The sequence below is a fragment of the Hyaena hyaena genome, unplaced genomic scaffold (assembly GCF_003009895.1).
Source record: "Hyaena hyaena isolate Hyena2069 unplaced genomic scaffold, ASM300989v1 scaffold_72, whole genome shotgun sequence".
In the NCBI taxonomy this organism is placed as follows: domain Eukaryota; kingdom Metazoa; phylum Chordata; class Mammalia; order Carnivora; family Hyaenidae; genus Hyaena; species Hyaena hyaena.
Window position 1 is genome coordinate 61,171 of NW_024080703.1, and position 288,358 is coordinate 349,528.

At 36.7% G+C, this 288,358-nt stretch overlaps 1 protein-coding gene across 1 annotated transcript; it reads right to left on the minus strand.

The window, feature by feature from the left end:
* Nucleotides 1-5,104: 5,104 nt before the first annotated feature.
* GPR158 (G protein-coupled receptor 158) lies at nucleotides 5,105-232,132 on the minus strand (the record flags this gene model as incomplete). Its single annotated transcript, XM_039233073.1, has 4 exons — nucleotides 231,246-232,132; nucleotides 193,234-193,339; nucleotides 33,818-33,920; nucleotides 5,105-5,328 (listed from the first exon to the last, which is right to left on the minus strand). Coding segments are annotated over exons 1-4 (1,317 nt in total), but the record flags the coding sequence as incomplete, so codon positions are not given.
* Between the last annotated feature and the right edge of the window lie 56,226 nt (nucleotides 232,133-288,358).

Sequence of the window (288,358 nt, forward strand, 5' to 3'; positions counted from 1 at the left end):
AAGCAAATGATTTTTTTTCAGAAGTAGAATATGCTCCTCTTCCTTCCAGTGTATCTTTTCTCCTTGAAATTTTTCATTTGGAAATAAATTGTACTAACACTTGACATTATTAAGCTGTAAGGAACCATACGCTCTCTTTAGAATAGCTAATAGAAAATATGTTACTTGATGGGGCGCCTGGGTAGCTCTGTTGGCTAAGCGTTCAACTTTGGCTCAGGTCATAATCTCACGGTTCGTGGGTTGGAGCCCTGCATCGGGCTCTGTGCTGCCAGCTCCCTCTCTCTCTCTGACACTCCCCTGCTCATGCTGTCTCCCTCTCTCTCTCAGAAATAAATAAAACATTACTTATTTATTATTTTTATTATTATATAATTATATAATAATTATTTATTATTTTTAACAATTAAAAAAATAAAATATGTTACTTGTCATATTACTTGTTTAAAAATGTAGAAAGGGGCACCTGGGTGGCTCAGTCAGTTAAGCAACCGACTTCAGCTCAGGTCATGGTCTCTCGGCTGGTGAGTTTGAGCCCCACATCTGACTCTGTGCTGCCAGCTCAGAGCTTGGAGCCTGCTTCAGATTCTGTGTCTCCCTCTCTCTCCCTGCTCCTCCACCGCTCACACTCTTTCTCCTTCAAAAACAAACACTTAAAAAAAGTAGAAATAATTTCAAAGTATTTAATATGCAGTATATTTATTTTTTAAAACTTTTTATTTATTTATTTTTTGAGCGAGCAAGAGAGAGACAGATAAAGAAAGAATCCCAAGCAGGCTCAGTCAGCACTGTCAGTGCAGAGCCTAAAGCAGGGCACGAACACACAAATCATGAGATCACGACCTGAGATGAAATCAAGAGTCCGACGCTTAACCGGCTGAGCCACCCAGGCGCCCCAAGGGTAAACCTCATTTAACTAAATGTACTTATAATTAGACTTTCCAGGAGAAGCAGTGTAACTAAAGACAAATTTCTATATCACCTTATATCTCCTAATACTTCATTTTAGAACACTTTAGAACTTTTTTCTATTGCCATGACAGTACATTTGCATGCGGTCTAGATATACATGATCAGCTGTTGGGTTTGATGTTGCCGTCACTTTTTCTATTTTTGATCTGTGAATGTGGTTATTTCTGTCAATTCACAGAAATAGTCTAATAAAAAAAGAGGCCTAAGTTCTCAAATGATCCATTTCTAACAGGTGCTAAATGAAATATATTCTATATACTAAAAGCATTTAAGATGTTATATAACATAAATTCTGGTGGAACCGGAAGAAAGAATATGGTTCACATGCTGGAGAAACAGGAAAATAAGCGTTAAGTCTCAGATTCTAACTTCTACAGGTAGATGTCTGAGTAGATGCCTCAGCCGTCATTACTGCCTATTACTTCTGTCACCAGCTTGACTCACTATTATATTGTAGCACATAGCTTCCCACTCAATAGAAATATGGAGAAGCTGCCATCCAATCTTGACACCTCGAAGTTGGAGTCACCCCTTGAATACCTTTTGAAAACTCAGGAACAAACAACAATATTTAGGAACATCTATCTGATGAATGTGAAGTCTTCCCATTTTTCTAGATCCAGGATGGTAAACAGATTTCATACATAGAACCTGCTTAGAGTCCTGCTTGATGAGATGGGATCTGAGGCTAATTCTGGATAAAATGGGAAAGAGGACCAAACATATCTATCACTGCCTTGTAGTGATGACATGTGTGATGCACACTGGCCAACTCTCATCCAAATATTCCAAAGGTATCTTTGCGTTAATGATAGATAGCAAAGAACATGGTGTCAGGTACCACATTTATGATACCTCTACAGAACTGATTTGCCTATGCTATATTTAAACACTAACACTTTAACACAATATCAGAAAAATTAACAAATAAAGCAATGAAAATTATATCTATTTCCTGTAAAGATATTTATCATCCAATAAATTTAACAATATTTTCTATTTAAGAACCCACAGGAAAAACACCTCTACAGACTTAATGACAGGCATATTCAAGTTTCATCTGAGTGACTGGTGAGTTGTTATCTTATGAACCCTAACTCACTTTTTTTCTCTCCTCTTTAAATTGTTGCTACAAAACCCCGGAAAGTTCTTTCTAGCAACAGGCTAAAACAGTATGCTTGCCCTCATGGAATCATTCCCTTGATTTCAACTAACTTATTCTACCCGATTTTTTCACTGAACCTCAATCCGTTAAAACTTTTAATCTTCTAATAAAAATAAAATATTAATTTTTATTCTGAGTGCTGGTATAAGACAAAATATAAATATATAAATACCCCAACCTAGATGGGTTACTTTGGGCAACTGACAGTCTCTCAGAGACTGGGTTTTTTCTATAAAAAGAGGGGTTGTTTCATTCTAGTTCTCATATTTTGTCATCTTTCTAAATAAAAACCAGGAAATTAGTAACAAATTGGTCAGCTTTTAGACTGTTACTGTTGCAATAATACAACAGGGAGCATGCATTCCATGACTTCACAACTGAGAATCTCTCAAGATTTCTGTGACTCTCATTTTGAAGGCAGAAGTTGGAACCTTCCTAGAAAGGTCAATGATAGAGATAAATATAAAAAACCACATATAAATAAATGCATAGTAAATGCTTTTTAAAGATGATTATCAGTATAGAAATACTTGTGTAATTGCATATGCGTACATGAATGAACACTTGTGGAGAATGGGTACTCAAAACATCTTTTTTTTTTTAAACTGAGACCAATTAAGTGAAACTATCCTTCCTACAGCATAGCATTCCTTACAGCAAAAGAAATGCTGTAAAGTTACAAGAGAACTTTAAAAAAGCAGAGCCAATATCTACGTGCTATAAACATGCCATCTTTACACTGGAAATGGTTTTATGCTTTCACAATTCATCATTCTTTTTGGTAACTGAAATCAGAAGAGAAAAGTTCACCAAATGTTTCCTTTCTTCAGAATACTAGATCTGTGTTCACTGACTATATTAACCTATATTATTCCCTAAAAATATTCCCCCTTATATTCTGTCACATTCTGTGAAAACTGATTCTTCAAAAGACCATCTTAAAACTAGATAATACCTAATTTACTTATTCTAACTAGTTTGTAGCTATAGAAATTTCACCAAATGATACACGAAGATATCAATTCTCATGAAAGCCTTATAAAGTAGCATTTCATATGATCCAAAGACATTTGAAGGGTTAGTAACTTTGGAAATGTTAAGTAACATTACCATAGATCAAGACATTGGTCTAATAAGAACTATCTCAGATTTCTTAATACACAATGTAATATCCTACCCATTATATGTCATTAACTCCATTTAGCACTGCAATCATTAATGATTACAATCAATTAAAATTCATAAAGAACTATCTGTTATCACCTGTGTAAATGAATTACATTATATAGAGAGATTTCAGAGCAGTTTATTAAATAGACCTTTCAATTCTACCTGCTCTGCCAGTGATAGGTTTTTTTTAAAAAAAAAACAAAACAGATGAATGTTATCTACGTAACAGTGGTTAGATATTTCTCAACTCCACTTGCCTGCTTCTTTATTACATATACACTTTAACACATATTTTGTTGCAAAAGAAAGACAGTATTGGTTAAATGAAGAGCAATTTGCCCATTTGCACTTTCTGGCTGACTCAAAAGCCCAATTTTAATTTGTGCTGTATGCTTCTGTTAATGAAACTGTCTATTTAAAATAACCATTAAAGTCTGTACCATTAACATAATGGATACATTCTCCTAGACTCTCAATAGAGGGTTTTTTTTTTAATGTTAACTCAAGGCCTTGTAATAGATGCCATTCACAGAGAGTTGCTTTTAAACAATTTTTAAAAATTTCTTTCTTTTTTTTTTTACAAATAGTTTATTGTCAAATTAGTTTCCACATAACACCCAGTGCTCATCCCCACAAGTGCCCTCCTCCATGCCCATCCCCCCACCCCCCCACATCCATCAGTCCTCAGTTTTTGTCAGCATTCAAGAGTCTCTCATAGTTTGCCTCTCTCCCTTTCCCCCACCATTTCCCCCCTTCTTCTCCCCCTTGTTCCTCCGTCAAGTTCCTCCTAATCCTCCTATACGTGCAAACATATGATATTTGTCCTTCTCTGCCTGACTTATTTCGCTCAGCATAACACCCTCAATGTCCATCCATGTTGCTACACATGGCCAGATTTCATTGTTTCTCATTGCCATGTAGTATTCCATGGTATGGTGACACTTTATGCTTCTGGTAAGCTCAGTTATCTAAACCAATGTGTACAACTTTGCTAACACGACGGGGTCATTTGAATTCAGAAAAGCTGGAAACTTTAGGCTCCATGGGTTTTTTCCCCCCAATAGAACAAATAATTTTCTGAAAGCGACAAAACCACAAATTCTGACAACACTGGCTACATATAATTCATTGGGTGACCAACTGAAGACAGCTTCCCGGAAAGGTTTACTGTGACATTTTAGCATTTCCTCCACCCCTGACTAAGGAGCATACAACTGTTTATACTGTTCTTTGATTTCTTAGAACAGAACCAAAGGGCAGGCTCACTCAAAAGCCATATTAGCTCTTTGCAGGATCACTATTATCCTGGGATACTAATGCAAGACTAAATATAAGGTCATGAATAAATTTATTCTTCAAAGTATAATGTGCTCAAAAATAGTCAGGTCCATTTGCCAATGGCTAAGAGAAGTAAAAACGGAACATAATAAATATCAAAAGGCTTTCTAGATATGAAAAAATTAACAATGCATTGGCTTCTAGCAGAATAAGTTCTTCTAGAAGCCAAAGAGATAGAAAAGAGAGTCCTTTAAGGTAAAAAAAAAAAAAGTACTCAAGCTCCACACTAAATAGGGGGAAGCATTCTGAAGAAGAAAATGTTATAATAAGTTTCCATATTTTTAAACCCTACTTCTCTGAGGAAGCTAAAGAATATAATGTTCATACTCTAGTCTAATTATATAGGAGGACTTCTGCTAACCAGAGAGGGAACTGGGGCTTGGAAAAACTCAGCTTTCCCGAAAAAAGGAGAAGTCACTTCACAATAAAAAGGAAGTCCATAACCAGGGTACCTGAGTTTACCTTTGCTTTGCGAAAGCGGTAGACCGCCAGCATGCTAACGAAGTCGAGCAGCATACACAGGGCTTGGAAGGAGATGATAGCAAGTCGCAAATACTTATCCTCCTGGACAAAGCAGGGGCTGTCATCAGCACAGTAGGGGCAGCCCTCCCTGCAGGGTAGGCAGACATGGGCTTCTTCTGACACATCTTTTGCACCTCCTGTCAAAGGATGATCCGGACCCCTTCCTGAAAGTGCCAAATAAAACCACAGTGTCATTGCACCTCTGACATAGGTGAGATTGAGTACACAAAACACATCCTCACATCTTCATTCCTTATCCCTTTTATTGACGACTTTTTGGCAACCTTCTTGCTAGGGGAGAGAGTTACTTTGCTTTTAGAATCGAACAAAATTCTTTTTATCCCTTTGATTTAAAAAATGTCATTCAGAGTAGCTTAGAAAAATTAGAAAAAAATGGAACTAAAACTCCTGAAAGGCAAAGAAAAGTTTTCTGTTACATCATTATCTACCAATCACCAAATGATACTTTCTATGGCACAAATCATATTCCATAAGTATTTCTTAAAGACTTAACCAGAAGGAAGGATAAGAAAGTTATCTCTTTCCTGTACCAAGGAATACACCGCACTTTAGGAACTTCTTGACCTAGATGGCACAGAATCCAAGATGAGGCTTTGATTGCTCCTTAATTCAGCAGGGATCTCATCTACTAAGTTCATTAGGTCTAAATTGGATAAAATGGTACTTAACCGACAGTTGTTCAGTGTGCAATTGCCTAATGATGGCACATCCTTTGCCCAGAGTATAATCCATACTTACAGGCTATCATGTAATTTCCCACTTTGTCTACTCAAAGGACATGTCTTCACTATTAACAAACTGTCACTATTGATCCCCCCTTTACTTTTAGATTCTTCTGTCCCAGTTATCAAACTTGATTTAGTTCTGAAGCTCAATAGGTAAAGATTTTGATTGTTAACACTGACAAATATCCAATGAATAACATGAATGAAAAAAAAAAAAAAACTATTTCCAACTCTGAACTCAATATGAAAGACATTAGTGAAATAAACCCAGTTTAGTATTTAATATAGCCACCCAGTTTAGTGTGTAACACAACCACCCTGTTTAATGGTTTTTTTATTATTATTTATTTCTGAGAGAGAGACACACACAGCGTGACCAGGGGAGGGCCAGAGAGAGGGGGAGACACAGAATCCAAAATAGGCTCCAGGGTCTGAGCTGGCTGTCAGCACAGAGCCCGACGCAGGGCTTGAACCCACAAACTGTGAGATCATGACCTGAGCTGAAGTCAGACACTTAACCAATTAAGCCACCCAGGCACCCTCACAACCACCCTGTTCAATATGTAACACAACCTTGATGAATTGAGAAAACTGAGAAAGAGCTTCTTCTGGTTAAAACAGCATTTTAATAACACAAAGTTTAACACAAAGTCTATTATTTTCAACTCTGTTGAAGAAGGTTCATATTCTTTCCGAATGTATTTGTATGCTTTCCTTCCTTAATAAATACAATAGCAAAAACATAATTGAGTATTTCTTTGAGGATTCAGTATATAATGCTGTTTAAGAGTGACTGTTTTACGGGCACCCTCCTACACTGTTGGTGGGAATGTAAACTGGTGCAGCCCCTCTGGAAAACAGTGTGGAGGTTCCTAAGGAAACTAACAATAGAACTCCCCTATGACCCAGCAATAGCACTGCTAGGAATTTACCCGAGGGATACAGAAATGCTGATGCATAGGAGCACATGTACCCCAATGTTCATAGCAGCACTCTCCACAATAGCTAAAACATGGAAAGAGCCTAAGTGTCCATCAACAGATGAATGGATCAAGAAGATGTGGTTTATCTGTACCATGGAATACTACATGGCAATGAGAAACAATGAAATCTGGCCACGTGTAGCAACATGGATGGACCTTGAGGGTGTTATGCTGAGCGAAATAAGTCAGGCAGAGAAGGACAAATATCATATGTTTGCACGTATAGGAGGATTAGGAGGAACTTGACGGAGGAACAAGGGGGAGAAGAAGGGCGGAAATGGTGGGGGAAAGGGAGAGAGGCAAACCATGAGAGACTCTTGAATGCTGACAAAAACTGAGGACTGATGGATGTGGGGGGGAGGGGGGGATGGGCATGGAGGAGGGCACTTGTGGGGATGAGCACTGAGTGTTATGTGGAAACTAATTTGACAATGAACTATTTGTAAAAAAAATAAATAAATAAAAACAAAACTATGACAAAAAAAAATAAGAGTGACTGTTTTGTTACACAATGAAAAGTATATGAATTTTAGTATCCAGCAGATATAGTTCCCATCCCTCGGCAGCTCTGAGACATTAGGCAACTCACTTGACTACTTTGGGTCTTAGTCTATTTATGTACAAAATGTGAATTGCTATGAAGATTAAATGAGTTAATGTATATAAATCAGAGTGCCTGTTTTCCCTTTCTCAAGTATTGGAGATGCAAAGAGGAGTAGAAATCCATTGGTGCCTTAAAGAAAAGTACTATTGTTCAAAAACAAGAAAGTTAGAAAGAAGAGCTGAGGTAAGTAGGAAGTAAATGGGAATGATAATCTCCATTTTAGAGCAACTAACTTTGAGGTCCAACTCATTGTCCGAGAGTAATAAACAATAAGAAGTGAGCAATAATATAAACTGGGGTGTGAGAGATGGATCAGAGTCTGCTCTCCACAGAGAGCTCTGGAGGGTGGATAAGACAATAATTAGAGAATGTAAAGAGAAAGAATAGATAGGTGGAAATTTTTACAATTTCATAAAAGAATACTGACATTTATTGGAATGTACTGGAATATGATCAAAGATGATAACTGAGGAAAGGCTCTGAGGGATAATGACTGTTTTATTCTTCATTAACCTTTAAGATGGTGGTTTCCAAGGAATGATAAAGACTGGAACTAGGTTGTCAGGGCTTAAGGAACAAATATGTGATAAAATAGAGTACTGTTTCAATAAATGTTCCTTTGAATGAGAAAAGCAAGAAAAGTTAATAGTTAATAGGAATAATGATGAAGTAAAAAAAAAAAAAGTATTTTGGGTTTGTGTTTTGTTTTCTTCCATTACAGGAAAGATCTGTAAAAGAAGGCATGGATAGACTGGTAAGAAAAGGATGGGAGGATTGGATGTCATCAAAAGCACAGTTGGAGAAATTAACTATAAGAAGAGTTGATGGCTTTTCTCACACTGGAAAGTAGTAGAGGTGGATTAAAGATGTCTTTCTAATTTTTTCTATAAAGAGGAGAACCCATTGAAAACTGTTTTGAAATGCAGACCAAAGAAAATGTGGAAGCCAGTTGTGTAGTCCTATACTTCTCAACAACTCAGGTAGAATAGGTATTGAGAATGAAGTAGGCCAGTCTTGAGGATGAACACATGAAAGGTTCAATCAGCAATGTTATACAAGATAACCAGTTGGATCACTTGGCAGAAAAAGAATCCATTTAGGGTAGGATGGTATGATTTACTAGATCTCGCCAAACCAATTTTTTTCTTGTTTTCTACAATTACCAGTAGCATAGAAACCAAAGAGGATAGAGTGGTCAAGGAGAGAGTATCAAGAAAGGATTGTGACAGCGGCATTTCAGGGAAGGAGGAAGAGCCAATACAAGGCTGTGTGATAGAGCTACAGCCTTCACTCCTTCAGGGTGGCTGGTGCTCAATCCTCCAGACACCTCCTGAGTCTGAGTCAATCTGAGGGATTAAAGAGGAAAGCAATTTTTCATCATCAGTCTCACTCAGCTGATCCAGGGTAGCCTCCAGAGTCATTAACTCCTGCACATTTTGGCTGTGCGCTCTTGACTTTAGAGCAGATTCCTGCATCCTGTGCCACGACTCTAGTGGTGCGCCAGAGCAGAAGAGAAACTTAAAAGTGTGGCATGAGGTTCCAAGCTGAGGCAAAACATAATAAAACTGTATTTATGCAAAGCTCCTCAAGGCTTTCAGGAAAGAGAACAATGACTGAAGTAAGAGGTAGGGCCAAGTGGCATTTGAAGCGATTAAAAACAGGTATCTAATATAGATAAAAACTTGAGGAATGATAGGGCACTCAGGTCAAAAGCTATAAAGTAGTGTCCTAGTGTCTTAGGACACTAAGAAAACAATAACTTAATTAACTCTGAGTGCAAAGTGGATAGTCATGCTAGTGAAGCCAGCAAGGGTTACTATACTGAGTAAGATAAAGAAAGTTCTCAAAGATTCAGATGGTCTGATTATGGTGACAAAAATGTCAAGACCACTAAGAACAAATTTAGAGGACAGAGATCAGGATTTCCCCTTCTGGCCAAAATAGAAGAATATGGATGGAATTATCTTTCATATTGGAAACAATGAAAGGAATAGACAAGATATTAAAGTTATGGTTTTATAGACTGGACATCTGGCAACAAAGGATAGTAATTCCTAACAAGTGCAAATGCTCCTCAACAAACCAAACTACTATAAACAGAATCACGACAAAAGTTAAATAAGGAAAAAAAAATATCTATGGAACGTCTTTATTTTGTGAAATAGCCCTTCTTAATTCAATCTTTGCTTTCTTGCATTAGCTAAATAGGCAGATATTTTCTCATTGGTTTAAGAAGCTCTGAGCTGCCTAAAAGCCAAGAAGTATATTCTATTTACTTTCAATACAAATTAAACTTGAGACTTTACCCATATCTAATGGTGTAATTCTCCCAGATGGTACGAGCTATAGTACCTTGAATCATTCAAATCTGAAAAATACAATTGACCCTGAACAACAATGGGTTTGAACCACATGGTCCACTTATACATGGATTTTCAGATTTCATGTATTTCAGTAAATACGCATTTACTATCATAAAATATACAGAAATTTATTGTAAAAATTTAACATTTGGGGGGGCCTGGGTGGCTCAGTCGGTTATGTATCTGACTTCGACTGAGGTCGTGATCTTGTGGTCCATGAGTCCGAGCCCTGTGCTGGGCTCTGTGCTGACAGCTTGGAGCCTGGAGCCTGCTTTGGATTCTGTGTCTTCCTCTCTCTCTGCTCCTCCCCCACTCACTCTCTGTCTCTGTCTCTCTCAAAAATAAATAAACATTAAACAAAATTTAAAAATTTTTTAACATTTATCAAAATGTGCACACAGAGACCACACATGGCACCATTCCACAGTTGAGAGAAACGTAAGCAAATGTGAAGATGCAGTATTAAATCGTAAGCTATTAAAATTAACTGCAGTAATACTGTGCTTCTTCAATAATTTTGCATCTACCTCCTGATGCAATTGTGGTGAGCTCAAGCATTGTCAGTATCTTCCTGAAATCCCAACTGTTGCTAGTCATCTCTGCATGAAGATTTTGTCTCTCTAGTAAGTTGTGCATCACGTAAAATGTGATCATTCAGGGTTTCTCACGTATTGTTTTTACTTGTTCTCAGCACAATACCATCAACCTTGGATAACTCCATGAGATCCGTACAATGTGCCACTGGTGATGCTACCTGTGCTCCCAAGAAGCAGAGGAAAGTCAGGACATTACAAGAAAAAGTTGAATTGCTTGATATGCTTCTGAAGTCTGCAGCTGCAGCTGCTTACCATTTCAAGATAAAAGCATCCAGAGTAAGGACAATTGAGAGGAGAAAAAAAGGAAAAAAAGAAAAAGAGGAAAGAAAGACAGAAAGAAAGAAAGAAAGAAATTTGTGAAGATGTTGCTGCAGCTATGCCAGCAGGTACAAAAACCTTACACTTTTTGTGAAATACTTTTTTATCTCATACTGAAAATGAAGCTTTTATGTGGGTGCAGGATTGCTATAAGAAAAGCATACCCATGGACTCTAATATGTTTTTAAAAAATGAAGTCATTATATGAGAACTTAAAGCAAAAGGAAGGTGAGGGATCTAAAGCTGGAGAATTCAATGCTAGCAAAGGATGATTTGAGGATTTTAGGAAGAGGTTTGGCTTTAAAAATGTCAAGATAACAGGAGAAGCAGCTTTTGCCAACTAAAAGTAGTAGATGAATTCTCAGATGCCTTTAAGAAAACCATTGAGGAGAAAGGGTATGTGCCTGATCAGGTTTTTAAGGCAGATGAAAATGTCCTGCTCTGGGGGGTGGGGGTGGGGGAATGCCATGAAGGATGTTAATAAGGGAGAGAAGTGAGCACCAGGAAGTGAAGCAGAAAAGGATAGGCCAACTCTACTGTTTTGTGCAAATGCAGTCAGGTTTATGATCAGGACTGCCTTTATCTATATGGCTCCTTGTAGGGAAAAGATAAGCATTAGCTGCCAGCCTTTTGGTTGTACAAGAAGACCTAGACAGCAAGAACTCTTTTCTCTGGATTGGTTCCATCAATGCTTTGTTCCTGAAATTAGGAAGTTCTTTACCATGAAGGTACTGCCTTTTACAGTTATTTTGATATTGGATAAGGCCCCTAGCCACCCAGAACCCTATAAGTTCAACACCAAAGGCATCAAAGGGTTCTACTTATGCTCAAACACAACATCTATAATTCAGCCGCAAGATCGGGAGGTCATAAGGACTTTTAAGGCTCATTACATGATACTTTATGGAAATGATTATCATGGCCATGAAAGGGAACCACAACAGAGAGAACATCATAAAAGTCTAGAAGGATTATGCCATTGAAGATGCCATCATTGTTATAATGAGAAACCCACAAATGCCTTTAAGCCCCATAATAAATTCCCAGTGGAAAAAAAATGTGACAAATGTTACACATGACTTCATGGGATTTACAACAGAGCCATGGCAAAAAAAAAAAAAAATGTGGGGAAGGCAAATGTGATACAAGTCTTGGAGAGATTTAAGAGTCAACAGATACCATATCAGAGGACTTAAAGACCACTTGAGGGAGGTGAGTGCTTCCCAATGAGTACCAGATGATGAGGAAGAAGAGGTAGAAGATGCAGTACCAGAAAACAAATTGACATCACACAATCTAGCAAAAGGTTCTTATTACTTAAGAACTACTTTCAACTTCTTTTACTACATTGACTGTTCTTTGATACAGGTGCTAAAACTAATACAAATGACGGTAGAAAGATTGGTTCCATATAGAAACAGTTTTAGAGAAGTGAAACAACAGGTGTATTTCTGTCAAGTGACAGCAAGTGTGCCTGCTTCTCCTGCCTCCCCTTCTACCTACGCCCCTGCCTGCCCCTCAAGACAGAAGACCACCCCCTCCCCTTCTTCCTCCATACACAATTCAACATATAAACAATGAGGATGAAGACCTTTTTGGTGAGCTACTTCCACTTAATTAACAGTAAATAATAGCCATGCAATACAGGTACCAAACTTATTTGTTGTGTGTGCACGTGTCTTCATATGAAAATCTAGTAACTGCCAAGCAAGAACTACATGAGACATTTCTGTGTCACCATCATCATCCTTGCTTAGTATTCATTGTATAGAACATCATGTGCAACATGCACCCCAATGTTCATAGCAGCACTCTCAACAATAGCCAAAACATGGAAAGAGCCTAAGTGTCCATCAGCTGATGAATGGATCAAGAAGATGTGGTTTATTTATACAATGGAATACTACATGGCAATGAGAAAGAATGAAATCTGGCCATGTGTAGCAACATGGATGGACCTTGAGGGTGTTATGCTGAGTGAAATAAGTCAGGCAGAGAAGGACAAATAGCAAATGTTTGCACGTATAGGAGGATTAGGAGGAACTTAATGGAGGACCATGGGGGAGAAGAAGGGGGGAAACAGTGGAAGAGAGGGAGAGAGGCAAACCAGGAGAGACTGTTGAATGCTGAGAAGAAACTGAGGACTGATGGGTGTGGGGGCGAGGGGGGAGATGGGCATGGAAAAGGGCACTTGTGGGGATGAGCACTGGGTGTTATATGGAAACCAATTTGACAATAAACTATTCCAAAAAAAAAAAAAAAAAAAAGAACATCATGTGCAAGCCTTGTATGGAAGTGGATAACCTATTCTTCCAAAGCCATCCAGTAAGTGATATTTAATATAAAATTAATAATATAAAATGGTTAGTCTTCTTACCATTTTATAACTTTGCTTTCAAAGACTTAATGTTACCATAGATTCTGCCTCTCTCTCTCAATTGGAGAAACTGTGTATGAGCCTATCATCACAGGTAAGTGTTTCTTTTTTAATGTAACAATGTTTCAAATACAATATTATGATTATGATTGTAATTCTGTATGCCAACAAAACTGTATAATGACTGATTCATTAGCATATAGGGTTGGCTACCACGAAGTGAATGTATTGATTACACTAGGCAATGTATTGCTGCTTCTTTATCACTGTCTAAATTGTAATACCTATAAATAAATACGAATTTCTTTTCCACATTATCTTTCCATTTTTGGTGTCTAGTGTTAGTAATACCTTTAACATCTACAGTGTTTCATATCATATAAGAAAGGCAATACTGATGTAGGTAATGACAGATGATTCATCTCAAAAACAAATGAAATAAACTTAGCGTACCAATATAGTGCAGTACCGTAAATGTATGTTCTCTTATAATTTTCTTAATAACATCTTTTCTCTACCATGCTTTATTATAATAATAAATTACAGTACATAATACATATACAAAATATATATGAATCAACTCTCGAGTATTGGTAGGACTTCTAGTCAACAGTAGCTTATTAGTACTTAAACTCTAATTGGGGGAGTGAGGAGTCATAGATGGGTTTGTGACTGTGCGGGGTGGGGGGGGAAAGGTTGCACTCTAAATCCCTATGTTGTTTAACAGTTGACTGCACTGCATAGTGTTAAGTGCTCTGTATAGTCGAGCTTGTTGGTTTTTATAACATGACCATGGCAAGCAGTCACAGTCACATTTTAACTACATTTGACAAGTCTTGCAGCTTTGTTAGATTTTCCATCATTTTTAACCAATCAAAATTTGAGAGTTTCTCTTTGCGTAGGATCAAATCTGTGATCCACTTCTAGTAAATGTAGAAAACATAACCGCATCCCTGATTTTTTTCATGACCAGTATTTTACTTTTGTCTAATTTCCTCATCTTTAATTGTTTTTCTGTTGCAAAGCAGAATTCTGTAAGGTACTCCAAATCATTTTTGGAATGAGGTATGATAGAGAAAGCTCTGATAAAATAGTACTTCAAGTTTTACAGACTTTGACAGAAACAAATTATTGTTCAATTCAACAACTATTTTCTGAGGGTCAAATGATGTGTCAGGAACTGATTCACTGGAATAAATCAGTGAACAAAACAAAGATCTCTGTGCTATGGAATTTGTTTTACTGAGGGAAACAGACACAACCAATCACCATAATGGTAAATAATATTGTATGCAAAACTGGGAAATGCCAAGAGCAGAAACAAGTAGAGCAAGGTCAGGGGCATCAGATGAGATAGAAGTAAGAGATGTAATTTTAATTAAGTGGTTAGAGTAGATCTCATTCTTTTAAAACATTTTTTAATGTTTATTTATTTTTGAGAGAGAGTGAACAAAGGAGGGGCAGTTAGAGAGGGAGACACAGAATCTGAAGCAGGCTCCGGGCTTTGAGCTGTCAGCACAGAGTCCAACACAGGGCTTGAACTCACAAACCCTGAGATCATGACCTGAGCCAAAGGCGGACGCTTAACTGACTGCACCACTCAGGCGCCCCTAGGTATATCTCATTCTAAAAGTGATATCAAAGCAAATATTTGAAGGAGGTAAGAGAGTTATCCATTATGACTTGTGATTGAAGAGAACTCCAGGCAGAGAAAAGAGCCAGTATACAAACGTGAGGAGGAAGCATACCAGGCACATACGAGAAACGGCACAGAGGCTAGTGTGGCTACAGCAGGTTGAGTGTGGGGCAGTAGAGTGGAATATGAAGTCAGAGAAGTAATAGGGCCAGATCATAAAGGGTACCTGTGGGCCACTTGTAGGGACTTGGATTCTACCTTCAGTAAGACAGCCAGGTAGGATTTTGAGCAGGGGAATGTTATGATATACCTTATGTTATAATAGGATTACTCTGGTAATATAGAGAATACAGTGGAGCAGGTAAGGATAGAAACAGGGAAATTAGTGAGAAGCTTTGAAGTAATCCATGTGAGACTTCATGGTGGCTGGGACCACAGTATGACAGTAAAACTTGGCTAGATTCAGATATAGTTTTGAGGTGGAGTCAAAAGGATTTTCTGATGAGTTGGTTATGGCATGAACTTGAAAGAAAAAAAGAGGCAAGGACAATTCCTAAATGTTTGGCATTAACGAGTGGATGGATGAAGTTACTAACAACCAAGATGGAGCAGAATGTATGTGGAAGTTTTTGGAGAAGGCCATAAGTTCAAACTTGACATTTCAGTTTGCAGAGATCTCCCAGAGACCCTAGTAGTGATGTCAAGTCTGGAGTTTGGAAGAAAGGTCTGCATTGAAGATACAGACACAAAGGTCATGGGTACATAGATAGCATTTACAGCCAAGAGGCTGGGTCAGGTCACCAAGGGAATGAGTAGAGATAGAGACAACTCCTAGGGTCCTCCAATATTCATGTCAAACAAAATTCTTAGTCACACAAAACTTTCACTGGCTCTGAATCACATTTTAAAGGCTATTGCACTATTCCTTTCTATAACTGTACATTCAAAAAGCTTTAAAAGAAAAACAACCAACCAGCAGACAAATATTTTCTCTGGGTTTAAATATGACTTACCACCATCAAAAAGTTAAAGCTGCTTTGGTTTGGGTTCCCCAAAGGCAGAGCCTGCGATAAATACCTGAGTAGAGGTAGCTGATTTGGGACCCAAAAAACAGGAGTAAAAGATGAGCTGGAAACAGGAAAGAAAGGAAGGCAATGAAAAGTATGGAGTTGGATAACACCGTAGGGAATGAATCTTCCTAGGAGGACCATTAAAACTGCATATAACACCCCTCAGATGTGTGTCTCCAAAGGATGGGGGAGGCTGGCCCATTTTTGCAGCAATCACCAATCCTACTGGTTGATAGCTGTTCCCAGGGGACTTCAATTTCTCTGCACTTCTGGATAAGTGCTTAGCAAGCTTAGAGGGCATCACAGAAAGCCCTGAGGCCAAAAAGGGGAAGAAATTCTAATTCTGTGGGCTTTTGAGGTAAGATACTGGCAGCATGTCCTGTAACTATCATAGTAGCTAAAATATGAAGTGGGCCAAGAGTATCTGATACGAGGGGGCGGGGGAGCCCAGAAACAGACAAACAACAACAAAACAAAAACAAACTATGATAGCTTCTAGGTTCCAGAGTCAGCTGTTTCTGGTGTCACTAACATAGAAAATAATTTGAATGGTGCCCCCTCCCTCTCCCTCCAGATCTGAACAACATGTTTAACCAGAAGCTGGAAACAGAGAGATGAACAAGTTTGGGACCGGGCAGGTCATGCAGATGATTCTAATTATGCTATTAGATACTTTCTTATACATTCACAAAGCAATTTACTTTACAGAAGTCGCTTATCTTTGCCTGTGGTCCTTTTCTTTCCTCTATAATACTATGTCTCTGTCAATTTTTGAAGATTGTAAAGAATACAATTAATTACTCCAATTAAAACTATTTTATTTAAAGAGTAGAACTCTCTCCAGTTTACTCTTTGTTATGTAGATTGTAACTGAATAGCAGTATGGTGAGATGCTCTAATAACCTGGATTGGTCAAACTACCCAAATCGGATTTGTAAGACCTGGAGGTCCAATAAGCTTAAATCATGACCAAAGGGACAACCTTTACTTTCACGTTAGCAAAAAAATAACAAAAGAGTTTCTCTTTTGCGATTTTGCCAAATTCAACAACTCAGATTCATAGAGTGCTGTCACAGGCTCACATAAGACACTCTGTAACATTCTAAACATTTAGGTTTGGGGTGCCTGGGTGGCTCAGTTGGTTAAGCGTCTGACTTTGGCTCAGGTCATGATCTTGCGGTTCCTGGGTTCGAGCCCCGCATCGGGCTCTGTGCTGACAGCTCAGAGCCTGGAGCCTGTTTCAGATTCTGTGTCTCCCTCTCTCTCTGCCCTTCCCCAGCTCATGCTCTGTCTCTCTCTGTTTCAAAAATAAATAAACATTAAAAAAATAAAAAATTAAGAAATTTTTAAAAATACACATTTAGGTTTAAGATCAGTTATTTGTTTCCTCTCTGTAAGACATAGCCAAGGATTTTTTTTTTTTTAAAGGAAAAAGAATAAATTCTCTTCTTCAATTAATAATGTAGCACATTCGTTGTCAGAGCTTGGAAAGATGGTGGAGTAGGAGGTCCCTGTACTCTCCCATCCCATATATACAACTAGATGTCACCGGCATCCAAGTCAATTAACTGGAGAGTGAGCTGAAGACTGGCGGAACAAACCGCACAACTGAATGTAGAGACGAAGCTGCGAAGCTGCATCGGAAAGGATAAGAAGGTCCGAAAGGTGGAGGGAGGTGGCCTACAGGAGGGAAAAAGCTGCAAGGAAAGGGCAGAGAAATGGGCCCTAGCACCAAGTAGCTCACATGGGGAAGACTAATCCCCATAATGTTTGGCTTTGAAAACCAGAGAGGCTGAATCTTGGGAGTTTGTAAGACAGGGGCCTAGAGCTTTACAAGTCAGTGGACTCAGCAGTGGGCCAGGCAGGAGGGGGACTGATAGCTGGGTCTGTCCTTAAAGAGAAAGCAGCCTGAGCAGAGAGGCAATCATCAAAACCTGTGCCACACCCCCACAAGTTCATACAAAGCAGTTTATAGGAGGCAGGGGTGGGGAGGTGGGGATGGGCGATTGGGAGCACACCTCTTCTCTTCATACTGATTTCAGAGCATGTTGGGGGATTTCTCCAAAATCCTGAGGGAGCTGGTAGGTGCCATTTTCCTCCCCTGTCCCCCAGCATCAACACAGAGTCACGTGCAGGAGGCAGAGCTCCACAGACACTTGCTAGATAGCCTGCTAGCAATGTGCCACACTCACAAGTTCGCCTGAGGACTCCCATACTGCAAGCCTGATAGCCTTAGCCCTGGGCTCAGGGCAAATTTCGTTAGCATGTGGGCCCGCATCCAGCTGCCGGGTGCAGAACTGCCACAGCATACCAGGCCTAGCTTCTGTGCCACACCCCCAGCCACCCTGGCCCCCAGCTCCCAGCTGGTGCACCATTTCAGGAGATCTGACATGGGACTAGTGGCCCAGCGCAAATTTTGTTAACACCCTGTCCCATTCCCAAGTTCCCTGGCAGGCACACCTCGTCAGAGCTGGGCTGCCTGGGTCCCACTAATACCACAAAGAGTAAGCAGAGCCCACGACAGGCAGAGTCAGTGAAGATGACTGCCCTGGAAGGAAAAGTGACTCTGAGACAGCAGCAGGACATAAGCAGCATACGTTGGATACTCTTCTGAAGTTTCTGGTATTGGTGAGCAGGGGACACTGCTCGGCAGGGCACTCCAGGACCTCTCTTTCATAAAGCCCTTCCTTTCAAGAGCAGAAGACATAGCTGACCTTCTTAGCACACAGAAAGAGACACAGAGAGGCAGGCAAAATGAGGAGACAGAAAAATTTATTACCGATGAAAGAACAGGACAAGGTGACAGCCAGAGATCTAAGTGAAACAGATATATGATAGAGAATTTAAAGCAATGATCATAAGGATACTCACTGGACTTGAGAAAAGAGTGGAAGGCATGAGTGAGACCCTTAACACAGAGAAAAGGAATAACAGCAGAGAGAAAGGACTCAATAAATGAAATGAAAAACACACTTGATGGAATTAACATCACAGTGGAAAAAGCAGGGTAATGAATTAGTGAGGGAGAAGACAGAATGATGAAAGTACTCAAGGCGAACAAAATAGAGATGAAAGAATTGTCCAAAACAAGACTACCTCTTAAGGAACTCAGAGACTCCATGAAACATAATAACATTTATATTGTAGGAGTCCCAGAAAAAAAAATAGAGCAAAGGCAGGAAATTTATTTGAAGAAATAATAGCTCAAAACTTCCCTAATCTGGGGAAAGAAATAGACATCCAGATCTAGGAAGAACAGAGAACTCCTATCTATCCTATCTTATCTATCTACCTACCTATCTCTTTATTATATATGCATATATATATTATATTTATATATATATAAAAGCAGACCCATACCAAGACATACTGTAATATAATAATAAAAAAATTTTAAAGCAACAAAACAAAAAAAGTAAGAAACTTATCAGAGAAAACCCATTAGGTTAGTAGATTTTTCAACAGGAAGTCTGCAAACCAGAAAGGAGTAACATGATTAATTCAAAGTACTAAATGGGAAAAATCTGTAGCCAAAAATATTTCATCCAGCAAGGCTATCATTCAGAATAGAAGGAGAGATAGAATTTACAGACAAACAAAAATTCAAGGAGTTCATGACCATTAAAACCTTGCAAAAAATATTAAAGGGGACTCTTTGAGTGGAAAGGAAAGACAAAAGTGACAGTATGAAGGTAGGAAACACAAAGGCAGTAAAAAACATCAGTCAAATTACTTACAAAAAAAGAGATATGAAATATAATAACACATACCTAAAATGTAGAGAAGAGAGGAGAAAAGAATGGGTTCAAACATAGATGACCATCAACTTAATATAGACTGCTATGTGCAGAAGAGGTGATATGCAAACCAAATGGTAACCATGTATCAGAAATTACTAATAAATATGCAAAGAATAAAGAAAAAGAAATCCTGATGAGCATAGATGCAAAAATCCTCAATAAAATATTAGCAAACTTAATTCAATACATTTAAAAAAATCATTCACCATGATCAAGTGCAATTTATTCCTGGGTTGCAAGTGTGGGTCAATATTCACAAATCAATCATTGTGAAATGTCACATCAGTAAAGCAAGGATATATGATCATTTATATGATCATTTCAATAGATGCAGAAAAAGCATTTGACAAAGTACAACATCCATTCATGATAAAAACCCTCAACAAAGTAGGGACAGAAGAAACATAACAACATAATAAAGGCCAGATATGAAAATCCCACAGCTAACATCATCCTTAATGCAGAACAACTGAGAGCTTTTCTTATAAGGTCAGGAACAAGAAAAGTATGTCTGTTCTCGCCACTTTTATTTCACATAGTACGAGAAGTCATAGCCACAGCAAGAAGACAACAAAAATAAGTAAAAGCATCCAAATCAGCAAGGAAGAAGTAAAACTTTCATTATTTGTATATGACATGATACTCTATATAGAAAACCTGAAAGACTCCACCAAAAAACTGCTAGAACTGATGAGCAAATTCAGTACAGTCACAGGAGACAAAATCAATGTACAGAAATCTGTTGCATTTCTATATACCAATAATGACACAGCAGAAATAATTTAAGAAAACAATACCATTACAGTTGCACCAAACTGTAATAAGCTACCTAGGAATAAACCTAACCAAAGAGGTGAAAGACTTGTACCCTGAAAACTATAAAACACTGATGAAAGAAACTGAAAATGACAGAAAGAAATGAAAAGACACTTCATGCTTGTGGATTGGAAGAACAAATATTGTTAAAATGTCCATGCTACCTAAAACAATCTATATGTTTAATGTGATCTCTATCGAAATACTGGTAGCATTTCTCACAGAGCTAAAACAAATAATCCTAAAATTTGCATGGAATCACAAAATACGAAGAATAGCCAATGTGATCTTGAAAAAGAACACCAAACTGGAGGCATCACAACTCTAAATTTCAAGTTACATTACAAAGCTGTAACAATGAAAACTGTATGGTACTGGCACACACACACACACACACACAAAAGACATAGATCAACAAAACAGAATACAAAACCCAGAAATAAATCCTCAACTATATAGACAATCACATACAAAGCAGGAAAGAATGAAATGGAAAAAAGACAGTCTTTTTAATAAATAGTGTTGGGAAAACTGAACAGCAACATGCAGAAGAATAAAACTGAACCACTTTCTTACACCACACACCACAATAAGTTCAAAATAGACCTAAATGTGAGACAGGAAACTATGAAACTCATAGAGGAAAACACAGCAATAATCTCAACATCAGCAGTAGCAACCTCTTTTTAAGTATGTCTCCTGAGGGAAGGGAAACAAAAGCAAAAAAGCACAGTCACAGAATCAACAAACAATGTTAAAAGGCAATCTACTGGGGCACCTGGATGGCTCAGTCAGTTGAACATCTGACTTCAGCTCAGGTCAGGATCTCACAGTTCCTGGGTTTGAGCCCCACATCAGGCTCTGTGCTGACAGCTTGCTCAGAGCCTGGAGCCTGCTTCAGATTCTGTGTCCCCTTCTCTCTCTGGCCCTCCCCTGTTTGGGCTCTCTCTCTCTCTGTCTCTCAAAAATAAATGAAAAAAAACTTTAAAATAAAAAAATAAATAAAAGGCAATCTATGGAATGGGAGAAGATATTTGCAAATGACATATTCAATAAAGGGTTAATAGCCAAACTATATAAAGAACTTGTAAAACTCAAAATCCTGAAAAACAAATAACCCAATTTAAAAATGGGCAGAAGAGATGAATAGACATTTCTCCAAATAAAACATATAGATGGCCGACAGACACATGAAAAGGTGTTCAATATTACTAATGTTGAATAGCAAATCAAAACGACAGTGAAATATCACCTCACTCACACCTGTCAGAATGGCTAACATCAACAACACGAAAAACCACAGGTATTGTTGAGGATGTGGAGAAAAAGGAACACTTGTGCACTGTTGGTAGGAAAGCAAACTGGCATAGTTACTCTGGAAAACAATCTGGAGGTTCCTGAGAAAGTTACATATACAACTACCCTACCATCTAGCAATTGCAATACTGAGTATTTGGCCAAAGAATATATAAACATTAATTCAAAGGGATACATGCACCCCAGTATTTATACCAGCATTATTTATAATAGTCAAATTATGGGAGCAGCCCAAGTGTCCATGAGTTGATGAATGGGTGAGGATGATACATACATACATATATGTGTGTGTGTGTTTATGTATATATATTATATAGTATACAACATATATATGTATATATATTATATATACATAATACAATATTATGTACATATATTATATATATATTATACAACAGGATATTATTCAGCCATGAAAAAGATGAGAAATCTTAACATTTGCAGTGACACGTATGGAGTTACAATGCTAAGCAAAATAAGTCAGAGAAAAACAAATTCCATCTTATTTCACTCATATGTGGAATTTAAGAAAACAATGAGCAAAGGAAAAAACAGAGACAAACCAAGAAACAGGCTCAATTTTTTAAAATGTTTATTTATTTTTGAGAGAGACAGAGACAGAGACAGAATGCGAGTGGGGTAGGAGAGAGGGAGACGGAAACAGAAGATCCAAATGGGGCTTTCTGCTGATACAGGGCTCGAACTCAGTAACAAACCACAAGATCATGTCCTGAGCCAAAGTCGGACACTTAACCAACTGAGCCACCCAAGAGCTCTCAGACTCTTAATTATAGAGAACAACCTGATGGTTACTAGAACAGAGGGGTATAGGTTAAATAGGTGATGGGGATTAAGGAGTATACTTGTCATGAAGAGCACCGGGTGATGTATGGAACAGCTAAATCATTATATTATACACCTGAAAGTCATATAACACTGGATGTTAGCTAACTGGAATTAAAACAAGAACTTTAAACAAAGGAGCACATTCTTTTTGAAATTTATTATATTACCTTTATATAAATGATAAAAAACATTTTATCAGTTTATGCTGAAGTTCTCCAGGACAAAGGAATATATTCAGCTAGTAGAAATCCTAATACTACTGAATAATAATAATGGGCTTCTTGTCAATCTACTAAGTGGTACCTTAATTTATAATGGCTTCAAAATTTAAGTTCCTAGAGGACAGGGGCTATGATTTAGATACCTCTTTATGCACTCAGCACTAAAAACAGTATTTTATACATACTGGATACTCAGCAAATAATTGCTAATGATCAAAGTGCTCTTCCAAAAGAATAAAAGACCTGATCTGTAATACAAATGTATAGTTGAAAATATTCAATCCAATAAAACTTCTTCAGGCTCTCAAACCATTTATGGTTAAGAATTTATTAAAAATGGTATTTTTTCAAGATGCTAGACACAAATTAGAAATATATGTTAGGAACAGAAGTTATTATAGGTGTTTTTAGAACCTATAGGAAATAGTGTTTAGAAATCATCTTGGAGGATAATGCAATTTGGGAATCTCAGTTCTGAGAAACTTGAAAACATCCTCTACTCACAGAATCCCAATCTGCTTTACTAAAGCATAAAAATGAAGATAATACTTGGAACTTTCAGAGAAAACAAATGCTTCCTGAAGACAAATGACAAACATGAAGAGCTATTAGCTTTGGCAACAGACAACAGCTTTACAGCTCATTATATGGATGATCAAGCATGCTGCCTTGAGCAAAAATATAAAAAAGGACATAAGAAGGTTATAGTAGCACCATAGGATACCTAAGGAATCAAATATTCACCTGTGAGCATGAGCCTGTGAAGACAAATTGTGAAATTTGTGGAGAGTATGTTAACCTTTTTGCTTAATTTTACTACATTGACATCAGACTAACACAAAACCTCAGGAAATTTTTATGTAAGTATAGTTTTATATTTATATAAACTCATAAAAATATAAACTTTAGAACAGGTAAGTAAACCACCATACATTTACTCAATGGAATTCTATGGAACTTATATTAAAATTATGTTCACAAAAATTATGTATTAATTTATCAAATAAAAAACTTCTATATATCCTTTACTTAGATCCACTATTTACATTCCACAGTATTTACCCAATCATTCATATTCTCTGGACAGATAGATAGATATTTATAGATTTTATTTTTTAATTCTTTTTACATAGTTTATTGTCAAGTTGGTTTACATATAACACCCAGTGCTCATCCCAAAAGTGCCCTCCCCCATGCCCATCATCTCCCTTCCCCTCTCCTCCACCCTCATCAGCCCTCAGTTTGTTGTTTATAGATTTTATATGTGTATAAGTTTTTTCTGAACCACTTGATAGTAAGTTAGAGATACTACATCCCCTTACCCACAAATACTTCCTTTTGTACATTCTAAGAAATGTACATCCTAAGAAAGGAGCATTCTCATATAAAACCATATTCCAATTATAGAAGTTGGGAAGTTTAATATTGATACAATATTTTTAATGCATAGTCCATATTAAAATTCCATCAGTTCTCACAGTTACGTCTTTTGTGGCTGTTTCCATCCAACTAGGATGAAATCCAGGGTGATGCATTTCATTTACATGCCATGTCTCTAGTCTCTGATACAGAACATTATTAATGAAGTAGTTTCTCTAGTCTTCCAAAAAACTTTTCCAATCAGCTTGCAAGTTTTGATGTTTCATAACATTGTTTCACAAAGTATGAATCAGTGAAATTTTAAGATTGTATCACACAGAAAACATGCAGCTATGAAAAATAATGTATACTAGATGCATGTAATAAATATTAAATCAGGTATCTGTATGTTCCTGGCAGCCACATTGTTTTACATTGAATAATAAATGTAATATTTTACTCTCTATCATTAAACTAGGAAGTAGAGATGATTCCTTAGTGAGCACTTCATTTTATGCTGTTCTCTTAAACTCTGTACTGCTTTTTTATTTTTATTTTTTAAACATTTATTTGTTTTTGAGAGAGAGGGAGACAGAATGTGACCAGGGGAGATGCACAGAGAGAGGGAGACACAGAATCTGAAGCAGGCTTAGACTCTGAGCTGTTAGCAGGGAGCCCAGTGTAGGGCTGGAACTTGCAAATTGTGAGATCATGACCTGAACCAAAGTCAGATGCTTAAACAACTGAGCCACCCAGGCACTCCAGCTTTTTGATATTCTATTATTAGAACAGTTAACCCTATTAACAATGCTTTTCTAAATATTTCACTCTACTTGGAGATTTAGAAAAATCTTCTACTGAAATAGGGACAATTCAAAATAACAAAAAAATATAGAAATACAGAATTAAATACTTTTCTTAGGCATCCTATCACTCGATTAAATCTGAATTTCAGTTAGTAGTATTGTCATTCCTATCTAGTAATATCTGTTTCCACAAAAAAGTTCAGCAAAGATTAAACTGCATTCTTTATTAAACATTGCCCTTATAATATTAAGTATTAATAACTTAAACTTTTTCCTTCAACAAGGTAATGTCCTCAGGAGAAACGCAAATGACATTAGTAGGTAACATTAGAAAACCTATATGGCAAAGTTCCATTTGAATGCCCACTACCAAAACAAAAATTACACTGTTTACAATGAGAAATTCTGGCATCTAGCATGAAAAATTTAAGTGGCAAATTTGACCACTGCTGATGAAACACTACAGCTTTTCAGAAATTTTCTTAAAATCAGCATTTGGTTTGGTTTTCTGAATATTCAACTAATGAACAAATTAAAGGGCACTTTTCTTCTGCCCCTCCTTTTTTTGATAAAAAAAAAATCTCTCTTAATCTCTTAGATTGTTATTTCCTTGGAATAGAAGTATCAAACTGATACATCAAGATGTATCCACAGTTTTGTGACTTGTGATTCATGTTGTTAAAATGTACCACAGAAAGTTCTCTTCCTATTTATGGAAAAAAGTACTGAGTTCCTGATTTAGAAAGGAATGAGTAGGGGTGCCTGGTGGCTCAGTCAGTTAAGCATCCAACTTTGGCTCAGGTTATGATCTCACAGCTCATGGGTTCAAGCTCTGTGTCGGGCTCTGTGCTGACAGCTCAGAACTTGGAACTTGCTTCAGATTTTGTGTCTCCTTCTCTCTCTATCCCTCCTCTGGACTCTCTCTCTCTCAAAAATAAATCAACATTAAAGTAAAAAGAAAAAAAAAACAAGAAAGGAAGGGGTTGAAGTGAGTAGGGTGGATTGAAACAGAAGTTATATATTTCAGGTCTTCAAAGTACAAACATCAGACAGAAATATCCCTATAGTATTAAATGTTTTGCTGATTAAGATTCTTAAGTGCCAGCAGTATAAAGCTGTGTTTCCACAAGAGCAAAAAGATAACATTTGAATATTTGAGTATGGAGAGAAAACATGCCAACCTTGTAAGGCCAGTTAAATCTTAAAGCTCTTACATTTGATCTGATTTACTAACATTGAACATGAGTTGTATTTTACTGAAGACTCTCTTCATTTGTTGTTTGTGAGTATTGCAATATGTTCTGGGAAGATGTGAGTCTGTCCAGTAATCTTAGAAACCTTACTCTTTATACTCACTTCTTTTTCTCCAGTGCTTAAAACAATGCAGAGTCAGTGCTCAGTAACATTTTTTTGACAGATGGAGTTTTCAGACATATAAATCAATCAACAAATCAATCACTCAGAGGTCCCTTCGCAGAGGCGCTGTAACCCCTCCATGATAGGAACTGGCCTGGCAGAGGAAGATATAGCCTTTTGCAAGACTAACTCACATGCCCATAAGTCATGACCCCCTCCTCCTTCCATTCCATGCCATAAGGCATGTGAGAAAGATATGAATCACAGACAAGGACATAATTCGGCCACAATAACAGAATCAAGTCAATGAGAGTTTATCATTAGCTGTAGGTACAAATAACACTCATATGATGAAATCACCATTAGGGTAAACATCTCCTTTCTTTCCATACACATATTTGTTTTTTCATTAGGAACATATTCATCAATCAAGGTTTGGAGTTAAAATGAGGCATTGAGCTAACCATCAGGAGATCTATTTGTTATTTGTTTTTTCATGGAGTAGGACGATAAAGTAATATGTCTTCAGTTTTCAGCCTGTTAAAATCACATCCAAAAATCAAGTGGAAAAAAGGTACATGTATATGAGTAGCTACAACACATTCAGGAGATTTCTGTGTACATTTGGTTCAATATCTATAATGTTCACACGAAGAGAAGAGTTAGCTGAATGTGGTTATACTTACTATTATCCAAAAAGATTCCTACTGTTAGGACATGAATGTATATTTGCATATCCTAAAATCAGGATTAGCTAATATAACGTCATATATTATGAATGGCTAGTTGTAAAAATACATTGGAAATGAAGCCCAGTGCAAGCATCTTAAAATTTACATTCCCTCACTATGAATATAGTCAGAGGTCCAGTTTTTCCCTATATTTCTTTATGTTTATCAATATATCAATTCATTTTTTCTATTGTCTCCTACTTTTTAGTGGACAAAAATAGACAAAAATACCGTCTTAGATCTTGGACAGATTCTGATATGACTTATAAAAGTATTAAATACAAATGGATTGGTTTTGCCTACCAACAAATTTATTCACTTAATCTCCACAATATCCAATATATAAATACTACAAATAAAAGGACTAAATCCCCCATATTTCCATTAATATAATAATCACTATCATTTTGGGGAGGCAGTATGTTATCTCATTTACTCCTCAAAACTAGCAAAGAGTAGATTCCACTATTCCTGCTTTATGAATATAGAAAGGGAATCTCAGAATTTATGAGAAACTTGCCCAAGTCTCCTGCTAGTAAGTGAAGACAAGATTTAAACCCAAATTATGTTTGACTCAAAAGCCCACTCATACATTGTTCTAAGTCAATTATCTAGAATTGTGAACAATCCCTCTAGAGAAAGCACTGACTTACTGTGAACAGTGGAATGCATGTTCAGTGGGAAGCAAGCTAACTGAGTATATTAGTTTTCTATTGCTGCTATAAGAAATTCCCACAAACACAGTGTCTTAAAACAATACAAATGTATATTGCTTCTTCAATGAAGTATAATATAGTTATGTTCATTCTTATAGTTCTAAAGTTCAGAAGTCTGACATGGGTCTCATTTGGCTAAAATCAAAGTATCAGCAGGACTGTTTTTTTTGTTTTTTTTTTTTTTTCCCAGAGAACCTAGAGAAGATTCCATTCCCTTGCCTTTTCCAGCTTCTTGACGTCACCTACATTTCTTCACTGGGTTCATTCCTCCATCGTCAAAGCCAGCAATGTGGCATTTCTCTGACCCCTCTTGTGTTTTCTATCTTTTACCATAGTCACGAAAGTTCTCTGCTTTTCAAGATTTCTGTGATTAGAATGGTCCTGATAATCCAGGATAATCTTCTCATCTGAAGGTCTGTAACTTAATCACATCCGCAAGGTCCCTTTTTGCCATGTGAGGTTAATATATTCACAAACTGTGAAAGTGGAACATCCACGTCTTTGAAGGCATGAAAGGATATCATTCTGCCTGTTATAGTGAGCTAATATGTGAATGACTGATCATCAAATTTCCCTGCCAGAGGGTTTTTTTTTTTTTAATATTTTAGGGAAGATGATTGTTTACAATAATGAATCTCAAATTAGTAGTTCAATAAAAAATAATGTAAATAAATAAAAATAGTAATACTTTTTAATCTATTGAAGTAATCTTCAGCTCATAGGAAAAAGGAAGATTTCTGGATGACTAAATATTATAGATGATAGTAGGGCCCATTTTAAAGACAAACAGAACTGAAAAAGTCTGGGACATGGAAATATGATCCTGTATTGGGAAGTGGAGCAGATACTAAATGAAACAAATCAAAATGAAGAGATACTTGAGGAAAGAGGGAGGCAGAATAGACAAAAACTTCTAAATAATAATCATAAAAACAACATTTTTGAGCATTTAATATGTGCCAACTACTATTATTAGAACTTTAAATTTATTATTTAATCATTACAACAGTTTTATAAAGTATGTGGTATTATTCCAGTTTTACATATGACATAAATGAAGGTTAAGGAAGTTAAATAATAGAGCACCATGCAAGCAAGCAGTAGAGCCAGTATTCAAACCCAAGTTGGACTTATTCCAAAGACCATGCTCTTAATTACCGTGCTAACCTATGAAAGAAATTCAGTTCTGGTAGAAATTTAAAAACCAGGGACATCCAACATTGTATGCAGCATGTCCCAACAGCTGAAAAGAATATAGTCAAAGATAAACAGAATAAATGTAACAGTTGATAGTCCAAGAACAGTGACAGCACTGGGAACTCTTCCACTGACAACTGACCCCAACTTCCAGACACACTGAGTGACTGGACTCCATTCCCTATGAATAGGATTAATGAAGGAAGACTTAAAAACTGAAAATTAATCAAATGAATGAGGCAAAAACAAAAGCATGATTAGATGGATAACTTCACTACTACAACTGGAATAAAACTGATCAGGACTAATCTTACAACACACCACAAGTGAATCAGACCACAAAGTTGAAGTCCGACCGATAGCAAAAGTGATGATGCTGATAATGAAAACGTGATGCTCAAGCTCTCTTAATCTGTCCTAAATTTGGGATTCATGTTAGAGACTGATAAAGGTCTGCAGAAAGCCAAATATCTCCAGCTCTCCAACCATGAGAAAGAGGAAGGGTAAACTTACTCCAGAAAGGTTAGCCTTGCTTAACAGTTTGCTTAGAGCTCAGCATTCCTGTATCTTACTTGCTTCCAAAGAGCTTCTCTTTTCTTCTAAGACAACACCTTTTTTAAATTTCTACACATCTTGTCTTTCCCCCCTACCATCATTAGCACCAGAGTTGCGAAAGCTGGGACTGTGATCTTCAGGTATGGGTCACTGGTAAGCTGGATTCATCCGGAAAGGTACATGAACTGAATCAGTCCATCAAAAGACAGGAGAAGTAAAACTGAAAGGTTGGGAATGTATCCACAGAAAAGAGAAAAGAGGTTTCACTGAAGACAGAACTCATACGAAGATAGATGGATTTGAGAGAGATGAGCATGTCATAAGCTTTTTTTACATTAACCTGGAAGTGAACAGCTTGGATTTGAAGAGACAGCAATATATCAGTACTTGGTTATTCTGAAATCCTGTTACTATCCAGATGTCAGATCCTATTAGATCACATATGACCACCAATTTCAAGAGAGATCCAGAAACACAGTCTCTGGGCTGTCAGCACAATTTTAAATCATGTCATTTAAACACATCCTTGTTGGTCCTTACAAGCCCTTTGTTTATTGTGAGTCTTGGTCTGAATAAAGATTCTAAATCACTTCATATTTTAACAGGATTTTTAAGTCGCATTTACATTTTCTCTAAGACATCAGTGCTACACTTCAGCTCCTCTCTCCAAAACCAAGACAGATAGATTTGGGGGGCGCCTGCGTGGCTCAGTCAGTTAAGCATCCTACTTCGGCTTAGGTCATGATCTCATGATTCATGGGTTCAAGCCCCACATCAGGCTCTGTGCTGACAGCTAGCTCAGAGCCTGGAGCCTGTCTTTGGATTCTGTATCTCCCCTTCTCTCTGACCCTCCCATGCTCACGCTGTCTCTCTCTGACTCTCAAAAAAAAAAAAATTAATTAAAAAAACATTTAAAAAAGACAATAATAGATATGGGAATTTCAGATGTTGACTTTTAGATTTACAACTGTAAATTAAGTGAGTTTTACCTTTGAGGTATCCTGTTTTCTGTATTCCATTCTTCTGATCAGGCAACTGATTTCTTCCTGTTGCCTCTAACCCCCAAGTATTCTTCCTACTGCCCTACTCAATGTGTCACTGGTTGTTAACTTCTGCTGTCCTGTCCATGTAGAGTTCATTCTCCAAAAGTTCTAGTTTAAAAAAATTGGTTATTGTAATATGATCAAATATGTGACCAAATGCTAGTGATCAATGATGTTTAAGGATTATCACTGTTTGTTTATATGCATGCGTGATTATTCACTTACTTAACTACATCTATGAACATTTACTATATGCCATATACTATGCTATCAGTTTAGCATATGTTATCTCATTTTTGGGTCTTCAATGCCTTCTTTACCCTTGGTTCCAGAGCTATACCTAGTCATTCCTTAAGTCATGTGTAGCTCCTTAAAAACATTTGTAAACAACTGTCAATATGAACTACCTAGATGCTATGATGAAAAGACAAGATGTTAAAACACAAAGATATATGTAGTATATGTTTTTATAATAACCAAAAATATAAAAAATATTTGAATTGTTCTTAGTTGATGACCATGGTAAGTTATAACTTACATTCCTGGTCAGATTGTTATATTCTTTCTTTAGGACAAAGAATCGATAATAGTGGATTTTCCTGCAACCTGACAAGGCCATCAGAAAAGATAGTTTTGGTCAAGGAACACTTTACTGACTTCGAACTGTTATGTGTAGCTAGCTTTCTGCTCTGTCATTGTGGAAGGTCAGGTCTCATTAAGTATGTGCTAAGGTCAAAGCCGAATCACAGCTAATGTCTAAATATAGATCATCTTTCTAAAAACTGTGGCCTCTTTTCTGTGGCTGCAGTGTGTACAACACAGGAATCAGATTTACACACAGAAGCTGCTTTTTCTTAGAGAAAGTAGGTCCAGTGAAAAACATTGGCTTTTAAAATAAGGAAGAAAGTAGGAGTGTGCAAATTAAATAAAGATAAGTTGTTAAAGGTTAACTAGTTTCTCTTGGTGGTGTTGTAAGCAAATGGCATAGTCATTCTTTGGTTCTAAAATATTTAGATGTTTTATTTCAGTCACATAGTGGGAGCTGAGAACAAATGTGGGTAAACCAGATACAAAATACCTTCACTGAACATAAGCTAAAACCTATTTCCTTAATTCTTCAGTGTTGAATCATATGTTATGTCTGGACCATAAATGTGAAGAATGTCAAAGTAGCTCTGGTATTGCCATGGTTTGGTATACACAGATGCAAGGGAAAGCACATCCATCCTGAATATATGTTACCATCACTGCTATTGTATGAGCTTTCTATTGCTGCCTAGCAAAGTACTAGAAATTTGGGAACTGAAAATACCTATTCATTATTTCCCAGTTTCTGTTCATCAGAAGTGTGGGCACAGTATAACTAGACTCTCTGCTTGGGGGTCTCAGTATGCTGAAATCAAGGATTAGCCTGGCTGAATTCTCATCTCGAGCTCAGGATCCTCTTCCACATGGTTTCAGGCTTTGGGGTAAATTTTGTCACTTACAGTCGTAGAACTGAGGTTCATGTTTTCTTGCTTGCTGTCCATGAGATTTGCTCTCAGCTCCCAGAGGCCATCCTCAGGTTTTAGCTAATGTGGCCTTCTCATGACAAGGTAGTTTACTGCTTTAAAGCCAGCACTAGAATCTCTCTTCAGTCTGTTACTATGGGAAGGAATCTTACTGAGTGCAATGGTATCACATAGGAGACTATATATCACCATTGCTAGATAATATAGCCTAAGCAAGGGAGTACTGTTTTCCAAGGTCCTACCCACACTTAGGGGGAAGGTATTGGACAGGGCATCTGGAAACAGAATCTTGGAGGCCATCTTAAAATTGTACCTTTAACTATTAATCAGAACAAGGACTAAACTCTGAACTATACAACTGAGGAGAGAGCAAGATACTACTTATCTCCAGAGCCTAAAGTTAAATGTAAACAGATTCAATTCCAAGAATAGTGTTTTCCAGGAGAAAACAAAACAAAACAAAAATCTACAAATGTCTACTAAAATTCACAGAGGAAGTAGTTCAGTCTCAATCTCAATGTACCCTTTGAATGATGCCTAGTAGAAATGCAAATTCCTGTACAGACCAATAATAAGGGCTGCAAAGATTTTTAAATGACTATCTAAAAGATACCTGCACCTCAGTGTCAGTAATCCCAAACCCTAACTTCCTATAAAACCACCCCTTTTACCACTACTCTCTCTCTTTGTTATTATATCCAATAGCTGGCCACAAGCCAATGTGGCAACATTGCATTCTCTAGAGATAAAGTAAAAAGACAACATTCAAATTGTAACACTGACATTTTCTGGAACAGGAATAAAATACCAGATGGCCCAGTTTTGATTCTGGAGTATATACCCTGTGTGATCACCTCCCCTGGAATGTGAGCTGACCTCCAAATATGATGAGATGGTCTCTCCTTTGATGAGGTTGCGTTATCTGACAAAGTGATGGGACAGTCGTTCTCGTGATTACATCGTGTTATATAAGCTTTAATCTGAGCAGAGTGAGGAAATTCTTTTGCTAGTGTAGAAGAAGAAAGCTGCAATGTTGTAAGAGGGTCACATGGATAAGCCTTTAGGTAACTTTTAAAAGCTGAAGGTAAGCTCAGGCTCACTAACACCTGGCAAAAACATGGTGGCTTCAAGCATACAGGTCCAAGATACAGATCTGAATGAGCTTGTAAGAAGACCCCGAGCCTCAGATTAGATAACGTTCCAGATGACACCTTAGTTTTAGCCTGGTGAGACAGGGGACCAAGCTAACCTCTGACTAGAAGGTAAACAATGAAAACTGTGTGATAATAAATTTGTGTTCTTTTAACTGTCAACTTTGTGGTAGTTCTTTGTACAGCATAGGAAACTAATACATAAACAAATTAATAAATAAACAAACTAGCAAAATGAGGTTTAGGAACTTCCTGCAGCAACAGCTCTCAATAACTGATTCCCAACTGAGCTTACTGCATAGCTACCCTATTTTCAGGAAATGTATTGAAAACTAAAACATACACATTATTTTGTGGTACTCCAGGGTACTACAGATGACAAATGAAAGCAAAAACTCCTTAAGGGATGAAACAATGTCAGACCAGTGGGGACTGAAGCAAAGAACCTCAACAAGATTAAAAGAAAATCTGAATACCTAATAACGGTGTATATTACGCATACTCATATATATGCACAGAAGCAAAAGGCACTTACTCGGAAGGTTGTTCAGTGAGAAGTCTTGAGGATGATAGAATCCTGCTTTGCAAATGCACTGATAGGCTCCAAGCACGAATCCTAGGCCTTTAATTGGCATACACTATGAAAAAGAAAAGACAGCAGTATAGTTGATCACAGTTTTTTTCACAGCATAAAGACTCACAGATATCCACCACTGCAAATGGTAACAGAACTATCACAGTCTCCAGAAATAAAGTATCTCTTTTTTGAACTATTATTTTAGATTTGTTTGTCAACAGTCATTTTTTTCTTAGAAGCAGCAAACTGAGTTTCCTTCCTAAATACATGCCCTTATGGTTGCAGGCACCACACAACTTTAACTCATTCAGTTGCCATAGGGAGTAATTCTAGGCACAGCTTTAGGGTTTGATGTCCCAAATATCATCTTATTGCTTTGAGAGGTATTTCCAAAGCCTATAAGAATGTCTTAAAAGGGACTCCATGCTAAATATTTTTATCAAAGCAAAGGCAAGTAGGTAGGAAAGTTGGTAGGTAGGTAGATAGGTAGAATTTGAGATGTGAAAATTGCTTCTATGAATTAAATATTCATCAAATTTTCATCCTTGGAACAAAATAACACAAATTGGTGAAATAACAAAACAAGTAAATTTTAAAGCATAAATTTAAAAGAGAAAAAAAGATAAAATAATGATACCAAGTGCTCTTACCTATAATCTATTTCATAGATAAGTGTTTTACATGCACATAAATTTAAAAATTGATCAGCTTTCCAAATATGTCACACCAATAGATATAATAGACATCTCCTAAAAACTTAATCTTGGTTTCTTTCAAAAAGATCCTAAAATCTCATAAAATTTGGCTTTATATACTTCATTTCTGCTACATGGCATACTTCATTTTGGCTACATTCAATTATATAAGCATGGAATAATTTCTAATAAAATTCAAACGGTATGTCAATAAAATAGGAGTATCTCAAGAATACAGTCAACACTAAAATTTCTTTTCCACCCTCTACTAAGATGCCAATCCTTTGACTTTTAGCCATTATAATCCATTAGAAAATATTACTATCTAATGGATTTTAAAGTTATAAAATATCCCCAATATAGAAGCCCTCAAAAGAAAACTCTAAACAATTTCAATAATAATTCCACAACCTAAGCTTCAATGATTGGTATCAAGATCAATACTACATACCATGAAAACCCCAAGAAATAGAAAAGTATTTTTATTTAAGGTAGCAAGAGTTAATACATGTTCTAAATTCATACAGATATAACAAGAAAATATTAACAAAGGACTTTCTAAGAGATCTCTTTGAATAGTTTATTTCATGACTTCTACCTCCACACCTTTTCTTTTTACCCAATACACAATTTATATCCAATTATATCTTGCAATTGAAAGCATAGTTCTTGGCCCAGAGCAAGATACAAGAGATAAGTATCAATCAAATCAACTGAGTTGGCAAGTATTTATGAAATAAGTGCTGTAGGCTTAGAAAATTCCTATAGAACTTCATTGTAACAACAGATACTATTTAAAAAGACCCAGTTACACAATAGGTCAGATCATATTTCTGAACAAAATTAAAAAAAAAAAAACAATTATAACATTTACTTTGGAGAAGCCTGAGCCTTAGCTTTTTAATTTGTAAGAACAATCATTCAGTCAAATTTATGTACAGTTTGAAGAAGGCAGAAACACCAAAATGTCCTAATAAATTAAATATGGGGTATAAAAGGAAGAAAAGAATAAAGGACTTTATTCTAGTTTTCTGGCCTGAGCAACCTTAAGATGGGAGCTACCACCATTGAGTGAGGAAAGGCTCTTGGTAGAGTAGATTTGGAAGAAAGAGCAGAAGTTCAGTTGTGCAAATGTTAAGTGTGAAGTGCCTATGTGAAATTTAATTGCAGACCGAAAATAGGCAGGCTGATAAAGTAGTATGGAGCTTAGGAGAGATGTCTGGGCTGTATAATTTGGGATTTATTTGCACAAAGATGAGAGATAAGGCTATAATATCAGATAAGACTAGATCACAGAGTGCCTTTCGGCTGTAAAGTACAGAGGTCCAAGTGGAAAGACTCAGGATGCCTCAGAACTAAAAGGTTAGGCAAAAAGGAAGAAACAAAGGAAACTCATAAGAGTAATTCAAGGGGTATCATTATCTCATTAACTAGATTGTGATTCTATGAGCATAAAGTGAAATTTCTTGTGAGTTGCATTTAGCAAACATTCATCCAGCCTGGACTTATCCAAGTAAACTGAGTCTTAGGTACTAACTGCCTCACTGGAGTTTGGAGTTTGGAGGTTAATGCTATTCCTTAAAATAACACTAAATTCCCTGACAATGTGACAGCACTGCAAATTTTCAGTTGAAAATTTTTAAAATGTTTAAGGCAGATCTGAAAGTTTATTCCAATAAGAATATCTCTTTACTATAAGCTAACTCTAAAGTTGAAATACAAATAAAGGTTAAAAAAAAAACTAACTGGTCAGATAAATATGACCAAATACGAAGTCACTTGAACATTAAAATAAAGTTTCCCAATTTTACTATGGAAAACCCAGCAACATAAATTATTAGTTACCTCAAATTCTTTGGTTCTTTTCTTACATTACATTATATTTTCAAAGAAAAGAAAAAAGCATTCAGTCGGTTAACATCAATAAAAGAATATCATCCCGCTGTACTTATTTCAAGATTGTGGGAACTCATGGAACCCAATGTGCTGTTGCTTATATACATTTGTCGTAGAGGATAAAGTTGACCCTGGCTTAGTTTTCTATGATTATAAACTTGCAATCAACTTGCCATGGTTTTTTGCTCCATCCACCATCACCATTCTGTAGCTACTCTAACTTCGCCATCTCCCAATCAAACTTACACATTTTCAAGATTAGGCAACCAGGTTAGTATTCAAACTAGTTTTTAAAATTCTACATTAAGTACGGTGACTCCTCATCTAATGTTGACCATATTTGGACTGAGGAGTTGCTTTCTACAATTTTTCTCCTTAGGGATTTAGAATTTAAAAAACAACCCTGAACTTAATATAGGAAAAAAATCTTCAGAATTTTACTCTAATTTAATATTCATTTAAAATAGTCATTTTAGGTATACAAGACATTCATTCTAGGTATTCAGGTCTAAACCTTCTACTTTATCTTCATAGAAGTCCAAGAGGTGGAAATGGAAAAAGCAATACTTCTCCCTCCCTGAAGGTAGCAGTTCCATGATAGCCTGTGATAAATGCTAAGTTTCTTATATTAAGACCAACAGCGGGGCACCTGGGTGGCTTAGTTGGTTAAGCGTCTGACTTTCGCTTAGGTCATGATCTCGCGGTTCGTGGGTTCGAGCCCCGCATCGGGCTCTGTGCTGACTGCCAGCTCGGAGCCTGGAGCCTGTTTCAGAGTCTGTCATTCCCTCTCTCTCTGACCCTCCCCTGCTCACGCTGTCTCTCTCTCTCCTAGAAATAAATAAGACATTAAAAAAAAAAAAAAAAAAGACCAACAGTATCTTTGTGAATGAGGTAGCTACTCATAAGATTGGATGCCCTCTTTGATGAACCCAAAATGCTCATACTTGCCAAGCCATCAGCAGAGATATAAGAATAGTCACGACAACACATAATCAGAGTCACATTCCTACGACTAATTCAGATCCAAATGGAAAGAGACGGTGGTCAAGAGCTTAGAGCAAAATAGATTCCCAGAAATATATAGCCTATCAAATGTGAGTCATGAAGAAATAAAAATTCTGAAGAGATTTATAACTAGTAAGGAGACTATATCAGTAATCAAAAACCTCCCACTGGAGAAAAAGTCCAGGACCAGAAGGCCTCACTGGAGAATTATACCAAACATTTAAAGAAAAATTAACACTAAACTTTCCCTCAAACTCTTCTAAAATAATTCCTAATTATTTTAGGAATAAAATAATTTATCTTACCAAATATAAATTTGGTACCCTGATACCAAAATCAGGCAAAGATACTATAGGAAAAGAAAACTGCAGACTAATATTCCTGATTAATATTGATGTGAAAATCTTCAACAAAATAATTACAAACCAAATCCAGCACGTTAAAAGAACTATACACCATAACCAAGTGGGACATATTCTTGGAATACAATCATAATTCAACTTATAAATCATTCAATGTAATACACCACTGTAAGACACCACACTGACAAAATGAAGGACAAAAACTACATGATCATTTCCATTCATTTAGAAACAGCATTTGACAAAATTCAACACACTTTCATGATAAAAACACTCATCAAACTAGGAATAGAAAGAAACTATCTCAACGTAATAAAGGCCATATATGAAAAGCCTATGGTTAACATCATACCCAATGGTAAAAGCCTGAAAGTTTTTCCTTTAAGATCAGAAACAAGACAAGGCCACTGTCACTTGTTCTTTTTTTATTTTTTGGTAATATTTATTTATTTATTTATTTATTTATTTATTTATTTATTTTGAGAGATAGACAGAGGTGGGGAGTACAAGTAGGGGAGGGGCAGAAAGAGAGGATGAGAGAGAGAATCCCAAGCAGGCTCCATGCTGCCAGTGTGGAGCCTGATGCAGGGCTCAATCTCACAAACATGAGATCATGACCTGAGCTGAAATCAAGAGTTGGACCTTTAACCAACTGAGTCACCCAGGCACCCCAGGTCACTGTCACTTCTTATTCAGCATTACTGGAAGTCGTAGGCAGAATAATTGGGGGAAAAAATAAAAGACATACAAAAAAGAAAAGAAGTACAATTATCTGTTTGCAGAAGACATGATTGTATGTGTAGAAAACCTTAAAGACTCTGCCAATTAAAAAAAGAAAGAAACAAAAACCCTATTAGAATTAATAAACATATTAAGCTTAGTTCTAAGATACAAAATTAACCTATAAAAGTTGATTGAGTTTCTATACACAAAACAATCACAGTCCAGAAAGGGCATTAAAAAAACAAACCCACTTATAATAGCTTGAAAAAGAATAGCATACTTAGGAATAAACTTAACCAAACTGAAAACTACAAAAAGTTGCTGAAAAAAATTAAAGATACAGACACATGAACTGACAGCCATGTTCATGGATTGGAAGACTTAACACTGTTAAAATTCCCATGCTACCCAATACGATCTCTATTTAAATCCCTAAAAAAATCCCAATGGCAGTGTTTACAGAAATAGGAAAAAAACCATCCAAAAAAATCATATGGAATCTCTAGAACCCCAGACAGAGCAACTTGAAAATGAAAAACAAATTCAGAGGTCTAAAATTTTCTAATTTCAAAAACAGTTACAAAGCTAAGTAATCAAAACAGTGTGGTATCGGCATAATGGCACATGTATATAGCAATGGCACAGAATGGAGGGCCCAGAAATAAACCCTCATGTATCATGATCAAATGATGTTTGCAATGATGTATCCCCATGCAATAGGGGGAAAATGGAAATTTCTTCAATGAATGGTTCTGGTAAAACTGATTATCCACATGCAAAAGATTTAAGTTGAACACTTACCTTATAGAATACACAAGAATTAACTCAACATGGACTAAAGATCTAAATATAGGCCTAAAAGCATAAGACTTCTAGAAAAAAAAGGGGAATACTTTCATGACACTGGATTTAGGAATGATTCCTTGGATATGGCATCAAAAGTGCAGGCAACAAAAACCAGAAAACAAAGCAAAAAAATAAGATTTGTAAACCATGTATCCAATAAGGGTTTAATATCCAGAACATATAAAAACTACAATTCAACAAAAGATCACCTGATTTAAAAATGAGCAAAAGATTTAAATAGACATGTCTCCAAAGAAGATATAAAAATGGCTAAGATGCACATGAAAAGATGCTTGACCTCACTATCATTAGAGAAATGCAAATCAAAACCACAATGAGATATTAGCCTGTACCCATCAGGATGGACACTATCAATAAAACAAAATAACAAATATCTGCAAGGGTGTGGAGAAATTAGAATCCTTATGCACTGTTGGTGAGAATATAAAATGGTGCAGCCACTAAGAAACAACATGGAATTTCCTTAAAAAAATTAAAAACAGAGCTGCAATAATGATCCAGCAATCCCACTTCTAGATACTTACCCAAAATAGCTGAAAGCAGGATTTTTTTAAAAAATGTTTATTTATTTTTGAGAGAGAGACAGACAGACAGACAGACACAGAGACAGAGTGCAAACAGGGGAGGGACAGAGAGAGAGGGAGATACAGAATCCGAAGTAGGTTCCAGGCTCTGAGCTGTTAGCACAGAGCCTGATGTGGGGCTCAAACTCACAAACGGTGAGATTATAACTTGAGCTCAAGTCGGAAGCTTAACCAAATGAGCCATCCAGGCGCCCCTGAAAGCAGGATTTTGAAGAGATATTTGATAATCATATTCACTGCAGCATTACTCACAATCACCAAGAGGCAGAAACAACTCAACTGTTCATCACTGGATGTGCTATATACATACAATGGAATTGCTACTCAGTCTTAAAGAAGGAAATACTGTTACAGGCTACAACATACGGACCTTGAAGACGTTATGCTAAGTGAAATAGTTGAGTAACAAAAAGACAAAAACCATATAATGTCACTTATATGTGACATCTAAAGTAATTAAATTCATAGAAAAAGAAAGCAGAATGATGGTTGCTAGAGACTAAGAGGGGCAATGAGGAGTTATTTAGTGGACACAGCATTACAGTTTTGCAAGAGAAAAAGTTCTAGAGATCTGTTATACAACAATGTGAATATAGCTAACCTACTGAACTGTACACTTAAAAATGGTTAACATGGTAAATTTTTAGGTTATGTGGGGTTTTTTTTTGCCACAATTAAAAAGTAAAAAAAAAAGAATTTAGAGCAAAATGGTCTTTCTTCCTCAACAGTGTATATGTAAATATTACAGATCATATTGCAACACAAAATTGGCACGACACAGAATTCATCACAACTCCTGGTGAACATAACCACAAAGCCAAACCTGGCTAGCTTGACAGCCATGAAGATTTTGTATGAAGGTATGAAGGTACTACTGAGCAGTGCAGTGGCTAAAACAAAGGCTAAACTTAGGTAAGTCTGGCATTTAATGGAAACAATGCTTGTGCCTAAGGATCACATTTACATATAATTTTGAAGAAAAACTAATTTGGACCCAAAGGAAAAGGCATAAAAAATGCAAATACAATAAAACTGATTTAATTCAAAATCCTCTAGAAATGGGTCTTTCAGTACCTTCTTTTAGACTTTGTTTTTGAGTCTTCTTAAAATGTAAAACACTCTGCCTTCTCTGAACCAAACACCATGAAGAGAATTTTAACATTTTCTTCCCGAGTCAGAATCATTACTGTGAATGCTAGGTATTAAACTATGCTGAAATACACTAATGCCCTCTGGAGCTATTCAAAGTTTCCAGCTATTTTTTCAAACACTAAATACCAAGACTGCTGAACTTTTTGAGTTCTTATGCTTAGTTTTTATATTTTTTTCCTTTTTCCTTATTATGAACACCTTACCAGGTATCATATTTTAAATGTAAAATATGGACTTACTGCTAGAACTGTCTTTTCCCTTCCCTAGTTATAATTGCTTGTGTACTTGGACACTACATCACCAAGCATAAAAAGCAAGAGTATTCAAAATAATAAATGACAAAGTAAAAATGAGTAGTAATTAATGTTTTCTGAGTGTTTACTATATGCCAGGCACTGTTCTAATGCCTGCACAACTATTAACACATTTAATTCTGTATCAATTCTATTATCTCCATCTTCAAGATAAAAAAAACTTGAGGCACAGACCATTAAAGTAGCCTGTCCAACACAGAGCTAATGACTGACAAGGCCTGGATCTGGCTCCAGAGTCATGAGTACTTTCCACAAAATATGGGCACATAGTAGCATTCTATAAACAAGAGTAGATGTCACCACTTGGAATCTATCTTGGCTGTTCTAAGACTTTTATATTTCCATTTTTCTGGGTTTGGGGCAACATTCCAAATGGATCACTTTGCTGGATTTTGTATGAAGGTATTTTAGTTTCAGGTAAGTGAAAGTTATTAGTTTTAATATACACCTATTACAAATTTAAAAAATAAGCCTTTGCCTTCCCAATGTGGAGTTCCTTAGCTCAGTTGTTCGAAATTAAATCTTCAATTTAGGGCATACAAGTGAAGTATCTCTTCTCTACCTGAATTCCTGAAAACAGAAGCCCCTCTGGGTCTAAGGAGAATCATGAGGCCAATTTATAGACGCTTAATCCCAAACTAAACTCAGCAAACACATGGAAACCAAGGACTTCCATGGCAGGCTTGGCTGTCATTTCTTCCCCTTTAGTGGCAAAAACATGCTTTTTCTGCTCAGACAGAAGACTTGCCTAACTCAGAAAAGATTTCCTGATGTACTGAATTGACTGAACCTTATTCAAAAAACAGATGGCAACAACACAGAGGGACAAAGAAAGAGTCTTGACACTGGCAAGATGAAGTAGTAACTTCATCTTCTAGATTATTTTTAAAAGCATCTTTTTTTTTTCTTTTACGCCATCTTTGTAACTTGTGAAGAAATACTGTATGTAAAATGTTGAATTTGTTAACCTGGGGGTGGGTTTGGAGGGACATCATACTAAAACAGGTGGCTCTTCTCCACAACAGTTTGCAAGTTTATTAAAAACAAAAGGAAAATACTCCAACCAAGGAAATCTAAAAGGCCTCCAGGCAATGATAGGATACATATCACCCACATATTTCATCAAACAATCCTCAAAGAAAACAAGAACTCATGAATAACAAATAATGCAGTTTTTCACCAGGGAGAGAAAGAACTATGTTTTGTCTCTATTATTCATTAGCTGCCAGAATCTAGTTTAAAAAGCATGATGGATGGGGGCAGGGTAGGGGGAGAGGAATGTTTTACTTTATGATATGGCTAAAATTAAAAAAAGAAACTGTTTTCTAGTATTAATTTTTGTCGTGTGCTTGTTGCATTCAGTGGAGCCAGCTCTCACAAAACAGGGCTAATGGACAACAATGCAGCATCTGGCCGAGACACACTGTAAGTCTATAAACTTCACACTGACACATAGCAAGATGCTTTGTGGGAGTGGAAACTGACAAAGGGAAATATCACGATTATATCTCATTGGGTAAGCAAACTCAGTTTTCCAGACCCTACTACAGAAATACCCCCAAAGGCTCAAGCAACATAGTTCTTAATATGCTCAACACTTACAAAACACTGCTCTGCCCTAAAGCCCTAAACTCACTATGAAGCACCTATGCTCTACCTTTGACACCCCGTATTTCCTGTGGCCATGGCTTAAACCACTGGGGAGTTTCTGTTTATTCTTGACTTAACTTAGCTCTTGCTTACTAAACTTCATTGCATGCTATTTGATTCAGCAACAAAGAGGAACAAAGTCCTGGTCTAATTCTCAGAGAGCACAATCTACAAGTACAAAAGCAAATCAGAGTTGCTATATGGTACTGTGCCCTATTCAGCACTAAAGGGCCTCTCATATGTATGTTTTTCAGTAGTCCATCTTCAGACATTTTTATAGAATCTTTGGTTAAAATGTAAATTTCTGTCCTAAGAACAAAAGTTAATAAAAGAATATATGTAATATGATTTCCATTTTATAAAATTCTTTTATAAAGTACTATTTAAGTATATATACATAGGTGAAACTAAAGAACAGAGTGATAACAAAATTCCAGATAACGGTTACCTTTTGGTGGGGCAGATGAGCGTAGGGTGAAGGAGTATATAGAGAGTTTCTAAGGTAAAGGTAACAATCTATTTTTTTTTAAGTTTACTTATTCGTTTTGAGAGAGAGAGAGAGAGAGAGAGAAACAGAGCATGCGTAAGTGGGGGAGGGGCAGAAAGAATCCCAGCCTGGCTCTGCACTTGAGCACAGAGCCAGATGTGGGTCTTGAACACACGAACCAAACCATAAAATCATGAGATGAGACAAAAAAATTAAGAGTCAAACTCTTAGCCAACTGAGCCCCTCAGGCACCCTGTAACAATCTATTTTTTAACCTGAATAGTTGGTATAATCTTTACTGCAATATCCCCAACTCCAAGCATAGTGCTTGACATATAGTAGGTACCAATAAATATTACTAAAATGAGAGAAGGAAGGAACTGACTTTAATTTCTAGCTATGATACATTATGGTGTAGCAGGCTGAAGTTCCCACCAAAAACAAAACATCTAGATAAATGAAAGAAAGGAAAAGAAGGAAGGGAGGGAAGAGAGAAAGAAATGAACTAACCTACCTATCATGTGGAGGCATCAGAAAACTGCAAATGGAGCCAAAATTGAGGAGCCAAGATCACAGAAAGAAGGAAATGCATAGATATTCTGTATTCTCCATTTCTGAATCAAACATAATATTTGATAATATGAGGCATTGGGGGAAAACTAAGAATCTGACAGATGGAAGCTGGTAAGAGGTAGAGGAGCCAGAAAAATTAGATAATTTTACAGGCCTGAGGATGAAAACATAACTAACTTGGGGGCTGCAAAAATACTCAACCCTAAAGACAAAATCCCAGAGAGAAGGAAAGTGAGAGGACAGAAGACGAAGCGTCAAAATTTTTTATTGAATTTTCAAGTTGCCTAAGGTGAAAGTCAAAGAAGCAAAGCAGAAACTGAAGAGAAACGGGTTGAATTTCTGGCAACAATATGTTAAACTCCTAAACCGGAGTTTAGGGCCTTCCAAGGACAAAGGGCTCTAATAAATATCCAAGGTTCTCAAAAAGCCCCCTGGAGTATTACACCCTGGCAGTTAATCTGAGCTTTGCATAGACCTCTGTCCATTTGGTACATATCAAGCACTACTTGGATTATGGTGATCTCTCCCTATCGAGTTAAGCATCATACACAGGACAGAGCCTCTCCGGAAGAAGGCAATGCATACAGAACCACTGTAACAGTGTAATATGTGTCATTAACTCTTAAATTACCAAACACACCAAGAGAAAAACAGACAATACGAACAGATCCACAAATGAGTAGGCATTCAAATTATTAAAACAGATTTTTAGGGGCGCCTGGGTGGCTTAGTCGGTTAAGCGTCCGACTTTCGCTTAGGTCATGATCTCGCAGTTCGTGGGTTCGAGCCCCGCGTTGGGCTCTGTGCTGACTGCCAGCTCAGAGCCTGGAGCCTGTTTCAGAGTCTGTATCTCCCTCTCTCTCTGCCCCTGCCCTGCTCACGCTGTCTCTCTCTCTCTCTCCTAGAAATAAATAAAACATTTAAAAAAAAAAGTTTAAAACAGATTTTTAAATAATTATAATCACTATGTTTGAGAAGACAATAATATAAAATTTGCCCAGAGGATTAAGAGTACACTTATTTTGAGGAGTACTCAGTAATAAATGGAATTGTTAAACCACTATATTGTATACCTGAAATTAATATAACACTGTGTGTTCACTCCACTGGAACTAAAATAAAATAAAATTAAAATCAAATTAAATATAAAATAGAAAATAAAATTTCCCCCAGGGAACTGGAATCTACTGTTTTTTAGAAAAAGAGTAAAATAGATATTCTAGAACTAAAAAAAAAAAAACAAAATTGAGCACCAGAAAAGAAAGGATAAGCCAACTCAAATAGAGGTTAGCAAAAAATATCTAGTCTGAAGTTTAAAAAATAAATTGAATATTAGAAAAGAACACAAAGAATATATGGTTTATAGTAAATCTGACGTACATGTATTTGGAGTCACATAAAGAGAGAAGAGAAACAAAAGTAGACTTTTTTGCTAGCAATCTATTCTTATATCTAAGTGCTTGTTAAATAAGTATGGTCATTTTGTACACTATTCTGTATGTATACTGAACATCAATAAAATTTTTAGAAAGTAACCAAGTACCACCATGAGAAACCACTTCACACACATTAGAATGGGAAACATAAAAATCAAACAATAACAAGTACTGATGGGGATGCTACCATCCCAGTTGGCCTGGAGGGCACAGCATCAAACTACTGTTCTTGAACCTTAAGATCTAATGAAATTTGCCTTGCTAAGTTTTATACTTGCTTGAGACTTGTCACTCCTCTCCTCCTCCTGATTTCTCCTTTTTAAAATAGGAATGAATGTCTATCCTATCCCTGTTCATTGTAGAAAGGAAGACTGAAGAATATTTTGATTGACCCAAAAGAAGACACATAAATAAGAAAAAAGAAATGTTAAAAGACGGTACCTTTAAATCCTAACTATAGCAATAATTATTATATATCCTTGAAAAACATACTTCATTATTTAAAACTTTTTATTTATGTTCCAGCTAGTGAATATACACAATGTAACATTAGTTTCAGGTATGCAATGCAGTGATTCAACACTTCCATAAAACACTTGGTGCTCATCACAACAAGTGCCCTCCTTAATTCCCCTCACTTGTTTAACCCATCACCCTACCCCTTCCCCTCTGGTAACCATCAGTTTGCTCTCTATAGTTAAGTGTCTGTTTCATAGGGGGCAGTTGGTTAAGCATCTGACTCTTGTTGATCTCTGTTCAGGTCATGATCTCATGGTTTGTGGGATCGAGCCCAAACTGGGCTTCATATTGGCAGTGCAGAACGTACTTGGGATTCTCTCTATGCCCCTCCCCCACTCATGCGCTAAATAAATAATAAGTCTGTTTCTCTCTCTCTCTCTGTCTCTTTCTCTGATGTGGAGAAACGAACACCCTCTTGTATTGTTAGTGGAAATACAAACTGGGTGCAGCCACTCTGGAAAACAGTATGGAGGTTCCTGAAAAAGTTAAAAATAGAACTGTGCTATGGTCCAGCAATGCACTACTAGGTACTTACCCAAAGAATACAAAAATACTGACTCAAAGGGATATATGCATTCCAATGTTTATAGCAGCAACATCCACAATTGGTAAATTATGGTAAAAGCCCAGTGCCCATTGATTAATAAATGGATAAAGAGAATACGTACACAATGGAAATTACTCAGCTATAAAAAAGAATGGAATCTTGGGGCACCTGGGTGGCTCAGTCCAGTAAGCATTCAACTTCAGCTCAGATCATGATCTCACAGTTCATGGATTCAAGTCCCACAACAGGCTTGCTGCTGTCAGTGCAGAGTCTGCTTTGGATGCTCTGTCTTTCTCTCTCTTTGTCCTCACTCCCCTCCCACAGCTCTCTCTCAAAAATAAACATTAAAAAAAGAGAATAAAATCTTTCCATTTGCAGTGACATGAATGGAACCAGAAACTATTATGCTAAGTGAAATCAGTCAGAAAAAGACAAATATCGTATTATTTCACTCATATGAATTTCGGAAACAAAACAGATGAGAGAAGGAAAAAATGAAATAGATACTTCAAATAAAACATTATGATTGTCAAATTGAATTAAGCAAACTCAAAAGCTGCTAACAAGAGATGCATTTTAAATAAAGACATGGGGCACCTGGGTGGCTCAGTCAGTTAAGCTTCTGACTTCGGCTCAAGTCATGATCAGGGCTCATGAGTTCTATCCCTGAATCAGGCCCTGTGCTGACAGCTCAAAGCCTGGAGCCTGCTTTAGATTCTGTGTCTCCCTCACTCTCTCTGCTCTTTCCCTGCTCTCTCTTTCTCAAAAATAAATAAAAATTATTTTTTTAAAAAATAAAGACATAAGTATTTTAAATAAAAGGATGGAAAATATATTATCTTATTTCAACATCCACAAATTCTGAAATAAGGATTTGAATAAGATACTTTATTTCATAGGTAATTTCATGAAACTGAAGAAAGGGAGTAAAGGAGACAGGAAAAGGAAGACAGAATCAAATAAATGATGCTTCATCTAGAGAACTGCTAGTCTGATGATTGGAACTTAATTCCTCTAGAGAATTCTGGAAACCACCTTAGGATAAGAGCTAAGCTACCTAAAAAAGCTAAGAGCTACCCACACCTGAGTGTGGTTTACAGATGTTCTCAAGGACACTAATTCTCTTGCACTTGAACTATCCATAGTCTAGCCAACAGACTGTCCCCAGGCAATTGGAAAGCCAGCCCGTGCACTACAATCCACGGGAAGATTGAAAGAAAATGAGTGGCACATTGGCACATATGCAAAGAATATACTATGTAAACATATACCAAAGAAATCTGTGTAGGTACACGTGTATCAAAGTCCATTTTTTTTAAGTCAAGTATTACTAGAGATAAACAGGATATCAAATTCTCAGGAATATATTACAATCTAAATTTATCTGCTTCTAAAAATGTAGGTTCAAAATATATACAGTAACAAATTAAAAATGTCTGAGTAACCTCCTCATTTACAAAAGACCTACTTAATTGAGAGAAATTAAAGAAAATATAAATAAATGAAAGGATACACCCATCTTCATGGGTGAAAAGACTAATGATTCTCAAGATGTCCAATCTCCACATTTAACCTATGGGCATAAAGCACACCAATAATTTGATTCTAAATTTCATATGGAAACTTAGAAGAAAATGCAAAGGGCCAAGACTACTAAGAGAACTTAAAGAACAAAATTCCCTCAAAGAATGACTCAATAGGTTACCAAGAGTCTTTGTAAAGCAACAGTAATTGTAATAATGTGGTATTGGCACAAGTCTAGAAAAATTATACGAAGATCCAAAATAGAAAGTCTAGAAGCAACCCCAAGAAACACATGATTTATGAGAAAGGTGGTTCTGCAGAGCAGTAGAGGAAAGAACAGTCTTTTCAATAATAAATGGTGTCTGGTCTCATGGCTATTCATATGGAGAAATATGAAACATCTTCCTATTCATCAACATATATAAAAATAAGATCTAAATGTGCAACACAAAACAAGCTTCTAGAATAGAGCCTAAAAGCACATCTTCATGATTTAGAGGCAGTATTAAGTACAAAAAAAAGTTAAAATTTAAAAATATTTTGATCAATAAATAGATGAAATTTATAAAAAGTCAAGTTGCAAAATGGAGAAGGTATTTTAATATATATAATAAAAAATAGTTCATATCTAGAAAATGAAAAAATTTACACATCAAAACATTCCAATTTAAAATTGAGCAAAAGTTTAAATGGCATGTCACAATGGTTAATAAATATATAAAAGTTTCCATTCTCATCAGTCTTTAGAGAAAAGCAAATTTAAAATACCTAATACATACCAAAATGGCTAACACTTAACAACTGACAATCTAAGTATTAGTGAGGATATAGAATAAGTAGAACCTTATATAATACCGGCAGACATATAAATTGATACAATTCTTTTGGAAATCGAATTTGGCATTCTACTAAATTTGAAAATAACTAACCCTATTATCCAGCTATTTCAATCCTAGGTATATACCCAAGTGAAAGATACCCAAACAGTCTCCAACAGACATTCAAAAAAAGCTGCACTGTTTCTCTAAAACTGATAAAAAGCCAAATGTTCATCTAAAGTAGAATGGAGGAATAAACTGTGCTCTATTTACAAAATAGAATACTATACAACAGTGAAAATAAGCCAATGCTATATGTAACAGCATGGATGAATCTCTCAATCTCTCAAACAATGTTGAATAAAATAAGTCATATATGCTACATTATTTGATTTATACAGTGTTTAAAAACAGAGAAATGCAATGTGTAGTGTTAAAAGGCAGGATGTTTGCTAATTAGGGAATAGTGAGGAGAAGGTGATGGGCAGGGACACAAGAAGACCTGGGTACAGCTAATGTTTTTTCTGTTGAAATGTGGGGTACTTATAAAAGTGTGTTCCCTGGGGCGCCTGGGTGGCTCAGTTGGTTGAGCGTCCCACTTCAGCTCAGGTCATGATCTCACAGTTCATGGGTTCAAGCTCCACATCGGGCTCTGTGCTGACAGCTAGCTCAGAGCCTGGAGCCTGCTTCAGATTCTGTGTCTCCCTCTCTCTCTGACCCTCCCCTGCTCATGCTGTGTCTCTCTCTCAGAAATAAATAAAACATTAAAAAAATTTTTTAAGTGTGTTCCTATTGTGACAATACATTGTGCTGTATACTCATGATTCTTGTACTTTTACACAACACTTTTTATTTCGATAAAAATTATCAAATTAATATTATACCATACTTCTCCCTCCCCCCACAAATCTTTTAGTTCTCTTCTCTTTCACCTATCATAGAAATTCTAACTATTATTATTTTTACCTATTTGAAATAATCTGAACATTCTGTTCATTACAGTTTGCTAAAAGAGAAGGGATCTATATAGTGATATTGAAGGAAGAAGCCTCTGGACATTAAAAGTAATTATATAAAAACTTATGTAAAATTCAGAATGTGTTTGCATGTACTCAGCACTTGGCTGCCTCTCAAGTATTTAGTATCTGAATGTACATTTGCATTTCCCCAGTGAAATTTTAGAGGCTTTTTCAACAGTAATTAGCAAATCAGCTACAGAATAAAGGGCATAGGGCTAAACCAAAAGCCAGGAACCACACTGCCTATTAAATGCTAAATCAAAACTAAATGCTGTATTCCCAAGTGGCATTGAGCTTTTCTTTTATGATGGGGAAAAAATAAAATATTATTTACCATTCACAAAGAAACCATTTTAATTGGTATAATTGCTGTCATTCTCAGCTGAAAAACATGAAAGATTCTTTAAACACTTTATCTTATCCTAGAAAAAAATTCAAGATGCATGAATGTCATTAGTTCTCACTTCTTCTGTGGTTGGAAGAGTTTGGAAAGGATTAGTGTTAATTCCCCTCTAAAGATTTGGTAAAATTTACGAGTAAAGACATCTTGGCCTGTGCTTTTTATTGCAGGTAGCATTTTTTATTATTCAGACTCATGTTCTTGGTGTACTTAGATTTTCTATTTCTTTTTAAGTTAGTTTTGGTAGTTTGTGCTTTTCTAGGATTTATTCTATTTCATCTATGCTTTCTAACTTGCTGGTATACACTTGTTCATAATATTTCTTTATAATACTTTTTATTTCTGTAAGGTTGATAGTGATATTTCCTCCCTTATCCTTGATTTTACCAGTTTCAATCTTTTCTCCCTTTTTACCCCTTTTCTTGGCCAATCTAGCTAATGATTTGCCGATAGGAGTGAAGCACTTTAGTTCAAGTCCCAGAGTTACTAATAGCAATGGAACCTTGGAAAAATTACGTCATCTCTTTAAATCCTATTTTCCTTTCCCATAAAATGGGAATAATAATGTCTTTTTTCATAGAATTGATTATTTCATTTTACAAATACTTAAGTGGTGTTTATTATATGTTAAACATTATTTTAAGTGCTTTATAAACATTATTTTATTTAATCTTCATAGCAACTAGTTAGATATGATTATCATTATCCTCACTTTACAGATGAGTTCAGGGTAGAGAGATTAAGTAATTTGCCTCAGGTCACATATCTAACACATGGTAGAGTACAGTTAGGTTAGATATATGGAATGTTCATTCACACTCATTAAATGTTAGAGCTCATCACAATCATCATCACTGGAGTGATACTGAATTTACTAGTGAGTTTAAATTAACTGAAAGAAGAAATTGGAAGCACAATAGGTTAATTAAAACAAAACAAAATCTAGCACAAAAATATAGGGCCCTATGATTGGATTTACAAAAACCAGCCATATAAATTGACAATTGTGATATGTCTGCCAAAAAAATATTAAAACAACCTTTGGCTGCATTACTGGTAATAAAGTAACCTAGAATAATAATTCACATATGGATTACTGATTTCAATATTTTGAACTTCAGTTTAAAGAGAGGTTCTATACTCAAATTGAAGTGATACAAAATGCAATTATCTCTGTCTTCCACAAAAAAACATGATTCAACTATAATGTACACAAGAGGCACCTCTATGTTTATTGTAGCATTATTGACAATAGCCAAGATATGGAAGCAACTAAGTGCCCATCAGTAGATGAATGGATAAGGGAAATGTGGAATATAGATGCAATGGAATATTATATAGCCATAAAAAGGATGAGATAATGTCATTTGAGACAACATGAATAGACCTAGAGGATATGATGCTAAGTAAAATGGGTCCAGACCTGAGAAGGACAAATACCATATGATTCCACTCATATGTCGAGTTTGAAAAATGAATAAATGGGGCACCAGGGTGGCTCCATCGGCTAAGTGTCTGACTTCAGCTCAGGTCATGATCTTACAGTTCATGGGTTCAAGCCCCGCATCGGGCTCTGTGCTGACAGCTCAGAGCCTGGAGCCTGCTTCAGATTCTGTGTCCCCCTCTCTCTCTGCCCCTTCCCTGCTCACACTCTGTCTCTCTCTCTCAAAAATAAATAAACATTAAAAAATTAAAAATGAATAAATAAAAAGCAGAATCAGACCTATACATACAGAGAATAAATTGATAGTTGCCAGAGGAAAAGTGGATAGGGAGTGGGGCAAATGAATGAAGTGGAGGGAGGATTTTAAGCTTCCAGCTATGGAATGAATGAGTCGTGGGAATGAAAGGCACAGCATAAGAAATACAGTCAATGACATTGTAAGAGCAATGCAATGGGACAGATGGTAGCTGCACTTGAGAACACAGCATATGTATAAACTTGTCAAATCACTAAGTTGTGTACCTGAAACTAATGTTATATTGTATATCTACTATACTCAAACAGTTTTTAAATAGAGGCACAGTTTTAGGTTCAAACATAAATAGGTTGAAAGCAAAGGACAGAAAAAAATACACCATGAAATCAGTAAGTAAAAGAGAACTGATGTAGGTGTAGATACTACATAATTTAAACTAAAAGTCAGCATGGAAGACAAAGGAGGACAATTTATAAGGATAAAAAAATCAATTACATTAAGAAAATATAAGAGTTATAAACAGGTATGCATCTAGAAACATAGCCCCAAAATACACGAAGCAAAAATTGACAAAATTGAAGGGAGAAACAGAAAATCTAAAAACAGTAGGAGACTTCAATGCCCCAGTTTCAATAATGAATAGGAAAGCTAGATGGGAGATCAACAGGAAAATAAATGACTTAGACAACATTATAAACTGAACCCAGCTAACAGACTTGGAAAACAGTCCATCAAACAAGTGTAGAATACACACTCTTCTGAAGGGTATGTGAAACATTCTCCAGGATAAGCCATATGTTAGACTATAAAACAAATCTCAATAAAGATAAAAGGATTTAGTTTATACAAAATATGTTTTCTGACCAGAATGAACTGAATTAAAAAATCAGTAACATAAGAAAATTTGGATATTCACAAATAAGTGAAAGTTAAAAAAAACCTTTAATTAACCAGTCAAACAAAATGTCATAAAGTAGATACATTAAGATAAATAAAAATGAAACCACAGCATACTAAAACTTGAGGATACAGTGAAGATGATATATAAAGGAAAATTTATAGCTATAAATGCCTATATTAAAAATAAAGATTTCAAATTAATAATCTAAATATCTAACTTATGAAACTGGAAAGATGAGGAAATTAAAACACAGGATAAGCAGAAGAAAGAAAAAGTATAAATATTAGAGTGGAAATGAATGAAACATATTTTTAAAAAAAATAGAAAAAATCAACAAAACTAAAATTTGGTTTTTTGAATGTTTTAAAAATGTTTCACTTATTTTTAAGAGAGAGATAGAGATGGCATGAGCAGGGGAGGGTCAGAGAGAAAGGGAGACACAGAATCTGAAATCAGTCTCCAGGCTCTGAGCTAGCTGTCAGCACAGAGCCCGAAAGTTGGTTTCCTGAAAACATCAACAAAATTAGCAAATCATATGCTAGCTTGGCCAAGGAAAGGAAAAAAAGAGAGAACAGACAGAAACTGGTAAAATCAAGAATAAAAGAGGAAATATCGCTATCAACCTTACAGGAAAAAAAGGTATTATAAAGGAATATTATGAACAAATGTATATCAGCAAGTTAGAAAGCATAGATGAAATAGAATAAATCCTAGAAAAACACAAACTACCAAAATTAACTTAAAAAGAAATAGAAAATCTAAGTATACCAATAACATGAGTCTGAATAATTAAAAAAAAAAAATGCTATCTGCAATAAAAAGCACAGGTCAAGATATCTTTACTGGCAAATTTTACCGAATATTTAGGGAAGAATTAACACTAATCCTTCCCAAACTCTTCCAACCACAGACGTGAGAACACTTCCAAAGTCATTTTATGAGGCGACTATATCCTGATACACCAAATGAAAGATAACACAAGAAGAACACAGATCAAAATCTCTTAGTATACAGACACAACAATCCTCAAGAAAATACCACCAAATTAAATCCAGTGAATATTAAAAGAAATATATACCACAATTTGCAATTCATTACAGGAATATGAGGTTGGTTCAACTTATGAAATCAATGTAATACACCATATTAACAGAATAAAGACTAAGGCCACAAAAACAAAGATCATATCAATAAACATAGAAAAAACATCAGAAAAATGAAATGTCATCATTAAAAGAAAAGCAAACTAGGGATATAATGAAAGTCCCTCAACCTAATAAAAGATATCTATGAAAAACCCACATAATGGTTAATTGTGAAAGACTGAACATTTTCTGCTTTGATCAGGAACATACCACTTCCACCCAACATTGTAGTGGAAGTTCTAGCCAGGGTGGCTGGCAAAAAAGCTAACATCTTATATAGAGAAAATCCTAAGGAAACAACAAAAAATATTAGGACTAATAAATTAATAAATTCAGCAAGGATCCATAAGTCTGAAAAGTGCATTTGTAATAGTATCAAAAAGAATAAAATACTTAAGAATAAATTTAACAAAATAAGTACAAAAATTGTATCTCAGAAACCAGAAACCAATGTTGAAAAACAATTAAAGAAGACCTAATAAATGGAAAGACATATCATATTCATGGTTTAGAATACCTAATATTGTTAAGATGACAATACTATCAAATTGGTCTACAGAGTCAACAAAACCCCTACCAAAATCCTAGGTGCCCTTGTTTCAGAACTGACAAGTTGATCTTAAAATTCACAGGAAAATTTAAGTGACCCAGAATAGTCCAAACAATCTTGAAGAAAAATAATCAAGAAGAAAAAAAAGAAAGAAAATCTTGAAGAAGCAAGCACCCCACTTCCTGATTTCAAACTTAACACAAAGCTACAGTAATCAAAATAGTGTGGTATGGCATATAAATAAATATATACATCAATGGAATAGAATTAATGGGTCAAGGATTACATTTACGATCAATTGATTTTTTGATTATGGTACCAATACAATTTAATGAAGAGAAAAAATGGCCTTTTCAATAAATGGCGCTATGACAATTAGAATAAAGTTACATTCTTGTCACACACTATATAGAAAAATTAACAAAAAATGAATCAAAGATCTAAATCTATAAAAATATTAAAATAAAGTATGGGGTAAATATTTATGAGCTTGGGTTTGGATATCTATCTTTAAATTGACACAAAAAAAGATGAAAAGTAAAAGAAGCAATAAATTGGACTTCGTCAAAATTGAGAAATTTTGTGTGTCAAAAAATATCATCAATAAAGTGAAAAGGCAACTCACAGAATGGGACAAAATATGTGCAAATCACATAACAGAGAAGGAAATTTTATTGAGAATACATAAGAACTCTAACAAGTCAACAATTTTAAAAAATCCAATGAAAAACTTGACAAATAAGCTGAATAGTTATTTCTCCAAAAAAGATATACAAAAAGCCAATAAGCACATGAAAAGATGCTCAACATCATTAGTCATTATGGAAAAGCAAATCAAAACCATAATGAGACACCACTTCATAGGCACTAGGATAATTATAACAACAACAACAAACAGACAACAATAAATATTGACAAGGATGTAGAGAAATTTTAACTTTCATACCTTGCTGGTGGGAATATAAAATGGTATAAATCATTATAAGGAACAGTTTGGAATTCCTCAAAAAGTTAAAAAAATAAAAATACCATATGATCCAGCAATTTCATTCCCAAGTATATACCCAAAAAAATTAAAAACATATATTCACACATAAATTTATACTCAAATTTTCACAGCAGCATTATTCATAATAGTGTAAAAGTAAAAATAACTCCAGTGTCCATTATCTGATGAATGGATAAATAAAAATGTAATATATCTGTACAGTGGGATAATCAGCCATAAAAATAAAACAAAATACAAATACATACTATAATATGGATGATTTTTAAGTTAATGAAGCCTGACATAAAAGGTCACATATCATATGATTTTATTTATGTGAAATATTCAAAATAGGCAAATTTATAGAGACAGAAACTGGATTAGTATTTCCAAAGGATAGGGAGAGAGGGTAATGAAGTGTGGCCACTCGTGGGCACGGCTTTCCTTTTGGACTGACAAAAATATTCCGGAATTAGGTAGTAGTGATGGTTTTACAACTCTCTATGCTAAAAACTGTTGGGTTGTACATTTTAAGAAAATAAAAAATAAACTTTAAATTAAGGAAATACAATGATCAGGATAGCATTATACAACTTAGACTTGGAAGAACCAAAAATATTTAAGTCAGAGAAAAGTAAAGACTCATTAGGACATGAACACTATCTAAAAACCTTTAAAATCACACAGAACTATAAATATCTGTATTTTACAAGATATAATAATATATTCTTTAATCACCTCTAAGGGTGTTGTATAAATGAGCTAAAGATGTCTCCTTTATATTGGCCCTATGTTCTACTTCTTTATAGTAGGCACACAATTAGTTCCAATCCACCAGAGCCAAATCCAAATTTTTATACATCCAATCACTTTAAATATGGCCAAATATGCATATTTTTAGCCACTTAGGGCCTGCCTGTTTTGCATACCCTGCTAAACTATATCCAACACCTGCTAGCCCCAGCTTAGACCAACCCTGACTCTATAAAGGATTGCAAGCCTTGGTTGCCCTTTGGAACTCTCTGACCCAGAAACTTCCCGTCTTGCAACTGAGCAATGTCACCTGGAAGCATAAGTCCCCCTTTCCCCAGGAGTTGCCTTGACTTCTCCTTTTGAGTGGTGACCCTGGCCTGCTGACTCTGGAGCATCTGCTGTGAGGGCTTTCTCTCATGTAATTGTCCAGGAGACACCCAAATAAAGCACGCTCTGTGTTCTTATCACCTCATGGTTATGTTTTTTTCTTTGATCTGTTCCCAAGTGCTTCAACTCAGTACCTACATTTTGGCTCAATATGAAAGAATGTCTATAAGTAAAAGATGGTCAAATGCAAACATGTGGTGAGTTCTCTGTCCTTACAAGTATTCATATTTAGTGGTTAAGCACTTATCAAAAGGTGTTCTTAAAAAGAAACAAAAACTAGATTGATGGTTTAGACTAGAAGAATGTAGATATAGCTCCCACCCTGGTTTTAAAATTCTACAAAATAATCCATGACCAAAGTATTTCACCAGCAATAACTGATACTGGTTATTTTCCTAGCACATTTAAGTAATTCAGTTTAATTATAGTCAGCAACTGATTTTCCCACTGGAAAATAAAGGAAATCAGATATCTGATCTGAAAAAGGACAATGATTTCTTGATTTTTAACACAGTTATGAAATATAATTCACCAATTACTGAAGTTGTTGTAAATAATGCTAAACTTCATGCAGAAAATACAATGGTTTCTAACAATTTGTTAACACAAAATTGTTAGTAAAGTTCCAGTGATAACAGATAAGAACTACATTTGGTAAGTATAAATAATAATGTGAGCCTATTAAATAAACAAATAATCAGCCACAAGTGTTAATTACACCAATTTTTCTTACATGAGAAAATTCATACTTGGAGTTAGGAAAAGGAAGTAAATATGATTATGATGAAAACATTTTAAGAAAATAATTGTTAAACACAATATATTTTAACATAGGAATAACCAGATTAAAAAAACACCCAGTTATTTACATAAAAACATGTACTTAGTTTCCTATAGAAAGCCTAAGTCACTGTGGGAGTTGAAGCAAGATATTCAGGGATTTTCACAAATGAATGTACTTTACTATCAAATTAAAATTTGTTACTTTGTAGGCTTGAAAAGATTAACTAGACATTGGTAGATCACTACTTGAACATCGCTGAGCTTTCTCTCAGAGGAAAATATTATTATTTAGTTGTGAAGAAAAGGTCTTCTTCTGATCCCACAATAAGACATAGCAAGCAAAAGGGTGAATAAGGCAGCAATTGTCCAGAACTCTTTATTTTATATATCACGACTATGATCCAATTTTTATTATAAAAAAATCGGTCATGGAAACCTTTAGTGATTTAAAAAAGAAAACTTGGCCTCTGTTTTGTGCCATATTCAACAGTTCCAATTAGGCTAAATCTACCTTACAAAGTAAGGTGTAGGAAATAATCATTGTAAAGTACTTTTTAAATACCAAGTGTACATACATATTAAATAATAAGCTTAATTACTAAAAAATTAGCTATTTAATGCAAAACTGGATTTTTTTGGAGAACAAAGTACTCAACAGCAGAAATCTATTTCCCCTAAATTGTGCATAGTTACAGTCATCACTGCTCTTGCAGGATTTTAACAAGGTTGTTTAAATGCAGAAGTATTAGGGGTGCCTGGGTGGTTCAGTCGGTTAAGTGTTCGACTTTAGCTCATGTCAGGATGTCACTGTTCATGGGTTCGAGCCCCACGTTGGGCTCTGTGCTGAGAGCTCAGGGCCTGGAGCCTGCTTCAGATTCTGTATCTCCCTCTCTCTCTGACCCTCCCCTGCTCATGCTGTCCCTCTTTCTCACTCTCAGAAATAAATTAAACATTAAAAAAATAAATGCAGAAGTATTATTGTAGCAACACTGTAATACTGAGGACATGAAGCATATAAGCAAAGCTACAGAAAATTAGTTTACAAACAACCACTTTACACTCTTTATCTTCTTTCTAGCACTGTACACATCATCTGTTTTATATTTTCATCTATTTCTTTAAGCATAGATCCTCTTAGAAATAGAAGAGATCTCCAAAACCTGGTGCTTTTAATCTGGAACAAGCATCTCTAATGGCAGGGTACGTTTTTATGCATGTATAATTTGAGCCTTCGCTATTCAGGCAGGCTCTGGTAGTTGAAAAGCCAGAAGTAATCAAACAGCAAGGCCGTATTTGCCTTTCATGCTTAATACTACACACTTACTAAAATTGTATTAATGTAAACATATAAATAAGCTTATACTCTACTAAAAAAGGTTCTAGAAATTGAGATACCATTTCAAAGCAAGAGTAAATGCCAAAATATATTCTAGAATTTTGCATGAATTTCTTTGTCTGTTTTTAGTTGCTACCTCAAAGACTTGCTTTTTTATCTGACACAATTCAAGGACTGCCCTGCTCAGTAGTAGGACATTGCTGAGCTTGCTGTGAAGCTGGCAATGTTCGTTTTTCATTAACTAAGTTGAAGGCCTTAACTTTATCATGGTAGGTTTCATTGGACTGACATTAGAAGTATTTAATGACCAGTATGGCATGGATACCAAACAATCAGAACAAATGCTGGCCATGGAACTAGAGCATGGTCCTGGAGGTCCCCCATAGCTCCAGTGGTCTTCTTTTAGCTGAGGATGTCCAGGGGTTTCTGACCAAGGGGCCAGGACTGGGACGGGTGTGACTTAGGTATCTGAGTGGTTCTGGGCAGTGGCTGCTTCCCCACTATTAGAAAAGAAAGAAATTTACTGGTGGCTTTAATGTACCAGGCCATGGTATCACCCTTAACAGAAGCAGTCCCCACATGAATCAATTAAAAAAATGCATGGAGACAATAGCTACTTTTACTCCTTAGTCTCTTGCCCTCTTTTTATAATTACACCATTTAGTCCAATTCAGGAAGCCTTGAAATCCCCTCAGACCTTCATTGTGCCCTGTATTGTGTTTCACCATTTGTACCAGGGCAGGCAGCCTCTGGGGACAACTTAAAATGAAAATAAAGTTGTTTACTTGCTACCACTGCTGCCCACTGCCTTCCTCGGAAGCTGTCACACGGAGGGCTTACCACTTCCCTCTCTCAGTCTGTCTTAGTTGGACATTTCTTAAAGGGGTCACATTTTTATTTCAAATGTTAGAGACCCTAATTGAAACAAAGAAAAAGTTTTAAACAGAATCCCAAGAATGCCTTCTCTGTACAGGCGTACTCTGTGCTTAGGAGAGATTTAGAGTGAGCACACATTTAGGTTGCAATCCTTTCTCTGTAAGCAAACACTTGTTCAGTCTCCAGACTGGGCATAGATGTCACCTCTTCTGTGAAACATTCTCCTTGTCACCTGGGGAGAGCTGACTATTTGCTCTTAGCATTTTGGTCACATTTCTATTATAAATCTTGCAAAACTCATAAGTACCTGGCAACCAATTATTTGTTGAGCAAATTAGTGAATGAATAAATTAATGAATGAAAGACACTGAAGTCTGGGAAATAAAAAATACTATGATAAGCACATGTACATAAAAACATATAGTCCAAAACAGACAGGAAAGAAAGAGCGACAAATCCTAGCAAAGGTGGAGGAAAGGTCATCACCCCTGACACTCACCACCAGCATTCAGATCTAATAGTCAGAAACTACCGCTCCGTCTCCAAGGCAACCAATTCTTAGAAAACCTTTAGGAAATGAGAAAGTCTGACTTCCCTGTCAATACACCCCTCCCTGCAGTATGAACTGAGAAAGCTTCCGTTCCCTCACCTTCCCTGTCATTCCCACTTCTGATCCTGGCCCTAATCCTTTTAAAATTAGTATAAAAAAAATGGCCAATGGGCTAAGACAAGAAAATGGTGGTGGGGTTGCACAAAGAACACCTTCAATACTATGCTTACAAGTAAAGGGTAGGTTAAAGAGAAGTGAAAAAAGATAGGTAGTCAGGCATTTTGACTGATTCAGATAAGGAATATTGTCAATGTATTGTTAGCTAGAAAAAAGGGGTCCAAGAATGATTTTAATCCATTTCTCCAATTGTCTTCAACTGACTGTGACCCTGCCAACAAAATTTTATGGCCATAACTCCATTTTATTAAAAAAATACTGAATTTTATTAAAAAGCATTAATTTCTAGATATTCACAATACATAGTTATTAATGAAAGAGACTATCCTCCATGCCCCACTGATATTTCCAAGTTAGGGTCACCCCAATGAAGATAAAGCCTATTCTCATTCATCTTTCTGTCAGCTATGCCTGGACACAGTTCATTAGCAGAACATGGACATTCAGACCCTGTCGTCTTATAGTTCCAATTTATTCAACTTTTATTGTCACCAGGTTCATCTCTGCAACAAGTCAAACTACTTCCACGAAAGCACACAAGACATATTTCCATGGTATTATTTGAATCACTAGCAAAATTTCCAGATAAAGTTTGCAAGTACAGTTTTCCTTTAGCCTTGCCAGAAAATAGCACAGTTTGATTTCACTGGACCCTGGAGTAGCTGTAAACTCTGTGGGCTAATAATGCTTCTTTCCAAGGATATCCATATCCTAACCACCAAAATCTGTGAATATGTTACTTTATATGGCAAAGCAATTTTGCAGGTGTGCTTAAGGACATTGAGATGGGGAATTTATCCCAGATTACCCAGGTGGGCCCAGTATAATCATATGGTCCTTCCAAGGGAGAGACAGGAGGGTCAGAGTCAGAGAAGAAAATGTGACAAGAGAAGGGGGAGTTGGTGCGAAGCTAGAAAGGGTCAATAAGCAAAGGAATGCAGGAAGCTAAAGCTGCAAAATGCAAGAGCAAAGATTCTTTCCTAGCATCTCCAGAAGGAACCGGTTCTGCTGACATCTTCACTTTAGACCAGTGAGGCTGATTTCATAATTCTGACCCCTCCAGAACAGTTAGATGAGAAATTTGTGTTAAGTAACTAGGTTTGTGTTAAGTAATTAGGTGATAATTTGTTACAGCAGCAATATGAAAAGAATGCAACTGTTTACAGACATTTAGAATTGGGTTGTCAACAGTGAAATAATGAGAAACATCAGGATTCCAGTTGATTGATTTTCTTTGCATTCCAACCTAAAATTTAACATTGTATAAATTAAACAGCTAAAGTAAATCTTCAAAGCAAGTTTCAAATGACTTGAAGAGCCCTATACTTGAAGCTTCTTCTTTTACATAACACGTTCTAGTCCTCCCAGATCTATAACCTGAGGTGTAGAGGCTCTCCTGTCAATGGGCGTGAGAAGATCATGTATATTGAATTAAACAAGAGAGCACTTTTGGAGGATATTACAGGCTCATTATTTGTGCACTCCAGTAACAATCTGCTTTGGCTTCACCAGGAAAGATAAGCAATCAATTTCTGTTTGCTTAGCTATATGGATACTAAGTAGGGCCAAATAGCATTTACCCCCATTAACTTTATCCACCAATGTACTGTTTGTAGATTCTTCGCCATTGATATTCTGTTATCAGAATAATTGTAATATTGTATTACAATAATTTCAATATTGTAACACTTATTAAAGAGAATATAAACTTGTTTTTTTCTAGTATATGGACCATATATAATGTGGCCTTCCTTACATCCTTCCTAAAATATCATTTCTAGGCAATATTTGTAGTAACGTATGAGCTATCTTTAATGTTTTCTCTTGTCAGCATGATTTGTATCTTAGTCATAAAAAAATATTTAGAAAGTCAACAGGTCTACCTACATAGGTCTTCTACCTAAGTCAGCCTAAGACCTTCTTCCACTCACTTAAAACATGAAAATGCTATAATCTACTCATACATCACAATTTTGAAAAATAAAGACATCAAGAATAAAAAAAATCAGGGAAAATAATTTTTCAAAATAGTATAATCCAGAGAAGAGAATAATTCAGAGAGTGGCATTAACTCTTTATCAGCTTTCAGGCAGCATAGGCCCAAAGCCCTAAATGGTAGCCAAGAAGTGTGGAAGAAGGAAGGCATGCACATACCACAATAGCCATAAGGGCCCTTTAATAGACATTTGCACAAAAGGCTTATTATTAGCCCAGTAAGACCCACAAAAATGTTGAGTGTTGACAGTCATGGTAGTAGGGACAATATGGCAGAGTGGAATGAAGACTACACTTCTCACAATGGCACTGCCTGTAACAAATTATGACTATATGCCTATTCTTCAGCTTATCCATCTGTAAAATTAGAATTGGACGATATAATCACCAACATCATTTTCAACTTCAAAATGCTATACCTCTTCTGAAAAGTTCAAAATACTATGTAGAAATACATTGAAATATTGGGAAAATATAATACATGAATGAATTATTAAAATAGGTACCCTATACATTTGTCTGTACTTCATAGTGTCTTCTAATTTCCTAAACAGTCTCTATTACAAAAAATAAAGCAAGCATTTTTGAACTCCTAACAAATGCCAAATGTAAAATGAAGAAAAGAAACAATGGCTTCAATAATGATGATGATATGATCTATTATTACCAGTAATGTTTTAGGCACTGTGGTAGGCCCCCCAAAGACATCCACATCTTAATCCCTGGAACCTATGAATGTTACCTTCCATGGCAAAAGGAACTCAACACATGTAACTAAATTAAGGCCCTGAGATGAGGAGACTGTCCTGGATTATCAGAGTGGGTCTAATCTAATTATGCAGATTCTTAAAAGTGGAGAAACTTTGGAACGCCTGGGTGACTCTGTGGGTTAAGCGGCTGACTTTGGCTTAGGTCATGATCTCATGGTTCATGAATTCGAGCTCCGTGTCAGGCTCTGTGCTGACAGCTCAGAGCCTGAAGCCTGCTTCGGATTCTGTGTCTCCCTCTTTCCCTGCCCCTCCCCAACACACACTCTGTCTCTCTCTCTCTCAAAAAAGTAAATAATCATGAAAAAAATTTAAAAAGTGGAGAACCCTTCTGGCTGTGGCTGGAGGGAGATGTGGCTATGGAAGAAGAGTCAGAGGAATGCTACACTGTTTGCTTTGAAGATGAAGGAGGGGGACCATGAACCAAGAAATGTGGAATGAAGGTCTCTAAGAGCTAGAAAAGACAAGGACACACTCTCCTAGAGCGTCCGAAAAGGAATGCACCTTGCCCCATGAGACTGGTATTAGACTTCTAATCTAAAGAATTTATAACCATACGATTATAAATTTGTGCTGTTTTAAGCCACTGAATTTCTGGTAATTTATTATAACACCAATAGAGAACTAATTCGGGCACCAGATATATTGAATATTTTACAAGCATCTCAGTTAAATTCAATACAATCCTATGAGATAGGAATTATAATTACTATTTATTTAAAGATGAGACAACTGAGTCTTCTGCAGGTTATGTAACTTTTCCGAGGTGGCACAATTTAGGAAAATCAAGCCAGGATTTGAGCTTGGGTATATCTGACTCCACATCTGTGTTAGTAACCTGATGCTCCAGGCTTTTCATGCCTGTGTCAGGTACATTGACAGAATGTAAGTCTTTTGTTATCTGTTAGAAAAAATGACCGGGTTCAAGTTCTGTAACTCCAAATTCTGACTTATTTTCTTCATCTTTTTAAGGAATATCCCCCAACATAAAGTCTTCACAGGCAACAAAACAAGGATGAATTCAGCCTTGCTTTCAGAAATGCAATACCCCATATATTTATCAAACCCCATTTTGATTTCTTACCTAAATGTCCCAGAGGAAGAATGGAATGCCTTACGAAAAGACCCAAGAAATCTTTAAGGAACATATATACCTGAAAAAGTTGGACAAGTTAAATGTACATCTGAGAACACTTACCAAGTGATTTGCCTTTTTGGGAGAGTGTGGGTTGGTGACTTTTACCTTGTCAGGTGGCTTTATGAGCATTAAATCTGAAACTGAATAAATCATATCCAGTTGTCCCAGGACAGTATTTCTTTGTTCAAAATAATTATGAGAGCACCCAGAAACATGAGAGCTTTATAAGAACTTAAAATATGGCTAGTGAAACTCTTAGGGGTAATTTGATGAACATGGAACTCTGATCACATACAGCATATACAAGCACAGCCTTGTTATATCTACTTAGGAGTGACTTGGGTCAACAGCGCAGCTCCAGGCCTAGACTTTAGATATGCTACACTTAAACTCCACTTTCCTCATTATCTTGGGTGCCATACACTCAGTGTGCTCTAGAAGCAATACAAATTGCTCAAAGGGTTTTAATCCATCACTTTTCTAGATACCATATCATTGTCCCCCCACACCCCCCACACATATTCCATCCTATAAATGCCTGGCTGTCCAAAGCTAAAATGGATTGTGATACCCTCTGGGGGTTTTCTGGAATGGAATCAGTTATTTGGGCTATCTCTGCTTTGATTTCCCTATTTGTAAAATAAAGCAAGCCCCTATGAAGATATCTTAAATAGCTGAGGTGCAAACTATGGTGAAAACCAATAGAGGCCAGCAAATTTTGATTTTTCCAGGATAAATATAGCTAATATTAATGACTTCCAAAAAAAGAAACAAAGGAAAACAAGCAGATTTATAACATCATTAGTACATCTTGATTATTAATGATCACAAATTAGAAGGATTATGAAACTGGAGCTGATATTTCTTCATGTTTAAACAACAAATCTTTTGCTTCTTTCCCTTGCAATATTTTAACCTGGCTTATGTTTAAATTTATGATTAGTGAAAATACAAACGGTTACATTACAGGATTATGAGAAATATGGATCTTTTCCAGACTCAGGCTCTGGATTCACAAAGGGCGCTCTTGTTGCCTGATTTCACAAGAGATCAAAGTACTACAAAGGCGTATTTAACTTTTGTTCTGTGACAGAAGTCAGAAATCGTGTCAAGAGCCTTGCCACACAGTACGATGGGCACGGAAAAGGCTTCTATCAGAGACAGGCTTAGTAGAGTTCCCACTGGTCAGCCAGCAGGAGGGTCCTTTTTGTCTCTGTTTGCAGAATGCTGCCCGACAGGACCACTGAGGGTTGGGTTAGATGGTCTGCTTTGGCAACACAGACAAATGGAGTCTGTCCTTACTCACCTGGCAAACATGGACACTGGCTTCTATCTCAACACAGGGTCAAATGTAGCAAATGGCATTCTTTTTGGAGAATGCAGCTGCATTACTTGAATATAGTAACTATAAATAGAACTAGCATTTCTAGTAAATGATGATGTAAATGTTTCATGTTTAGACATTTACTTTTTAATATAAAGCATTTGTAATGTTTTATCTTGAATAGAACAAACCATAAAACAGGTGGAGAACGAAATTCTACAGCCTCTGTTTGAAAATCAAGATAATTAGTTTTTAATTTGATCTCCAGCCCCAACAAAATAACACAAAAAAAATACTGTCGATGAATTCTCTGTGCTTTCATATTTTCAGATCTATTTTAAGTCTAATGCTATACAATATGAAGAGTGTTTCCAGCTGCTTGAACCTTTAAAGCAACGAGTCCTGATGAATGTCCCTTTTGAGAAGAATGCCAAACACAGAGCAATAATGAAAATTCAGATACTAATGAAGGCAAATGTGACCCAGTAGCTTCAGATTAGTGTGGGAGGTCTGAGTTATATCCTAGCTTCTATTACTAGATATGCATAATGATCTTAAGTAAAACACCTAATTTAATACCATCTCTCTCTTCTGTGAAATGATAATGAGATTTTTTTTTCTCTTTCTTGGGAACATGCTGACAATTACCAAGGGTCCTAAGTCCATAGAGCTTATGTACCTTCTAGCAAGGTAAATAATTACCTGCTAGGAGTAATGTAAGTTAAATGATGGTTTTCAAAAAATGCTCCACAAAATACCTGCCTATGAATTGCCATGGGTGCTTGTCAGCTTTCTGGGACACATTTAGATCTATTTAATTCAAAAAACTAAGTCCAAAGACTTGTACTATTCAAAATCACCTTAGATGACCTTTATGCACTCTAAATTTTAGAAACTACTGAACAAGATTTTGATAAATCAGGGTGACTTGTAAGGTCACCAACTCAACTATTTTATGACCACACTAGAACAATACACTAAATAGGTCATTTTTGTAAAATTTGTAGTATTATCTCTGTAAGCAGAATAATTGAATTATGCTAACAGATTTCGGCAATTTAGCATTTTTTATAAGAACATACAGATAGTAACAGATGCAGTCAAAACAGTCTTTCAAATTCAATTTTAAGTGGGTTGAATAAAATTAAATGAATTGGGAACCTTATCAGGTTTTAGTCATCTGCTTACTCTCTTCCTTCTCCAATTAAGCCAAAATTTAGAAGCAGTAGTCATAGTTTCTTTTGCCTCTTAAAATGTCTGAACACCAAATTTTAGAAATTCTTGATGGTTTGCTTAGAGAAACAACGTTTATTTCTAATACCAGAGCATATTAAAGGGGGCTACCAAGGTACGTTAAACTTATCTCCATATGCCCAAGATCTAAATCTTACTCTCCTATAAAACAGAAAGTTTGCTAGTTATCTAAACAGTCTCATTTTGTTTAACCAGAAACTTTCATTGTGACTTTACATGACTTGATGAGTATCCTATCAGAAAACCCATGAAAATGCAGTTCTCTCTATAGGTGACGAAAGCTCAAGTCCCACTCATCCCTAGCATACTCCCCTCATGGCTGAGGCACAATGAGATACCACCTCACACCTGTCAGAATGGCTGAAAGTAACAACTCAGGAAACAACAGATGTTAGCTAAGATGCAGAGAAAGGGGAACACTTGGCACATTTGGTGAGAATGCAAACTGATGCAGCCACTCTGGAAAACCGTATGGAGATTCCTCAGAAAATTAAAAATAACCGTGGGGGGAGAAAGGGGAAAATAGTGGGGGAGAGGGAGGGAGGCAAGCCATGAGACTCTTGAATGCTGCGAACAAACTGAGGGCTGATGGGGGTGGGGGGGAAGGGAAGGGAGGTATTGGGCATGGAGGAGGGCACTTGTGGGGATGAGCACTGGGTGTTATATAGAAACCAACTTGACAATAAACTATTTTTTAAAAAATTAAAAATAGACCTACCCTATGACCCAGCAATTGCACTAGTAGGTATTTATCCAAAGGATATGAAAATGCTGATTCAAAGGGGCACATGCACCCCAATGTTCATAGCAGCGCTATCAACAATAGCGAAGTTATGGAAAGAGTCCAAATGTCTATCGACTTACAAATGTATAAAAATGTATATACTACTTGATACTCAAAAAGAATTAAATTTTGCCATTTGCAACAACATGGATGGAACTAGAGTGTATTATGCTTCACTCATATGTGAAATTTAAGAAACAGAAGAGATGAACATAGGGAAAGGAAAGGAAAAATGAGATAAAAACAGAGAGGGAGGCAAATCATAAAAGACTCTTAAATAGAGAGAACAAACTGAGGGATGATGGGGGAGATGGGCTAAACGGGTGATGGGCATTAAGGAGAGCACTTGTTGGGATGAGCACTGGGCGCTACATGTAATTGATGAACAACTAAAGTCTACTCCTGAAACCATAACTACACTATATATTAACTAACTTGGATTTAAATTAAAAAAAAAAAAAAAGAGGCACTGAGCTTCTGCGAATGCATAAACCAAGAAGTATGCAAAATCAGGAGCTCTGACACAGATAATATGAGTTACTTAGAAAAATAAAAGAACTCGGTCCTCATTCTTATATACAACAAAGCTTTGGGAAATAAGTAACTAATCTCTGTTCCTATATAACCAGCAACAAAAAAACCCCAATATTTCCAAACTCAGTAAGAAGAATTGTACGAAACAAAAGAAAAAAATTACATCTTTTAATCTAAGAACGTACACTAAAATTTTAATAGTGATTCTCTTAGGACGGTAACATTCATGTGCTTCTTATTCATTTTTGTTGGTGTTGCAATTTTCTGTGCCTTGCAAAGTTTTACAACAAATTGAAATTACTTGTCTTATAAAACATAGAGTTGTAAAAAGTGAAAGTTGCAAAGATGGTCAGTTATCTAGAAAAACACATCTAGAGAGTTGTTAAAGAAAAATAGTATCAGGCAAGCATCAGGATCCAAAGAAGGCAGCAGACTACAGAGCGGAAGAAACAACAAAAAGGAACAGGAAACGGAGTGACATAAGGAAGTAGCGGCTCATAACAAGCACGCTGGCATCTAGGGTTTCCAATGCTTCCTTCAGTATTTAAAGGGGTAGAGATAAGGTATACATCTCAGGGCCCAATAATGAAAGTGAAGAAATAGGAACCTATAACAAATCTAGCACGATATTGCAGAGAACTAATGCCCAAGGAATAAAATAAATTCTGTTCAGACAGATGTGCCTGCTAGACTTTAGCTTATTTCAAGAAGATAAGGAGGTGCAGTGTATTTGTATCACTGAAGATGGTACTAGAGGAGAAAATAATTCAAGACTACTAGGTATGAGGAACTCTGTCAGTTAAATCACAGCTTGTTAGGAAAGAAAAAGTGGAGGCATTCAAGGGAACGGGGTGGGGGGTGGGATGGGAGGGGTCATATGCTCAGATTTTCATTTTTTGTGTTTATATTTTTTTTCAGAAAGCATATTAGGGATGGACTGAACTTTGGATAAATGCTAAAAAAAGATTAGCACAGATCTAAAAAGGTGTCAGGTCAAAATCTAGAGCAAATATTCTTGGCAGAAAAATATTGAAAATGCTGGTTTATGAAAGAGAGGGGGAAATTACTGGTTTGCTTATGTCAAAAAAAAGAACGGGGCGCCTGGGTGGCTTAGTCGGTTAAGCGTCCGACTTTCTCTTAGGTCATGATCTTGCGGTTCGTGGGTTCGAGCCCCGCGTCGGGCTCTGTGCTGACTGCCAGCTCAGAGCCTGGAGCCTGTTTCTGATTCTTTGTCTCCCTCTCTCTCTGACCCTCCTCTGCTCACGCTGTCTCTCTCTCTCTCCTAAAAATAAATAAAACATTAAAAAAAAAAAAAAAGAACAAGGGAATTTCCATTGCTGGCCAGATATTATAATGGGCACTCCCACTTCAAGTGAATCCCCAATAAAAGACACCTATGTTCTTTCTTCTTTCCTGATTCCCTTCTTTTGGATTCATTATTTACCATTTTGGTGTTCCTATATGTTACCTTCGTAGTTACTCATCCTTCTACTATTACTTTAGATGAAAGTTTCCCTAGAGATTACAATATCCACTCTTGGCTTATCAAAATCTAATATAAATTTCCTTCCTAGACAATGCATAGACATTAAAACAGACAAGTAACTTGCCTCCAAATTTATATTCTAGCATATTTTTACAGAACATTATTACTATTGGTTAGTACAGTCAATATTAATTTATATCTACCCATGTTCAATCTATTCTACTTCAATCTTTCCTATTATCTCCAGACTCCCCTTGGAATCATTTTCCTTTGCCTAAAAAATACTGGTTACTATTTTCTTAGTGTTGTTCTGATAATGACTTTTGTCATTGCTAGTCTGAAAATGTATTTATTTAAACTTCATTCATAAAATCTAGAACATTCTAAGTAAGCACTTATTTTCTTTTGGCATTTTGAAGATGTCATTACAATGTCTTCTGTCTTCCACCCTCTATGATACAAAGTCTATGTCAGTCTTGTAGCCTCCTTGATGATAATGTTTATTTCCCTGGTTGCTTTTAAGATTTTGTCTTTGCATTTGGTTTTCCCCCATTATACTATTATATGTGTACATGTAGTTTTCTTTATTTTTATCTTTTCAAGGTTGATAGCACTTCCAAAATCTGTGGTTTGAGGTTTCTCTGAGCCATTATTTCTTCAAATATTGTTTTTCATCCATTTTCACCATCCTCTTCCTCTAGGACTTTAATTGTATCTATGTTGTATATTCTTATTGCATTCTCTATGTTTCTTAAGCTCTTTTCTACATAGTTCATCTTCTGTCTCTCCACTTTTATAGATGTATCTATAAATCCACCTGATTTATCTTAAAGCTGCCTCTGCTAAACACTGATATCAACTGAATATATGTAATGACACAATGTATTTTTAACGCTACCTTATACCTACATAAAAATCAATTCCAGAGGCATCTGGGTGGCTCAGCTGGTTAAGAGTCCAACTCTTGGCTTTGGCTCAGGTCATGATCTCATGGTTTGTGAGTTTGAGCCCCATATTGGTCTCCGAGCTCACAGTGTGGAGCCTGCTTGGGATTCTCTCTGTGTTTCCCCTGCTCACTCTCTCTCTATCTCTCAAAGTAAATAAACAAGAAAAGAAAAAGAAAAATCAATTCTAGATAGATGACAGAAATAATAAATCTTCTGAAGAAAACAGAGAATGTCTTCATGACTTTAGATCTTAGGCAAAGATTTCTTAGTCACAACACAAAAACAGTAACTACAAAGGAAAAATGATTAATTGGACTTTATTGAAACTAAAACCTTATTTGTCTACAGAGATATCATTAACAGAGTGAAAAGACAAGCTATATAGGCAAAGAAGATATTTCAATACTCGATTTGACAAAGGACAGGTATGCAGAATATAAAACAAAATACTATAAATCAATAATGAAAAGAAAACATATTTTGGAAAAATATTAAAAGACTTAAATATGAACTTTAGAAAAGAGTATATTTGGGCATTTGAACATAGAAAAAGTGAGCATATAAAAAGGCACTCAATCTCATTAGTTATCAGGGAACTGATAATTAAAGTTAAAACAACAATGAGACACCACTATACAATATCAGATAGGCTAAAATGAAAAATGCAATCATCCTGGCAAGCATGTAGAGCAAATTTTGTATTCACATATGGTTGGTAGAAGTATATATTGATGCAATCACTTTAGAAAACTCTTTGGCAATATCTACTGCAGAGGAATATTTGCTTATGACCCAGCAATTCCACATCTAATGATATACTCAATAGAAATGTGTGAATATATATGCCATGAAAGATGTATATGAGAATGTTCATAGCTACGTTATTCATAGGAGCCAAAATCCAAAGTCCCTCATATCAGAATGGATAGACTATGGCATATTCATGTAATAGAATACTAAATAAAAATTAAAATAAATTGCTTTGCTATGCATACCATGGATGCATCTCACATTCCAAATGTTAAGCAAAAGAAGTCAGATGCAAAAGGATGCATAGTACATGAGTCAAACATGTAATATTCAAAAACAGGAAAATTTATTTATGATGTTATAAAAGTGGTTACCCTTGGGAGGAGGGGATGGTGTTGACTAAGGAATACAGGGAAGGCTTTTGCGAAGCCTGTCGTGTTCTATATCTTTATCTAGGTGGTGATTTACATGGGTGTGTTCACCTTATAAAAACTGATAAATACTTCATAAAATCTTTTTGTCAATTATGATTTGTACAGTTTACTGTACATATGGTACATTTACAGTAAAAGAATGTTAAAAGTTAAAAAATAGAATTTAAAAGTTAGAAATTTTAACAAATTTAAAAGTGAAAAAATACTGCCAAGTATCGCTATGATAACATTTTGGGGAGATATCAAATGCTGCTATATTTTCAGAAAATATTTTGTATAAGAATTTATGTATCTATAGAATCTCCACTGTTATAAATTACTTATATTTTCCATTTATATAATATTTAAGTGCTATTATAAGAAAAATATACAATGACTAACATTATTTAGGATGCTTTTAGCTAATATTTAGGATGCTTTTATTATTCAAGATGCTTTTAGCTATACCAGAAAATCCTGACTCAACTAAATGATACCAATAAGGAATTTATTATCTTACAAAGGAAGCCAAGAGGCTGGTGATTCCAATGCTGGTTGATTCGATGCCTTAGCATCTCGGCTGCATCCTACTGCTTTTCCATCTTCACATATCAATTCTGTCTTGAAGCTTGTGACTTTATGATCACAAGATGGCTACAACAGTTCCAAGCATCATAGTGTCCAGAAGCAAAAAGGACACCTTTTCTATTTTGGGATAAAACATTTCTCAGAATTCCTTCAGCAGACTTTCCCTCCTGTCTCATTAGTTACAGATTTAGAACAGGCCCTTACTTAAACCAATTACTGGCAAGGGGAATAGATGAGTGCACAAAACTGAGTAAGATTTATCAGGATCTAGTCCTTTGTCTCTGAGGGTTAAGTAGATACCTGAATAGAATCAGAATTCTGTTAAGAAGAAAGAGGAAGAGGGAAAGGGGGGTGGTTGTTTTAAAGGCAACCAAAAGTATCTACTATAACAGCTGACTGAATCACAAGAAAGGAAGCACAACAGAAATGTTTTTTAGGTATCTTTTAAAACATCTGTAATGCTATTAGTTTTTAAATATTCTCTCTGGTTCTATTATCTATGTATGTTTTTTTAATCTTGTAAGAAACATAAAGAATTCAAGTGTAAAAGTTCAAGTAAAGAGATTAGCTTATCCACATTTTTTGTCTTATTTTTATAAGATAGATAAGCTAAACACAAGGATTCATTTTTTTAAAATATTTGCCTGTTTTACTATTTGAGTAAATATACATGTATCTTCATCACTCATATCTTTGACACTAACAATACTATGACAATTACCCATGTTCACATTTAACAATAATAATAATAATAATGACAGCTAATCTTTATCAGATGCTTACCTGTGTGAAAGTACTCTGTTCACCACTTAAAATGTAAGGAACTCTTATTGAATCATCAGAGCAAATCAATTTCCCAAGACTGCACAACTAGTTAATGGTGGAATCATCTGGCCATATCAATGACTGGCAATTTTAAAAGATTATTAATAGTACACCTAATATAATAAATTAATTCCTGATACATATCAAGAATTTTTAAACAATACAATGACTTCCTCTTTGAAAAGCAAACTTGACACAAAGTACTGGGTTATCAGTAAACCATAAACAAAATGACAACATTCTTCTAGAAGCTTCAAGAGAATAACCGTAGATCTTATTAGAATAGCCTTCCTTCAGACTCCACAACTCCCCGGACAGAGAGGAAGTAATTATCTAGAGAAAAGATCTTAGTTACTGGACAAATACCAACAACAAGGCTAAAGTCTTCTGTTTAGAAATATTCCATAGGACCATAGAGCAATAGCAGTGGATGATTTCATTCTAACAGAAAATCTGGGAAATATCCCAGTTACCATGTTGAGATATTTTAGGTCAGATTCATGAATTACATTAAAAAAATCAACAGGTTTTTTATAAAAACAATACTCTATCACTTACAACATCAACAAAGGGATGCTATTACATCAGCCCATAACCCCAGAAATTTCTATTCCTATGCAAAAAGCTATTAGTGAGTAATGAAATATTAATAGCAAGAATGTAGTTGTATCTTTGGCATTAAACCAAGTTTTAGCCATTAGTAAATCATGTACTTATGCCAAAGAATCCAAGTATAGCAACTCATTTGCTCTCTCTCTGTTCAGTACTAACTCAAAAGTTTGTGTTGGATCATTCTAGAAACATAACATTGCAAAAATCTGTAGACTGTACTTATTTCCTGAATAAGTGAATTATTTGTAGCATTTAAGGTCTTTCAGTATCCTAGAGGTTTGTGTAATATTCCTTGTAAAACTAATGTGGAGAAAAATTATTTAAAAAACAAAAGACTTTATGGACCTTTCTATGTAGCCAGCCGTTCACCATCAGATACATCCTTTTTGTTCTGACCTTTCCTAAACCTGACTTTGAGTCCTGCCCATTCCCTGACTTGCACATCACTAATACATTTGATCTAATTTGACTAATACATCACTAATACTAACCACTAAATACATTTGATTTTGGCTCTTTAAAAATTTTGAAAGAAAGTTCAGGATGAAAAAATAAAATGCATAAAAGCATAAAAGCAGTGAGCCAAAAATCTCATTTTGTAATATTTGTCTTGTACTGATCTTTTCACATCTACTATCCATTTTATTCTCACCAGGACTTTCACGGTAGTAAGTAGTAGAAAAGGAGGTAATATTTACTCTACTTTATAATGAGAACTGGGTCACACAGAAGTTGAATGGCTGAAGGTGATCCACTATTCAGAAACAATCTGAAACCCAGGTCTGACCTGAGTTTCAAGTTCTTCCTATTCAGACCTTGCTTCTTCAGCTACCATATTTTTTGCACTGTATAAAAGAAACTGAACTGCTTATTTAAACTGCAACTGGGAGTTCTTAGAACTCCCAATGTCAATTCTGTTGTCAGATTCATCAAAGCTTCACAATGACAGGAGACTGAGCAAAGTTGGGAAGGGTATGATTCCAGTAAGAAAAAAAAAATGATAATTATAGATTTTGAGTAAATGGCAACAATAGAATAAGCTAACAATGAGTTCCATTTTGGGTTCTTATTTTAAAATTTCTTCCAAATTCTACTCATAGTACTTTTCCTATCTACATTAATAAAAATGCTTTGTGAGCCACAAAATGATTCAATTAATACCTAAACTTTTGGGGCATTATTATTACTATGATTAGACAAAATGTGAAATAAATCTACTTTTAGTTGTCATATTTTACAAATACCCTATTTTCCTTTCAATAATTCTATTTTAGCTTTTTATAAAATATTCCCTTTTGATTCCTAGTAGGAAACTACTCTCCTTAAAATGCTTTTTATAAATGGAGCTAATGCTTTCCTCCACAGGAGCCATATTATATTTGAACTACAACGTATAGGTTAAAAAAAAATAAATAAATAAAAACAGGGGTGCTTGGGTGGCTCAGTCGGTTAAGCCTCCAACTTCGGCTCAGGTCATGATCTTGTGGTTCATGAGTTCAAGCCCCGCGTCAGGCTCTGCGGGGACAACACAGAACCTGGAGCCTGTTTTGGATTCTGTGTCTCCCTCTCTCTCTGCTCTCCTTCCCTTGCTCGCACTCCGTCTCTCTCTCTCTCTCAAAAATAAATATTAAAAAAAAAAAAAAAAAGCAGCACTTGAGGAACCCTGCCAAGAGCAGAGGGAGCAGGCTGTCTCCGGGCTGTCTGTACTTGGCCCAGGACACTTGAAACTAAACCCAAATGGGATCGAGTAGGCAGCTCACCCAGTCATTTTCCTTCCCTAAAGCTCCAGGAAATCATCTCACAATTAGAGAGCTGGTGTTATCTTCTCTTAGCAAAAAGAACCATTTGAGAGTAAAATGTTTTGATATATAACTTCTGCTTATATGTTTAGTTAACATGTCTTTGGCCAGTACTCATTTTGGAGGGAGTTTAGAAGCGAGTAAATAAGTATTCTTTTCTTTTGGAGTGAAAATCAATTTTCAGTCATTTATTCTCCTTTCTTTGCTGTACCATGCCCAATCACTTAGTTCCAGTGGGACAAGTATGTCACTACCGCACTCACAACCTACCTTAGAGTAGAGCTCTGAAGTGACCTGCAGTCCAATATTACAAAATTAAAATTAAGAAAATCTCAAAATATAGTAGATAGGTAGGTATATACAATGGTAAACGGTATTTCTTTTACATATTAAAGTTGAGAAACCCTGGGATACCTAAAAAAGAGCCAAGAGAAAGGCTACTTGCAGAAGTGTGGCCATTCAAACTACTCTGCATTTTAAGACAACCACTGACTCCCTAGCAGTGGGTAGAAATTTCTAATGTGTTCCTGTTTGCCTACAGTATTTATTCCATTCTCTTTGGATATTGGGCCTCTATAACCTTAAGTAATATAAAGTATGTTTTCTGTTGTTGAGGGAATTAGAGAAAATGAAAAAGTCACCTGGGGAAGAGTTATGTTCTAATGCTAACTTTAAGTTCAAAATAAAACCAACTGAACCTCAACATTCTTTGAGTGTCTTTCATCTACAAGGCCTGATGACGCTACAGACCCTAAGAAAGTGAAGTTCCTTTCTGTCAGGTTTCTCTAAACTTGCTTTCAAATGCCCAGTTCATCCTCAAGAGCCCAGGCAATGTCAGGCAAGGGTTAATAACTCGGGCATCTCATCTTTTCCCTGCAGCTCCAGCCATCTTTAGATGTGGATGCCCTACAATGTACTGAAACCGTCTTAATGTGGAGGACAATTACCCTTCCTTCGTGGTAAACAGATGTTATTTCTAGGATGAGCATTGATTTCTTTAAGTTATAAGGAGAAATACTAAATATTGAAAATTAATTTTACATTTAAATATTCTCTTTAAAGTTAAGTAGGCTTACACAGATAAAAAATGAGAAGAGAGGCAGCATGGCATGACAGAATAATGAAAGTGAGAAAATACAGCCAAGTTTCTTTAGGTCAGAAGCTATAACTTTCAGTAATTTCTGTGTTTCAAGTGCCTGCCCAAACACAATGCCTGGCTCCTTATAGGTTTCCAATACATAGTTGCAACGCTCACAGTGGTTCCCAAACCTGTTCAGTACATAAGAATCAATTCTTACCAGAAACATGTTTCCCTTTCCAGATCTACTCAGTGATAGGTGCCTAGAAATATATTTGCCTAAATATATTTGATAAACACATTCTACAAATCTCTTAAGTTTAAAACCACAAAACTACATGTCCTCAGATGCCATATATTAACAAAGGACTTTTTCCTCTTTTATACATTTTTGGATTCCATTTTTTAATATTGCTTTCTTTTGACCTTTTTTAAGAAAATATTTTAAACATACACAAAGTAGAGCAAATAATCAACTGCCACGCATTTTTCAACAATTATAGACTCATTGCTAATCCTAATCTGTACTGCCACTCTCACATATGATTTTAAATAAAATTCTACATAGAACAAAGGATCTGTTTTGAACCATGATAGAATGGGTTCTTCTCCAAATAATGTCACAAGAAACTCTGGAAAATGTAGCCTGCAGGACCAAAGTCTCCACCTTGGATTTCAGGGCCTGGGATGAAACAGGCCAGATATACTGATGGAAGTCACAGGCAATGGTGGCAATTTCTCTTCAAAGTCATTGCTTTTAGCCTTTATTACAGTTCATTTTATTCCCTACACAATTTTAATGTGTTACTACATTTCTTGCAGTAATGTTTGAGTCATTCTGCTTTTCTGCTATGGCTTCATGGATAGCATTCTCTTGTTCATCTCTACCTCTAATAATGATAAAGCTTACATAGATCTGAACCAGTAAGTAGATCGCATCAAAATAACACTAATTGGTAGAAAAGTGTGACATTTGTCTAACCAACTTGAGTGCTATAATTAAGGCAGCAAAGAAAAACTTATGGGAAATATAACTAAATGTGTCATACCACATCCTAAAATGGTCTTCCCTTTCCTTCTTTCCCTTTTCTGTCACAGATTTGAAAGCAGTATTAACCATGTAAAAAGAAGCTACTGTTTTAAAAATAAACATAGACATTTATTGTTATATTACTATTTACTCTAATTTGGGCTTTTATATAGGACCAAATGTGGTAGACTGTTGCATTCCATTCAACTCCACTTGATTCTCTTTGGTAGTTAAAAGAATGATGTTTTTCCAAAAGTTAAGTTAAGGCCTTAACCATTCAGATGTCAGTTAGTCAAACTGCAACAACTTATCATTGAGTCAAGTTGGTTTCATATTTGAAGAAAATGTTTCCTTAATGAGGGATGTCAGAAAGTAAAATTCAACCCCAACAAAGAGTGTAAGTAGTTTCCTAAGTATTCCTAGGTTCTAATGTGTAAATATCATTCATATAAAAAATATAATAGGATCAACCTCACAAGACTAAAGATCTTACATGGTATTCCTCGGGTAACCTGGTATTCTTGGATTTTGGTCTGTCTCTACTGTACAACTACTTACTACATTATGCAAAGATCAGGGGCGCCTAGGTGGCTTAGTCGGTTAAGCGTCCGACTTTCGCTTAGGTCATGATCTCGCAGTTCGTGGGTTCGAGCCCTGCATCGGGCTCTGTGCTGACTGCCAGCTCAGAGCCTGGAGCCCATTTCAGAGTCTGTGTCTCCCTCTCTCTCTGACCCTCCCCTGCTCACGCTCTCTCTCTCTCTCTCCTAGAAATTAAAAAAATAAATAAATAAATAAAAGATCTAAAGGAACACTGAAATGCTTCCCCAAACTGGAATTCTCTTATGCTAAATTTTAGTACATGCAACTTTGCTTCTGTGCTTTCTCAGCATTTATAAAAATTCTGTTTTAATAAATGTGAGTCATTACTGTTGGGGGCATTTATTAAAAGTAGGGTAAGGAGCATCTGGGGGGTTCGGTCGGTTAAGCATCCGACTTCGACTCAGGTCATGATCTCACCGCTCGTGGGTTCGAGCCCCATGTTGGGCTCTGTGCTGACAGCTCAGAGCCTGGAACCTGTCTTTAGATTCTCTCTCTCTTTCTCTCTCTCTCTCTGCCCCCCCCCCACACTCGCAGTCTCTCTCTCAAAAATGAATAAATATTAAAAAAAAATTTTTTAAGTAGGGTAAGTGTGTGGAATAGAAAAGAGAAGTAAAAGGATAGGTTAGCTAGAAGAGAAAGGTTTTAAAAACTTAAAGAGAATAAATACAGATGTTATACAATCCTACATCTGTTAGAAAAGAGGGGAATGGATAATATATGTAAAGGTAACAAATTATCCTCTAGGGCTATAGCTTGGGAGAGATGCAGCGGGCTCCAAGAGCTGGATTAACAAGTCCAAATCACAAAATCTGAAAAATATTGAATATTTGTACAGCAGGCTAGGTAATGGAAATAAAACACCTCTAAGCACACATATTATCTACAACAAAGCAAAACAAATTTATATGCTTTTGAACCAAACTACCAAAGAGAACGACTGTAGAACATTTCCAGTGAGCTAGTAATGTAAATAGAAAGTAATCATACGTGGAATTATTATTAAATTAAGATGCAGAAAATGTCATCCACATTTTATTCTTTACTATGATACATTAATTATTTCATTTCTGTGGACAAAAAGAAAAATTTACAATAGCTTTTATTGTTTACCAGACATATTGGCTTCTAAATCTACATTACACTGTCAATATGTTCTTCAAGGTTTCCAGAGACTGAAGAAATGTTCCAACAAAATAAACACATAAAGTGCCAAATATTTACATAGTGGAATATATATTTAATAATGTACTAGTACCAAATATTTACATAGTGGAATATACATTTAATAAAGTACAATTACTGAAATTCACAAATAATTTCCTACTAAAGTAAATAAAGTCTTTCTAAATCTGAGACTTCCACTTAATCACAGTTAAAAATGTGGGTACTAGGATAATAAATTGTAGGGATTCCTTGGTATCTAACACTAAGTACTGCCTGCATAGATTTCTCTTCCTTTATTATCAAGATAGAAATTAGTGCCTTCCTGTTCAGGAATATTTCAAGTTAATTATCTCTCAGACCAATGGGCTAACCAAACTGTAGGGATAAATTGTACAAATGTTAGCATTATCTATAGACACCCTGTTAACACTGCCATTTTTTAGATCTTTGTCTTCAGTTTCAGAAATGGCTTATCTAGTAACCAAACTATTGGTTATGGTAGAGCAGTATATTCAATATGAATGTCAACTAACAGAGTTATATAATAACTTAATATATACAAACTTCTATAAACTACAAATTTTAAGAAGATTTTGCTCATCCTACCAAATATAGTAATGATAAAAAGATTTGGTATTTCCAGCCAGGCCATTCGGAATTTCAGTCGCTTCATTCTTTTCTTTTGTTCTCTTCTAACCTTTTTGTAATTTTGTCAACTTCTCAGTTTCCAGTCAAGCTCAATAGTTAAAAATGAAGTACACAGGCAATTAACTCCCCCATCAATAGTAACAGCTACAAAACCCAGCATGGCAATTTACATTTCGTTAGTGCTTGATTGCTCCTGCCTTCCATCTCTAAGAAACATAAGTCCCAAACCCCTCCAGAATGCAAGTCTAGCACAGATGGAAGGAGTTTTATTTCACTTGGGAACTTAGAAGGTGAAGTCATTCCAAAGTGGAAGAGAACATAACCAGTCCAGTGTGCACCATTTAATTCAACGATTCCCTTGTGAGGTACTTCATTTGCTGGTGCGCTGCTGACAGCAGAAATGCTGCTTAGCACAGCAATTTGTGAGCCATTTGTGAGGCATTAGCTTAGCAAATACCTAAGACCATGGAAAAATTGAAGAAGTCAATGGAATCAGGTTGTCTGCGTGACTCTGGATCCAGGCTTGAGAATACTGGTCTTAAAAATGTGCCCAGATGCAAACTAATTTGACAATAAACTATTTATAAAAAAAAAAAAAAAAAAAAAAAACCGGAAGATATGAACAGACACTTCTCCAAAGAGGACATCCAGATGGCCAACAGACACATGAAACGATGCTCAGCATCCCTCCTCATCAGGGAAATACAAATCAAAACCACACTGAGATACCACCTCACACCAGTCAGAGTGGCTAAAATGAGCAAATCAGAGAACTCTAGATGCTGGCGAGGATGTGGAGAAACGGGCACCCTCCTACACTGTTGGTGGGAATGTAAACTGGTACAGCCCCTCTGGAAAACAGTGTGGAGGTTCCTCAGGAAACTAACAATAGAACTCCCCTATGACCCAGCAATAGCACTGCTAGGAATTTACCCAAGGGATACAGAAATGCTGAGGCATAGGAGCACATGTACCCCAATGTTCATAGCAGCACTCTCCACAATAGCTAAAACATGGAAAGAGCCTAAGTGTCCATCAACAGATGAATGGATCAAGAAGATGTGGTTTATCTATACCATGGAATACTACATGGCAATGAGAAACAATGAAATCTGGCCATGTGTAGCAACATGGATGGACCTTGAGGGTGTTATGCTGAGCGAAATAAGTCAGGCAGAGAAGGACAAATATCATATGTTTGCACGTATAGGAGGATTAGGAGGAACTTGACGGAGGAACAAGGGGGAGAAGAAGGGCGGAAATGGTGGGGGAAAGGGAGAGAGGCAAACCATGAGAGACTCTTCAATGCTGAGAACAAATTGAGGACTCAATGGATGGGGGGGGGGGGGAGGGATGGGCATAGAGGAGGACACTTATGGGGATGAGCACTGAGTGTTATGTGGAAACTAATTTGAAAAAAAACATTTGTAAAAAAAAAAAAAAAAAAAAAATGTGCCCAGATGCATAAGGTAGAAGGGCATTGCAGATACTTAGGGAGGCTTTTCTTCATTCCACTCTTTGGAATGAATAAAACAAATGTTAAATGCCAGGTTTTATACCCTAATCCTTTCCCTTTATCCCCATCTCTTCCCTTTTTGCCTTTTTCTCTGCTCTGGAGACTTATCTCCGGAAATTGTAGAGAAAAATGGAAGAAAAAATTGTAAAAACTAACCTCCTCTTCACCCCTATACTTTTTTATCTGCCTCTCCTGCTTTACTTTTCTTTATGGTGCTTATGATCATCTGACATATTTATTTTATTTAGTACCCATACAGAGTAGGCATTTAATAGAAAACAGATCTGTTGATAAACAAACATTTGTTTGCTGAAAGTGACATTGCAGTGTAGGAGAAAAATTAAGATTTTAAGTGTGTAAGTTATGGCCACAATTAGCTACAGGGAAGACCGTGAACACTATTTGAAATGTATCTACAACATCCCTCCAGTCTCCTTTACCCAGCGCACCACACCGTCTTCAGCTCTACCTCCTCCCTGCCTACACAGCCGGGACACTCAGTACCCTCCTGCTGAGTATGATAATGGTGATGATTAGAATTTAGTAAGTGCTCAGTCTATCCCAGGCACTGCAGCAGACATTTCATATATTTTATCTAATCGTCACAGCAATCCTGTATAAGGTCAGGATTTTAGATAGAAATAAAATCTCAAGTGATCTTTGTGTGTGTGTGTGTGTGTGTGTGTGTGTGTGTGTGTGTATTAACTCAGCTAATATATATTAAGTGATCAGAAAAGTACCACGCCAGAAGCCCTACCTAAGTATTTGCTACTATAACTACTGTTATTATTATTGCTTTATCTTCATTTTGAGGATGAAGAAACTGACTCAGAGTGGTTACTGAGTTGACCAACAATATACAGTGTGAAATTAAAAGAACCTGAATTGTAACCCAAGTCAACGTGGCTCCTGGTCTGTATTTTTTTCACCATGTGACACTGAAACTGTCTGGCTGCTTAAGATTGTGACCCAGTTTTATTGTCGAGACTACGCTCCCACTGGCATGAGCCATGGCCTGAGTGTTAGAGAGCAGAGCTACTCCCAACTTCTGGGGTAGTACCTCAGGACTGCTTTCTGATTCAAAATAGTAATTCTGAGCTAATATTTTATATATGATTTTGATTCATTTATATTCTTCTCTAATGATGCACTATGTTTTTATCTAGCCTTTCTCCAAATATTTTCCATAAAACAATACTTCCACGAGGTGCTCCTCAAAGTGGTTGATTTGGGCAAGTAAGTATGAGAAATAATAAATTGTATACTTTTTTCATAGAGGCACAAAGCATTCTGGCATTTTAACAGTTTTGAAAGTCTGGGTAAAGAAATCAGTTTAACCCAGAGTTAACTTTTTTTTTGAATGACTATAATTTATTCATTTATTTAATTTCTTTTAAATATAGTATTGTAAATGTATGTATGTATGAAGGTATGAATGTATTATGAATGTACGTATGTATGTGTATATTTATTTATTTATTTATGTTATCAAATTAGCTAACATACAGTTTAGCCTTGGCTTCGGGAATAGATTCCATGATTCATCATTTACATACAATACCAGTGCTCATCCCAACAAGTGCCTATCACCCATTTTCCCCACTCCCTAACCCCTCACTCCCATCAACCCTCAGTTGGTTCTGTGTATTTAAGAGTCTTTTATGGTTTGCCTTCCTCTCTGTCTCTTATTTTTCCTTCACTTCCTCCATGGCCTGTTAATTTTCTCAAATTCCACATGAGTGAAATCATATAATGTCTGTCTTTCTCTGACTGACTCATTTTGCTTAGCATAATACCCTCCAGTTCCATACACACACACACACACACACACACACCACATTTTCTTTATCCATTTATCAGTTGATGGACATTTGGGCTCTTTCCATACTTTGGCTACTGTTGATAGCACTGATATAAACACTGGCATACGTGGGCCCCTATGAATCAGCACTCCTGTATCCATTGGACAAATTCCTAGTAGTGTATTTCTGGGTCATAGGGTAATTCCATTCCTAATTTTTTTAGGAAACTCTACCCTGTTTTCCAGAGGGATTGCACCAGTTTGCATTCCCACCAACAGTGCAGGAGGGCTCTCCTTTTTCCACATCCTCGCCAACATCTCTTGTTGCCTGAGTTGTTCATTTTAGCCACTCTGACCAGTTGAGGTGGTATCTCAATGTGGTTTTGATTTGTATTTCCCTGATGATGAGTGATATTGAGCATCTTTTCATGTGTCTATTTGCCATCTGGATGTCCTCTTTGGAGAAGTGTCTGTTCATGTCTTCTGCCCATTTCTTCACCGGATTATTTGTTTTTTCAGGTGTTGAGTTTGGTAAGTTCTTTATGGATTTTTGATACTAACTCTTTATCTGATACATCATTTGCAAATATCTTCTCTCATTCTGTTGGTTGATTTTTAGTTTTAATGACTCTTTCCTTTCCTGTGCAGAAGCTTTTTATCTTGATGAGGTCCCAATAGTTCCTTTTTGCTTTTATTTCCCTTGACTTCAGAGACATGTTAAGTAAGAAGGTGCTGTGGCCTAGGTCAAAGAGGTTGCTGCGTGTTTCCCCCTGCAGAATTTTGATGGTTTCCTGTCTTACATTTAGGTCTTTCACCCATTTGGAATTTATTTTTGTGCATGGTGCAAGAAAAGTCAGCTGGTTTCATTCTTCCGCATGTTGCTGTCCAGTTCTCCCAGCACCATTTGCTAAATTTCACAAGATCCTAAAAATAATCACTACTCTATAAAGGACACTTAAGAAATCCTAAGAAATGTAATGGATATAATACTAGGAATTTCAGACCACAAGGGAGACATTTTGTTGTTAGGAGTTGTCGTTATAGTGACAAAAATCATACCAGACTCTAGTAGTTCTAACCATGAGCCCCTAGGAGATAGTGCAATCTACTGTCATGGAGCTAGGGAATGCTTAACTCTCTTATTTGTAAACAAGGAATACAGGACCAGAATTGTTAAGGTATTTGAACATAATTTTAAGTCATAAAATACTTATAGGAGTTGGTTTGGAAAATGAGGAAGCCAATATTTTACTTTTGACTCTAACAATTCTTTAAAGTAGAGAAATCAGTTAAACTCCCTATCCTTCCACTTTCCTTCCCCACAAAAGTTTTTACTCTCAGACCAGAGAGGCTATTATCAGAAATTGCCCAGATAGTTCAAGACGACTTAAAGCTTTTAGGAAAAACTTTACTAGACTCTTTAGAATAATGTTAAATTAGCCAATAACACAGCTCAGAATAGATTACAACTTTGATACACTTTGGACACATTTTTTTTTAATTTTTACATTATTGGAAATGCTCATTATTATAAAGTTTCAAAGGTCTATAAAACAGACTTCCTTTTGGGATTGTCTACATCTCACTTCTGGGCAGGATCAGTAGGAAAAAAATGATAGCCAAAGGATACATAAACATTCCCTAGTAAGAGGGTTCTTTGTGAAAAGTCCATGGGAATACCAATCATCCCCATTTCCTCTCCAATAATAATATTACTCATAATAAAACAAAAGAATGTAAGTAAAAACAGTATATTTTCTATGAAAACATAGCTGCAAGACAAATCCCTAATATTATTCCAAAAGGCATCCCATTCTTAATTCTTCCTATGTAGACAGACTGGATCTGAAACTACTGTAGGTCTTTGTGTTTACTAAACAAGACATTACTTTTGGGACACCTGGGTGGCTCAGTTGGTTAAGAGCCCGACTTCAGCTCGGGTCATGATCTCGCAGTTCATGAGTTTGAGCCCTGCATCAGGCTCTGTAGTGACAATTCAGAGTCTAGAGCCTGCTTTAGATTCTGTGTCTCCTTCTGTCTCTGCCTCTCCCCCCACTCTGTCTGTCTGTCTGTCTCTCTATCTCAAGAATAAACATTAAAAATTTTCTTAAGTAAAGACATTACTTTTAAATTGAAACCCTCAAGTATAAATGTTTATTAGGCATTATAATTTCCTAGAAATATAAATCCCAATATATCTGAAGATGCTTTCCTATTGTAACATTCAGCTTTATAACAAAAATCATTCAGTACACTCCAGTTTCACACCAGGAAAAATTCATGTTTAGCTTTAAATTGTGTATCTCACTCACAGAGCAGGAAAGTATTGTCTATAAATTGTCTGCTGTAACCTTCTCATTTTAGAGTTGAGGACTCTCTCTTATGCCTAGAGAGATTAAGTGTTCTGACCAAATTTACACAGTTAAACAGTGGCTAGCAAGGATTAAAAATAACTCTACATATACTGTCCAAAGACCTACCTATTACTCTATGCTACATAAACTTCTAAGTAATCTATGAATGTAACAGATAGATCACAGATAGATGCCAATGTGTAATTACTCATGTATAATCAGAATATTTTTATACTAGATATATTAATGGAGGACTGGATAAAATTCACTTACTTCTACCTGAGATTTAGAAAATATTATTTATTTACATTTCTTACATGTTAGTTGATCAGAATGAAAAGTCCTGCTGGTGTGACATTATTTTCAGAATTGTTATTTTAGTTCAGTCCCAAAATGCTGATGTATCCTAGGAATGATACCTAAATGACATTTCAATATTAAAAATTAGTGTGTATTTGCAAGCAGCAAGGATTTTGTGATTTACATTTTTGGAATAGCTAAGGCCATATTCACACATTAAGTGTCCCATAGCAGGTTGCCAATTTACAAACAAAGAGCTATCTCTATATTGGGCACAGTCATTGTTAAAACTATTATTACCATCAGAAAGATCATCTCAGTGTGGTTTCAGATACCATTTCTAACAAGTGAATAGCTCAGATGGCTAAAATGCCACAGTAGTGTGAGGAACAAACTCACAGATGGTCCACGTAGCTCCTCTCCGTTCCATGTTCACAGTCTGTAAGTACCTGGACTTGATACTTAGTTAAGGCATAAAAGATGGTATCACCACTGTGATAAATCTAGCTAGAAAATAAACTCAATCAGCAACTTTTTTGTTTTAAATAAAATTGATCCATTTGGTAGCAATTAAGATTTATCATTAACTAAAAAGTATAATATGGCTTTTACTTACTCTCAGAATTTTATCTACTCACATTAGGTTTTATCCTAAAGACCACAGTGTACCAAGTCCAAGAGATTCTCTTTGAACTTCTGAGCCTTTACTTTTAGTATTCTGTTTGACCAATCCTTATTGAAAATCAATTATGTCCCAGGTGTTGTACTTGATTCTAGGAATAAGAAAAGTGAATAAAGCAAAGCTCCTGCCCCCAAAATATTCAATCTAGTAGGTTAGGCTTTTATGTACACAGTAATTTCAGTATACTGTGACAAGTGTGATGGCGGAGGTATTGACAGGATCGTAAGGATGGACGTTGTGGGGTATCTAGTCTAGAATAGCAGTCAGTCAGTCAGGAAAGAACCCTAATGAATGTGGCACCCAAGAAGAGTCTTGAAAGATGAGTCAACATTAAACAAGAAAACAAGGAAAGCAAAGGCCATTTGAGAAAAGAAATGCAGGCGTTCCTCATTTATTGCAGTAGACCTTTCCTGCATTTCACAAATACTGCGTTATTTACAAATTGAAGCTGTGTGACAACCTTGTGTCAAACAAATCTATCAGCACCATTTTGCTTAACATTTGCTCACTTCATGACTCTGTCACATTCTTTTCATTATTATTCGATCTTTTTCATTATTATTATATTCATTGTGATGATCTGTGATTGATAATTATGACTTGCTGAAAGCTTAAATGATGGCTAGCATTTTTTAGCCATAAGTCACTTTTAATTAAGATATGCACATTGTTTTTAGACATGATACTATTTCACTCTTAGTAAGTTATAGGATAGTGTAAACATAATTGTTATATGTACTAGGAAAACAATTCAGCTGACTCACATTATTGCAATATTGGTTTTATTGTCGTTGTCTGGAACCAAACTGGCAGTATTTCTGAGGTATGCTGGTAGACTGACAGGCCCTACTTAGTACATGTAGAGAATTATATACAGTTCAGTTCCCTTGCAGCTAAAAGTCTGGAGGAATCAATTAAAAGAAAGTCTTCCAAATCGTATTAAAGAATTTAGAGGTTAACTTTAGTGCAAGGATTATAAATTGTGTAGAAAATCTAGCACCTGAAGATCCAGAATTGTTTTGTTTCATCAACATGACACTACTTAGAACTTTTACTTTGGATGACTTCAAGACATGAAATAATTTTCAGCCTTTTTTACAGAATATGGTAACTGACTAGGGTTTAAAGGCAATTAATACATTTAAAGCACAGGGGCACCTGGGTGGCTTAGTCAGTTAAGCGTCCGACTTTCACTTAGGTCATGATCTCGCAGTTCGTGGGTTCAAGCCCCGCATCGGGCTCTGTGCTGACTGCCAGCTCAGAGCCTGGAGCCTGTTTCAGTCTGTGATTCCCTCTCTCTCTGACCCTCCCCTGCTCATGCTGTCTCTCTCTCTCTCTCTCTCCTAGAAATAAATAAAACATTTAAAAAAAAATACACTTAAAGCACAAATGAAACAGATTCTCATTTTTTACATAAAATATAGTAAATATAGCTAAGATAATCATGATCGAATGAATAAAAATATTGCAAAATATCATCCTAAAATCACATAGATCAACAATATGAATAAACAAAATCTGAAATAAATAAAAGCAATAAGAATAAACATATACTTGGGGCTCCTGGGTGGCTTAGTCGGTTAAGCGTCCGACTTTCGCTTAGGTCATGATCTCGCTGTAGTGGGTTCGAGCCCCGCGTCGGGCTCTGTGCTGACTGCCAGCTCAGAGCCTGGAGCCTATTTCAGAGTCTGTATCTCCCTCTCTCTCTCTGCCCCTCCCCTGCTCACGCTGTCTCTCTCTCTCTCCTAGAAATAAATAAAATAAAAATATTTAAAAAAAAAAAAAGAATAAACATATACTTGCATTGTAGCTAGAATTCAGGGGACACTACAGAAATCAAATTAGTTCTATGTAGAAAAATCAAACACCATTTTCCAGTAGAGTTATTTCTTAATGTTCTATCTCAAGCTTTTAAGACAATAAGCCAGGGTCCAGGTAAAACACTACACAGAAGAGAGAAGAATTGAATGGAAAATCTGTGATTAAATTCAATTACTGTCAGAAAAGGAAAGTCCATCCTGGATGTAAAAATATTGGGAAAGTCCAAATAAATCCAAGTGTTAATTTTAGATATTAAAGTGCATGGGGTTACAAAAAGCAGTCTTGAAATGGCAATGCTGATAGAGAGAGAAATAAAATGGAGAGAGAGGGGCACCATAAAGGAAAAGAAAGTTCAGAAGCGTAAATTTAGGATATTACAAGACACTTTTGAAAAAAAATAAAAAAAGAGCTGAATGGCACACATCACCCTTCTATCCCTCACTACTTTCCAAAGAAGTCATCCATAAGTAAACTATGTGTAACTCTTACAAACAGAGGTGAGTGGTTCTTGAACTAGAAATCTCAAAATTCACATCAAAACTGCCAGCCCTATTCCAAAAAAAGTATAGGCACTAACAAAGCTTGTTAAAAAATATAAAATTGAGAATCAAAATAATTCAGCTGATGAAAACCTAAATATAAAGCAAAAGAAGACTAGAGAACAATATTCTCAATAGTATTGAATATCCTCAAATAAGTATTTGGAGAATATAAAAACAAATATTGAGTCAAAAATTGAAAAACTAAGAGCAAAACAACCAAAAAGAAGAAATAAATAATGGAACTCAGGTCTTTCTTTTAATCAGAAAAGAAACAACAGAAGATAAAAATCAATTCATAAAGATTAAATTACAAACACCCCCACCCACACACAAAATGAACAAAATGAAAATGAGTGTTGAAAAAAAAATCTTTAATGGAAGTGAGCTTTTAAAGACATGAAAACAACCACTAAATAAAAGAAGAAATTAAAGGGGAAATAAAATTCCTTGATACAAACAAAAATGCAAACACAACATACCAGAACTGGCAGGATTCAGCCAAAGCAGTTTTAAGAGGAATGTTCATAGCAAAAAACACATATTAAGTAGCAAGAAATGTCCCAAAGACACAACCTAACTCTATACCTAAGGACTAGAAAAAGAAGAACAAACTAAGCCCCAAATTAGCAGAAAAAAAGGAAATGATAGAGTAAAGCATACATAAATGAAATAGAGAACATTAAAAAAAAAAGAAAAAAATTAACCAAACTAAGAGGTGATTCTCTGAAAAAATAAACAGAAATTATAAACCCTTAGCTGAACTAAAGAGAAGAAAAGAATCCAAATCAACAAAATTATAAATGAAAAAGAAGACAATACAAAATACCACAGAAATTGAAAGAATCATATGAAATTACTGTAACTACATACCAAAAAACTAGACAACCTAGAAGAAATGGAAAAATGCTTAGAAACATACAACTACCAAGACTGAATCACGAAGAAATAAAAAATCTGAATAAACAATACTAATAAGATGATGAATCAGTAATAAAAATCTTCCAACTAAGAAAACGCCAGGAATAAATGACTTCACTGTCGAATTCTGCCAAACATTTACAGAAGAATAAAAATAATCCTTCTTTAACTCTTCCAAAAACTTGAAGAAACCACTTTCAAACTCATTTTACAAGGCCAGTATTATCCTGATATCAAAACCTGAAAAGGATGCTACCAGAAAAGGAAACTACAGGTTAACTACAGGCTAATATCTCTGTTGAATATAGAAACAAAAATTCTCCATAAAATAGTAGCAAACCAAATTCAGCAGTACATTAAAAGGATCACTCACCATGATTAAGTGGGATTTATCCCCGAGATGCAAGGATGGCAACATATACAAACCAATCATTGTGACATATCACATTAACAGAATGAAAGAGAAGAATCATATTATCATCTCAACAGATGCAGGAAAGCATTTAACAAAATTCAACATCCATTTATGGTAAAAAAAACTCTTAACTAATTAGGCATAGAAGAAACATATCTCTACATAATAAAGGTCATATATGACAAGCCCACAGCTATCATACCCAATGGAGAAAAGTTGAAACTTTTCCTCTGATATCAGAAACAAAACAAGGGTGCTCACTCTCACCACTTTATTCAACATAACACTAGAAATCCTAATTAAAGTAATCAGGAAAACAAGCAAAACAAAAACAAAAGAGAGAGAGAGAGAGACAGAGAGAGGAGAGTGAGAGTGACAGAGAGAAGAAAAGGTATCAAATTGGAAAGGAAGAAGTAAAATGGTCCCTATTTACAGATGACATGATTTTATATGTAGAAAATCTTTCTTTAATGTTTATTTTTTTATTTTCACGAGCTGAGAGAGGGCGAGCACACATGCAAGACAAGGGACGCACAGAGAGAGAGAGAGAGAGAGAGAGAGAGAGAGAATCTGAAGCAGGCTTCAGGCTCTGAGCTGTCAGCACAGAACCCAACACAGAGCTTGAAACCACAAACCATGAGATCATGACCTGAGCCAAAATCAGGCACTTAACCAACTGAGCCACTCAGATGCCCCTACATGTAGAAAATCTTAAAGACCCAACCAAAAAATAAATGAATTCAGGAGAGATGCAGAATGCAAAATTAACATACAAAAATCAGTAGCATTTCTATACACTAACAACCAATTTTCTAAAAAAGAAATAAAAATATCAATCTCATTTACAATAACATCAAACATAATAAATCTTAGGAATACATTTAAGGAGGTTAAAGATCTCTACTCTGAACACTATAATACACTGATGACAGAAATTGAAGATGGCACAAATAAATGGAAAGGTATCCTATGTTCATTAACTTCAATAATTAATAATTTTAAAAGTTCAATACTACAAATTCAATGAAATTTGTATTAAGAGTCCAATTATATTATTTACAGAGTTAGAAAAAGCGCTCCTAAATATTATACGGAATCACAAAAGACCTCAAATAGCCAAAGTAATACTGAGAAAGAAACAAGTAGGAGAGCCTCTACTGCCTGATTTCAACCTGTATTATAAACCTATAGTCATCAAGACAGTATGATGCTGACATAAAAATAGACAAACAGACTAACAGAATAGAATGAAGATCCCAGAAACAAACCCAAGCATATACAATCAATTAATATTTGACAAGGGAGCCAAGAATACTCAATGAACAAAAGATATTCTTTTCAGGGCGCCTCGGTGGCTTAGTCGGTTAAGTGTCCGACTTTCGCTTAGGTCATGATCTCACAGTTCGTGGGTTTGAGCCCCGCGTCGGGCTCTGTGCTGACTGCCAGCTCAGAGCCTGGAGCCTGTTTCAGTCTGTGACTTCCTCTCTCTCTGACCCTCCCCTGCTCACGCTGTCTCTCTCTCTCTCTCCTAGAAATAAATAAAACATTAAAAAAAAAAAAGATATTCTTTTCAATAATGATGGGCTAATTGGATATTCACATGTAAAAGAATGACATTACACCTGTATCTTACACTACTTACAAAAATTAATTCAAAATGGATTAAGTCCTGGAACTCCCAGAAGAAAACAGGACTAAATCTCCTTGACATGGGTCTTGGTCATGATTTTTTATTTATGTATTTTATTTTTTAAGTTTGTTTATTTATTTTGAGGGGAGGAGGGATAGAGAGAGAGGAAGAATCCAGAGCAGGCTCCATAGTGCCAGCACAGAGGCTGACATAGGACCAGAAGTCATGAACCATGTGATCATGACCTGAGCCAAAACCAAGAGTCTGTCGCTTAACCATATGAGCCACCCCAGCATCCCTTGGTCATGATTTTTTAGATACAATACCTAAGGCACAAGTAACAAAATAAAGAATAAACAAGTGGGGGGTGACTTCGGCTCAGGTTATGATCACACGGTTCATAGGCTTGAGCCCTGCCTTGGGCTTTGTGCTGACAGCTCAGAGCCTGGAGCCTGATTCAGATTCTGTGTCTCCCTCTCTCTCTGCTCCGTCCCTGCACACTTTCTGTCTCTTAAACATTAAAAAAAAATTTTAAGGAATAAACAAGTAGGACCACACTAAACCACAAATCTGTCCAGCAAAAGAAACCATTAACAAACTGAAAAGAAAACCTACTTAATAGAAAAAAAAATTGCAAACCATATATCTGGTAAGGGATTAGTATCAAAAATATATAAAGATTTCATATAAGTCAACAGCTAAAAAAACAAATAACCAAATTAAAAAATGGGCAGAACCTGAATAGACATTTCTTCAAAGAAAGTATGCAGGGGTATCTGGGTGGCTCAGTCAGTTATGCAACCAAGTACTGATTTCAGCACGATCTCCTGATCGTTGTATTGAGCCCCATGTTGGGCTCTGCACTGGGCATGGAGTCTGCTTAAGATTCTCTCCCTCTCCCCCTATTCCTCCCCTGCTGGTACTCCCTCTCTCTTTCAAAATGAATAAACATTTAAAAATAATAAATTTTTTAAAAAAGTTAAGCAAAATGCCAACAGGTACATTAAAAGATGATCAATATAACTAGTTATTAGGAAACGCAAATTAAAACCACAATGATCATCTCATGCTTGTTAAAATGGACATCATCAAAAAATAAGACATAATAAATGCTTATGTGATCGTGGAAAAAATGCTGTTGGTGGGACTGTATATTGATACAGTCACTATGAAAAATTCCATGGAGAATTTAAAAATATTTTTTAATGTTTGTTTATTTTTGAGAGAAAGAGACAGAGCATGAGGAGGGGAGGGGCAGACAGAGAGGAAGACACAGAATCTGAAGCAGGATCCCAGCTCTGCACTGATAGGCTGGGAGCAGTGAGCCTGATGTGGGGCTCAAACCCATGAACTGTGTGATTGTGACCTGAGCTGAAGTTGGATGCTTAACTGACTAAGCCACCCAGGCTCCCCAAGATGTCTTTTAATTAATAATAGAACTACAACATGATCCAGTAATTCCATTTCTAGGAATATATCCAAAGGAAATGAAAACACTTACTTGAGAAGATAACTGTACCCCCATGCTACACCCCCATATCTGCAGCATTATTTACAATAACCAAGACGTGAAAAAAAAAACCTAAGTATCTATCAATGAATGAATGGTAATAGATTATTATTCAGCCATAAAATAACCAAAAAAATCTTATCATTGGCAACAACATAGCTAGACCTTGAAGGCATTATGCTAAATGAAATGAGTAAGACAAAGAAAGACAAATACTATATGATTTCACTTACATGTGATATCTTTAAAGAAATATCATAGAAAAAGAGATCAGACTTTTGATTATCAAAGGTGGAAAGTAAGTGGAGGAGAAACTAGAGGCAGGTGGTCAGAAGGTATAAACTTCTAATTATAAAATATATAAATGTTCAGCATGATGCCTACAGCAAACACTGTTATATAAGTTGTAAACAAAGTAAATCCTAAGACTTCTCATCATCACAAGAAAAAAGTTTTCCTTTTTCACTTTCATTTTTTATTGTCTATATGAGAAGATGGATATTAGATAAGCCTATTGTAATATTTCATAATGTATGCAAATCAAACATTGTGCTGTATGCCTTAACATTTATACAATAATGTATTATTTCATGAAAAAACAAGGGGGGGAAGACATGAAAAAAATCAAAAAGAAAGTAATTCAGATAGTCAAAGAATGTATAAAAAATGTAAAGATAGGGTCCCTGATATAGGAAAATAATGCAGTAGGGAAAAAAACGAGTATTTAAAATTATATACCAAAAGAACTTGCTAAAAGTAAAAGAAGACGTTTAATCAATGTTTCCCAAATGGTGTGTGGAGTGAATTCACAGGCATGACATAGGATATGTTAAACTTATGAGGAAAACAGTAATATTTGACCATCTGTTGAAAATCACACAAACGACTGCTTCAAAATAGTTCACAGATTCAACATCTGATACTACTACATTTCTTTTCATGGCATCAAATCTTTGTGAACTTGAATTGTCAATAGTTGTGACAAAAGGCAAATGCTATCTGAGAACTAATATGGAACAGGCAGTATCCAATTTGATTTCTACTTCTAAATTGTACAGTGTTCAACAGGTTCACATATCCCTAAAGTAGCTGATCTGAGTTAGAAAAATAGCTGATCTGTTTTGTTTTGTTTTGTTCTCTCTCTCTCTCTCTCTCTCTCTCAATTACTTTCAAATGGCCACCAAGTTCTCAGAACATAAATACTAAGTTGTTTGAACCAGAGTACTTCACAAATAGAATTATTATAATTTTTTGGCATCAGGGATCCATGGAAATATTTCTGAAACTCTATGAGTACTATGTACTAAGAAAGTTAGATTTAAACCTCTGCTTTAATCCATATTTGGAAAACACTTACCAGATATCCTGGAAAATTGATCCTTAATGATCAAGTCTAAGACATAGCCTATTAAAATTATTAGATTATATAGTAGAGGAGTTAAGATGGCAGAGTAGCCTGGAGACCTTTAGCTTGTCTCACCCCTGAAACACAGCTAGATCAGTGCCTAACTATTTGGGACACCTAAGAAATTGATCTGAGGATTAATACAACAATCTGTATAGCTTGAGCCACAGAACTCAGCACATACATGGTGTGGAGAGGTGAACTGGGAGAGAGAAAAGCTGCGAAGGGGAGGAAGCTGTTTTTGTGGAGACAGAGAAAGAGAAAGGGGTAGAAGGCAGTGTTTCAGGGTCATGCAAGAAAAGTACTCCCCTGAAAGTAGCTGGAGAGCAAGAGAGAGAAAGGGTGAAAATACTAAAAGGTGACTGAAGAAGAAATCTATTCCATGAAACCACTGATGGGAAGAAAGGAAAGGGTTTCAATACCACAAAGATTCTATAAACAGTGGAGCACAGAGTCTGAAGTTCCAGAGCTCAGTGCCTAGCAGTGTTCTGGTGAGGAAGTAGGAAAAATCCCCAGGAGCAGGCAGAGGGCTTGAGGAGTCCGTGTGCCACATGGGAAGAAGCAGTTCCTCTGCATGGAATGCATTTGCTAGAGGCCATACAGCCTCCCCACAGGCAAAGGTCCCAGCAGACCCTGGAGAACAGTCACGTCTGCTGGTATTGGGACAAAGATAGCAGAGTGCAGTGAAACCTGGAGCCATCTATGTTCTGTGATTTGTCATAATCTCTGAACCTCTACTGTTGCACCATTCTATGCACATTTTCTGGGGCAAGCCGGCAACTGGCCATTGCTCAGCAAGACCCTCCCCCAGAAATTTGGAGCAGGTCCAAGCCACAGGGATCTTTGAAGTATGGGGTTTTGAGACACAACCCATCTGAGATAAAACTCTGGAGAGATGCAGGCAGAGAGCTTGGACAAGGATGTGGTAAGAAAAGCGTGGACAAATGCCAGAGAGAAAAAAGGGGTGCTTGACTGCAGGTTGTTGAAAGCCTGAAGTTCCTGTGCCAGAGACTAGGGAGCTTGGTGAAGCCATTTCCACCACTCCTGCACGCTTGCATGGACACCACACTGGTCCACCCCAGTAAGCTAAGCAGCGCTACCTAAGAGAAAACAGAGGCATTACATCAAGACCCACCCAAGTGTGCCTTCCAAGCACGTACCCTAGAAGACCAGCACAAGTCACTCCACCTGTTTTGTGTACAGACTATAGAGGGCTTTATAGTTTCAGTTCTAGGGGAAACTGGATGTAATTCACTGGGATTTCATTCTGTTTGTTGGTTTATTTATTTGTTTTCTTTGCTTCTGTTTTTGCCTAAATTGCTTCCTTTTTTCTTTCTTTTCTTCTTCTTTATTGGATATAGAAAGAGAACACTATATTTTTATTTTCTTTATTTTATTTTTCAATTTTTAAAAAAAATTATTCAATTTCATTTTATTCTACTTTATATTTTTTAATTTTTTAATTTTTCTTAGCTTTTTTTTTTCTTCCACTTTTTTCACTATTATATCAAGCTTGTTTCAACAAGCAGACCAAAATACACCTAGGATCTAGCTTCCCTTATTTGATTTTTGTATTCTTTTTTTTTAATTTTTATATTTTATTGTGGTAATTTTTTTTTCCTCCAAAATGACAAAATAAAGGAATTCACTCCAAAAGAAAGAATAGGAAGAGAACACAGCTAGAGGCTTAGTCAACACAGATATAAGCAAGACGTCTGAACTAGTATTTAGAACCATGATAATAAGGTACTAGCTGGGGTTGAAGAAAGCATAGAATCCCTCTCTGCAGAGAGAAAAGAAGTAAAATCTAGTCAGGATTAAATTAAAAATGCTGTATCTGAGGGGCGCCTGGGTGGCTTAGTCGGTTGGGCGTCCGACTTTCGCTTAGGTCATGATCTCACGGTTCGTGGGTTCGAGCCCCACGTCGGGCTCTGTGCTGACTGCCAGCTCAGAGCCTGGAGACTGTTTCGGAGTCTGTGACTCCCTCTCTCTCTGACCCTCCCTTGCTCACGCCGTCTCTCTCTCTCTCCTAGAAATAAATAAAAATATTTTTTTAAAAAAATGCTGTATCTGAGATGTCATCTTGGAGAGATGCCATGACAGCAAGGAAGCAGAACAGTGAATCAATTATGTAGAAGATAAAATTACAGAGAATAATGAGGCAGAAAATAAAGAGGGAAACAAAGGCAAATGATCACAATACAAGACTTAGAGAACTCAGTGACTTATTAAAAAGGAATAACTCTGAATCATAGGAGTCCCAGAACACGAAGACAGAGAAAAAGGGGCACAAATTTTATTGAGCAAATTATAGTGGAAAACTTGGCTAATCTGGGGAAGGATACAAACATCAAAATTCAAGAAGCACAGAGAACTTCCATTAAATTTAACAAAAATCGACTGTCACCTAGGCATATCATAGTAAAAGTCACAAAATACACAAACAAGGAAAGAATCATGAAAGCAGCAAGGGGAAAAAAGTCTTTAGCCAATTAAGGAAGACAGATCAGGTTCACAGCAGACTTTTGCAGACCTATCCACATAAAGTTGGAAGGCCAGAAAGGAGTGGCAGGATATATTCAACATGCTGAATTGAAAGAATTCTTTATCCAGAAAGGCTGTCATTAAAAATATGAGAGAAAAAGAGTTTCCCAGACAAATAAAAACTAAAGGAGCTCATGATCACTAAACCAGCCTTGCAAGAAATTTTAAGGTGGCCCATTTGAGTGGAGAAAAGACAAAACAAAACAGACCAAAAGGAACAAAGATTAGAAAGAACCAGAGAACATCACCAGAAATACCAACACTATAAGCAACACAATGGTACTAAATTCATATCTTTTAGTACTCACTCTAAGCATCAATGGACTAAATGCTCCAATCAAAAGACACAGGGTGTCAGAAAGGATAAGAAAACAAGACCCATCTATACTTTGCTTACAAGGACTAATTTTCGACCTAAAGACACTTGCAGATTGAAAGTAAGAGGATGGAGAACCAAATATCTTCCTGATGGTTGTCAAAAGAAAGGTGGAGTAGCCATACTTACATCAGACAAAACAAATTTTAAAATAAAAACTGTAACAAGAGATGAAGAAGAGCATTATATTATAATTAAGGGTCTATCCACCAAGGAGATCTAACAATTATAAATATTTATGCTCCCTACATGAAAGCACTCAAATATAAAAATCAATTAACCACAAACATAAAGAAACTCACTTATAGTAATACCATAATAGTAGGGGACTTCAACACTCCACTTACAGCAATGGACAGATCATGTAAACAGAAACTCAACAAGAAAACAATGGCTTTGAATGACACACTGGAAAGGATAGACTTAACATATATATTCTGAACATTTCATCCTAAAGCAGCAGAATACACATTCTTCTCAAGTGTACATGCAACATTTTCCAGAATAGATCACATACTGTGCCACAAATCAGCCCTCAATAAGTACATAAAGATCGACATAATACCTTGTATATTTTCAAACCACAATCCTATGAAACTCCAAATCAACCACAAGAAAAAATTTGGAAAGACCATAAATACTTGTAGGTTATAGAACATCCTATTAAATAATGAATGAGTTAACCAAGAAATTAAAGAGGAAATTAAAAACTACATGGAAGCCAATGAAAATGAAAACACAACAGCCCCAAATCTCTGGGATGCAGCAAAGGCAGTCATAAGAGGGAAGTATACAGCAATCCAGGCCTTCCTAAAGAAGAAAAAAAGGTCCCAAATACACAACCTAACTTTACACCAATAAAAACTGGAAAAGGAACAACAAATAAAGCCTGAAACCAGCAGAAGAAGGGAAAAAATAAAGATTAGAGTAGAAATCAATGCTATTGAAATTAAGACAAACAAACAATAGAACAGATCAATGAAACAAGGAGCTAGTTCTTTGAAAGAATGAACAAAATTGACAAACCCCTAGCCAGATCAAAAAGAAAAAAGAAAAGGACGCAAATAAATAAAATCATGAATGAAAGAGGAGATGTCACAACCAAAACCACAGAAATACAAACAATAATAAGAGAATATTATGAGCAATTATATGCCAATAAATTGGACAATCTGGAAGAAATGGACAAATTCCTAGAAACATATAAACTACCAAAACTGAAACAGGAAGAAACAGAAAATTTGAACAGACCCATAACCAGTAAAGAAACTGAATTAGTAATCAAAACTCTCCCAACAAACTAGAATCCAGGACTGGATGGCATTCCAGAGGAATTCTATCAAACATTTAAAGAAGAGTTAAATCCTATTCTTTTGAAGCTGTTCCAAATAATAGAAATGGAAGGAAAACTTCCAAACTCATTCTACAAGGCCAAGGTTTTGATTCCAAAACTAGACCCCAATAAAAATGAGAACTACAGACCAATTTCCCTGATGAACATGGATGCAAAACTTCTCAACAAGATACTAGCAAAGCAGATCAAACAATACATTAAAAGAATTATTCACCACGATCAAGTGGGATTTATTTCTGGGATGCAGGGCTGGTTCAATATCCATAAATCAATTAATGTGTTACATCACATTAACAAAAGAAAGGATAAGAACCACATAATCCTCTCAATAGATGCAGAGAAAGCATCTGACAAAATACAGCATCCTTCTTGATAAAAACTTTCAAGAAAGTAGAGATAGAAGGATCATAGTTCAAGATCAAAAAGGCCATATACAAAAGACCCACTGCTAATATCATACTCAATGGGGAAAAGCGGAGATTTCCCCCTAAGGTCAGGAACATGACAGGGATTTTCACTCTCACCACTGTTATTCAACATAGTATTGGAAGTCTTAGCCCCAGCAATCAGACAACACAAAGAAATAAAGGCATCCAAATCGGCAAGAAAGAAGTCAAACTTTCACTCTTCGCAGATGACATAATACTCTATAATACTCTCTAGGGTTTGGGAAAACCCAAAAGACCACACACACACACACACACACACACACACACACACACACAAAACCTGCTAGAACTGATATATGAATTCAGCAAAGTCACAGGAAATAAAGTCAATATAGGGAATTTGGTTGCATTTCTATAAATAATGAAACAGCAGAAAGAGAATTCAAGGAAACAATCCCATTTCCAATTGCACCAAAAACCATAAAATACCTAGGAATAAACTTAACCAAAGAGGTGAAAAATCTAGACACTGCCATCTATAGAAAGCTTATGAAAGAAACTGAAGACACACACATACACAAATGGAAATACATTCTATGCTCATGGTTCAGAAGAATAAATATTGTAAAAATGTCAATACTGCTCAAAGCGATCTACATATTCAATGCAATCCCTATCAAAATTATGCCAGCATTCTTCACAGAGCTAGAACTAACAATCCTAAAATTTGTATGAAACCAGAAAAGATCCTTAATAGCCAAAGCAATTCTGAAAAAGAAAACCACATTTGTGATTGGAGGCATCACAATTCTACTTCAAGCTGTAATACAAAGCTCTAATCATCAAGACAGTACAGTACTGGCACAAGAACAGATGCATAGATCAATGGAATAGAATAGAGAACCCAGAAATGGACCCACAAATGTATGGCCAACTAATTTTTGCCAAAGCAAGAAAGAATATCTGATAGATAAAAGATAGTCTTTTCAGCAAATGGTGTTGGGAAAGCTGGACAGTGACAGCTGAAGAATGAACTTGGACTGCCTTCTTACACTACATACAAAAATAAACTCAAATGGATAAAAGACCTAAAAGTAAGACAGGAAGCCATCAATATCCTAGAGGAGAAAACAAGCAACAAACTCTTTGACCTCAGCTGCAGCAGCATCTTACTTGCCATGTCTCCAGAGAGAAGGAAAACAAAAGCAAAATGAACTATTGGGACCTCATCAATATAAAAAGCTTCTGCACAGCAAAGGAAACAATCGGCAAAACTAAAAAGCAACCAATGGAATGGGAGAAGATACTTACAAATGACATATCAGATACTAACCATATCTATAAAAAACTTCTCATACTCAACACCTAAAAACCCAAATAATCCAGTGAAGAAATGGGCAATCGACATGAATAGACACTTTTCCAAAGAAGACATCTGGATGGCTAACAGACACATGAAAAGATACTCAACATCACTCATGATCAGGGAAATACAAATCAAAACCACAATGAGCTACCACCTCACACCAGTCAGAATGGCTAAAATAAACAACTCAGGCAACAACAGATGTGGGCAAAGATGTGGAGAAAGAGGTTTTCTTTTGCACTGCTGGTAGGAATGCAAACTGGTGCAGTCACTCTGGAAAACAATATGGAGGTTCCTCAAAAAATTAAAAATAGAACTACCCTACAACTAGCAACTCCACTACTAGGTATTTATCCAAAGGATATAGGAGGGCTGATTCAAAGGGGCACATGCACCCCAATATTTACTGCAGCACTACTGACAATAGCCAAAGTATGGAAAGAGCCCAAATGTCCACTGACTGTTGAATCGCTAAAGAAGATGAGGCATATCTTTAGATTCTGTGTCTCCTTTTCTCTCTGCCTTTCCCCTGCTCATGCTCTGTGTCTCTCAAAAATAAATAAACATTAAAAAAATTTAAAACAGTAAGGGAGACAAACCACAACTGTGGATTGCTGGTGGGGTGTTGGGTGGGAAGGAAGGGCTAAAGGGGTGAAGGGCATTAAGGAGGACATTTATTGGGATAAACATTGGATGTTATATGTAAATAATGAATCACTAAATTCTATTCATGAAATTATTATTACACTATATGTTAACTAACTTAGACTTAAATTTAAAAATATATACATGTATGAATATATATGTACATATAATTATATACATGTACATACATATAATATATACATGTATATAATATATCCAATCTTTAAAAAAACTATTAGAGTATAAAAAAAGAAAAATAGAGGTCTCATGGGAAAAATCAAATAACTTGCAAAAGCAAGAATATTAGATGAACATCAGACTTCTTAAAAGCAAATTACACAGCAAGGCAACAACAGAATAGTATTTTCAAGAACTATAGCAAATATGAAACACAAGTTTTATATGCAAACAAGCAGTGCTTTGAGTATCAAGGCTATAGAAAAACAGCTTTAAACATTGAATAACTCATGAAATACAGTACACACGAGCCCTTCTGATGCATTCTACAAGCAAATGTGTATCATCTAGCCATTTTTGGAGAAACTTCAGTTGTATATATAAGGCCAAAAATTTTTTAAAAAAGATGAAGACAAGGATATTTAAAATATATATATATTTTGAAAATGTATAAATAGTCCAACTAAAACATGACACAGAAAAGGAAAGAGAAAAATACAGTAAAATAAGCTCACACTTTTATGGGCAAGAGGTCAAAGGGCACAATTAAAAAATGACAAATTATATAACAAGAGGTGAAATAAAAATACAGACTCTAAAAGCATTACAAAATGTATTTTGAGTATAAAAGGAGCCACTAGAAAAATTACCAGCCATCCTATATACTGAAGAATATTTTAGAAATTAAAGAACAAAGCAAACAAATAACAAAAATGAAAATTCCCAGAAAATAAAACAATGCAGTATTACTAGGGGAGATACAACAGTCATATCAATAGATGTGGACTGTCTTAAGAAACCAATTACAAGACAAAACCTTCAAGCTAGTTCACAAATAAGAACAAACTACATGCTATATAGTTAAACAATGAAAACAAAGTGATTAAGAAAAGATGAGACATATAAAGCAAAGGAAACCAATAATGAAGCAGGAGTTGTGATTTTGCTATCAAATAAATTCTAATCAAAAAGAATTAAATATAACAAAAAACTCTTTTTTAAAAGCTAAATGCCACAATTTGTAATAAACATATCTCAGTCCTGGATATTCATGCATCACTTAGTATACCAACCACCTGTACAAAGCAGAAATGAAAAGACATGAAAAAGAAATAGGAAAATAATTTTTAAAAACTTTCACACACCATCCTTAGTACAAGACAGATTAAATGGACAAAAACCAAGATACAGCAGACCAAAACTGTATAATCAGTAAACTGCATCTTACATATATATATCAAAACTTTTATCCTCATGAGTTAGAGAATATATCTTCATCTTAAGTGTATGAAACATGAAATATATGAAATATTAACAAAAGTTTACCATATTGTAGTCAAACTGAAAGCATAAGTTTCATAAAAACAGAAGTATTAAAGATAATGATTTCTGACAAAAATTCAGTAAAGTTAGAAAATAATAACAAAATAAAATACAAAAAGGCCCTTCTTACTGAATATTAAGGGTAGAACTAGCCCCTTCTCTACTAAACAATTTGGGTGAAAGTGAAATCAGAAAAAGCAATTTCAGAATTTCTAAAGACAATGATAATAAAGACACTACAAATTATTATGGCATACATTTAAAATAATCAAGAGAAAAAAATTTAGTCTTGAACACTTTTATTATAAAAACAAAAGGATGAAAAAAATTCTCTATAAGCTGGAGAAAAAACAACAAAGCAAACTAGAACAAATAAAGTGAGGGGAATAATAAAGATCAGCACAAATTTCAGTGTGGTAGGAAAAAGAAAAACATTAATCTAATAATAAAAATCTTGGTTTCTTGAAAAAATGACAAAAATAGCTTTTTAAAAAAGTGGAGAAGAAAGTAAAAATGCAATACAAGAAATAATGAGAAACCAATCACTGAATATAAAAAAATAAAAATGACACAAATCTCTATGTTAATAAATTTGAAAACCTAGATAGAACGAATTTTTTCCAAAGAAAACATAGTTTACAAATATTACTCAATGATACTTAAGCAATATAATGTTTAAGAAGACAGATTTATTACTCATAAGTAGAGAAAATTTTGAAAAATCTTAACCAGAAAGCTCCAGGTTCTGATGGTTTCACTAGAGAATTCTACCAAACCTGTAAAGATTAGACTATCCTAATGCTACATATATTATTCCAGAAAAAGGAGGTGGGAAGTCTTCCAAAGTCTTTGTATAAAGCAAATGTAACATTAAAATCTAGATGTGTAGGGGTACCTAGGTGGCTCAGTTGGTAAAGTGTCTAACTCTTAGTTTTGACTCAGATCTTGATCTCATGGTTTCATGAGTTCAAGCCCCATGTCAGGCTCTGTGCTGACAGTGCGGAGCCTATTTAGGATTCTCTCTTTCTCACCCTCTCTCTCTCTCTGCCACTCCCCCACTCACAATGTCTCTGTCTCTCTTAAAATAAAGTTTAAAAAATTGTCTAAATGTGTAAGACAATAGAAAAGAAAATCATAGATCAGTATCATTTATCAATATCATTATAAAAATAAAAATATTAACAAACTAATAAAATATAATTCTACATTAGGGTATGTATTTATCACTACCAAAGGAGATCTATTAAAGGAACTATATCAATGGATTAGAGAATCCGTTAATATAATATAACATAATAAAACATCTAAGAAGAAAAATGATATTATTATGGCTATCAATTTTAAAAAGGAAAAATAAATAATAAAAAACTTTTACCCTTTGGTAAAATTTAACATCTATTTCTGATTAAAAGGCATTTAAGAGAACATGAATTGATACATACTTTTTATACATAATAAAATCACAACTTAGTTTTAAAACTAATATCTTAATAGGGAATCACAAGAGATACATATATCCTTGAGATTAGAAATAAAATAAAGATATCCACTTCTTCCACTACTATCTAGCATTGTATTGGAGATATTAATGAATACATGCAATTAGAAAAGAAAAAATCTATTAGATTAGTGGTTCTTAAAATATGGTCTGCAAACCCAGGTAATTCTAAGACTCTTTTAAGGGTTCACAATGTCAGAAGTTTTCCTCAAATAATACTAAGATATTACTTGCTTTTTCCACTATATTAATACTTGTACCGATGGTGCAACAGCATGGAGGTTAAAACTGCTGGCATGTTAGCATGAATCAAGGTCATGACATCCAACTTTACTAGTAACTATTAAATTCTTTACTATCAGGAACTAGAAAATAAATCAAATAAATCACTTAAGAATGTCCTTAACCTGGATCACCTGGGTGGCTCAGTTGATTAAAAGTCCAACTTTGGCTAAGGTCATGATCGCTCAGTTCATGGGTTTGAGGCACACGTCAGGCTCTGTGCTGACAACTCAGAGTCCTGAACCTGCTAAAGATTCTGTGTGTATGTGTCTCTCTCTCTGCTCCTCCTCCAATCATGCTCTCTCTCTGTCTCAAAAAAATAAACATTAAAAAAATAATGTCCTTAATCTAACAGCAAAAATGATTAATATTATTGAATCTCAAGCCTTGAGTACATTTCTTTTTAATATTCAGTATGATAATAGCGGAAGTATGCATATAGGACTTATGTTGCATACCAAATTATAATTTTTGTTTCAATGAAAATCGCTTATACAATTCTTTTAGTTGTGAGCTGAATTAGCTCTTATTTCATGGAACACCATTTTCCATGACAGAAATTGACAGATAAATTATAGTTATTCAGATTGGATATCTGGCAGATATTTTCTAGAAAATGCAAAAAGTGAACTTCAAGAAAAACAACTGGCAAGATTTGCTGACAATGACAGAATTTAAGTTTTAGAAATCTTAGATATACCACCATGAGCCTGACAGTTTCCCAATAATTTAAAGCTTTTTCTGATGAGATCAGAAGCAATTTTAACAAATGGGGTATTTTTTTTCTATTTTCTAATGTAATGTGTTACTTTCAGAATAGTTGCCTAGCTCAGTGAAACAATGATCTCCAATACATATATAACAAAGTCATGCATCAGTAAAAGACCCATTCAAACTGCAAGATACACTAATGAGTTTTAATGTAACATTGTACAAAAATATATTAAAATTGTTTCAGGCTTCCAGATATGGAATGAGTAAGTCACTGGTACAGACTAAGGAATATAGACAGTGTTACTGTAATAGCATTGTATGATAATAGTAGCTACACCTGTGGTGAGCATAGCATAATGTATAGCCTTGCTGAATCACTGTGCTGTACCCCTGAAACGAATATAATATTATTATGTGTCAACTATACTTCAATTTAAAAAAAATAATTTCAGGTTCCATGTTATAAATAACATTTAAGAAATTACCACAAGTCAAATTTTGGAGTATAAAACAAAACATATACAATTCTCTGAAAATGTTACTAAAGTACCCCTTTGTTTTTCAGCTATATATCTATACGAGACCAGATAATCTTCATATAGTTCAACCACAAAAATATGCAACAGGTTGAATGCAAAAATAGACATATTCTTCTTCTAATCCAGATATCAAAGGGATTTATAAAAATGCAAAATAATACCAATATTGTCACTAAATAAAGTAATTCACTTCTAAAAATCTGCTAGCCTATACTGGATGTACCATTGTTATTTTTTAATTAATACTTATAATTTCCTGAGTCTTAATTCTAATAAGGTAAAGATTAATAGGCAACTCACATAACCAAAATGTCCTGGAGGACTCAAAAATATTTAAGAGTATAAAGGGATCTTGAGACCAAAAACCTTGAGAACTGCTGACTTACAGCATTAGAATGGAAAAGCAAAGCTATCTCTATTTACCAAGAGGTTTTAGAAACCACAGAGCATCAATGATAAATTACTTTATGTAACATAAGAATCCAATAAATTACCAGAACACAGGGTTAACATAAAAAAACCAATACCCTTTAAATATACAATCAATAACCCAATAGAATGGATATAATGGTAAAATAAAAGCACTTTACCAAAGCAAAACAGAAAATAAAACACCTTGAATAAACCTGACAAAAAAGCAAATCCTATGTGAGGAAAACTTTAAACACTTCTGAAAGACACAAAATAGTCTTGAACAAATAAGATGATGTCCCTTGATCTTGGATAGGATGGTTCAACATCATAAAGATGCCACGTCTCTTCAAGTTAATTTACATATTTAAAACTATTCCAGTAACAACTAAAAAGTTTTCTTATGAAGCTACTAAGATTCATGTGTAAAAATGAGTATGCAAGCTAAATTATGAAAATCTGAAAAAGAAATATTGCTAGTGGAAACCTATCCAAACTAAACACTAAAAACAAATTCTCTATAACTCAAACAGTGATAATTCAAACAGACAGACTGGAGACTAGAACAGAAGTAAACCCAATAGAGAATTTTAGTGAATAAAGATATCATCTCAGATTACTGAAGTTAAAAAAAAAAGATATGTATTAAATGGTGCCAGGACAACTGGATAGATGTTTGGGGGAAAGATAAAATCAAATCCATACCTCATAACATACACAACCCATGGATATCAGAGATCCCAAACAAATAAAACTATACAAGCTGTAGAAAAAATATATTCATATCCTTGCATAAACTGGTGGCAGCAGGGGATTTCTAACTATGATGTAAGATCAAGAAGTGTAAAAGGAAGATATATTTCACTACAAAAACCAAAACTTTTGCATGGCATAAAAATGCAATAAGCAAAGTCAAACATTATCTAACTGGAAGGCAGCCTTTTTAACGTCTCTCACAGATAAAGTACTCATACTTCTGATAAAGAAAGAACTCTTAAAAGTTTAAGGAACAATAGAAACTATGAAATATTGCTTAAAAATTAGAGATGACATAAATAAATGGAAAGACATTCCATGTCCATAAATTGGAAGGTTTAATATCATTAAAATGTCAATACTACCTGAAGAGATCTACAAATTCAATGTAATTCCTATCAAATCCTAGCAATGCTTTTTGCAAAAATAGAAAAACCCATCCTAAAATTCATATGGAATCTCAAAGGACCTTGATAGCCAAATAATCTTGAAAAAAACAAAACTATAGGACTACAACAATCAAAAACATGTGGCACTGGCGTAAAGGCCAACACACAAGTCAATGAACTAGAAGAGAGAGCCTCGAAACAGACCTAGAAATAATGTGTCAAAACCATTCGGTAAGAAAAAAATTAGTTTTTGTTTTCACCAAGTAATGCTAGGAAGCTGGCAGTTAAAGTTAACATCCATAGTTAAAGAATAATGTTAGACCTTTAACATCATACACAAAAACTATTCTTGTTAAAGAATAATGTTAGACCTATATCTAACATCATACACAAAACTAACTCAAAATGGGTCAAAAACCTAAACATAAGAATTCAAACTATAAAGTCTTAGAAAAAAATATTAAGCAAAAACTTCATATTAGATTTGTCAATGATTTCTTGGATATAACACAATCAACATAAGGAAAAATAAAGGCACAATCAACAAAATAAAAAATAAATTAGACTTCATAAAATTTTAAAATTTGGGGCTCAAAGGACACAACCATGTGAAAAGCAATCTATAGAATGAGAGAAAAGATGTGTAAACTATTTATTTGATAAGGTGTTTATATTCACAGAAATTCAAATTCATAATAATATCAATGTACTTAATATCACTCAACTGTATACTTAAAAATGGTTAAGACAGTAAATTTTATGTTATGTGTACTTTATAATAAAAAATGAAAAAAATTAGAAGGATGAATAACAAAAAAATCCCCACCAAAACCTGAAAACCATGAAAAGGTAATACAAATATAGTCCATAACCAGATGAAAAGATATTCACCTTCACTAAAAATAAAAGAAATATACATAAATACGAGGCTGAGATATTTCTCACATATCATATTGGCCAAAATTAAGAAGATTGACAACATGTGATGTTAATGAGGTTGTGGGAAAACAGGCAGCCAAAGCTTGCTAGTATGAATACAAAATGGGATAACAATTTGGATGGGAATGTAACAATATATAATAAAACAATATGTGTTTACATTTTGGTTCAGTAATTCCATTTTGGGAAATGCTTCCTAAAGATACATCTCCAACAATATGGATACATATCTATATAAATAGGTATATAGATACACACACACACACATATATGGTGGACCCCTGAACAATGCAGGGACTTTAGGTGCATCAAACCCCCTGCATAGTCAAAAATCCACATATAACTTTTGAGTCCCCAAAAACTTAACTACTAACAGCCTACTGTTGACCAGAAGCCTTACCAATAACATAAATACTATGCTAACACATTTTTTATGTTATGTGTATTATATACTTTATTCTATAATAAAGTAATCGAGAAAAAAGAAAATGTTATTAAGAAAATCATAAAAGGGGGCACCTGGATGGCTCAGTCCGTTAAGTATACAACTCTTGGTTTTGGCTCAGGTCATGGTTCGTGAGATTGAGCCCCGTGTTGGGCTCTGTGCTGACAGCATGGAGTGTGCTTGGGATTCTCATTCTCTCTATTTCCCTCTCTCTCTCGCTCGCTCTTTCTCTCCCTTCCCTGTTCATGTGCTTGTATGTTCTCTCTCTCAAAACAAACTAAAAAAAGAAAAAGCAAATCATAAAATAAAATACATTTACAGTACAGCATTTATTGGAAAAAATCCATGTACAATCGGACCTGTGTTGTTTGAATCAATTTATTATGTGCAAGATTATGAGAGCATTGCAAGGAATTGCGACATATTGGAAATAATATAAAAGTTAAAATATAGAAGTACAGCAGAATTATGAAACATCCACACAACGGAGCACTATTAGCTCTGGAAAAGTATGAAGATGAAATCTAAGAACTAATATGGAACTATTTTCAGAATATACTGCTAAGTGAAAATTCAAAATACGGAAGAGCATTGAGAGTATGTTACCTTTTGGGCATGAAAAACGAGGACTGAGAGAAAGAGAGAGAGTGGGATGTGTGTGTGTGTGTGTGTGTGTGTGTGTGTGTGTGTGAACTCATTTGTGGGGGATAAAACACATAACAGATAAACCAAATAAAGTAGTAAAATGATCTAGCTATAGGGATAAGTGAAAATAGAGAAGGAAAAGGGGGGTGGGTAGGAAAAGGTTCTAAGAGATGGAGTAGGAATTACACTTTTCTGGGAATTTCTTTTTGAAATTTTTTCTTTGAACCATATTAACATTTTAACATTTAAAAACAAAAATATCAATGAGAATGGGGATTATAAACCACTAAAATGGAAATCAAGAAGCAATTTTTTTAATGTTTATTTGTTTTTGAGAGAGAGCATAAGCAGGGTGGGGGGAAGCAGAGAGAGGGAGACATAGAATCTGAAGCACCCCAGACTCAACTGTTAGCACACAGCCTGAGGTGGGACTCAGACTCACCAACCATGAGATCATGACCTGAGCCAAAGTTGGATGCTCAACTCACTGAGCCATAGAACCAAACTTTCAAATGAGCAACATAACCTCACATATTTAGACTACCTGTCTTCAGATTAAAGACATGCAGAATTATAAAGAAATATTGAACTTCAATTAGTAAGTCCATTTATCACAGTGGATGGCTCAGTGATTATGGAACTACTTTTGGTATATTCTCGGATTGAGGATGAGGACAGTTAGGTGTCTCATGTGGACACTGAGAACACTATTGTGTTAATTTGGAAGTAGAGGTAAAAATATGTACTCATATATGTTCGCAGACAGACAGAGAAAGGGTGTGGGAAAAGAAGCACACACAGATTCCTGAGAGATCCCAGAATGAGTACTTTCCCCATAGCAATGAGCACAACAGCATCCAAATCATGTTTTCTAAATACCATTCTCCATTAAAAGGAATCAGGGCTCCATGGATGAATAGCTGATTCCAGAGCCATGGGTGAGAAAGTACAATGTGAGCCTGGAACATCTTGTACCAGAAAGTAAGAAAATGCTCATGAAATAATGAGGACATATCAAAAGGATACAGGAGGCAGACTGAAGGGACTCTTTCTGGCCAAATATGGGACAATTTGACTATCAGAATATGTAATTATAGTAATGGACTATGTATTAGTTTTCTAGAGCTGCCATACACATACCACAGACTGGACTGGTGGCTTAAACAATAGAAATTTATTTCCTAACTCTGTGGGCTAAACGTCTGATCAAGATGTCAGCTATATTCATTTCTTCTGAAGCCTCTCTCCTTGGCTTGTAGATGGCCATCTCTTCTCTCTGTTTTCATCATAGGGTCTTCCTTTTGTGCAAGTCTGTGTTCTAATCTCACCTTGTTATGAAGACAACAGTCATACTGGATGAAGGCCCACCCTAATGACCTCATTTTAACCTAATTGCCAATTTAAAAACTATCTCCAAAGACAGTACAATTCTGAAGTACTAGAAATAGCACTTCTACCTATGAATTGTGGGGGACAAAATTCAATCCATAACAGATTAAAACCAATTGGATAAAATAAAAACCATGAGTCCAAACTTATATAAATAAATGAATTATTTAATTACTGGGGAAAAAACAAAATTTCATTGCAGAATTTCATAAGGATAGCTATACAATCTCAAAGTATCTCCCCACAAATAAAGGAAAGAAAAATAGTGACTCTACAGTAGAGAAAAACCAGTATACACTAGATTTAACCAAGGCTATAAAATTAACATAACAATAATGGGACAAATAGGCATTTTATACCTCCCATCACAATGACTGCAAACAATTCTTTGATATTCTTGACAAAAATGCATTACTTAAATCTAATCATGAGGAACTATCAGATAAACCCAAAATGAGGAACATTGTATAAGTCAGCTTGTCTACATGCTTTAAAAATGTCAAAGTCATGAAAGACAAAACAGACTGAGAAACCATTTCCAAAGAGGAAACTAAAGAGATATGATAGTTAAATGCAACGTGTAATCTTGGTTTGGCTCTTGGCCCAGAAATTTTTTAAGCTATGACAGATATTATAGGGATAATTAGTAAAATATAAAGCATGGACATTAGATAACAATTTACTATTCATATATGTTTATTCCTCATCATTCATAGATTCCATATGTGTGAATTTATTCACTGAAATTTACTTGTAACCACCAAATCAACTGCAGCAATTTCACAGTCCTTTGTGGGCATGTATAGACTGGCAAAAAATTTAAGTCACCCAACACACATATTCCAAGCTGAGGTCAAACAAAGTGACACTTTATCTTGTTTCAGCTGTCATATTATAAACAAGTATCCTTTGTATGGTCTATTTAGTGCCACATTTTTCACAGTTGAGCTTTTTTTTTTGGTAATTTTGCTGTTTAAAATGGTCTCAAAGTATAGTACTGAAGTGTTGTCTGGTGTTCCTATGCACAGGAAAGCTGTGATGTGCCTAATAGAAGTACTTGCTGGTTTCCTTTAAAAGAAGAACAATGGTTAGCCTCCATCTCAAATGCTGATACCTAAACGTCACCCTAAAGAAAATACTCTTCTAACTCTCCACAGTGACCTCTCTGACATTAGCCACCCTGGATTGTACATAAATTCTCCATATATATTATATGTGTGTGTATATATGTGTGTTTGTGTGTATATTTCAAATATTGTCATTATCTTCAAATTACAGAAAGTTTCAAAATGAAATTGTCAAAAAGAATATAAATTAGTTTTGTTTAACTTCAACTAGTATCATCCCAAAAAATAAATTCGAAACCTCTCCAAAGTAAGCAGTGATAAAAATTTTATATCATGTGCCTACATGCTTTTCTCATAAGTAAAAGATGGTACAAAGTAATTCTAACTTTGCCATTATTATCAGGACTTAGTTGAGCATTGTTATTTGTGATTCAGTTTACATTTAAATTTCAGCCTTTTGGAAAGTACATCTAAATCCCTATTGAACAGTTTTTCAAAACCTTGTTTTACAAGATCAGGGCAGGACCCACTGGAGTTTAACTAAAAATGCATAATTAATTACAGTTCCAAAACACTTGCTACATGTTTATAGATGTATAAAAAGAAAGAAAACAACTCTAATAAACAGATATAACATATAGTAAAGATAGGAATGTATAAACAAAAGAATATGTATGTGCATGCATGTACACTGTGAAAAAGTAGAAAAAGACTAATTTATGTCCTTGTACTTTTTCTTAACTATTCTATTAATACTTATAGTCTTCACTCTATGCATTATGACTACAGAGGCCATGTCTCTTTTGCTTTCAATTGTCTCCACAATGCCTCAGCAAGTATTTATGGAATAATAAATAATAACATAAAGACCAGTTTGGCTACAGCTGAAACTCAGTGAGAGATATGTAACACTAAGTGAAAACTAAGGTTGGAGAAGCCCAGTATAGCCAAATTATGGAGGGTCTTAAAAGCCAACTAAGACACCAAATTAAAGTGATACATGTAGTGGATAATAGGGATTCACTGTACATGAGGGAAATGACTTCATGAAAATCTCATTTGAGGGAAATGATAGAGATATATTAGCAAAATGAGAGAAAAACATGAAACAAGAAAATAAGTTGGGAGGCAATTACTATAGCCAAAGTGTCAAGTGATGAGTCTAAGTGTGATAATAATAGGAATAGAGAGGAAGAAGAAACACCAAAAAATATTTCAAAATATTTCAGATAACAAATGAAAATAACATTCAACATTAATGTCATTTTAAAAGTCATTTATGATAACTTAGATTAACTTTTTTTTGGAGAATTCTCTCTCATTGATTAATTTGCCTCCACCTCTACCTCTGATACACTTACAAGTAAAGAGACTTGAGCCACACAAAGCCATATTTCTTATTTAATTCCATGATGTCTCAAGGTACTTTATAAATTGTGGGTTTGTCTGTTCCTTAACCCTGCTGTGTACAAAATCAACCAAAGTAAAAGACCATGCCCAAAAAAGGCTCCGAACATGCACACACTTCCCCACTGTACACAGGACCCTTATCAACTTCTCTACTTTATTACTTCCAACCTATTCTTAGCACAACACAGGCATCTCCTTTACCAAACACATTTTCTGATCCAACCAAACTGAGATGAATCCTTGTTTCTGTCCCCATAGGACTGTGGCCTCATTTATATCAATGCAATGCTAGGTGTCCAGCAAGGCATTCTTTATGGAAAGAGATTACATATCCACCCAACCAGGACAGATTTGCCATCATACTACTTCTGAAGTACAACAGGCTGATTTCTATTAAGCAGTTCTCTCCATCTTAGTTGACCTAACCCAATTCTACAGGGAGATGGGATCAAGAAAACAACAGAGAACAAGACAATTATTTTCAAATTGTGCTTCATGAAATGTTTTTTAAAGCCACCACCCAGGGTATAAGATTATCTGAACAGTAAGAGCCCTAGAAGTTCTTAGTATAACTTTCTAAGAGTGAGGGACGACACAAAGGTAGAATTCTAGAAGGCTAAATTCTTCAGACACAGACTAGGTAACCATTTGCTAAAGTGCTACAGAGCACACACAGAAATCAGAAGATACCTGGATTATATTGTCAGTGTTGTGCTTTATATGCTTGAGGTTTATCAGATTATTTACTGTCCTCTGATGTTCTCATATTCTGAGAGGCAATGTCAAAGAAGAGTGACTCTAAAATCTACTTTATAACCTATTACCTATTAGCCAGTGTGACTTTGGGCAAACTCCTTAAGTTCCTTGATCCTCATTTGCAGAGCTGTTTTGAAGATTTGTAAAATTACACAGGGGAAAAAAAATTCCACATAGCTGCAGATACACACATACGTTTTCAATAAACTAGCAAAGGTTAGCAAGCTGATATTTATTCTTTCTCTCATTTGTATGTGCACTTAGCTTCTCCATAAAAGTGAAAGTATTAAGTCTCAAGGCAAAAGTAAACTGACAGGGATAAATGATAAATGGCATAGCTTCCTTATGTACAATGCATGATTACTCTGAAACAGAAAATAACATGATACAGTGAATATCACTCTGGAAACTTCTAATTTCACTCTCAATCTACAGTCATTTGGAAAATTTCAAATGGCTTTGTGGTTGCAACCAATTTTTTCTTACTTCCAGCTTTAGGTAAGTAAAATTTTTCTGACACCTGGAATGTGGTTTCATCCTTCTATCACTTACTTATTATTTATTTATTCCAGATGTTATCACAAACTTCCCAATTAAAGACCAGATAACATTTTTTTTCTCTAAATAACTAGGATAAGAGTATTAGCATCATGGTTAAAATAGAAGGAAATTATCTTAAGTCAATAAATTTTGTTTAAAAAAATCTATTTCTAGCTTTAGAGGAAAGGTATGTATACTTAGTTGAAAGAAATTGGAATAGAAAGAGTATAGATAATTGGAGGACATGAGGGTGAACATATAGCAAGAGTAGGCCTCAGCTGAAGTGAAGTAGCAACAGCTGTAATGGCCACTGAGCTCTAGCCCCATACGAAGCCCGATGCAAGTGTCACATGTCAGTTAACTCCTATGTTAGCCCTCAAAACAACTCTGAAACAAGTTCTATCATCATCCCTCTTTCACAAATGCAAAATCTAAGACATAGAAGGGATGAGTAGCATGCTCAAGGTCATATAGAATGTAAGAGTGGTAGCTGAACTTGGCCTTCTTCTTCTGGAGCCAGAAATCTGAAACACTGTGTTAGACAAAGAGTGAAACATCTCACCCTTCTTCAACCTTCCCACCTGGATACCTCAGTTTTGTATAGGAAGAGACATTTATGTCTCAGAGAATCCCTTCGGCAATCTTGAATGTAGGTATCGATGAGGATAACACTATAAGATAGTATATAATATTATTATCTAACATTATCATAGTTGAGAAAACTGAGATTCTTAAAGAGTAAGGACACTTGCCAAGGTAGATAAATTTAGTAAACTGTGAATTTGAGATTTTAAGCCAGATATTTCCAAACCTGAGCTCTGTCTGCCACACTCTTTTTTAAATGAAAACTGGTAAGAAATTCCACCATAAGGAATAAACATAAAGCTGCTTAGGAAAACACAGCAAACTGAATTAAATAACAATCACTTCTTTATGTATAGCACTACACATACGTGGGTGTAGTCTAAGTCACAATAACTTCTTTTTTTTTTTTTTTAATTTTTTTTTTAATATTTTTATTTATTTCTAGGAGAGAGAGACAGTGTGAGCAGGGGAGGGTCAGAGAGAGAGGGAGACACAGACTCTGAAACAGGCTCCAGGCTCTGAGCTGGCAGTCAGCACAGAGCCCGACGCGGGGCTCGAACCCACAAACCACGAGATCATGACCCAAGCGAAAGTCGGACGCTTAACCGACTAAGCCACCCAGGCGCCCCTAAGTCACAATAACTTCTTACCAGAGGAGGGTAGAGGAGGGAATTATATGACTAACTCTACTGAGTCTATAATTGGCTAAACCCCCCAAGCTTTTTACACACACACTGCTTCTAGGCCAGATTGGTTCCTGTATTTGTGCAAATAATATGGAGAACCAGAAGGTAGGGTTTCCCTTTTTATCTTTGTTAAAACTTATCTTGTTAGATCTAACCCAACCCTCTAGGTTAATAAACAAAATAGGGTCTCTAAGCTGAGATTCATTTTGACTCACAAAGAAAGGATCACTTACCAATTTTTTTCAACCAAGAAAGAGATTCTTCATATGACATGTATTAACTAATTAACAGTTTGGGGTACTATTATTTCAAAGATGCTGTCAAAACCTTTTAGGAAGCTGTTTCAGTCATTTTAATACATTATTTTCCTTCCCAGATCTGTCTACAAATTTACAAACTGAATTATCACATTACCTTTGTGTAATCTTTATCTAAATTATGGTAAAAATGTGGGTCAACACAATTAAAGACAGAGATCTTTTTCATGTCCCAAGAAACCTCTCCCTGGCAGTTCTGTCTAATGAAACTCGCTGTGATAACAGAAATTTTCTATGTCTTTGCTGTCCAATACAGCAGCCACAAGCAACAAGTGGTTATTGAGCATTTAAAATGGGGCTAGTGAAGCTGAGGAGCATAATTTTTAAATTTAATTTTAATTAATATACACGTATTTTTATATAGCTACATGTGGCTAGGGCTCACTAATTGGATAGCACAGCTACTAACAACACACCATGAACTGGCATTCACAATACAAAAGCTTTGATCTAATTGCTACAACCAGTTACCAATTAAGAATCCTTAACTGTCTTCACATCCTCACAGCTAATTTCCCCATTTTGAAGTGTGGCTATTATGAAAGGCCTTGTCAACTGTCATGTATTGTGATTACTACATTTTATTCACCTACCAAACTAGGAACTAAGTCAAAGGATAAATTATAGTAGCCTGTATATTGATTTCAGAACTTATTTTGTATCTGATTGCTGCTTCCTCTTCTAGTTGTTGACAAATACTTTTTAAAGTCTCCTTTAAATTTCTGTGTTCAACATGTGGCTAGTGACTACCATAATGCACAGCTCATCTACAGATATCATCACAGAAAGCTGTACTGATCATCACTCATCTGGAGCAGGAACTGGCAAACTACATCCTGCCAGCCACATTCTACCCGTAGCCTGTTTCTGCAAGGCTAACGAATTAGAACTTACATTTACATATTTAAAGGGTTGCTTTAAAGATATCAGACACAGATTGTATGTGGCTAACATATTCCAAAATATTTACCACTTGGACATTTCAGGTAAAAGCTTGCTGACCCCTGTCCTAGATAAAGAGGTATTCTTTTTTTTTCTTTTAATGTTTTATTTATTTTTGAGAGAGAGAGAGAGGCAGCGTGAGCAGGGGAGGGTCAGAGAGAGAGGGAGACACAGAATCCAAAGACAGGCTCCAGGCTCTGAGCTAGCTGTCAGCACAGAGCCTGACACGGGGCTCGAACCCACAAACTGTGAGATCATGACCTGAGCCAAAGTCTGACGCCCAACTGACTGAGCCACCCAGGTGCCCCGATAAAAAGGTACTCTAACCCCATGTAGCGAAGCCTATAAGCAAGCCCCTAGATCCCCACAGGAAAGACAGTTTTGTGGTTGATTCCCAGCAAATTAGAGTAGCTAAGGAAATATTTTTGACTTTTCAATAGAATACTTTCAGGAATAAAAAGTAACAAGCTACTGACAGATGTAATAAACAAATCAATCTTGAAAATGTTATACTTAGCAAAAAGTCTGGACACAAAAGAACACCTACTGTATTATTCCATTTATATGAAATCCTAGGACAAGTAAATCTATAGTAATAAAATTAGATGAGTAGTTGCCTGGCACAGGAGATGGGGAGAGACTGATTGCAAAGAAACACTAGAAAATTTTCTTGGGAGATGAAAATCCTATACATCTTGACTTGACTAGTGGTTACACAGGCAAATAGCTTTGTCAAAAGTAGATGACCCTTGCTGAATGTCAACTACGCATCAATAAAAAAAAAAAAACTAGATGACCTTGCAATGTATTTTAATATATGTTTTACCTCAATAGAGTTTATTTTAAAAATCTATTCTTGAATCTCATTTTTAAAGTCAATGCCAAAGGTATCAATATTCAACACACAATATTCTATTACCCTCCCTTTCTAAAAATCAAGAATCAGTCTTTCAACATCTTCCAATGCTTTAAAAAAAATCTCTTAATGTAGGAAACAATTCAAAGCAAGTGTTCACTTATAAACTCTTTACTCACTCTGGATAAATTTACCTTACTAATATTCACTTTTACTTTTAAACTGAAGACCTTTACTTTGGGAAAGATTATTGAATCAAGATCAAATTTGAAGAACTTGACCAATTAAATCAGTATTTCTAAAGGTTGGGCCCAGATATTAACATTTTTCTATTATGTTTCTAATGAATAGGGAGGGTTGAGAAGTGGCTTACAGGACCTGACTTTCAAAACTAGAAACTAGGATCTTAAAAGGTCATGCAGTTAGACCATCTTATTTATTTGCTTTTTAAAATTTTTTATTCAAGTACAATTAACATATAGTGTTAGTTTCAGGTATATAATATAATGATTTAACAATCCTATACATTCCTCAGTGCTCAGCACAGTAAGTATACCCTTAATCCTCTGCACCTATCTCACTCATCCTTCCAATCATCTCTCCTCTGACAACCATCTGTTTGTTCTCTGTATTAACTTCTAGTTCTATCCATGTTGCAAATAATAAGATTTCAGTCTTTTTTCAGAGTTGAGTATTATTCCATGTATGTATGTGTGTATATATATAACCATATATATATAACACAGTTTCTTTATCCATTCATCTATCAGTGGACAGTTGGATTGCTTCCGTATCTTGGCTGTAATAAATACTACTGCAATAAACATAAGGGTGCATATATTTTCAAATGTGTGTTTTCATTCTCTACCAGATCATATTGTAATACTATTTTTAACTTTTTTAAGGAACCTCCATACTGTTTCCCACAATGGCTTCACCAGCTTGCATCCCACCTACAATGCACAAGGGTTCTTTTTCATTCACATCCTCACCAACACTTGTCACTTCTTGTGACATTTCATTGTGATTTTGGTTTGCATTTACCTGATGATTAGTGATGTTGAGCATCTTTTCTTTTACCTGTTGGCCACCTGAAAGTCATCTTTGGTAAAATGTATATTCAGGTCCTCTGCCCATTTTTAATTGGGTTATTTGTGTGTGGTGTAAGCACTATATACACTTGAATATTAACCCCTTATCAAGTATAGCATTTGTAAATATCTTCTCCCGATCAGTAAGCTGTCTTTTTATTTCATTCATGGTTTCCTTTGCTGTGTAAAACCTTTTATTTTGGTGTAGTTTCAATAGTGTAATTTTGCTTTTATTACCCTTACCAAAGGAGACCTATCTAGAAAAATGTTGCTACAATGGATGTCAAAGAGATTATTGGCTATGTTTTCTTCTAGGAGTTTTATGATTTCATGTCTCACATTTAAGGTCTTTAATATATTTTGAGTTCGTTTTTGTGTATGCTCTAAGAAAGTGGTCCAGTTTCATTCTTTTTCATTTGGCTGTGCAGTTTTCTCAGCACCATTTGTTGAAGAAATTGTCTTTTTCCCATTGCATATTCTTGCCTCCTTTGTCATATATTAATTGAACATATAATCATGAGTTTACTTCTGGACTTTCTATTCCATGCCATTGATCTATGAATCTATTTTTGTGCCAGTACCATACTTTTTTGATTACTACAGCTTTGTAATCTAGGATTCTGATGCTTCCAGCTTTGTTCTTGTTTGAGATTGCTTTGGCTATTTGAGGTCTTTTGTGATTCCATACAAATTTTAAGATTATTTGTTCAAGTTCTGTGAAAAATGCTGTTGGTATTTTGACAGAGGTTGCATAAAATCTGTAGATTCCTTTGGATAGTATGGATATTTTAGCAATATTTGTTCTCCCAACCCATGAGCGTGGAATGCCTTTCCATTTGTTTGTGCCATCTTCAATTTCTTTCATCAATGTTTATTATTTTCAGTGTATAGTTTTTACCTCCTTGGGCAAGTTAATTCCTAGGTATTTTATTATTTTGGGGCAATTGTAACTTTGACTATTAAATTAAACATTACAAGAAATGTTCTCTTTAACATAATGTTCTCTTTCTTGTAAAGGCCTGGGATTTTCTTTATCTCTCCTAAGATCTTGAATGATAGCCTTGCTGGATAGGGAGTTCCTGGCTGCAGGTTTTTTTCTCTTTCAGCACTTTGAATATATCATGCCACTCCCATCTGGCCTGAAAGTTTGTGCTGAAAAATCTGTTAATAGCCTTATGGGGTTTCCCTTATATGTAACTGTTTTCTTTTCTCTTGCTGCTTGTATTTTTCTCTTGCAGCTTTTCAAATTCTCCTTTCCTCATTATACTTTGTACCACTTTAATTATTATGTGTCTTGATGTGCATCCTTGGGTTGATTTTGTTGGGGGCTTTCATGCCTCCTGGAACTGGATGTCTGTTTCCTTCCCCAGATTAGCAAAGTCTTCAGCTATTACCTCTTGAAATACATTTATTTTGTCTTTTCTCTCTTCTCCTTTGGGATCCCCATAATGCAAATATCACTACATTTGATGATGTCACTGAGTTCCCTCAAACTATTTTCATTTTTTTATTATTCTTTTATCTTTGTGCTGTTCAGCTTGGTTGCTTTCTATTACCCTTTCAGCTCACTGATCTATTCTTCTACTTCTTCTCATCTACTATTAATTCCATCTAGTGTATTTTTAATTCAGTTACTAGATCTTCATCTCCAATTGGTTCTTTTCTGTATTTTCTCTGTTACATCCTTCACTTATTTCTCAAGTCCAGTTTAATTTCTTTAAATTCTCTTTCAGGTATATTGTTTATCTCCATTTCATTTAGCTCTTTTGCTGTGATTTTGTCCTGTTCTTTCTGGAACATATCTCTCTGGCTCCTCATTCTGTTTCTCTGCATCTGTTTCTGTGTATTAGGAAAGTCAGCTACATCTCATGATCTTGAAAGTCGTCTTCCTATGAAGAGGTACCACAGTGCCCTGCATTGCAATGTCCCCTGTTTACCAGAACCAGGCACTTAGGGGGTTCTCCTGTGTATCTTGCATGTGCCCTACTATTGTGGTTGAGTCATGTTTGCCTTAAGTCCAGTTGGCTGCATTGGCTCTCTTTGTCTGTTGTGGGCAAGGTTTCATCCTCATGCTGTTAAGTGGCCATTCTGAGGTTGCTTTGGGCTTCTGGTCGGGTCAGACCAAACACTTGCCCTCCTCACATTTGCTAGCACTGTGGTCACACCAAAGTACAGCACAGTCTCCCTGGGTTGTCTCCTGAGAGGCTTTTATTGGTAGACAGGGCCTGTGGTCAGACTGGATGTCTGCTCCCAATTTGTCTGTTGTGGTTCAGTGACTCTGAGCTACGGAGCTCTCTCCTTGTGCGGCCCCCTGTGAGGTTTATTAGTGGTGGGAACAGCAGTCAGATTAGATGTCTGCACTCAGCCCATTGCTTGGGCTGCAACTGTACTGTTGTGTACAGTTATCCTTCTCTCTCCCCTGGGAAAGAGTCTCTTTGAAGTGGTGTTGTTCTATTTCAGTGCAGCCTGTAGAATGAGACAAGTCAGTCACCAGTTTGAAGACTCCTACCAAGTAGGGTGGGTTGGATGGGGTAAATCCCCAGGAGAATGCGGGATGGAGCATGCAATGTTAGTAAGCTATATTGAGAGTGTTCATGTTAGTTCCCAAAAGTGTCCAGGTATTTAGACTGTGGAGGAAGACAGTGGTATTTAGATAGTACCTGCCAGTTCTTTACTACTTAAAGTAGTCTCCTAAAGATTCTGCCCCTCCAGCTCCAGTGTACATTCTGAGATTAGAAAATAAATTTCCTTCCTGTATATCCCAGGTTCTTTTCAAACTGCTGATTCTATACTGTATCTTAGTGGGGTTGTTATGCTGTATATCATCTTATTTTAAAGATGGAGAAACTAAGGTATGTGACATAGTTTTTTTTAATTGAAAATTTTTTTGAGGAATATTATTTTCAGAACAATTCCTCCCCTTGCCAACTCTCCAATTCATAGATACAAATACCTTTTTCTAAATTCTCACCTTATATTTTGAAGGGATTAGCAATTGCAAGTTTAACCAGCATCATACAAAGCTTATATTGATAGAACAAAAATGGTTGAACTGAGCAAAGAATAGCTGAAAAAGTTTAGCTCAGAGGCCATTAACCCACCACATTAGTCTTAGCCACCAACTGAAAAATACCAGTCGATAAAGCAGCGATATTTTCATTCTGATCAGATAGTGCTTTATTTAGACAAAACTAAATGAATTAAATTGGTTTTATTTCTGCTATATGATCCATGCTTTTCTAATACTATCTTTCTCTCTTCTCTCTCTCTATGTCTCCCTCTCCCTGCCTCTGTCTTTCTCCCTTATAGTTTCCTTTACTTCCATGTTTCTCTTCTTTGGAGCAGAAGAGGTTATCAAAACAATTTAAGAAAATACGCTGGTTTCTTTTATTCTCAATCATGCCAAAGGGTACACTGGCATATAAACATTGTTAGGCTAATAAAATCATTGCTATCTATGTAGTAGAGCATGTTATGTAAAAACCAAAATTTTCCTTAAGGTTATTTATATTCAAATGGAACAAAGAAAAATTTAAGATATGTGGTAGATAGAATAATCCCCACCTTCCAACTGCCCACATCTTAATTCCTAGAACCTGTGAATGCTACTTTACATGGCAAAGGAGAAATAGGCTGTAGATGGAATTAAGGTTGCTATTCAGCTACAGTTGTTTACTTTAAAATAGAGATTAACTTGGATTATCCAGATGGTTACGAGACAAGCTAGACATCCTGACTAAGATCTTGATATTATATGAATAACAGAGAGGTCCAATATCTTTCCCTGTAAGTTTATGTTTTAAGAAGGCAAAGAGAGAATGTCATTGCCTATAGGAAATTTTGCTTCCATGTTCTTAACAATGCAAAGAAGAAAGTTCTTGGCAATATTAGAACATCTGCTAGAGTACGATCTCTTTTACTATTCAGATCATTGGCCTTTTACCTGATATATGAGATTGCACCCAAATCACAGACAATGGATTTTCTTTCCATATTCCTCTAGTTATCTATCTTGTCACTGTGAGGGTACAATTTCTCAACTCAGTACCAAAGATAAAATGATAATAGCCAGGTAGCCTTATTCCCAGAAAATATGAAATGACTCACCATCATCAAAGCCAGCCCAGTGAGTCACAAGCATGACTCAGAAAATTCAGCAAGCAGATACTTCTATGAACTGAAATTATCTTGCTGAGCAAACTAGGTTAATTTAAAGAAGGATTTCCACTCCCTTTTTTAATTAGGAGAAATTATTAAGACATGATTTTAATATTGATTAAAAATTTTGTTGAATGATGGTGACTCACAAAGTTTCTCCCACTGTTCTTCCACTAAAGATGCTTATGTTTTCTTACTTTTACTCAGCAGTCCTTCCCTTGCTTCAAGTAACTGGAATCTCATTAATCTTTTATTAGTTGATTGATTATACAACAGTAATATAATATAATTGGTGCAACAATGACAGGACAAAAGAAAATGAATTTATAAGTAAATCTACATCATTTAAAATATGAGAAGTTATCAACTTAAAGGCCTTTATTTAGAATCCCCAGATCAGAGTTAAAGAGACAAAATGAACCATAGAAACAAGAATATCACTTGCTATGAAGAAATAATGTCTAAATTCTCTCTCTCCAATCCTAACACTTGTCTAGAAAAGTATGGTGCCTACAAGAACCTTACAAGAAATCTGCTCACTATTCTTGCCTATTTGCTTTAAAAAATAACAGCATCAATAATAATATGGCTACCATTTTTTAAGAGACTAATATTTACTAGGCACTGTATTAGGTACATAATGTACCACTTTATCTTCTAAACAATGATTAATCTCATTATGAAGATTACCCCCCATTTATTGAAAACCTACGGGTCCTAGGCAGAATGAACCTACTACCTACGTAAGAGGGTCTGAGGCCAGGTTCAGTTTCATGGTCAGATATCTCTCCTGACTCCACACAGCATATTATAATGTAGGTTTTTATTCATAAAACAAAAAAGATAAAAGTAGAGTAAATTACTTTGTGTAAATTCCCCTGTTCCCTATTAGAAAAGACATACTCCTAGGCAGCAGTGTATGAAGGATGCATCTTTTACAGTTAATCCACAAAGGAAAAACTATAAAATTTCAAAGAGTCATTTAGAAATCAATGAGCTTATATCCCTTGTCAGGAACAGTAGAAGACAGATAATCTTTTACAAGTAGGAAATGATGCCTTTTCCATTCTGTCTTTGTAACTGATAATATCTCTCATCCATTTCCTGATGGGAAAAATCACATCCAACTCACTCTGACTGATTTCTCCTTCTGTCATCTTGTAACCCCTGTATTTTTATCATCATCTATCATTGTTTACTTTCTTAATGAACCACATAATTCTGGACAAATACATGACTTTTATAGCAAATAACGCAGTTCTTAGAAAAAATAAATCAATTTAAGAAAATTAAGTTTGTGTTTTGTCCAGCAAACAAATTTCTTTCTCTTTCCATACATATGTGCACGTATATATATGTGTATGTGTGTGCATGTTTGTGTAGAGAGAGATAAAAGCAACTTGTGTAGGAAATCTGGCTCATGTTTGTAGAATTAGATTAATACCTTTAAAATTCACCACTCATTCATTTATTAATAGGCTTCCAATTTTGTGTTCTTTCCACAAGCTACTAAACTTAGCTCTATTTCTGGTTGCCAAATCCTTACTCCTTCATTCAATAATTCTGTTACATACAGCTAATACATTAATGAAAAGGATGTTCAGGAAGGTTGCATTGAAAAGCATACTTAGATCTACAGTCAATGAAATGCTTTAAGCCCTCTGCTTATCATGGGAAAATTTATCCAAAAGTAAAGGGGAAAAAGGTATCCGTTCAAAGTAATATAGAAAGAAAAGTGTTTAAGTCAAAGGAGCAATCAGCTCATCCAAAATAGACTTTCTAAATGTTAAACAGTTATTAAATGCTTTCTTCAAATGCATTATGGTATTTTAATTTTGGTTATATACTATTTATCAATACCAAATATATAAAACTGTATAAAAATTTTTCATAAAGCTCGATGAAACTCATGAGTATATCTGTAATGAAAGTGATGTTGAAGCCACTGTATCCTCTTTGTGATGAGAAACAAAAGAAATTTCTCTATGGTCTCAGGATTAAGAATAATACTTGGTGCTTCTCCTAAATAACTGATCTTTTAATTTACTTTGCACTATAAATCAGGAAATAACCCCATTTCCTTCTTTATGATGTTACTCAAAGATAAATCTGTGGCATACATTTAGAATCGAATGGATATGTTTTGTATATTACCTCACACATTTCTTCTTTTCTTACCTTTCCCTCTCTTTGTCCTGAATTCTTTCTTTTCCTATTGGTTTTTATTTTATGTTACTTGCTCTATTGTGCATATCTTTGGAAGCTAAAGTAAATCCTTTTTTTTTTAACAAGATAGATTCACAATACAAAATACAATACATAATACAAAAGTTATAATATAAAAATGCAGATTATGGCTGTAATTATGTTAAAAGTATGGCTGCGCACAGAAGATGATGTGAAAATATTCAGATAATTGCACGAGAGTGTCAATACTATAAAACTTTTACTTTTTTCTAATTATGCCATATTTTTTATTAAGTTTTTAATATTTTGGTTACATTTTTATTAAAGTAGAATTTTATTTTTAATGTGTAGTACTTTGGTGCCCCTGTACAACCAAAGAAATATAGTACATTTGGTTCAGTTGAGATTTTGTTTTAATTAAACATTTCAGGGGGCAATTTTATTTGCATAACATATAGTTATCTTGAAGAACTGAAATAAACAAAAACTATCCTACTTATTTTCCAAGTGACAGAACATACAGTAAGAAAATAAAAGGAAGAAAATACTCCGTGAAATGCCTTGCTTTATACGTACGAACACTTCCCTGCTATAGTCATTTACCACTTGATTATCTACTACATTTCTACTGCTAATGACAAAAGCTATTTTTACTATTAATTTTTTCTGAGTGTTTATCTATAACTTGAATGATTTCTATTGCAATTCTCTTTCCTTTTGAAATCACAATTTATTTTTCTTGCACTGATAAGTTATTATAAGATTTTATCACCAAAAAAAAAAAAAAAAAAAGATTTTATCACCATATGAATTGTACTCTTTTGTTTTTAAGCTTTATCAATGGATTCTTCAGCTGTCAGTAAATCTTTAAACATTGGATTACATATGCCATTAACTGTCTTGCCTTATACTTCTCTTCATAAATTCTAATGTCTGAAGACAAAATGTGCTCAGAGTATTCAAAATGACACACAAGAGGACAGTAGTAACAGGAATGCAGTTGTGTTAGAAAACTGGGAAGAAAGTATATGGAATTGGTTTCTGAAAGTCAGTGTTATGAAATATCCTTGACATGCTGGATATAAAGAACTATACTGAATTTAAGTAAGTTTTCCTATCTCTTGGCCTTTCTGTGTTGTATGGGTTGTTACTATAATGACAGTCAATCCTACATTCAATTATTTAACCCTGACTTTCTTTTTTTTTAACATTTTTTAGTTAACTTTCGACAGAGAAAGACAGAGCTCAAGTGGGGGAGGGGCAGAAAGAGAAAGGGAGACGCAGAATCTGAAGCAGGCTCTAGGATCTGAGCTGTCAGCACAGACAGAGTCTGATGCAGGGCTCGAACCCATGAACCATGAGATCATGACCTAAGCCGAAGTCAGCTGCTTAACCAAGCCACTCAGGCACCCCAACCTTGACATTTTAAGCAATGTTATGTTGCGCTTATTATATTTTTTGAACTCACAGGGTCACTAATTGTGTGATTATTTTATTGTCAAGGTAATTAATGGAAATGTTAATTAACATGGTTCATGATAATGAAGACTTAGAGAATCTAATTTCTTATACTTAATTAGTCTTGATTTGCCATTCTATCTCCATATCTTATTCATGAATTTAAAACTAGCATTCCTCTAAGATTATTATCAACAACCATAACAGGATGCTTTTCAAAATTTAAATTACATTTTTCATAATCCTTCAAAATATAGTTTCTTTTTTTTAATTTTTTTAGTGTTTATTTTTGAGAGAGAGAGAGAGCACAGGTGAGGGAGGGCAGACAGAGAGAGAGACACAGAATCTGAAGCAGACTCCAGGCTCTGAGCTGTCAGCACAGAGCCCTACACTGGGGCTGTAAGTCGCAAACGGTGAGATCATGACCTGAGCCAAAGCCAGACACCTAACCAACTGAGCTACCCAGGTGGCCCTCAAAGTAAAGTTTCTTAAAAATAACAACAATCCTTCACATTTGTGGGTCTGTACCAGTTCTTGATGCACACTTAGAAGATATTTAAATACTCTTTTCTTTGCCTGAAATGCTTTCTCCTTACTTTCTTGGTAGACCCTCATTCATATATTAAACCTACCCTGTGTTGTTTGTCTGACACTGTCAGAGCTGCCTCTGCTACATTAAACTCATACATTTACTTGCATGTCATAATTGTTTACCTATCAATCCCTGTACTAGACATGAACTCATTGGGAAACAGCAACTATGTCCTATTAACTTTATGCCCCTAGTGCCCAGTACTGTATCTTGCATATAACAGAAGTTAAATAAATGCTTGTGGGTGAATAAATGATCTAATTTGATCCTCATGTAACATGAGGTGAAGGCAAGAAAACAGAGGCTCGAAAACATTGAAACATTTGCCAGAGGCCAAATTGCTAATAAGTCACAGAACACAATGAATAAGTTTCTGACTCCAGTCCCATTTACACTCTCCTGTGTATACATAACCATTACTGAAAGTTAAAGAGAGAAAGGAAGAATATAAGATAGAAACTCTGCTGTTAAAAGGTATATGAAATGGTACATGTAAATAAACACTGTGTTAAGTAGAAGAGAAGAATTAGAAGTAGGGTTACAGTAATGAATGATCTGTACATTTAACATACATTTATTCAAAGAACTAACAAGAGTTAATCAGTTATTATGAAAAAAAGTCTAAGTGGAACAAATGGCTTCTATAATCATATACAAATATATTAATTAACAAACTCCTATAGGGAAAGAGCCTTTTGATAGAAAATTCTAATCTGTGGGTATTTATGTTTTTCTCTATCTAAACAAAGATCAATATTTTAACTTTGGATGCGTTCTGTTCTTGGACACGTGTGTGTGTGTGTGTGTGTGTGTGTGTGAGATATAATAATATAATGGCGACTGAAAATTACTTTCACCTCCACCATTTGAGTTGAATCTGTAAATAAATTCTAGTCCAAATGAAGAATAGTTAAGAAAATAATCTCTAGGTCTTAAAAATCTAGAAAAGTTTCCATATTTCTTCCCAGTAATACAAATTAAAGGAAAATCAAGTGATCACTTTTCTTCCCAATAAATGGAAAGAAAAAAAATCAAATAGATGCATTTAAATGAGCACTGGAACTGTACTCTCATTTGTAATCAAATGTTGCAATAAAGTAAAAATAGGATGGGAAGTAGAAGATCTTGATTCTATACTGAATCAGCCACAAACTATGTGTATAAGCCCTGGAAAAGTCCTTTAACTCATCTGTTAAGATTTCTTGTTTGTAAACTGAAAAAGCGGAATTAAATGCTCTTCAAAATTCTAAATTATCTGAATCTGTCACCTTTTATACTTTTTTTTTTTCTTGAGAAGAAAGCTTCTCAAGCTTAGTGACTGGAAACACAGGTTCAAACCCCAAACTGACTACTTAGAAAGCATGTTATCTTGAGCAAGTGACTTACCCTCACTGTGCCTCATTTTCTTTATCAGTAAAACATAAGCCGTGGTAAGGATGAAATGAGCTAACATGTGGAACATGCTTAAAACAGTGTTTGGCACATAGTATGCCCTACATATATGTTAGCTATTATTATCTTACCACTCCAACTTTCACCAACGGTGACAAGGTGGACCTAGGAGTATAAAAATGATGTATAATGGGATTCTGCTTGAGCTAGTCCAAACCAAAGGCTTTGGTAATTTGTAAAATACATTCCATAAATATAAATTACACATTTTCAAATTTCCCCATTAAAAAAATGGGTGGGTATGATCAGCTTCTATGGACGATATAGAAAGTTGGAAAGAACACTACTCACGACCCTTAACAGAATATAAACAACCAAGAAAATTCTGGATAATTTGAAACCCCCAACTTTTCTCGAACTCATTAAAAAGCTGAGGTGGTATGGCAACAAACTCTAACCTAAAATCTAAAGAAAGATTAGCAAAACAAAAAAGAAAATGTGAGCACTCACTTATCTGCCACAGACACCAGTAAGAATTTAGCTAAAAATTTTAATAAATTGCCAAAAGTTAAATGTGGGCTAGCAAGAGAGTAAAACTATTCGGGAGCCACATATATAAGAGGAATTCACAGTATTTGTTCTCCAAAGTCCTGTCCTGCTGCTCTTAAGAAAAAATGACTGGTGAGAGTCTTGAAAAAGCATTCTTCATGGTGTAGTCATGGAGGTAGGTAAAAACAGACACTTTAAAAAAAGACACGAAAGCCCACCCACTTCCATTTCTCCTTTTTCCCCCTATAGAACAAATACTTTCCACTACTAGTAGAAGCCCAACAAAGATATTTACCTTTAGGGCACTGGTGAAAACCCACTGAAGCTAGGAGAAGAAAAGAGGTAGGCAGGAGCCTATACATCTGGAAGAGGGAAACCTAGTCCAAGACCTATAACTGGGGATGGAATAGGAACACTGATAAAGTCATACCCCTGAGACTCATGAAAATAGTGCCTGCCTAAAACAGAAGCTTCTTCAAATCTGTAGTAAGTTCCCCCCAGCCCTCACCACAAAGATAATAAGCATCAAGTAACAATAATATACTGCATGGATATTGGGCAAGAAAGCAGAAAGAAACTCTAAAGTATAGCACAAAGGGAAGAGCTGAGGCTGAGGGCTGAAGATTGAGAAAAGAAATCCATGGCAAACTGCATCACTCTAAAAACAAGGTAGAAACTACTAGAATTTGAAGCCTATGGTGCAATGAGGGTAACTACATGAACAGCAATCCCAACTCCAGATCAACTTCTGTCCACATTGACTCAAGAGTACACTGAAGGCTTAGCAGAAGGAAAAACATATGCATTTCTAGGCAAACAATCTATTTACTTTAGTTGTTACTATCTTATACCCAGTGTCTACATTTCAACAAACGATTATGAGCCATCACAAAAACAAACAAAAACATGATGCCAATGGACAAAATTATCTAAAAAGCCAGATTCAATATGACACACACAGTGAAAGTATTAGAGAATCTAAACTAGTATTATTAACAGGTTAAAGGTCCTAAAGGAGAGAGCAGACAAAATACAAGAATAAGTACATAATTTCAACAACGATGAAAATTATTAGAAAGACTCTAATAATGGAAATGTTATAATGAGAAACACAAGTTACAGAAATAAATACCACCTTTGACAGGCAAATCATTGAACTTGAAAGAGAAAGAGAACCAAAGAAAGGATCAGTAAACTTGAAGATAGATCAATAGAGAAGTATCAAACTAATACAAGAGAAAAAAACAGAGTAGAGAAAAAAATCAGAAAAGAGTATCTAAGATTTGCCAGAGAACATCAAATTTAATGAAAGATCCTGAACCACAGATTCAAAGGGCTCAGATAGCCCAAAATAAAAGATAAGCATAAAAAGTATAACACCAATCAGAAACTTGTATCTACACGCACACAAAAATGAAAAGAGCTAAAAATGGAATAAATTTTAAAAAATATGACGTTTATTTTTCTTATTTTTAAATACTCTATAAGATCATTGAAAGTCTAAAGCAAAAATTGTAGTATTTCATACTATGCATTTATAGTGTGTAGAAAAGTAAAATAGGACCACAATAGCACAAAAGGTGAGAGGAAGGAATTTGGGAAAATATATTCCCAAAAAATACTGGGAAAGCCTTGCACTATATGTGAAACAGTATAATATTTGAAGGTAATTAAGATGTATATTGTTAACCACTGTCAACCACTAAAATATTTTAAATAAAAGGATAGAAATAATAAACCAATATTGGAGATAAAATTACAAAGTAAATAATATTCAGATTTTTAAAAGGAAGTCAGAAAAAGAGGGATAAAACAACCGAATAAAACTAGCAAATGATATGCTTTTAATCCAACCATATAAATAATTACATTAACTATAAATGATCTAAAAACAAATTAAAAGAGACTGATTAAATGAAATAGCAAGACCAAAATATATACTATGTATAAGAAAACCTATATTAAATATAAAAACAAAGATAGGTTAATGGGACACCTGGGTGCCTCAGTCAGTTGACTGTCCAACTGTTAATTTTGGCTCAGATCATGATCCCAGGATCGTGAGACTGAGCCCCACATCAGGCTCTGCACTGAGTGTGGAGTCTGCTTAGGAGTCTCTCTCCCTCCTTCTGCCCCCCCCCCCCTTGAACAAACACTCTCTCTCTAAAATATTTTTTTAATTTAGAAAACAATAAACAGGGGCGCCTGGGTGGCTCAGTCAGTTAAGCATCCAACTGGCTCAGGTCATGATCTCACAGCTCGTGGGTTTGAGCCCCAAATTGGGCTCTGTGCTGACAACATGCTCTGCCTGGAGCGTGCTTCAGATTCTTTGTCTCTCTCTCTCTCTTTGATCCTCCCCTGCTCATGCTGTCTCTCTCTCTCTCAGAAATAAATAAAACATTAAAAAAAGTAAACAATAAGCAAAAAATAAAAGCAAAAATTGGTTAAAAATAAGGACATAGAAAAAGAAATATTCAAATATATATTAAAAGAAAGGTTTTTCTACATTAATATCAGAAAACGTAGACTTCAGAACAAAGAATAATAACAGATAAATAGAGACATTACCTAATTAATGGTAAAGAAGAATTAATTCTCCAGGGAGCCATAAAAATTCTAAATATGAATGCAACTAACAGCAGAGCTTCAAAATACATTAAACAAAACCTAATCAAACTAAACAGGGTAAAGGACAAAATCCACAATTTTATCTGAAGACTTCAAGACTCCTCACTCAGTATTCATAGAATAAGTGCACAGAAAAGCAGTAACAGCTAGCAAAGACCTGAAATACACTATCAACCAACTTGATGACTGAGTTGACATTTATAGAACATTCTACCCAACAACATAAGAATATACCTTATTTTCAAGTGGTTATGGACTATTCACCAGGATAGATGATAATCTGGGCCACAGATTTCCTTAACAAATTTAAAAGAATATATGTCATAAAAAGTATATTCTGTGACTAAAAAAGAATTAAACTCAAAATCAGTAACAGGAAAATATCAAGAAAATCCTTAAATATTTAAAATTAAACAGCCAAATAAGTTTCAAGGAAAATTAGAAAACATTTTGAACAAAAATAAAAATACAACATATAGAAATTTATTAGATGCAGCTAAAGCAATGCTTAGGGGGGAATTAATAACATTACACGATTCAGTCTCAACTTGATAATCTAAGCTTTTGGTATAAGAAATGAGAAACATAAGATCAAACTAAAACAAAAGGAAGAAGAATAAAAACATAAACAAAAATCAATGATATTGAAAAGACAAAAATAATACAGTAAGTCAATGAAATCAAAAGTGGATTATTTGAAAAGATTCATAGGAGTGCCTGACTGAATCAGTCAGGTGACTCTTGATTTTGGCTCAGGTCATGATCTCAGGGTTGTGGGATCAAGCCCCGCATCAGGCTCCATGCACAGCACAGATATCTCTCTCTCTCCCCCTTTGTTCCTTTCCCTAGCTGTGCTCTCTCTCTCTCTCAAATAAAAAAATAAAAACTAAATTTTTAAGATTTATAAAATTGATAAATTTCTAGTCCAATGGAAAAAAAGAAATTATAAATATACATGTCAAATGTATTTTAATAAAAAATTATTTTAAAGAACAACTATTAGAGAAAAAAAAAGAAAACTCCAGATTCAGATAGTTTTACTGGTGAATTATATCAAACATTTAAGAAAAAAATAATACAACTCTACACAAAATCTTCCCGAAAATAGAAGAGAATGAAACATTTCCTAAATCCTTGTTATGACAGTGTTACTCTGACGCCAAAACCACACAAATAAATTACAAGGCAAATAGAGACTAATATTCTTGTTATCATAAACTGAAAAGGTCTCATCAAAATATCAGAAAATAAAGTTGAGTGTTATATAATAAGGATAACACATTAAAAATAAGACTATCTAGAATATACAAAGGACTCTGAAAATTAAAAATAAGAAAATAACAACCCAATTGGAAAATGAGCACCACAAATACCTGTATAGAAACTTCACCAAGAAGACGTATGTAAGATATAAATAAGCACATAAAGACATGTTCAACATCCTTAGTCATTAGGGAAATGCAAATAAAAACCAAAATACACACCACTACACAGACTAGCAAACATTTTTTAAAAAACCTACAAACTGCAACTGCTGGTGAAGATGCAAACCAAATGGAATTCTCAGATTCTCAGATACTGGCAATGGAATGCAAAATGAAAGAGCAACATAGGAAAATGAGGTATCAGCTTTTTTTAAAGGGCTGAAATACATTTACCATATGCCAATGTCACTCCTACTACTTAGCAAGAGAAATAAAAGCTGTGTTCACAAAAAAATTTGTATATGAATATTTATAGCAACTTTATACATAATTGTTACAAACTGAAAACAACCCAAATGTCCTTCAACTAGTGAACGGATATACAAACTGTGGTATAACCATTCAGTGGGTACAACTTAGCAATAAAAAGAAACAAACTATTAACATATGCAATATGAATGAATATCAAATGCTTATGTTAAATTAAAGAAGCTAGACACAGGGATAAATACTATATGGTTTCATTGACATGACTTTCTGGAAAAGGCCAGTTTTTAGGGAGAGACAGAATCACAGGTTGCCAACGATTTCAGGGGGTGGGGAGTAGTTGATTAAAAAGGACCAACGCAATGAAATTTGGGGGAGTGATTGGCCCATTCCATAACCTGATTATGATAGTCAATTCTCCATGAATTTAGCAAAACTCATAGATACATATACAAAACAGTTCATTTTAGTATACGTTTAAAAATTTTTTAAGTGTAGAAGAAAAAAGTCAAGTAAAATTATTATTCTTATTTGGATATTTCTATATACACTGGTATTCTGTGGTAAATACCTTCACATTTCATACTCAGGTGAGAAACGTCACTGGATACTTGTAGATTTTATTAACCTAATTTTAGGTTTTATTTGTTTTCCATATTGTCTTCTATTTGATTAATTTCTACTCTTTACCATTTTATTCCTTTTACTTTCTTTGAGTTTATCCTACTCCTCCTAACATCTTATGTTGGACACTTACCTCATTAATTCTCAGCCTTTTAAAAAATTATTATTATAAGCATATAAAGCTTTGGAGTAATTTCTAAGTACCACTTTTACTGTATCCCAAAATGATGATATGTATTATTTTTACTATTATTTAGTTCTAAATATTTTTTATTTTCATTTTGACTTCTTCTTTTACCTATGAGTTATTTAGAAGTGGTTTAACCTACAAAAAGAAAGAGAGGGGACTAGGTTTTTCTTCTCTCTCTTTTTTTTTACTGATGACTTCTTTAACTGCATGAGTAGTGTATGTGGTATGTTCAGTATAAAATGAACTCTTTAAAATTGGTTGAAATGTGATTTAAACCCTCACAGTCAATTTTTGTAAACATTTTCTCTGTGACTGAGAAAAATGCATTGTCAATTTGTTGGTATGGAGTTTGTGCATGTATATACATTGAATCAAAGTTCTCAGCTATGTGGTTAATCTTCTATTTCCTTATTAATTATCTGCTCCACCCATCAGTTTCTAATATCTCTTGTCCTTATGGGTGGGTTAGTCCATTTCTCCAAGCAGTTCTATAAAGTATTGCTTTATATAGTTTAAAACTATTTTCTTAGGTGCATACAAGTTTAAAGTTCTTATCTCTTCTTTGATGTAGTAAAACTTTGCTTATTAGACAGTGACTATCTTTGTAACCAATAGTGTTTTTTGCCTACAAGTCTATTTTATATTACATGACGATGGCTGTGTCAGCTTTCTTTTAGTTAGAAATTGCCTGGAATGTGTTTTTTCATCCTTATTCTGTCAAACTGTGTCCTTGTGTTTTGACTGTGTTTTATCTAAAAAGAATATAGCTGGATTTTCTATTTTTATTCAATCTGTCAATCTCTTCTAACAAGCAACTTTGATTTACATTTATTTATGACTGTGATCTTTTGGTTTGTTTCTACCACCTTACTTGCTTTTTGTTTATTTGTTTGTTTAATTTTTTGGCCTACTTTGTCTATGCTTCCATGGAATTTTTCTCTCTTATTCCATTTTTATCTTCTAATGTATAGATAGTTGCACACCACTTTTCTTTCAGTGATTTTACATTTTACCATGCATAAAAGACTGAAATTAATTAGTAGGACAGTCTAGTGGTTAAAGTCATGGATCCAGACCAATCACCTAAGTTCACATCCCGTCGTACTTCTGTGGCTTCAGATTGCCAGTTTTATCATCTATAAAATCTGTAACATCACTTACCTCATAGGGTTATGAAAGGTCCTAATGTAGGTTGATACACATATACCAATCATAACATTCCTGATATATCACAAGCACTAAATTCATGTAAGATAATAATAGTAGTGACAGTAGTAGTAGTGTTATTATTATCATTTTCCCTCCTCCAAAAGCATACAACAAGCTCAGACCTGATTAATTCCTCCCTAGCTTACATATTTTCATCCAGCACTTTAATTATATGTTGTATTTTTTCTAACATCACCATTATGTATTATTAATGTTTTAACCAGAAAGTTTAATAATTTCCTACATATGTACTATTTTCTTTGCTCATCATTCTTCTTTTTTAATCTCAGATAATCTTTTCTTTTTTTCTTTTCTTATCTTTTTTCTTAAGTACATCACTTAGCAGTTCCTTCAGTGAGGGTCTGCTAATGGTATATGCTCTGAGCTTGTTAATTACCTCATTCTTGAAACACAGTTTTGCTGGGTACTCGATTATAGATTTTTCTCTCAGCATTTTGAAGATACTCTATTTCTAGTTATATTTTTTAGTAATAGTCATTTTTCACTCTCAGCTACTTTTTATATTTTCTCTTTTTCATTATTTTAGTTTTACCATGATGTGCCTCAGTTTCTTTTTATTTATTTTAAATGAGATGCTCTGGGTTTTCCTATATCAAAGAATTTATCTTTCATCAGTTTGGGAAATATCTATTACCTTTTCCTCCTTCTATTAAAAAAATAGTCTGCTAATCTGGGTAGCCATATGTTAATACTTCTAATTTAATTCTCTATATGTCTTAAACTCTAATATTTTCCATCTACTTCTCTATTTTTGCATACTAGATAATTTCAAATCAATCTTCCAGTTCACCAATTCTCTCTTTACCAGAGTCTAATATGTTTATGACTTAAGTTATTAATTATATCTTCATTTCTAGAGGTCTGTTTTTAAATCTGTGTGCCATATTTGATAATCTCTCATGTATTCCTCATTTTTTTTCTTTTCTATATCTTTATCTATAAATATACTGTATTATATTGTTGGCAATACCTATATCTGAATTATTTAGAAATCTAACACTGTTGTTTGTCATTTACATCAACTTGCTCATGGCTTCCTAACATGGTCTTCACGTTTTACTAGATACTATTTGTCTAAACACAGTCTCTAGGAATTCTGAGGTCTTGGGCCTCAGGTGGTTCTTCAGGAGAGATTTGTACTTGGTTCTCCTAGGCATCATATGGGCCTCCAAACAAGAATTACAGTAAAATAGTATCTTGGCTTGAATTTTTCTTACTAAATAGAAAATTTAAATTCAATCTCCAGATCCAAATGAGGGAAAGCCAAAGGCCTGAAGTTGCAAATTCTCAGGAAAGCTTACTTCCCTCCCCAAACCAGTTACCAAGGTGTCAGAAAGGTTACTTATTCAATTTGCCAACCAAGTAGAGTTTTTTCTCGGCCACTTCTTATGAGTGCGATCCCTCTGAAGGTCTAAGTTTAGCCATTTTTTGATGGCCATAAGTCTAGTTTCAACATAATTTTCCATCAGAAAGCTATTAATCCCCAAGACAAATATCCTCATTTCAGCATTTGTTCCCACAGTGACCCAAGTTCCCAAACTTGCTTATTTCACTGGTATCAACTCCATAATTTCTTGAGCTGAGTTTTGATTTGTTTCTTTTTTTGACATGTGGGAATTTCCTTTATGTTTTTACAAAGTCAGTTATTAAATTAAAATGATGTTTATTTTATCCAATTTTTGAAAAGACTATCATATCCATCATTCTTCCAAAGGCAGAAGTTTTTTTTTTAATATTTATTTCTTGTAGAAGCTGGTGGTACCCTCCTACTCATTATATCTCTGCTCAAAAATTCCTGTTAACTTTGTTTTTTTGTTTTGTTTTAGAAAAGCTTCAATTAAAATTAAACTAACATATGGTATTAACACTCTGGGTGTGTGGGGGGGAACTCTCTAGAATATATGCTTCACTGTTCTAAGTGACTCTGTGACAAATCTGTTCAGAAATTATTCTATTTGCCTTCACTTTTCTTGACTCAAAATCTGGAATTTATTCAGGTGAGTTTCTTGTTCAGGTTTGTAACAGAGGAACATCTTTCTTGATTCAAAATGGTCTCTGTGCTTGGCAGATTCTGTTCACTGGGAATATCATTTTTCATGCACAGAATTTGACACTTCTCTCACTCAAGTTAAAGTATTCCTCTCGTCTTATCTCTTGACAGATGAAGTCCAGTTAAGATGAGATTGGGCACATTCAGGGTGGTATGGCCACAGACGGAAGTCCAATTACAAAAATTTCTAGTGATCTATTTAGACTAGTGATCTGTGTTCCTAGTAGTATGATTTTATCACCATTGTATGTTATACAAAATGGTTTACATCCAAATTTAAATAACTACTCAATTGAATTGTCACATAGTCAGGAAGGGCAAAAGCCCTCATTATTATACCCATTATATTAGATACTTTGAATATATTCAACAACTATTACACAAACATCCTGAGGGAAAAAGCAGAAAAAGTTTTATCTTTTTTTTTTTTTTTGGTTTTGTTTGTGTTTTTGCTAAATCAAAGCTGAGCAAATAGAGAAGAGTCCAGTGAATATTAACTGCATGTGGGTAGGTACTGCTCAAAAAAGTGATACTACCATCCACATTTTAATCAATAGAATTCACACTGATCAGTGTTATTGCAGTAAATGCTAATTAAATGTACTATGCCTTGACACCTAAAATAAAGTGTTACCAAATTCAACCTCAAGCAACAGAGATCCAATTCCTCTGAAAGCTACAATTTGCACAAAAGCACACTCAGTAACAAATGTACTTTTTGGTTGTTTTCCCACAACATAGAATAAATAGAAACAGATATGGAAAAGCAATGAGACTATTTAGAACAAATGTCCCAGCTACAAAACAATTTGCTCTTCAAATAAATAACTACAATATACATTTCTATAATAAACATGCCCCAAAAAGATAAATAGTCTGGAAGTCAGGATATCTGGGTCCCTACTTTAGCTCCAGTTCAACAATTAGGCATGTGATGTTGAACCAAACACATAGCTTCTCTAGGCATCTTTTTCTTGACCTAAAATGACAGAATTCAATGAAATGATCTAGATTTCCTTTTAAGTACAAGTTATATGAATTTTTTAAAAATGTGTAAGTGCATTTAAAAATGTATAAATGTATAAGCATGTGAAGGAAGGGTATTGAGAAGACTGTTATTGGTATGAAACTATTTTCCCTCTTCTGCTATTGTTGTAGTCATTAATGAGGGGCTCAGGCAAAGGACAGATGTTTCAAGAGTTCAGTGGGAGAAGTTAGTATATAAAACAAAAAGGATCATTATTTAATAAAGTGATGGTTCTAATTGCTTAGTGTGTATTAGAATCACCTGGGATTCTTATTAAGTCAGGAACTGAGTAGGTTTGGGAAGGGCCTCAAAATCTGTTTTTGACAGGCATCCCAAGGAAATCCTAAACTTTATTTTAAAAACACATTTCTCAACAAAGCTCAAATTATGAAATTTGTTGTGAAACTGTGGAACAGAGCCTATAAAACTAGATGTTGTGAAAGAATTTTAAGAGGACTTACACAAAATCCCAGCACACAATCCTTTAATACCAAGAAGCGATAAGCAAGATTCTAGAACTGAAAATGTTATTAAATTGGCATAATTTGGTATAATTTTTCCTAAACAAATGCCCCAACCACTTTTTTTAAACAAGGATAACTTTCTGTAATTCTAGTAGTATTATTTTCCTGACAATATAATTCCTTTTTTTTTGTCACCATAACTCAGCTTTTACAGAGTTTCTTTTCTCAGGACATGCAAAAGTCATGGTTTAGGATACAGATCTATATGTACAATTGGGGATTTACTTAATTGATTATAATACATCACAGAATACAATAAAGGTCATTTAGTTCATTTCTGTAACACCTCGTAGAATTGAAATACTTTATAATATCTCTACAGTGCTTATCTAAATAGTTAATAATTTTGAGGGTTTGCAAATATCAAGAAAAATTAATTTTTAAATAAGTGCATTAATGGGTTTTGGATGTATCAAAAGGGTGGGTCATATTCTGAGCTCAGAGACATATATTCGCCTACCTTGGAATTTGATAATATGCTTTCAGTTGTCACCAATTTCCTCATGATAATCTTTACATAGTGAACCCTGAGAAGCAAGTTGTTTTACAAGCCAGACACAATCACCCATTTTGCTAACTAGTGCATACCAATTAGAGGATGCATATAAATTAATCTTCACATAAAATGATCTCTTCAGTGAAGCTCTTTTATGCCCTCTTTGTATGATTACTATTTGGAAACACAGTGAATAGCTTATTTTAGAAACAAGCCTGTTTCATTAATCACATGTTACAAAGGACTTGGTTGATCACATGTAATATGTACATGTTTCTGGATATATAGGGAAAATGAGTATCTCCTAAGGAGAAAAAAGTTTAGAAAGAGTTGAACAATGAGATAAAAATAATATTAGGTGTTATGTAAATAACTTTAATACAAATGCTGACTTCAATAGCAGAATTAATGGGCTAGGAGGAGAGAAAAATACCTCAAGTTTAAACAGATAATCACAACCAACTACCAACTTGACTCTCCTAAACCACATAAAGCAGAGAAAAATAACCTTGAGCAAAAACAATTTTCTTCAATGCACAAAGAAAGTACCGAAGAGATACAATGAATTAGAAAGAAAATAACTGCTTTCTCCCTAATAAGTTAAAGTCCACGGTAGATCTGCCTACCTAGACTTCTTGAAGTACTTTAGTTATACTTAGGTATGAATTATCTCATTTTTTTTTACCCCAAAACTATGTTTAAAGAACGGGAAATGCTATTTTCAATACATAATAGGAAAATAAAACCCAAAAATGTTTATTTCATGTTGTATGTGCAAAAAAAAAAAATTTATGATATCAATTCCCTAACAAAGTCCTTGAATGTTCTTAGGATAGATTTTCAACTGTAGCCCATTTGTAGTAAACTACTTCTCCATGGGTAAAAGTAAGGACACTCTAGTTAGACTGCATAATCTGCCATTCTTCGTTAAGAAACACTGCTACTGACATGAGGCTGCCAGTGTTGGAGGTGTGACTAAAATGGTCTGATGATCACATACCATACAGCAAACTAGACAGCACAGGAAGGACATAGGTGACACAGGAGATGCATCTCCAAGGAACCAGAGAACAATTACAGTATTTATGAGCAGTGACACTAAAAATATGACTTGGGAATCAGGATAGCTGAATTCTAGTCCCAGTTAAGACATGTTGTGTGACTTGGGTAATACATAGCCTTTCTTGTCTTAAAGAGTCTTCTTGCTCTTATGTTCTAGAATCTTATGAAATTATGATGTTGAAATATGCATGCATTTTATCTGTAATTCTAGAAGCTCCGCCTTGATTCAAAGCAGTTCTGGATGACATTTGAGAAGTCTAGTACATCCCTGGTTAACGTTCCTTTAATGTTGCAATTTGAAGGAACATTTGCTGTTCTATTTCTTTGCCTCACAAGCAGCCAACATTTTTCCTCCAAATTAGGCTTCCCATCCCCATCCAATCTCTGATTGCTGTGTTTATCCTACTATATTTTGACTGTTTCTATTTCCATTCCATTTTGTACAGGAGAACCAACTTGTGTCTTGATGAATGAATCTCCTGAGAGAAGTAATCCATTTTTATAAACATTCTGGGAAGGTAATTTCCGCTCAAAATAGAAAGCTGACATTTGTACATCTTTCTGTCTATATTTATGGACTGACTTAACCATAAAAGCATGTAAATAAGAGATGTGGTCTTGCAACAGGATAAAGAAAAAAGGTTAGACAGAAATGGGCAAAGATGGAAAGGAAAGCAAAGGAAATAGAAAATATAGGAAATACAAAATAAATCATCTGCCAAAGCAGTGAGACACTATGCTATCTCTATTGTCAGAATAAGCACCAAATCCAAAATTTCCCTCGTTAAGAAAATGTGACAGGAGAATAAAAAAAAAAATAAGCAAACAATATGTTATTAAAAATAACACTTCAGAAGTTTAGCAAGAATTTAGAAAACTGAAGTTTAAATGACTTTGGCTGTTTGGCAACATTACTAAATTACATTAATACTACTGAACTAAGTGGCTACATTATCCTGTAGCTCAGAAATGATTCTTTGCCCTCTGATCATTAGGTGCCCACACTTAACCACTGATGGTTCAGACAGCTACCCTCTGAGTTCTCTGGTGGCAAGAAGTATGCACGCTGGTTTATTTAAGGTGACCCAGGAGGCATTTGTTATCACCAAAGAACAAACTGAGGGCACTACTGAGTATTTTTGCCCAAAAGAAATGTATTATGACAATGTGATATCATGTCTCTAACTTAAATACTCTGGAATTGAACTTTATAGGCAGCATTGACAAGTCTTTTGTTTCTACAGCCACAGAATAAACCTTAACTTCACCTGCCATATGACGAATGAATAATAAGGGTGAATGGAACAGAGTATGTTTATCACCACTCCAAGGAACACAACTTAAAACAGACAACTCTGAAAATTGGACAGTATGTAAATAATACATCTTCCCATGATATTTCTTTCATTCAACATTTGAGTGACTATTATACTAAGCATTGTACTAAGAACTGAAGATAAAATTAGGGGCAGAACTGACACATACAGCTTAGAGTTTAATGCAAAAAACAGATGCAAGTAAAATCATCACATAAATGTGTAATTTAAAATTATCATAAAACTATGAAGAAACATTTGCCATGACATCAATAACATGAAAACCAAACCTAGTCTGAAGTTAGAAGCTTCTCTAAGAAAATGCTGCTTGAACAGGTTACTGAAGGAGAAAATGAACTAACTAGATATAATAACAGGAGAAAGATACACAATAAGAGATAACTGGGCATGTAAGTGTCCTGGAGTGTGAAAGAATGTGGAACACTGATGAAGCTAAAAGAAACCCCAGCCAACAGAACTGGGGCAAGAATAAGAATAAGAGCACTGAGATTAAAATAAAGAAGTGGTATGGGCTAGACCATGCAGGAACTTTACAGGCCATGATGAGGATTTTGAACGTCACCTTAAAAGCAGTGATGGCATCAAAAACTAAGCAGAGGAATGGCCTATCAGCCTATTAACTCTCTTAACTGCAGGGAAAAGAACAGAGCAGAGAGGACAACAATGCATATAAAGAGAACCATCAGAAAGTTTAAGTTCTGAGTCATCTGAACACAGGTGTTGCCGGGTAGATAGTAAGAAAAGTAGACAAAAGTATCTATGAGATAAAATCAACAGGCCTTGAAAAGGTGATGAGGAAGAGAGATACAGGAAGATTTGTATCTTTCTGACTTGTCCAAGTTGATAGATGGTGGAAACATGTGCTTGGACAGAAAGCATGAAAGAGGACTAGACTGGAACAGGGTCGCATTTATGAGATGAGTTTGGGGAATACTGGGTCTGAAGCGCCTGTGGGAGATCCAAAAGTAAACAGTCTTCTTCCTGCCTCTCTCATTTCTCCTCCCCATGTGCCAAGCATGCCTCCCAAATGCTTCTTTATTTTACAGAAAAATTCAACAGTACCAATTCTACTTCCAAAGTTAGCTCCAAGGCTTCCCCTGAAAATAGGAAAAAAATCAAGGTGCTTAAGCAAAACAGAAGGCCATTTATACATCAGAAACACAAAAAAACCCCTACAGAGTTCTTCTGGCAGAACTACCTTCTTTGGAAGGTTCATATGGTTTTGAGGTTTTTCCCAGTTTATAAAAGTATCACTGACATACATCCCTGTTTAAGGTATACAGCATAATGATATGACTTGCATATGTCATGAAGTGATTATTGCAATAAGTTTCGTTAACACCTATTATCTCGTATAGATACAAAAAAAAAAAAGAAAAAAAGAAAAAAAATTTCTCCGTGTGATAAGAAATCTCCTTGTGATAACCTTGTATACTCTCCTAACAACTTCGGTATATATTATATGGTTGTGGTAATTATAGTCATTATGTTGTATATTACATGCTTAGTACTTATCTTATAATTGGAAATTTGTAACCCTTGACCACCTGCCTTCAATCTGACCTCTTTGTCTGAGTTTGGGGGTTTTTTATTTGTTTAAATTTCACATGTAAATAAAATTATATGGTGTTTGTCTTTCTCTAATTTATTTCACTTAGCACAAGGTCTTGTAGGTCCACCCATATTGTAAAGAGTTTCCTTTTTTATGACTGAACAATATTCCATTGTGTATCTCTATTGTATTTAGCCATTCATCTGTTGCTAAAGAGTGAGGTTGTTTCCATTTCTTGACTATTATAAATAATACTGCTATAAACTTGGAGGTGCAGACATTTCTTTGACAGTGTTTCATTTCCTTCAGATATATTCCCAGAAGTGGAATTGCTGGATCATATGGTAATTATATTTTTATGTTTGTGAGGATTCTCCACAGTGTTTTTCATAGTGGCTGTACCAATTTATAACAAGGCACAGTGGTCCCCTTTTCTCCACATCCCTGCTAACACTTGTTATCTCTTGTCTCTTGATGATGGCCATTCTAACAGGCATGAGGTGATATCTTATTGTTGTTTTGATTGCATTTCCCTGATGATTAGTGGCAGTAAGCATCTTCCCATGCACTTGCTGGCCATTCATATGTCTTTAGAAAAATGCCTATACAGGTCCTTTCCCCTTTTTAAATTTGGATTATTTTTTGCTATTGAGTTGTATGAATTCTTTAAATATGTTAGATATTAACCCCTTACCTGCTATATGGTTTGCAAATATTTTTCCCATTCCATACGCTGTCTTTTCATTTTGTTTATATGATTTTAAATAGCAATCATGCTTTTTTACCCTAAGTACGTAACCATGCACAAATTAATGAAACTTTCTGAAGCTCTAATGGAGTATATCTAAAGTATCTTATTTTACATCTTGATGAATATACATTTAAAACCTAAAATGTCCAGAATCCACTTCAAGTGAATCTTTCAATTACTTAATGTTAAATATTGTAAGAAAATCATTGATTTTGGAAAAAAAAAAAAAAGTACCAAGTCCTATATCAGAGTATTGAGATGGTAAGGAATATAGAGTTACATAATCTCCATTTTATAGGTGAAGAAAATGAGACAAGATTTAATTTATTTAAAGTCACAAGTAATTTTGAGCAAGTTATTGGCAAAAGACTATAACCTGGGTTTCTTGGCTCCCACCTTACAGATCATCAAAAACTAAATAACAAAAGGACATATGTATCACCTTAAATTACTGAGGAATTTCCTAACACAGCTCACATATTTTAAAGTCTTGGTTTACTTGAAAATAGTTTATTGAATATCAATGACATTTTTTTATCTTATTTGATCTTCATCGTCAAGGCAATACGGCTGCCTCATGGCTAACTTACTCTTCTATATCCTACCCTAGTTTCTGCCCCCATTTCTATGTGAATTATGGAAGTCTGTGCAAAAAGTAGAAAGTATGCTCTTGGTCCTTCTAAAAGAAAGGGCAGAACTGGAAGAAAATATTCCATCTAGAAGAAACTGCCAAGTAATTGTGTTGTCTGCCTCTAGTCTACTTTTAATGTCTTGGGAATGCTGACCCATAGCTTTCAGGGGGATGGTCAGCTTACCTGAGGTACAATTTACATACAAAAAATTCACCGTCTTTAAGTATATAATTCAATGAGTCTTAACAAACAGAAATATGTAAGCTCTCAGGCTCATAGATCTCATTTATGAATCAATTTAATCCACGAAGACTTCCTTTAAAAATGCACTCATACTCAATTATGTTATATAAAATTGCGAAGATTTCACAGATATTCTAAATCTCATCTATATACCCTCATAAATAGAACCTGGGATAAGAGTCTTTGATTCCAGGTTAAGAATTCCTTTATGGGAATTACAATTCAAGTAAACATACTTTTCAGGTTGAATAGTGTACACTTTATCCTATTCATAAGATAAAGAGTATTCTTTTATCTCACTTGATTAAGTATTCACCTGCTCTCATATACAAAGTATTCAGAAAGTTCTGGTGTACAATACTGAAATGTATATTCAGGTTACATATAAATGATGCTTTCTGCGTACAGTCTATTTGAAGATACTCCCTATAAAAAAATACTTATGCTTCAGTAGCACAAGGACTGTTCTCCCCACAGTTCTAGTTTGCACAAATTTTAAATTATTCTAGTAAATATTTCTATGGGTAGTGGAAGACATGTGATAATAAATGAAATTGAGAATAAGTTAAGGAAATCTAATTTTTGTAAAACCTCCACATCTTTGGATAATTCTGCAATTTGGTTAGCTCAAATAACATTTACTTAGCACTTCCTGTGTGCAAAGTATGTCAGATATAGTGGAGGACACACACAGAAGGAATAATTCCCTACTCACCCATTTTCAAAAACTGTGACCACAAATTTGGGCTCTAACATTAAATATGTAAAAATAACATTACTTTTAGTTAGAACAACAGTAAGTTCAACCACAAAACCAAAATGAAAGAGGTTTCTTAGGAAAAAAGTCGTCAAAATAAAAGACACATTTGTAGCTATGAAATTATAGTGAGGCTATGAACTTCTTTCTCACATGCTGTTCCAAAATAATTCCATGAAAATGATGACATACAACCTTCATTAAAAACGTAGGTATCTTTTATACATGATGGTTTTTAAATCCTGATTGTTATTTCATTTAATCATTTTTGCTTCCATGCTATAACATTAATAATCAGCTCCAGAAAAGAGGTTTAAGTCACATTTGGCTGAAATTTAAAGAGAAATAGAGGGTAGAAAGATGAAACAGAAGAAAAGTAACACTGTCTCTCATGAAAAGTACTGCCAATTACAATTTAATCCAAATAAATAAATTAATTTCGTGTCACAATTAGGATAAAACCATTGCTGAATATAAATTAAACACTTTGAAGCAGATGCCAGATTAAAATCTTTATATCCATTTTTTAGGCACAAAAAGGAGTTCTCCATGTGATTCTTTCCAGGACCATTCTCCTCCTCATCAAAAATATCTATGAGGTTATAAACTGCCCATAGTATTTTATTAAAACATTATTAGTCATTCAATTCATATTTACTGAAAGAAGCTACTATATATAGAGTTTACTGGTCAGCCTATGTGCTAAGTAAGCTTGTCAATTTTATCTTTCTATAACAAAAAAAAGAAAGAAACAAGTTGCTCAGAAAGCTTAAAACGTAAATAGACAATTAAAACCACACTGTATTCATGTGAAATAGTTGATTCCAACTTGTTTAACTGCATTAAAACCCAGTGATCCCATTGTGGTGTGGTAACAATACACTAGAAATCAATTCTTCCTGCTCTTCGGATCCATTTGGACTTTTTTGGCCCCTCAGAGTAGAGGCCACAAAGGCATTCAACCCACCTTCTATGTATTGGCTATTTCCTGGACACTGGGCATGAAATGCTAAGGAAATACAAACAAGGTCCTATCATCATGCAGTGAAAGACAACTATTAATCAAATAATTACACTAAAAATGTAAATTACAAACTGAGGTGATTGCCCTGAAGGAAAGAAACTCAGTTCTCTGAATATCTTTAACAAAAGACCTGAATGGTCAGAGCAAGATTCCTAAAGGTAAAGAACTGAGCTGAGATCTGAAGATTGAGTAGGATTAACTAGTAGGGTTAACTAGAAAAATGGGAGGTTCAAAAGATGGGGAGTGAAAAAAAGGTTTCAGATAAGGAAAGAACATGCCCTTAAAACTCCTGGATGGCTGAAACAGAAAAACTGAAGAGTGTGGTAAGTCATACCAATCCAACAATACTGATCTTTATTCAAATAATAACGTAAAGCCAATGAAACATTTTAAGCAGCGGTGTTATAATGTCAGATTGTCATTTTGAAAATATCACTCTGGCATCAAAGTAGAGACTAGATTGTTGGGGGGGGGGGGGGGGAAGATCAGAACAGTTCTGAGCAAAACCAAAAAGGAAAACTTTTATTTTTACATTCCCCAATATCCTAGTTCTTTTGCCAAAATTTTCTAACTCAGATCAGCCTTCCAATTTTCCAACCTGTTCTCTTCTCCTTTGTAGTCAGTTGAGAAGTCTTTCATTCTCTCACTGCTTTGCTATGTGCTTTCTACACTTAACCAATCAGAGCTAGGTGCTTACAGATCCATGAAGTACACCATCTCTCCCAATTCTTGCTGTGAGTCATTATTTTAAGAGACAATACCTTAACTTATTGTATTAAGATAGGTTAGCTTATGCTAACCAATTAAATAATTAACTTACATTAATTAATTTAATTTATATTAATTAAAATATTAATTCTGAAATCTCAGTGGATTTATGTAGCACAAGTTTATTTCTCATTCATATTACATCCCTAACTCAAGTCTATGAAAGACTGCTCTACATGGCCACTTAAGGAAACAGGATATTAGACATTCCTCTACTTTGAAACTTCACTATATGGAACACATGTTCTTGCTGACTGTAGCAAGAGAAGAGAGAGTGTGATATATTTTATGCCAGCAATAAATACTCGGGCTCAGAAATAACACACATCAGTTCTGTTCACAGCCCATTTTCCATTGTCCAGACCAATGCATAGCTCAACCTGGATGTAAAAGGGTTGGAATGGACAGTCTTCTATGGGCTTAGAAGAGGAAAAGTACTAGATATTGGGAAACATTAACAAAAACCTAATATATGCTAAGAAAATCCTTTTTATTCTCCTCAAAAGAATCCCTTATTTTAAGATATTCACCTACAAGAACAAACAAAAAAACACTGCATTTAAGTAGAATTCATTTCAATGAGATACACTGAGAGATTGATAAATACAGACAGCAGCAAAGAAATGTACTGTCTTAGCACCTTTATGCAGCCTTATCTTGGGTAAATGTACCATTTTGGTTACACTTCTTGATATATTAAAAAGAGGTCACAGGGTCAGTTCTACTTTCAAGCAAGCATGAACCCATGCTATGAACCATGGATAGAACTGGAGACCAGAAAAGGTACTCTTTTAGATATCACTGTGACAAGTTTCAAGAATGCCATCTTGACATATGAAGGATCCTCCTGATACTATTGGCAAAGGTAATAAAAATGAAAAATAAAAACAAAACAGTATGATATCAGTGTAGCAATCCATGTCAAAGTCTTCATTGCCCCTTGTTCTGGTTCTCTCTGCCATGTTGAAGAACCACCCCAAAGCTTAGGGGCTTCAAACAAGAATACTTTGTTCTCACTCAAAATTGTGTGCAGATCAGAGTCACTTGGACCGCTCTTATTTAGGTTCTTTGATGCAGCTGCAATCAGATAACAGCTGGCCCTGGAGTCACGTAAAGGCTTGGCTGCTCTAGACACCGAAGATGTTTCTATACTCACGTCTGGTACTTTGGCTGGGATGGCTGTAATACCGTGAACTGATCAAACATATATCATATATATCTTTCCAAGTGACTCCTTCAAATACCTTGAGCAGCCTTGCAGAATGGAAGTCTCAAGATTAGCTGGACTTCTAACATGGCAGCTGGTTTGCCCCACAGCAAGCATTCTAAGAAATCAGGGCAGAAGCTACAGGACTTCTTATAACCTGGCTTTAAAATACATATGCATGCCAATATGGTTACAAAGAGACAGCCCAGACTCAATGTGTGAAAGACTAGACGAGAGATATAAATACCAGAGGGTATGATTCCTTGGGAGAGAGGGATCTTTGGAAACTAGTTACCACATAACTGGTTTGGGAAATGAGAGCCATAGTCAATAATGCCTCATGTATGACAATTAGGGATGGCTTTCTTGAAAATAAACCAGAAATATGTCCAATAAGGTGAAAATTCAGGTCTTCAAATACCAAAAGATAGCATTAACCAACAGACAGCATTTATATAAATTTATCATGCCAGGTGTTGGGACTTACAGCCACTTTTAGGCACATAGGATCATCACACACAACTGGAGCTTGCAAAAAATAGTGAAAAGCAGCATCTTTAAATATAGAATAAAATTATAAAGGCATCTTTGAAAAGGAACTAAATCTATTAACAAAATTTCAGAAAAATCATTTTATGAGATCTGGAAATAAGAGCTTTCTTTCTCCCAGGTTTCCTTTATCTGTACTCATTTTCTCCTGAAACTCAAATGTAAAATACTGAAAAGTTACTTAGAATGTCTTCCAAAGTGCATTGCAATCATTATTAATTAGTTATTCCACACAATGTTCCCTTGAGGAAAATAATGATAATTATCCATTATTATGGAAGGCAATAGCAGGCTTCTAAAGACCAACTTACCCAAAGAATGTGATTTTTCTCTAAAGCTTTCCAGACCACAACTCTCACCATTAAATCATGAGAAATCTGCCATTCGTAGTTAAGCCATCTGTTCACTTGGGGAGATATCTTTTATCTTGTAGACACTAAAATTAATGTGTTAAACTAATCATGTGCTAATATTGTAGCTAGATCTCTGTTTACTCTACTTGGTCCCAAGCCCTAAAAGATACATAAGAAAGCTCCAGAAAGTGAAACAACTCGTTTTACTTGCAGGAAATAATGTCATTATTACTTCCCCTGAAGACATCATTGTAAATTTATAATTGTGTCACAGTTTTAGATGTTCTAAGCATTACAGTAAAGACATAAAGCACAGCATTTTAATAACATGTTATGGTTAATTAACAAACTCTGACCTAGAACAAAGTCTGGTGACAACCCTACCTCTCTGTTTTGCTACATCTGGCCTAAATGCCCTTGTTATTTATTTTCTCCTCTGTTATTACCTCCAAAGGGAAAAGGGTGACAGCAGTGATAGTGGTTAGAAGCATGGATCACTTCACAGATAAGAGAGAGTGCTTTTCTGAACAAATCTGCATTATTCAAAAAGATAACTGACTCTGCCATGTTAATTGGCTCTAATTTATTCCATTGAAATTACATCATTTTCTGTGCTAAACTATTCATAATCTAAGCATATCACACACTGATTTGCTGAGATTCTGAAACTAGTCTATCAGAATTAATTAGCAAATTAAGAGACTTTGCACTAAAAATTTCTCAGCAAAGGAAAACAAAATTGCATCAGCATACTGTGAAAGATAGAAAAGAAAAAAAAACAGAATGTTGTAAAGAAAAGTAAAACAAGCTGAAAATTTTCTTATTCAGTTGACCACAGGTAGAGTAGATTTAGTTACACAAAAAGCACGTTGATTTGAAGAAGATCAAGAGAATTAGAAAATTGTTTTCCGTGAATGTGATCATCTGGCTTCAGAAGTAAAAGCACAAAGGCAGGTGAAGAGGAATAGACATCAACCAAAATGAGCAGCCAGATTTTAAGTAGTTGTCCTTAACCTTGGCTAGCCAATGGAATCCTGTGGGAGCTTTAAAAATTACTGATGTCTCAGATATTGTAATCTAATTTATCTGGAGTGTGGCTTGAGCATCAGGATTTTTAAAAGTTTGCCAGGTGGTTTCAATGTGCAGCAAAGTCTGAGAACCACTGATTTAAAGGTTAGCCATGGTCAGGTAGGCTATAGCTCAGGATAGGATGCTGTCACCATAAGTAACGTCAAAGGGGAAATAAATACAGGTTTCAGTAATATAGCAGCATTGATGTTCACAGAATCTCCTCCTGGTATAGTACAACTAAAAATGCTAAATACAATATTTCAAAACATTTTTTCCTAATGCATTGCCCAGTGGACAAAAAATTAAGAGAACTCCTCAAAGGCCAGAATAGAAAGGACACACAAACCTCAGAAATAAGTAACATGGGAACTGACAGTTGCTTTGAAGAATATGACAATTCTTGCTAACCTTGACCCTGAGTTTTTAATCAGCTACGTATAAAGAACAGAAGATAAAGCCAAAGGCCCTTTTAGAGTAGAAGGTCAGATTAGAGAAGCTCCCTTAAACCTGACGCTTTTGAAGGATGACATTCTCAGAACATGAGAGGAGGGGAAAGAGAGAAACCCAAAAACTGTCCCACCAAAAGCATAATACAAATCATTCTTAGCCTTAACTCTGGGTTCTTTAGAGAAAAAGAAAAAAGCCTACCACTCATAGGAATTCATATTAACTGAGTGGCATAAAAAGTCTTAGGCCAAAAATTAGTTATAAGGGTTATGACATGATGGTGACCACATTACCAGAGGCAAACACAATTCCTCTCCTGAAAGAAAACACTTGGCTCCAGCGATCAAAAGATATCTACCAATGACATTCTGAGAGAAATGGCCTCAAGATACATGAAAAAATAAGCTTCTGTGAGAGAGAATCATGGGAAAAAAAGATAATCAAACCTAAATCTATAATTATCAGCTATAAAGTAGAAAATAAAGCAAATTCCTTTACCCAAATAAAGTATATCTTCCAAGAAAACAAACAAAAAAATACTCCTACAAACATTATATACAGTAGTGAAAAAGGTGAATCATTCTGTAAAATCAGGGAAAATACAACGATTCCCATTCTCATTATTCTATTCAACATAGTGCTAGACGCTGTAATAAGTGTAATCAAGTAAGATAAATGAAAAATATGAAGAGTGGAAAGAAACAAAATTAGCAATTATACAAAGACAATAAACCCCCCAAAGAAAAGCATTAGAATAATTAAGGGAGTTTAGTTGGTAAATGAAAATTCTACACATCAACAATAGTTAGAAAATGGCAATTTTTAGAAAGATACCATTTACCATAGTAACACAAAAGTAAGGTAACGAGGAAAAAAATCTAAAAAGTGATGTGCAAGACTTAAGAGAATATTATAAACTTTAGTTTAAGATATTAAAGATGACCCAAATAAAAGGAGAGATAAACAGGAATACAATACTCTAATCTTAGTTCTCCCTAAATGGGTGTAATACAATTAAATCATATTCTAAATGAGTTTTTATAGAACTCAAGTTGATTTTTAGGATTTATATAGACAAAGGATAGCCAAAAAAGGCCAAGACACATCTAAAGAATCAGGAGGGAGTTTTGCTCTGCTGATATCAAATCTTATAATAATCAGGATGTGGGATGATAGAACAGGAATGAACTAAAACAATAAAAAAAAAATACAGAGCACAGAAACGGACTCATACATATATGGAAATATCATACAACAGAGCAGACACTGGACATCAATGGGAAAAGAAACAAAAAAATTATCTGAGACAACTAGTTATCCATACTGGGGGCTGGCAAACTACAGTCCAGAGGCCGAACCCAGTAAGCCTCCTGCTTTTGTAAATAAGGTCTCATTAAAACACAGCCATGCCCATTCATTCAAGTTTTGTCCTTGGTGGCTTTTGTGCTACAGTGGCAGAGCTAAAAATTACAACAGGGACCACATGACCTGAAAAGCCTGAATTTTTACTATTTTCTCCTTTATAGAAAGTCTGCTGACCCCTGATTGATGTTAAAAGCATTTGAATGAATTCCTATCTTCTGCCAAATAAACAAAGAACTTAAATAGAAAAGGCAAAATGTTTTAACTCATAAAAGAAATTATTAAAAACTAATGTTTCTATGATTTGGGGATAAGAAAGGATTTAAGAGATACAAAAAGCACAAATCATAAAGGAAAAGCTTTTAAGTATCTAATAAAATTAACTTCCGGTTCCTCAAGGACACTATCAGGAGAATTTCTAAAATGCAACCTACGATCAGATGTAAGATACTCGCACTAAGCCACCAAAGTTTATGTATACAATGTATAATTAAATCCTACAAATCAATAATATGAGCAACATGAAAAGCAAATAGAAAAATGAAAACAAAATAGTCATTTTACCATGTAGTAGAAACATAAATGATCAATTAACATAAGAGTAAAAAGTTTATCTCATTGATAGGCAGGGAAATGAAAACTGAAACCACAATGAGATGCCATTTCACATCCTCCATATGAATCAAAATTAAAGAATTAGACCATACCAAAGGCTGTGAATGTGTCAGAGCACCAGAACTCTCATACAGCACTGGTGAGAAATCAAATTGGTACAGTCACTTCAGGAAACACTTGGCACTACAGATTAAGTGGGGACTCTGTTTAGTGTAGGACCCAGCAATTCTATTCCTTAGAGGAATTCTTGTACACATGCACCAGCACATATGTCTAAGAATGCTTACTGAGCATTGTTCTGGAGCAATTATAAAAAGGATGGGGGGTGGGGAAGGACTAAAAACAATACAAATGTTCACTGACCACAAAATTGATAAATTAGGGGATATTTATACAGTAGAATAGTATTCAACACCAAAATTGAATGAATCAACATATACACATCTGTATGGATAAATGTTAAAAAGTTTATATTAAGCAAAATAAGTATAAATTGTATTTATATCTCAAGAATCAAAACTAAAAATGTTATTGTTTGGAGATATAATAAATTATGAAGACATATTTGAGAATTTTTTATTTTTTCATTTTTTTTGATGATCATGTATTTTATTTTATTTATTTTTTAAATAGTTTATTGTCAAGTTGGTTTCCATATAACACCCAGTGCTCATCCCCACAAGTGCCCTCCTCCATGCCCATCACCCCCCATCCCCTCCCCCCCATACCCATCAGTCCTCAGTTTGTTCTCAACATTCAAGAGTCTCTCATGATTTTTTAAAAGACTCTTTCTTAGAAAAAAGAGTTCATTTATTGGTAGGTAGTAGCAAGAAGATACATTTTGGGAGAAACCCACAGGAGGCTTCAAACATTTACTTTAGATGCTGAATGGTATTTACATGGATCTTTATATTATTATTACAATTACTCTTAAAATATATTATATAAATTCATTAATATGCATACTATATTTCATAATAAAAAACAAAGATATAGAAGAAGAGTAAGAAGGGAGGGAGAAAGTGAGGAAGTCAGCCAGTCTAGCAGCCAGGTTTACTGGCTAAAAGAAGCCTCTGGTTCAATAGAAATTTTGTACTGAAGCATTCTTTTTTCCTAAGCTAGAAAGTTAAAATATAGGAATTTGTTAAAAATGTTTATTTATTTATTTTTGAGAGAGATAGAACAAAAGAAAGAGAGAGAGGCAGATAGAATTCCAAGCAAGCTCCATGCTGTCAGCACAGAGATTGACGTGGGGCTTGAACTCATGAACTGAGATCATAACCTGAGCCAAAATCAAGAGTCAGATGTTCAAACAACTGAGCCATCTGGGCACCCCAAGATATAGAAATTATGATAGTGCTTATAATGTAACTAAGTTTTATATTGAGTATGTTTTAACGCAGATATAAATTAATAAACAAATGAGCAAATGCATGCCTGCATGCTTTATGTAGGGATTATCTTTTACCCTAAAAGAGCAGTTTCTTACACCTAGTTTAAGAATCTGATTAAAGTTTTTGGTCTTAAATGTTCTTGACCTCTCCATTTGGCTCTGGGTACCAAGTGAAATTCTCTGGTAGCTAAAAGTATCTCATGAAATTAGTTTGTTAGAGACTAGATTGTTTTCATTTCTTAAATACATGGCCTTGGAATCAAGAGTAAAACCACATTCTAGTCCTATTTTATAGAAGAAAGCATTTACATATCCTCAAAATTTAGGAGGCATATATAAGAAACAAGGATAAGCAACAGAGGTGAGGATTTTGTATGCTCTTCATTTTCCTAATCCTGTTGGACAAAAGACAAGGCTTCAAGGACAAGAAACTTCCAAAACAAGTCTAATTTTAGAAGCAGATACACCCATATGAACATGGAGCTATATCACTTGCAAACCATAGCTAAAAATTAAAGGCCATTCAAAATAAACATTGATACAAATTAATGACATAATATGAACACAAAGTGATTTATATTTAATAAGTAGAATTTTAATACCATATATATTTAATAAAATTTTCATGCATAAATAGGTATCAAAGATGTTTTTAAACCTTGAGAAATTAGTTTGGATAAGTGAGATAAGGAAAAAAAATATATAGCAGATGCAGTTTACTTACTCTGTTGATTAAAAGAAATGGCAGGATCATTACCTCCCTTACTTTTACACACTCCATCAGCTTTTTCTGGCAACCATATACTACTACTATCGGCTCACATGGAATTCACTGTTAACCAAAATTTCTGTCTTTTTTATATTGAAAACGTATGCTAAGCTACCTATTCATCAACCTATATCTGAAACAATGTTTCTCAGTTAGGAAAAACAGCAATGCAGAACTTTATATTTATCCTTATCAAACTTTACCTTAACTTTAGCCAATTGTTTTTATTCTGTTAGAATATTTTTTGTATATAAATTCTGTAACTGTAATACATTTACTAATACTATTAGCTTTGTTTCATCTGTAGATTTGCTGAGCATATCTATATGCTAAACTAGGACATGGACTAGAACAACCAAAGATTACAACAAAAGCACTCTGCATTTAAAGATGAGATTTTCCAGGGGCACCTGGGAGGCTCAGTCAGTTAAGCATCTGACTTTGGTTCATGATCTTACAGTTCGTGAGTTCAAGCCCCACATCAGGCTCTGCGCTGACAGAGTGGAGCCTGTTTGGGATTTTCTTTCTCCTTCTCTCTCTCTCTGCCCCTCTCTTGCTGGTACTCTCTCTCAAAAATAAAGATCAGGTTTTCCATATGGAATACATGATAAGGTATGCTAAATTCCAACAGATTCTTGGACACTATCTCTAAATAAATGCCTATCTTTTTTAAAATACCTTCATAATATTTTTATGTCATAAGAGTAATTAGGGAAGCTATTTAATATTTATTTTCCTGCTAAAAATACATTTTTTAAAAAGCCTACAGTAATTATACACTAATTATACAGTAAGAGCTCTGGGGAACAAATGCATATGGTACCTACAAGGTTATTGTAGTCATGGACCCACAAGGCCTCTGTCACAGCACTCACTAACATACCTTTAATTCCACACACTGATCCTGAAACAATGCTGAAAACAGAAACTCATTCTGGAAAGACATGGCACAGGTAGTAGGCAGAATCCAAAGATGGACCATAAGATCCCCTCCCACTCTTACACACATTCTTTTTATAGTCCTCTCCCCCTTGAGTTCACAGGTCTGTGAATATGGTGGTTTTACTCCTAAGATTAAATTACATCATATGATAAAGGAATTTTGCAGATATAGTTTTGAGTGAGTCAAAACGAAGATTATCTTTTTAAGTTTATTTATTTTGAGAGGGGTGTGGCAGAAAGAAAGAGAGCGAGAGAGAGAGAGAAAGAATCCCAAGTAGGCTCCATGCTGTCACCGTGACCAAATGACCAAGGCAGAGCTCAAACTCGTGTATCGTGAGATCGTGACCTGAGTCAAAATCAAGAGTTTTGACTGAGCTACCCAGGAGACTCAAAGGGGAGGTTATTTTAAATGGGCCTGACTTAGTGAGGCAAGAGTTGTTCAAAATAGACTAGGATTCAAAGGAAAAGAAATTCTCCTGCTGGTTGAAGAACTAATCCCTTACGTAGTAAAAGAACTACATGGTTAGAACCTGAGACAGCTCCTCTAAGACCTGAGAGTGACCTCTGGCTGACAGCCAGAAAGAAAGCAGGGACCTCTGTCCTACAACCAAAGAAAGTAAGCTCTGCTAATGACTTGGATGCATTAGGACAAAGACCCCAAGCTCCTGCTAAGACCATAACTCCAGGTGACATGCCTGAGACCTGCGGAGACCCGAGGCAAATGACCCAGTTATGCTCTTTCTATACTTCTCACCTACAGAAACTGAGATCATACATTTTTGTTGATATAAACTGTTAACTTTGTGGTAATTTATTACGCAGCAATACAACATTAATACCACAAATGAGAAATAAGACAGTCATTTTGGCCCTGCCATCAAACAATGTACCTGATAATTTAATGCACAAAGCTAAACTGAGATAAATGGATAAGGAAACCTTATGAGAGAAAAACAAAATTCAGCTATCATTGTTAAAATTATCTACAGGGAGCAGTACTGGGAGCTATGTGCAGAGAGACAGAGAGAGAGTGAGAGACGGGGGGAAGGGGGGAAGAATGATTATGAATCATTTACACAACTGGAGAGGCTGATGAAAACACCATCCAGGAACAGCAGGAGTCCAGATTCATGGAACAGTTGATACCATTACAAAACCTACAGCGAGCATTTCCAGAAAGTAAGAGACTTAGCAGGACTATACCTAAGATTTTCTATGTTGATTTCAAGGACTGAGTATTAAAGTAGCTGGGCCTCCAAATTAGCTAACTCCCTCGAAAAAGTAGGATTAAAATTTATCTGGTAGTTGGCTATTTTGAACAGACGAGACAGTTTGGTAACACCTTTAGAAGTAATCAAAAATCAAACACTCTATACCAGTGTACTTTCAATAGCACTTTTACCCTCCAATCACATACTCAACTGTTTTCTAACAAAAACAGCAAGGTATTCTGAATATAGATCTTTAACATTTGTTCCCTTTCCCATTGCCCTTCTTGAAATTTCTTGTTTTAGTGTATATAAGGTAAGGTAATGATATCAATGCAATAATAGTATTAGAAGTAGAATTTGTTTCTTCAATTCTACATTATTTGTTACTTTGTAATTTACTGAGCTCCTATGGATTTATTCTTAAGAGGCTTTCAGAACTTTCTGATTCAGTGGCTGTCAAAATACCTAATAAAACTTTTACCAACTATTTTAAAAAATAAGCAAACCAAAATTCTTGAGGAATAATACTATTGTAAACTAAACCAGTTATGTTTTTGTCATGTGATAAGAAGCTTTGCTTTTCAGGATCTGCTACATTACACAGTATTTTTAAAACCCATTTTAGGGACGCCTGGGTGGCCCAGTCGGTTAAGCATCCCACATCCACTCAGGTCACGATTTCACGGTTCGTAGGTTCGAGCCCAGTGTCGGGCTCTGTGCTGACAGATAGCTCAGAGCCTGGAGCCTGCTTCGCATTCTGTGTCTCCCACTTTCTCTGACCCTCCCCTGATCACGCTGTCTCTCTCTCTCAGAAATAAATAAAACATTAAAAAAAAAAAACATTTTAGAGTCAATATCAACTCATACAATTTTGTAAATCAATTTGTTGTGTTTTACCATAGAGAAAACATTTTTGTCAAGGAATCTTTGCGTATGTTTCAACAGAATAAAAAAGAAATAAAATAACAAACCTGTATAGCCAAACTTGGTTTTCTTAGGTAGTATTTTATAAATACAATAATGAGCCAAAGCTCAAAGTACAGGTGGCAGCATAAATCTTTAAAAAACACCACGTCCTGGGGCACCTGGGTGGCTCAGTTGGTTAAGCGTCCAACTTCGGCTCAGGTCATGATCTCGTGGTCCATGAGTACAAGCCCTACATCAAGCTCTGTGCTGACAGCTCAGAGTCTGGAGTCTGCATCAGATTCTGTGTCTTCCTCTCTCTCTGCCCCTCCCCTGCTCACGCTCTGTCTCTGTCTCTCAAAAATAAATAAATTAAAAAAAAAAAAACACACACACCATGTCCCTTAGCAGTTAGCCACAGAAGTTCACTCCCATAATCCATAAGTGAACAGCATACAATAGTGAAAGCTCTGGGATTCATATACACATTATCCTCCCACTGGAAAAAGCAAGCTAAATGTAAGACTTGAGGTAATCACTTAGAAATATCAAGAAAGGAACTTTATGGTTTCTACAGTTTTACTACTCTGATGTGTGGATGTTGTTGTTGTTGTTGTTGTTGTTGTTGTTCTGAGATCAGGAAATATTTTATTGACCTGACGGAGAGGGGATATTCATCCAGCAGTCTCACAGCTGATACTCCCCCAACCTTCCCACGTCCTTTTCACACAGGTATGTGAAAGGGACCCTCTTATGGAAAAGAGATTTTCAGTGTCCCTCCAGCGACAGAACCTGAGGCCTTTGTCCTAGGTGCTGGCTTTCAGGATAGGTTTGTACTTCTAGTCATCTCCTTGAATAACAGGACCTGCCCCTCCACCTCACAGATGCACTTCTGCAGGCAGTATTTTGGGGGGCCAAAGTGGGTCAGGTGAGAAGGCTGCCTTTTCTCCCACTCCTCTTCCTCAAAGTTTTCCTCATTCTGCCCCAATTACTTTTATACATAATTACTAAATTGGCAAAGAGCAGTGGGCAATATTCAGATTGTTCATTTTGTCCCAAGGCAAGTTTTATAATTCTTTTTAAACTTATTTCTTTATTTTGAGAGAGAGCATAAGCAGGGGAAAGGCAGAGAGAGAGGGAGGGAGAGAGAGAGAGAGACAGAGAGAATCCCAAGCAGGTCCCACACCACCAGCAGAGAGCCCAATGTGGGGCTCAAACCCATGATCTGTGAGATCATGACCTGAGCTGAAACCAAAAGTCAGTCGCTTACCTAACAGAGCCACCCAAGCACCCCCAAATTTTATAATCTTCTATCAAAAGGAAAACTTCTCTTTCTCAGCTATCTCATCAACAGAGACATTTTTACACATCATTAATTGCAGCATAGCCCAGGAACTATACATGTTTGATCATGGCTCCATCATGGCTCATATGATTAAAGAGCATCATCCATTGGAAAAATGTATCACAACTTACCAATATCTTCCAAAGTAGCCTTATGAAAATTAGCATACTTTCTATAATTATATCTGCCTATATCAAAGAAGATTCTGAGTGCATTACTCATAACAATCAACTCCTTTCCAATCTCCTTAAAGTTGAAGGTAGAATCACAGATTTCGGATTCCTCTTATTTAAGCTTTCCATGAATGTGGGGAGGATTCTTCATAGCTCTTTTAAGCATACAAGCAATACCTCTTAATATTAGCTCCAATAAATAATCTTCTCAAAGAGGAACCCCTTTTGCCATTATTCTAATAAAGAAATTAAATTTTAAGTCATTATAGGCTGTTGAAGAAATTATTTTGTACAAGACTAAGTTCAGGGTCCAAAGGTATTAAGGTAACAGATTGGTAATATAGTTGATGCAACAATTCAAAAATCAATAAATTATAGATTGTCATCTCAATAGAAAGTCTCAGTACAAATGACCTTTCCAGGAAACATAGAATGACTCCAATTAGTGCCAGAATGTTGGAAAACCAAATTAGATCTTCGGGTACCATTTTTGTTATACATTCCCCAACATTTCCAAGTTGGCTAAAACATGTCATTGACCCTCACTGAAGCATCTCAGGCTTCCAAAGGAATGCTTTCAAAATAATCAGTTAATGTGAAGACCACTCTTCAATATCTATTAACAAATGTATGAATTTTGTCATTAACTGACCAGGACACCTATTCTGAACACATTAGCATAAAATGAAGACACTATAGAAGGTATCCTATCCTTGCTAACGTGCAACATCCAAAAATCCTCATTTGTAAAGCAGTTGCATAGAACAGTAACTACCAAATTTATAAAAAGAATTTTATTTTTCTAAAAAAGTCACTAGTAATTAAATGTCAGGTCTTCTAGCATTCAAAAGTTTCCTTATTGTCTGTACCATTCATGCTCCCTATTGCCATGCACAGTGAGACCTCAAGCTCCTGAAAGGCAGATGCCATGTCTTTATCATTCTATCTCCCATGATTCTTCTTTCAGAGTCTTTCACTTTTGAATTGATCAATGAATATTAAAGGTTTAGTGCTTATCTTTTATAGATAAGGCATTTATTAAGCTTATTATTTTGAGAGACAGACAGTGCATGCACGGGTGCACCAGTGGGAGAGGGTCAGAGAGAGAGGGAAAGAGAGAGAATCCCAAGCAGGCTCCGCACTTCCAGGGCAGAGCCTGATGTGGGGCTCCAACTCAGGAACTGTGAAATAATGACCTCAGCCGAAGTCAGATACCTAACCAACTGGGCCACCCAGGCACCCCTAAAACTTTAGTGTGAAATTTGTGGATGGGTAGTGCTTCAGTCAGAAGTTTTGATTAAAGAACCGAAAAGTCTTTTCTGAAATTAAATCTGAGTCACACTTTTAGAAAAAGCCCTTGTAGACATTTTAAAAATCACTATAAATGATCTTTTCCCAAGGACTGAGTAGGCCAAAGGCTTTACATGAGGTTAGGGAACTTATTTACCAACTTTATTAAGGAACCAACCCTCAAAAAAGATTCACTTTAGGGTAGATTTGTCATCAGTACAGACATCACTCTATAGCAAGGATGGCCCTACTTTCAGTGGGCAAAAGGGGAAAAACTTTCTATTTTAAAACAAAAGTTCAAATTAACTTTGGTGTGTCTTATAATAATAAATAATGCCTAATTTAATGTCAAAATAACTACTATAAACATTCCATAACTTTCACCTAGAGCTGATATAGTTCTTCAATGTTTTCAAGACTTAGAATTGATTTCACAACCAGGATTATTTCCCACCATGCTCAGGACTCTAAAAAGTATAAAAGTGAGGCCTCCTATTTATATTTCAAATATATAATTTCCAAAATCTCAGAAGAGAGGGCAGTCTAATTTGGGACTAATTGAACTATACTTACTCTTTAAAAAGCTCCATGACAGGACTTCAGTAAGCATTTTTTAAAAGTATACAGTTTAAAAAAAGAGAGAGAGAATTTTGCCACAATCTTGGAGATTGTCAATTCTGTCACAAAGGTTGAGAATCACAGTCTTACACCCACCCACCCCACACACACATTTATACATACAATGTAATTAGAATTCAATTTCAGTTGAAGAACAGGTCACATTCCAGAAATAGATCAACAGCTTCTAGGTTACTATTTATGGTTTTCTTTTGCTTTCTTTTTTAAATCCTTTCTGCCTCTTAACATTCTACTTTAAATGCTAATAAAAAAGGAATCACTCAATCCAATGTTCTTATGACTCACGCAGAGGACTCACTGACAGGAGCCATGACCTGAGCCAGGGGCCACCAAGATCTGACGTAGGAAGGGCCTCTTCAGTGTGTCCCAGAGAAAGACTGTTTGGTTAACACCTACACCAATTACCCTCTTGAGCTCCTCTTTTACTTTCCCTTCAGTTGAATTGGCATTGCTTTTGGATATTGTGGTGAACAAAGAAGCTTTTAAATATATTTCCATGTCCTTTCCGAAGAGCAATTGTAGAACTAGTAGTTGAGAGAAAGTCCAGTTTAGAAATAAAAATTGTAAAGCAATGGCCAAGATGTAATGCCCTAGGAGCCAGTAAATGCAAAATGTGATTTCAAAGTTTGCTGAGAACTATTGCATTAATGAATCAAGTGACCACATCAGACCCAGAATCATTTGTGGTGCTAGAATAAACATGCACCCCTGTAAAAGCAAACCAAAAATCCAAGAGAAAGAAGATTCAGTTTAGAAGTATTGGCTTTAAGAATCAAAGACATCTAAGGTACAAAGAGATAAGGATCCCAAGAGATGACTATCTCTGTTGTAGGGGCATTAAACATTCTTCATGATAATTGTTGTCCTTGATTCTCCAACTTAATCCAGGATGGTGTCAGGGTCAAGAGCATCCCTATTCTTCAAGCCTCATACTATATACGGGCTAAGGACTGAGCTGTCTAGCATGCCTGCAGCTGAGCTTGAGATGTGGACTGAGAACTCATATCTGCTTTTAGATCTGTACTTTGCCCACTCTGCAGAGCAGCTGACAGAATACAAGGAAGCAAGCAACAGGAGATACTTCCAGAGTCCTCTGGATTTTCAACTATCTTCCCTGATCTTGTTATATATCGCCTTCTGTGTTCTAAGATATGAATTATACCTACATAGGTATCGCTTGGAGAGTTTTAACTTCTAGCTTATATACTATACTCCCACCTAAAAAGCTGACGGGTATAAAAAGATCAAAGAAAAAGCAGCATCTCCCGCTCTAGGTTATCTCTGGTTTTACTTCAGAAATGGGACACATAGTCCCAGGAAATGACCAAACATATAAAGAGATACTGTGGCTACAAAATACACGGAAGCTGAAAGAGTGGTAATAGCAGGATGAAGAAATCACTGAAGACTCTTGATTATGAGCTCAGCAAGGTAGTTATTTATTTTCTTAAACCCAGATAATTAAAAAAATGAAATGTCTGTGAATATTGGATAGAAAGGATGACTCCTATGTAGCTGGGGTGAGGTTAAAACTGTTGAGACTCAGGACAGGAAAACTAGGCCTCCAAACGCCTAGAAACATCCACTACCCATCAATTCTCTCCCAATGGTAGTTATCATTTCCTGTCTCTTTTTTTCCTACTAGCTAGAGATACATAGAAACGTGGGAATAAATATTTTGTCTTCTATATGTAAACATTTATGCTAAACATAAAGGGCCTATAAAGGAAACTCTCAAGTCACTAAATCTTACTGGAGATGGAGGATTCATGATATCAAAGATCTGTTAAACAAGCAATTTATTGATTACCCATTTTGTCAAGCAACATACCTCTGACTGCACTGGGGATACATTAATGAACAAGTAACATAATCCAGGTAGAAGAGCATGATATAAGAGGGATTACAGACACAATTAAATAAAAGTTCATGTACTATGAAAAGTATTCAGTGCCATGAGAACTTATATTAAGGTGATCTCCGTTTGGGATCAAAAGATGTATTCCCAGAAACATTTAATCTAGTTTTAAAAAATGAGTAGACATTAGGCAAAGTAGACACAGGATCATATGATCATACACATTCAATTAAGTTTAACTGATTCTTTTTGCTAAGAACTTCACATGAGGGGTATGCAATTTGGGAAAGGCTTTACAAAATAAGATCCACTTAAGATGAGCTTTGAAACATACATAATAATTTACAAACAGAATGCATAATTAAAGACCAAATTGAGTGGCATAATATAGAAAACTTCCATTTTAGAGCAGAATATAGCTTGCTTCTATTGATGATCAATGAAGTAATAGGGCTTGAATTGGGCTTTGAAGAACTAGTAAATTTCACAAGGGTAAAATAATACTCAAGGAACAGTAAATACGGTAAGTACAGAACTAGAAAAAGGAATTTTTATGACATGTGAAAGACTGTATGACTTGAGGAGTTACTGGGAAGGAAGGAGGTTAGTTAGCTAAATTGAATAAAATCAATGTAGATGGCTTTGAGGGCCAAGATGACATGATTCCACTTGATCTAACATCAGAAAGAACACCTTAGTGTGTTACTGTCTTCTGTCTCAACTTCAGTCTTATGAACTATGCCTAAGACCTGTCACATTACAAGGGCTATGAATTCCAGATCTAGTATAGGAATGGATGTGGCCAGGAACTCGGCATCTCCTGGAAGATCAAGGTAAGTAGTAGGCTAAATTCTTGGAGTTACAATGAGGAACAATGTTCAGACCTACTGAATTTATTTGTATTTGGATGAGTCTTAAAACTACTCACATGATGCGTAATTTCTGAGATTCCCTCAATATAATATTAAGTCTTGCTAATTCAGGTTTCACTGATCAAAAAAATAGGAAAGAGAGAAGATACAACGTTATTGAGTTAAAATAAGTAATTTTTCTTCTGAAAATTGGTATACTATTAATCTTAATTAAATTAAAATCAATCTACATCTAAAACATTTCAAATCAAATAAAGTAAAGCATTATCTCAGGAGACAATGGGGATAACTAATCCAAAAGTCAACCTTAAAGTTTTGTGAATATTTATTTCCAATGTTATGTTTATTCCCTAGTGTTAACTTTCTATACATCTCATTCATTTATCTGTAAGTAAAAACAAAGAAGATTAAGAATTATATGGAACAATATTAATCTCAATCCAGCTTTCCCCAAGGAATTCAATCATTCAGAAAATATTGAGGTTATGTTTATACAACTTAATTCATATTTTTAATTTTTTTAAAAAGTATATGATTTTAATTTATGGCTTCTTATTGCTATGAAATTACTGGTCACCTTTCTATTGGCCACATTTTGAAATTTTACTTTATTTCAACATCTGGTGCTCCATGAAGCTTCTCAGACTGCTTACTGAAATAAAAATTCACCAGGTATATTGCCAATACTTGTCTATGTCTGTGGATTAATTACACTTAAGTGTGGCCTAGGTTGCAATATGTTATCAACAGATGCTTGCTTCCTTCTCTTTCAGGTTTCTGTGTAAATTCCACAAATTCATATGGCAATTTAAAGGTCCTTTGAATTGGTAATTTTCTTGGAAAATTGCCATGTTTAATTTATAAAAACAGTTCATTCATTCAAGACAATCATTTATTCATTCAGCCAATATTTGTTAAATACATACTGGATATTGGCTCTCAAGAATTTCTTAAAATACTTAGAAATACCTCCATTCAGATGTCTCATCTAATGAGGCTGGGTACAGAAAAATATGTTTGAATTGTCCAACAACTATCAAAGAGACATAAGAATTCAACTGTACTACATTCAAAAATTCGTTGAACATTCTAAGTTTACTGAAGTACAGCAAATCATATAACAAAATAAGGAAGAAAAGAAGAGGTGCTATTGTATTCTTATGAAAGTGTAAATTTCAGCACTGGATAATGACTGAGTTAAAAGTTATATAGGGACAATGAACTGAAGGTGGATAGGGGGTGGGAGAGTGGGGAAAATGTGTAATGGGCATTGAGGGCACTTGTCAGGATGAGCATTGGGTGTTGTATGTTAGCCAATCTGACAATAAATTATATTTTCAAAAAGTTACATAGGGTAAAAAAAATTCCGGAAATTTCCTGAGCACAAAAAGCCACACCCAAATATATTTTTAGAATTCATCATTTTTCCTACCCTTTCATTGAAAACATGAGGAATCCCTTTAAAGGAAAAAGTTTAATTAACTTTTTAATAACCAATGAAAGAAAGATTTAAAAATATTTTGAGAATATTGGTCAAAATCAATTGGGTGCCATTTACTTATTTATCTATTTTCTGATGAGAACGTTTAAGATCTACTGTCGGCAGTTTTCATTATACAATGACTTATTAACCATAGTCACTCTGCTGTAGATTAGTCAGAACTTATTCTTCTGATAAATAAAAATTGGCATCCTTTGACCTACACATTCTCATTTCTTCCTCCCCTTAGACACAAGCAACCACCATACTATTATTTGTTTCTATAAAACTAGTTTTGGTTTTTTTAGATTCCATATACAAGTGATACCATATAATATTTGCCTTTCTGTCTTTAGCATAATGCCATCCAGATTCACCCATTTTGTTCCAAAATGAGACGATTTCCTTCTTCATTGTGGCTAAATACTATTCCATTGTACATGCCACATTTTCTTCATCCATCCACCCACTGAAGAACATTTAGGTTGTGTCCATACCTTTGTTACTGTGGATAAAATGTTACAATGAAGATGAGAGCTCAGATATCACTTCAAGATACTGACTTCATTTCTATGGCTATTTACCCAGGAGTAAGATTGCTTGATCATACAGTAGTTCTATTTTTAATTTTTTGAAAAATACTGTATTGTTTTCCATAATGGCTGTACCAATTCACATTCCCACCAACAGTGGATATAAGTTCCCTTTTCTGCACATCCTTGCTAAGACTTGTGATCTCTTGTGTCTTTTATAACAGCCATATGTGAAGAGAGATCTCATTGTGTTTTTGATTTGACTTTCCCTGATGATTTGAGATGCTGAGCACTGTTCCATTTTTCTATTGGGCATTTTATGTCTTCTTTGGAAAAATATCTACTAATGTCCTGTGCTCATTTTTAAATTGTGTTATTTGGGTTTTGCCATTGAGTTGTAGCAGTTCTTTGTATATTTTGGATATTAGACCCTTATCAGATATAGGATTTGTAAATGTTTCCTTCCATTCTGTAGGTTGTCCTTTAAATTTATTATCTTCTTTGCTGTGCAAGTCATTTCTGCTCTAATCTTTATTATTTTTTCCTTTTGCCAATTTTAAGTTCAGTTTGTTCTTCTTTAATTTAGTCCCACTTGTTTATTTTAGCTTTTGTTGCCTGCACTTTTGGTGGCTTATCCAAGAAATCATTGCCAAGACCAACGTCAAGGAGATTTTTCCCTGTCTTTTTAGGAGCTTTTGTGTCTTGGGTCTTATAATTAAGTCTTTAGTATACTTTGAGTTAATTTTTATAAATGGTATTAGATAGGGGTCCAGTTCCATTCATTCGCATTTTGACATCTATGTTTTCCAATATCATTTATCAGAGTATCTTTCCCCACGTGTGTTCTTGACACTCTTGCCAAGATTAGTTGACCATATATCAGTGGTTTTATTCCAGGCTCTCTATTCTGTTCCACTGGCCTACATACCTGTTTTTACACCTGCACTATAATGTTTTGATTACAAAACTTTGTGATATATTCTTTTTTCTTAATGGTTTTTTTATTTATTTCTGAGAGAGAGAGAGAGAGAGAGCAAGAGTGACAGTGTGTGTGCAGGGGAGGGTCAGAGAGAGAGGGAGATACAGAATCTGAAGCAGGCTCCAGGCTCTGAGCTGGCTGTCAACAAAGAGCCCAATGCAGGGCTTGAACCCACAAACTGTGAAATCATGACCTGAGCTGAAGTCAAATGCTTAACCGACTGAGCCACCCAGGTGCCCCTAAAACTTTGTGATACATTCTGAAATCAGGAAGTGTGATGCCTCTAGCTTGGTCTTCTTTCTCAAAATTCCCTTGTCTATTCAGGGTCTTTTGTGGTTCCATACAAATTTTAAGGTAGTTTTTTCAATTCCTGTGAAATGTACCACTGGAATTTTAATAGGGATTGCACTGAATCTGTACATCACTTTAGGTAGGGTGGATATTTTCATAATATTAATTCTTCTGAACCAAAAATGAAAGTATTTTTCTAATTATTTGTCTCTCCTTCAATTTCATCATCATTGTCTTAGTTTTCAGTTTATAGGTCTTTACCTCTTTGGTTAAATTTATTAGTAGACATTTTATTGGTTTTGATGCTATTGTTTATAAGTTGCTTTCTTAATTTCTCTCCAGACAATTCATTGTTAGTGTATGGAAATACAGCTGATTTTTATATATTGATTATGTATCCTGAAATTCTACTGAATTCATCTATTAGTTCTGTTTTTTTTTTTATGGAATATTTAGGATTTTCTCTATATGAGATCATGTCATCTGCAAACAGAGACAATTTTTACTTCTCCCTTTCCAATTTTGATGTCTTTACTTTCTTGCCTAATTGCATGGCCAGGCCTTCCAGTACTATGTTGAACAGAGGTACCAAGAGTGGGCATCCTTATATTGTTCCTGATCTTAAAGAAAAGGTTTTTCACTTTCCACCATTGAGTATTATGTTAGTTCTGGGGTTGTCATATACAACCTTTATCATGTTGAGGTACATTCCTCCTATACCTAATTTGTTGAGAGATTTTTTTTATCATGAAAGAATGTTAAATTTTGTCAAATGATTTTTCTGCATCTATTGGATGATAATATGACTATCCTTCATTCTATTAATGTGCAATATCACATTTATTGATTTTTGCATGTTGACTTACCCTTGCATCCAAGAGATGAATCCTACTTGATCATGGTGTACGATGCTTGAATTTGGCTATTATTATTTGAGGACTGTTACACCTATGTTCATGAGCGATATTAGCCTATCACTTTCTTTTCCTACAGGGTCCTTGTCTGACTTCAGTATCAGGATGGCTGGCCTCATAAAGTAAGTTTGGAAATGTTTCTCTCTCTTCAATTTCTTGGAAGAGGTAGAGAAGTATTGGTGTTAATTCTTTCACTGTTTGGTAGAATAATCTATGAAGCCATCTGGACCTAAGGCTTTTGTTGTTGGAAGGTTTTTGATTATCAATTAAATCTCTGTACTAGTAATCAATGAGTTAGTTCAGATTTTTCTATTTCTCTATGGTACAGTCATGGTAGGTTGTTTCTAGAAATTTATCAATTTTCTTTAGGTTGTCCAATTTGTTGGCATATGACTGTTCACAGTGGTCTCTTATAATATGTCATATTTCTTTTATATCAATTGGAATATCCCCTCTTTCATTTCTGATTTTATCTATTTGAATCCTGTCTCCTTTTTCCTTAGTAAGTCTGGCTAAAGGTTTGTCAATTTTGTCTGTCTTTTCAAAGAAACAGTTCCCAGTTTATTTTTTTCATTGGAGTATAGTTGATATACAATGTTACATCAGTTTCAGGTATGATTCAACAAGGCTATCACTGATCTTTTCTAGTGCCTTTACTTCATTTATTTCTGCTCTAATCTTTATTATTTTCTCCTTCTGCTGACTTTAGGTTTAGTTTCTTCTTCCTTTTATACCTCCTTGAGGCATAAAAGTAGGTTGTTTATTTGAGACCTTTCTTTTTTCTTAATGAAAGTGTTTAGCACTATATTAACTTTCCTTTTAAAGCCTCTTTTGCTGCAACCCCTAAGTTTTGGTCTGTTGTGCTTTCATTTTCCTTTATCCCAAGATACTTTCGAATTTCTCTTTGATTTCCTTTGATTGCTTCTTTGGCCTGTTTTTTAGAAATGTGTCACTTAATTTCCACATATTTGTGAATTTTCCAGCTTTCCTCTTGTTGTCAGAAAAGATACTTGACATGGTTCTGATCTTAAATTTATTTGTTTTGTGACCTAATATATGATCTGTCCTGCAGAATGTTCTGTGTGTGCTTGAGAAGAATGTATGTTCTTCTGCTGTAGGATGAAATGTTCTGTAATGTCTGCTAGGTCCATTTGGTCTGAGGTAAAATCCAACTCCAGTGTTTCCTTATTGATTTTCTGTTTGGAATATCTATTCACTGTTTAAAGTGGTGTATTGAAGTTCCCCACTATTATTTGTTTTTAATTTTTTAATGTTTTATTTATTCTGAGAGAGAGGCAGCGTGAACAGGGGAGGGTCAGAGAGAGAGGGAGACACAGAATCCAAAGCAGGCTCCAGGCTCTGAGCTAGCTGTCAGTACAGAGCCTGACGTGGGGCTGGAACCCACAAACCGTGAGATCATGACCTGAGCCAAAGTCGGATGCTTAACCGACTGAGCCACCCAGGCGCCCCATGAAGTTCCCCACCATTATTGCATAGCTGTCTATTTTCCCCTTAAGATCTCTTAATAATTGTTTAATATATTAAGCGTCCAAAATTGGGTATGTATATATTTATAGTGTTTGTCTCTTGATGAATTGACTCCTTTATCATTATAGAAGGGCCTTCTTTGTCTCTTGTTATAACTTTGGAGTTAAAGACTATTTTATCTGATTTAAGTATGGCTACACTTGCATTTTTAGTTTCCATTGCAAGGATTATCTTTTTCCATCCCTTCACTTTCAGCCTGTAAGTATCATTAGAGCTTAAATAAGTCTCTTGTAGGCAGCATACAAGGTTTTGTTTTCCTTTCAATCCATTCAGCAACTCTATGTTTTCTAATGGAAGAATTTAAAGCACTCACATTAAGAGTAATTAATGAGAGATAAGGACTTACAATCACCATTTTGTTAATTGCTTTCTGATTATTTTGTAGTTCTTTTTTTCTCTCTCACTCACTTTCTTATGAATTGAGATTTTTGTAGTAATATACTTTTTCTTTTCTTTTTATCATTTGTGTGTCTATTTATAGGCTTTTGCTTTGTGATTTAAGGGTTTTATAATATATCTTACAGTTACAACAGTGTATTTGAGGCTTATAATAACTTAATTTCAATTACATATAAGAAGTTCTAAACCTTTATTTGCCCCTCTCACATTTTATATTGTTGATATACCAACTGACATCTCTTTACATTATGTACCAGTTAATAAAATATTGTAGCACTAATCATTTTTAAAACTTTTGTCTTTTAACCTGTATGTTAGAATTCAATGTGATTTATATAACACCACTGCAATATTAGAGTACTTTGAATTTGACTGTATATTTACCCTTACCAATGAATTTTCTTCTTTCATATGTTTTCATGTTACCAATCACATCCTTTCATTTCAGCTTGAAAACGTCCTTTACCATTTCTTGTAAGGCAGGTTTAATGGTAATGAATTGTGTCTGGGAAAGTCTATGTCTCTCCTTCATTTCAAAGGACACCTTTGTTAGCAAACTATTCTTGGTTGGCAGCTTTTTATTTGACTATTTTGAATAGATCATCTCACTCTCTCCTGGTCCACAAGCGTTCTGCTGTGAAATCTGGAGACACCCGTACTGGGATTCCCTTGTATGTGCCAAACTATCTTCTCTTGCTGTTTTAAAAAATTCTGTCTTTCATTTTTGAGGGTTTGATTATAATGTGTCTCAGTGAAGGAGCACCTGGGTGGCTCAATCGGTTAAGTGTCTGACTTTGGCTCCGGTCATGATCTGATGGTTCGTAACTTTGAGCCCAGCATCAGGCTCTGTGCTGACAGCTCAGAGCCTACAGCCTGCTTCAGATTCTGTGGCTTCCTCTCTCTCTGTCCCTCCCCCACTCACAATCTATCTCTCTTTCTCTCAAAAATAAATAAACATGAAAAATTTTTTTAAAATAATAATGTGTCTCATGGATTGAATCTGTTTGGAAATCTGACCTTCATGTCCTTGAATAGCCATATCGCTCCCCAGATTTGGTCCATTTTCAGCCATTTTTTTTCTTTAGGTTTTTTGTCCCTTTCTCTCCCTCTTCTCTTTCTGGCACTACCATAATGTGAATATTGTTTTGCTTGATGGTATTCTATACTACATATAGGCTTTTTCCACTCTTTTATTCTTGTTTCTTATTCTCCTATAACTGAATAATACCAAGAGATCAGTCTTTAACTTAACATATTCTTTGTTCTGTGTGATTGGGCCTAATCTTGAAGGTATCTACTGCATTTTTCATTTCATTTATTATATTTTTCATCTCCAGAATTTCTACTTGGTTCTTTTTATTTTTTTCTGTCTCTTTGTTGAACTTTTCATTGTGTTCATGCATTGTTTTCCTGAGTTCACTGAATTGTCTGTGTTCTCTTTTTTTATTTTTTTTTCAATGTTTTATTTATTTCTGAGAGAGAGAGAGGCAGCATGAGCAGGGGAGGGTCAGAGAGAGAGGGAGACAGAGAATCAGAAGCAGCCTCCAGGCTCTGAGCTAGCTGTCAGCACACAGCCCGATGCAGGGCTTGAACTCACAAATCGTGAGATCATGACCTGAGCCGAAGTCGGACACTTAACTGACTGAGCCACCCAGGCGCCCCCTTTTTTTTAATCTGTGTTCTCTTGAATCTCACTGAGTTCCTTTAAAATAATTAATTTGTATTCTTTTTCCAGTAACCTGCAGATTTCCATTTCTTCGGGATCACTTACTGGAAAATTATGTCATGTTTCCTTGCTTCTTGTTTCTGACAGCTTTGCACTGATATCTTCTCATTTGAGGGAGCAATTACCTCTGCAATAAAGGAAATGTTCATTTCTGCTCTATAAAATATGGTAGTCACAAGCCACATACAAAGCATGTGAAATGGGCTAGTGTTACTAAGGAATTGAATTTTAATTTTATTTAATAAAACTTAGTTTAATTTTAAACTTAAATAGCTGCATATAGTTGGCGGCAAAGAAACAGACATCAGTCAATGAATAAAAGAATAAAGTATCTTCTTAACAACTATATGAAGTAGGTATTGTTATCTTTCTTCACATATAAGAAAAGGTAGAGGAATAGAGATTAAATAACTTGCCTAAAGTTTTGCAGCTAATAAATGGTGAAATCAGGATTTGAACCCAAATACCTACCCACAGACCTTACACTCATAATTATTATATGGAAATCTGTTTTCTCAGATGATTTCAGCTAAATAACCTGGTTCGCAGTTTTTTGGTAAGTTTATACAATGTTATAACATATGATAATACAAAAGATTATATGCCCAGTACCAGTAACTAGTGTTTGAAAAGTTACTTCCATGCTATGAATTATATCTTAAGTATTTATGAAATTATATTACATATTAATGTAATAAAAAATATTACATATATAGGAACAATGACCAATCTTTTATGCTTCCAAAGTAGTCACCTCCTTAAAATTAATAGCAATCTATGCTACTTATTCACTTAACAGTATAATTCCAATGCAGCAAGTAATAAAGAAAGCATAAAGGTTACTCCTGCTTCACAACTAAACATTAGAGAGTACATAATGTTTGAGACCTAACAGTCTACAAAGGCCCACTAAAAACAGAAGTGAAATGTCAGAAAAACTGTATCTATGGAACCAAGCCAGAGCCAAGGAATGGACAGCCAAAAGGGGCAAAGTTGCCCAGGGGCAAATATTTCAGCAGTGAAAGTAAGACTCTGACCAGCCACAAGTAAATAAGAAAAATCCTAGCTGTTTTGCTGATCAGAACACTCAGAAGTGGATTCCCATGTCCCAGGTCAACAGTACCCCTTACGTACAGAAATAAGCAGAAGCAAAATCTAAACTTTCCTCATTTTAGGTTGACAGAATTTCCACTGAATAAGATTAAGCAATGAGCTCACAAACAAAAATGCCAAACTCAAAAAACAAAAAACAGTTTTTATGGATGAGAACCAGAAGAAACACCTGACAATATTTTTACTCCCAAGTAAAGAAAATATAGGGAAAAACTATGCACACACTGTTTGAATAAAGAGTATTAATTACAAAGCTAGCCAATCAATACAATACTGTTAGACATAAACACATTTGGAGGAGAAAAACGTAACACCTACCTCTGAAAATTAAAATTGTTAAAAGGTTACCAAAAAAAGGGAAGAAAATTACTGATTAAAAAGCAGATTAGAGACAATTCGTTGTACTGGGAAATTAGTTGTCCAATAATTACCCTCAAACAGCACAGAGAAACAAGGCATTGAAATGTGAGAGGAATGTTAAAAAATATAGAGAAGGAAACGCTCTAACATATATCTCATTAGAATGTCAAAAAGGGAAAGTGAAGGGAGAAATAGTAGTATCCAAAGCGATAATGGATGCAAAATTTCCAGAATTGATACAAAAGGTGAACCCTTCAATCCAGGAAGCACATATTCCAGGTGAATAAGTTAAACAAAACAAAATTTAAAAAATCCATGCTTTAAAATATTACTTTTAAACACCCTAACGATGTGAAAGACAAAATTAAAAGCCCCTACAGAGACAAGGCAGAGTACTTACAAAATCATGGCAATTAGAAAAACAGCAGACTTCTCAACAACAATAGAAGTCAGAAGGCAGCAAAACAGTATCTTTAAAATGTCAAGGAAAAAAGAAACAAAGTTGTCTAGCAAAAGTATCTTTGCTAGATGACGATGATGGTGGTGATAATGATGATTATGATAAAAGAATGATAAAATAAAAATATTTAAATATAAGAACAGAGTTCACTACCAAGAGACCTCAGTAAATGAACCTCAAAAGTATGTACTTTAGGAAGACTAAAAAGGATCCTGGAAGGAGAATCTAAAGTGCAGGAACGGCAATGATAAACCCACATTTTAATGCAAGCAAACACTTTTTAAAATATTAGTTTTCATAATACTTTCTAATTTGTAGAATGTAAAAGAACAGAATGGACTTCCTCCCCAAACATAAGGACCAGATTTACCTTGCTGCCTTAGCCAAATAAAAAACTGGAAAAACATAAAGAAAACATTTCACAACAGGCGAAGTAGAATATTCCGTAGCAGGAGGAGAAAAAAGAGGTAATCCCTGTGACTGTCATAGTTTCCTGCCTGCAGAGACTTTTCAGGCTGGAACACAGAAAAAGGTCAACCAAGCAGTCTCCCTGAATGGGAAAGACAGGGTTGTTCATTCAGGAAGGCCAAATTGGCTAGAATTCCAAGGAATTATACAGTTGATAGAATCTGTAGAACATGTTATTAAACAGCTATCACAAATAAAACTTTATATGTTCAGAATACAGAAGGTGATGCACAAGTACAAGAATGTCTCCTGAGAGGGGCCTATGGGTGCGTATTGGGAGGGTGGTAATGAAACTCTCTGGAACCCTGGAAGAAGAGTCCTACTGACCATCCCAGCTGACTGTGAATGCCATCAAAACTCACTGAAGCGTGGGACACTGGGCATCCTGCATACCACTGGCTGCGGCTCACCTTTGGAGCAGTAATAAAAAAGCATCTTGGAACCAGGAAGAAAAGTCTCTCCTTCATTCGCTGTCTCTCCAATGCCATCTACTGAAGAGCTTACCATTGTCCTAGCTGGCAGAAGAGCAATGCTTACAGGGCTCTGTTCCAATATCACAAAGCAGGGCAAAGAAGAATGAATATGGAGTGAAGACCGAAATCCACAACTAGTACAAAGAGTATACAAAACATTTAAATCTCTAGATTTTCACCTCTGACAGGGACGATTCGACTTGGTGGTTCATAAAAAAAACCCACAGAGCTCTCTTTTCACTTCAGATAAAAGGGTAATGAAAATATAACTAATGGATAGAAGCTCAACTCACATCAAATTTTACTAGTAATATGTCATATCTCCATTTCTCTGTTTTTACAGACTTAATTTGTAGGTTTATAGATAGCATAACTGAGACATCTTAGTAAAATATATATTATCTAGTCTAAACTACCCAGATATATTATATATATAAAATAATAGATATCTCATATTCATAGACTTGCTTATTTATAAGCATGTATACACACACACACACTTAACCACATTAGTTATCAAAGAAACATAAACTGAAGCAAAGTTAAGTACAAATTTTTTACCCATTAAACTGACCAAAAAATAACTAATATCCAGTAGGGGGTATGAGAAAGGGGAAGGCTAGAAATTGATGAAGATAAGCTCCTCCAATTATGCACTTACATATAGTGCAAAATTTGCTGTCAAGAAAATAATTTAATTTTTAATTTGGTGGTTTGGTTGTGGAGGAGGATTTAGCTGAGTAGTATTTGTAAAGCTCTCTATTTTTATGTCAAAAAGGAAAGAGAAATACAATTCTTAAAAGCATCCTGTGTTTGTTCATCCTTTCAAATCTAGATGAGTGACAAAAACACTTGACAATGGCAAATTGAGAATAATCACTAGTCAATTTGTAGAGCCACCTACTCTGAATTCTTTACACCCATTTTACAAAATGCATCTATCACAAATGGAAAACAATAGAAATTAAAGCACATAACTAAGTCATTATGGATGTACAGAGTTTTTATTTTACTCTAAAAATAATAGTTGATTATAGTATTTGTCATAATAGAAGTTCCCTAATAAGAATTAAAACCATCAATTTTAATTGAACCCCTATTCATTTTTAATTAGAAATGCTTACAATGATTAAATCAATGAAGTACATTTTAAATGTAGTGAAATAGAAAACAAATTAAAGTTATACCTACAATCTGAATATTCAGGAAGGTTTTCAGAAAGTAGGAAGAATATCATGAGAAACTACTCTCTGTCTGGGATTTTCCACTCTTGAAAAAAATGGAGCACCTGGCAAGCTCTGGTGAAATTCATCTAAATCTTTCTTATGGGTGTGATATAGTGATGATACCAGTGACCATAAGAGATACTCAATTACAAGAATACGTTATTATACATGAACTTAAACTACAAGAACAGCCTTATCAATAAGATGTATGAATAGGTCACAGCCTTTGCCTCAAGATACTCTTGCTTACATCAGCAACTAATCAGTCTAAATTCATCATTGATATGTAATCTATATAAATTTTTAAAAATATCTGAGCCTCAGTTTCCTCATCTATAACACTGGAATAGCAATAGGTATCTTCTAGGACTGTTCTAAGGATTAACTATATATATACACATATATATACATACACATACATACACACACACACACACACAAACACACACATACACATATGACAAAGTGAAAGGGAAGGCACCCAATAAATGTAGTTATTGCAATTGACAGTAATTAAATCATTTTTAAAATATTTTTTATTAATAAAAACTAAAATATTTTTATTTTTGAGGGAGAGAGAGAGAGCACATGAGCAAGTGGGGGAGAGGGGCAGAGGAAGTGAGAGAGAATCCTAAGCAGACTCCATGCTCAGTGTGGAGCTCAATGCGGGGCTCGATCCCAAGCCCCAAGGGTCATGACCTGAGCTGAAATCAAGGCTCAGACACTCAACTGATTGAACCACCCAGGCACCCCTGTCAAATCATTTTAATACAGCATTGTAGGCAGCACAGAGGAAAGAGCCTGTGCTGACATGTGGCCTCTGCCATCATGGTACTTACAGTCTAGCAGAGAAGACAGATATGAATAAATAACTATAAAGAACTAATAATTTCAGGGATACAAAGTGCTATGCAAAATAGCTAATATTTATAGAGAATGTACTGTGCCATGCATTTTATATACATCATAATATCATTCTCACTTAAAGAAATTTGAGCCTCTGTTAGGACACATGGCCAGTCTGAATTCAAAACCAGCACTTTTAACTACAATGCAACACTATCTCAAGAATAAAAATACTATGCAGTAGTGTACAGGAGCGCCTGGGTAGCTCAGTCAGTTGAGCATCCAACTCCTGATTTCAGTTCAGGTCATGACCCCAGGATCATGGGATCGAGTCCCACATCAGGCTCCACACTGGGCATGGAGCCTGCTTAAGATTTTCTCTCTCTCTCTCTCTCTCTCTCTCTCTCCCCCCTCTCCCTCTCCTCCTCTCTCTCTCCCTCTCTCCCTTGCTCACGTGCTCCCCTTCTTTCTAAAATAAAACTTAAAATACAGTGCACGCATTTTATACATATGATGTTATAATCATTGTACCATTTTTTAAATCACATGGCAGCAGTGCAGATGACCGACTGGAAAGGAAAACAACTAAACTGGGGAAAGTACTGGGAGCATCCAAACAAGACATGATTAGTACTAGAACACAGTCAGTTGTAGGAAGAATGAGAGAAGACGACAAACTGACGAGCTATTGAGGTAGAATTGATAACACTTCGCAAGTGACTGGATAGGAAAGTGAGGAAAAGGGAAGCTCAACACACTGCCACCAGAGCGACCTGGCTACTGAGCAGATTCGCAACTAAAGATTTCATGAACCCAGGAGGAAAGGCGCAAGATTTCATTTCCGCTCATCCCCTGGCCCTTAGCTGCAACACACGCGTCCTTGTTGCAGAGGCAACAAAATATCATTGCCTAGCTACCAACCAAGTAGCCAGTCTATTTAAAGAAAAATCTGTGAAGTCTTTCATTAAAGAACAAAAAATAATCTGGAATCTCTATTTCAACAAAGAAATAAAATATTAAATTGAGTCTTCATTTTAGATATATACATGGGATTCATTTGGTCTTAAGAATGTCTTGATTGAACACCAAAAACTGATGTTTACTGACTTCACAATCACTTAGTTAAAAACAAAAGGCAAATAGCCTACCCAGTGCTAAGACCAAACTTAAGAAGAAAATTTTCACACATTACTTGAATATGCCATTTTTTAATAAACAGCATTAGCTAGCAGACATATTGGTCTTTTATTGATCTTTAGGGATGCAGAATGCTACACAATTCTGCATGCTTTAGCATGTAAATGATTCAATTTACATTAAAAATTGCAACATGAAAGTTGGAAGGGTAAAATGCAATATATTTCATTCTTTGACATTTTGGTCAACTTTGTTAAAAAAAAATTAAAGTGAAAACTCTAAAAGTTTCTTTTTTAATTCAAATTGTCTAGTAAGTGAAATAATACATGAAATACATGAAGATTTTTACCTGGAATGCAGTCACTATAGTTAGAAATACACAAACAATATGTGATATTTTATTTTAGACAAATTGCTATTTTAACTAATGTTATCATTGTCCTTCTGTCATCTGTCAATCCCGAGGACACAGACTGAGTTCAGTGAGGCCTGAGGCTGAAATTATCAAGGGAGAAAATGGAGGGGGTGTCAAAATCTGCTAGCAGAATCATCAAAATAAGGAAGAGAAATAAAGAGAAACCAGGAAGTGGAGTCAACATTAGAATTATACAGTAGCTTATAAATACACTAGATCAGACCTCTCAAATTCTTTGGTCTTGGAACCTCTTTTCTGTCTTAAAAGTTATTCAGAATCCAAAAGAGCTTTTATTTATGTTGACTATATCCATTGATATTTACCATATTGGATATTAAAACTGAGAAATTTTGAAAATACTTAATAATTAATTTAAAAATGACAATAAGCCCATAACATGTTAACACAATATATTTATGAAAAATAACTCTATTATCCCAAACAAAAAAAAAATCATTATTTTACATTTCTGCAAATCTCTTTATAGTCTGTCTTATTAGAAGCCAACTAGATTTTCATATTTCTTTCTACATTCGATCTGTTTCTATATCTTATCATAAAGCCTCTGTACACCCATAAGAGAATGAATAGTTCAAAATGCAAATAATATCTTTGAATTATTATGGAAATAGTTTTAATTTCATAAACTCCTTCAACTGGGGCTTGAGGATCCTATGGGTCTGACGACCACACTTTGAAAATGAGTGCATTAGACAAACATATTTTAAAAGGTAGCAAATGAAAGTGATTTGCAGACTAGCCCATAAGGGCAGTAGCTCACCTTGTAGTTCCAAGAGTTTGGGCTCTCAATAGAACTAGAATTTCAATGGAGCCAAGCCTGTAAGGATAATTACCCATTATCCTATCTCCAATGTAAATGTAGAATCAACCCTATAGAATTTCCTGCAGGTAATCATGGAATTGTACACGCCAGCAGGAAAAGCTGCTTTTACATGCATGAAACAGAGATTGTGCTGAAAAGCCAATAGGAAAATCTACTGAAATAATTACATAATCAAGATTAAATCATGGCTTTACTTCAATACAATAATTATGGTAAGATAATAGAAAGCACTGCTTAGGGACAGCTCTCTTTCCTGAAGAGCAATAAAAATAAAATGGATTATCTACTTTAAACGTGTAGACATTTAAAACAGTATAAAGATACTACTTTCTGGAGACAGAACATGAAACAAGAGTCTTTTAAAGTCTCCCCCAGACTTATGAGTCCTTGAGTATTTTTGCACCATTGCAATGGGCTCCGAAACATCTGCATTCCCCCTTTACACACTTTTTAAATTCATGCACAATAGCTGCTATAAATATCCATTTACAGTTTTCTTTGCTTTTCCTCTTAATCCTTCTGTTTCAGTGTTTGGGCTCCAATTCCCTTATTTCTGTTTCACAAGTTCCATTCACTGCTCCCTACATCTCTCCACACCCCTATATGTGAGTTTACATCTTGAAATACAAAAATTTAATTAAATGTCACACATTCATGTACATTATAAAGACAATAGCAACCCAAACTATGAGTAAGCTGAAAGAGGGCAAAAACCTAAAGACTTCAAATGATAAACAATTTTGAAACAGACACTTGTAAATTACTTTGAGGGCAAAAGTACTTCAGTTATTTCAATACTTTCTGCTTGTATCATCAACCACCCACTTGTTCTCATTCAATCTATAAACCCTGGGGAGGGAAAAATAATGACAAATCAAAACTTGCCCTGGATGAATACACATCAGTGACTTGGTAAAGGCACCAAAAAAAAACCCAAAAAAATTAGGAAGGTGGTAAATAAGTCTTTTTCTTTTAAGAGAAAAAAAGGATATCAAAGAATAGAGTTTAACTCTTGTATAATACAGTCAGTTAAAGCTTTCTAAATCAGCCAAAGGCTGTAACTAAGCAACATGATTCTTCACTGTGCTCAAAAACGGGGCTGCCAAGCATCAGGAGCCTCATTTCTCACTGAAAGCTTTGACAAGTTTCCACCATATTTTATATAATTGTAGCAGAGGGAGTGCCAGATTAGATCTGATTTGCTGTCATAATGGGATTTTTTCCCACATAAGCTAATGATGCAAAGCTATATTTAACCCTAGAAAAGTCACCCTCAAGCACTTACTGTATATTCTGATTGCTTCTCATATCTAGAATTGGACAAGTAGCAATTTTTCTGCTACTGAATATGACAAAAGCAAAGGTTTAATAGGTAGACTTTTTTTCTCCTGATTGGCTCCATTATAAATTTAGCTACAAATTCCAAATATGTTCACTAGCTTTTCTCACCAAATTGAGAAGATCGAGAGTCTGTTACTTTGAGTTCATATCCATTAATGTATGCAAGTCAACCTCTTACCCCAGCCTACTCTAGCCCTCTGAATACGCTGTTAATTTCCCACCTGAAAACTGGACCCCACTCTCACCCTAGGACACAGAGAAGTTTTGTATTTAAGGAGTTTGTCTTCAGCAAAGATTTAGAGCCTAAAATATATTTATATATTATCATAAACACAGTGGATCCCTTTGGTATCTCTGTACCCAGTGAGCTGCAATCCTCCATATGCAGCCTTGCTTTATTCCTATGTTCTGATTTGTATTCTAATTCCCTAGAAGTGGGCCCCTTCCCTTAACACCTACCTCCCCTCTTAGCTGATGTCACGACAATATGTACAGCCCTCACCAACCTGTGTCTAAGGACAAGGATCATACCTTTCGAGTCCTGTTTCAAACTGGACATTCCTACCATCCCAAGCCACGCCATCGAGGGAACCAAGAGTACCACCACTGGCAAGGAACTTCTGAGGTTGCCACTCACACACCTACAAGATGGAACCTTCTGTTACTGACCCTCATCCAAATTTGTATGTGAGTTTGCCACATGTCTTAGAAATTTGTTTTGGCCACCTGAAAGCTGGATCAGTTTGACACCTAATGTCTTACACAATAGGTTGACAGGTTCAAGATTGATGATATAATACTGTGATATGGAATGTATACAAAGGAGTGCTATTTAGGAGCAGATATCAAATATCATGACTTTGTGATGCCCAAAGTGCCTAATGGGTAATTGGAAGGAAGATCCTATCAGCTGGCTCAAATGAAGGTGGTAATGATGAATAATAGTTTGCTTTACCATTATCACAGAGAAAAATGAGAAAATCTCAGGTTTGAGGAATCTCAGGCATAACCACAGTCAGTGTGAGAATCCAAGGCATTGTCACTACAAGGAAAATCAGAGTGCTGTGTTTGGGTGGAGGCACCTTTCAGTGTTTCCCTTTACAGTATACCAGGACTATAAAACCTTAGGGTTGCAGAGAAGCTTAGGAGGCACCAAGTCCAACCCTACAGCAATGTTGCATGAAATTTTCATGAACACTGAAAAATTCTGTCAAGTGGTACTAAAGCCTATAGCATCCTCATGAAGTAGTCATCCTGGCACTGTGTGATTGAATAATTCCAACATTCACATTTATAAATTCATGTTTAAAAAATACATATTCTCAACTTTTGAATAATTTTGGTTGTTCAAAAGTTCTAGTTGCACGGAGCTAACCAGAGCCTTCAGTAGTTCCTACTGGCTTCCTGATAAGTCACAGCCTAGACCCTGGGTCCTTTCAGAAACCACATAGTCACTTAATAGCTACTTTCATGTTTGAAAACAGTTGTCAGACCATGGGTCTTCTCTTCCCTGAAAAAACATCCTTAATTTCTTTGAGTCTTCAAAAACATAAGGTTCCAAAGTCCTTAGTGATATTTTATTTTCAATTTCTATATCCCTTGTCATACTATTTGAGGTATTTTCTGTTAAGTTGAGAAGACAGTGAGATGTGAACCTCCCAAGATCTAGACTAAGGCTAAGCTGGCTTTTGCTATTGCTGTTTTGCAGCCATACCATACTACTGACTCATATTGAACTTTCAACTATTCTCCCAAATATTGCTGTTTACGTGTGCTACAACTAAACCATATCATTCTTCCAATGTTCAAAAAGATAGATTTCTTTATTCATAGTCAGGTTCTTAGCTTCGTTGCTGTTAACTTTCATCTTGAGAGACATGTTCATTTCTCCAACTCAGCAAAATCTTTTTAGTCTCTGATTTTTAACTTTTGATGAATGTTATTCTTTTTTTAATATTTTTATGTTTTTATTTTATTTTTGAGAGAGAGAGACAGAGTATGAGTGGGGGAAGGGCAGAGAGAGAGGGAGACACAGAATCTGAAGCAGGCTCCAGGCTCTGGGCTATTGGCACAGATCCCGACGCGGGGCTCAAACTCATGGAACCGCAAGATCATGCATGACATGAGCCGAAGTTGGACGCTTAACCCACTGAGACACTCAGGTGCCCCTGATGAATGTTATTTTTAAATACTTGTCTCCTGCATGATTTTTCAAAGACTTGATGAACTTTCCGACCAGCACAAGGTCCCAAATAAAACACTACAACAAACTGCTATGACCTTCACTGCAAGTTAGCATCAGTCCATTCAACGGCTTCTTAAACACAAATCCAAAGCCTAAGCTTAATTCCTCTCTTCAGTGAAAGGGATGTGAGATTTTCACAGCAGTCACTTAAGCAATGCCTATGTACCATGTCTAAAGTGACACCAACATAGGACAATATCCCCTAGTCTCTTCTATCCAAATTCCAAAGTTAAATATACTTGGTAATCTAAAACCCCCCATATATGCTCACTACTAGTCTAGTATAGATTTATCCATTATATGTTTCCTAGAAAATAATAATAAATAGAAGATAGTTGTATAAAAAAATGTGCTCTGGAATCAAGAAAACCTGAATTCTAATTCCAACTCTGCCAATTACTAACTGTGTGATTAGAGGCAAGTTATTGAACCTCTCTAGGCCTATTTCATTGGGAAATGGAGACTATAACGGTAAAACTAATGCATGCAAAACACGTAGAACAAAGCAGATGGAATAATTCTTAACCAAAAGCAAGTGCTACTAAGTAGCTGCAGCGGTTATTAGTTTTAATGTTAAGAAGAAGCTTTATTTTTAAGATTTTGATAAAATCTTTGAGTTGAAAGAACAGAAGAGTGAAACCCACCCACAGTTTTTACTGTGGATTCATCTACTTCCAACTGTAACCTCTGATTTGGGGGATTGTTTGTTTGCATTGGCAATCCTCACTGTCAGCCAAAAAAAGAAAAGGAGTCTCTGAATAAAACAGCGAATCTGCCATAGATACTCTCGGGATTCTTCAAATTGACTCTCTTTCTCCATTCTCTTCTTTCCAGCTCCATAAAGTTCTAGAGATACCGTGAACAGTTAAAAGATAGACTTTTCTTTTGAGACTGCATTTGCCCTCTCCCTTTCAGTCTACCCACTTACAAATACAAATAATGAGCTACCTTATAGAAATCACTCTGCACATAATTCCCATAGTTATAAATTTCACTTCCTAAACTTTAAAAGGCTTGTTTTCAGGGAAAGTTGGCTGCTTCTTACCAATTTTCTACTCATCTACTAATACATTTCAAACAGACGTTCTTGCTTAATGTCACTTCTCTCTATGTCCCAAAATTCTTATTCTTAAACCATTCTGGCGGATCTGATTCCTTTCCTTACTATATATCATGGACATCATTCCATATCAATGAATGAAGAATGATATCATCGTTTTATTTGTTTTAATTTAATATTTATTTTTGAGACAGAGACAGAGCATAAGCAGGGTAGGGGCAGAGAGTGAGGGAGGCACAGAATCCAAAGCAGGTTCCAGGCTCACAGCTGTCAGCACAGAGCCTGACGCGGGGCTCAAACTCATGAGCCATGAGATCGTGACCTGAGCTGAAGTGGCTTAACTGACTGAGCCACCCAGGTGCCCTGATATCATCATTTTAAATAGCAATACAGTATTGTGTTTTTACCGTGCATCATAATTTATTAATCAATTCTTTTTTGTTATGCATTTAAGTTGTTTCTAAATTTTTATTACAATAAACAATACACTGTAATAAGTAGTCCAATACTTATGTATTTATTCTAATTTTTTACTACTTTCTTCTAAAACTTATTCAAAGTATAAGTAGAAAGAAACAAAACAGATGGTATAAGGAAGAATTCAATTCACAATGGTGATACATTTCACCATATTTCCAAAAACTCTAAGAACCATCTACATCCCTATCAATATTGCATGAGAATGTCCACTTTGCTAAAACCTCGCCAACACTAAGTATTATAATTTTTTTACCATTTGCCAATTCAGCAAGTAAATTCTTGCAATTCTGGAGGATGTGCAATGACTTATCTTTTATAATAAGGATTATTCATTCCTACGTCTCAAAAATTACTGTATGGTACTTTAAGTCCCTTAGCAAAGTTAGTACTTAAGAAGCTAAAGTCAACTGATATAATTTTAAGCTCTCTGGTCCCCTCTAGAATGAAATGATTTCTTTTAACTTATGGATTTCTTCTTCTTGACCACTGTATTAAACAGTACCTGGCAAATAGCAGCTGCTAAATAAATACACATTGAATGAATAAAAACAATGAATTTGAATTAATCTATTAGAAAATGTGTCCCATGGAAAATAAAACATATAGCTTGTTAATCATAAGTATTAATAAGACAAATTGTTCAGCAAACTTTTAAATTGGGCATTAAACAGAGAAGCCTAAGGTATCTAATCAGCGGTGAAGCGACCTGGGTAGCAGGTCAGAACTGGGTAGCATGGCCAAGGTTAGAAACAATGGTCCACGATTTGACCAGAATCTACATACAAACCAGCTCTGAACTAAGGAAAAGCACACAGTATTCTAATAGTGATTTTAGATGTTCCTACCAGTCATTCCCTTCCTCCTCTTTTCCCTCTCCCTCTCTGTCCGTGTCTCTGTCTTTCTCTTTCCCCTACCACAAGATGGCGACAGCCACTGTTGAACTCTTAGCTCAGTTGCTGAAAACCTCTTTTCTCTAACGGAGAAAGCCAGCTGTCCCTTAACTGACTTTTTAGGTACCCCAGTACTATTATTTTGGAATAGTGATTCCTAACCCTACTTTGGGAACAATTCCAGAATATCTCATCCAAATAACTCTCAGGAGCATAATGGAAAAACTGAAAACTGTAATCAGTTTCTATTAATTTAAGAAAGAAGGACTATGTAACAAAATCAAACAAGTTAGGGTTTTACAACTTCAGAAACAAATGGGGATCCATACAGTAGTAGTATGGCCCGTTTTTGTTAAGCCTAGTAAAGCAAGGATACTCGATTGAACCAGGGGATATTTAGCCTGGAAGAAAGAAGACTTAGAAGCAGACTGACAGCAGTCTTCAAATATCTGAATGACTCCTAGGAAGAAAAAAATTTTAAATCTATTTTTGGGCAATTTCAGTGGGATATCAAAACCAGTGGCTGTATGATACAGGGAGGCCATCTAGTTACAGAGTGGGGTGCCTCCATTAATTCAACAAATGCATCAGGTGCTTGCCCTATATTCTAGCAAGGGAGTATGTGACTTCATGTTAACCATGTTTTGTGTTAGCAATAAGGAAAAAGAGAAGTTTTACTACAAATACAGTAGAAATTTAAATATGTAAAGATTGCCAGTATTTACTTTTCACCATTTACTGAAAGATTTTTACAGTTTTCAGTGTAAAATATTGGCAATAAAAATCGTTTGCAAGTTTCTCAATATTTATTTCCAACTGAGTTAATACAGTAGATCATAAGAATGCCTGTATAAGCCAAAATTCATTTCAAGTTTGTCCTTAAATGACCCTTAGTGGATTTAAAGGCAGTGTTACTATACAAGAAAATTCAGAGATTTGAAAACTTTCAACAATCTTTGTGTTTTAACTACACTATAAGCTAGACCCTATTCTAGAGGCTAGCTGTCCACTACACTGTTCAATATGGTAGCCACTAGTTACATGTGGCTATTATCCATTTGAAATAGGCTAGGAAGGACCTGAATTCTTAGTATTGTTTAAATTTAACTGATTTATATCTCAATAGCCATAATGTGACTAGTGACTATCATATAAAACAGCAGAGTTCTAGAGATCAGTGAACAGCAACCTGTGTAAAGCAGAACCTTGCTAGAGAAAAGGAGAAATTAAAGAGAAGAGATTGGTGAGACTGCGGCCACAAGAAGAGAACTAACACACAGCTGTGTCTATGCAATTTCACTCAGTCAAATTGAATTAAATAAGAGATCTCTGGAAAAGGCCTCTAAATCTTGCTGTAGTCAAATGAGTAAGCTATATTCTGTAGATGAAACAGCTTTCAAAAAGGGAATGATTAACTCCTTCTGCTTTCCTTAGATTTTTGCATTAAATTTCTTTTCTTGCAAACTAAATGACATTTTTCTTACATTTTCAACTTTCTGAAAATATGCCTTTAGAGATTAGTTAACTTAGATTTAATGCGGTAGTAAAGAGTGACAAGTAGATTCTCATGTAATCCATTCAGTGGAAAAAAGAGATACCTGAAAACTATCTTAGAGCTATACAAAACCATTGGCCGATCCGACAACACAGCCATTCTGGGGATTCCAGACAGAACCGTACATCTGATAACCTTAAGAAGTAGTCTACACAGCAGACGACACAAAGTTAACTGGCATGTGAAAAGAAAATAGAACTTCTATTTATATTTAACCTTTTTATTTAAAGAAAAAAGAAATTAAGCTTTACTAATTTAAGACTTGGATTGACATTAATGCACTTACTCAGTCCACATGCCATAGGACCACAATACTGATAAGTCACTGGAGGGATCCTGAAGGAAAGCTAGAAACTCGGACACAGAAATATTGACGGTGGTTAACTGGGTCCTTCACTAGCTTTCACATTCAATGTATTATCACTTACATTTGACCATATAAGTGGATTTACAGAGTACATTATTTTCAACTGTAAAACATTTACAACTTTTCATAATGAGATGGTATGCTGGAAAATCTTTTCCCACACAGTGATTTTCTGAGTATCTCAAAGGGAACTACTTGTTTCCAAAATGAAAGATTAGTTATGTATAAATGTTCCAAATTTGCTGACCTTCTCTACGATGACAAGTGATTGTCAGTAGTGCCTATGTGGCAGGTATTTTCAAAAATATGAACTGTTCCTTCAAAGAAAAAGTGACATTTTAATAATCCATGTATGGATCCACTGCAATCCATAAGCCTTTTCAAGTGAGCATTTTGAACATGGGTACATTATTTGGAAACGTTTTCAGTGTTTTCATTGCCAAAAACTATTAATACTCATTAACTGTATGGTGAGAAGCTGGAAATAAAATTTCCAAATCTGTTTGAAAATATTCCTCACAAATGTTTGAGTGGACTTTTTAACCTATTCCCTTAAAATTTTTTAAATTCCCAGCTTTCCAAATAGTGTGTAAGGACCAACTGACATCAAGTTAGATGAAAGACTACCAGCTGAATTTTGCAAAAACCTTTCCAAAATTGGTAAACGGAACCAAAAAATGAACACTGTAATTTAGCAAACACAGTCAACAATTTATTTCTTCAATTTGGAATAACATATCCTTGTGAGGAATATTTTCAACCATGACAGACATTAAAACAAAGTATAAAAATAAACTGAACTTAGAGACCTCTGAATCATTGTATTACTAAGAATTAAACAAAGTTTTAAAAAGTGATGAAACATAATTATGAATCAGTTCACTATTCCCATTACAGATATAATTTTATAATATATCTTCTACATTAAAATATTATTTTATCTTTTCCTCAAACTAACTTTTCTAATTTATGATATATAGAATATATATATTTATTCTTATATATATATTTCTTTTATATATATATATAAGAAAAGACTCATATACTTTCTAGATTAAAAGTACACATATCCTAATGGGCAGATGCTTAAAAATTTTCAAGGCTACTGTCCTACTTTGTGATTTAAAAGTTTTTATAACGGAAACAACGTAAAAGAAAACCGTTAAAACAAAAATGAATATTGATTATTTTAATGTTTTTAAAAAGTATTCTGTAAGGGAGTATTTTGTGTACTCAATGCAAACCATATAAAAATGGGCCAAAGATCACTGAAACGAACATTGACAGCATGATCAAATCCTTATTGCAATGATGTGGATCACTTACAAAATAGCCAGAATAATCCTGCAATCCAGTGCAGGATGTCAGCTCAGATCCTGTTTTACTCTGCCCTTCGAAAAATACGTAGTGGCCTCCTAAGGAACCCTTTGGGTCCCCATAAGGACCCAAACTCATTGAGAAATTATTTTCCTCACAAACCATCCCATGCCTTTCTAAAATGCTCCTGAGGCTTTTCTGTCATCGGTCACATGCCCCTTGTCTGTTTCCAACATCAGACTCACTATTCTCGTTTAAGATACCCTGGAGCCTAAAAATTCAACACACCAGAAACATTTTAAAAGTGAAAAGTTTGCCTCAATGTAACTAAAATGTGTGACTTCCACTAGTATTTGCAAGAGGAGAATGTGAAACTTTGGCAAGATAAAACCCACAATGAACATGAGTATCTCTGTTTCTAATGATACGGATATTCATAAACATAGGCCCCTACACCCGACAAATATGAATCATGTTAAGTACTTCCCAAAATAAGCCGGTTTACATAGTGATCTTTGGGGTCTGTAACAGAAGACATGTGACAAGGAACAAAGGAGAGCCAGTGCAGATGAAAAAATACCCCGAACAAGTGATTTTTCTTTGTTTTTCCAAGCAATCAAAAGTTTGAGAGAAGCCAGTTCCTAGTCTCCAACTCACATCAGTACAAGGAAGGACTGAAAGACCACTACTAGTCCCTAGACTGAAGATGTGATATTGAATAGTTGTAGGTGCCTAGAGTGACCAGCATCAACAGCAGAATCTTAGAGGAGTCCCACACCACAGTGTGAATTGCTCCACAGAGGCCATTGGGAGTCAGCCTACCCACCACAGGCCTCAGGGGCCCAGCCCAGGACACCAGCATCTTCCATCTCCATTCTAGCACCTGGGCCGGAGAGAGGGTGGAGAGAGCCAGAGTCTAAGTCAAAACACGCATTTTGTACGTTGTTTGTTGCTGTTATTTTTATTTTTGATCATTAAGCCTCTTTCTACAACATTTTCAAATGAAATTCATAGAACTGTCAGTTGCTTTGTAGGACATGTTTTCCCAGTTTTTCCTGTAGGAATCTAATAAATACAATGCTCCCATATATAATGGGAGTTACACGTTGCAACCTAATCTTTCTTAACCAGAACAGAGGATATTTTACCTTGATTTTTTGTCTTGATATAACTTCTTTTATTTGAAAGCTTTAAAAAGACACAGCACCCAGAAAATTAGTAATCTTGGTGCAATGAAAATAAATCAATCTTCCGAAAGGAGATAGAGGTTCTTTTAATATAACCATCTAGTCAAACAGAAGTGCTTGAAGGAAACAAACAAACTATACAAAGATTATGGGAGGCAGGCAGCAACTGTAACAAACTGAAAAGTAAACACCTCCTTGTTTGTAGGCAGACTACTTATTTGAACCACCCCGGAGCACCACTGAAACAAGGCTATACAGAAATGAGCCCATATCCACACTACAACACTCATGCAGAAACAAATTCCACCCTGGCTGAAAGACAAAACTAAATAGCTACACGCTATTGACATGGAGATAATGATCAGGCTAAAGATGTTCACGAGATCAGTGATTGAGATTCCTACCTTTAGAAATGCTGGAATGAATCCAAAGGGAAGTGGAAACTCAGAAAAGTTCAAAACTCATAAGAACAAAGAGGGAAAGGAAGCAAAAAGAGGGCCCTGGCTTCTATGAATTGATAAGACTGACATAGTTCACTTACATCATTTGAATCCCAATTTGGGGGTGGGGGGAGAGAAGGAAGTGAGGGCTGTGTGCAGGGTGGGCTACGTGAAGATGTACAGAAATGTGGGAGGGGGTGTGGGAATATGTAGGAATGTACAGAGGGTCCTAAGGAAGTAGGAGTTACAGGGATACGGCAGAGTTATGTGATGGATTTAGAGGGAGGTGGGGAGTTATGAGGGTTTCTTGGGGTTTTAGTGGGTGGGAGGGTTGAGAGATATTGTGGTAGGGAGTATGGGGGCAGGAGGAGGTATAGTATAGGGGTAGTGGGGAATGTGTGAAACACTGGAAGATTTTTTTGGGAGTGGCAGGATATGAGGGTATGGAAATACATGGGTTGTATATGGCAGGATATGGGAAGGTTGCACATGGGAAGCATGCAATGGGTACATGTACATACATGTACACCAGTGTTCATGCCTGTACACTTTTCTTCTCTGTGTAATGGCACAAATAAACACTTACTGATAGTATCCTTCTGCTCTAAAATTTCTGACCTTAAAATTGCACTATGCATTGAGCCTAAAACTAATATAACACTGCATATTAACTATACTGAAATTAAAATAAAATTAAAATTAAAAAATAAAGATTATGTAAGAAGGTAAAAAAATGGACTACATAAAATCATCTTCCACAGGAGCAAAAATTTAAATTGAAGATTTGAATTACTCCATTTATGGCACTATCCCCTGTATTTTAAATAAATTAAGCTGACTTTCCTGACAAATTCACGGACTCAAAGTTAGGATAGCCCAAGAATTCATTTACGATCAGGAATTTTATTGTACAGCTGTTTCACAGCATTTGGCGGCCTGAGAGATAGATACTGAGAATGAAATCAGGATGGCATCACATTTCTTCTCTGCAACTACAAAAGACAAGTAAACAGTCTTCTTTCCAGAGGTATGAGCTCTAGGCCTGTTTTTTTAAACCAACCAGAGCCAATGACATCGAGCACAGACAGGAGCTGCAAACTGGAAAAACACACACAAGTATACATATTTCATATCCAGGTCCCTGTATAGTTTTCTCCTTGTTCTCAAAATTGCCCTCCCATACTTTATTGCTTTCCTACCAGATGGCAGCATGTCTGAATGTATAGCATCTATGTTTCAACAAGCATCACACTGCATAAAAATGTACATAATCTGGTTGACCCTTCCTGGGGTTTCTCACTTCATGGCTATTTTAATTTGAGCCCCATTCTGAAGAATAGGGTCAGCCTTTAACTAAAGCAAAACTTAGACATATTTTTAGCTTCAGCCAAATGAACAGTTATTCGCATAACATTTTCTACCCCTCTTTCAGTTCCTTTGGCAACATTCAGAACTGCAGAGGAGATTTTTCTTTCCCAGTAAGATGCCTCTTGTTCACTTACCCGTACAAATACAATATAATTCGAAAGTTATCCATTTCTGAGCTTCTGATTTCAGAGGGCTTTATCTTCATGTTCTTACCTCTGAATTGTTAAGGTGGCATTTGTGAGTTCCTGAAAACCAGCCATCACTTGAACATTGGTCAATGTCCACTTTCTGAAGATTTATGTCAACTTTCATAACACCCCTTTAAAACAGAGAAAGATAAGAACAAATTAATCTGAGCCTTTACAATATCTAACTCTGTATTCCATCCCAGAAATCAGCAAATCAACATAAAGAGTGCCCTAAAATTTTTCACATTGCCCACTCATATTCAACTCAAGTGTACCCTGTGAAGACAGGCACATAATACAACAGAATCACCAAGTATTAGTTTTACCTAAGTCCCATAGGCATAGTCCCCGTATTGCTCACTGTTTTCAGCTCTCCATATAATGCCTGGCCCATAGAGGTGCTCCATAAATATTTGTCGAGTGGCTGAATTCCTGACACCTTTGCTCTGGACATGGTAGCAAAGTTGACTCTAAAATAACACCTGCCTCAAGTACCCCTTCTATTAAAGTAAAACCAAAACAAAGCTTCACCTCATTTCTTTCTATTCCTATTTTCCCATGCAAGACCAGGGATGGGGAGGTGGGGCGGGAAGGATAGCATCTCTTTCCTCCGATCTTCTACCACAGTGACTTTAAACAGCTCTTTAGGTCTCCCAGAGTTCCCAACGAGAGATTTACACCATCTACAGAAGTGGTGATTAGCAATTTTCTTCTCTTAACTCTGGAAACAAAAACACTGCATTTCACTTTGCCATTTGAGAAAAATCACTAAGAAAGAGAACTCACAAATTCAGAGCCAAAAGCAAAACCGCAAAGAAAGCTCCAATTTTATCTAAAATTTTTCCATTTTCCCCAACTGATCTTCTTACATTTTCATCTTGCTAAGATCCCTCTCTTCTATTTTTCACTACCAGAGCACCACTAGTAGCAGAAACATTTTTCCTACAGTGAACTGTCACCACCTGCACTTCATTAAAATAAATATTCTATGTTCTGGGCCTTAAAGCTCAAAGCTTTGTAATGTCATTTTTCACAAACTTGAGTATAGCAAAAACACATTTTCCTAGGTCTCTTGTTCCCAATTTAAACTACTTTCATTATGATTTTATAAATATGTACAAATATCAGGTTAGGCTCAAACTCTTCATATTATAGTTCGTGTACTACAAAAAAAAACTGACAAAATTATGAAATAAATGCAAACAAAACTGTAAAATTTAAATTTAAATTTAAAATATTAATTTCCAAACACCAATGATTATGTTTGGCCAAACTAAATCACCTCTCAGAATAGGAATACAGTACTGACTTTAGCAAGCCTGTTTTATCATATATTATGACTCATCTCTCTCTTTTCTCCTTTTAAACTACTGTGAAATCTTCCCACAAAGCAACTTAATGTCATTTGGGCTTAATTTGGGGTGAATAAGTCACTTACGTTTTTTAATGCTGCCTCTGATCTTTCCTTATTAACCTGAAACAAAGTACTACACTAGGTAGTGCTAACATGGTCAAAAGAGATAGAAAACAGAGATACCAAAACCTCTTGTTAGTATTTGGTTATCCAGATAACCCAGAACACATTAAACTTAATTTTTCAGAGGATCACTGAGATGAAAACCCAAAATTTTTCATAGAAAACTTACAAATCCTTCAGAGAAACAAACCTCAATTTGCAAAAGACACAATTTGCGGAATTGTGGACCATAATTCTGTAAAACAAATGGCTGTTCATGTGATAAATTAATGAATTCCCAGGTAACTTAATGCCTTATCCAGTTTCCTCCCATGCTCTTTCAACAAATACTTATTTCTGGTATGCGTACACCACTATCAGAGATGCCGCAGAGGTGAACCACATAGGCCCAAATATAACAATGTCAGAATGTTTAATGGAGAAGAGATGGTAAATTCTGGGAGATTTGGAAAGATCATTTGGGGTATAGAAGGTACTTCATTAACATTTGCTCATTTTCTGATTGCCTTTCCTTGTAGGCCTTTGAGTAGAACTATGTTCCACATAGGTCATGCCAATCATGCAAGCCCACTGCAGGCTCTACTTCCTGCTTCTTGAAAAGCAACATGTTTAATTTTCTCAATCAGTCAATAAGTGTGTCGAATGCTTACTTTGGGCCAAAACCGTTCTTGGCTTTGAAATGCAATAGAAAGCAGGAAGAAAAAAAAAAGTCCTGCCTTCATGGGGCTGAACTCTAGTGTGGGTCATACTACAAAGTAAAAAGTGCAATTCCAAAGAACAAAAACAAAAGCAACTTCAAGCAGGTCAGTAGAATGGTTACGTTTTCATTTTTGTTTTTTTAAAGAATGGACAGACTTCTAATTCAACCAGCGGTTCAAGGTATAATTACAGCAGGTCTTACCACACTCCCTTACCAGCCGTCTTCAACGACACGGAATTTCCCACTGGACTCCTACGGTCTAGTACATTTTGGTATTCTGCCATGAACGGCTTATTTAGAATACATTTGTAAGTAGTAAACTAATAAAAACTATACATTTTTAGTTATTCCACATCTGTCAGTAAAAACGAGATCAGGTTTTCCTCAACTATCCTGCTACGCTGAGCTTGGTCACAAGATAGTGCAAATCTTCCCACTTGCTCAGGAACATTGGCCACTTTGGGCTTCCGGGAGGCTGCAATTACTCCGGTCCCTTTCCGGCTTAAGAAATAGGTATCTTAATCACTGAGCGGTTTCCCTCTTGATTCTGGGTTCATATCCGAGAACCAAAAGCCACCACAGACCGTAAACTCGGCTCAGGAAGCTTTCTGGGGTTTGTGCAAAACCACCAAAGGTAATGAGTCGTGCGTTTACCAGCTGGGAAATCAGTGCTGACTCATCTTCATTAGCGCCGCTGCGCTGCCTCGGTGCCTGGAGACCTACAAAGCCCTCGGGGAGATGCCTGACTTCCTGCAGGGGAAGCGGAGGTTTGGGGGATTAAACGGGGAGAAAACGCTCTCTCGGTGGGAAAAGGTATCCTGCTGAAAACCACGCAGAGGCAAAACCACTCACTAGCTACCCTGAACCGACGGAGGTCGGACCGGACTGAGAGCCCAGCAGCCCCTGCGTGGCGCGTCCCCTGAGCGCCTGCCTCTTGGGGGCGGAAGTGCTGCTCCCACATCCGGTGAGCAGGCGCCACTGGGAAGCTTTGGGGCTGCGGTTCCCTGGCCTGGGGACTGGAAAGCAAGGGCCAAAAAAGACAGGTGAAGAAAATATATTCCAGAGAATAAAATATAGCAAATTCTATCTCCCAACACCTGGGTGCTTAGCTGAGCCTCAGACCAGCATTTTTTCTCTACCTGTCTGACCCCTGAAATGCAAGAAGCCTAAAATGGGATCCATATGTTCTTTCTCCATGAATGGCCTCCATCCTTCCAATTATCCAAGTTGACAACCCGTTATGAAACTAACCCCCGAATCCAAACAGTTGCCAAGTTCCTAGATTGTACTGCCTGAATGCTGCTTGCATCTTAACTCTTCCCCTCCGTTTCTGCTACCACTGCCTTGGTTCAGGTCTTCACTTCTCATAAGGCTAAAAACTTTTTACAATAACTTACTGATTTGGTCCTGTCTTCTATGGCTCCAGGTAAAAATCTTGGTTTGTAGGTGCTGATGTTTATATGGCTTAGGGTCCTTCTTTAAGGAACAAATGGAAAATCATGAACACACGTATCACAATATGACCTTTGGCCCTAGATCTTTGTGTTTTAACTGCTGGGTGGGTAGCAAGATCATTACCAGAAGCTATTTGTATACCAGGATGGCTAGCAATAACTTAGCTATACATAGAGGTAACTACAAACTACTTTAATATAATGAAATAATCCTGAACGTCCCTTAGCCTGTTTCTAAAATGCCCTCGGCCTAGGGAAAATGTAATAGAAGCAAGTTACAGTAGTAAGAGACCATTGCAGTTAAAATATCCTCCTTTTTAAAATTTTACACTGAACAGTTGGCCACAAAACTCATTGCTAGTGCTCATTCCAGGACGTTAGAAGGTTTCCACAACAAGCAAAGGGCACTAGAGCTTAAGCATCACACTATGCTGTCTATGCAATCTTTGAAATATGTCAGTCTGGGGCGCCTGGATGGCTCAGTCATTTAACATCCAACTTCAGCTCAGGTTATGATCTTGCAGTTCATGAGTTCAAGCCCTGAGTTGAGCTCTGTGCTGACAGCTCCTGTCCTGGAGTCTGCTTTGGGTTCTGTGTCTTCCCTTCTCTCTGCCCCTACCCTGCTCACACTGTCTCTCTGTCTCTCTCAAAAATAAATATTTTTAAAATTAAAAAAAAGAAAATTTAGAAATATGTCAATCTGATCCTAACGATTCCTTGCTTAAAATCAATTATTTCCTACTGTCCTAAAGAGTAAAAATCTAAGCTCTGTGGTATAACATATATTCTGGCCCCTCCTACTATTAATGTCTCCATCCACTCTTCTGAATACATCTTTTGTTTCAGACAATTCACAACTACATGTAGGGTCCTTAAAAATTCATCTTAGCTCAGAAAGCCATTCTTTTATACATGCCATTATACCTGAAGTCCCTTTGCCTAAACTATGCTCTACCTATCATAACTCCTACGTGACTCCTTTCTAAAGCCTTCCATGAATTCCAAATCTGATTTAGAAGCTACGTCCCCCTCTCTCTCTCTTTCTCAAAATTAAGCATTAAATTTTTTTTTTAATTTTTTTAAAAGTCTCAGTCGGTTAAGTGTCCAACTTTGGCTCAGGTCATGATCTCACAGTTCGTGACTTTGAGCCCCTCATCAGGCTATGTGCTGACAGCTCAGAGCTTGGAGCCTATTCAGATTCTGTGTCTTCCTCTCCTTCCACTCCTCACCTGCTCATGCTCTGACTGTCTCTCAAAAATAAATAAATATTTAAAAAATTTAGAAGCTGCTTCTCTATTCTCCCCATAATACACTGTGGTTACCTTCTTCATACTTTAATGATCTGTTTTTCCCACCAGACTAAAATTTCCATAGTCCATACCTTAGTAATTTTTCCCCTAGCTCCTGTGTGTGTGTGTGTGTATGTGTGTGTGTGTGTGTGTATACCACATCTTTATCCACTCATCAGTCAGTGGACATTTGGGCTCTTTCCATATTTTGGCTATTGTTGATAATGATGATATAAACATTGGGATGCATGTATCTCTTTGAATTAGTATTTTTGTATTCTTTGGGTAAATACATGAAAGAAGGATGAAATCTTGCCATTTGCAACAATGTGGATGAAACTAGAGAGTATTATGCTAAGCAAAATAAGTCAGTCAGAGAAAGACAAATACCATATGATTTCACTCATATGTGAAATTTAAGAAACAAATTAAACAAACATGGGGGGGGGTAGGAAAACCAAGAAACAGACTCTTAACTACAGAGAACAAACTGATGGTCGCCACAGGGGAGGTGTGTGGGGAATGAGTTAAATAGGTGATGGGGATTAAGGAGGGTACCTCTTATGATGAGCACTGCTATACATAAGTGTTGAATCACTAAATTCTATACCTGAAACCAATATTACACCACATATTAACAAACTGGAATTTAAATAAAAACTTAAAAAGAAATTTTCCTTGACTCCTAAATCAGCCCACCCCAAAAATTAACCTTGAAGAAACTGCAGATGCTTGAAAGAAGCCAGATGTAGTAACAATAATGCCCTCCCCCCCCAAAAAAGAGAATACTCAAGCAAAGTGAAAACTATAATGAGCTACTATGGATGAACGAGTGGAAAGAAAGACTGGAAAGGTTGAAGGAAAATTTTTGTTTTGTTTTGTTTTTTGTTTTTTTTTAATGTTTTTTATTTATTTTTTTTTTGAGAGAGAGAGACAGCATGAGCAGGGGAGGGTCAGAGAGAGAGAGGGAAACACAGAATCCAAAGACAGTCTCCAGGCTCTGAACTAGCTGTCAGCACAGAGCCCAACGTGGGGCTCAAACCCACAAACCGTGAGATCATGACTGAGCCAAAGTCAGAGGCTCAACCGACTGAGCCACCCAGGGGCCCCGAAGGAAAATTTTTAAAAAAATTTTTTAGTGTTTATTTATTTTTGAGACGGAGAGAAACTGAGCATGAGTGGGAGGCAGGGCAGAGAGAGAGGGAGACACAGAATCTGACACAGGCTCTAGGCTCTGAGGTGTCAGCACAGAGCCTGATGTGGGGCTCGACCTGTAAGATCATGATCTGAGTAAAGTTGGACGCCTGACAGACTGAGCCACCCAGGTGCCCCAAGGAAAGTTTTTAAATTCTCCTTTTGCTTCCTCCTCTATTACCTTGAACAATAATTTCCTGCTCCATAACTACAAAAAAAAATTGACATCAGCAGCCCATATAGTCAATATTGATAGGGGTACAGAGAAGAGGTTCTGCCAAAAAAGTTGATACAAACAGATGCTGATAGACCAGCTGCCATCAATCATCTACTCCTAACAACCAGAACAAAGTCTGGTGCCTAGAAGTGGGTTGCTGACATAACAAAACCCTAAAACATGTGGCTCTAGCTTTAGGACCAGCCAGCGGCAGAAACTGAAAGGCGTTCAAAGAGTTGGTTAATGAAAGCGGGAATATGTGGGTAAGTCTTTTAAGACTTTGAAGACATTGTCCTTTAAGACAATGAGGAAAATGGTATCGGAGGCAGAGGAGAAAGGAATCTTTGGTACATAATATGGGGAAAGTTTGGCAACACTGTCACCTGTGAACAATTGAACTTGTGGTTCTACCTAAGGAAGTTTCTCGGCCAAATGCAGAAAGTACTACCTGGGTTTTTCTGGCTATGATAGATACAAAAAGAAAAAAATGGACTAAAGGAGGAGCTGCTAAGTTTTGGTTTTGGCTTTTAAAATTTTGTAATTGTGGTAAAATATACATAACACAAAATTTACCATCCTAACATCTTAAAAGTGTGCAGTTGAGTATTGTTAAGTACATTTATATTGTTGTGCAACCAATCTCCAGAACTCTTTTCATCTTGCAAAATTACAACTCTCTACCCTTTAAACAATAATTTTCATTTCCTGCTCTGCCTAGACCCTGAAGTAAAACCATTATTCTTATTTATATTCCTAAGAATTTGACTACTCCAGGTACTTCATGCAAGTGAAGTCAGACAGTCTTTGTCTTTCTGTGGCTGGCTTATTTTACTCAGTTTAATGTACTCAGGGCTCATCCATGTTGTAGCAGTTTTCAGAATTTCCTTCCTTTTTAATGGAAGAGTATTACAATGTATTTATATGCTGTATTTTGTTTATTCATTCATTTGTTGATAGACACTGAGTTGTTTCACCTTTTTGGTTATTGCGAATAATGTCCCATGGAGCTATTTAGTTTTTGAGTAAAATTTAGAAAAAATACCAAAGAGCCAGAATGGGGTGGGGGTGGACAATTATTGCAAAAATCTCTTCTAGCAAAAGATTCTTGGAATATAAAATGGCTTCAGAGCAAAGAACTACTTCAGAGGGGCATCTGTAAAATCCTTCATTAAGACCTCAGAAAGATGTAAGGCAGTGTTTCATAGAGCCTTTCAGCTAGACTAAAGGACTCCTAATGGTCTTACAGGTATGCCTCATAGACACTCTGTGTTAAATAATAGGGATTCTAAGATTTTTAAGGCTTTATTGCACAGTAGCCACAGGGCCCAAGAGAGAAAATTGCCTATCTTAAAAAGATTTGAAAATCTGGCTTCTGTCTAATAGAGTGAAACCCAATAAGATTCATAAAACCCAGAACATTCTTCAATGAATAGCATAAGTAGGAGTACTGTCATTTGAAATCAAAAAGAAAAGAAACAGTACAAAATAAAGACACCTCCTCTTTCCTACACTTCTGTGGACAAAAAGCAAGCTAAGAAGGCCATGCAGGTGAAAATGTAGTCAATTTCTTTGGGAAAAGGAAGGATGGTTCAAAGGACAGAATCAAGAGCTCAGAGGTAAAGCCAGAGGTAGTATACTTGAGGGACCATACATAGGAAGATGATGATACTTTGGGAGTGGGGGGTGTGTGTGAAAGTGGGTAAGTATATTCTGTATATAAGAAGCCCAGCTACCCTGAAATTATCCTGCTATGAGGAAATGCAAGATGCCAGGTGGAGTAAATATGGAAAGAATGTACCAAGAAGTTCCAATACATACACCAGCTACTGGAAACATCCAAGCCCAGTTGTCAGATACATCTTAGAAGTGGATCCTCCAGCCCCAGCCACCCCAGCTGATACCACATACATCAAAAACAGACCACCCAGCCACATTTGTGACTCACAGAACTGTGAAAAAAAGTAAAATGTTTGTTTTATGCCCCTAGGTTTTACAATAAATTTGTTAGGCAGAAGTAGGTAACTGGAAGATCTAACCAATATAGATGTCCTACAGTGGTAAAAGGAATAGTAGATTAAGAAGATATAGCCATCAAGAACATATGTGTACTTGAGCATGTATGCACATGCATGTATATTTTTTTTTAATGTTTTATTTATTTCTAGGAGAGAGAGAGAGAGAGAGACAGCGTGAGCAGGGGAGGGTCAGAGAGAGAGGGAGTCACAGACTCTGAAACAGGTTCCAGGCTCTGAGCTGGCAGTCAGCACAGAGCCCAACGCGGGGCTCGAACCCACGAACCGTGAGATCATGACCTGAGCGAAAGTCAGACGCTTAACCGACTAAGCCACCCGGGCACCCCAGATGCATGTATATTTTTATCAACAATTTATATAACTTAAGAAAGAAAGAAATTGTTCAACAATTGTAATAGAATATTCTGACATACCTCTCTGAGAAACTTACAGATCAAACAAAAAGAAGCAATGTTAGCGAGTATCTAAATATTATAATTAGTAGACTTAAACTGTTATGTATGTATAGAACTCTTTGCATGACAGATAATTCACTTTCTGTTTTAACATTCACAGAATATTTACCAAATGTTTATCCAAAATAAACCAGAGATTATATTTCAAAAGGAACCTCAAATTCCAAAGGCCCAGTGTCATATACATTATAACATTATGTCTTTTAAATATAATGTATTAACTTATGAATTACATGTCTTAAAGGGATGCCTTTAACACATCTCATTTGTTTGAAAAATAAAAGCAAATTACTAAATAACCCTTAGTTTTAAAGATAAATTAATAAATACTCAGTATTGAGTAGCAATGAAAACACTACAAATAAAGAAACTGTGGAACATAGATAAAAATAAAACTGGAAGGAAATTTTGTTGCTTTAAACACTATACATTTATAAGGAGACACAATTTTTAAAAAATCTATTTCATTCAAGAAGGTGGAAGTGAGGAAGCAACAGAGAAAATATAAAGATTCAGAATAAATGAATTAAAAAAACCAGAAGTCAATGAAATAAATAACAACAAAGTGATGGGGGAAAAAACAAACCAAAAATTAGTTCTTTGCCAGCACACCTAGCTCCCATTTCCTCGTTTCTAAATGCCATTTTCTAGTAGTAAATGAGGGTTCCTTAGAGTAATGAGTGGTCACAGGCCTGAACAGGGAAAATACAAAGCATCATCTTCAGAAAACGAGGACAAGAGCACTATCAAAAGGACATATGAGCCAACTCAAGAGAGTTCCCAATTGCCAAAGTTGGAGCAATTTGAGCGAAAACATAAAAATGATAATATTGGATTCAATCCCCCAAATCAAAAAGTCCATGCTGAAATAAGTGATTAAATAAAAAAGTGAGAAAAAGGAGATAACTCTGTTACAAAAGAATTCCAATTCATAAATTCAGAAAAAACTAGGGAAATAGAAAATCATCTTTGGAATACCACATAAACAATTATTGCAGACAAGACTTGCTGATTAATCCAAAAACTAATGGGAAAAACTTTAAAAGGAAATAGGATATTTGAGTCACTTCAAAGCATCTCCCTCCAAACATTTATTACTATCTTGGTATTAATGTATACCCAAAGTTCTTTGATACTACTCTCTCCATGAAGAGGAAACTACTTCACCTCCTCTTGGGGGGCTTAATTAAGTAATTCACTTAAGAAAAAGGGGGAAAGAGTAACTTTGGCACAGAGAAACCTGGCAAACCATGTGTCTTCACATGGTCTCCACATTAACCAAGTAATCAAGGCTAATATCACCTCTAGTAAAACATATTGATATTAGGTACTCTGTGATATGATACAATGAGAAAGACAGTTCCTGTCTATTGTATTCTTTCCCAAAGTCCGTAACCTCAGTCCAATCATGACAAACCATCAGACCAATCCAAACTGAAGGACATTCAACAGCATGCCATGTCAGCACTCTTCAAAAGTGTCAATAAATGGTTGATAACATAAAAGACTATCTTTAAAAGACAAGGAAAGACTGAGAAACTATGAAAGATTGAAGGAAACTAGGGAAACATGACAACTAAATAGTATGTTAGTTTGCTAAGGCTACTATGACAAAGTACCACAGACTGGGTGGCTTAAGCAACAGAAATTTATTTTCTCATAATTCTGAAGTCTAGAAATCCAAGATCAAGGTGTCAGCAGGTTAGTTTCTTCTGAGGCCTCTCTGTCTTGTAGATAACCATCTTCTCTCTGAATCTTCATGTGTTCTTCCCTTTTTACATGCCTGTGTCTTAATTTCTTCTTATAAGGAGACCAGTTATATTGGATTAGGGCCCATCCTAATGACCTCATTTTAACTTAATTACCTCTTTAAGGATCTTGTCTCTAAATACAGCCACATTATGAGGCACTGGGGGCATTAGGACATCAAGATATGAATTTTGTGGAAACACAATTCAGCCTATAACATATGGTATCCTGTTTTGGATCCTGGAAGGGAAATGGGACATTAGTGGAAAAACTAAGGAAATCTGATTAAAATCTGTAGTTTAATTAATAGTGTTGTACTAACATTACTTTCTTAGTTTTGATGATTTTACCATGGTTATGTAGATGCTAATGTTATTAGAAGTTGAGTGAAGACTATGTGAGAACTGTCTACACTATCTTTCCTAATCTTCTTAAAGTCTAAAATTATTTCAAAACAGTTAAAACTTTAGAGTTATTAAAAATAAACTAAAATGCTTCAAAAAGATAAATAAGGGACTCAAGTACTAAAAATAAAATATGCAAATTAAAAACTAGGCAAATGAAAAATAAACTGGAGTGTTTTAAAAAAACAATTATGATTAATGATTCTCTAATAAACTTTTAAAAACTAGAGCTAATGGATAAAGGATACATTGGTAGAAAATATAAAATGGCAAACTTGCCCCATGAAGGAATATAAAACTGGAATAGGACAATAAGCATTAAAAAATTGAAATCTTTCATTTCCCAGAAAAGCTTCAGGCTCATATGTTTTGTCTATGAATTCTACCAAACTTTTAAGGAATATTTCTTATATCTTTACAAGTTTTTTAAATTAAAAATATAACAAATACAATGCAGTTTATGTGATTTTGATTCCAAACCACATGAGAACATTAGCATATATATAGCCCCATTTTAACCACATGTAGATCCAAGAATCCTAAAGGAAATATAGGGTAAACAAACGGTAAAACATCTTAAAATAATTATACAATTATACGTCACGATTCACTGGAGTATATCTCAAGAATGAAAGGGTGTTTTAACATCAGAAAACATATCAGTGAGGTGAGATGGCAGCATTGTAAGTGGACCATAGACTTGCCTCATCCCATGAATGCAACTAGATAACTATCAGGTCATCTTAAATATCCCAGTGATTCACCTGAAGACTGGCAGAGCAAACTCCACAACTAAAGGTAGGGTAGGCAACATTGAAGAAGGTAGGAAGTATGGAGACAGGGCTTGGGAGAGAAGCAGATTGTGGCTGCTGCAGTGGGGATGGAGTGATTTTGGAGAAAGATGAGAGACAGACTAGGACACAGGGGAGTGAGTGGGAAACGAATCTTCACAGCAATTGGCTTGGAAGTTAAGAGAGTCTAAGTTTCATGACTTCTAGCAACCAAGGGGTGTTTAAAACCTAGAGTTTTAAGGTCAGCAGGCTTGGTTGCTTTAAAAACCTTTAAAGGTTGTAGAGCTTGGAGGGCACTGCACTGCTCTTGGAGACAAGGCAGGCAAACAACCCATGGACACACAGCATGGGAACAGTAATCTGAAAAGTGCCGCAGCCCAAGTGTGGGGAGGTCATTTGTTCATCTCAGAGTGCATCCTAGATAGACAGTGTTCATGGAGAGACCCTTCCAGGAACAAAAGACTTGGCTGGTGTCACTTTTCTCCTTTGCTCCTCTATATAAGCACAGGCCAGCCACCAGTGGGAACTAGTGCAGCTCTGCCACTCAGTACTTAAATTGCTTACACCAAGCCCCTTCCCATCATGCCCCAATGAAACTGTCCTTCCCAATCATGCTTGCTTTTGTCCCAGTGCAGTGGGACCTCTCTCTCAGACCAGCCCAAATCCTTGCAAACACCACAACTTCCAACGTGGGAGTTTTGCCGAGCCTCAGTTATTGTGGCAGTGGCAACAGTCTCGTTTCACAAACATACCAGAGCACACCTAGTTAAAACCTGCCACATTCAGGCCAGGGACCGAACACTGTCCACAACAGGGAAAGACAGCCTCTGTAGACAACTGAACTGAAGAATAAAGGTAGGAAACAAAAAGGTAAAAATGAATACTTTTGTAAGAAAATCAGTCAAGAAGCTCACGAAATAAAAGGATATAACTTATAAAAATATATACCCAAAGGGGACAAGAGAATAATTGGTTCAAAATTAAATGAACATCACCTTAATATAGATTGTATATGCAGAAGAGGCTTTGTACAAACCTATTGGTACTGAGATATCAAAAACCACTAATAAATATGCAAAGAATAAAGAAATCCAAATATATCAGTAAAGGAAATCAGCAAACCATGAACGACAGAAAGACAAGAAAGGATCAGAGAAAAATCTTCAGAAACAACTACAAAATAAATAACAAAAAATGTGCTCACTTCGGCAGCACATATACTAAAATAAATAATGAAATTATAGTAAATACATGTCTATCAAGAATTACTTTGAATATAAATGGACTGAACACTCCAAAAAAATATAGGGTGAAAGAATGGATAAAATAACAAAACCCATCTATATGTTGCCTATAAGAGACATTTTAGGCCTAAAGCCATCTGCAGGCTGAAAGTGAGTAGATGGAGAAATATCTATCATGCAAATGAATGTCAAAAGAAAGCTAGAATAACAATACTCATATCAGACAAAATAGACTTTAAAACAAAGACTATAACAAGAGACAAAGACAGACACTGTATAATAATAAAGGGGACAACCCAACAAGAAGGTATGACAATTGTAAATATTTATGTACCCACCATAGAAGCACCCAAATACATAAAACAGTTAATAACAAACATGATAATGTAATCGTTAATATTACAATGAGAGTAGGAGACTTGAACACTCCACTTACATCAGTGGAGAGATCATCTAAAAAGAAAATCAATAAGGAAGCAATGGCTTTGAATGACACACTGGACCAGATGGATTTAACAGATATATTCAGAACATTCCATCCTAAGACAACAGAATACACATTCTTTTCAAATGCACAAAGAACATTCTCCAGAATAGATCACATATTAGCCCACAAAACAAGCCTAAACAAATTCAAAAAGATCGAGCTCATATCATACATCTTTTCTGACCACAATGGTATGAAACTAGAAAAAAACCACAAGAAAAAAATCTGGAAAGACTACAAATACATGGAGGTTAAATAGTACGCTGCTACACAATGAATGGGTCAACCAGGAAATAAAAGAAGACATTAAAAAGTACATGGAAACAAATGAAAGTGAAAATACAATGGTCCAAAACCTTTGGGATGCAGTGAAAGCAGTTCTAAAAAGGATGTTCATAGCAATACAGGCCTACCTCAAGAAGCAATAAAAATATCAAATAAACAATCCTACCTTACACCTAAATTAGCTAGAAAAAGAACAACAAACAACTCTTTACCATCATAAGGAAGGAAATGTTAAAGAGAAGAGAAGAAATATATTGTATAGAAACTAAAAAAGTAAATTAAATTAAAAAGTAGAACAGATTAATGAAACCAGGAGCTGGTTCTTTGAAAAGAAATCAGTAAACTTGATACCTCTAGCCAGACTTATCAAGAAGAAAAAAGACTCAAACACAATTACAAATGAGAGAGGAGAAATAACAACCAACATCACAGAAATACAAACAATTTTAAGAGAATATTGGGAAAAAATATATATCAATAAACCGGACAACCTAGAAGAAATGGATAAATTCCTAGAAAGATATAAACTACCAAAACTGAAATAGGAAGAAATTTTAAAGTGTAATAGATTGATAACCAACAAAGAAATTGAATCAGTAATAAAAAAAAAAACTCACAGCAGACAAAAGTCCAGGACCAGAATGCTTCATAGGTGGGTTCTACCAAACATTTTAAAAAGCTAGTACTTAACCTTCTCAAACTATTCCAAAAAATAGAAAAGAAAGGAAAACTTCCAAATTCATTCTATGAGGTCAGCATTACCCTGACACTAAAACCAAGTAAAGATACCACAAATAAAAAGGAACTACAGGCCAACATCTCTGAACTCTAAAAATCCTCAACAAAATATTAGCAAACTGAATTCAACAAGTCATTAAAAAAATCATCCTCCACAATCAAATGGGATTTATCTCTGGGTATCAAGTGTGGTTCAACAGTCGGAAATCAGTCAACGTGATACACCACATCAAGAAGAGAAAGGATAACTGGGTGGCTCAGTTGGTTAAGCATCCGACTTCAGTTCATGTCATGATCTCATGGTTCGTGGGTTCAAGCCCCACGTTGAGCTCTGTGCTGACAGCTAGCTCAGAGCCTGGAGCCTGTCTTTGGATTCTGTGTCTCCCTCTCTCTCTGATCCTCCCCTGCTCATAATGTCTCTATCCCTCTCAACAATAAATAAAACATTAAACAAATTTTTTAATAAAAAAAAAGAAGAGAAAGGATAAGAACTATACGATCCTTTCAATAGATGCAGAAAAAAACATTTGACAAAGTACAACATCCATTCATAATAGAAACTCTCAACAAAGTAGGTTTATAGGGAATATACCTCAACATAATGAAGACCGTATAAGAAAAACCCACAGCTAACATCACCCTCAATGCAGAAAAACAGAGCTTTTCCCCTAAGGTCAGGAACAAGACAAGGATGTCCACTCTTGTCACTTTAATTCAACATAGTACTGGAAGTCCTAGCCACCTCAATCAGACAACAAAAAGAAATAAAAGGCATCCAAATTGGCAAGGAAGAAATAAAACTTTTACTACTTGCAGAAGACAATGATAATATATATAGAAATCCTTAAAGACTCCACCAAAAACCTGATAATATTGTTAAAATATCTATTCTACCCAAAGCAATCTACAGGTCTAATGCAATCAACCTCTACCAAATATTAACAGCATTTTTCACAGAATGAGAACAAACAATTCTAAAGTGTATATGGAACTACAAAGACCCCAAATAGCCAAAGCAATCTTGAAAAAACAAAAGCAAACCTGGAGACATCACAATTCTGGACTTCAGGTTATATCACAAAGCTATAGTGATCAAGGCAGTATATGGTACTGGTACAAAGACAGATACATAGATCAATAATAGAACAGAATAGGAAACGCAGGGGGCACCTGGGTGGCTCAGTCGGTTGAGCTTCTGACTTCAGCTCAGGTCATGATCTCATGGTTTGTGGGTTCAAGCCCCACGTCGGGCTCTGTGCTGACAGCTCAGAGCCTGGAGCCGGTTTCAGATTCTGTGTCTCCCTCTCTCTCTGACCCTCTCCTGTTCGTGCTGTTTCACTCACTCTCTCTCTCTCTCTCTCTCTGTCAGAAATAAGTAAAATATAAATTTTTTTTTAAAAAAAGAATAGGATACCCAGAAATAAACCCACAATTATATGGTCACTTAACCTTCAACAAAGCAGGAAAAAATAACAAATGGGGAAAGTCTTCAACAAAAGTGTTGGGAAAACTGAGCCACTTTTTTTACTCCATACACAAAAGTAAATTCAAAATGGATGAAAGACAGGGGCACCTGGGTGGCTCAGTCAGTTGGGCGGCCGACTTTGGCTCAGGTCATGATCTCACTGTTCGTGGGTTTGAGCTTCACGTAGGGCTCTGTGCTTACAGCTAGCTCAGAGCCTGGAGCCTGTTTCAGATTCTGTGTCTCCCTCTCTCTCTGACCCTCCCCTTCTCACGCTGTCTCTCTCTCTCAGAAATCAATAAAAACCGTTAAAAAGTTTTTTAAAAATGGATGAAAGACCTAAATGTGAGACCTGAAACCATAAAAATCCTAGAAGACACAGGCAGTAACTTCTTTAACATTGGCCATAGCAACTTTTTTCTAGATATGTCTTCTGAGGCAATGGGTACTAAAGCAAAAATAAACTGTGGGGACTACTTGAAAATAAACACTTTTGCACAGTGAAGGGAAAAAATCAACAAAATTAAAAGTCAACCTACTGAATAGGAGAAGATATTTGAAAATAAAATATCTGATAAAGGGTTAGCACTCAAAATATGTAAGAACTTATACAACTCAACACTAAAAAACAAACAAATAATCTAAATAAAAATTGCCAGAAGATGTGAATGCAATATTTCTCCAAAGACACACTGATGACCAAAAGACACATGACAAGATGTTTATCATCACTTAGTACCAGGGAAGTGCAAATCAAAACTACAATGATATATCAACTCACACCTGTCAGAATATCTAGTCAACAACAGAGAAAACAACAGGTATTGGTGAGGATGTAAAGAAAGGGAAGTCCTCTTGCACTGTTGGTGTGATATATTATGTAATATATATAATTATATATAATATTAATCAGCCATAAAAAGAATGAAATCTTGTCACCTGCAACAACATGGTTGGAATTAGAGGTACAATAATAATAAGCAAGTCAGAGAAAGACAAAAACCATATGATTTCACTCATGTGGAATTTCAGAAAAAAACCAAATAAGCAAAAGGGGAAAAAAGAGAGAGACCAATTAAGAAACAGACTCTTAAGAGAACAAACTGATGCTTAGCAGAGGGAGTGGTGGGAGGGATGAGTTAAATAGGTGATGAGGATTAAGTACACTTGTAATGAGCACTGAGTGATGTAGGGAATTGTTGAACCACTGTATTGTACACCTGAAACTAACATAACACTGTACGTTAATGAATGAATTAAAATAACAACTTAAAAAGCCAAAAAAAAGAAGAAAGAAAATATATTCATGAAATTCACATTAATAGAAGAAATGAGAAAAATTATCTATTTTAATCAAACTAAAAAAGCATTTTACAAAGTTCTACCACCTAATTTTCTTTAATGATGAGCTAGAAATATGAAGAAACTTTCTGAACTTGATAAAGCTTACTTCTATCAAAAATAATTAAAGGAAAAAATTTTAAGAGGTTCCCTTTAAGTCCAGAATGCTTACTATCTCTGATGCTTTTTCATATAGTACTGAAAGTCATAACTAATTCTATAAAGAAAAAAAATGATATGTAAATTTCAGATGACATCAAACCATTACTTGTAGATGATCATTTATCTGGCAATAAATCAACAATTATGAGAATAATAAGAAAGTGCAGCAAGATTGATGAACACCAGATCAATGTACAAAAATAAATAGCATTTATCTATACCAAAATCACCAACAAAAAATTATATCTAAAAAGATGCCATTTAAAATAACAACAGAACCCATAAATTCTGTAGTAGTTAACTTAATCAAGAATACACAAAACCTCCACGGAGAAACTTTGAAACTCTAATGAAGGACAAAATGGATGATCTTAATGAATTGAGAGAGAGCCCATGCTCTAAGAAGGTAAAATTTACTATATTAAAAATGTGAATTCTCATCAAATGCAGCTATAAATTTAATGCAGAGCCACTAAAATTCTACATGGAATTTTGAGAAACTTGATAGCTTGCCTTAAGTAGCATAATAAAAGTAAGCTGTGAAAAGAAAAGAGGTAAGCCTTGCCCAAACAAGTATTAAGACATACTGTCCTACGATGGCAATAAAACATAGTATTAACAGGCAAACAGACATGAGAAACAGTGGAACAAAATAGAGAATTCAGAATCATACATAGGCATATAAGGCACTCACATGTATGATAAAGATGATAGTGTTGGGAATCTGGCTCACTGAATGAACAAATATAATACCTGGATACCTACCTAACCATGTACAAAGGTAACTCCAGATGTTCAAAACCTGACTCTGAAAAGTAAACCTTTAAAGTTAGCAGTTGATAACAGGAGACAATATTTCTGTGACAAAGTATTGAAAGCCTTCTTAAACCCAAAGGCATAAACTGTAAGGCAAAATTTTAAGTAAATAACAACAGCAATTTTTGAAAATTCTGTTCAAGGGAAAAGGTAACTGAAAGGTGACAGACTGAATGATATTATAATGACTAAAATTGACAAGGAAATATTTTTCTATTATGGTTCCTATATATCAAAAATATATAAAAGGAAAAACTTTTTAAGGTGTTCTCTTTAAGTCAAGGCAAAAGACATAAACAAGCATTTTAGAGAAAAGTAAATCCAACAGACTTACAAGCACATGAAGAGATGCTTAAGCTCACTAGTAATCAGAGAAACATAAATGAAAACGATAGTGAGATATCACTTTTGGATTCATTAAACTGGCCAAAAAACTAGAAAGTTGAACAATACAAAGTGTTGGCAGTAACATAAAGCTATAGGATCCCTTATGCCCTAGTGGTGAATATGTAGACTGATGCAGCCTGTCAAGAGAACAATCTTACAATATTTTGTAAAATATATTCACTCCTCTCTGTAAACCAGAAATCCTGCTCTTGGATTTAGCCTTCAAAGAAATTCTCACTTAAGACTGTAAAGGGGCATATAAGCTGCAGTGTTATTGTAATTTCAGGGAATTGAAGACAGTCTAGGTGCCCATCCCTGGGACTGGACAGTTTCTAAATACTATGCAGCAGTAGAGTACTATATTGCAATAGAGGCACAGACTGGTTATTATGCAGCAACAGGAAGGGATTTTTAAAACAGAGTTGCATGAGACACCTGGGTGATTCAGTCAGTTAAATGTCCAACTTCAGCTCAGGTGCTGACAGCTCAGACCCGGGAACCTGCTTCAGATTCTGTGTATCCCTCTCTCTCTGCCCCCCACCCTATCAATATTAAACATTAAAAAAGGTTTGTTTGTTCGTTCGTTTGTTTGTTTAAAAGCAGAGTTGTGTGAATAAAAAGCAAAACAATGAGCTATATAGCAAGTATTTAATTAAAATTATTTGCACTCAAATAGCATATGAACAGAAGAGCCACATCTCATAAATGGGATCCAATCAAGGAAAAGTGAAAAGACCTTTTTTAAAGAGGAAAAAGAGCTATTTCCTTTTTGTTTCCATCTAGCTATAGAAGAGTCTACACTCATGTTTCAGTGACTTAAGTAATCTTTGTGTAGTTTCCTCACTTGAGGCATCTCACCCTCAGAAAACATCCTCACAAAAGCACCCAGCATATGTATCATTTAGCTCAAGCATAGAACTACAAGAAATACAGAAGAACCAAGAACATAATCTGATGCCCTCTAAAACGTCTAGAAAATCTGACAACAGTCTGTCTTAAAGCAAGGAGATGCTCTCCTCCCCCATGCTACTTTGCAGCAGACATGTCCAGAGAAAGCTTGCCAAAACTTTACATAGTGACAAACGTCTTCCATCTGTCTGGCATCTTGTTCTTGGAAGGTTTTTGGCAATCAGGTCACACCTTCCTTGGGAAGATCTGTACATTTTGTGTGAAAAAAAATAACTTAAGTTGATATAAAAAAAAGAGAGAACGAATAAATACAAAATGAAGTAAGGTCAATCAGGAGAAACCTCTCTTCTCCACCCACATATACAATCTTTGTATTTTGGGGCTCCTCAAGGCAATACTTTTTTTCAAAGTTAAGTGCAGCATATCTCTTCAAACTGCTAGGGTTCAGGATTTGATAATAGCATTTTTCTCTCTGAAAAATATATTTTGAGTCTACTACTTTTATAGAGGCAGCTGACTCTAATGTTTCATTTTGTGGTTTTCCTTCACTGGGATTGTTTTGAGCTTCATTTTATTTCAGTTTTAAATAACAAGAGGACAATTTATTTCATCAAACACATCCACAGGGTTCCTTGTATCACCTCTTTGGATAGGACTATTTCTGAATGGGGTAGGACAATCCCTTGTCAGGGGACCCAGTACAGAGAGATTGCCTATATTGACCCATTTTTTCCAAATAACAATCCTATAAAAGAGGAAGTACTCTCTCGTTTTATAGATGAAGAAAATAAGGTTCAGACAAGTTATATAATATATCCAAAGTCATGCTTTTTTAATGTCTAGGGAGGAAAAAATGACAAAGTATATCTGTCAGGGAAAATAAATGTTTAATTTATGTCTTAAAAATATAATGATCTCATACCTTCAGTTTCCTGTCAACTTAATTATAAGTGCCATTTATGTTAGTGTTTGGCTACAATATCTAAATGAAAATATCTTTTTGTTAATTATTTCTTAAATTACTAAATTTCTCTTTTTTTTCTGTAGGCTTTTATTCAGATAAATGTTCAAGTCAGATTACCCAGATGATAATCTGCACAGTTTTTTTTTTTTAACTCTAAAGGCCACTTCTGATCTAGAAATAATAACAGTAAATAAGGCCATAAAGTAAATAGAAAATGTTTCCATTGAAATTAAACTAAGCCACCTTGGTTAGGAACCCAAGATGTGAAGTAAATATAGGGATTACCTGGATGCTTTGGATCCTATGTCTTAAGTTATCATTTATTGGGTACTCATTACCCATCAGACATTATGCTAGACAAACTTAAAACATCCTCACTGAAACTATATGTGACTGATACTATTTCCCCAGTTTATGTCACAACTATGTATTATCAATATCATTTCCCCTAAATAATAATTAAGAAATTTGGGACAAAAAGAGATGAAATCGGTTGCTTAAGGACACATACCTAGTAAGGAAAAAAGGCGGTATATGATGTCCATATCCTTGGTATAAGTATAGGAAAGACTGGTCAGAAGACCCAGAACTTGAGTTCTTATTCAAGTTGGTGAGTTGAGCATATATTTCTCTACCTCATCCCTCCATATCCAACTGTAATGGCAGTAAATAAGTATAAAAGGGAATGGGATAAAAATTTCTGAGATCATAATGATGATAAGCCAGAGGAGTGACACCTAAGCCCAGGACATAATCAGGAGAAAGCTGGAAGAGAGGTGTTCTTCCAACAGATTTTTCAAAAAGATTTTAAGCTCAAAGTCAACTGGTTTCAAGAGTGGAAGTAGAAAACGAGGCAGACATCAAGGTGATGAATTGAAGGACTTCCTTCTAAACAGTCACACACATTGACACATCCTCTCCTTGTGTGCCGTAATGGTATTTATTCCCAAACTGAAAACCAAGAATGATTCTGTAAAAAGATGGGGAAAAAATGCCTGGGAAGAGTTAAAGCTTCTAAAATAGGTTATTAGTTCTCCTAGAGTAAAGGTCTAACATGGGCCAGAGACTGCCAACTTCCTTCTCAGGCATCCTAAAGTGAATGAAGCCTGACAGTCAAGGGAGAGTTCTACTGATAAGCATCTGATGAGGTTCCATGTCATCTAGCCATATAAATTAACCTAGCCTTTCAATCATAAAATTGATGACTAAGGATTACATTTGAGATGAACTAGTAGCATAAAGGAGAAAAACTGATATGAAAAAGCAAAACAACTAAACCAGGAACAAACAGCAATAATTCAGGCAGCAGAAGACAATTTAATAGGAGATTTAAGAAAATGAACATACAATTATGAAGACAATCAGAGCAAGAAAGAGTTTGCAGAAATTAAAAGACATTGCCAAATGAAAATAAATTTACTAAAAAGGAAGAAAAAATAAAATCTCCTAGGAGGAAAAGTAGAAAGAAAAACATGGAAAAATGAGGGGGGAAGGAGAGTTAAAAACAGAGATCGATCCACAAGGTCAAATACCTAACTGTTAGGAGTTCCATAAAGAGAAAATGGAGAGGAGAAAGTAATTTTAAGCAATCATAAAAGAAAATTTCTGAGTGAAAAAGTCAAAAAGAGCCAAATAAGTGGTAAGGTTGATGAATAAAGAGAGTCACATCCAAGCACATCATCATGAATATTCAGAACCCCAAGGAAAAAGATAAGACCTTAGAAGTTTCATGAGAAGACAAGAAACAATTGCCTACAAAAGTGTAATAAATCAGGTTAATATCAAAAAATTTTTACCAGCATTGATGAATGCTAAAAACAATGTCTTTAAAATTCTGAGGGTGAAATGACTTTGCACCTATAATGCTATATTCTGACAATCAATCATGCACTAAGACATGTTTTCAGACATGAGAAGACTTAGAAATTTTATTTAGAAAGTACCTGAAATACTTGAAAGTATTTGAAATTGTGCACCAGGAGATGAAAAAATAAGAGTTCTAGAAATAATAGAAACCTGCATCCAACACAATTGAATTCAAATTTTAAGTAATTTGAAAAGATTTCCATGGTACTTATTCTGCATAAAACGTGAGACTCCAACAAGAATGCCTTCAACAAATATGTAAAACCTTTTTAACAAATATTGTGATTCATTAAAAAGTTAGATTATCTTAGAAATAAGAAAAATATATGGTTCCCTTTTATTTCTTTAACCTGAAATAGAAAGGCAGATGCTAATTCCAAGGTTAGGGAGCAATATGTGAAGTCTTCTTGCAGACATGTGCAAACTAAACATAGCATGATTTTGAGCAACTGATCTAGAGAAAGAGAATCAATTGGTTCTCAAAATTTGGAACATTCTAAAAATGCACAGTTTCAGTTATTCAAGTTTCATTTCTTAGAGACAATGAACGGACAAAGCACAGAGAGGTTTTTTTGTCTTTTTGGGTTTTTTTTATTGCAGTGACAGGTTATAAATGCTACCATCTTTATTTACTGCAGTAACAGGTTATAAATGCTACCATCTTTAATTATCTAAAAATACTAGATTAGCAAGAGAAGTAGAAGAATAAAGAAAGAAAAGTAAATAATATAAGATACTATTTAAAATGTATGAGTGCAAAAATCAATAGAAAGATTAAATTCCACATTTTTCATATTAGAGAAGGTAATGATGATTATTTTATTTCCTAAAACCCATAATCCCTATTTTCATTGTTAATGTTCCTCATTAGAGATACACTCCTACCTATACTTCCCATCATGAGAAGTCTGCCTCCAAATTCATGTCCAAATATTTGTGATCTCTCTTCTGGCTCTTCCCATCTCACTTCTATACCTTGTGCCTCTCACTGGCAGTGTTTCAGGCAGACCCTGACCTCTACATCTGACACCTCACCATAAAGGACAACAAACTATGTCAAGAAATGCCAAATGACAAGACCTGCCAGCTACCAGTTTGAGAGAAGTCAGACACCTGCAGGAAGTCATTCTAGGCATGCTGGTGAGGAAAACAATGTTTCACACAGGCCCTTACTCTGCTGTCTGTGTCTAGAAAAGGTTTCATTTACAGGTTTGAGCCACGGAGCAAGAAAAACACCCAACTTCTTTTTGCAAGAAATTTTGGATTTTTTATTTCTACTTCCTCTGCCTCTCAAATTCCAATTTATTCATTCACATTTGAAAATGGAGCAACTAGAAATAGCTTATTCTTGGGACACCTGGGTAGCTCAGTTGGTTAAGCATCCAACTCTTGGTTTCAGCTCAGGTCATGATCTCATGGTTCATGAGATAGAGCCCCATGTCAGGCTCAGTGCTGACAGAGCCTGCTTGGGTTTCTCTCTCTCTCTCTCTCTCCCTCTCTCTCTGCCCCTCCCCCATTCTCTCTCTCTCTTTCTCTCTCTCTCAAAGTTTAAAGAATTATATATGTGTGTGTATGTATGTGTGTGTGTGTGTGTGTGTGTGTGTATATATATGAATATTTTATTCTTTGACTAAAATCTCACCAGAGAGACTGGAAAACTCAAACTACCAGAGCTAAGGGAAACAATGGCAAGAAGGCCAAGAGTAAAAAGAGGAAAGAGAAAAAGGCACCAGCATAAGATAACATTAAAGCCAAACCATCCAAAGGAAAACAGTGACGATGCATCTACAATTTACAGATTGCTATGGGATAGAATTTTTAAAGCACTTAATATGTTTATTATTATATATTAATATATATTAATATAATATATATAATATTAATATACTTAATATATTACCACAGTATCTTAGCCATTTATTGAATACCTCCTGCATATCTTACACTCATCTTCTATGTCATTACCCACCTCTCAATACATTCCAGTAACACTTTCTTTCTATTCTTGGAGCATTTGAAGCTCATTCTTGTCTCAAGAACTTTGTCCTTGCTATTTCCTATTTAGCTCATGATTACCTCACCTTGTTCCATGCCTGTCTCCTTCTCATACTTCAATTCTTAACTCAAAAGTCTTTCCTGACCATCCTACTTAATACAGCCCACTCTATCTTTCAGCTATTCATTTTCTCATTATCCTATTTATAACCTTATAAAACTTGTTCCTATCAAGAATTATTTATTATATTTATTTTGTTTATTTATCATCTATCTCCACCCACCTCCACACAAAAAAATCCATGAGGACAGGGATTTTTTTTAGAGTTTATTGTCAAGTTGGTTTCTATATAACACTCAGTGCTCATCCCAATAAGTGTCCTCCTCCATACCAATCACCCCCCTTCCCCTCATCCCACCCCCATCTGCCCTCAGTTTGTTCTCAGTATTAAAGAGTCTCTCATGGTTTGCCTCCCTCCCCCCAACTATTTTTTCCTCTTCTCCTCCGCCAAGATCCTCTGTTTAGTTTCTCCTGAGGAGGACAGGGATTTTTGTCTGTTATTGTCATTATTATATCTCCAGCATCTATAGTCCTAGCCAGACACATGTTGTATACTCTATAATGTTTTAAAAGAATACTACGTTCCACACATTATGCTTAACTATATATATATTTACTCTTTACAGTGAGAGGTACTCTACACCCTTTCAAGATAAAGACACAGAAAGAGTTGAGTTACTTTCCCAGTGTGACACAGTAAGCAAAAGTGAAAGCTCATGGATTCAAGTATAGGTTTATAATCTCAAAACCTTTCCTCCTAGACACTATTTCATATGGCTTCCCTGAAATATGCAAAGTGATTTCAAGAGGGACTGAATATGGGAAGTCATAAAATGTGGCTCTTACATTTGAAGGCCATGTAGAATGGTTGGGGAAATAGGACTTTTATAAAAAGAGACAAATAAATAATAACAGCTAGAAGCAGCTGCTTTCATGATAGCCCCTATCTTAAAGGTGAGAAAAAGAATCCAAATTAAAGAGAAGGAAATATAGCACATTACTCAGTGGCCCACATTCCAAGGCTCAGTACCTGTGATCTCTCTGCCTTCATGAAGAACCTGCTATTCATTCTACCCCTACCAATAGGGTCATTCACAATATTGAATTGCATCAGGTTTTCAGAATGGCCTGTAGCCAAATTCTTTGGATAACCAAAGCTGAAGGTGCTTAGCATTTACAATTTTTAACTTTTATTCTTAAAATCTTGGGAAATGGATTACATGTGTTACAACCTTATTAAACACTGTTTGCTTTTTCCCAGGTTGGTGCTTAAGGATCAGCTGCTTCTTAATTACAAAGACTTTGTTTTAATATAGACTTCTGAACCTATCCTCAGATTATCTTATTCACAGTGTCTGGGGAGGGCCAAAGAACATATTATCAGGCTTTCCAGATGATCCTGATGACCAGCTATGTTTTAAATCAGTGAATAATGAATATGAGTTAACTTTTATTTGATGACTCCAGGTGTTTTTATTTATGCCTATGTTAAACTACAAGTTCATTGGAGCCATAGCTTATGCAAGTGATGGTCACTTCCCTTAGTGTCAATTTCCTCACTTGTAAAAGTAACTATAAATTGGATTATATGATCTCTAAAATCCTTTATACTTCTAAAACTCTAATTCTTCAAAAAGAAGCTTTTCAGGACATTGACCAAAACTTGCTTCTTTAAATAATGCCCCCCAACTCCCCACACACATTCTCTTTTCAAAATGCATCCTTTATTGAGAAACTTTAAATATAAAACACTTACCCATGGACATAATAAAACCATATTAGTAACAAATTCTACAAATAATTTACCAAGTTGTTCTTTTTGAGTGCCAAGTTAAATATTACATCGATCCATCAAAAATTTCTAGTTCTCACTTATATCAGGTTCTATATATGAAATGATCTTATGTTCCAAACAAGGAAGCAAATGAATAAATAAATAGAAACATGATCTGATAGACTCATTCACGAACACATACAAATACATATACAAACAGAACCCTTGAAATAAATAGCCCCAGAATAGCATATTTATATGAGTTCTTTCCATACCAGCAGCTTTCAAACACAGGCATTTTTGCTCCCAAGAAGATATTTGGCAATGTTTGTACACATTTTTGATAATCACAGTGGTCTAGGAGGTTGCTACTACTGCCATCTAGTAGGTAGAGACCAGAGGTGCTGCTACACATCTTAAAACAAACAAGACAGGGGCGCCTGGGTGGCTTAGTTGGTTAAGCGTCCCACTTTCGCTTAGGTCACGATCTCGCAGTTCGTGGGTTCGGGCTCTGTGCTGACTGCCAGCTCAGAGCCTGGAGCCTGTTTCAGCCTGTGACTCCCTCTCTCTCTGACCCTCCCCTGCTCACGCTGTCTCTCTCTCTCTCCTAAAAATAAATAAAACATTAAAAAAATTAAAAACAAACAAACAAGACGGTGCCCACAACAAAGGATTATCTGGCCCAAAATGTCAACAAAGCCTAGGAGGAGAAACCTTGCTCTATGCAGTGATCTGAAGCATCACATAAGGAAAAGCCCAACTCTTCATTCAAGCAGCTGACTAGAAAAAAAAAAAAAAGAAAAGAAAGTAAAAAACACTTACCTCCACAATTCCATTTAAATTTCATCAACCAAAACTAGTTACGCAGCTACACCAGGAAGTTTTTATTTACACCGTGAAACCTCTAAACCCTTTAGAAAGAAAAGATCTATTTCCTCCTATTTTTGGTCCATAAGTGGCCTTTTTTAAAAAAATGTTTATTTATTTTGAGGGAAAGGCAGAGAGAGAGAGGGAGAAAGGGAATCCCAACCAGGCTCTGCACTGTCAGAGCAGAGCCTGACGTGGGGTTCTATCCCCAAACTGTGAGATCATGACCTGAGCCAAAATCAAGAGTCAGTTGCTTAACTGATCGAACCACCCATTTTGCCCCTACAAGGGGTCTTTTATTCTCACTGTCCTAGGTATTTTCCCACAGTGAGTGAAATGCTTCACCAGATGGTGTGATGGTCTGAGGAAAATTTTGATAATCTTTACCACATCTAATCTGAAAACAAAAGATTCTGGTATTTCTGGCCCAATGTTTTTGCATATTTCCCATACAACAAAAGGAAATATGGAGGTACCTATCTGGCTCAGCCAATAGAACATGCAACTCTTGATCTCAGGGATGTAAGTTCAAGCCCCAGACTGGGTATAGAGATTAATTAGAAATAAAATCTTTGTATTTGCAAATGACATATCTGATAAAGGGTTAGTATCCAAAATCTATAAAGAACTCGTCAAACTCAACACCTAAAACACAAATAATCCATTTAAGAAATGAGCAAAAGACATAAATAGATATTTTTCCAAAGAAGACATACAGTTGCCTAAAAGACACATGAAAAGATGCTCAATATCACTCATCTTCAGGAAAATACAAATCAAAACCACGATGAGATACCACCTCACATCTGTCAGAATGGTTAAATCAACAACACAAGGAACAACAGGGTTGGTGAGAATGAGGAGAAAGGGGACCCTCTTGCACTGTTGGTAGGAATGCAAACTGGTGAAGCCAATCTAGAAAGCACTATAGAGGTTAAAAATAGGACTACCCTATGATCCAGCAATTGCACTACTCTACTAGGTATTTACCCAAAGAATACAAAAATACAGATTTGAAAGGGTACATGCATCCCGATGTTTATAGCAGCAGTATCAACAATAGCCAAACTATGAAAAGAGCTCAAGTGTCCATCAACTAATGCATGGATAAAGAAGATGTGGCATATTTATAAAACACAATATTACTCAGCCATCAAAAAGAATGAAAATTTTGCCATTTGCAATGATGCGGATGGAGCTAGAATATATTAAGTGAAATAAGTCAGAGAAAGACAAATACCATATGATTTTACTCAGATGTGGAATTAAAAAAAAAAAAAGATGAACATATGGGAGGAGAGGAAGAAAAAAAGAGAGAGGGAAACAAACCATAAAAAAGTGGGGGATTGACTAGTTCGGTGATGGGTACTGAGGAGGGCACTTGTGATGGGCATTGTATGTAAGCAACAAATCACTGAATTCTACTCCTGAAATCAATATTACCCTGTGTGTTAACTAACTGGAATTTAAATAAAAATTTGAAAAGAAAAAAAAAGAAAATCTTGAAAAAAAGGGGAGCCTGGGAGGCTCAGTCCATTGAGCATAACGACTTCTGCTCAGGTCATGATCTCACAGTTCATGAATTCAAGCCCCATGTCAGGCTCTGTGCTGACAGCTCAGAGCCTGAAGCCTATTTCAGATTTTGTGTCTCCCTCTCTCTCTGTTCTCCTCCAATTGTGCTCTGTCTCTCTCTCTCTAAAAAAAAAAAAAAAAATTAAGAAAAAAAAAGGAATGTGATTATATGTTTTAGGATCGATGGTCTTTTTAAACAAAATTATTATGAAGACAAATACCAATCTAGGGCTTTTTTAATGTTTTATTTATTTCTTAGAGGGAGAGCATGAGCAAAGGAGGAGCAGAAAGAGAGCGAGACAGAGGATCCAAAGCATCCTCTGTGCTGACAGCAGAGAGACTGATGCAGGGCTTGAACTCATGGACCACAAGATCATGACCTGAGCCAAAGTTAACTGACTGAACTATGCAGGAGCCCTGCAATCTGGTTTTAATGAAGCAGTAGCGTCTACATTTTGTGTTTCCATATATACATATGTTGCTGCATCTTGATAACTTACAACTTTATAGTTGGAGACAACTTGGAATTTATTTTCTCACTTCCTAATATCATCATTCATCAAATATAAGATGCCATTAATTGAAATATGCAGCATTGTGTACCATTAAAAGGAAATGTATGCCAAGTGAAAATGTCACGCTCTCAATCATTAGACAGATCTCAGGTAAAGAGATATCAAAATTGGGGAAAAGTACATCTTAAGAACTGAGAAAACAAATTGTTCTATACTATATTACTTTTCCTTCTTTCTCAGATAAAAGCTTTGTATCATGTTACTCTATAAAAGTTCTTCCATAGTAATGTAAAAAGGCATTCTCATGGGACAAAACACATAAATGGTGACAGAGCTAGGTTAAAGAAATAAACCAAAATCTTATGTAATCCCAAGTTTCCTTTTAAGTTATAGGTGCCCTGGGTACTTTTGCTAATAGGACAGATATTTTTTAATTCTACATTGTCTAGCTGTAGTTACAGTTTTTAACTGGGGGAAAGTTAGAATAGATATATGTATTTCAATTGATTAGAAGTAATTGTAAACTGATAGAGAGACAGACAGACAGACTGTTTTCTTTGACAAAAAGGTAGGTACAAGATTTTTGTTTGGGAAAAATGATCTTGGGGTCAGACCACTTCAACTAATTCTGTGTTTCCTATAAATTCTACCTAGATGAAACTAGATGTATCCTGCAATTGCTTTGAGACACTATAGTATTCCTTGATACAAAAAAGAAAGTCATGGCTCCTATACTAAGTTTGGCATTGTAGAAAACAGAGGGAGGAACCTGAGAAAGTCTTTTAACTGAAGAAGTGTTTCATAGAACGACTTATCCACCCAAATATTTTTATGGGTTTTTTTCCCCCTGAAGTAAGAAAGACTTGTTGGATGAGTAAATGGCCAGATAAAGTAGAAGTTGCAAGTATAATTTTTTTTTTTTTTTTTTTACTAAAAGCCAAAAAACAAATATGGCTGAAAGACCAACAGAACAAGCTGCCCTCACCCCCCACTCCCCAGCACATATGCCCAAGCTTTGGGCAAGAGCTTAATAACACTGTTGGCTGCAAACACTCCAAGCTTAGGCCCAGTACCAGTGTGCTGCCTATCTGTGCATAGTGGCTATCACACTGCCAAAGTTATCAAAATCCCAATGTACTATTTTAGTAAGTCTGCTAAAATAACCCTGTAAATACCAATCCAGAACTGAAGGGAGAAAACAAACAAGGTCCTAATGCTTCTGTGCCAACCAAGTGCAAACTAACGTCAACTGCATACTTCTTGGCATCCCGGTATGTTACAATGTTATCATAAAACACAGTGCATGTTGGAAAAGGGTAGCCATAAAGCCCCGAACAGTGAACACCAAACTGCTGCCTTTCTTAAATGGAAAGTAAAATTTGACTTATCTAGCGGTTGAGGCTATAAAATCAGCTAGGGAGGGCATCAGTTCCTTCTCCAGAGGGCAGGCATATACTCTTGTTATTTATTTAGTAGTCTCAGAAATCCCATTTCTGCTTCCAAATGCATATTCTAGAACATGGCAAGTAATACTGTACCACTACTGCACCACAATAAGTAGCCCATTTTTTATTATTATTTTACAACCAACTGCAGAAGTAAATTGAAAATGGCTTGTTATTAAGAGTAGGTAAGGACCTTCAAAATGCCTAAACATTGGTTACCTTGAGGGAAGTTACACAGGCATACTGGTGCCCTTGATTTAGAAATTTGCAAAATTTGAGAAGAGGTTGCATATAGAAACAGCAGAGATGCTACGTGGGTTATAGATCAAAGAGTTTTTAGATGAACTTCTGCTATTGAGGGTTTTTTTTTTTTTTTTGAGTCTCAATTCTTTCATCTATTAGTTGTGAATAGTAAAGTACTCTCCCTTAGGTTGACTTTTAAGTAAATTCAGGGGATCTTTCAACATCTGGAAACACAGGAGGCACCTGAGTGGCCCAGTCAGTTGAATGTCCAACTTCAGCTCAGGTCGTGATCTTGTGGTTCGTGAGTTTGAGGCCCGCATCAGGATCTGTGCTGACAGCTCAGAGCCTGGAGCCTGCTTCAGATTCTGTGTCTCCCTCTCTCTTGGCCCCTCTACTGCTCATGCTCTGTCTCTCTCTTTCTTTCTCAAAAATAAATAAACATTTTAAAAAATATCTGGAAACTCAGATCATGCTTCTTATTTTGAAACGGTATTCTCAGAAAAAAAGAAAGAAATGATGCTCTCATTTCCATTAACATATATGTTTAACTCAGTATATATCAAGAGCGATTCCACTAATAAACAAATGACTGAGATAAAAACATACATTGAACATATCTTAACATGATCTGTACTTAATTGAAAATATATTAATAGTTTTCAGCATGCTTATCAAATAAAACTTCAAAAGTTAAAGTAATATGTTTAATTATGTACATAATCACAGACTTTCAGGGTTATAAGGGGCCCTACATGTCACCTAGACCAACCTTCTCAATTTATAGATGAGGAAACTGAGAATTAGAATAAGGCAACTACTGCCATTGGTAACACCATGAGTCAAAGATATGGTCTAGTCTGATGCAATATCTTCTGTATACAAGGCTCATATATCTACCCTGATCCACTGTCATTATAAGTCTTCAAAATAATGAGGGATAAAACTAAACCATCATATAAATAATAAGCTATTTACCACATGACTTTAATTCAGCTAAACTAAAAAAATTTATGTCTGAGGAAAGTTCTTGGGAAGCCAGAAGTTACGATACAAATATTTCCTCAACTTCCTGTATGATCACAATTCTTCATTTAATCATTACAGAATCCCAAAGGAGAGTACTTTACTATTCACAACTAAAAGATGAAATAATTGAGACTCAAAAAAAAAAAAAAAACCCTCAATAGCAGAAGTTCATCTAAAAACTCTTTGATCTATAACCCACGTAGCATCTCTGCTGTTTCTATACGCAACCTCTTTTCACCACTAATATTACCCACAAGAGAGATGTAAGATATGTTTAGCTTAGAGCAAGATGGTCATTTCTCTTATACTGTGAATTTCCATCTTCAGTTGAATGCAGAGATCTGTACCAGAATCACTGATGGAGGTGTATGGGTGTAGGATGTGAAGGAAAGAGTGAAGTGGTCCCTGAGGAGTCAGCAAATCAATGACATCGATGTTTGCCACATTAGTTTCTAAAAAGGGGTTTCCACACTATTGTGATCTTTCCTTCATTGCCCTATTGTTTTCCTTTTCTTTATCAGCATCACGTCTGACACTCACATGGTTTCCTCTTTCTCTGCAGGTTACTTCCCCAGAAATATCACTTCCACAAGTTACTGTACTTATGTGTATTAGCCCTGTTTCCAAAGGCTACTTGTTGACCATTTGGATAGACCAATTAAGAATGCATAGAACACAGAGTTATAAAGATATTTGGATAGCATCAAGTCCCTTCTCACATTTTAATTATGCAGAAGCTGATTTCCAGACAGGTAATGCAGCCAGTCAGACAGAGACAAAACTAGGACTTGAGGCAAAGATCTGTCAAGTTTAATACTCTTCTTACTATACAACATACTTGGTTGTGTGATTGGCCTAAAAAAAAATGTGTGTATGACTTATTTAGGCCAAATATATTATTTCAAGTTATTACTCTGTTATATATTTAAGTAACAAGGTGAAAACAAAGTTGGTAAACAAGTGTTAACAACACAGGGTGATAGAAAGACAGTATAAGCAGGGCACCTGGGTGGCTCAGTCGGTTAAGCATCCGACTTCGGCTCAGGTCATGATCTCACAGTTCATGGATTTGAGCCCCACACCAGGCTCTGTGCTGACAGCTAGCTCGGAGCCTGTAGCCTGTCTTCGGATTCTGTGACTCCCTCTCTCTCTGACCCTCCCCTGCTCACACTGTCTCTATCTCTCTCTCAAAGAGAAATAAAACATTTTAAAAAATTAAAAAAAAAAAAAAGAAAGACAGTATAAGCTTCATAGCTAGATAGACCTAAATTTGATTTGGGCTCCCTAATTTACTAGCTGTGTTACCTTGGGCAAGTTGCTCAACTTTTCTAAGGTTGTCACTACCTGAAAGTACAAATAAATAAATGCAGTGGTATATACTAAGCATATCATATATACTAGGTGCTAAATATATATTGGTTTCAACTAATTCTAATGTACCACAAAAAAGCTATGTCACTCTAACATGTTCCTTTAGTCCTTTGGGTCTTGTTTCCAACTACTGCAAACTGAGAAGGTGAAAGAAACCAAATGAATTCCTAAGTTCCTTTTAGCTTATCAAAAAATAATTAGTTCCCAAGTTTCCTTTACCTTAATTTAAATTCAACATTTCAGTACTTTATATCCCTCCTAAGCACTGAACAGTACCAAGTACCACCAGGAAGATATCTATGATTTCAGCGGAATGGTATCCAGCTCCATAGCACTTCAAGTTCTACAACAAAAAATTACCATACAAAACCAAAGACTTAACTTTAAGGAAAACTCTACAAGAACATCACAAACCTAATGTAATAAATATAACCAACTGAGGATATACCTTAAATCATTACTCTTTCTTTTGCTGAGATGGAAGATGAGAACTAAAATGTTTATACTATAGAACAAAAGACCCAAGAGACAGTTGGTTAGAGCAACCAATGCCATTTTTCTGAAAAAAATAAAATAAAATAAATAAATTTCTCTTCCCATGTGAATCTTTTTTTATATGTCCTAATCCTTTTTTTTTTTAATTTTTTTATAGTTTATTTATTTTTGAGACAGAGCATGAGTGACAGAGGGGCAGAGAGAGAGGAAGACACAGAAGGTGAAACAGGCTCCAGGCTCTGAGCTGTCAGCACAGAGCCCGATGCGGGGCTCGAACACATGAACCATGAGATCTGACCTGAGCTGAAGTCGGACGCTTAACCAACTGAGCCACCCAGGCGCCCCACTTCCCATGTGAGTCTTAAACCAAGCTTCGAAATTTAAGATACTGTGGGGGCACCTGGGTGGCTCAGTCCGTTAAGCATCTGACTTTGGCTCAGGTCCTGATCTCATGGTTTGTGGGTTCGAGCCCCACGTCGGGCTCTGTGCTGACAGCTCAGAGCCTGAAGCCTGCTTCAGATTCTGTGTGTGTGTGTCTCTCTCTCTGCCCCTCCCCTGCTCTCTCTCTCTTAAAAATAAAATCCTTAAATTTTTTTTTAAAAAAGAAAGAAATTTAAGATACTTGTGTCATTCTGAAACAGAGGGAAATAAAATGTACTCTGAGAGGTGTTTTACAGTGATAAACATTAAATATAGGAAGGTGGTTAGCCATGTTCTCACATTACTTTTAAATTTCATGTTTGGGGTTTACATCCTCTAAAAATAAAATGTTTAAATGCTTGAATATTATAAGCAAGACCTGAGAAAATACTAGCTGATCTTAAATGAAAATATTAACTACAACATTTTTCTTCCTTCCCTCTTCCATAAGAAAATTGTTATCAATGGATTTTCCATTATAGATAAGGCTTTTAGCAAACAACCTTGTGGAGGTTAAAAATACATTTAAACTCATGCATAGAGCTCTTAATCAATGTTTCCCAAACATTTATTTGAGGTTTACCCTATTACTAGCCTGTATAATATTATTCACCTGTATTACAGAATTTTAGAATGCACATCTAAGGTCATAAACCACCACCACCAAAACCAAAACAAACAAAAAACATTTTGCCTTCCAGAAAGAGACAGAAAAGGCCCATTTAACTATTATCTCAAAAGTGTGAAATGAACAATATAGTTTTTTTTAAAATCAACAGCTGTGTTCTATGAGCTAATTTTTTTGTCCTAAAAGATGATGAAGAGGGGTGCCTGGGTGGCTCAGTCAGTTAAGCGTCCAGCTTCGGTTCATGTCATGATCTCATGGTTGGTGGGTTCCAGCTCCATGTCAGGTACTGTGCTGACAGCTCAGAGCCTGGAGCCTGCTTTGGATTCTGTGTCTCCTTCTCTCTCTGACCACACCCCCAACCCCCCAAACTCATGCTCTGTCTGTCTTTCTGTCTCAAAATAAACATTAAAAAAAAAAAGATGATGAAGAGTAAACTAAGTCCCCCAACATGCATGTATGCAAAGGTTAGGAGAGCCACAGAGATATGGTTTAGGTATACACATATCTAGCACAGTGTGAATCAGAGGCAGAAGGCCTGGGTCCTGGTTCTGTCATTACTAGAAAATTGATGTGTGATTTTTGGACAAGTCACTTCACCTGTTTAGTTCTCTTTATCTATAAAACAACAGGAGGATCCATCTGATCTTTCTAAGATTTCTTCTAGTACCTCTAATTAACATCTGTGCACATCCTCAATACAGCATTTGAGGGGCGCAAGACATGGGGCAAAGGCCTGTCATGAGTACCCTTGCTCTCCTCTTCATACATACCGCCAGGATGAACCAGCTTCGTAGACAGCCAAGTACTAAATGGCCTGGCTTTGTGCCTTGGCTAAAGAACACCACTGATGACTGTGAAAGCACTTAAAGAAACTTAGCCAGAGAAAACAATTTTCTGAATGTAGTCCAAAAAAACAGGTAGGGGGGGTGTGAGCCCTCATAACCTCAGACCCTTTGTGTCCTCAGCTTTTCATCTTAGCTAGCAGAAGGCACTGAGGTTATTTAGGTGACTCATGCTTTCTGAGCCTTAAAGGGAAGGTTACTGAAAATGAATGGCTCTCCTCTCTTGAAAATACATATATTTTTATGGTATAGCAGCAGCTATACTATATGCAGCATTCTTAGAATACCTTCATGAAACAGAGTTTAACAGAGTGGTTAGAAGTATGAAATAGGCTCAAATCCTAGCTCTACTACTTACCTGCTGTGGGACATCAGGAAAAAGCTTAACCTCTCCCTGCTTCAGATTCCTTTTTTTGTAAAATAGGGAAACTAATAAAACCTAACTCATAGGGTCATGAAAATTAATCAAGATAATGCATGCAAAGCAGTTACAGCAGAATCTGACAGAAAGTAAATGTTATAGATAGATAGATAGATAGATAGATGATGGATGGATGGATGGATGGATAGATAGATAGACAGACAGACAGACAGAATGATCCTGGGAACTGGGACTCCCTAAAAAAGACTTATCTGAAGGCCACAAACAATTTGCTGGCAGTGAATGGCATCTGCTGATCTTTCCTCTTCTGAGCAAACATTATGGCAAAGACTCAAAGCTGGGCTCAGCTCTTACTAATAGGATCCTGAAGAAATCAGGAGGAAATGAGATTATCCTTAAAGTAGGAAAGAGTTACTCTGGCTTAAGGCAAGATCTTTACAAGAGACAGAAACACATGCACGCATGTGTGCATGTGCACACACACACACATTTAATGTAGTCATACAGGGTTTTTAAAAATATTTTTTTGTATACATCATCTCAAGTATTGCTGGCACCAAAAGCTACAGAATTTTATAACTGGATGGCTCCCTCAAGACCATCTAGTTCAACTCCCTCACCTGGTAGTTAAGCTGAGGCCCAGAGAGGTTAAGCAACTTAGTGGGGTTCATTCAGCAATAAATGACGGTGCCAAGATAAGATTTTTGATTTCCCCTTTTGCCCACCCAGTACTCAGCCTGGTATCTTTCTCCAGATCGGCATCTTATCCTTGTGTCAAACAGAGCATTAAGGCGCGTGTGTGTGTGTGTGTGCGCGCACACACACACACACACACACACACACACATTTTTCACTTTTGCCTAAGTTCCTAAAAAGTCCAGAAGCAACTTCAATGCCCAAGACCTTCTTGCCAGAGCCTCCCATCATGGACACTGGCGAGGATCCCAGTCAATCTATGGCTCTCTCCAAGGTTCTCTTTGGAGTTTTTACGCTTCCCTTCCTGTTCCTTCCTCACTTCGATTCTTAAGTGCTAGTTCACAGAAGTTCCTCAGCAGAAAGGTCAGGTACTTCCCAGGGCAGAAGTTACCTCTGCTAACTTGCAAATTCTCATCTCCCCACAAATGCTATACCTTTCGACAGGAAGGACCGAAGAATCGTTACGGAAATTCTTCCAAGCTCGCTGAGTGAATTCAGTCAGAACGAATCCCTTCCTCCCTGAGGTAACTCAATCCAGTTCATTTATAAAGTGTATGAGCATGTGAAGGACTGGAGAACCCTCGGGTGTGCCTGACACGGAGAGCAAGGTGAAGAGGGGACCAGTGAAGGGGACTAGGGGGAGGGAGATGGGTAGACGGAGCACACAGACCAAACTGCAAAGTGGATCCTGGAGACAAACATCCTGCTGACACTGACTCACTGCTGAAGGGATAGAACGCGGAGGAAATACACTGTTTTAATCATACTCTCTGGGAACCAACAGCCGACTGGTATCCTGAACGTCGCCCAGAGAAAGCAGGCAGAGGCTACCCCTAAGTGGCAGAACCGAGAAACTCCAACTCCCTCCTGTTCCGTTTTCGTCCTCACCCATTGCTGGTCACTCTGGGTGCCTCACGGGCACACCCGGGCTCTCCAGCGCCCCTCCAATCACCCCAGACAGGGAAATACCCCCCCCCCCCGCTCTCCCGTGGGTTGAAAAGAACCACAGGGCATCCGAGATTTCTCTCAACTCTGCCAAATGCTCCCCAGTCCCCTGCCCCTTACAGGGGAACTGATCTGAGAGAAGCCGTCACTGAACTGACAAACCTGGGGCGCTTCTTGTCTCCAAGCACGGGCGCCGGCGATAGGTGTCCCTCAGCCTGGGTCTCCGCTGTGAGGGGTGAGAGGCGGTAAGAGTCACAGCCAAGGTTCCTTCCCCACATGCGACACAGGAAGAAAGGCTTTGCTTTTGCATTTCCACCACCCCCCCCGCCCCCTTACCTGAATTCCGGGACCAGGTTAGGCTGCAACCCGTAGAAAGCAGCGGAGAGAGTGACCAGCCACCCGGGCTTGTAACTCCCGTTCTCGCACTCCAGATAAGGCGGGGACCACTTGACATGGCTCTTGTCCCCGCCAAGCCCGTCCCTGCGCCGCCAGCTATGGCCCAGGCTCCGGGGCCCCTGATTGGAGCCGCGGCGGTGTAAGTGGGTCCTCCACTTGCGCCGCAGGCCGTGGAACCACTCGGTCTCTAGCGTGGCGTTGGCCAGGTGGTGTGCCGAGGAGGACAGGTCCTGGAGCAGGATGCGACTCTCTTCGCGGGTGGCCTGGAGGAAAACCGGCGCGGACAGCGACTCGGTGCTGAAGGTGATGGCTGCCCGGGAAATGCTGGGCTCGCCCTCCAGGAGACTCCGCACCAGCGCCTGGTACCACTCCAGGTCGTCCTGCAAGTTCTGCTCCCGCGACTTATTGCTCTGCAGCATCATGTTGAGGAAGTTAGTGGCGTGTGTCAGCGTGTCCAGCGCCCCGTGCAAGGAGGGATGGGAGCTGGCTAGGGCCGACGACTTCCCCGACAGGCCCGCCAACTCGTAGCGGCTGGAGCAGTTGGCTCGCTTCAGCTCGTGGGAGTCCCCGCTGTACAGGTAAGAGGCCACGTCCGTGGGCACCTCCTCGGCGAGTTTCTGCGCCAAGATGGTGCCGTCGGTGGAGCGGCTCCAGGGAGCCGAGGGATCCGCGGCAGAGGCTCGAGCCGGCTGCTGGGCGTGCTGCTTCAGCCTCAGGGTTCTCTCTCTAGGGGAATCCAGCCGTCCCGGAGGGTCGCGGCTGGCGCTAGCAGTTCCCAATCCCAGATGGGCGAGCAAGAGGCAGAGGAGTAAAGGATAAGCCATGCTTCCAATCCGCTTCGCAGAGAAGGAGAGGAGGTAACGGGAGGAGACACTTTTTAAAATTCGGTCGTCAATTTGTCAGCAGTAGGACTTTTCCTAGGAGTCGCCCCCCTTCTCCAGATGGCCGAAAGGGACTTTAAAATAAGAATGTTTCGGAATTGGCCCGGCTGGCTAAGCTACCGTCACAGGAAATCAAATCACCTGTGGCAACGCTGGCTGCACCCGCTCCATAATGGGTCGGCTCGGGATTACGCACCTCACAGCCTTGAGCAGAACAGGTTACATCTCCTCTCTCTCCCGGCGGCTATAGTTAGCCTGCTTACGTCTTTCGGCTCAGCAGCTTCCACCGTCGCTCTCATTGAGGTGTGTTCGAGAGCTGCTGCTGCTGCTGCTGCTGCTGCCGCCGCGGCCGCCGAAGACGCCGCTCCACCATCTCACCCGCCGCAGGTCGTTCCCGCCTCCCGGCTCTGGCTCCTCCTCGTTCGCTCCGCCGCGGGGCGCGGAGGGCGCGCGCACAGACCCGCACCCGCGAGCGCAGGACCGAGTCCCGGACAGCAAAGCTCTCTCTTAAGACGTTAGTCTCTGTGGAGTTTTTCGGACCAGATAGCTGGTTAATTGGAGCCCTTAGGTTTGGCCACACACCACACTCCTGTCTCTCCTGCTCCGGAGGAAAGCCGGTTTAAAGAGGCAGCTTGGCCGCAACCAAACCCTTGAAGGGCGGCTTCGAGCCGTCTTGTTCTCTGTTTGGTCGGCTCCTGTGTCAATCAGCCGACTGCCATTTGTTGGGCTAGGGCGGGAGCTGTCCAGTGCTGAACCCGAGGCGGCACAGAGGAGGCGCAGGAGGAGGCGGTGGCTCGGGATGCAGCAGCGACGAGTCCTTTCACCCACTCGCGTTCCCTGATGACTCGGAAACCCGAGGAGGTGGGGGTGAGGTGGGCGGGAATGAAGAGAGAAGCGGAGCGTTTGTGGCTCAGAGCGGAGGAAACTTGGACGTACTGAGGAGGAGGGTGTTGGCGTCTTGCTGCTTCGTTAAATCAGCCTTTTCTTTGGCCTGGAAAAGAGGGAGAGAGGAGTTTTCGTTTTTGACTTAAATCGAAGGGGAAGGACGTAGGAGGGAGACGTGTCCTCCTGAGCATCTGCTCATTTTTGGCAAATTATCAAATCCTCCTTCTTATTGTCGGCTAAAGAAATTATTAAAACCTACTTGCTGAGGTCTTAGCTATGAGGGAGTCATGGAGACATCTACCGGCTGAGCTTTAAGGGAAAAAAATGCCGTATTTAGGGAACCTCTGCCTGAAAGGGCGCCAGGATGAAGGGGAGTCTGTGAAAGTGTATGCAAGTGAAAATGTGGAAGGGAGAGGTATGTACAAGGGGATAAAACTCAGACTGTGAGAGAATGAGAATGAGTGAGTCAGTGTTGAATGAGAAGGGAAGTCGTACTGACTGGGAGTTTCTAGAATTAATGGATCTAAGAACCAAGACATCCAGTTAACTATAGATTGGGATATCCCAGCAGAAGAGAGAAGACTTACAGAATGAAATATGTATAATGATAATAATAATAATAATAATAATAATAATAATAAGCTGAATAATATGCCAAGCGCCCCCGCATTATTGGGAAATCTCTTAACACAATCTAATAGTGTTATAGGAAAGCTTAAAAATGTCTTCTGATATTCTGAAAATACTAATTAGTACTGGATGTGTAAGGCTGTGTGCACCTCCATTTTCCATTGGCATGACTGTTTTCAAATTCCCCATGAAACACACAAATAGAAAATCCCAAATTCACTTCAGTTCCCAACCAACAAAATGTCACCGGTGGCATTCTGAGGTAGCACTGCTTAGATTTACTTTACCATTTCATTTCATTCTCTCTATTGAGAAAATACCTAAGTGGTGAAGTGTAATTTCCAAAGAGGAAAAGGTTGTCTGTATTGGTCACTGTAGTATCTTGGACATCTAGAACACACAGAACTGCCTGGTACATAGTAAGTTCTCACTAAAGATTTGCTAAATTAATGAATGAACCAGAAGATATGATGATGAAGCTAATTATTTAAGAAGTAAAGTCTGCCTGATATGTCAGTGATGTAGACTTTTGGAAATAGATGTAGCAATGAGTTTTCCAAATTATAGCACATGGTCTCCAAGTGAGTTTTTATAATATGCAAAAAAATTGTTAATAGATTTATACTTATTTACAAGTAAATTTCATGTTCACAGCCAATTTTTTGTTTAAATTTTGCTTTGCAGTATATGCACCTTTGCTAAATAAAAGTCATCCCAGTTTTATGTTCTACTACAGCATATGTGGCAATAATAAGAGGAGTTTCTGTTTGTTTAATTTATCATAGTATACAATATGATTTTCTATCTATTTAAACAGTTGAGGACTGAAATGTAATTTCCTCCCTAATTAATGTTTTTAGAAAACATAGGTAATTTATTAACAGTTCTTTAAAATTACCCAGCATGGCATTTAAAAAAGAATTATAATTTTATTAGTAGATCCTTCTATAAGTAATTCAATGACTGAACATAATTAAAAGATTTTGGTTCTGGTACTATCGTTAGTCTAAGCAAGATATATGATCACTGGCAAGACATTTAAAGTTCTGTGTCTTAGGACACACATTGTATCTGGGCTTCGTGACTTTACACTGAGGGAGTACTAAATGGTATCTGAGCCCCTCTCCCAGAGGTGCAGCCCTTCTGTAGCTTATGTCTGCCAAGAACAGAGCAAACTATGAGAGGCCCTTGCAATTTTAGCATTCCCTTCAGTAGTTCATCTTCAATCTATATTGCCAAATAACTGAGGTGGACTATTTGGGATTAGAACAGCACTGCCAAAATAGAAATATAACGTGAGCCACAAATGTGATTCATACATATAATCTTAAATGTTCCAGTAGCACATTTAAAAAGTAAAAAGAAAAAACAAAAATAATTTTAATAACGTACTTTATTTAGCTTAATACATACAAATATTATTTCAATAAGTAAACAATATGACAATTATTAGCAAGATATTTTAAGATTTTTAAAAAATTTTTCAATGTTCTTATTTATCTTTTTTTAATGTTTTTATTTATTTTTGAGAGAGAGAGACAGAGAGTGAGCAGGGGAAGGGCAGAGAGAGAGGGAGGCACAGAATCCAAAGCAGGCTCCAGGCTCAGAGCTCTCAGCATGGAGCCTGATGCGGGGCTGGAACTCACTGACTACAAGATCATGACCTGAGCTTAAGTCCACTGCTTAACCAACTGAGCCACCCAAATGCCCCTGTTTTTATTTATTTTTGAGAGGGAGAGACAGAGAGAGAGAGAGACAGACAGACAGACAGAGAGAGAGAGAGAGAGAACTGGCCGGGGAGGTGCAGAGAGAGAAGGAGATACAGAATCTAAAGCAGGCTCCAAGCTCTGAGCTGTCAGCACAGAGCCTGATGCGGGGCTCAAACTCACAAACCATGAGATCATGACCTGAGCCAAAGTCAGATGCTTAACCAACTGAGCCACCCAGGCACCCCTACATTTTTATACTAAATATTCCAAATTCAATGTATATTTTACACTCACAACACATGGCATTTCACACTAACCATATTTCCAGTGCTCAATAACCACCTGTGACCAGAAGCTACCATAGAGTGCAAGCTCAAGAAGATAGTGCATTGTTACCTTGAATGCTCTAGAAAGCCTAGTTCTAGTATACTGGTCTGATCCATTTAATAGGTCTGGAGTCAAGATAACTGAGTAGTAGACAACACTTTGTCAAGGTCAGTGTCCATCAATGAAGGAATTAATCCAAAAGAGGTTTTTATAAAAGACCAAGATTTAACGCATACTCATATGCCTCTAAACAGATTACAAAATTACACACCAATTCACAAAGACATAAATGTTGATTGAACCTTTATTATGTATAGGCATTAGGCCTGCTACTAGGACAAAAGAAACACATCTTCTGCACAACAGACACATGGGCCTTACAGTCAAGTGGGTAGAGAGAAAATTAAAACAGCAAACAAATAAGCTAAAAAATTATATATAGTTATAACTGTCATGAAGAAATAAACACTGAAGTGATAAAAACTGCAGGGCATGGGGGTAGGGAGCTTCTATATAAAGAGATAAAGAAAAGAGAGACTTCTAGGAGAAGGTAATATTTAAGCCAAGACCTCAAAAATAAGGAATCGTTAACTAGATGGTAGGTAGCAGCGAATTAACTAAAAGATGGAAAGAATCTTGCCTCACGTACAGGGTGTAATCTATGAGTACACTAAGACTACCAATATTCCATCCTTAACAGGAAGGAGTACTGGAAGAAAATAACTACAATAACCTGAAGGTCATATATGATATGAAAAGCACAAACAATTGAGGCAAAAAGAAAATCATTTTATAAAACAATCAAGTAATTTTGGCATGAATAGCTTCCCCCCACACACACACCAATTACATGATAATAATTTGCAAATATAGACAAATAACCCTGTGTGGTCTCAAAATTAAGAATGAAGTTGTCTAAATACATAGTGATACTGCATAGGAGCTTGACTGTAATAGAACAATGCATACAAGACATGTAAGCCCTATGTGAAAAGGCCCAAAGCTTTATCATTACAGTTTGAGAAGTCAATCTAATTGCTTTAGAACAGTGAAATTTGCACTGATAAAAAAAGCAATATGCAATGGAATGATGAGGCATTAGTTGTCATACAATTAATTTATCACTATTATAAAAAAGAAGATGTGATGTTTGCATATCTTTAAGTAAAAGAAATTAAAGGAGGTCATGGAAAACAGTGTGGAGTTTCCTCAGGAAATTAACACTAGAACTCCCCTATGACCCAGCAATAGCACTGCTAGGAATTTACCCAAGGGATACAGGGATGTTGATGCATAGGGGCACATGTACCCCAATGTCCATAGCAGCACTCTCAACAATAGCCAAAACATGGAAAGAGCCTAAGTGTCCATCAATGGATGAATGGATCAAGAAGATGTGGTTTATCTATATGATGGAATACTACATGGCAATGAATAAGAATGAAATCTGGCCATGTGTAGCACCATGGATGGACCTTGAGGGTGTTATGCTGAGCAAAATAAGTCAGGCAGAGAAGGACAAATACCATATGTTTGCACGTATAGGAGGATTAGGAGGAACTTAACGGAGGACCATGGGGGAGACTAAGGGGGGAAATAGTGGGGGAGAGGGAGAAAGGCAAACCATGAGAAACTCTTGAATGCTGAGAACAAACTAAGGACAGATGGGTGTGGGGCGGAGGGGGGAGATGGGCATGGAGGAGGGCACTTGTGGGGATGAGCACCGGGTGTTCTATGGAAACCAACTTGACAATAAACTATTTGTAAAAAAAAGAAAAAGAAAGAAAAAGAAAAGAAAAGAAAGAAAGAAAGAAATTAAAGGAGGTTAAAAACTGCTGAGACCAGATTTTATATGAGCAGTATAGGTAGTTATTTTAAGAATTTAAGTGCTGCTTTACATCATTTAAATCAGCAAGCAATCAGGACAGTGGGATATAGTGAATGAACACTGAATTGGTAGGTGGGAGACCAAAATCTACTCTTGGCTCTGCCATTGTCCAGTCACATGACTTTTGACAATTTCCTCAACCTCTCTGAACTCTTTTGCTTCATCTGTACTGTAAGAGTGATGTATTAGATACATCCGCAACTGGGACATTTGTGGCTGAATAACAGATAATGGGCTAGGTATATTTCCAGGAACTCGTCGTTCTTAATAGTTCTAGAATTACAAGGTAAATGTTATTTTTAGGCTAAATAATGATGAATCTCAGTAAACAAAATGGCACAACCCCCATCAAATCCCTGATAAAGCAAATGAAACAACTGAGGTACAGCATAGTTTGTTGATAGAACACAAAATCAGAAATCCAGTTCTTACTCCTGATCTTCCTGAGATTCTGGATTTCCCTAAGCATATGCCATCCCTGTGCCTCACATGCCCGCTTTCAAAATGAAGATCATGGTCTTTGTCACCCAAGAGCAGTAGTTTTGAAATTTCAGGATAGAAGTATCGCTAGAGGATTCTGAGTATCGCTGTGGGTCTGGGTAGAACTTGAGAATCTGCATTTTAATAAGCACCACAGGTGATTTTGTTGCAAATGGTCCACAGAGCACATGCTGAGAAATACTACCTTGAGCCATGAAAAATAACTCTAAGAAATTAGGAGAGTAGATCTCCTGGTAAATAAAAAGCTTTGCTATAAATTGTGAACTGTAGCCGGTGAATAACAATGAAACTAACACCTATAAAGAATAATATTTTTATTAACATTAATATCATCATTATTATCATCTAAACATTTATACAGCATCTACTGTAGCCAGGCATTGTCCTAAGGATTTGACACAGGTTAGCTCTTTTAGTCTTAATTACCACACAGTTTGCTACTGTTACCATTGTACAGATGGGAAACAAACAAAAAATGAATTGCCTAAGAAATATAGCTATCTCGCTCCAGACATTATATTCTTAATAACTATACCAGTGGTTCTCAAATGTTAGTATGCATTAGATTCACCTGGAGAGCTTTTGTCAAAACACAAATCAGTGGCCATACCCCACAAAATTGCAAATCAGTAGGTCTGGAGTAGGGCCTGAGAATTTGCATTCCTAACAAGTTCCCAGGTGATGTTGATACTGGTGGTCCAGGAATCACTCTTTTAGAACCACTGCTCTGTGCCGGGCTTTTCATCATTATAATCTGTCACATCTATATGCTTACACTCTTTCCGTGTATTTCACATGGAAAGAGAAGAAAGTCAACATCAATGAGTGAAAAAAAAATGCCTGAAATCTGCTTGTGGAAAAAAAAAACTCTGATTTTCTATTTCCAACTTAGAAAGTTTACCCAAGATGTTTATGTTTTTTACTTAGCAGTTTATTCTCATCTGCCTCCAGTTTACCCTTAAAACTCTTACTCCCTGTCAGCATCACTTCTAAAAACACTCTTGCTCTTTCAAGAGTCATCTCCTCTGCTTTTCACTATAAAGTCGTGACTTGGGCTGTTCTTGCCTTCCCAATAAAGTGCATCTTTTTTAAGTGCTGCTAAACAGTATCATCTACAGAGTCACTTGGGTTTTGACTCAAACTGCTAGTTTCTCCTAATGTCCCATCCCCCCCCACACACACACAAAATCATTCTGTAAACCTAAAGACATCTAAAAAACTTTCTGACCACAAAGGAAGAAAACACCAGGAAATGGCATTTATGTAGGAAAATCCTGAGTGTGCTAAGGCAGAGAATTTCCTTAAATGGCTTTCCATGTCCCTGACCTGACATTCAGCAGTGCTGGAAGGGACTAACACAGCATTTCAAAAAAGCACACCAAATTAGTGAAAGCCCAACTATTTTTTTTTTAATTAAAAAAATTTTTTAATGTTTTATTTATTTCTAATTGAGAGAGAGAGAGAGAGATCATGAGCAGGGGAGGGTCAGAGAGAGAGAAAGACACAGAATCTGAAGCAGGCTCCAGGTTCCGAGCTGTCAGCACAGAGCCCGACGCGGGGCTCAAACCCATGAACCGTGAGATCATGACCTGAGCCGAAGTCGGATGCTTAACCAACTGAGCCACCCAGGTGCCCCAGCCCAACTCTTTTTAATACAAGGATTGGTGATTCCCTTTCTCATGAAGAAATAAGAACAACCCAAGTATTTGAAACAAAGTTTACTGAAAAAGGATTTTGTGGATTGGAAGAGATGGGAAATGAATTATTTTGTCTTTGCTCAATTTTGTCTGCTTCTCTTCTTGGAGGGAAGCTTCTCATATCATATGTATTTGTTTGTTGTTATAGTTCATGATATTGTTTTCATAAGCACATTACCTTGGGCATAATGGAGGTTTACTTCATGATCAATTTAGGACTTGGCTTTCCATCTTAATAAAGGAGTTTTTGAAAGTTGGAAACTTCAAGTATCCAGGACGATGTCTGCACACAGACAAGTTGTATACACATAGGAGACACTAATAAATGGCAATTCTCACCATAAAAGAGCAGAAACTTGTAAACCCAAACAAGCTTATAAAAAATAAGTTTAGCAAAAAGCAGAATCATCCCTGTAAATGCAGAGAACAAACTGATGGTTGCCAGAGGGAACGGGAGTGGAGACTAGACAAAATAGTGAACATGAGTGAAAGATACAGACTTTATGGAATGAATAAGTCACAAGAATAAAAGGCACAGCATGATGAATATAATCAGTGATATTATAATAGCATGGCATAGTGACAGATGGTAGCTACACTTGTGGCAAGCATATAGCATAATGTGTAAAGAAGTCGAATCATTATGTTGTACACCTGAAAGTAATGTACCATTGTGTGTCAACTACACTCAAATAAAAATTTAATGAGGAAATAAAACCAAGTTTTTAGTAATATTAAGTCACTTCTAAAAGTTTTGCTATTTTCAAAAAGTTGGAGGAAATTAGTCCAGTAATGTTGATACTGTTGAACTGCCAGATATCTTCTTATTGTTGGGGTTTTGTGGGAAAAATAAAAAAGGAGACATGACACAGAAATACATTCCAGCAAAATGTAGCAAAAGAAGAAAACCACTACACATATTCTGATGGAAATATCTTCAGGCTAAGAACATGACAAACCTAATCATGAGCCCAGGTATGAAGCAGTTTTGCAGATCTAGTAGGATGTGAACTGCAAAAGTCTGAATCTTGTGGCATATGTAAATTGTTTCTGTCATTTTGATGTACTCTTTGGAATAAACAGTTTCATGGAAAATTTTGCTTCATCTTTACCAACAGCTCCCTATTCAGACACGGAAGAATTTTAGAGAAATTTTGGCACAAGAAGGTTTTGGTTTCTTTTGTTCACTGTGTCAATAAATGTTCTTCAGTAATGGGGCTGACTTCAAGTATACATGGCCATCACGTACCACAATGTCTGGGGAGAAATGGGTTCTTCATGAGCACTCTGCAAAAATGAGCTCTTATATATTGCATAGAAACAGCAGACTAGAAAAAAAGGAAAAAGAAAAAGCAGACTAGAGAACAGAAGGCTAAAAAGAGAAACAATTTTCAAGAATCTGCTGTATCATGAGTACCAAATGTGATGAAAAGGAGCTGTTTTAACTATTTGTTTTTGTATCTCAAATCAGATATTATAGAGAGAAAAAAGTAAAATTTAATTAAAATTCAAAAAATCAGTAAGAATGAACAAGAAATTTTTTCTGAATGTCAAAGTTATTTTTTTAATTGAGATGGATTAACCAAGAATTGGAGAGAATCTTTCCTTGAAGGATAGTTTGTGATCTTTGGTAGAAACTACATCTATGTATCAGAAATGAGTTATATTTATATTCTGCCTGGATAGACAGGTGAATCAAATGGTCATTTGAATCTATTTCTTTCCTACAGTTTTTTGACAGACTAGATCATTGATAGACTCAAATAATTGAAACCGTTTATCTTGCCACAAACAAGAAAACTAATGCATACATATTTTGCCCATAATCCTTCCCTTAGGTATCAAAATCCTGTCCCTTTTTGCTATCACTCCTCTTGCACTGCATTTCTCAACCTGGAGTTCAAGACCATTTACTAAATTTTCTCCCCCATCCCATCAGCCTTCCACTACCTTTTAGAGTCCTTTCATTGTGACAAAGCTATGCTGTTTACACTCTTTCTTTATAAGTAATTTGCATATTCCAGTCCTATGCTTGCCTTTGTAGAAGCTAACTCCATTTTTTGAGAAGAGAAAACTTCTACAAATACATGTTCCCTCTTGTAAAAGTCTTTCAATACTACCAACTCTCTGACTAGACATTTCTCCTAAAAGATACACAAATGGCTAACAAAAGCATGAAAAGATGCCCAACACCATTGGTCTTGAGGGAGATGAAAATTAAAATCTCAAGATACCATTACATACCCAATAGAAAGACTACAATAAATAAGACACACAATAACAACTATTGGTGAGGACGTTAAAAAATAGGAGGATTCCTATGTTGCTGGCAGGTATGAAAAGTGGCACAGTCACCTTGGAAAACAGATTAGCAGTTTCTCAAAAAAAAATACAAGACAAGCTACCACATGACCCAGTAATCCTACCTGTAGGTGTTTACCCAAGAGACACGAAAGCATGTGTCCACACAAAGACATACCCATGAATGTTCACAGCAGCATTATTCATGATAGCCAAAATCTAGAAATGACCTGAAGATACCTCAACTGTTGAGTGGAGAGACACAATGTGGTACAACTATGTAATAGAATACTGTTCAGCCAGAAATATGACCAAACCACTGATACATGCTATGCCATGCAAGCAGCTCAAAAATAGACTAAGTGATAAAAGCTAGACACAAGAGACCATATATTGTGTTCATATGAAATGTCCAGAAAGAGCAAATTTATAGAGACCAAAGGTCAAAAGGTAGATTGTTGGTTACCTGAGCCTAGAAACAGAAAAAAGAACCACCATCAATGGGCATGACGGTTCTGACCAGGGAGATGAAAAGGCTCTAAAATTGGTGATAATAGCAGTACTATTCAGTAAATTACTTGCAGTAATTGAATTGTACACTTAAAGGGGTGATATGTGAAATGCACTTCAATAAAGTTTGTTTAAAAAAACTACCAACTCTAGGTATTCTTCATGATTCAGTTGATTTTCTAGAATCATCTTTTGAGCCTGTCTAGTATCATCTTGGTTCTTATTACTTCATTTTGTATTATATGATTTACATTTGCTGACATAATGCTGTCTCTGAACATTTACATGGACAATTGAAGAAATTTTGGATATCTTCCTCATCTGTATTATTTTTTATTTTATTTAACAAAAAATACCAATGAGGAGGGCCACTATGTGCCAGACCATATTCTAGATGAAAGTGATATTGCAATAAACAAGTCAAGTCTCTGTCAGCATGGTGAGACTACGTTCTACGTTTCAGAGAAGAGACCAACAATAAACAAATGAAAAATAATATGACATACTTCTCACATGTAATAAGTATCATGAGGAAAAATAAAGGAGAATAAGAAGTTAGATAGTGATTGTTCATCAAGGAAAGCAGTTGATTAAGTGGGATTGAGTAGAAGACTGAATGGTATGAAGAGTGATACATGGGAAGACTCAGGAGAACAGCTTTCCCAGAAGAAAACAATGATCACAAAAGCCCTAAAAGGGGATCAAGTCTGGTCTTCTCAGAAACATCAAAAATAACTGTGCAGATAGAGACCAAAGAAAGAGGAAGAAGAGAAGGCAAGAATCAAATCATATAGTGTTTTGGGAGCTATGACAATGAGTCTCAGTTTTATTGCAACGACAAGTCATGGGGGGATTTGACAGGAATGACAAAATCGTGAGGACTGCTATGTAGTCTGAAGGAGGAGGGCATGAGCAGAAGCATAGAGACCGGTTATGAAGCTATTACGGTAGTCAAAATAAGAGATTATGGTGGTTTGGACTGGAAGTAAACAGGGAAAGCAAGATGATAATGGTCAAAATCGTTAAACATTCTTGAATTCAGGAATGTAATTCTCTGAAGGTCAGAACTTGCCCATTAAAACCCTGTGTTAGATGAGAATAAGATTTTTTTAAAAAAGATTTTCTTAGGGTAGGAATGTTAATATATAAAATAATTGGTGCCAATTCCATTTGGTAGTAGAATCCTAAGTTTAGATTCAAAAATATGTTTATTTTTTAGAAAAATCACTGTTCCTACTTATTCATATAAAAGTACTTTTATCTCAGTTGAAAAATGAGCAGAAGACATGATCAGAGGGGCAACTGGGTGGCTCAGTCAGCTGAGCATCCAACTTTGGCTCAGGTCATAATCTCACAGTTCGCGGGTTTGAGCCCCACATCAGGCTTTGCGTTGACAGCAAGTAGTGTGCTTCAGATTCTCTGTCTCCCTCTGTCTCTGCATCTCCCCTGCTTGATCCCTCTCTCTCACACACACACAAAAATAAACATTAAATTTTTTTTAAAAGAATCCCTATCAAAATAACATCAGCATACTTCACAGAGCTAGAACAAACATTCCTAAAATTTGTATGGAAGCAGAAAAGACTCCAAATAGCCACCGCAGTCCTGAAGAAAAAAGCCAAAGCTGGAGGCATCACAATCCCAGACTTCAAGCTGCACTGCAAAGCTGTAATCATCAAGACAGTATGGTACTGACACAAAAACAGACACATGCATCAATGGACCCACAAATGTGGAAAGAATATCCAATGGAATAAAAGTCTCCTTAGCAAATGGTGTTGAGAAAACTGGACACTGACATGCAGAAAAATGAATCTGGAGCACTTTCTTATACCATACACAAAAATAAACTCAACATGGATGAAAGACCTAAATTTGAGAAAGAAAGCCATCAAAATCCTAGAGGAGAAAGCAGGTGATAACCTCTTTGACCTTGGCCGCAGCAACTTCTTACTTGACATGTCTCTGGAGGCAAAGGAAACAAAAGCAAAAATCAACTAGTGGGACCTCATCAAGATAAAAGCTTCTGCCTGGCAAAGGAAACAATCAGCAAAACTAAAAGTCAACCAACAGAATGGGAGAAGATATTTGCAAATGATATGTCAGATAAAGGGTTAGTATCCAAAATCTATAAAGAACTTATCAAACTCAACACCCAAAAAACAAATAATCCAGTGAAGAAATGGGCAAAAGACATGAATAGACACTTTTCCAAAGAAGACATCCAGATGACTAACAGACACACAATAAGATGCTCAACGTTGCTCATCATCAGGGAAATACAAAGCAAAACCACAATGAGATACCACCTGATACCTGTCAGAAAGTCTTAAATTAACAATTCAGGCAACAACAGATGTTGGCAAGAATGTGGAGAAAGAGGAACCCTTTTGCACTGCTGGTGGGAATGCAAACTGGTACAGCCACTCTGGAAAACAGTATGGAGGTTCCTCAAAAAATTAAAAATAGAATTACCCTATGACCCAGCAATTGCACTACTAGGTATATCCAAAGGATGCAGGTGTGCTGTTTCAAAGGGGCACATGCACCCCAATGTTTATAGCAGCACTATCAACAATAACCAAAGTATGGAAAGAATCCAAATGTCCATTGACAGATGAATGGATAAAGAAGATGTGGCATATACATACAATGGAATATTACTCAGTGATCAAAAAGAATGAAATCTTGCCATTTGCAACAACATAGATGAAACTAGAGTGTATTATGCTAAGTGAAATTAGTCAATCAGAGGAAGACAAATATCATATGACTTCAGGGGTGCCTGGGTGGCTCAGTTGGTTAATTGTCCAACTTCAGCTCAGGTCATGATCTCATGGTTTGTGAGTTCAAGCCCCATGTTAGGCTCTATGCTGACAGCTCAGAGCCTGGAGCCTGCTTCAGATTCAGTGTCTCCCTCTTTCTCTGCCCCTCACCTGCTCACACTCTGTCTCTCTCTCTCTCAAAATTAAATAAATGTTAAAAAATTTTAAATATATATATATATATAATGACTTCACACATATGTGGAATGTAAGATACCAAACAGATGAACCTAAGGGAGGGTAGCAAAAATAATATAAAAACATGGAAGGGGACAAAACATAAGAGACTCTTAAATACAGCAACTGAGGGTTGCTGGAGGGGTTTGGGGTGGGTGATGGGCTAAATGGGTAAGGGACATTAAGGAGGACACTTGGGACGAGCACTGGGTGTTAACTGTAGGGGATGGATAATGATTCTACTCCTGAAATTATTATTGCACTATATCCTAAGTAACTTGGATGTAAATTAAAACATTTTTTAATTTGTTAAAAGAAGGAGATATAATCAGAAATTTCAAAACAGAAGAAACATGTGGCCTGTAAACATATGAATCTCATTAATGAGTGCAGAAATGCAAATCAAAGCACAATGAAATATAAGTTAGATCTATATGACTGGGAAATATTAAAAAGTCAAATTATCAAGTTATTAGCACTGGATGTGCAAAGGATGGAAGAGATGTAGATTCACAAAAATCTCCTACGCATTGCTGTTGGAAATGTAAATGAGTATTATTGTTTTGGGGAAATAATTTAGCATTATCTTGTAATGTCAAATATTCACTATTCTATGATCCAGCATTCCATTGTTAATACATACACAAAAGAAATTCTGGAACGTGTATACCTTGTGAAATGTACAAGAATGTTAATAACAGTACTGTTTATTTTGTTAAAACTTTTTAACATTTATTTCTTTTTTAGAGACCGAGAGAGACAGAGTGTGAGCAGAGGAAGGGGAGAGAGAGAGTGAGACACAGAATTTGAAGCATGCTCTAAGCTGTCAGCACAGAGCCGGACATGGGGTTCAAATCCACAAACTGTGAGATCATGACCTGAGCTGATCTCGGACGCTTACCCAACTGAGCCACCCAGGTGCCCCAACATTACAGTTTAAATAGCAAAAACCTTGAGCCTAAATGCTCATCAACAGGAGAACAGGTGAATAAACTGTGTTATGCTCACACATATGAAATGAAAGCAAGGACATTATGAACACAGGCTTCAGAGAGATGGCAGGGCTCTTTCAGTGGAGTGACGTATATGAATGGGACAAGGTGCTAAGTGGAAGATTCACAAGTGCTTATCTAAAATAATTAAATAAATAAATCAGATCATGTATTGACCAATAGTGAAAGTGTCTTGAACAAAGGATTATGTTAAATCCAAGGTCCTGAAGTCAAGTAAAGGAGCAAAAGAAAGGAAAGGGAAGGGACAGAAATGAAGGAAAGAAATCACTGTCAACTGTCATTGCTTCTATAGCTTTGTCCCCAAATGAATGGTCCTCATGGGCTATATGACCCTCTTCACCCTTTAGAATTTATTGGGCTGACAAATCTGACAAAGCAACAGTGTAAATGTTCCTGTTGGTGCCAACATTTTACTCCTCCTGACTAACACGGTCAACTTTCTCCCAATGCCAAAAAAGCTTCAGTGCTCAGACCGGCCTCCTGACTTGAAATCAGATGAAGGTTCGCAGTGCCTGCCTTCAACTAGACCTTCATATTAATAATAGTTGTTATTTACACTTGGCTGAGCTATCATCTTTGATAGCAGCCCACTTCAGGTTGAAGTTTGATTTCACTTTCTGAAGATCAAGCCCTTTCTTCCCTTCCCTATCAGCCTCTAAACTTATGGAGTTTGTATCCAGAGCACTATTTCTAGGCCTCTAACATGTCTCCTCAAAGACTGGCTGACCCACTTTCCAGATGGAGCCAACATCATCCTCTATCTGATCCATAAATCATGAACAGAAGGCAGAGGAAATGAGAAGCTGTGTACCCACTGGGAGGGTAGCTAAGCTTCCAGCATGAGGTGTACAGCAAGATCACAGGCGCAAAACATAATTCTCCAGAAAGCTGGGTTTGATCAATGACAGAACAACCTGTCATTGTTTCCAGAGGAAATTATCCCGGATTTTTAAGCAAAAATAAACAGTAATGTTGAGAGTAGGTGAGATTTACTACAAGTTTAATCTGACATATTTAATGGTATGTGGTACGATAAATATGGCACCTGAAGACTAGATAGCAATTGCAAGCCATTCACCTATTTGACAATAAAAGCTATTTCAGGGATTCCCTTGGATGAAAGATGGGGAAGAGAAAAGATAAAGTTTAGGAGCTCCTCTCCTACCAGAAGGGCACAGGGCAGTGCTCCAGTCCTCCTTCCCTAAAAAGGATTTAAGGTGTGAACTCAGGAAATAAGGCTGATCTCCCATCGTACCTGGGCTATGAGTACCTTCTTTCAGTTCTTGGAAGAAGAAAATAGATACCCCAGAGAGGCTGATTTCAGTGTTCATTTAAAAGCCTCTGATAATAGAGAAGCAGAGAGAAACCCTGCCTGCGGGGAGGGGAGGGGGCTTTTTTTTTAAAAAACATCAGGAAACTACGGGAGGCAAGTTGCTGTTTAGTGAGAGATGGTGAGGACAGCTAGATACATAAACATGGTAGAAACATAGCCGTATTGTCAGTACAACATAAGGATAATATTGAGTCCAGATTTTTTTTTAACTAAGTTAGGAATAGAAGTGAGAAAGGGTCTGCTCCTGCGTGGCTCAGCTGGTTGAGCATCGAACTTCGGCTCAGACCATGATCTCATGGTCTATGACTTCCAGCCACGCATTAGGCTCACTGCTGTCAACGCAGAGCCTGTTTCAGATCTTCTGTTCCCCTTTCTCTCTCTGTCTCTCCCTCCCTCACTCTCTCTCTCTCTCTCTCAAAAGTAAATAAACATTTTTTTTTAAAGTGAGAAGGAGCACAGAACATCTCTTATATACAGGCAGAGGATTTTAGACTTCATGCAACAGTTGCTTGATCATCAACAATTTCATCTTTAAAATGGCCCTGGAAGTCATGAAAAGGATTAGTTCTCAGAAATACATGCCCAGGAATAGGTCTTTGCATTGCCAAATGACTTCTGAATTGGGGAATTCCTAAAAACCAGGACAGAGCTTTCTGCAAATTGCAATGAAGTTGTTTTTGCCTCCACTTTACTGGTTTTGTTATTACAGCATCTCCCCTGGAAGCTTAGCTTCCCCATCCTCACACCCACTCCCTGCCAGGATGAGGGCAGATTTGGAACAAGGACCAGGAGAGAACTGAGCTGCCATCCTAAGAGGTAGATTTTTTTTAAGCATGAAGGGTGAAAAGGATGAAAAACAATTCTCGTCTCTGCATAATGTACCCACCTGAGTTTCTTTTCTGGATTCTCTTTCCTTATTTAAACTTGTCATTTGAGCAGCTGAAGAAAAAATATGGGCCCAGGATCTCCCTCTTAGTAAGAGAACAACCTCCTTCCCTACAACATCCTAACAAAAACATGTCAATCAGAACAGCCTCCAATCAAAAGTCAAGAAACGGGGCATCTGGGTGGCTCAGGTCATAATCATGGCTTGTGAGTTTGAGCCCTGTGCTGACAGCTCAGAGCCTAGAACCTGGGGGTCTCTGGACTCACGAATCGGGCACAACACTTCCAATCCTGAGTCTCCCTCCCTTTCTGCTCCCCTGCTCGCTCACTTTCTCTCTCTCTCTCTCTCTCTCTCTCTCTCTCTCACACACACACACACACACACACACACAAATAAATATTTACAAGAAAAAGTTCTGAGCATATAAAAAAATTTTTTTAAGTCAAGAAGAAATCAGAGGGGAGATGGGGGGGCGGGGAGTAACATTAACTAGGTGGATCAGTCTGGCCACTCTAGATCTTTCTAAGATCTCTAAGTTATCTCTCAATAGCTCTGTTTTCCTGGTTACGTTTGACATCTGTGGGTTCCAGCACACACACACCCTTACTGTAGAAGTGGTAAAGCATTAAAGTTTAGGATGTGAGCCAAGAGGAAAATGGCCAAGAAAACAACCTGGCAACTTTCAGGCTAGTTTCTAAGTCATGAGGATGAAAGAAGCCCTTGCATGAGATCAGAAGAGCCACCTGCAGGTTGGAGTCAAAGTTCTGTAATAACAAAACAGTATGTACAACTTGGGGGGTTTCACCTCCTACACACATAGCTCCCTGGGGAACCTCATTCAGTTGGATTGACTTTGCAGATCCTGGTCTTGGCCACATTCTTTATGACCAAGACTGACTAATATCTCCCACGGCCATCAGACAGCTCTGCAGTGGCAGACAAGAATGCTATCTGCGGCTAAACCGGGTGCATGCCCTGTGGGTCTGAGCTGGGCAGATCTCTCAGTACATGCCATGTACTCTGGAACTCAGAACACCTCACAGGACACAAAGAAACCCTCTGAGTATGCAGGAATAGGCAGCTGTCACCATTCCTCCATCCTTAGCCCTCCTTCTGTCCTACACAAACAGAGCCTTTTCCTAATAAGTGACCGTTGGGAAACAGGAGACAAGCTGCTGGGTGTTCAAAATAACCCAGATTTTGAAACTCCAAACCTTCTTAGTTTTTTGTTTTTGTATCATCACTAGGAAAAATCTTAACAACCTCAGATGTAAACGGAATCAGGCTTTTAAATATTCTGGAAAACAATGTAATTTTTACTCTAAAATTTCATCTCAGTGAACAAATCAAACATTCAGCCTCATATATTCTGGAAAGATCTACCATACCAGTCTGGACCCAGGTTCCAAGGCTTCACATTGTGACAGGGCTTAGTCCTCATTCATCTGCTGACTCTACCCACCATCAAGGTACCCAGTGTCCTTGACTGAGTGAACCCAGACCCAAAGGTTCTCTGATGCATGCCAGAACATACACGGCCCCAGGAATCTCTGCACGTGCCAGATCTAGCAAACACAACAAAATGAAATAAAAAACAAACAAACAAAAAAATAGGACATGCGGTTAAATTTGAATTTCAGATAAATGACACATAATTTTTTAGTGTAAGTATGTTCAATGCAATATTTAGGACATATTTATACTCCCCAAAGTTATTCATTGTCTATGTGAATTTCAGATATAACTAGATGTCCTATATTTTATCTGACAACTCTAGTATGATCCCCTCCCCCCCGCCCCCCCCCCCGACAATATTCCTCTCTGATATCTTGTTGCCTCCCCGGCACATCTCCAGTAAACAGGACCTGGGTCACTGTTACTCTGGGATTATGAACCTCTACTTATACTAGACCAGGGGAAGTTTTTGTTATGTTTTGTTTTGTTTTGTTTTGTTTCCGGGGAATTATTGTTGTCATTGGGATTAATTTTCTGAAACAAAGACAAGACCGTTCCGCAGATGGTTCTGTACCTCCCCTGAGGCAATGAATTATAGGCTACTCTCTTGAAATGAAAGTGGGGGAGGGGATTAAGGTCTCAAGTTGTTTATCCACACATATTTTTTCCCTCTTTAGTTTTCTCTCCCCACCTCTCTTCTTCCCTTTCTCTCTGCTTTCTTTTTACAATTGTTGAAAAAATGCATTTTTATTTAGGGTCAAGAGATCAGGTGAATTCTTACACTGTGAAAGAGATTTATAAAAACACAGTAAGACTGTTAGAATCTCAGGAAGCCAGAGTACCTTAAAGCAAAAATACAAAGGAGTAGATAGGGTCACATCTTCCAAAAGTCTTTTTTCTCAATTTACATTTCAAGACAGTAGACTTTTTTCCAGTAGAAATACGATCCCATTGTAAGTTAAAACAGAACTTATTAAGAAATTGCATTGTTCGGGACAGCTACTTATACTTGTTTCTAAAATATTTTTAATTTGCTTTATATGCATTTAACTGTTGATTGGATTATTTCAAGAAATCCTGGATACACACTAAGGAATGAATGAATGAGATAACTTAAACAAAAATGTTTGTAAAAAGAAGCTCATTGCAGCATTAGTTATGAAAAAGAGAGGACAAATTTAAGTGTCCTTCAATCAAATATTGATTAAATAAATTGTGCTACAATTACCTACTATGGCTATTAAACATGATATTTTATCCATCATTATGTCAGAGTTTCCTAAAGTAAGGAAAATAAGTTAAAAGTTTCCAGGAGTGGAAAAGAAGATATAAAAAGAAGATATAAAACCGTAATTTTTCAATGACAACATAGTTATATATGATAAAATTCAAAATAATCTACAGTTTAATTATTTGAATTAATAAAATAAGTTTGACATGACTGACAAATACAAGGGCAACATACAAAAATCAGCTGTACTTTATACCAATATAAGTAATTTGAATCTGATTATTTTTAATTTACAGCAGCTTCAGAGAAAAGGAGGAAAAAAGATTTTCAAGGACTCGGCACAGAAAACAGTAAAATAATTTAATTCTTAGCCAAGATAATCTTGGAAAACAGGATGTCCCTGATATTAACACTTAGGATAAAGCTGCAGTAATTCAAATGGCATGTTACTGGCTCAAGGACTGACAGAGACCCCACTGGAACAGGACAGAGTTCAAAATGAGACCTACGCATATGGTCCCTTGATCTATGACAAAGGTGGCACTGCAGCAACCTTTCTGGGAATAGACAATCTTTTCAAGAAATGGCACTGAGTCGACTGGTTTACTCAGATCCACCTTCAGGACCGAGGCACTCATTCCCTGGTTGCTGGGAAAGTTGGCTGCTGATAGCTCACAGCTGCATCTGTCTCTCTGGGAATGTCCCTTAGTCAAAGAAATCTGCTGTATCCAAGAATGTAACTCGCTCCCATAGGGTATCCAACATCCAGTAACTGGTGTGTGCAAGTGTCCAAAATCTAGCCCTTTCTTAGATTGGTCACTGAAGGACCATTCCAATTCAAGAGCTCCCCTTGGGGATAGCCTGGGTCCCTTGCAACTGTAACACAGCTTAACCTCTCTCTCCACCCAAACTTGCTTCCTCTGCTCCCTCTCAGGTTGTATCTGACAGTTTTATCCCAGTAAAACTCCTGCACACAAATCTCAATACCCCAGATTTGATCTCCAGGGAAGCTGACCTGGAGCATGCTGGAAAAAATTAACCTTGACCCTACTTCGTACTTTGCATGAAATCAGTTCCAGGAGAGATTAAAACTAAATGTAAGTGGTTAAACATAAAATTTCTAAGAAAATCTCTAATGTAGCAAAGACTCCACTATTTTGGAGTTGAGAAAATTTTCTTAAACAGGACACAAAAGCACTAACCATAAAGAAAAAGACTGATAAAGTGGACTACATTAAAATTAAGACCTTCTGTTTATTAAAGGACACCATTAAGAGTAAAAAGGCAAGCCATAGAGTAGAAGATACACACAATACCTATTAATCTACAAAGGGCTTACATACAAAATACATAAAGAAAGTCCAAAAAACCAACACGAAGACAGACAGCCCGATCAAAAAAAGGGAAAGACTTGAACAGGTACTTCCTCCAAAAAAGATATCAAAATGGCCGGCTAACATGACAGGGAATTCAAACTTTCTCGTACTCAGGAAAATGCAGATTAAAATCTTAATAAAATACTCACCTCAAATCCACTGAAATGGCAAGACTGAGAAGACCAAGTGTTGGCGAGGATGTAGAGCACCTGGAATTCCCAGACAGAGCTTGAGGAAATTTGTATAATGTAGTCTAATAAAACTGAGCATGGCCACATATATCACTTTTAGTAATATCCCCGCAGCAATGAGTGTGCATATATACCAAAACACTTACACAAAAATGTTCACAGCAATATTATTTGTAATAGCAAAATAGAATAGTGTACATGCCTGTTAATTTTTATAGACACCAAAGACAAAAAACGCCATGAAAATATGGTCAAAATACACGAAGAGTTATATAGAAAATGTCTGTAAAGCAAGGAGATTATGCTGATGCAGAGCATCTAGAAATTAGGACAGTCTTGAGTAAGAGAATGGTAGGAGGAAATAAATTTAAAATTTTAGAAACTGTCTCAGACAGTTGAGGGATAATTAGTACTTGATTTATTTGTAGAAATTCATACAATTCCTTTCCTCTAACTAGAATATTACACACACACACGGCTTATAAATAGATATGAGCAGAACACAAAAAAGGTAGTATATTCCTTTAGTGAGGATCTCCCTGTCAGATCTCTGCCTCTTTCAATTGTCTGATATAATAGTAGCCTACTACACACGCCACAGGCACCACCCCACCCCCACCCTCAGAGGTAGTGAGCTTTCCTAGGTACAGTCCTATGATAGACAACTTTATGTGTCAACTTGGGTGGGCCATTGCGTCTAGATATTTGGCCAAACATTGTTTTGATATTTCTGTTCTTTGAATGACATTGAACTTTACAGTAGTCCACTCTGAGGAAAGCAGATTGCCATTCATAAGATGGTCAGGCTACATCCAAGCACTTGAAGGTCTTAATAGAACAAAGACTGACCTTTCCTGAGAAAGAAGGAATTCAGTCAGCGGACTGCCTTTGGACTCAAACTACAATCCCTCCCTGAGTCTTCAGCCTGCTGGCCTATTCCATCAGATTTTGGACTCACCAAACCTCTACAATCATGTGAGCCAATGCCTTAAAATAAATCTCTCTCTCTCCATATATATATATATACACATACACATATATATACATATACACACACATATATACACATATATGTATACACACATATATATAATATATATGTATATATGATATATACACACACACTCGCTCTTGGTTCTATTCTTCTGAAAAAGCCTTACTAATACAAGGTCTAATACTGAGAAAAATCAATTCTCTCACCGGGGTGAGCCTGACATGAATATTACTGGCTTCATTGCATTCCTAGCTGTAACTGTTACCTGCCTAGCAAGTATATCTATTCTTTCTGAAGTTCAGAGTCTTAAACAAATCTTCTCTTTCCAGTCTCTCAAACCCCCACCATTTCTTCTGTGTCTTTACAGGGACCGAACTGAAGATTAGCTGCATTTTTTGGAACCGTGGTGCATCTGTACGCAGTCTTGGTCCCCTGCTGTGCTTTTGTGTCTGCTCTGACATCTGGCTGTCCTCTGAGCAGGTTTGTCTCATCTTGAATGTCCCCTGATACTACAGTTTCTTAAAACTAAACCGTTCTTGTTAACATCTAAAGCATCTCAGATTTCAATTTTTTTGTTTGTTTCTTTGTTTGTTTGTTTAATAGAACCACATTCCCCAAGGTCAGTCTCCCTCAGCTCTGCTAGTAAACAAGACTTATATCATAAGGTACAGTTTCTTCCCTCTGACTAGGTCCAAGAAATAAATCCTTTCTGGTCATTGGGTTGATTCACTACCTGATTATTCTCTGTCTCAGAATCACCCAAGGGTTTATAAAAACATTATCTGCCTGTTTCCACTCCTGAAGTGTTTGATTCAGCAGGTCTGGGGTGGGACTTGGGAATTTTAATTCCTAACAAATTCTCAGGTGAGGCTGATGCTGTGGAACATGGATCCAAACTTTGGGAACCGCTGCTCTAGCTCTGGTTCCTGAATTACTGTCTTCTGTGCTTCTTGATTCCTTTTAGTTCCTAAATCTTTTATAAATATCATCTCTGCTGGTCTAGGATGAAACTCAGAGTGGGGAAGGTGAACAGGCACTCTCAGACAGCCTTCCTCTCTAGGCACAGGCTAAGGATATTAAGAATTCAATTCAACATCATAAACTCTTTTTTTTTTTTTGAGTGGCTGATGTGTTAAAAAGCACTAGTGGGGAGGGGTTAGAAGGATCAGTTTCTGTTCTCAGGAAACTCTAATAAGGGGAAACTATAATATAATGCAGGTTATATAAAAATAAATATAAGACATTATTGGTGCCCTAAGCATATTCCCTAGGTTAACCCCAGAGGTCAAAGCCAAGATTCACTCTCAGGGCCATAAAAGAGCAGGGACAGCGAATTCACAATCCTAAGCAAGTGCCTCCTTAAATTTTACTTTCTAGGGATTTCGCTTGCCTCTCCTAGTCTCAACCCTGCCAAAGGTCACAAGAAAGAGTTCCAGTATCCCTGATGGATTCCAGCCTTTTCTTGCATTAGTATATTCTCTACCAGAGAAGTCTGCTTGGCCTGCATGCCAAGTGGGCCTGAATAGCACATATAATGTCACATATAAATCTTGTAATGGAAACAAAAGCTCATGAAATCACTAGGCAAAATTTATAGAGTAAGAAGATCAGAAGGACTATGGTTGATATTTAAGACATGCAAACATTTAAGAGATGGGATTTTGAAGGAGAAACTTGCAAGTTGTTGAGAAATGGGTAAGTAGAAAGAACCAGGATAGCTTGAGATCTGCCTCGATCTCTGTCTGAATGAAGTGTGCAAGACACAGGACTTGCCTTCAAGAAGCTTCCAGGCTAGTAGAAGAAACATGACCCACACTTGAACAAATAAATATTCTGGTGCTTAGCACCAAATAATTAGAATGGAGGTAACAAAGAGAAAGAAACTAAGAGCAATACAATCTGCAGTTTTCACATGTAAAATATGATGAGACTAATATTAATTGCTTTATGAAAATTTAGTCTTTATGAAAATTTAGTAAGATAATTCAAGTTCTAAGTATAATTGCTGGCTTATAGCAACCACTAAGTACGTTGTTATTTTTTTTTAATGTTTATTTATTTATTTACTTTAATTTGTTTAAATGTTTTATTTATTTCTGAGAGAGAGAGAAAGGCAGCATGAGCAAGGGAAGGTCAGAGAGAGAGGGAGACACAGAATCCAAAGCAGGCTCCAGGCTCTGAGCTAGCTGTCAGCACAGAGCCCGATGTGGGGCTCGAACCCACGAACCATAAGATCGTGACCTGAGCCGAAGTCAGACGCTTAACTGACTGAGCCACCCAGGTGCCCCATTATTTATTTATTTTTGTGTGTGAGAGAGAGCTTGAGGAGGGGAGGGACAGACAAAGAGGGAGGCAGAGCGTCCAAGCAATGCAGGGCTAGAACCCGCTAACCATGAGATCATGACCGGAGCCAAAATCAAGAGTCAGACAGTTAACCGACTGAGCCACCAGGTGCTCCAGTACATTGTTATTTTTATTGTAATTCCTGTTGTGATCCTGTTACTGTTGCTGAGGAGTGAAGTTTAGGAGACAGGAGGAAGATGTGGGGGACACTGGGGATGAAGGACAATGAGGAGCTGGAATGGTCAGGTTGTAGAGCAAGATTCACCTACATCCTGAAGCAAGATATCTGAGCAAGGACAAGGCAGTAGTTGCTAAAGGTGAGGGTGAGTCAGAAGATCAGCTTGGTCAGACTGTGCTGCATGAAGAGTTGATAATGGCCAGATTGAAATCTTGGGGTAAGAATTTTGGGCTTTTCACTAGAATTAATCTAGAATCTCTGAGGATTTATGACCAAAAAATGACATGAATGAAAACAATCTTTTGGTGATATTAATTTAGAAATCTAAAGTAGTAATAAGAAAAATGATGTCAGGTAGTTTAGTATCGTAAATGATACTAGATGATGCTAGGTTAATAGTGAAAATAGAAAGGAAGGCGAACACTTAAGGTACAATTGACCCTTGAACAGTGTGAGGGTTAAGGGTACTGACCCCTCACACAGTCAAAACTCCACATGTAAGTTTAGATCCCCCAAAAACTTAACTAATAACCTACTGTTGACTGGAAGCATTACCAATAACATAAATAGTAGGTTAACACATATTTTGTATGTTGTATTTATTAACGCTGCAATCTTACAAAAAAGTAAATTAGAGAAAAGAAAATATTATTAAGAAAAGCATATGAAAGGGAAAATACATTTACAGTACAGGACTATTTATCAAAAAAAAAGTCCTTGCATAAGTGGACCTTATTCAAGGACCTCTGTGCAGTTCAGACATGTGTTGTTCAAGGGCCACCTTTATCTGCAAACGAGAAGATCAAATTCAAAAGAGAAGATGTATGGTGGTATGTAGTGGTTGCCTTCTCACTGAGTCCTCATATGGTCTTTCCCCTGTCACAGGCAGGAAAAAGGAGATCCTTAGTGTCTCTTCCTCTTCTTATAAGGACAACAGCCCTTTCAGATTAGAATCCCACCCCTATTACATCATTTAACCCTAATTACATCCCTAAAGTCCCCATCTCCAAATACAGTCACACTGGAGGGGTTAGGGCGTCAACATATGAAATTGGGTGGTTGGGGACACAATTCACTCTATAACAATGATGTTATATGCTACTGTGAGGCATAAAAGTATGAATTTGAGCTAATCAAGAAGATAACTTTGGTTTTAGGCATGGATGGTTGGTTAATCTACAACACTATCCAATAAAACATTCAGTAATGATATAAATGTTCCATATCACCATTGTCCATTATGATAGTCACTAGTCACAAGTGGCAACTGAGCATTTAAATTTGGCTATTGAGACTGATGAAGTCTGTACTGGCCATCACAAGTTACAACTACAGGAACCTTAGGCAGAGTAAAGAGATTCTGTCAATATTAGATATCTAAGGCTCTTCCTAGGCCTTAAACTCTTTTGCTGTACACAGTCAGTTTCAAACCACTTTTTATTATAAAAAGGAAAACTAAAGTTCTGAACAGATATGTGACTATTATCAGTATGCTCATTGGTTATAAATCCTCAACTAGGGCTTAAATATTTTCATGGCAGCAGTCATGAAATTAGGTATGTTTAAAAGGCAGCTGAAGATATGCAACTATTGGGTCAAGCACTGAGATCGACGCTTTAGAGACATCCCATTGATATTATGATGGCAGCCATGAAAGTGGATAGGAGAGGGAAGAGAATCAAGAGAGGGAAGGGAATGGGACTCCATGTCAAGCCTTGATAAATGCTCACACATAAATAGAAGGAAAACAAAAACAAATTTTAAAAAACTAGATTTTCATCTGCCACATTTACACCAACAACTCATTAGTCCCAGACTGCCACCATCTCGATATATTCAAACTTCCTCTCCAAGAAGTGGGCACAGTGAGAAAGAGCACGAGCTTTCACATCCCATCTCCACCAGTCATTAGCTGGATGGCCAGAGCAGCCACTTAAACTCTCTGCGCTTTGGTCTCCTACTTCATAAAACAGGGTTAACAACAAAAGCTACTTCTGAAGTCTACTGAGAGGATCAAGTGAGATGGTGTGGAAAGTGTCAGCAAAGCCCTGGCACATAATATATGTTCTTTAAATTTTATATAAAAAATAAAGCTTCCCTTGTCCCCTGTCTTATTCCTCTACCTGTGTTTCCAATCTGGGCTAACAGCATTGCCCTTCATCTAGTCAGTCTTTCTGGGAACCTGAGTTATCTTTTATTCCTTCTTCTTCCTCACTCCCCACATCCAGTAACTCATCAAGTGGTATTGATGCTAGCTGCACAGTGTCCTTCAGATACAGCCCCCTCGCTCTGTGACCTCCACTACTGCTCTCACTCTGATCCTCAGCACCTTCACTGGGTCCGCATTCATGTTGCACTTTCTGTCAATAGCATCTCCCTTTCCAATGTGTTTGCTATACCACCCATTCTCTACACCATCTCCAGGGTGGTAGTTGTAAGCTCTGGCTCACTTTGCATCCTTCCTTGCAAGGATGGATCCTTTATATGCAAAAGAGAAGATCAAATTCAAAAGAGAAGAAGATGTATGGTGGTATGTGGTGGCTGCCTTCTCACTGAGTCCTCATATGGTCTTTCCCCTGTCACAGGCAGGAAAAAGGAGATCCTTAGTGTCTCTTCCTCTTCTTATAAGGACAACAGCCCTTTCAGATTAGGATCCCACCCCTATTACATCAGGGTAGGATTACAATTACATCCGTATCCTTCTTTGTGCAGACAGGATTAGGTTGATGTTCCTCAGCATGGCATTCAAGACCCCTTTCCAACATGCCCCCAACCTACCTCTCCATTTAGAATAAAAATATTTCATCTTTTACTCTGAACCAAGAATATATAAATATGAGTCAATACATTTTTTAAAAATTCAAATAAATGTCTTGTGACTGTGTGGACCTAGGAAGAAGAAATGGGTTTGTTTGTTTTTTTCATTTGACACCTAGGAGGAATGCAAAATTACTTATTAAACTTTGCAGGGAGATTCCTCCCTGGTACTTCCTATAACTAGAAGCATCATGTGTCTTCATTTGTTGGGACAATCCTCATTTACAGCTGTTTATCCTGTGTATCTATATATATATTTTTTTTTTTTTTGAGAGAGAGAGAGAGAGAGAGAGAGATGGAGCTGGGGGAAGAGAGAGAGGGAGAGGGAGAATCCAAGCAGGCTCCATGCCCAGCGTAGAGCTTGACATAGGGCTGGATTTCATGACCATGAGATCATGACCTGAGTCGAAATCAAGAATTGGACGCTTAACCAAATGAGCCACCCAAGTGTCCCTGTCCTGCATAATTTTTAAAAGTTCCCCCATGTCTTCTCAAAAGTCTCCTAGTTTGGGCAATAAATGATATGGTCACCTCTAACTCACCTTGCCAAAATAAGTCAGTCTGAAGAGATGAGGGTAGCAACAGCATGACCAGCCCCCATTCTTCCTGCCCATCTTATTAGGAGGGGGGCTTTGTAGTCACTCTTCCCTTCTGTCATTATCTCCTACTTCCTGTTGGAACCCCTTCAGAGTTGCTTAGTTTTTGTGGAAGCATCTCTTGCAAGGCAATGCTTCATACTTCTTCAAATGCTTTATTAAAAATCACCTCATGGATCTGTTCTCCGAACCCAGCTGATGAGAAAAACTAATAGCTAAAAAGTGTCTAGATGTGCCACCTTCCCAGAGAGAATTTATGAATTTTACAAAGACCTTCAGAGCCCTGACCAAAGGAATGACTAATAGAGGAATTTTAGGACAACTGTGTAGGTGTCAGCAGTGTCATTAAGATGATGCATCAGAGGCCAGGGTTGGCATGAGGGACCAGAGATGACGTGGGCCATTGCTCACACCCCTGATTGACAGAATGAGGGAGAAAGAGAAGGGGGGTAGGGTGCACATAAGTAATGAATGATCCTGGAAACTAAGAAAAATGTGAAAATTAAGGAAAGGAACAACTCAGGGAAATGACAGCTGGGCACTGTCTGGGCATGTATTTGGAAACTAAACATGAGTAAAAAACGGTCAGGAGTAGAAAATACACAAATAATTACAAAGAACCAGCAATATTCCAGCCAAGCCAACAAAAATTGCTTTCTTCATAGAGGCATTCCCTGACACCTGGCCCTGGTCAATTCCCTCTGCTATGTGCTGTCTGGGACTAGTTTCCTCTTCCATCAGAACAACATCTCAATTTGTAGTAATTCACATGTTCATTTAGTGTAACTATTTGTCAGTGCCCATCATTCCCACTTGGAGGTAAGCTGTACCAGCACTCAGACCATATTTCTTTTTGCTCTCTATCATACCTTCATACCTAGTGAGGGAGTGACACATATTTTGTTTTCAATAAATAGTTGTTGAATGAATGAATGAATGAATGAATGAATGAATACTTGTATTTAAATATAAATAAATGTATAAAATAAGTGAGCATCAAGGTTTATCCTAACTTGATCTCCTAAAAATCTTCCGATTAAATAATGCTCAAAAATGGTAAAAACCAATATGGATCTTCCGGGTCTGTTATGGTCTGGAGTCATATAACCTTCATCACCCAAGAGCATACAAACCTTATATTCAACATGCATTTATTCATTACCTATTATATGGTTTAGCGGTTAAGATCACAGTTTCTAGGGTGAATGGCCTGGCCAAGTACCTACTTATGAGACCACTGGGAAGTTAATTAACAATTCTGAGCCCTAATTTATTCATAAGATAATATCTCAAGAGGTTATTAGGAAAATTAAATTACTACAAACAAATCACAGAGCCTGGCACATAGGCACAGTATATAGGATCAATAAATGTTCATCGTCGCCATCATTACTATCAATTTTTGTGTCTAAAAACCCTGGTACCATAGGCTATAAAAGATGCAACGATAAATCAGGCAACGTATTGCCCTGCAAGACAAGATTAAGAATGTAACTGTGGAATGAACACAGATAAAACAAGAGTGCTAAGAGAATTCAAAGGAAGGAGGAAGGTGCATCAAGGACATCAGACCAAAGACAAACTCTGATGCTGTTTAAACAACAAGGTCTATCTTGTTTACCTTTTAATGATCTCAAATAGATGCTCTTAACCAAATTAGACAAACTCTCCACCATCCTGGTTAGTCATTCTAGCTCATTTGAGATGAAGTCACAGCAAAGGGCAACCACAGCTTTACGCACATTTTGAAGGGATTCACACAAAGATATCAGAGTCAGAACACACTTCTAGCTAACCAACCATGGTTCACTCTTTCAGAAAATACTCTTTGCTTTTGCCAAGTTTTTGAACAAGGAGCCTTCCCTGAACCATTGTTATTCTGCTGTTCAGTCTGATAGAAATGAGTGACCACTTCTCCCCTTTCTTAGCAATGGCAATTCTCTGCCAAGATAAGGTCACACCGGATAAGATATTATGTAATAAGAAGCATGTCCAACTCAATATTAATCATGAATGAGTTATTATGTGAACTGCTTAGAGAACTATCACTTCCTATACCCAGTAGAAGCCCTTGTATACATTTTCTCTTTCAATAAAACAATCATCAACAAGTCAAACAAAGGGCCATTTCCATGGAATAGTGCTTGCAAACAGATAGCCCCACTTAATCCCTCCTTGGAATACTCCCCACTAGCACTGTCACCCTTACCTCCACCCCTCACACTAGAAGGGCCCATTTATCATTCTAGATCTAGGGTCTATTTATCAGCCTCTCCATAAGTTTACTGGGCCCCTTTCTTCAGAGTAAAATGGCAGAGCTGGTGGACAGAAAGCAAAGTCAATCAAATCCAAACAAAGAGTACAATTAGACTTTAAATAGACCTAATCCATAATCTCAAATAAACATAAAGGAAAATAAGCAATCTTTGAGATCAACATTACTAGCTCATAGATTGATTAACCACATTAAAAGATGAAATATTTTTCCATAGTTCTAAAGCTAAGCAGAAGGCATATTTTTGAAAAATTGAGAATTCTTAGCTAAGGACTAGTTAATTTCCCATTCATTCAATGATCTATTCTTGCATGCAGTCATTCATTTATCAAAAATGTTTAAGGACCTACTATGTGCCAGGTAGTGTTTAGTTGCAGGAGATATAGCTATAATCCAGGAAGATACACCCCCCATGTCCCCACAGAATAGGGGATGGACAAGAAACAACAAACAGGGGACTTACAGATATCTAAGTATTATAAAGGAAATAAATGGGATAGAACAAAAAAATAATAATAACCTGGAAAGGGCAGGAAGATAATTCGAAAGAAGTAGAAAAGATAGAGTAGATAAAGCCTCTGAAGGAACACAATATTTGAGCTGAAACCTGAAAGGTGAGCATGAACCACTCATGCAAAGAGTCATCCAAACAGAGGAAACAAGTGTGAACTCTCAGATATGGACAAGAGCTTAGTATGTTAAAAATACATGATGTGATAGAGATATTAGTTAATGCTACGGTGGTAATTACTTGACAATATGTAAAGGTATCAAGTCAGCATGTCGTACCTTAAATTTACACAAGGTTATGTCAACTATGTCTCAATAAAGCTGTGGAAAAAATAGAGAAAGGAAACCATCATGGGTAGAGTGGAATGGGGAAGTTGGAGTGCTGAGATGAAATTAGAAAAGTACGCTAGATCCATTTTGGATTTTATTTTAAAAGCTAATAGAATATCATATACAAAAAAATTAATTCAAAATGAATTGAAAATGACAAGAATCATAAGGACAAAAATCCTAAAACTCTTAGGGAAAAAAAGAAGCATTGGAAAAAATTCTCCATTACACTAGATTTGGCAATAAGTTCTTAGGTAAGACACCAAAGCACACACAACAACAACAAAAATAGGTAAATTAGACTTCACCAAAATTGAGAACTTTTGTACATCAAATGACACTAAAAAGAGAGTAAAAAGGTAACCTACAGACTGGGAAAAATATTTGTAAATCATATATCTGATAAGAGATTAATATCTAGAATATATAAAGAACTTCTACAACTCAATGATAAAAAAAAAAACAGACAACCAATAAACACTTGAAAAGATGCTCAAAATCACTAATCATTATGAAAATTCAAATGAAACTGCAAAGATATACCACTTTACATTCATTAGAATGGTTATCATTTTAAAAAGGAAAGGAAAGGAAAGAACAAGTCTTGGCAAGAATATGAAGAAATTGAAACCCATGTACACTGCTGGTGAGAATGTAAAATGGTGCAGCCACTGCAGAAAACCACATGCTGGTTCCTCAAAAAGTTAGACACAGAATTTCCACATGACCCAGCATCCCACTTCTAGGTATATACTCAAAAGAATTGAAAGCAAGGACTTGTATAGGTATTTGTACACCAATATTTTAACAGTGTTATTCACAATAGCCAAATGGTGGAGACGTCCAAATGTTTAACAGAAAAGTGAATGAACAAAATGTGTTATAAACATACAATGGAATTTTATTCAGCTTTTAAAAAATTGAAATTCTGATATATGGTATCTCATGGATGAAACTGAAAACATTATACTGAATAAAATAAATCAGGCACAAATATTGTATGATTTTACTTTTTTGAGGTACCTAGAATAATCAAATTCATAGACACAGAAAGTAGAATAGTGGTTATCAGGGACTGGGTGAAGGGGGGAATTGGATTTATTGCTTAATAGGTACAGAGTTTCAATTTGGGATTATGAAAAAGTTTCTGGAGATGGATATGGTGATGGTTACACAATAATGTGAATGTCACTTAATGCCACTGAATTGTACTCTTAAAAATGATTAAGATGGTAAATTTTATGTTACATGTATTTTACTACAATTAAAAAACCAGGGGCACTTGGGTGGCTCAATTGGTTAAGCCACCAACTCCTGATTTTGACTCAGGTCATGATCTCAGCTCAGGTCATGATCTCACAGTTCAGACTGAGCCCATGTCAGGCTCTGCACTGACAGCACAGAGCCTGCTTGGGATTCTCTCTCTCCCTCTCTCTCTGCTTCTGTCTCTCTTTCTCTGTGTGTGTGTGTGTGTGTGTGTGTGTGTGTGTGTGTGTTTCTTCCCACTCCCTCAAAATAAATTAAATTAAAATAAAATAAAATAATAAAACAAATAAAATAAAATAAAAGTTATTTCCTAGTAAGTTCTAGATTAGGACTGCATAGGAGAGGGGCCTATGTAGAGAAAGAATCCTCTCCAGGAAGCAGTCAAACAACATGTGTTTGGTTGCAAGAAACAGAAAACCCAACTCAAACTGTGCAGGAAATAAATATATTGCACGTGTCACTGAAAAGTCCAAAGACTGAATCAAATTCAAAGGCTGTTTGATCAGGAATCCAGGCAATCTTGGTTGTTGTCTCTGCTCTATCTTCCTCTGTGTGTTTGTTAGCTTCATCCTCAGGCTAACCTCCTCTAAAACAAGATGGATAGATGATGTATCAGTCCCAGGCCTCCAATTTCCACATCACCCCTTATTACAGGAGAGGGAACTTTTACTTCTCAAACCACCAAGTCTTCCACTCTAATTGACCCAATTTAGTTCTCATACTCCTTAGAACTAATCACTGAGATTAGAGCAATATCAGGGGCTGACTGGTATAGGTTTCGAAATGGGATGGTAATCTCTAAGCCAGTCACCATGGCAACAGGGACAAGATTTTGCTGATTGGTTTAGGTCAGCCAGGACCTCCTCCACCTTTGGCTGAGGGTTGGGGTGGTCAGGAGTCAATCCCACCCAGGAACATTGTGTTAGGAAGTGGTCGGGGCAGTGGGGAAAGGTTAACAGAAAGGAAAGCAACAATGGACACAACAGGTAGACCCTCCAAACTGGGAAGTTTTAGACTCATTCACTAAAAGAAGGCAATAATGGGGTGAGTGATATCTGGGGAAATGAATCAGTGCCGGTAAAGCATTTTGTAAGAATAATCCACTAAACAGTAAGAGTGTAATCATTGGAATGCTTTGTACACATACTAACTCTGCAGATTGCCTGAGCTCAGGATCATTTTACTGCTGTTACTCTGGCAGGAGCCCTCCTTGCCAAGATTGTTATTGTGGGACCAGCTGAGCTATAGAAGCCTGGAGGGTTCTTTAGCTCCTCATTCATCTCTGTGACATTTATTACCGATTTCATAACATAGCCCCCTCAATATCCAAAGAAAAACACCAGAGGAAGGTCATCAGCAATGGAACCAGCACACCTCCTTGCAGCCCCTTCTCAACACAAATCTAAACAGGAAAGGGATGGGCCCTTCATTGGTTTAGTATCTCTCTCTCATCATTCTTTACTCTGAAGGGAGCAAGTCATTACCGCCTGCTTATCAGCTGCTGCCTCCTGTCATGGTGATTCCAGAGCAGCCACACAATGTGGATAAAAGCCCTGTTTTAGGAGTCATGACAGCTGAGTTCCAGTCCTGGCCTTAGTTTAATATCTACTGTGTGACCTTAGTCCTCTACGTGTTTCTGGGTCTCAGTTCTTCCTCTGTAAAATTAGCTATTATTAGTTCTTATGATCCAAGGTAAACTTCTCTCCTGGAAAAGTCTGAGTCCTCATTCAAAATTTAAAAGATGCTCTATCTTAGCTCAAGTGCCCCCAGGAAACAGACCCTGAGATGGAGCTGTATGGGAAAATTTGTAGGGAGTGCTCTTGGGATCAACACTCATGGGAGAAAAGGAAGGAAGACAGGGAGAGGGACTTGTTGAACCGCACTGCAGTCTCCATGCAGGCTTCACCATCATCACACAGGGAGCAGTAGAGGCAGATGACCCTTCAGAGCCCAAATTGAGGCAGAGGGGATTGGTTTTTATCAACAGGGCATTGAATACAGCTCCCCCAGAGAGGGCCTGACCTTGGGTAAGGAAGTTCTATTAAACTGTTGACAATTGCCTCAAAAGAACTCAGCAGTGAACTTCCAACAGCCAACAGTTCTGGAAACAAGGGGATTGAATGTCTCAGTCGTGAAGGGGGTTTGGGGATCTTAATGAAGGACCATGGCATCCATGATATGTCCTACTCCCATATCCTCTGAATATGGGTACCAAGGCAACCAGAAGTCAAGACTTCTCTCTTCCCAGTCTCTGTCCCCATATGATGACCTGAGGTACCCAAATTTTCCTCTAGTGATTTCCTGGAATCCTCCTTACCTCACTTTCATCTGATGCTCTGACTGAGCATAACTCAATATGCAAACAGCCATCAGAAGAAAGCCAGTCTCCTTGGCATTAAAGAGGATGTTACTTTAACCCACGTGAACTAAAACACTGTCTTTTAAAGGGCATTTTAATTTATCCCCCCAGGAAAAAAAAAAAAAAAGAACTTGATGAATTGAATGTTACCTTTGAGAACAGCTGTACCCTTATGTATCCTTGTAACATGTGATAACATCTTGTGTGATATTAACATATCTTTAATTTATACCTGGAGGAACTGGTGGCCAGCAGTCTTTCTGGGAGGACCCTATGTCTGAGAAACTCTCTCCTTCCCATGCTAAGAGTGAGAAGAAAAAAAACTTTCTTTATAAACTGAGATATCTTAGCTAATTATAACATTTCTTTTTCCTTGACTTGCTATTTTTTTCTGATTTAACTATTTTAGAGTATACTTTTCTTATATCTCTGTCCTTTGGTTTTGAGCAAAAGGCACATCTTAAAAATATCTAATCAATAAGGAAGATGCAATTCCATTATGCATCACTTCCCTTAATAGGACCTATTTTAAACTTGGACTTCCTGGAACTAAGATATCCAGCAGTTTATCAGAAATAATTAGACAGTTTGGATTAGGTATATTTGCAAGTCCACAATTGCTCCTTTGGATACAAATTTATACAAAGCCATCATAAAAAAAGAATATCTTAAAGCTACACCACTTGAAATGATATCCTCATTGAATAAAATCATCCTAGTGTGATTGTTTAGGAAGAAGTATATATAGAGAGAACCCCCAAAATAGTTGTTTTTAGAATCATTCAGGAGAATTCAAATTTCCCACATGTAACTCAATGTATTAAAAGACATTTTCCTGGTTGAATGAATTCCAGCCATTGTAAATCAATTGTAATTTTTTTTTACGGAGTCTACTTTATGCCCAACACTGCTGGTCAGAGTAGAATATATCGAGAAAAAACTTCCTGCCCTTGAGAAATTTACAATTTCACTGGGGAGACTAGACTAGCACATGAAATAATTAAAACACAATTAAATCTAAAATGCTCTAAGCTTAGTAGTAGTTCAGGGAGGGGGAGGGCGCAATCGCTTCAGGCTGATGTCAGTATGAAAGCTTTTACAAAGGGGTTAGGAGTGAAGCCTTTGAAAGCCCCACTTGAACTGCAAAATTATTTTCTGGGAGGGGCAGTGTTTTAAGTGTTCATTACTTTTTAATGTCTTATCTATAAATTATTGATTAGGCTGCTGAACACTGAGTTGTACTTGAAAGGAATAGCCAACAATGGGTCAGGTAAGTTTGAAGGAAGGGAGGACCCAGAGAAAGTCTGAGAGCTGATGGTACCACTTGAGGGAAGGCAGGCCTGAGTGAGAGTTCAAAGAGTGTCAGCAAGAGAATATTGACTCATGGTCCATGTGAATAGAAAGATTCAAAGAAGGGAAGAAGAGGCAACCAAGAGGAAAGTTTCCCTAAAGCAGCTGGTGTCTCATTCAAGATTCAAAGCCAAATTTGCTGGCCCTGCATTGAGTGTAAAGGGAATTGAAAAGTATTATGGCCCTTCTGTCATTTCAAATAACCCCTCATCCTGGACACAGTCACTGCTTGTTGGAGGGACTTATTGACCCCACCCTCCTTTGCTAAATCTCAGCCTTTAAAAGTGCTAGAGAGTATAATGAGGAAGACCTGAGTCACAGCACCATGACTCAAGACTTTCAAGGAGAAACCTAAAAGAGTTTACGGTAGATCATCAATAACAATAACTGCCATTAACTGAGCAGGTACTCTGCCTGACACTGGTATATATTTATAAGTCAGTATCTCATTAATCTTCAAAATCACACTTTAAGATTGCAGATTGTCCCATTGTACAGTTATGTAACCTGCCTTAAAGGAAGTATTAGAATGGGCTCCCTCATTCATTCAAATGAATAATCGAAGGAACCAATCAATTAAAATGCTCTATGAGAATGAAAATTACCAAAATTATCAAGATTTGTTAAGTGCCTGAGTATTGGCAGAGTACTTTCATGTATATTATATCTCTTGATTTTCACCACAATACTGTGAGAAACATTTCACTTTTTCCTTCCACAAATAAGAAAATAGACACCCAGAAAAGATACGTGACTTGACTGTGATTTCTCAGCTAGTAGGAATAGCTTGAAATGATTCAACCCCAGGGATCTGAACACGAAATCCCATCAAAGGCTTCAAGTCCAGTAATAAGAAGATAGACAGTCTGAGGGTTGAAGGGAAAGGATGCCCTCACATGGATGACCACAGTTACAACTTAAAGGATTGGTTTGACTTTCCCACAATGATTATTTTTGTTATTCTCCTCTATCCCCATTTTCTTGCATACAAAACCTGCCTTTTTTTTCTGAGTGGAATTTTTTTGGTTGTGGAATTACGAACAGTAAAGAAAGTGAACATAGAAAAGACAGCAGCCTACCTGAAACTAGTTTTGAGCAAGGAAAATGCATAATCGCAGTGATCTCAAGAATTATGAGAGGTGTAGCCAGCAGAATCCCTGGGAGTTTGTGAAAAAGAAGAAAGAGAGCAAAGAGGAACAAGAACAGACATGAAAGGTGGCATCAGGGCTTATCAACCTGCCCTGTTCCTGCCACTGGGGATGTTACCATGGCAGTGAGGTCCCTGGGAACAGGCCTCTTCAGCCAAACTCCTTGCCCATCCCCCAGCAGCCACCCTACAAAGCCAACCCAACCCATCTCTTGGAAAGATCTTGTGGAAACTATTAAGATAATGCAGTTCCTCACTCCCTTTGCCACTGGGAGCACCAGGAAAATCCCTTGAGCCGGACTTTCTTCCAGTGGAAGAACCAGAGGAGTTGCTACCATGGCAACACAGTTTCCCTGCCCATTTATACTATCTGTGAGCTGGGGGAGATCCCTAGAGGAAGTGGTTCCCCACCTACTTCACCAAGGCAGGGAAATTGCCAAGGACACACAGATGGAGAGGAGCCTTAGGGAATGTTCCATCGAGCCTGAAATGGCTGCTGGAAGTTTCCATGGCAACTGGATTTCTTGCCCACCAAACCATGAGGGAAGGAAATCAGGCTGAGCTGTAGAAGAGCCTACCCATGCCAATGCAGTTCCAGGATCCCACTTGGGTACTTTTGGGGAAGCTCTTTTAGGTTGGAGGCATCCCTGGGAGCCCAGATTTTTCCTGTGGTATCTCGAAGGGCTGACTGGGCATTGAAAGGCATTGCTAGTGAAGTAAGAGGACAAAAAGGAACAGATTAAAGAAAACAGCAGCATGGATGGTTGCTGTCAATCTCAACAGTGACTTTGTCATTGGGAAGCATTTGAGTTGCATGTCACACATACAGTCCCTTATTTTTGTCTTTGCTGTTGAGCTCCCTTGGGTAAATCTTTTAACTAATAATAAAGTATCTAATAGTCACATAGGTGGGTTTTGCCTCCTGGGGGCAAAAGGAATGAAAAGTAGCACTGGGAGTAGTTGTAAGAGAAAACAGGTTCTAATAGGTTCAAATGTTAATGTTCAGGTTATGCATATGTGTGTGGTTTATATGATTAAGAGACTGAACCATGAAAGAAACGAAAAAAATAAATAGAAATAGAACTGTCTTAGGAGCCAAAAGACATGATTTCAAGAGTCCCAACATTGCTGATTACAAGAAACATGTGACTCAAAGCACAGCCTTTGGAGTCAGAAACCTCTGGGTCTGCATCCCTGTTTATTATCACATCTATTAGTGAAATCCATAGACTAATATGAATGAAGGATAAATTAACACATGGTATATGATTGGCTTTTTTTAGTCAGCTTTATTGAGGTATAATTAACATACAACATATGGAGCACATTTAAAGTGTACCATTCGATTAGTTTTGATATCTGTATACTTCCTGGAAACCATCAGTAGTGAATATATCCACCCCCCTTAAGTCTCTTCACTCCCCTTTGTAATTTCTTCCTCTCATTTCTACCTGATTCCCACACCTCAACAATCACTGAACTGCTTTCTGTTGGTATAGATTCATGTGCATTTTCGAAAGTTTTCTGTAAAGGAAATCAGATAGTACGTACTGTTCTTGTGTGTGTAGTTTCTTTCACTCAGTATAATTATCTTGACATACATCTATGCTGTTCTGTGTACCAATACTATACTCCTTTATATTGTGAAATGTATTCCATCATATGAGTCTGCTATTAGTTGTTTATCCACTTATCTGTTGAAGGACATTTACATTGTGTCTAGTTTGGGGCTATTACCAATAAAGCTGCTATGAACATCTGTGTACAAATCTTTGTATGAGCATATATTTGATTTTTTTATCTGGGGTACAAATCTAGACATAGAATGGTTGGATTGTATGGTGGGTGTATGTTTAACTTTTTAAGAAAGTGCTAAATTCCTGAGTGACTGTACCATTTTACATTCCCATCAGGAGAATATGTGAGTTTCATTTTCTCCATATCCTCACCAACACTTGATATAGTCAGTCTTTTTAAACTTCAGCCATTTTAATAAGTGTGAGGTGGTATCTGGTTGTGTAATTGGGCTTCTTTATTGCATTTCCTCTAAATAGTCGAGTAGTTTTTGTTACCTTCTGGGTTCAGAAACACAGCATCACTTGCAGCATAGAAGGGGTGGATGGTGAATTTAACCAGATAATGGCCACATGGCTAAAGTTGCATTAATGAGAAGAAAGAATTAGATTTATTTCACCATGACTTCACTGCCCAACAATGACACAGAGACATGACACAGTGAGTTTAGTATGAGATACTGGTGGTGTCTGACATGCCCCTAGATGACCAGTTACAGCTACCATGTATCAGGTTCCTATTATGTATCAGACAGTGTTGAGGACTTACATAAATTCTTCCTTTTCCTCCTCACAACACAGTGAAGTAGGCATTATTATGCCTGTACTGCAGCTGATGGAATTGAGGACAGGAGAGCTTAAGTAAGCTTTGTCCAAGGTCACTTGGAAATAAGCAGAAAGTGCCTGGCCAAAGCCAATCATAGGTGCAAAGACAATGCATCTAATTACTGTATTTTAAGCTTCCCAGGCGATTAAGTGCAAAGAAGCTGCCTACCTCATGGGCAGCATCTAGATTCGAATAGAATTATAAAAATAAAATTGGGGGGGGGGGCGCCTGGGTGGCTCAGTTGTTAAGTGTCCGACTTCAGCTCAGAGCATGATCTCACAGTTCGCGGGTTTGAGCCCCACATCGGGCTCTGTGCTGACAGCTAGCTCAGAGCCTGGAGCCTGCTTCAGATTCTGTGTCTCCCTCTCTCTCTGACCCTCCCCTGCACACACTGTCTCTCCCTCTCTCTCTCAGAAATAAATAAAACATTTAAAAATTTTTTTAAAAAAATGAAATTGAGGGAAATATTACTCATTTCCTTCTCACATTTGTCATTTACCAACAATACCATTATTTCTTTACCAGCTTTAGGCCATCCGTCTCATGCTTCTCTTGCTGCTGCTGTATGTGTCCATGTGTGATCTGATTCATTCTTAAATATGACAATAATTCTGTGATTTACACATCTAAAACACCTACCCCTGAAAGTTGGTTTTGTGTCAGCCTCTATGATAAGAAGGAACATAAAGATAAATACAGTAAAATATTGGTTTGTGAGCATAATTCATTCTAGAAACATGCTTGTAATCCAAAGCACTTGTATGTAAAAATGAATTTCAAGAACCATGGGCTGAGTTGTGATCATGTGACATTCGAGTATCATGTACTACTCATATTGCAAGATATCACTTGTGGATCAAGTTAAAATGTATTAGAAATGTTTGCTCATCTTGGGGCGCCTGGGTGGCTTAGTCGGTTGAGCGTCCGACTTTCGCTTAGGTCATGATCTCACGGTTCGTGGGTTTGAGCCCCGCGTCGGGCTCTGTGCTGACTGCCGGCTCAGAGCCTGGAGCCTGTTTCGGAGTCTGTGGCTCCCTCTCTCTCTGACCCTCCCCTGCTCACGCTGTCTCTCTCTCTCAGAAATAAATAAAATATTAAAAAAAAAAAAAAAAAAAGAAATGTTTGCTCATCTTGTAGAATACTCACAGAACAAGTTACTCGCAATCCAAGGCTTTACACAAATCATGTTTTAATACCCATACAAATCCTCGGGGAACATGAATATAATTCAATAGCTGATCATTTTGATCTATGCAAATATCTTTGTAAAAGTACTCAACCTCACTAGCTAAAAAATATGCTAGTTAAAATAGACCCCATCAGTTACATGTCAATTATAGCTCATTAAACCAAGGGAAAACATTTTTAACTAAAAAAAAATCGGATGCCGTATCTTCTTATTTTATCTCATTTTACCTGTTTGCAGAGGTATGTTTATCTGCACACAATCATCTACATGCACTGTTGTAATCAAGTGCCGGTGTGGCTGGACCTTCCATGCACTGTGGGTGGGAATTTTAAATGGCAACAGCCCTTCTTTTCTCAAAGGAACCTGGGAAAGAGATTTATATGTTCGGAAGTGCTCCTACCACTCAGCCCAGTAGTTACTCTAAAAATCTACCTTAAGGAATGAAACTGAGACTATAAATTTACCTAAAGGCTATTTGTCATAGCTTTCTAATTGTAAAAACTATAAAACACCTGAAATGTTGACCAGCACAAGACCATTTAAATAAGTCTTGGTATAATCATATATGGTAAACTATCATGCAACTATTAAACATTATGTTTTTGAATGATGACTATAGCTAACACCACTGTACAATACACAGGACACTTGTTAAAAGAATAAATCCTAAGTGTTCTCATCACGAAGAAAAAATGTTTTTACTTTTATCCTTTTATTCTTTTTTTCTTTTTTTTTTTACTTTATCTATATGAGAAGATGGATGTTGGCTGAACCTATCATGGTAGTCATTTCACAATACATGTAAATCAAACCATCATACTGCATTCCTTAAACATCCACAGTGATGTGTGTCGATTATTTCTCGATGCAACTGAGAAAAAAATTTATTACATTTTTGCGACATATTTAAAGATATCAGGAAATACCCACCTTCTAACGCTCAGTGAAAATAATCAGGACACAAAATTCTACCTAGAACAAGATTTTAGTCTTGCAACAGAAATCGTATATATATGTATATATACTTGGTCAAGAGTTTATATTTTTGTTTTCAGAAAATACGATATGAAAGGAAAGGTCCCAAAATTTGTAACATTTTTTTTTAGAAACACCAAGCAAGGTAATAAATGAACTGGTGACTACAATTCATTGCCCCACTTTGTAGCTCACCTCATCCACGTAAACGGAGCTGACCATGGCTTAGAAGAACCACCTAAATTGGAAGCATCATTACCATGTGAGACATAAACACTCTTCTATCCAAGTTCAGTGGCATAGACTTTTGTCCTTCAGGATCTGTACAAAACCACGTGCCCTGTACAGAAACACTAAGACCTAACATAAGCTGTCTTGAACAAGGCCATTACCCTGTCAAAGGAAGAGGAAGGCTGTGTCATACTCTGAAGTACCTATTTCTGGCATGCTCCTGTGTGCAAATACAGCATGACTAGCTCCTCAGCAAAGGAAACCTTAGGAGGAGGTTCCACCAATAAGCAGTCAGAGTCACGTGAAAGAGGCAGAGGCAGAAAGATCAAGGACTCTGTCGGGGAGGAACATCATGGACATACTGCACAACAGACAGAAAATAGGCATCCATCTATCAACTGCATTCCCCACCGGCATAGAGAATAACTCACATCCTGTTACACTGCTTTCAGTCCTTGATTATCTCAAATACCTGAAAATATTTTCAATCAGCCTTTCTGAAAAATACCAGCTAATGAGCCACATTTCCCTTTCCTTCATTTGTCTATGTTAGCAGTGTCAATGTAAACTTTCCTGAAATAGAAGCCAGCAAATTTCTTAAAACATTTTTTGATGAGTGGCCCTCCCCACTTTCCCTTTCCTATTATTTTTCATGCCTCTCATCAGAAAAGAATCAAAATTCTTGTCTGATTGATGACGTTTTGGTTCGTGGTTTATTTATTTATTTTTAAGCTACCTTTCTCAATTGGGGTTATTTCCATAACAAACCAAAAGTGTCTATATCATTTATCTTAATAAAAACTGGATAAAAATATGCTTAATCCATTTTGATAATCTATTCACAGCCATAAAAACATTCAAAGAAGTTAATCACTGTCATGAAGAGATCAGAAAAACTATCAATTTCACATGCAGTGTTTGTCAAATGTTTCTGTTCATTCACCCCTCCAGTATTCATGGAGGCCAGATTCAGTTGAACCAGTGGAAGGATTTGTGAAGCACCACAGGCAAACCCTCAAAGAAATAGACCAGAGGTAGGTGAAAGAACTGGCCTTATATGATATGCCAGCCCAGGGCTGCTGGTGGAAAGCTTATAAAAATACATAGTGCAAAATTCCTAGGTCCTCAAATCCCAGCACAGGTAAAGGGAGGTTGCACAGGCTGGGGTGCAGGTGCACAACAGGAAAGATTATGTGCAATTATAGAAACAATGTCAGGACCCGTGCTCCCCAAACCAGCCTTTGCTGAGTAGCAGAATGGATGCCTTATGAGGTAGGGTAAAGTGTTTCTGGATGCTGATGGAGACTTTTAATATGCAGATAAACTCCCGATGTCCCTTTTGGGGAGACTTTCACTCTGGGCAGACTGCTGACCAACACAGCTAGCCAGAGCACAACTGTATGCAGAAGGAGAACTCCAGCAAGCATAGGTCTGTATCTTCGGAAAGAAAAACATCACAAACAGCATCCGGGGAGCTCTTACTAAGCAACAGATTCACAAGTAATAATAGAATAGGAAAGCCAAACTTCAGTTAAAGTCTATTGTTAACTGTAGGAAACCTTACTCTCTTGAGTATGACTTGTCTCTCTTGAACAACTGTATCGCTGAGAGATCCTCACAAATCCGTTTATTTCAGACAAGATTCTAAGAAATACTCTAGCTCCTCAAAAGAAGTCTGGAAAAGTCCATAATTAAATTTGGAGATTTAGATGATGATGGAATTCAGAAGAAAGGAAGATTCCGTGATCCTCAAGCTTGGTCAGATATGGCCATATGGAGGAAGTGATTTTAGGAGTTTTATTCTGTGTGTTGCACACTTACTGGCAGGGAGATAGGGAAACAGTGCAACTGTCCAGAGCAGGCATGGGCTGGAATGTGCAAGCCGCAGGCAAGTCTACTTCCCCCACAAATCTGGAAGGAAGCAGTTCTATTTAGAATCAGCCTTGGTCTTAAGAGCCTTGAAAGATCTGGATCAGATTAGGGGTCTTAGATTGTTCTGGATAAAGCCAAATTTCCTTCCCAAAGCAGTCTGCCCTATTTTAGGGATCTAGTCTCTCAGAGATACAGTTGGTCAGGAAAGACAGTTGCTTCCTGGAGACTCCTGGGATTAAAGCATTTGGTTAATAAGCCTCAATCTTTCATTTTTTTAAATGTTTATTAATGTTTATATTGAGAGAGAAAGAGAGAGAGCATGAGTTGGGGAGGGGCAGAGAGAGAGGGAGACACAGAATCGGAAGGGGGCTCCAGGCTCTGAGCTGTCAGCACAGGGCCCAACACGAAGCTCAATCTCATAGACAGAGAGATCATGACCTGAGCCAAAATCGGACACTCAACAGACTGAGCTACCCAGGTGCCTGTTAATCTTTGATTTTTGGATGAGACTTAGGTTTGTCAGAAAGCCAGGGATCAGAGGCTGAAGAACAAAAAGAATGATCTGCAATATTCATAAAAGGATCCAGGGGACAGGGAGAAGGAAGCATGTGGTGGAGAAAAACATGTTAAATGTTAGATAAAATACATATAGGATAAATAGAATTTTTCCTTACTCTTAAAATTGAAGGCAAGCAATTAGAAATGAAGGGTAGATTTTCTAGTTTTTTCTACTCATAGAGATTCAAAAGATGTAATCAAAATGCATATGTTCTCTGTCACAGTTATCAGAAAGAACCAATTCCGACCCAATAAATCTGAATAAAATAGAAATGCTGCCCTTGTGAGTAGATGGGGAATAGGAAAAAAAGAAAACAAGATGAGAGGTGGGCAGGAGAGAGTAACTTGCCCAGAAGGGCAGCTTTATCATGGCCCATAATTCAAGGTGGCTGACACATACTAAAAGAATTTAATTCCAATGGACTAACATTTAGTGAGCACCTACTAAGCGCAAGTACTGGAAATGACAAAAATACAAAGATAAAGAGGATGTGACTCCACCCATCTGGGGTTCACAACCATCTAGTGGGAACCAGATCAGACTGGGAATAAGATATAAGTAAACCCAATCTTTAGGATTGTAGTTAACGGATGTTAAGGGTGTGAAACCATTTATTCAGGAGAAGAACAGCAATCTGTTCAAATGCATGCCAAAGGCAGTAACTCTCAGCCCTGACCAATCTGCCAAGTAGATATCACTTGTGATTTAGGGGTTCCCAATTAAAAATCTCAAATCACAACCTCTTTGACCCCTTGAAACCCACAGTCCAGTGCTTAGCATCTCTGAAGCTTTTTGGTTCAAGCAAAGCAAAATGCCTAAGACTACAGGATCTGAGGTAAAGATTTCCTGGATTCAGATTGTAGCTCCCCCATCTACTAACTGTGTGGCCTTGGGCAAGCTTCTTAACCCCTCTGTGCCTTGGTTATCTTATTTATAAAGTAGATACCTTCACCAGGATATTGTTGACGGAATTAAGTGAGCCAAAAGCGATAAAGCATGTAGAAGAATGTCTGGCACTTGATAAACACCGAAAAAAATGTTACCTACTTTTATTCCAGAAGCACTGATTAGAAAGTCTCCTCTTCCTTGTTATCATCCTATCCCTTCACAGGACTGAACAAGAAGAGATACAGGTTTAGGAAGCTGTGGATAAAAGTGGTGTGAGGGGTCCAAACAGCTGGCTGGTTTTCAGGGCTGCTGGGTACCTCTCACAGTGGCAAATCTGGGCTGAGACTAGGCAGGAAGCAAGAGCATCGCCCGGGGCATGAAATGAAAGGAGGTGGGTACAAGCCACACCTAGATGTGTTTCTTGCCCCTCCCCCCCCCCCCTGCCGCCCAGTTCTGGATCTGCTTACTATTCCTACTGCTTTCCTCCTGGAGCCAGTTCCTTGGGATTACCTGCCACTGCCTTTGATGGAGCAGGAAAAGACATGGACAAATATATGACAGAAACAAAGGAAAGTTAGCCAGCCAGGTATTCACAGAACATTCTGTAAAACCACAACCAACAACAGATGGCAAGAGTGATGCCCCATCGCTGTCATGGCTGCCCCACCAGGGATCCAGTCTACACGTAGGGCCTGAGTCAGATGGCCGTCCCCACCCGCCCCAGCCCCTGCTGTGAGAGCAGCCCGCCCCGTAAGGGTGAGTGTGGGGTTGGGTGTTGCAAGCAACTGAGAGGCTGTCAGCAGGGTGAGGAAAAGAGCTGGCTCCCAGGGTTGCTGAGTCTCTTGGAATGGTTCACGCTGACCTTATTTAATCCTGTAGAAGCATTTTCCCCATGTTTATGCTTAGAATAGCTAGAACAATAACCTCAAGCGTGTAACCAAGAATCCATTCTGTCAGAGAACGCTGACTCTGTCCTGAAAAGGCCACTTGCCTGGAAGCTATCCGAAATGCCCAGGCACCCCCTAGTGGTAGAGGTTGGTGCCATGACTGCCGAGAGCACTCTCCACCTGCAATGCAAGATCCCGGGAGATAATGGAAAGAATGTTTGGAAATGTACCTTCTCCCCTCCCCAGTAAGAATGGGCATGCCAAAAGCTTGCAGTATCAAAGGACACATTGCCTCATCTCTGCCAGACAATATGGGGGAAGGATGAGATGCTTGCCAGGCAAAGAGACCACGCTCAATTTTCTCCCTGTCGGGTCTCCTTAAGCAGTTTCTGGGTCAGGGTGATGGGCACAGCCTCAATAGATGCTGAGATTTTGATTTCTTGCCTGTTTGGTAACAAACTGGAACTCTCAAGGTGGAATGAAGCTTTCTTGCCCTTTCTCCTGGACCACATGTTAGTAAAGGGACTGGAGGTAAAGCCTCAGGGCTTGCTCAGACCTTTAAGCTGACCCCAAGCAGGCTTCTTCATGGATTGGCACTTGTCTTCCATACTGAGAATGAGTCATAGATTTTACTCATATTTATACACAACAGTAATTAACATACATTGATCACTTGAGGGAGTTTGCATGGTGGTTAAACACATGGACTCCAGCACCAGAATGCCCAGAATCAAATCCCATCTTTATCAGTTACCAGCTTTGTGACCTTGGGAAAATTACTTAACCTCTCTGCGCTTCCAGTTTATAATCTGTAAACAGATACAATAACAGCAACTCCCTAATGGGGTTACCTAGAGAATCAAGTGAGTTAGCACACGTAAACCTGACACATTATAAGTGCTGTCTAAGTGTTAGTTATTATTACTGTTCTTGTTGTTATATGATGTGTTGGGCAAATAAATTATTTTTATTGTTATTATTATTATGCATTATTACATATATCATCTTCTTTCGTTTCCTCCACAACCCTATTGTTATCTCCATTTCACAGATGAAAAAACTGAGGCAGAAAGATATCACACTGTAAATAGCTATGCCGAATAGGGAGCCAGGACTGGGACCCTTGTATATAAAATAGCAGGAGCTCAGAAATTCATTACAAATTATCTCAACAGAAATGTATCAGAAAGTGATATGGGATTGTGTGGTGGATATAAAAAGGGGGTCAATCAGGGAAAGTGGTATCAGGAAATATCTCACTGAGGAGGAGAGGCTGGTGCTGGGTCCCAAACGATGGACTGACAGGGGAAGAGAAGTGTAAACAGAAGCAACATCCTCAGCAAAGGTAAAGATGTGTGAGGCAGCACGGCATGTTCTGGAACCACAGCTAGTGGTCGGGATGCGGAGCAGGATGAGATGAGACTTGGAGAGGAAAGGAGTCTGATGGCGGGGGGCCTGATGTGCCAGGCTGTACTCTTGGATGAATGGGCAACGACCGAGGCAATGGGCAACCATCAGAAGATCTTAAATAGGGAAATGTCTTGAGGGAACCAGAAAGTCCACTTGTCTGTTCTCTTTTACAATAATTGATAAAAATCATGATGTGGACCAGTCGTTTGGGCTCCCTTTTGCTCTAAACTGATTCTGAGATTTAGTAGAATATGTGTATTCAGCATCTCTGCACCACAGGCCATTTTTCTAGTTACTTCTGACCAATTCTAGCCTGGTTGGAGATGAAGATGGGAATAAAATAGAAAGGAACAATGACATCACTGGCCCCTTTTATCCATCGCTCCACCTGCCTGAATGAAAGTCAAACAATGCACAATTTCCCCTTAAAGTTACTAAGGTTCTAAGTTAATAATAATGGCTGGTGGCTTCTGTCATGTTTTCTGTGTAACACTGTTCCTACCTACCCAATTCACTGGTACTCTTGGAGAGGACAATTCTAGGGTCAAGGAATCTGTCCTTGTTGGTCAAGGTCAAAATTGGAAATAGAAAAGACTGGACCCCTATTGCTCCACTGAAACTCAGCACACCATCACCCCAAAGAAGAAAGCCTTCCCCTTAGTTACCTTCAAGTGATCTGAGTACCAGTCAGATTTTCCTCAGCCGAGCTCAGCGGTCACCAGCAAAATAATGGAGTTACAGGTGATAGAGGCACTCAGAGTTCCAGACTGAGCCACATCCTCTTCCAAAGCTTTGTGAATAGCCAGGGCAGGTGACAGATTCAGGCATCATTACATTTCTCACAAAGTGAAGATCACAGTAAGATAAATAGAAATGCAAAAGGAATCACAGTGATGGTGTGAAACACCCGAAAAAAGCCAATCCTTCTCTTGACTTGATTCAAGTGCATTTTATGAGGATGATTGATAGCAATAGTAGGAATGGCAATGCAGAAAATCACAACCTGGGAATCCATGATCAGCTGGAATCCTACAAAAGTCATTGGCAGTGAGTTTTATCCTGTCTGTAATACCCTACAGTACCCTGGCTGAACTTGAGAATTATCTGGAGAGCTTTAAAAAACTTTCCCTGTATACCAGTCCAGACTGATTAAACTAAAATATCCGCAGTAGGGGTCTTAAGTATTTTTAGAACAAATCCTTCTTACAAAAGATTCCTCTATAAATTGACATCACACACGTGATAAGATTTCTAGGCCATCCTGCTAATGAGTGACAGTATCATTCCCTCTAGAACAGAAGTGAAGTGTCATGGGGAAAAATAAGTGGTAAGACCATGGACTTCCAAGTTGAAGAAGAACAGAATGCATCACCCCAAAATATGTCGCTTTGGCATGTGGATTATTTGAGCTAAAGGCCGTCAAGAGTCAGCAGACTCAAGAAAAATGTTTACCTCTTCCTTAACTACCCATAAGAATTTAGATAGTGGGCCTGGCCCAGATAGAAAGCTATTACCAGAGATAACTTTTATCTGAATGACCCATCTATAAGGCAGGGCAAACATCCATCTGCTCTCCTTTTCATCCTGTGAATCGCTCTCCTCCCCTTTGAAGCCCCAGGTCCCTATCTAATTCCTTAGCTCAAGATGGCATTCTAAGCCTCAACTGCTCAACTTGCCTTTGGGTGTCACATTTTTGTGGGTCTCCTGTACTTATGAATCTAGTTGTTCTCCTTATGTTAATGTCTTAAGTCAATTTGATTATGAGACCAGCTAAAGAATGTAGGGGAACAGAAGGGAAGTTTTTCTTCCCCAACATGAGCCATCTCTACAAAGTCCCTAATGTTTCACTTACCATTGCCCAGACAAGTTACTTACATAACTCATTGAGTTGTGGATACTTCAGTTGCAAAATGAGGATAGTGTGGCCCATCCTCAGGATTACGATGGGGACTAACTCATGGGTAGTACTTGACACCTAGCAAATACACAAGCAAAGTCAGCTATAATGGTAACCACAACTAGAAAACAAAGAAAGATGAAAAATCAAGACATGTATGGCATCCCAAACACTGATACTAACTAGATATAAGAGTTGCAGCCGCACTAGGCAAATTGCTTAAACCCTCTGGGTCTAATTCCTCATAAAATTTCCACATTTTTAAAAGTTTGAGCTGGCTATTTTCAGAAGTAACATTTCATCTCTAACCTTCTCTCATATCCAAAGAGCAGCACCAGGCAGGAAAGGATAACACACTCATCAGGAAATTAGTGAACACTGTTGTCTGGTTCCCAAGAAAAAGAATGAACTAGAAGAAAGGGAAACAGTTTCTCAAGACTCAGCTCCCTGGCAGAGCTCGGCTTTTCAGTGGCCACGCCTGAAATGTCTACAACCATTCTCCAGCTTCAACCAGTGACCCCATCTGTACAATAGGTCTAATGAGGCACTTATCAGGCATCACTAAACAGTGACCTAGGGAGGGGAATATAGAAGTGCATTAGCTAAAAATCAGAAAGGCAGATTCTATCCGTTGCTCCAATAACAAGTGGGTAGAGGTCTCAACTCCTCTGTACCCCAAATTCGCCCTACAGTAGGGGAATGTCAATACTTCAGCACACTTCCCAGCATCTGGAGAAGGTAGATGATTTTGCCTTAATAAAATGAAATCTAGGAACTTGAGAATATCTGAGGAAAAGAAAATGGAGATGCACTGAATCAACTTCAGGAAGACTTTTACAGACCAGAAATATAGCCTATTCCATTTAAATGAGATCTTAAATAAAAGAAAATACCAGTGCAATCTAGAGGTGGCCTCAGAAAGTTGATAGTGGTAATACCAAATAATAGAACCGGAAGCACAACACATGGGTAACTACAGTACAACAAAATCCTGTGTAAGCATCATGTAAAGTCCCTCAGAGAGGTACAGATTCCACTGCCTAGTTCTTCAGGTTCCTTTGTAGACATAATCAGCCCCACTGTCCACAGCACTTTAAGAAATACATTACTGGTAAATTTGCATACATTAGCATTATCTAGAATACAAAATGGTTCTATTATTATGTAAGCAGGCTCAGTTTAAGCAGGCTGTCAGTTAACTGCCTCCAGGCTTGGCAGCATCTAGTTTGTTGGCAGATAGAACATTCCAACCTGCTTTTTCCTGTCATGTTTTTGACAAACATTATCATAAACCAGGTGCCTTTTTGAGCTGTCAACTCATCTTGAGCATCTGCCTCATCCATCAAACAGAGCACCCATTAAAAATTGGGGACATTATTTCAGCAGCTAATTAGCCATGCTAAATGAACATATAAATTCATTTTCAATTCAACTTTCCGTTCCTTTTTCCAGCTGCTAATAGAGGGAGCAGAGTCGGTAATGTGTTATGGATGGATGATGTCTGAGGTTATGTCTTAATAAAAAACACATGTCCATGCAGATTTTTACAGCCAATAGTGATGAAAACTCTTGTCGATTTTAAAACACCCACAACACATCCAAAAAGCACTTTATTGCATTTAATAATTTTTGGAGGTTGATTATAAATATGAAATGTTGTTTCATATACATATAAAAAGTGCATTTGTCATCAGAGCCAAAAACACTGGAGTGTCACAGGCTGCCTCCTCTGGCAGGCCCCATGTGAACCTCAGCACCTGACCATGACCTCATCTCTCCTGAAAGCCCCAACCGAGGACATTCTCCAGAAGGATGAACTGAGTCTTTTGTGCAAACACTTCTCAACATGCTTCATTTCAAAATGAATGGAAATGAGAACAATGTTGTTAAGTTTAAATTTCTTTAATTTTTAAAGAAGAGGGACTTTGGGTTTGCAGTCTACCCAGTCCTCCCCACCCTCACCCCCCTTCTCCTTAAGTGTAATCCACACTTTAACCACGGGAACTGTAGCATTATGCTTAAGACACTGAGTTTTCACTCCAAGCAAAAAGCACTTTGTGAAGCTGGGGAGAAACACTCACCAGAAAGGATGAGGGAGAGAAATCAAGGTACTCAGGCTAGCCTAAGGTCAAGTCTAACTACTCTATTATGAGGACAAACCAGCTTTCTGTAAATGGAGGTTTCGATGAACTTGAAGGAGGGGGTTCTGTTAAAGGGCTCGTGGTTAATACTTTCCCCATCCTACTGCTGGGGTTCAGTGCAAGAGGACCCTGTTTTAAAAGATAACTGCCCCCTCATATGGTCAAGTTGGTTTGTGAGTATGAGCTGGTCCTGAACTTCGGAAAAGGCCGAGGGTAGAACCCATGATGTGGAAAGAACGGCAGAGGTGGAGACATTCCTTGTCAATGCAGAAGCCAAGTGTCATTTCTTTGGCAGCATGGCTGGATAGCCGGCACTCACACGCGGAACATTACGCCAAGTAGGCACAAGACGGACAGTTTGGCAGCTATTCAAAGTGCTCTAATTCTGCAGGTCCCTGCCAACTTATGTGCTAAGGAAGAATTGTGTTAATTAATAGGGAATGTGTGTGAAGAAAATGAATATCACACAGCAAATGCCACTCTGCTTAAAGCTTGGTCTTCTGTAGGGCTGGGTGGGAGACAGAGCATTAGGAATAAAACCCAATCCCATCCATCAGTCTCTGTGCTGACTTCCTTGTCCTCTCTACTGGCCAAAAGGAGCCTAAAGAAACCATTCATTCACTGCTTCCGTCTATCAAAGTCTATTGAATATCGAAAATGTTCCACGTCTCCTCTTAGAAGCCTGGTCCTCTGCCCTGAGGATGCGGAAATGACTTTAGGGCCCCATTCATGGCCTCAGGAATTCATCGATCATGATCACAATTTAGTAGGGGAGGAGACTACTCTACCTGTGAGTAATTAAGATGAGACCTGTTCAGATAGCAGCAGGAATGTACTAGAGGTTTCTTGAGAAAAGGCTGTGTCCACACTCCCTTCTCTGAAACCTAGCCATCCCCTCAGGTCCCAGTCAAGGGATAGGGCATTCTCTGGCCACAGTGATTGAGATCCGAACTAGAGGTGGGATCCAGGACAAGCTAAGAGATTCTTTGCTTTGAGACTTTGAATTGTAATCGAGAGAGGATTATCCCAGGCATTGTAGCTGAGAGAGTCAAGAAAGCTGGGGCTGGGCCAGCCAGTTCATACCACCCGCACCTGAGACTGCCTGGCTATGGAAAAGGAGCAGAAAGAAGCAGACACCCAGAGGGAAGCAGAGATAAGAGATTGTCCCTTCGGAGAAGGGGGAGCAACTTCAGATTCTGACTTCAGATTCCGGTTCAGCCTCAGTGGAACCTACCTGTTTCTCCTACAACAGGCTCTTTTGACTTGGGCCAGACAGAGACAGTCAAGGGACAGGGCCTCTTAGGAGAGGATGCAGACGGCGCTGCAGGGAGTGAGGAGAGCAGGGCTGGCTCTGCTAGCAGGTGTGTGCGGCTGGGAAGGCACGGCACTGGCTCGGCAACATGCGCAATTTCATTCCCTTCATCAAAACAGACAGGCCTGGAGGGCCTGCCACATGGGCCTCCTCCTTTCCCGCACCCCTGCCTTGGGCGCTGGGGCCCTCTCCACTGCCAGCATCGAGGGCACAGGGTGTGACCGAGGAACATTTTTTTTTTTTAAATCCTTGTCAGAAGACACAGCTCCTATGACCTTGACCTCATTCATTCCAGCCTCCAGCTACTGCCGCTTCTACTTTCCCAAATAGAGCTCTGGAAATGTTACCTGGTGGACGCTTCCAGAGCAATGAATCAGCACACGGTAATCAGTCCCTCCGTGAATTCTAAGAGCCTGTTCTTTTGAACACTCAGCAAGCGCTCCATCTGATGCTTCCTTATGAGGGCTCCAAAACTGCTTTTTAATCTTGAACGGTTTTCCGTTCGTCACATATGTGTGTCTTGTTTTCAGAGTTATACACTCCTTGGAAGCAAGGGCTATGCACTGTTCTCTTTTTTAAAGTCCTAACACCCGATCACCTTAAAGTGAGAATAAGAGCTTCATAAACAAATGACAACCGAGTCCCTTCGGTGCTCATCAGCTTGTCAGAACACGTAGAAATGACCACAGCTCTGGGCTTCAGCCGGCCTATTCTCGGGCCCGCGAGCCCCTTCTGCCCTCCACCCCAGGGCAGGCCTGAGCTTTAAAGCCACTTCTCAGCACAGGAAGAGAGACCTTAGGGATCAAAAAGACCAATCCCTATTTCAGAAGAGGAAACTGAGGCCCAGAAAATGTCCCCCTCTCCTCATCAGCTGGCTGGTGAGGCACATTACCTCCCACCGCTGGCCCACGGGGCCCTTATCAAATAGATGTCTCCCTTTTGCTTAATGAGGAGGAGGAAGCAAGCCTGACAGTTACCTTCCACTACTTCTTTTTCCAGCCTCTAGAAGCTGTGGGGAGCCAGGGTTCTGATATTTCCTGCCCCGCTTTCAGATGCTAACTAGCCTGGCCCAGTCTGTCTTGGCCAAGCTCCTGGCCATAGAGTCCAGCCCACCACCCGGACCTGAAACGCCTGGGCACACGACTTCTCAAGACTTTATGAGTTTAAACTGCTTTCCTCTGCGTCCCCCACCCCCTCCCAGTAGTCCCCGAGAAAACACTTCCAGGTGTCAGAAACCAAGGCAACCTTACTTCACCTTACTCCAGCTCCCAACCTTACCTCAAGGGTATTTGTTGGGGCTCTCTGATGACCATAGTGATTCCCCCAGAACCCCCCGGGTAGGGGGGTTCCTTCCAAGGCCCTCAGTGGGGGTACGACACCACAGGTAGTACTGAGCCTTACGTATACCATGATTTTTCCTGTACATATATACCATGATACATTTAATTTCTAAATTAGGCACAGTGAGAGATCAACAACAATAACTAATAACAAAATACAACAATTGTAATAATATAATGTAATAAAAATTATGTAGTGTGGTCTATCACAATACTGTATGGTACTGTACTCACCCTTCTTGTAAAAATTTATTTATTTTTGTGAGAGATCCCTCTTTTTTTTTTTAATGTTTTAATGCTTTATTCACTTTGGAAAGAGAGAGAGAGAGAGTGAGTGGGGACGGGGCAGAGAGAGGGAGACACACAATCTGAAGCAGGTTCCAGACTCTGAGCTGTCAGCACAGAGCCCTACGGGGGCTCGAACTCACTAACCGTGAGATCGTGACCTGAGCGGGTTAGTCGCCCAACTGACTGAGCCACCCAGGCACCCCTGTACTCACCCTTCTTGTGATGATGTGAGATGACAAAATGCCTACGTGATGAGATGAAGTGAAGCGAGTGACATAGTCATGGTGACGAAGAGTCAGGCAACTATTGACCTTCTGCCGATTCGTCAGAAGAAGGATCATCTGCTTCCAGACCCTGCATTGACCAGGGTAACTGAAATTCCAGAAAACAAAACAGCAAATAAAGGAGGACTTCTGCATTCATATACCATAGCTTAAGAAATCAGCTCCTGGCGGGAGGGGGGCGGGGGAGGCGGGGGCGCAGGGTGGCAGAATCTGAGTCCAACCTCAGACCAGGCACATTATGCAAAACAGGCACAAGATGGACAGTTTGGCAGGAGTTCAGTTACCTCGGTTCACGGGAACCCGCGCCAGCGCCTGTGCAGAGGAAGTAGTGTGTTAATTAATGGGAAATTCGTGGAAGGGAGATTCGTGCCACATTTCACATCAAAGACCCTGTCAGGAAACAAGGCTCTGAAGAGAGTCACGGTATTAGGCAGGTCGGCGGTGTTTGTGAAGGAAGAGGCGGTCCTGCCTTTCTTCTAGAGATTCATACAATATCTCTACCCCTCCCCACACACTGAGACACTTTTCTCTTCATTGTCTCCCATGGTAGCAGAAATGAGTCTTTTCAGAGTTTGGGGTGCTCAGAATCCCCCTCTGCAGAGATGTCCGGCCAGCAGTGTCAGTGCCTTTGGATGCTGGCTCCAAGGACGCTGAGCCACAGCCCGGCTGCCCCTTTGGGGTGTTTGTTATCAGCACCCCCTCCCTCAGCCGCTCACAAAGCTGCACCTTCTCTGTCAACAGGCAACCAAACACCCAGCCCTGATCACACTGAATGTCAATTGCTGCTTCACACGTTTGTCTCTCCCACAAGATTGTGCATCCCCTTAGGGCATAACCTCCCGTTTTCATGGGATCATATTGTAGGATGATTAAACATGGTGAATAAATAAACAGAAGAATAAATGACAAAGTTCCCGGGATAGGCTCTGATAAATTCAGATTAAAGTGAAAATTACCACTGGAGCAAAGTGATACAAGTGCCCTCCTCCATGCCCATTCCCCCGTCCCCCCCCACCCCCATCAGCCCTCAGTTTGTTCTCAGCATTCAAGAGTCTCTCATGGTTTGCCTCCCTCCCTCTCCCCCACTATTTTTCCCCTTCACCCCCATAGTCCTCCATTAAGTTCCTCCTAATCCTCCTATACGTGCAGACATATGATATCTGTCCTTCTCTGCCTGACTTATTTCACTCAGCATAACACCCTCAAGGTCCATCCATGTTGCTACACATGGCCAGATTTCATTATTTCTCATTGCCATGTAGTGTTCCATGGTATAGATAAACCCCAATGTTCATAGCAGCACTTTCAACAATAGCCAAAACATGGAAAGAGCCTAAGTGTCCATCAACAGATGAATGGATCAAGATGTGGTTTATCTATAGGATGGATATTTGCATTC